Source organism: Canis lupus, chromosome 12 (assembly GCF_011100685.1).
Source record: "Canis lupus familiaris isolate Mischka breed German Shepherd chromosome 12, alternate assembly UU_Cfam_GSD_1.0, whole genome shotgun sequence".
NCBI classification, from domain to species: Eukaryota; Metazoa; Chordata; class Mammalia; order Carnivora; family Canidae; genus Canis; species Canis lupus.
In genome coordinates, this window is record NC_049233.1 from 63,770,740 (window position 1) to 64,042,617 (window position 271,878).

Below are 271,878 nucleotides of genomic sequence, written 5' to 3' on the forward strand. Positions count from 1 at the left end.
TTATGTATTAAGAGGTCTACACTAGGGATGCCCGGGTGGCTCAGCGGTTGAGCTTCTGCCTCTGGTTCAGAGTGTGATCCTGGAGACCGGGGGATTGAGTCCCACATCGGGCTCCCTGCATGGAGCCTCCTTCTCCCTCTGCCTGTGTCTCTGCCTCTCTCTCTGTGTGTCTCTCATGAATAAATAAAATATTAAAAAAAAAAAAAGAGGGCTACACTTCTGCTCTGCAAATAGTTTTCAAAAGTATGTTTTTAATTACTGTACGAAAGTTCATATGTGATTAGGCTGCCAGCACAGTAATGCCGTGTCAATATTGTAGAACGTAATTATAATGTCATCTGTAGTTTATCAGTTTATTTTAAATAAAAACCGGGTCAATAGACCTACAGATAAGAGGTTAGGATAAAAGAAGATTGAGACTCTATTGCTTCCATAGATTGAGCCTATGACTTCCAAAATCAGGGGACCGCTTGGTAATCCTAATGGATTGACTTCCAAAATTCCTTGGATTTGCCCTGCTGGACTTGTCTCTCTGGGGCTTAGCTGGATCCCTGCGGATAGATATTATGGTTTATATACAGTAATTCCACTTAGTCCAGCTGTAAATTTAAGTCTGTTGTATTACTATAGCATCGAAAGGCAGCCTCGCTCAGGCCCATGGAAAGCTGAGGCTGTCTTTCAGACATGTTTAGCAGAAAATCAAGGATTTTCCATTAGTTAGTTGAGAGGCCCAAGGAGAAACAGCCACCCTGTGTAACTGCACATTGTCTGTGGTTTTCACTTGCTCCTTCCAAGTGGGACAAATGAAGAGATTCTGTTCATGGTCATTAATGGGCAAGCTTTGGTGGGGGCTTTGTTCTTAAATGGGGGCTTTATCTTATCCCTGCTGGTTAAGCCCCTCCATGCACTCCTCACCTGTCATATCTGTCATACATTTAATTCATCACACTGGTGGACAGGAGCTAGCTGATAATATAGAAGGCAGGAGGGAGCTGGGAGCAGGGCTTAAGTCAAGTCCGTCGTAGAACTTTACCATCAAAGATGATTACTAGATTTTAATAAAGATTTTTATTTTTTAATTTTTTAAAAAAGATATTATTTTTTATTTATTCATTAGAGACAGAGATTGAGAGAGAGGCAGAGACATAGGCAGAGGGAGGAGAAGCAGGCCCCATGCAGGGAGCCCGACGTGGGACTCGATCCCGGGTCTCCAGGATCATGCCCTGGGCTGAAGGCAGGCGCCAAACTGCTGAGCCACCCAAGGATCCCCAATAAAGATTTTTAAATGAAATTTTAACCAAGTAGGCAGTTCCATGAAGCAGAATTTTCTGCTTCATCATTGTCCCGCTAAGCAGGTTGCATTTTGGAATCCAGCATTTCTGATGATGTAACAACAAAATTGCTCTAATTTTAGGAATCCAAATGGAAAATGTGATAGGAGTTCAAAAAATAACATTTTTCTGCTCCTCTGCTAATTTTAAATTTCTTTTCTGATTATAAAAGTAATATTCATTCCTAAACATTTGAAAAATGCAGAGAAGAAAAAAATGCATAGTATTTCTATCACCTAGTTCCAAATGATCATTAATATTTTGTGTATATATTTCCAATCTTTTTTCCTCTGGAGATACACAAGCACACATTTTCACCGAAAATCATTATAGTAATGTCAGCTATAAATCCAAATATTTTCTCCATTTTTTACATGCCTTCTGTTACACTGTTATTTATTATAAAATGAGGACATACTTATTGTAAAGTATTCTAACCACATGCATTGGACATTTTTAACGCAAGTTCTATGTGCCAAGCCCTTTTCTGATGTTTCGTGTGCATTAACTGATTTAGTCTTTTAATCTCCAGAGAATTTAGTGCCACTATTATCTCTATTTTGCCAATGAAGAATTTGAGCAGTAGAGAAGGTAATTAAGTTGCCTAAAGTCAGACAGCATGTAAATAGTAGAGACAGGATGACCTCGGAGCCAATTCTCTTAACCACTAACCCAAACAACCTCATACCACTTGTTTGTATAAATAATACATTTAACATGTTCTATATCATTAATCATTTTGGTTTGTTTCCAATTTTTCAATATTAGGAACAGTGCTTGTGATCAATAACCTAGTAGATAGTCCTCTGGGGGCATCCACAATTCTCTCCCTAGAATAAACTCCTACAAAGTATAATTTCTTTGTTAAAATGTATACGCGTTTTCTTCCTCAAAAAGCTAGACAGAGAATCGCCATATACCCCAGCAAGTCGGTTCGTAGCTTTATACCCACAAGAATTGCAAACAGGGACTCAAAACAGATCCTCGTATGCCAACGTTCAGAGCAGCATTATTCACAATTGTCAAAAGGTAGATCCCACTGGAGTCCATCAACAGATGAATAAACAAAATGGCATATACAAATAGTTTATGGGTAGATGGCTATGGCAGAGGAGTTAAACAAAATGTAGTCTATCTGTACAATGGAATTGTCACCACGAAAAGAGTGAAGTTTGACACATGTTACATGTGGATGAACCCTGAAAACATTACAGTAAGTGGAATAAGCCAGACCTAGAAGGATAAATTCTGTGTTATCCACTCATATAGGAACCCAGAATGGGAAAACTCATAGACAGAAAGTAGGATAGAGGCTGGGGGAGGGAGGAGGAGGGAAAAGGGAAGTTACTGTTTCAAAGGTACAGAGTTTCTGCTTCAAGTGATGAAGACATTGTGGAAGTAGGTACTGGTGATGGTTGTACAACAGTGTGGATGTAATTAATGTCACTGGACTGTATATTAAAAATGGTTAAAGTGGCAAATTTCTCTTAGCCATAGAGAACAAACTGATGGCTATCATAGGGGAGGTGGGTGGGGAGGGGGTTGAATAAGTGATGGTGGAGGGGGGGGCAGGAGGCAGCAGGAGAGGGGGAGGGAGAATCTTAAGCAGGCTCCATGCCCAGTGTGGAGCCCCAGTCTCATGACCCTGAGACCATGACCTAGGCCAAAATCAAGAACCAGATGCTTAACTGACTGTGCCACCCAGGAGCCCCCAACTGCAAAGTCATTTAAGTTTACATTTATACAATCCTCTCCCACTTCAACTCATGCACTTCTTTAAAGCATGACCAATTTTTTTTTTCTCTTCCATCCATAGTCATATTACTGAATGCTGAGCTGGTGGTTTGGGCCAAGAGATGGATAGCCTGGCCTGGAAACATAGTGCAGTCTTGAAGTAACCTTTCCAACTCTAGCTAGATACGATGATAGCCTCACGTCACCACCTGCAAAGAGCAAAGAGGCAATTTCCTTTCCCACATAAAGAAATTAACATTATCCTCACTGATTTATTTTCTGGTGAAAATAGGCAATTTCTTTAGGAATTTGTTCTTGATGAACTTTCTCTATTTGAGGCTGCAGTATGTGCCCACTTTGGCCATTGTTACATCAGTATAGACCGTGCCTTCCTCAACAGCAAGTGACTTCTCATCACTCAATGATCCTTGTGCCTGATGGGATGGTGGCTGGGGTTGCAGAAATCACACAGGCACGTGGGGGTAAGGACTTCAGATCTGGCCCCAGTTCTGCTTCCACCAGCAGCCGCCTTTGATGGGTCACTTAGCCTCCCCCATAAAAGGGAGGAGAAGATCTGTAGGTGCTCTTCCAGCATCTAGAGTCTACTAGGTGGTTAGTAGCTTAGCATAGGGTCCAACCAATGAAAAAACTTAAAACAGGGGCACCTGGGGGCCTCAGTGGTTGAGCATCTGCCTTCGGCTCAGGGCGTGATCCATTGGGGAGCCCCCTTCTCCCTCTGCCTATGCCTCTGCCTCTCTCTGTGTGTCTCTCGTGAATAATAATATCTTTTAAAAAATTAAAAAGAAAGAAAGAAAGCTTGAGTGACTTGATTCTTTAAAACTTTCAATAGTGCGTGTTTAAAATAAAGTAACAGCTCCTCATAACACATAAATGAAAATGCTAAAACTGCCTTACGATGCAGAGCTGCTTTTTAATCAAGGTTATTGCATATAGGCTTATGCAACTCGCAAGTGGTGTTAAGAGGGGGGAAAAGAGAAGCATCTTCAGAATTTAGGGAAAAGATTACAGGGCTTTTCTTCTGAGAGTGCTAGCTAGCTAGCATGTCCTTTTCTAACAGTGTCAGTCATGGAAAGAAAGCAAACTGGAACCTGAGTAACATGCCCAATTTGTAAATTCAGATCACGTGTGCCTTACCATGTACACAGTGACATTAGTCTTCCTTCGTCTGGCAGCCCTCTCCACTGCTCGGGTACCCTGGAGAAAGAGAGACGAGCTTCTCAGATCCTCTAGATGACGCGTGCCAAACACGTGGAAGGTAAATCCCCTAATTCAGTCCGTTCTTCCAGCATTCCCTGGCAGACAGCCAAGCTAAATATTTCTGCTGGATAAAAAAATGCACTCTTGTGCGCTGCACTCTTAACGGGTTGCCTGACTTCAGTGGAAGGGGTTGCCTCTCAGTGAGGAGAATGGGAAATAAGGAATTGGCTTCCCAAGGCCTGTGTATGTTTTTTCCACCTTAAAATTTTCTCTAAGCTATTTATGGGCTGTGATTGGATTAACTTCCGCTTGAAGGAAGGAGAAAAATGGGAACACAGATTTAATGCAATGCTTCCATCTCCCCTCCCCTCAGTTTGCTTTTAATGATTATCTTTTCAGATTTCCTGGGTGCCTGTCATTTTGTGTCTGTGGCATGTTTTTCTTTAGCTAAATCAGTTTTCAAAAGCTGTCACATTTGGTTGACTAAGAGGCCCAACATATGGACCAGCGGGCGTGTGTCAGATGAGGATTACGGTTCATTGTAATTTATGACAAAACTGTTGACTTCATTAAGACTAATTAGAGGAATAGAATTGGGAATCAACATTCAGATATCCCCTTCTGATTGTTTTAGAGTTTTTCTTTTACACAAGAGACAGGGCATTTTTAGTAGTTGTAGAAACTACGAAAGAACACAATGGAATCATGTCATAGCAGTTTTTCATCCTGCTCTTTTCATCCAGGGGTACATCATGGGCATTCTCTCCTATCACCCTCATTTAAAAACTTGTAGTGGCCCCTAAATACTCCTATCATGTGGCCCCTAAATACTCCTATCATGTGGCCATATAATAATAATCGATTCAGCAATTTTGTCAACTTGAACATTCAGACTATTTTTATTTTGTCCTAAATTGTATGTAATCCTGCAATTCGTATGTTTATGTAGCATTGCTCGAATGATTTTCTTGTCAATATGTTCCCACAGCATAATACTCTGATCAGAGGTTATGAATCTTTAACTCTCTTGGTACATATTGCTAATTGTCTTCCCAGAAAAGTTCTAGCAACATAGTATAGTTTGTAAATATCTGGACATTTAACTTAAAAAGTCAAGAGTTTCCATATTTTAATATTTTCTTCTATGTAAATATTGGTGGCATTACTAATGTTTGAAAAATTTGCACCACGGCATAGTGCTTCTATCATTTGTTCACTTCATAAATATATTTGGGACCTGGCTATGTACTAAGTAAGCACCATGTGATACCCCAAAGAATAGCTTTTGCTATTTTCTTTCTTTCTTTTTTAACATTTATTTATTTATTTATTTATTTATTTGATCATAAGTGACACAGAGAGACAGAGAGGCAGAGACATAGGCAGAGGGAGAAGCAGGCTCCATGCAGGAAGCCCGATGTGGGACTCAATCCTGGGAATCTGGGATCACCCCCTGAGCCAAAGGCAGACGCTCAACTGCTGAGCCACCCAGGCGTCCTGCTTTTGCTATTTTCAAATTTTTCTTCTTCAATCTCCAGACCGTTTCTTTAAATAATCATGATTTATAGTGACAATAAGTCATGAGTTATAATTCTACATTAAGAATGAGTCTTGATATGACCATTCATTCATGTTCTACTATAGAAAATGATCAGAATCCAGTCTGATAAGAGCAATAATATAACAAGCCAAAAAAAAGATTAAAGCACAAAGATGAGAGTACTGACCCACTTTCCGTAGAATGTAGAATTCTAAATTGATTCTCTAGTATCGCGTATTGCTTTAGTACTTACCCATCAACACTCTTGGTGGTAGTGTCTCTTCCCAGTCACCATACTCATCCACAACTGGAATTAGGGACTCAGTCTGTGGTCATAGACCCAAAAGCCAGCCTCAGTGACCTCTGTGAATACAGAACTCATGTCCTTAGCCTCATTGCTCCAGTTCTTGGTTAACCTTAGAGGCGGATTGTCTATTACTCAGTGATCATGCATTCAGATGTTGTTCCTCTGAATGTTCCACAACCACAGTACGCTTTCTTTGCCAGGGGGAGGATTGGGGAAGATAATATTGTAAGTGTAGATATAATCTAAAAGATGGACATTTGATTAAGGAAAGCAGCTGGTTCCAAACTTGGCAGTACAATTGGAATTAGCATTGTCAGCTCCCACACCAGCATTCTGCTTTAATTGGTATTAGTTGCTACCTGGGCATCAAAATACTTTTAAACTCCTCCAGCCATTCTAGTATATAGAAGTGTTGGGGGACCACTGAAGGCTTTTGGGGGGCATGTTCCATTTGCCAATGCCCCTGCCTGGGCTTTTGCGTTGTGTGCACACTAAATCCTAGCCACTGATCTTTACCTATTACGAGGGGAAGCTCTCCCTCCTTCATACTTCTTAGCTACTTCTTTGGGGACAGGAAGAGAGGAGACAAGTGAGGAGTAAACTCACGTTCTCAACAGTAGCTGCAACTAATCTGCAAGTTACTCTGCAGGGATATTTTGGGGAGTAACATACGGGATTTCAGATTATAAACGAGGCAGTTCTGGGAATTGTGAGCCTCTATGTCCTCTCTGAGCTGAAGTATGTGCACAATTCGGTATGTCTCATCTGCAATTAAGGGATTTCACATTCCCCAAACACAACTCTCCTCTCCTGTGTAGGGAATTTGAGTGTTGGTTCAGTGCAGGGAGGAAGAGAAGGAGGAAGGAGAGGGAGAGGGAGAAATAGCTTCCCTCTTCTTGTTTACTATTAGTCACACAGTCAGGCTTTTTTCTGTAACTCAGCTCTCCTAAAAGTCAAGACCAGATAACCAGATTGCAATGTGTCCCATTTGGGAGCCTCTGTCCAGATGTGTGTGTGTGGCTTCTCCTGTGTCTGTGGTACTCTCTGGGGGGGCGGTGGGGGGAAGCTCCAGGACAACCTTCTAACCACTTATGTCGTGAGCCCTGGGTAAATGAGAACAGAAACGTGGTGGGGTGGGTTTAGCCCTTCCCTGGAAGAGGGATGGTTTCAATACTCCTCAACCCACACAGACTTCCAGGGGATGCTTTGAAGGGAACCTTATGCCAACAGGCCTTTGAGCTTCCCCGGAAGACGTGGCCTGTTTCGTGTACAGATTTGACTCTGGTGGGCTGGGGAGGGGGAAGTAGCAATGCTAAAGTGTGTGGTAGAGAGGATGAGAACTGCCTGCTGGTTGTTCTCCTCACCAAGAGCCAGCCAAGAGGAGTTAGAAGTCTAAAATCTCAGTGATAAATGAATTTGTGTGCCTGTGTGCACATATCCATTCTGAACCCACCACGTCTCCTCATTTTCTTTTGACTGCGTGTGTTAAGGGCCATGAACTATCCTAGCGTATCATGACATTTCTTCAGCCTCAACGATGATTAAGCTGTGCTATTGTCCTTGTCTTTTGGTCAGTTGAACAGGGATAAGGAACTATTATTTTCACTTATTGTGTGGCCTAGATAATAGGTGGCTTAGTATCATTATGGTTTAAAAACTATTTGTCATTTTTAAGTTCGTGTAAGAAGAGAAAGTATTAAAACTTAATGAACTGACTTCAACGAATGTATTTGTTTGGGCCATAACCCGTCAAGTACACCTGACCGAGGGTCCAGTGGCCATCTGAGAAAGGAGCCCTGGCTCTAGGACTGAGCCTGATGCACACCACACTCCCTTGTCTACATTCTTCAGGGACTGATGTGACTTGGAATTCAGAATTTTTCAAATTTTAGAGAGGTAATGTTGATGCATATACACTCAGTGAGGTGTTCTAACTTAGGCATTAGCACTTCTGCAGCAGAAAACAGAACAGAATCACACTGATTGAGGCAAAGACGTCAGAGAGTCTCTGGTCGGCAGCGATGGGAGCCATGCAAGGTTTTGGGGGGGAGGCAAGGACTGTGGGAAGGCCATGACCCAGAGTTATAATTCTCGTGGCAGTGGTATTGATGAACATTGCAAAGGAGTAGAACTGGAGACAGAGAGAGCCATTAGAAGGCCATTGTAGTATCTTAGTGCTGAGAGTTGACGCACGGTAGTGGGAATAGAAAGTGAAATAACTTTTACTTTTCAGAACTTTATGGATTTGGGGATTACAGATAAGGTATCCTGGGCCTAAACTAGTAACTAGGTGACCAAAAGAAAATTACTCTTTTCGTCTAGGACTCAGTTTCTTCCCTTATGAAATTAAGCAATTAGATAAGATTTCTAGGGATTGTTTAACTTTCTACGGACTGATGTTTCTGAATTTCAGTCTCAAATTGCTGGCTGCTCACAACATTCTGCATAATAGTTTAAAAATATGGTAATTATGCGTGTCTGATCATTGATTAAATGAAACATGGTATGATACATGCACCTTGGAATACTCTGTGGCAATCAAAAATGATGCAGACATGGAGAGATGTTCACAGGAGTAAGTGGGAAAAGTGGGTTATAAGACTCTGTTTATAATATGATTCCATCTCAAAACTGATACTTAAGAGACCCATTAAAAGGTTAACAATGATTGTTTTCTTGAGGTTCACTTGGTAGCAAGGAAAAATAAACCGATTTAAGTCATCTCAGGTAGAAAGCCTTCTGTTGAGGATTTATGAACAAGGCACATCAGATAATCTCCTGGGCATCTAAAAACAAATGCAATAAAGCTGCTGTGATAGTTTAAGAAATATTCATTTCTTTATTTATAGAAATTTTATCATGAACGCTGATTGCTTGTGGATTAAAATAAACAGTAATTTATTTTTAAATGTAGATTTTTTAGGACTTCTAACTACCAGCTGAGTATTTCCTTGATTGGCACTACTATTGATTCAATTCCCAGGTAAAACCTTAAGAGACATCTTACTTCTGATTTGAGCTCCTTAAGTAACTATTTGTTATTAAATTTATTTATTTTAAGATTTTATTTATTTATTTGAGAGAGTGAGAGAGAGAGTACACAAGCAGGGAGAGAAGCAGAGGGAGAGGGAGACGCAGATTCCCCACTGAGCAGGGGCCCACTGTGGGGCTTCATCTCAGGACCCCGGGATCATGACCTGAGCTAAAGGCAGCCGCGTAACCAACTGAGCCCCCCAGGTGCCCTCTTTGGTGTTAAATTTAATAAACACATCTCAGATAACTCTACATATGAAAAAGTACATAAGATATGTATAATAAAATACATATGATACCCTCTTAATTATAGATCTTAAAGTTTTATATTATGTCCTTTTACCTTTTAGATCAGAATGTTTATTTTATGGAGTCAGTCTTTCAAGTTTACTAGTTATTAAAAGATATTTTTCATCGTTCAGAAGAAATGTGGACAAAAAATTAATAATATTTAAAAATCACAGCTCCTTGGTTCTTACATTATCAGCTGCTTCAAAGCAATTTATTAACCCAAGTAGGGGGATTTAGAAGAATTTAGTTATTGGCTGACCACCTAGAAATGCTTAATCAACCTCCTTAAACCAACTTGCTGTATGTTTTTATATTCTCCTTGTCTTCTGCATAACACATGGACTTTTTATCCCTATGTCTTTCTAGCTGGCTTCTTTCTAATATTTCTGAACATTTCTGCTCTGTAGTCTCTCTTTTTTTTAAAGATTTTATTTATTTATTCATGAGAGACACAGAGAGAGACAGAGACACAGGCAGAGGGAGAAGCAGGCTCCATGCAGGGAGCCCGATGTGGGACTCGATCCCAGGACTCCAGGATCACGCCCTGAGCCAAAGCCAAACACTCAACCGCTGAGCCACCCAGGCATCCCACTCCTCTGTATTTTCTGATTTGTATAGCAAGAGCTGTTTGTTCCCAAACTTGATGATGCTAGTTGTAATTATGTAACTTAATTAAATATTATATAAACCAATGAAATATAAGTATTAAGAGTTGACTCCATTAAAACAAGCAGAATTCTTTGGAAAGATGATAAATACTACTTGAAAAATTCCCATTAATTGAAACAGATGTGAGTAAAACAATGATAAAATATTGGAAGGGTGGGATTTAAATCTAGGAGAATTTTGCACTCTGGTTACTTGAACTGGCAGTCAATATATTATGAGAGGCTTATGCAGAAAAGACCCTGGAGATGGAAGAAGGAAGACATTCATTCTCAGAGGCCATGGCCCTGCATCAAAGACAGAGAAATTGACATGCATTGATATATTATAAATTTCAAATACAATGTTTAGGATTAGTATTTACCATTTTTATAAGTCTTATTTAACTGTGTGTATCATTTGCTAAATTTGGTCTCAGTTGCACTGAATAAGAAAGCAGCAACTGTACTATTGACCAAATTGGGGCGGGAGGTAATTTTGACCTTAACAAGCTAATTTTGACCAGAACAGAACTTGGTTTGTATCATCAATAGCTCTTAGTATAGCTATCAACATAGAAATTTTCTCCAAAACCAAAGCTTTATGGCTTTACCGAGCCATATTTTTTAAAGCCAATTATTTAAAGGAATCCTTCAGTGGCTTCTTTTCTAAAGCAAACAATTTTTAAAACTTATTTCAAAAAAACAAAAACAAAAACAAAAAACAAAAAACAAAAAAACACACACACACACACAAAAACAAAAACAAAAACAAAAAACCCTTCTCATTTCCTAGACCAGATTAGACTTCTCGAAGCTAAAGTAATATTCTAGCCATGGTTTTCACCCTGGCTCTTCACCAGCTCCATACATTTTGAGATAATTGGATTTTTATTTCCAGTGATCTATGTCATTCAGAATATAGACCTAATACCAAGCAATAGTGGCAAGCTTATATACAGCTTTATATTAACCATTACGTGTCCTTGGCTCTGATAAGTCTCTTTTCTCATCCTTAGAAGTGTTTATTTTCATGTGGGATTGACCCAGTTCTAACACACTGAGGATCTTACTACTGTCAGATGCTCATCAGAACTTGTAGAAGTAGAAAGGAGATCATAGGTCTTTCATTGAATGTAGGCTTTCCCTTTCCGGGTATAGTTGCAGGAAACTTCTTTTTCCTTCATCATGTTCTTACTCCCCAAGTCGAGGGAGTTGGTATAAGACTGTCATAATAATCACTACAGGTAAAATCAAAGTATATGAAACTCCAAACATATGCTTGAAATTTTATGTGGCACTAGTACTGAAGAATAAACAAAACCTTGAAATTGTGCTACATTTTTTTGGTGTACAGAAAAAATAATCTACAGTGATAGTGACTATGTCAAAGTAGACTGGAATCGTGGTGTTTTTGTAGAAGGCAATCAGGAAATTGGCTGATATTATGTTTACATCAATCTTCCATTTGAAAACCACTGAAGCTCTATTTATTTATTAGTAGAAAAAAAAATGAGGCATTTGTCTCTGAATCATTTAAAACGCTAACACTGGAAAAATAATCCAATTTAGGTTCATTAGATCTGAATTAATATTAAAAGGAAGAAGGCATACTGCTTAGTGAAATTTAGCTGAAGCGTAATGATAACTTTAGACTGCATTATTTAAGACGTGGAATTGTGTCTCCTATACACAAGTGGATGGTATGCAAATGGTTGCATAACTTATTTATCTTTGTTTTCAACTGCTTTGCACATCCTAAAACAATTTTGCAATCAGAATTATCAGCCCACTAAGCAGCATGAAGTTTGTTTTGTTAATTGCTCTTGTTAAATGTAATTACTGTGGGGTGGAATGGAAGGCCCAAAGACCGACAGGGGAAAATTGTAGGAAGTGGTCCAGTACCGGGATGAGCGCATGTGTGAGAGTGGAGAAGAGCAGACTCCACAAGAATTCTGTAAGTCACTATGCTTGGAAAACTGTTATGTTTGTTTTTAGTGGGTGAACTTATTTTCAAGTGCCATGGTTAGAGGTAGATTCCTCTCTTCCCACATAAATATGCACACTTTTATGACCGTGGCTTCTACCTGGGAACATTTTTTTTTTTTTAAGTTCTATGAGCAAAGGTTGAGCAGCAATATGCACTTTCTCTGGGAAAAGAGAAAATATCTCCAGAGCTGACGTAATGCCTCATTCACAGGTGGGACCTAAGACCCATTTTTAACCTGTTCGTTCATCGCACATTAATCAACCATCTAATACAAGCCAGGCACTGCGCTGAGTGCTGGGTTTTCAAAGATGCCTGGGATTGTTCAGAGGCCACTAAGTAGCAGACTGTAGAGACAGATCCTCATTGGGTGCGTGGGTTCATTAGTAGAGTGTGAGGGAAAGGGGGCACACACCAGGAAATAGAGCCTAGAGACACCGCATGGACTGGAAGCCAGGAGCCCAAGGCCACTGCCTAGCACGGAGACCATCTTCCAGCATCTCCTAGCAAAGCATGTACCTTCAATAACCCAATGTTGTGTATCGACCATCATGCTGGTCGTGGCTGGTTGGGATTTCTGAAATTAAAAATGTTTCAGAGGCGCCTGGGTGGCTCAGTGGTTGAGCGTCTGCCTTTGGCTCAGGTCATGATCCCGGGGTCCTGGGATCGAGTCCCACATTGGGCTCCCTGCATGGAGCCTGCTTCTCCCTCTGCCCTGGTCTCTGCCTCTCTCCATGTCTCTCATGAATAAATAAATAAAATCTTAAAAAAAATGATTCAAAGAAGGTACAAAATCATATGAGTGAATCTGTTAGCTTAGTATGCCTAACAATTTGAAGAATAATTTCTCACACTGTTTTCATCCCCAGTGGCATTTTGGAAAACCTTCCCTCCTAAGAAACGGAAGAACAGTCATCTCTTGAAAACTTTTTATGTCCGTGTCGACTAGTTGTGAATGAAATAGAAGTCAGTGGAGAACTAAAACTTTTGATTTAAGTATCTCCTGGGTAGAGCACCAAGATGAATTGGTGTCACTTGCCTGATGAGTGAAAAGCTTTGGGTTTTGAGCTTGGAATTAAGCAGTTGAGGAACCTGTGATTGGTCCTTTCTTGCTGGGTAAATGTGTTTACTTCTTTCCACTGGTATTTATACTAGTTAATGTAGTGTGCCAGATAAATCGACTTCCTGAGTCCATCTTCCAGCCTTTTCCCCTCTCTTCCGAGCTGACAAATGGTTTGAGTTTGACACAGTTTATCAGTTGAGCAGCCCTGCTGGGTGCGGCCAGCTGCTTGCTCTGACTACTGCGGAGAAGAAAGTGAGTTCTCTGCAATATTCCCTTCCTACTCCTGTCTAGCAGAGGGGGCTTTTTTCAGGGACCGAGTCAGACGTCTGTGAAGAGTTGGGCCTCCTGGAACACATATGTTTTCAGCCCAAGATGGACTCTTAGTCATTTCCTGGTATGGTCACTGTACAATTGCATCAAAAGACACACGGTTTTCAATGTTAGGAGACACGCAAAATCCAACTATTTGGTGGCTATTGTCATACCACTGATGCTACAGGGTACTGGAAACACCCTGTCTCTGCCCTGCTCAAAAGACAGGTCCCCCAAAATGATTGTGATGCCAGAGACTGCTTCTTTCTATTGCCAGGGGCAGGACAGGAGCCAGGTGCCTTCTGCATTATATGCCAGTGCCTCTCGATTTAACACCCTTCACACTAGCGAATTTAACATTATTTACTCAATTTAACATTAGTCACACTAGTGAAAAGTGGTAAACTGGAGCGAAACAGCATGAGAAACTTGAGTGGGCCAGGCAGTACTTAAAAGTTTACTTATTTTTTATTTTTTAAAAGATTTTATTTATTTATTCATGAGACACACACACACAGAGAGAGAGAGAGAGAGAGGCAGAGACACAGGCAGAGGGAGAAGCAGGCTCCATGCAGGGATCCCGATGTGGGACTCGATCCCGGGTCTCTAGGATCACACCCTGGGCCCAAGGCAGGTGCTAAACTGCTGAGCCACCCAGGCATCCCTAAAGGTTTATTTTTTAACCTTTTTATCACACACATACACAAAACTTAATACTAAAGACAGTGGTATAATGCACCCTGATGACCCAGTTTGACAATTACCAGCTCAAGAAATGGGTATTCTTTTTCTTTTTTTCTTTTTTTTTTTTTTAAGATTTTATTTATATATTCATGAGAGACAGAGAGAGAGAGGCAGAGACACAGGCAGAGGGGAGCCGGACTCAGGACTCGATCGCAGGACCCTGGGATCACGTCCTGAGCCGAAGGCAGATGCTCAACCACTGAACCACCCAGGCGTCCCTGAGAACTGGGTTTTCATCTCTACCCCAGTTTCACCCCTCATGGTTCCGAAGCAAATCCCAGAGAGCATCTAGTTTCCTCCATACATATTTCAGTACGTATATTTGAAATACAAGGATTCCTTTTCAAAACGACCAACAACAGGTTACTTATTGTCAGTTGTTGGAATTACTGTTAACTCTAAAGCTATCTCGGTTTTGAGGATAGATTTGCTCTACACCCTTTAGGTGACTGAGCCCTGGGGAAGGGTTTGGAGAGGTGGCTCTATAAAGATTTTTGAAAAAAAAAAAAAAAAAAAAGCATATACCCTGGAGGCCCAAGCTGAATGGCAAGGACAATTTGACTCCTTTTGTAGATTCTGGAAAGATTCTGCGGGGAGAGCACACGCATGCAGGCAGGCACCAAACTGGCATTTAGAGCTCTGTTGTTGAGATGGAATTATATGCTTTGGGAGAATGAATGCCTTGCTCGGAGTAGCTGGTGGTGGCAGCATAATTAGTGAGACAGCTACAAATAGAATCACTGAGGCATGCACTCCTCACGCATAAGCACACGCAGATTTGGCAGCTAGCGGTGATCTAACAGTTGGATCCTAAGTGTGCCCCTCGCCACTTGTTGAGCTTAATGCAAACTGCAGTTTAGGCTGTGGTGTGCCCGAGCATGATTAGCTGTTACCGATTAGTACAGTGTCTGAGGCCCCGGAGTTAATGCCTCGGATCCAGCCTTCTGTTCCACTCCCCCTCCCCGCCAACACCCTTCCTTCTCCTCCCCCCAGGCTGTAAGGAAGAGGGGGGGAAGGGAAGTAGAGGAGGAAAAAGGGTCCAGATGGGAAGAAAAGAGTGCTGAAAAGATCCTGTAGGAAGTAGGTCAGGTATTTTGGAGATTAGAGTAGCTTCATCCCTGAATGCAGGAGCCAGGGACAAGTAGCATACAATTAGGAGGAATTAGAACAGCAACAAGTAGCTTGGATTTATCAGCTTTAATTGTCTATTGTCAGGACAGAGCTCTCCTCCCGAGGATCATGGTGGCAGTCTACATCCTAATACTTTTAATGGACCTCCATTGTGGGATTATCTCTCCTAAAGACAGTGCCTGTTCTTTTAAAAGGAACTGTAGGGAAGCCAGCCTGAAAAACACCCGAGCTGTTGCTTTCTCTGTGATTGGTCCTATTCTAGGGTAATGCAGTGTTGCCCTTCTGTCCCCAGGGGCACACCTTCAGGGGGAAGATACCTATTGAACCTTAAACCCCTCTGCTCCAGCTTCCTGTGTGTGCTTGCAGGGGGAAACAATAGGCCACAGATGAGACCCGATAAACCAGGGCCCCTGGCTTTAGAATCTCCATGCTATCTTCTGGTCGGAAGAGGTTTCCTGGTTTATTCCCAGTCAACCTCAGAGTTTTCCCAAAGATAAAGTGCCAAGTAAAGATGGAGGAAAAGGCATTTATGGGATCGCGTCACCACCCTCCAGACCCATGCACTGAATGAGGTAGGTTTCATTTTATCAATGTCACCACCAGTGAAACATCGGACAGGTTCTCCGGAAGGTGCATCCCTCCCTCCCACCCCAGCCCCTACCTTCTTGGCCACCTGTACCTTAGGCCCTGTAGGCGCTCAGTAGTAGTTGAGGACTCACTCTAGAGCTCTGGCCTCCTGGCTGGAAATCTAGAGGGCCAAGCAATCCTGCCCTCTGAGCAGACCGTGTTCTCTGGGCTGGCATCCATCACAGTTGGACGAAAGATCCGAGTATCCAAAGGAGGGCTAGGAGGGGCGACCTTTCTGCTTCTTGACCTCTGGGCCCTTGGTTTCCTCAGCAGGAAATGAGGTATTGGCTGGATCTGTGGTCCTCATCTCAGGCCGTGTACTAAATTCCCTTTGGAGCAGAACTGGAGGGGGTGGGCAGGGCATCCTTTAAGTAATTACAAGGGTCCTACTCCCCCCCGCCCACTTCTTTCTTTGGTTGGGAGTTCAAATGATTTCACTGTCAACCTGGATAATTCTCTGCCTTCTCTCACAACTCATCCTGGACATAAAAACCAAGGCCCTCTCCAATCTCGAATCTTTACTTAGGAAGGATGAGAAGAATTCAGAGGCTCGTTTTTAATAAGAAGTCGTTGTTCTTCCAGCATTTAACATGGTGTGGCCCCAGGGAAGCACCTGCAGGCCCCTATGGATCGTGGGGCCCTGCCCTGCCCATGCTGGCGCTCCGGCCCTCCTCCTGCCTCTTCCTCTAGAAAACCATTCCCCTCTGCAACTTTTCTTTTTATTTCCACCCAGGGTCCTCCCCTCCCCAGTGGCCTCCCCACCCACTGTCAGTGGGACAGGCAAACATTTGCCTGTGGTCTTCCTTCTCTTGGGTGGAAGCTACTCTTGTGTTTCCTTAAACAAAGAGAAGAGGCGAGAGAAAGCTGAGCTTCACAGTGTACACCTTCCCCGTTGCTTTCTCCTTTATTTAACAGTTCAGATTTTGCCCTCTGTTAGTTTCGTTTAATTCCTTTTCCCCGCCAAATATAAGATGTTGACATGTTTTCTGGATTCTGGGCGCATCTTCCTTTTTCGGTGACCTCCCTTGCAGCCTTCTCGGAAATGTAACTCCCTTTCTTGCCTGAATATGCCCTAAAATAAAGACGTAATTAGGAATAAAAACAAACAGGAGAAACCTACGCCGGTTTCCACACATCCTATGGAAAAGGTTATAATTGCCTATTTCTTAAGCTGCTGGGTGTCAAACTCGATGAATAATTTTAAGAGATGTGAATGATGTGATAAGAACGCACCTGTCCGTCTGAAAGAAGGCTACGGAGACACCTAGGTGTGATGATGATACACGGGTGGTTCTGTAAATACTGAGACCTCAGACATCGTGTGGGTTTTATAAGGGCCCCTAGATGGCACTTACCAGACTTTTGTTTCTGGCGAGGGCAGGGAGCTCGACTTTGGTTCTTCAATTCACTTAATTTTTGTCTCCCTTGATTTAGGAAGTCAAAACACTGACCTCATTTCTAAACCTCCACAGCCTCCTGGGATCACCATCCCAAGGTTTAGGCCCCGGGTATGTTTGTCCAAAGTGCCGGGGCGGTGAGCCGCGTCATAGGAAGGAAGGCTGGTGCTATTTTTAAATTGATGCAACACATCATTGAAACATATCATACACATGTCATACCAATGACACACACGCTGCATTGTAGCATAGCATGTGTCATACATACATTCTCTCTCACTCATACACATACTTGTTCTTCTTGTCCGGCTTTCAAAAAGGAAGGCAGCCAGAAAGCCGAGCCCAGTGAATTGAGTTGGAAAGGCTGTTAAAGCTTAAAAACCAAGTGTCCCTCTAGTTCTCAGCATGGTTTTGAGACATGTGGGAGGGCTTCAAAGCCGTGGCGCCCCTCTTTCAGAGCTCCGGCTTGCAGTTGGTCCCCAAATGTTTACCAGCGTGAAGATGCCTAACTTGCAGGAAGTGGGAAATGGGTGTGGGGGGTGAGGGTGGGTGGGTGGGTAGGGAGTGGGGAGAAGAGGGTGGGGGGGGTGTTCTCTTGATGTGGTTAGTCTGTCATTGACCTTGTTTGGGTATAGCAGGAGTTGAATTAGAAAATGAAAACACGTTTCTTCTTGGGCACATTTCATCCCATTTTTTTACTTTCTTTAGGAAGACCTCTCCCCCCCGCCCCCACCCTCGCCAAAAGTGGAGTCAGATCTCCGGATTTGGTACCCGGTTTCCCTTCATTCTGTCTTCTTCCCCGCACAGTCATCTGGCCCACCTACATTGCAATTCCTAACCACCACCCCCGCACCCCCAGGACCAGGCCAGGCCCACTAGCTTAGGCTGAGTAGCATGGGCTTGTCCAGAGCCGTTGGGAGGAGACCATCAAAGGGCATCATAGACGGGGGTTTCTGAGAGCAGAGCTATGTGGATCATTTATGATTGGTCACCATTGTGCACACTCTTCATGAGAGAAATCTGCCTCACGACAAGCGCTGATGAATAAAAGTAACTGGGCTTGTCTTGTTTGGTTTCGGTGTTCTAACAGGGAGGGAAATAATGTATAGTGACCCAAAAGGCATCAAGTGGTTATTGAGAAACAAACATTTTAAGGCTTCAGATTCCGGACCGTGGTGGCCTTAGATGGTTCTGGGTGCACAGCTGTACCGATACCAACATCTGCCTGCTTTGGTCAGTGTTCCAGACGTGGTACTTGGACTTCCAGAAGGGGTGAATGAAGCTCAGAGGGTCACCCCCGTCTTCTCCCCACTGAACTTTTTTCGTGCAGGACCATACCTAAATATGACTATAGGAGCATGCTTGTTCTGATGGGGGCAGGCTTCCTTTATTCCTTCTTCCTTCTCTTTCTTTCTTTCTTTCTTTCTTTCTTTCTTTCTTTCTTTCTTTCTTTCTTTCTTTCTTTCTTTTTTGCATCTTTGGTTTTTCATTACACGATTGCCTATCCTTGACTACCACCACTGGTGTGGACATTGGGGTACTACTTTAGACAAGAAGCAAACATTTGAAGGATTTTCTGGTTTAACAGTAGAATTGTTAAAATGGACTTTCCTTAAAGTTCCACTCGTGGCCTTCTCCAGCTCAGCTGGAACACCTGGAACTAATTTTAGGGTTGCCTGGCTAAGCCCCACACTGGTATTTGAAGTTTGCGTCCTCCCCTAGACTCAAGCCCATTTCACCACCTCTGAAGGTGAGTGCAGGCTGATATTAATTAACAGCGAGTTGATTCACTGGCATCTTCCAGTCATTAAAGTAAACGTTTGGCTCAAAATAGTCTCTTCCCACCTCAAGTATCCAACGTTTTGGCCCATTCCCTTGCTCCACGGTGGTTGACTCACCAGCCCTTGCACGGTGTGGCCCAAGAACAGAGCTTGATTCTAAAAGGGAAGTGAAATACTCTCTAACATCTGCAGGCGAGACTGCTGGAACAGCAGGCCAGCCTTCAGTATGACTACATTGTTTTTCTGTCCATTGTGGCGCTGACTCAGCATCAGTTAATAAACCCTCTCGAGAAGGCTGGATTTCTCTTGTTTAATTATCATCTTGGAGCTTTCTGAGAACTCTTAGGAATTGTTCATTCAGTTTTATACCCTGAGCACATCTGCGGGATGGAAGGTCCTGTTTCCTCTTGGTGCTAGCGTCCCCTCTGGCATAGCATGGAACAGCAGCCGCCAGGCAGCCAAGCGGGGAGTGTGTGTTACTTATGTCCCCTAGTGGGAATGTAATTGTTCTGTACTACAGAGATTGTGGAGAGGACTTTAGACGCAAAAACCATTTCCTGGCCAATAATCTTTGCCTCCCACCCCCACCCCCACCCCCAGCCTCCCAGCCACCCACCCGCAAAATCCTAAAAAAAAAAAAAAAAAAAAAAAAAAAAAATTCCCTAAAGGAGAGGGGGGAAAATGTGAAAGATAAACAGACATATTTTTATGATCCAGTCGGGCTCTTGTTTTTGCTTTGTTTTGTTTCCTCCTGTAAACAAATACTCAAATGTCCACTTCATTGTATGACTAAGTTAGTATCATCAGGTCGGGACTGGGTGTGTGTATGTGGGTGTGTGTGTGTGTGTGTTGGGACGTGGGTGTGGATGCACACGTGTATTTAAAAATGTTAGAAAAGACATTGCAGCCGAAGGTGGAAGGAGAGGCGATTTCAAAAACAGCCACCAAGGTGAGGCAAGCAGGAAAAGTGGGAGACTTTGTGTTTCAGTGATCTAAGCAAGTGATTGTGATGGGGTGCCTGCTATAAATGGACTCTTTGCATCATTGTTTCTCTGAATTAGAGGATTCCTTGCTGAAGGCACAAGACCATTGAAGGAAGTAAAGCATCTGGTTTGTTTTGTAATGAGAAGCAGGAATGCAAGGTCCACGCTCTTAATAATAAACAAACAGGACATTGTATGCCATCATCACAGGATGTCCTTCCTTCAACAGAGGGACTGAGTGGGGCTGGAGGAAAAGCCGGACAGGGCGTAGCGCGAGCCCCACTAATTACTGCCTCCGTCTGTCCTCCACTTGCAGTGATCAGTTCAACATTCCCTGGAACCGGGAACCGATTAATGCTCTACGCTTTGCTCACACGCTCCTCCGCGGAAGTCTGGCTGCGGGTTTGGGGCGGGAGGGGGGGGGAGGGACACACACACACACACACACATACAGCAAAGGCCAAGACTTTTTTAATCTGTAGGATCACAACTTGTCCCTAGGTCCCTATTGATTACTAAGCGGTCGGAAGAGGCAAGTTAGTTCTGCCCAGCCAGATCTGAATGTATTTCGGTCAGCAGCAGCCTGGGCAGCGGAGGACTATTTGGGGGGGGGGGGATGGATGGATGGATGGGGGGGCGGGGGCTCCAGCTGGACTTGAGACCGCTCCATTTCTACTACGAGGAGTGCAAACAGGATTCTGCACGCTCTCTTCGGGTCCGTGCTGTATGGCCCTCCCGGTGCGGAGGTGAGCTGAAGCTCTCCCCCCACCGCCACCCATAAAAAAAAAAAAAAAAAATCCAGGTCACTTTGAGGTCTCCCTCGTTTTGAGGAATGCACAGGGCGGGGGGAGCCCGTAGAGCGCCGTGGAGCGCCCGGGCGGGGGGCAGGGCGGGAAGGTGGAAGGAGAGGCGATGGGGCCGCGTGGGGGCCGGGCGCGCTCGCAGGGAAGCCGGAGGAGTCCGGGGAAGTGCCGGGACTCACGCGCGCGCAGGGGGAGCGGCCGGGCGGCGGGCGCGCGGGGGAAAGCCCTGGCCGGGAGCGGGCGGCGCGGCCCGGGCGCGTTCAGGTGTGGCCACGCCCCCCTCCCGCCGCTGGTGGGAGTGAATCAGACGAATGGGAAATCTGCAGCGGGGAGGGGAGGGGAGCGGAGCCGCGGGGCTGGTTAACACAGACCGAAAGCGCCGCGGCGGCACTCGGCCCTCCAGTGCAGCGCGGAGGCCGAGCGGGCGCCGCACCTGTGCGCCGCCGAGGTCGGGCGGCCGAGGCCCGGCGGGGAGCGCAGCGCGTCCGCCCGCAGCCCGCGCGGGGGCGCCGACGGGGATGCGCAGCGCGCGGCGGGCGGCGGCGCGGGCCTCCGATGCGGGACCTCTGCTCCGAGACGCGCGCGGGGACGCCCTCGGTAAGCGGCGCGGCTCGCCCTCCCGCCCCGGGGCTCGGCGGGCGGCTGCGCGGTCGCGGGGACGCCGGGGCCCGCAGCTGTCAAACTCGCAGCCCGCTTTTTCTCTCCCCTCCGCCCACCGCACCCCTGGGAATCCTTAACCCTTTCCGTTCGAGGCGGCTTGAGGGTCGCTTCATCGAACATTTCCCCCTGCCCAGCCTGCTCCTGCTCCCGCTCCTGCCCCTGCTCCTGCCCCTGCCCCTGCTCCTGCTCCTGCCCCTGCCCCTGCTCCTGCTCCTGCCCCTGCCCCTGCTCCTGCTCCTGCCCCTGCTCCTGCCCCTGCCCCTGCCCCTGCTCCTGCTCCTGCCCCTGCCTCTGCTCCTGCTCCTGCCCCTGCCACTGCCCCTGCCCCTGCTCCCGCTCCTGCCCCTGCCCCTGCTCCTGCTCCTGCCTCTGCTCCCGCTCTCGCTCCTGCTCCCGCTCCCTGCCCCTGCTCCTGCTCCCGCTCCCGCTCCTGCTCCTCCTCCGGGTCGGCCGGGTGTTCGAATTTCGCTCTTTTTTTCCCTCCCCCCCCCTTTTTTTTTCTTTAAAAAATTCGCTTTATCTTAACGTTGATTTGGCATCGCGACGGGTTCGCGTTGGAACTTAGTAAAAAAAAAAAAAAGAAAAAGAAAAAGAAAAAAAAAAAGAAAACAGGCAAGTGTGTTTTAAAAGCGTGACTGGCCTCCGCCTCCTTTTTGGAAGAGCATCCTATTTAGGGGAAGCCAGAGAGGACGCGAAGGAGCCTTCCATCCACGGACCGGGGTCTCTACCTTCGGAGGCGCTGTAACGTGGAAACGACGCCCGTGTTCCTTTTTTTTTTTTTTTTTTTTTTCCCGCGAACATCGGATGGGAAACCGAGGCAGGACTCGTTCACCTTCCACCCCCCCCCCCCCCAACCACCACCACCCCCTTCCCCGGAAAGCCCTGCTCCCGCCTGCGAGGGGTTGGACGGGGTGCGGGGCATTTGCGGGAAGATCCTTATCAGTGCACAAGCGGCCGCGCAGCCTGTCCCGTGAGCCCTCAGTATTCGTTGCAACTTTAGTTACAGTAAGCCGGAGCCCATCCGCGACTTCTGGGAATTCGTACACTTTCAGATTTAAATGGAAAGTGCTATTTGTAGCTGAGGGCTCCTCAAGGAATTCTCTGCGGGGCAATGCCATGGACGAGTTCGGGGCTTTGTTTGTGCTTTTGCAATTTGGGGTGAGATGCTCACCACCGGTCCGAGGAAATGCCAAGGAGTCCCCCCCCCAACCTTCACCCTCCTTTTTTTTTTTTTCCTTTTTCTTTTCTTTTCTTCCCTTTGCCTGCTCTTTTTCCTGTGCTCCCGAACCATCTCTGAAAGGCTGCAGCTCGCTGGGTGATGCTGGCAGGATGCAACCCTCTGCAGCCTTCCCTGCGAGAGGATGAAAGGGAGCGCGCCGCGGAGGGGGGGGGGGGGCGGCGAGTTGTTTTGAAAGTTGTTTTGCGTTGGGAGCTGGTGGGAAAGTTCAGTCTTCCCCATTTGGGAAAGGCTGGCCGGGTTCCGCTCCTGCCCCACACGCGCTTTCCATTTTTAGCTTCATTCAGAGGCAGACAGAGCTCCTTCCTCTTCCTCTCCTTGTTTGTGACACTCTTCTGAGGCAGCTTTTCCACAGCAATGAGGGTCTGGCGGCCATGACCCCGGGAGCCCTGGGAGCCCTGGGCCTAGGCCGCAGCACCCCGGCCTCCTCCTGCTGTGAGAGGTAAAGCCAGGGATTGCTCCGAGGTGCTGCTTTTTGCTTTGCTTTGCTTTGCTTTGCTTTGCTTTGCTTGCTTTTTTGTGTATGTGTGTGTGCCTCCCCCCCCCCCCCCTTGACTTTGCCACACAGTCTTGTCTGTCTGTCTTTCTTTTTTGAGAACTAAGTCAGAGTAGCATTTTAAAGCCTTGCTCCTTCAAGCCAAGTCTTCTTTACGCGGCTTTCGGGCTCTTACTCAACTGTACCAAGCGCTCTGCATCTGCTTTTAAAGGCCTCAGCCTCTACTGTATTAGTCATAGCCTCTCCGACGGCAGAGCCACGGGACAATGGGGATTAAAGGCCTTCTCCCCCCCACCCCCCTTTCTCTCTCTCGCAGGCTGCCCCGAAGTGTAGCTCCAGTGCTGTGAGGTCTCCCCGGTTGAGCGACGGGACCATGAAAATGGACATGGAGGACGCAGACATGACTCTGTGGACAGAGGCCGAGTTCGAGGAGAAGTGTACCTACATTGTGAACGACCACCCCTGGGACTGCGGCGCCGACGGAGGGGCCTCGGTGCAGGCAGAGGCATCCCTCCCCAGGAACCTGCTCTTCAAATATGGCCCGAGCAGCAAAGAGGTAAGCGCCTGCTCTCTTGCCCAAGCAGACTGGCACCTGCAGCTCTGCCTACTGCTTGCCACCCCCCGCCCCAGGGTCTGCGAAGGAGTAAATAACTGATGACTTAATGCGCTCCTGCTCGGCCTTCTGGGTTCCTCCAGCCCCCCCACTGTCCCATCCTAATTAGGACACGGTTCAGTCTTGCTGGCAAGTTGACACATCTTGGCAGGGCCCCACTGCCAGCACGAGGCGGCCAGGACACGGTCAGCGGCCTTCGAGCAAAAGCCACTGTCCACCCTGGACTCGCTGCCCCTCGTCCTCCAGTGGTACCATAGCTTGGGAGGGGGAAAAAAAAAACTTTCTTAGGAAAAAAAAAAAAAAAACTGGTTCGTGTTTCTTTTGTCTCCTTTTGGTCATTAGGTGGCTTTATTCTTTTTAATGAGCCGGTTTTATGAGCTGGGTTTCTAAAATTATGCTCAAAACCTTGACGTGTTTATGAACTGAAGTGATGGTAAAAACCGAGAAGGGGTTCGTGTAAAAGTGTCCTCTGTCCGGATGACTTCAGAGCTAACCACTGTTTATCTGCGGCAGTTCCTTTGCTCTGGCTGGGCTGGCAGGCCGATTCCTTATTGGCCTCTGAAGTGGGTACACTCTTTGTTGTTTCAAAGGGGCTGGAAACCCAAACTTGGAAGGAGCAAAGGATTTGTGTTTACCCTTTTATATAACGATTATAGCGAGGCGTGATGTTTAGCTGTGAAATAACTCGCAGAACCACCCCTGGTGAGAATTGAGCCACTGCAGTCAGTTCTCACTAGACTACAGCTGAGCTTGAGGGGATCAACCCCCCCCCCCCGCCCCCCCAACAGACTTCCCACCACCACAACTACCGGAGGGTCACTGTCATTTCTGTGGCTGCCTCCAGAAAGAAGGGATTCCTTGCTGTAGAAATCCACCACTCGATCCTGGGACTGTTCCCTGGAGCCCTATCAGATCACTTTTCCTCCTTCCCCAAGGAACGGTATTTGGAGGAGTCGGGGGAGCCTGTTGGGGAAATACTTGATCTCTTTCCTGTTTGTGTGTCTGAGTTCAGGGTTTTTGGTGAGGGGGAGACACAGCTGTCTAAAATTAGCTAGAAGCAACTCTGCTTTGAGTTTCATTAAAGCTTAATTTTTCCCCCTCCCCCTTGGTGGAAGAAATAGAGGCAGATTTTATAAAAAGCAATATTTAAATTGGAGTTGTACGTGAACGTTACCAAAACTTAACCCCAGAGGTCGGCCTTAATTATACCTCTTTCTGAGAATAACCCTCCTTTCAATAGAAAGCCTCATAATATGTGGCCCGTGGAATCAATGTGGGATTTGTTTGGCTAGTTAAGCTGTGGCTTTAAAAGGTGTAGTGTGTTTTTTTCCCATATCTCATTTGACCAAATATTGGTCTGTTCCCAGGGTTCAGTTTATGCCGTGTTGCCCTGTCCTGCCCAGTGCACTGAAGTCAAGACCTCTGTTCTGTGGGTCATCTTTGCCTTTTAATTCTATAACGTTCTTATCCTCCGTTCAGCTCTCCACTTGTTTTTCGATTTCCGTCATTCTACTTAAAAATCATAGCTAAATAAAGGAATGTCCTCGGATCATTAGTGCAAGGCTCAAAATGATAGCTACTTACCCGAGATGTGTTAGTGAGCAGCCCCAGCCGCGACTAGGAGCAAAGTTCTGACTTCCCCAGCCAGTGCTTGATTATGCTGCACTGGCCCCTCTTGGTGTCACTGTGGTTTTATTTATCGTCTTTACATCTTTCAGACTGATCCTTTATTAAGCTTGTTTGGTTTGTTGTTTTTTTTTTTTTTCCTCTGAACTTCTAACTTCCTATTTCGGTATGTTCACACAGTGTCTGTATCCCTAAAAAGGATCCTCCAACACTAACCTAATAAGAGATCAGGGTCCTCCTGTACTATTGTCCCATATTGTATTTAACTGAAACACTTGAAAATAATACAGCTCCAGTTCCTAATCATCAAAGTAACCAGGAAGCCAACTCAAATGTTATACTGTCTCACACTTAACTCTGGAATTTGTACCTACTCTTCTTTCTCCTTCCTTTCTGCACTTTGGGAAAGGACAGCTCCCTTACAGCGGTGAGTGAGGCACGTGGCATTGAGCCACTGAGGGTGTGATACCTGCAAGCCAGTTCTCGGACGGAAACCTCCAGAATGGATGAAATGTTTACACTGACATTATTCAGTTAGTTCTTTCAGTCCCGCCAGCCATAGAAGGGGGAGGGGGGAGCCTTTCTACGTGGGGTTTTTATCTCCCTGATTTATCTTGCCCTTCTTTATATGTTTTCATTTAAGTAACAGAAGATGTTACACTGTGTGCTGTTGTGCTGACATACTTGGGGATTTTTTTTTTAACAAGACCATTTTTCATTATGAATTTGTGCTATGTGTCAGCACCTTTTTTTTTTCTTTTGGTTTTAAAAACAAAACATACGAACCAAATTTCTGATCTTGACCCTCAGTTTTAGATTTGGTTTAGAATCATTCTGTACCTTTAATGAGCCTGTTCTTACTTCCTATTTCCAGAACTCAGACCAAATATAGACATACTATTCAAAACTTTTAAGACTTTTTTTTAACTGATGGGTTATTCTTTTAGGGGGATTTTCCCCTTGTCCTCCTGAAATAATCTCCTGTGAATACATGAATACAGACAGATCAATTTCAACAGTTATATTTTAGAAGCAGTAGCCTGTATCGAGTTTGCTTATGTTCAAGAGGCACAGTGGCTCTGAGTCTGACCTCCCAGTCATGTGGTGATAAACATCAGACCGGTGATGGGGACTCACCGAATGTCTATTTTGATTGAAGTCCATTATTAACTCAAGCCATCTGTAAAAAGTATCTCTCTGTAACCTGCAATTCCCTCTTCTTTCTACTGCTTTTTATTTGTGAGACAATGTACCAAGGCATTACCATGTTTCCTTTAATATAAAGCTAACTAAGGAGGGAATCTTCAAAAACATCTCCATCCATCCCACCCCACTCCCTTTTTTAAAAAAATGAAGTGAATTACAAGCTGAAGTCTTCGTCCTCTACAGAGTTCTAGTCATCTCAATGCAAATGTCCTTGTATTCAAAATAGAATTTTAATTGAATAAGTCATTCTTATGGGGGGGGGGTGGATTCGGGGAGGGGAAGAGATAGCTAGTAATTAAAATCGCATCTTCATGTAATTTGGGGTGAGGATGCTCATATCACATTTAAACCCGAGTAATGTTCCTGCTTAAAGCCCACTGCTGTGTGTGTGTGTGTGAATTTGTCTATTCCCTAAAGGAGGAATTGCTTCAAAAAAACCCCCAAAAAACCCCAAAAAACCAAGTTCATATTCTCCTTGATATCAGACTTTCAGCAACCCCCATCCTAAGTTGTGAAATCTTCGTTTTGTACAGTGAAAAACAAGCCCTTTTTTTTTTTTTTTTTTTTTTGGTCTGGAAACTTCAGACATCAGGGTGTGTTCTCTAACTGAGGCCACTGACTAGAGACAGATCTGCCCAAGCAGTGGAAGCGCTGGCTCCCAGCATCATGCGTCCCAGGGAAGAGCTCGATCAAGGGGCAGCAAGAGAGGAGGCGAGGAAGGGTGGAGGCGAGGAAGGGTGGAGGCCAGGGTCTTCTCCCAGATAAGCTTCTGGAAGGCACACAGACAGCAGCCTGCCCCTAGTAATAATTCTTTAGGACCCTGGTCAGTTCCTGAGTAGGTTTTTTTGGTTTTTCTTTTCTTGGGCTTAGGTGAACACATTCTTAGTTAGTCTGTTTAGCACTGAAATCCAACGCACACATCAGGTTCCTCTGTATCATGTGCTTCTCCCGGGATAGAATGTTGTTGGTTAAGATTCACATCTGGACCTTTCTGGGGCAAGAGGGGAGAATATGACTTGGTCTTCCACTTCCCATTAAAAACAAGCTTGGTTCCTATTCCCCCTCCACAGTTACCTACCCGAGCACTGTAATCTTAGAATTGCAGCCTGTATGTCCTTTTTGAATAATGTCTCAGACATGGATTTGAGATGAAGGTATTTATCCTGTATTAAAAGTGCTGGGCTGGGAATGGATAGGGAATGGATAGGGATGGTGTGTAAGCTATACAGTTCCTTCCAACCTTGAAATTCTATTATCTTGTGTCTCTGTTCATCCACTTGTGTGAGTTTATGTGTTCCCTATAGCTCGTGTATAATAGAGCTTAAAATAATAGGGCTCTGTCCCACTTGTAAAGATAATCTAATACTGAGGCTCTTTGGCTTTTTTTTTTTTTTTTTTTTAATTACAAAATGCTCACAACAATAAGCGTAGGTTCTTTTATTTGTTTGGGGCTTAAGGATTCTCACAGACTTCTCTTCCACCACAGACCCTCCTCTTTTTAATTGTTCTCCTGTCTTGCTTGCTTAATTGCATTTGTAAGGTTAGAGATGGCAAGTACTGTCTTCCAGCTTCCTCAGTGACTTACTTTATAGTTGTACTCAAATTGGTGCTGGGTGATATGTCTTCTGCAAATTCTTTTGTAGGAATACGATTCTAGTCGATTTCATTTCGGCCATAAGAAAACTTGGTGTGTTTTCTTAGTGTAAGATTGATAGATGAGAACCAAGAGGCCCATTGGTTTTTTTCTTTAAAAAAAAAAAAAAAAGAGTTTTTTTTCGGAAGGAAAAAAACCTGACCTCAATGTAATGCTACTTGTTGGTAATCAAGCTCTGACTCCTAAGACACTGTCTGCAAGAGACTATAATTTAAAACAAAGTTGATGAACCAGTTGAGTACCTTTCTTTAAATTACTGCTTTAAAGTGGATATGTTGAAAATATCAACTGCTAATTATTGGCTCACCAACAAATGACATTATTTGTTTTTCCTGTTTGTCATTTTGATATTATGGAATAATCTCTCGAATGTGAATGCCAAATGCTTTGCGTGTCATACAAGTCAATTCCATGAATTTTTCAAATTAATTAGGTTCATTAATGTATCATCAATAATGATGATGATCCTCTGCATAAGTTAAGTCTACTTAAGCTTTCGTATGTATTTTTATCTCAAGACTGCTCTGAGGTACTCCTGTCCCCAGTAGTTTTACTGCCAACAAATATCAGTAACGATGAACCGTATTGAAAGGGCACATAAATGTAAATGAAGGCAGAGGAGGAGGATGAGATGAACATCTGCTTTTTTCAGCTCTCTGCCAGAAATTCATAAAGTACCAAAAATAACACTGTAGCTCACAACCTTGTTTCAACTTGTGTTAGGTGTAGGAAATTTTCTTTCTTTCTTTTTTTTTTCTTTTTTTCTGTCTTTCCAGTCTGGGTATGCTCCATTGGCTTGTATATTGAATATTAAATTGTTTTTTTAAAAAAATCATTGGCTGATAAGAAATGTAAATGAGAAAGACTGGACTGTTAGAACCACGGAGATGTGCTTATTCCATATCCATTTAAACAGGTCTAAGCTCTTGAGATTTATCGAGGGGTCAGTGTATCTCACACCCAAAATCTGAGATTCCACTGTTGGAATGCATGTATTGATGCATGTATTTGGACCTACACAGTTACACAGGAGCCACCAGGTTTAGTAAAACCTGGAAGTAAATATTCTTTTCCCTCCCCTCTTGGTCCATTTCAGTAAGGTATTCAATAAGTAATTTGTAGGAGGTTTTAGACAAGAAAAAAAAATAATAAAAATGGGAAAGTGAATAAAAACCAGCACGAAACTGTAACTGCAGAATGTTGCACAGGACTACCTACAGAGGAGTTCTTTTGAATAGTGATGAATTGCTTCCTGATTCGTGGTTGGTGATTTTTTTCACTCCCTTAAAGAAATTTACGATCAAGGAGGAACTGGCATAGTTAACATGTTTCTTTAGCAAGGCCTTAGTGTGATACATCCAGTCTGAGAAGGTCATTTCCTCAGCTCTTAGAACCCACAGCTCTCCTCAATATAAATTCCATTTCAAAGGACGACTTTTGACCACTGTTGAGTAGAAGATGCTAGAGGAGAACAAAGTTACTTGAAAGATCTTACTTCTATTAAAGAGAACTTATAAGTTATGAAAACACACACACACACACACACACACACACACAAACCTCATCTGGAATGAAAAAAAATATAATGTGTTTTGCTTCTGGTTCCCTAGGCCTTTGTGGAACAACCGAAGAGCATTATTTTGGTTTCTGAGGTTAAAACTATTTTATTCCCCTCAAGCATGCAGTGTTTATGGTTTGAAGGAGAAGGAGAAATAAGAAACTAGGAACAGGCTGAAATAGTTTAATCTTGACCGTCTACTTCTGCAGTACCTGATTCTAAAATCCGATCAAACACTCTGGTTACCCTCTCTGTTCTTCTAGTATGAAAAGTAATCATAAAAATGAAAAAGTCACCAGAGAATAATCCTTTAGACTATTTTAATGCTTGGTTGGGTATTTGCTTATGATCTGGGAGCTAGCTTAGAAGATGGCTTCCCCCTCTGATGAAGCTTGTTGTTAAAATTATGTAGGCACCATTGATAACTGCTCTCCGTATCATAATTTTGTCATTATTGGTTGTACTACCACTTGACAATTCAACACAATAAAAACGTTGGTTAATATTTTACAGTTGAAGTAATTATTTCATGTTATTCCCTTTAGGTTATTGGAGTAGTGAGTAAAGAATACATACCAAAGGGAACACGTTTTGGACCCCTAATAGGTGAAATCTACACCAATGATACTGTTCCCAAGAATGCCAACAGGATATACTTTTGGCGGGTAAGTAGGGGAAAGTTCCTTCAGACTCCTTAAGAATTAAGGGGAAAAAATGGAGTCAGAATTGCTGGGTCACTTCCTTTTTCAAACTGTACTGGGTCTTACCACAAGTCTTCAGGGCCCCTGTGGACACAGGGAATTGTTAGCAAATGTGACTGAAGCTGGTTAATTGTTTGGCTCTAGAAATGCAGCCTGTAGGTGATTAGGGATGGAGATGTGGACTATATGTGAATCTTAATTTTTGCAATTCATTAGAGCTTTGTGATGAAAGGAAACAGTTTGCTGCTTGCTTCAAGGGTAGGTTCATTTGCATTTCTCTGCAAGGAAGTAGTAATGAGTCACCAAGCCTTAGATTTCACCCCTTCTTGATTTCTTGCTGAGTTAACTTTAATTGAATGGAAGAGTAATCGTAAATGAATTAGCTTGAAAATAAGCTAAATAAATGCCGCTAAGGAAGGATGGGTGGAAGATGCCACCAGAGGAAGGGAGATGACTGGGACTGTTTTTGCGCCTGCCTCCTAAAACTATTGGGTTTGACGGTATGTAGATTACCCCCGTAGCATACGGGAAATGTTTACAATCTTGTGAGAGCATAAAAGTCTGGCCTAAACAATTTCCTTCGGAATATCGGGACTAGAAAGGACCTTAAAGATGCAGGTAGAGGCAGGTGCAGTTTTTGAGTAAAAATACCCTGGATTAGCAGGGAACAGAGACCAAATTGGACTGCTTTCCATCTTCCCATAGATCTCTCTCTAGGATATTGTCTTTTTCTCAATTAGAAAATAAAGATACACTTACTAAATTTAAAAGTAATTTTTTAATACATAACTTGCATAAAACGTACAGGACAACCAAGAAGCATTATTTGAACTCTTTTAAGAACCAGCTGCATGGTAACAACCAAACCTGGTTTATACTTCTTTTGACCGATATTTACCCAGGATGCTTATATCTTTTGGGGAAGTATCTCTGAAAGACTTCTGTTTGGGGATCATTCAGAGATCGTTCCACAGAAACAGGATTTTTTTTTTTTTTTAAATCCAGGAAGTTTTGTATTTTTAGAAATTTATTTTACCATTTTCCAGACAAGACAGAGCACTAAGAATGGTTCACTAAGAATTGTGTGCTCACGATTTTTATTTAAGAATCACACATGCCTAAAATATATTTACTTTGTGACTTCTAATGGGCAAAATGTCAGCGAGTGCGTTTTTGCCTTTATTGCCAATAAAGCCTTCTCAGAAGTGAGCCACAGAAGTGTGTGACTCTTGGGAGTCAAAAGTCTGAATTAACACCATCCAGGATAAGAATTAAGGCGTGATCATTTTTTAAAGAGGCAAGAAATACGTTAAGAACCTCCTATCTCTGTCCCGGGTTCCCTAGTCACTAAAGATTCATCGTTAAGTAACTGAAATGCTTTCCTTGGGAGGATTTATATGGATCAATCTTTCACATACAAAGGATATTGTAGGAGAAAAGTCCCCACATGTTGTTAAAGGCGTCCTGAGTTTGCTGGCAGGAATATGAACATCTGTTGTAGGGAAAGAAAAAGTTTCATGCAAATTACACAGTCCAAGAAGAGTAGGGATGTTCCAGTTGAGAAACCAGTGACATTTCTTGTAACTGTACTGTGAGTCAGCACATTTTTAATCTTCCTGATAATATACGGCAGTGTAGTGAGGTGAGAAGGAGCAGTGTTCGTTTGACGTCTGCGTTATTTTATTTTCGTGTGCGTGTGTACATATGACTTCATGGGACAGAGGATACAGTAAATCGTAGTCCATGGAAGGCTGACTGGAATCCCATACCGGTAGCTTTAGAAAGCAGTCTCCGCCCAGTGAAGAGTGCAGAACGATGGAACCCCATGTTCCTGGAAGTTTGCACATCAGAGTAAACAAACTTGAAAACCCCTCTTGATAGCAGAATTCACCCGGCCTTGTTCCATTTTCTCTTAACAAAACACACCGCAAAAGCTCTCACAAGCTGCTTTGATGAAGCCACATGTATTTCCCCCTTCACAATTTACAGGAAGTTACTCTTAAAAGAAAGTGATTCTGGTGTTTACTGCCCGTGTTAAAGGGACAGAGTTCCTTTTTGTTTCTGATAACGTTTGAGTGAAATACAGACGCGATTTGTAGACTTAATCATAGTCAGTATGGGACTAGGAACAAAGCCATGACCTGCTGTCGGGTCAGAGCAAACCTTCTGCTCCGAACAGCGCCCTACTACTTGAAGACCACGGGCTGCAGATAAGCAGGTATTGGTCGTACACGGATAAGGAGATTTCTTAGGTCTGAAGAAAACGTGGTACACCTTAAAAAAAGAGGGAGCACGAGAGGGAGAGGGCATGTATGTGGAAGGGTAAGGAGTTCGCTTAGAAAGGAGTTTCAGCAAGGATGTAGGTTTTTAAGTTTTCCTGTTCTTACCTCTGCCTTTTTACCAAATAGCCTGGGTGCATCTGCTAACCAGAAGTGGTATTACCGCGGGGCCGACTCTGAATTCTTCATGATGCCTTGCCTTTAAAGAACAGCACAGTTTCTTCCTGTTCTTTTTTTCGAGAAACACATGCCCGTCGCTCCGAGGCTGGTGTTTTTTAGCCAGCCACCTTACAGATCAGAGGGCTCCCTCTCCCCTCCTTGGGCTTGAGAGATAAGTGCAAGGCTGAACGTGTTTATCGAGAGGAAAAGTGACTTCTCAGTAGACTGTCAAATCCTGGCTTCTGTCCCGGTGTTCACTTTGTTATGGCAGGTGAAGTTCACCTTTGCCCCACCCAGTGTTTCCACAAAAAGGCAGGGTTCCAAGTATTCATAGGAACAAGTGTTACTTCTGGACTTGGAGGCTTGGGGGTGGAGGATGTTTGCATAGTCGAAGCCTTGGGCGGGGGTGTAGGAAACGGCAAGTACAGAGGCCAGAGAAGAAGTTGAGAGACTCAGTTTGACGTATTCGGTTGGCTTGGTCTTCTACCCGGTGACTCAAAGCATTCAAAGTCAGCATAATCGGAACCCAAGTCAGTCGCTTCGCCCATTTGCCGTTCACGGGCGGTAGCAAAAGTAGTACTCTCTGGTGGTTTGAGCCGGCCGGGGCAGCTCCTTAAATGAAATGTCGTGTTTCGTTCTTCTGTCATTTTTCCCCAAACACGAAAAGATGATAAAACTGAAATGGAAAAGGTAACTGACAAAAGTGCGCCTTACCTGTTTCCGTCCTTATTTCTGCTGATTCAAGACCGCTCCGGCTACCCGATTGCATCCTTTCTCCCAAGTGGGCAGCAGGGGAATGAGAAATGCGTGTTCATTCTTACAGGTGCCGGGGGAAGCTTTCCACTGCTTTGGGGCTGCCTTTGGTTTTCACACGTCTGTCTTTTCATTTGGACAGATCTATTCCAGAGGGGAGCTTCTCCACTTCATCGATGGCTTTAATGAGGAGAAAAGCAACTGGATGCGCTATGTGAATCCGGCGCGCTCTGCCCGGGAGCAAAACCTGGCTGCGTGTCAGAACGGGATGAACATCTACTTCTACACCATTAAGCCCATCCCTGCCAACCAGGAGCTTCTTGTGTGGTATTGTCGGGACTTTGCAGAGAGGCTTCACTACCCTTATCCCGGAGAGCTGACAATGATGAGTCTCAGTAAGTGGATTACAGAACAACAACAACAAAAAATTAAAAATGCCAGTAATGTCAGTTCTGCCCCTATGAGCTAATGACATGTTGTTTAATTATATGGCTTCGTTTGTTAAGCCAAGTAGGTGGCTTAAACAAGGGACTAGGAAAAGGGGAAAAAAATTTTTTTGTAGTGCCTGTTCCCCAGTATGAAACCTGATCATGTAACATGGTAAAAGCTATTTTGAGTGTTTAATTCCGAGAGTTACAGGAAGAAATAGATGTCTAATTCTAATCTTTCCAAAAGGGGGCAGGTCGGAGTATAAAGGGGATTGGTCCTGACATGCCTAGTATGCAAGGTATAGCCCTCGTTTGTGGTGATTTGTCCGTGCTTACAACGTGTTGGAATATCGTCGAGATGAACATTTGGCTATCAGTGTATGGGCTGATGTAGAACCCATCCGATTGTTTCTCGAAAGACTCACAGCTATAATTTTTAAAATATTATTCTAAATGGAGGGACGCTTGGGTGGCTCAGAGGTTGAGCATCTGCCTTTAGCTCAGGGTGTGATCCCGGAGTCCCGGGATCGAGTCCCTCATCGGGCTCCCTGCGAGGAGCCTGCTTCTCCCTCTGCCTGAGGCTCTGCCTTGCTCTCTCTGGGTCTCAGGAATAAATAAATAATGTCTTTCAAAAAAAATTCTAAATGGATAGCTCAAAGATTTTCTATATCTTAGCTTCCTTCTTCACATGAATAACCTAATTATCTAATCTCCTGATCGGTATTATGGTAGCCACCTCTCACTTTAACAAATTCTCAGTTCCTTAGGTTTATAAGCTTTTACTTTTTTATTTGCTTAAAGTTACTGTCATTACCCTTCTACAAAGGGTTACCTCATTTTAGTCATTCTCAACTGACCTCTAGGAACAATTTAAGAATTACCATAAAACTCCAATCTGTTGTAATTATGGTTGTGTGTTCTTGGTTAGACTGGTATGTTTTAAGGAAGTTTTTTAAAAATTAGATCCTCTTGGGTTAAACGTTTTGGCATCTAAGTTTTTGTAACTTTTTTGTTTGTTTTGATACGATTTCAAACTTAAGGAAGAGCTGCGAAAATAGTACAAAGAATTCCCAGGACCCTTTACTCAGGTTCACCAATTCCTGATAATGCACTCTGATTTGCTTTACCTGAAGGCCCGATTGTTTTAGTTCACATTTCCACCTTTGAAACATTTGGCGTGAATGTTCATTTTAACATTAGTTAGAATTTTGACTTCAACTTTAGGACCAGTTAACAAACGCATTACCTGCCCTGGTCAGGATAAGCCAACTCTGGAGCTAGCTGGTGCTCACCCCACGCTGTCTAGTTTATCTGATCTCCCTATGATCTCAGTACTGTATTTATTTGCAGTCTTCTGAAAAGCTTATGAATCTCCTTCACAGGATATCACCTTTTAAGTTTGCATTCATGGTTCTCTCTCTCTCTCTCTCTCTCTCTCACACACACACACACACACACACACACACTTTGGGTTCGCCTTTGAGCTTCAGGAAGAGGTCTTGAAATAACTGGAAACAAGCCAGCTTCCAACAGGAGCATGAGGGGTGAATCAGGTCCTACCAGAGGTGTCAGTCTTTTTCCCCCATGTCTCTTCTGAGGTCCCAAGAGTCTGTCGTTTGCACTGAGCATCCCAGGAACCCCAGGAACCATTCAGCTGTTTCAGCATCTGCACATGCCAGGCCCACCTCACAGGGCCCAATGGTAAAAGGCAGCTTCTGTTTTAGCAGAGCCTCTCACAGGAAGATGTGCTTCCTCCTGACTTTCTCAGCATGGCAAGTCCCTTCTTGAGGGTCTCCTTACACTTCTTGAACTTAATCATTCAGGGATTCAGAGACAGGTCTAGGTGGTGTTTTGTTTTGTTTTCCAAACAGTAACTCCATTTGAAGTGAACCCCCCCCCCCACCGGTCCCCCCAGTGACTTTGCACCAATCCCGAAGAAGCTTTTTCACATACATCCTTCACCCGGTGTAGTTTCAAAGGCCCTGCATTTTTATTCCCCCGAAGAAAGGTTTTACACAGTATTTAAGATTCAAGTGCTTATTCTTTGTTCAGAGCAGAGTCCATGGATACTGTGAAATGACACTTTAGTTCCCACAAACGTCCCTTTTTTATTTATGCAGAATTTTTTCCTAAATGCTGGTTTATCAGGTATCCTTTCCTTGTCCAGCATTCATGGTAAAGAAAGAGAGTGAACAATAACCAGTCACATTAAGCCAAGACTCCTGCTGCCGATTGTGAAACCAGTTGTCTTAGGTGTGGTAACCGATGATTGAGCCTCTGATCAGGAAAATTTCCACTCTTTCATCAGGCCTAATAGGTAGATTGTGTCTTCAAATAAGTTGTGTTGGGTTTCCATGCTTCAAGCACAACAGAGGTCTGTGCCAGAATCTCCGTGAGGACTTTAAGTGGCAGTGATGGTTCAATTGGTAGAATTTTGAGAAGAGATTCGAATTAGACTGAGAGGTTAAAAAAAAAAAAAAAAAAAAAAAAAAAAAAGCAGCCAGAAATCACAAGTTGGCGGGTTTAAAAAAAAACAAAAAACAAAAGGAGTAGAAACTATTAAATTTAACTCTTATCCCTCCCAAGTTTTTTGGTATTTTTTTTCCTATGTATCTAACCAACCCATCTAGAAAACAGTTGACCAAATTATAGACTTCTAAATGTTAATCTGCTTTCTCAGTTTCAGTTGAAAACAGACTTTGTTTTGCCTACTGCAGAACTTCTAGGTTCTTTCTTGTAGTCTTGGGGGTTCTTATTATAGATCGAAAATGTGAGTCGGCATAATTAAGCCATTCAGAGCCTTCAGAAGCAGTTCACTCTTGAAATGACTCCGTCCGCCTACAGCCATTTAAGATTTAAGAACAAAAACAGATCTTGATTTTCTTCTTCATGTTAACTCAAGCTGCTGCTGAGTGGGAGAGTCAGAAATGACACCAGCTCTACTGATTACTCAGCTGCTGAAGGATGATTTTTTAAAATGTACCTTCACATAGACTCCACGACTTCCACCTTAGAACATGTTAGGGGGCTAACGTTTCCCTCTGGACATCGTTTTGGAGGGAGACAGACATTTATTTCTGTGGAGGCGTAAGCCATACCGAGCATTCATTGTGGATTTGCGATATGCTGGGCCCTGTGTGCTAAGTATTTTGCATGGAAAATTATAGATTCTGACTTTCCTGTTTGCTGGCCCAATCATTAGCGTTGTTTTAATAACCGAATTATTAAGGTGTGCCTGGTGAGAACACCTGACTAAATAGGAGGGACGGTGCTACTGATGCACGTGCACTTCTTGCTTCTGGCTTTGCTCTGTTGAATTTTAGAACCAAGAGAGTTTTGAGGCCGCTGGAAAAATTGATGAGTCTGAGGGAGAATTTGCCGCATGAAAATGGTGAAGTTTCTTTCTGATGTTCATTTTATGACGGGACCATCTTTTTTTTTTTTTTTTTTTTTTTTTCCTAATGTGCGCCCAAATGGGTGCCTCCGGATTGTTCTTTTTCACCTCCATAGAATTCCTTCCTGTGGCTGTGAGATGCCTCGCCTATCAGTTTCCCGACTTAGTTGTCTCTCTTCCTTTACCATTTCAGCTTTAAAAAACAAAAGTGACAATTTGAACTTCCTGCCTGCTGGGCCTCACTGAAAGACTGATATTGGCCCGATAAGGGGTTATTTATTTTGGTTTAGTGGCTTCAGAAATCCCTCTCCCTCGACAAGCCTTCCATCACGGCCCCCATCAGCATCTTCCCTGATAGTGTCTTGGCTGTGTTTATTCTGGGGCTGCTGGCTCACCCGGGGGGGAACTGATAACAGCTAGCAGGAGATAACATTCTCCGAGAGCCTCTCAAACTGGAATCGAATCCCTCAAGCCTGTCAGCCCAGAGAATGGATTTGAAGAGTTCAGAATCTGGACTTCCACAGAGTTCATTTCTAGACCTATCAGATATCAAGCCTGGAGTGCTTTCTCAGTGAAATCAAACGGAAGCTTTCTTTTTGCGGGGGGGGGGGGGATGACCTAACGAAAGATGCTTTTACAGAGGCTTCAGCATGGTCCCCCAGACCTGTCCCCTTCCGATACCGAAGCCAAGAGCTCTCCCCTGCCTCCCAAGGCATCCGCACACATGGATGGCTCATGCCTCCAACCTCCTCCTCCTCCTCCTCCTCCTCCTCCTCGTGGGGCGGCTGTTCCGTTGGGAGTGATTGCCCTCTGATAACCAGAGCTCCAGCGAAGCAGCATCTGTTTTACTTTTGATTTCCAGGGAAGTCTGAGCGGAGAGTTTTTGGCGTTCTCTGCTCTGATTGGTCTTTCCCCAAAGGCATCGTTTGCTCTGTGTGCTTGGAGGGGCAGGGCTGGTGATGGCCTGGAGAGTCTGGAACTGTCCTCAACTGCTGCTGTTCCTAAGTAGTGCATTTACCGAGTAATAATATAGAATAAATGCTTTCATCTTAGCTGCCTGTTTTCTTTGGTGCTCTAAGTAATTGGACTGGCTCGGGAAGTGCCTGTTGTGGTTTGGCAGAGATGAGTATGTCACGCCTTGTGATTCCAGGGGACAGCGTTGCTGGGAGCCCGGTCAGACCAGAACAGAGAGCCTCGGTGCCATTCTTGTGTTGTCAGCAACCCCATGGGAAGGGGTGGCATCCACATCGCTCGTCTGTCTGGCACAGGCAGTTTGAAGAGGGTTTTATCAAATTCATATTAAACAAGAATGGAGGCGAAAACTGATGACTGCTCGTTACTTGAAATGAGTCTTAATCTTTCACATCTCGTTCGCAGGGTGTGCTGATTTCCTTTCGGTGTACTGCGAACATCAGAATGACTTTTATTAACCTCTGACACCCCCACCCCAGGATTTTTCCACCCCATTTCAATGGAGGCTCCCCCTGTTCTAGCTTGAACAGCACTTTTCCATCATGCATCGCTTTTTACCGGTAGAAACCTCTTTGCTGCAGATGTTGCCACTGTCCCCGTTTGGCCCAGAAGGCAGCAGAGCGAGCGGGCCCCGAGCCCTCTAGAAGGACAGGGCGCGGAGACGCCAGGTGGCTGTCGCTTGCGGCCCGGAGAGAGGACAGCTTTGGCAGTTTGACTTGAGTTCTCTGGAGCCCTTGGAGTAACCGTCCTTTCTTTCGTTGCAGCGCAAACCCAGAGCCATCCGAAGCAGCCCGGCGCCGAGAAGAATGACCTGTGCCCCAAGAACGCCCCAAAGAGGGAGTACAGCGTCAAAGAGATCCTGAAGTTGGACTCGCACCCCCCCAGGGGGAAGGACTGCTACCGCTCCAACATTTCACCCTTCGCCGCCGAGAGGGACGCCGACGACCTCGGAAAAAACGGGAGCCCCGAGATGCCCTTCTACCCCCGGGCCGTGTACCCGAGTCGGGTCCCTCTGCCCGAGGACTTTCTGAAAGCCTACGGGATGGAGAGGCCCACCTACATCGCCCGCTCGCCCCTGCCGTCCTCCACCACCCCGAGCCCCTCGGCGAGAAGCAGCCCCGACCAGAGCCTCCAGAGCTGCAGCCCGCACAGCAGCCCCGGCGACACCGTGTCGCCCCTGGCGCCCTGCGGCCCCGACCACCGGGACTCGTACGCCTACTTGAACGCCCCCTACGGGCCCGAGGGCCTGGGCGCCTACCCGGGGTTCGCGCCGGGCCCGCCCCTGCCGCCCGCCTTCCTCCCGTCCTACAACGCCCACTACCCCAAGTTCCTCCTGCCCCCCTACGGCGTCGGCTGCCCCGGCCTGGGCGGCGTGGGCGGCGTGGGCGGCCTGAGCCTCTTCCCGCGGCTGTACCCGGTGTACGGCGGCCTCCTGGGCGGCGGCGGCGGCGGCGGCGGCGGCGGCGGCGGCCTCCCGCACCCCCTGCTCGGCCCGGCCTCGCTGCCCGGCTCGCTGCCCTCGGACGCGGCGCGCAGGCCGCTGCAGCCCGACCACGCGCGCCAGGTGCTCATCCCCGCGCCGCACAGTGCCTTCTCCCTGCCCGCCGCGGCCGCCAGCATGAAGGACCGGGCCAGCAGCCCCGCCAGCGGCTCGCCCACCGCCGGCACGGCCGCCTCGGCGGAGCACGTGGTGCAGCCCCACGCTACCTCAGCGGCGCTGGCGGCCCCCGGCGGCGACGAAGCCGTGAATCTCATGAAAAGCAAAAGAAACATGACCGGCTACAAGACCCTGCCCTACCCCCTCAAGAAGCAGAACGGCAAGATCAAGTACGAGTGCAACGTGTGCGCCAAGACGTTCGGGCAGCTCTCCAACCTCAAGGTAGGGCCCCGGCGGCCGACGCACCTGCGGCGGCACCTGCTCGGGCACCTGCGCGGGCACCTGCGGCGGCGCTGGGTCCGCGCATGCGCGCCCCTGTGCGCTGGCTCCGGCATCTGCGGCGGCTGCGACCGTGGGAGCCCCGGCCGGGACCAGTTGGGGGAGCGGGGGGGGATGGGGGAGGTGACCCTTTGCTTTTCTAATATTTTTTAAAGCTTTTATTTATTTATTTATTCATTCATGAGACGGAGAGAGGGGGGTTGGGGGAGGTGTCCCTTTGCTTTTTTAAAATTTTTTAAAGCTTTTATTTATTTATTCATTCATGAGACAGAGATAGGGGGGATGGGGGAGGTGTCACTTTGCTTTTTAAAATTTTTTTAAGATTTTATTTACTACTTATTTATTCATGAGACGAGGGAATGGGGGAGGTGTCACTGCTTTTTTAAATTTTTTTAAGATTTTATTTATTTATTCATGAGACCCAGAGAGAGGGGATGGGGGAAGTGTCACTTTGCTTTTTTGTTTTTTTAACATTTTATTTATTTATTTATTCATGAGACACAGAGAGGGGGGATGGGGGAGGTGTCAGTTTGCTTTTTTATTTTTTTAAGATTTTATTTATTTATTCATGAGACAGAGAGGGGGAATGGGAGAGGTGTCGCTTTGCTTTATTTTTTAAATATTTTATTTATTTATTTATTTATTTATTTATTCATTCATTCATTCATTCATTCATGAGACCCACACAGAGAGAGAGAGAGGCAGGGACATAGAGGGAGAAGCAGGCTCCTGCAGGGAGCCCGATGCAGGACTCGATCCCGCGACCCCAGGGTCACGACCTGGGCTCTCCCTCCCAGGCAGGCGCTAAGCCGCTGCGCCACCCGGGCGTCCTGTCACTTGGCTTTTGTGCCGTTTCCTCCTGTGCCACTTGGGCCCAGTGACTTCCCCACCGAGCCGTCCTCTGGATGCTGCAAATGGGGGTTTGGGCTAGAAGAGCAAGTGGAAAGTGCCGCTGGCCTGTGGCTTGTGCTCCTTTCGCTCAAACAAACCAAAGCGTCCGGAAACGCACAGGGGCTCTATTCGTTCCTTCTGAGCTTTGTCTGGGGGCGGGGGGGTGCTGTGTTAAGGTGCCCGTGCCATCGGTGCCCCGGCCTTTGAGCGGGATGCCAGGGCTCCCCAGCCCCGGCGCAGGCCTGACGTGAGCCTTCCTTCCAGGTCCACCTCAGAGTGCACAGCGGAGAGCGGCCTTTCAAATGCCAGACTTGCAACAAGGGCTTCACTCAGCTCGCCCACCTGCAGAAACACTACCTGGTACACACGGGAGAGAAGCCACATGAATGCCAGGTGGGCAGGGTTCGCCATCGAATTTCACCCTTTGTAGAAAATGTCTGGGGAGCGGGCCCCGCGGGTCTGATTGCCCGTGGGTGAACCAGCGCAGGAGCCCGGCTGGCCACGAGCCTGGCACCCCCGTATCTGCGATGAGCAGAGGCAGTGACCCAGCCAGCTTCCAGTGGGTGGAAGATGGCAGAGGAAGTAGCCGCCTCCTCGCACGCAGCGTGCCCACAGCTCCCTGTTTGCCTAATGCCACACCATGGGTGCCACAGGGAGGCTGCTCGCCCCGCAGGTTGCTGGGCGTTGGTATGTAAGCTCGCCCTTCCCACTGGCACCTAACTCTTAATCTTCTGGTCTTCCCGTCTCTGCCCTCTTCCCCGCACTGTAGGTTTGCCACAAGCGATTTAGCAGCACCAGCAATCTCAAGACCCACCTGCGACTCCACTCTGGAGAGAAACCTTACCAGTGCAAGGTGTGCCCTGCCAAGTTCACCCAGTTTGTGCACCTGAAACTCCACAAGCGCCTACACACCCGGGAGCGGCCCCACAAGTGTGCCCATTGCCACAAGAGCTACATCCATCTCTGCAGCCTCAAGGTCCACCTGAAGGGGAACTGTCCTGTGGCCCCAGCCACAGGGATGCCCTTGGAGGATCTGACCCGGATCAACGAAGAAATCGAGAAGTTTGACATCAGTGACAATGCCGACCGGCTGGAGGACATGGAGGACATCGACGTGACCTCTGTGGTGGAGAAGGAAATTCTGGCTGTGGTCAGAAAAGAGAAAGAAGAAACTGGCCTGAAAGTGTCTTTGCAAAGAAACATGGGGAATGGACTCCTCTCAGGGTGTAGCCTTTATGAGTCATCAGACCCATCCCTCATGAAGTTGGCTCACAGCAACCCACTACCTCTGGGGCCTGTAAAGGTCAAACAGGAAACAGTTGAACCAATGGATCCTTAAGATTTTCAGAAAACAAAAAGCGTTTTGTCTCGTTTTGTTTCTTAACTTATGACTTGGCAAGTCAGGGTGCCTGTAGCAAATGCTTGTACATAATTCCAGTTCTGCAAAGCTCTCCTGACAGCAGATGGTTTCCCCTCACCTCTCTGGAATTAAAGAAGGAACTCCAAAGTTACTGAAATCTCAGGGCATAAATGAGAAAAAGACAATATATATACATATTATATATACTTATTTACACCCCCATCTATATATTTGAACCTGTGTATTTTGAATATTTGTGTGGATATGTTTGCATAGCCTTCCCATTGCTAAGACTATTGCCTAGCCATAATTATTTTTTCAATGATAATCCTTCATAATTTATTATACAATTTATCGTTCAAAAAGCAATAATTAAAAAAGTTTACAATGACTGGAAAAATTCCTTGTAATTTGAGTTATAAATGTTATAGTTTTGTCTTGTGGCCATTCTTTGTAGATAATTTCTGCACATCTGTTTAAGTACCTACAATTTAGTAAACAAATACATTACTTCGGTTGACCTCCCTCTGTAATAATGGTTTGAAAATGAGGTTTGGTATTGCCAAAGTTAGACAGTTGATGTGTTAACTCATAAGATCTGTCATTTGAACAGCATTGTGTAATGGGGGGAATGTGTGCAGTTACCCAATAATAACTTCAGTAGAAGAATTAAGAAAGGGAATCTTGTGTGTTTCTGTAGATAGTTCCGAGTCTTTTCCCCCTTGCCAAGGGTTTATCAGAAAGGAGACAGGAAGGCTTCGCCGACCTGTCTTCCTCTCCAAAAAAGCAGGGTCACCCCGTCCCAAACCATGTGACCATTCGGCGTGGTCACGTGACCTTTCCACCCCAATGTATTATCTGACAATGTGAATAAGACAAAAATGCCATGTTTAAAACCACCGCAAAATGTTCCCAAAGCACAGGTGGTTTTTGTATGTGTGAGGTTTGGGGGCTTGAGTCTGGGTGTTGTTTTGTTATTGGGATTTTTTTGTTGTTGTTATGTCAAAATTGCACAAACATGGTGCTCTACCAGGAAGGATTTGAGGTAGATAGGCTCAGGCCACACTTTAAAAACAAAACAAAAACAAAACAAAACAAAAAAAAACGAGAAACGGGTATTCTTGTTGTCTTAGGGTAAAAGCAGGCAATGCACATTCCCATCCCCGACACATCAATTGTATTTTTTTTCTGTAAAACTCAGATTTTCCTCAGTATTTGTGTTTTTACATTTTATGGTTAATTTAATTAAAGATGAAAGGGCATTGCAAAGCTGTTCAACAACAATTACCTCATTGAGTGTGTCCAGTAGTGCAGGAAGTGATGTCTTATCTAATGATTTGCTACTCTAGAGGAGAAACCAAGTGTGCTCCCAAAAGATAGAATGTGTGCCGTCTGTCTTTTCCTCTGCTAAGCCCAAAGATGACAAGTCAGCATTCAAGGTGTAGCGAAGAGTGATGTATATTTATAAATCTATTTATACCACTATACCATGTGTATATATAATATATTTATAACCACTTAAATTGTGAGCCAAACCATGTAAAAGAACCTACTTTTTCCTAAGGGCAAAAAAGGAAAAAACCATCCTTTCTGAGGCTTTGCTTAACACTTGACCTCACAATCACATTGGTGAGCTTGGGCACCCCTTTGCTATTATTGTAAGAGACCCCAAAACCTTGGTGCAAAGGTGGGGACTGCGTAACAACCAGGGAGAGAGATTCATCGTCTTTCACCAGTAAGGGCAGTCGGAGATGGTTTGATTTTTGTTTTGCCACATTATGATTATGTGGTCACACCCAAGTCACGGAAGTAAAGTCCCATTACTCCCTTTACCATGGTTAACTTTTCTCTACCTCTCTTTCCTTCCTAAATAACTGATGCATCACTAATCAGCCTGGTTTATATAGTCAGCCTTCTATTGATGGCCACTAATGTCAACCTGCAGCAAAGAACAAACTTAGGATAATCCAGGGAAACCTCAGAGCCTTACTGATCTGTTCCTACAAGTGGCAAAACTGACAATTTTTTTTTATGGATCAGTGCTTGACAAACACAGTCCTTAATTGTAGGTAAACCAAAGCATCACACACTGACATCGACACCAAATACTCTCAGTTCTGCTCATTTGTTCCCTTCTTTCCCCTTTTATGCTTTCTTATTTGTGGGTATTTTTACCAAGACCTGCATGGCTTGAGACGTCTTGATTCTCTTCACCATTTGACTTTCCCTCGTAGGCCTCTTACATGTGAATGTTGAGCCCACAATCAACAGTGGTTTTATTTTTTTTCCTCTAATCAAAGTTAAAACTGACCAAAGTTATTGGCTTTTTACTTTGCTAGAACAACAAACTATCTTATGTTTACGTACTGGTTTACATTGTTATTTATGTGCAAATTGTCAAAATGTAAATTAAATATAAATGTTCATGCTTTACCAATGCTTGTCTAGCGTCTTGAGTGCAGGGCCAGTGACGCGACCTCTCCACCGCCCTGTAAGGGCAACACTTTTGAACACGACACAGGTTGCCTCTCTCCTGCCCCAACCACCCTCTCCAGCAGCAGTGAGTCCCTCATCTCCCACCTCCCTGGGGGACCATGCTTGTGAGTGATGCAAAGTGTCGACCTGTTTTCTCTCATAAGTGAACAGTTTAAGATTTTTTTTTTAAGATTTTATTTATTTATTTGAGGGGGTGGTGGTGAGGGAATAAATTCTTTTGTGCTTCTGTATAGTCTTCCTGCCTTACATCCCATGGTATTTCTTTCCCTTCACATCTTAGCTCAGAAAGTAGATCCACCAGTTGCTCATTTAAAGTGAATTTCAAGAAAGCTGCTGTTTCACCAGAATCTGGGCACTGTTAGGATGAAACCCAAAGACATGGTGGTACGGCCATGCAGTCCCAACTATCAGGTGGGGGGAAAGGGTCTATTCGCGTATCCGTTGAGGCCCCAGGAACTAACCTGTCTCCAGACACAAATACATGAGTCTCATTTGGCAGATGTGAATAGGCGATGCTCTTAGAAAACTGCTGCAGTCCTCAACGAAAAAAAAAATCTAAATGGCCCATGCAAAGAGTGTCCGTGCCTGCCGTGTCCCCTATTACCAAGTTCACGGTTCCCTGTCCATGCTAACCGCATGTTAGGAACACTGCTCCTTCTTACATTTGGATACTGGAAACTGCCCGATGTTTTTTTTTTTTTTTTTCCATGTTTCTTCTTTATATTCACTTAAACATCTGTGCCAAGAATTTGAAATGCTGCCAACATGTAACTGTGGAGTTAAGAAAACCAGAACCCTATTGTCATAAACGTGCCAAATGGTGCTGGTTGCACTACTAAATTCTACAGAACCATTGTGGTAATAATTTTTCAAAACAAAGCCCAATAAGATTCAGAGTGTAACAGTTACCACAATAAATCATAGTTCTTTACTTGGCAAAGCATACCTTTTTTTTTTTTTTTTCCTGAGGGTTATATATCTTGGGAACTCGTGTGGACTTAGCTGTTTAATGAAACATTACATGAAAAGATAACATTCACTAGGAGCTCAAGTCCACCCAGCTGACATCCACACAGTTGGATCAAGGCTTCGTGCAGCTGTTTTCAGGGCAAGGCAAGACTGAAGAAGTCCTCTTTTTCTGAGTCTTAACCTTAAAATAAAAGCTCTGTTCTGAAATCATACATTGAATTCACCACCATAAGGGGATATACAGAATATATGGTTCCCTGGGAGTTTATGGGCACATTTCTAGATTACTTTTTCCCTTGAGGGACAGGAAATCTATCTAGGACCCATAAGTGTGTGTAAGTGAGCTCATTCCTCCGTGTGTGTGTGTGTGTGTGTGTGTGTGTGTGTGTGTGTCCTTCTCTAAAAGGAGATAATGAGCCAAGGCCAGAGCAGAGAAATGAAAGTAATTAGAGGCACATGGTTGAGGGTTCCTGATGTAAAACCAGGCCTCAAGGACAAGCTGGTCTAGAAAGGAACGGTGTACCACAGACAGTGGCAGCTTAAAAAAAAAAAAAAAAAAAAAAAAAATGAATGAACAGGAGAGAAGTCACACAGAATGTGATCCTTGAACCAATCTGAAGACACTTCCCCTTCCTTTAGGAGACCGTGAGGACCTTGTCCAGGACGTGTCCAATTCATTATCAACTTCCAGCCAGAAGAAATCAGATCTTTCTGAGCACTGGCTACCTCTCTGGGGTCCACTCCTGGGTGTAGGGCAGCTGCAGGAAACTCACAGATAATCCTCCCGTCACTTCCTTTTCCAAACTTCAAGTCCTCAGAACCCCTCAGTCCATTTGCTCAAAGCGCTGCTGACAGCTGCTCCTTAAATGAGAAGTGATTTTAATCTCAATACAGCCTTAATTATGTAATTTAGGCATTTAGGCAGGAAAAAAAATACACAGCAAGATTCCAAAAAGTTATTTTTAACCTGATTTATGCAAATACTCTCCATGACCAGTTTCACAAAATACTGTAAACTAACCAGCCCTCTCTCCGAGTTTGCTCTTCCTTCCAGGTCTGACAAGCAATGGACCAGAGTCGGCCACGTGTACATCTCCCTTTCTCCGAATTTAAGGGGGAAGCTTTTATTTAGTATAAATGTGAACATAGTCACCTTGTGGGTTTTTTTTTTTTCCTGCCCCCACTAAGAAAGAGGACGCGACACACAAGGGCCGGTAGGTAATTGTGATCAGGAATTCTTCAGCGTATTAACTAAAGATGGTTGTTTTCGTGGAATTGTGGCAAACCGTCCCATCTTGAGGTATGGGAAGAACTCCCCTGTGGATGAGAGCAACCAGCAGTTGTCTGTCGCAGGTGAGGAGCAGAGCTAAGGAACTGCCATGAAACCATGGCAGAGGGGACTTGGGTTTCAATCACAGAGACAAACCCTTGCCATTAGAGCTGGCATCACAAAGGTGCCTTTCCATGGGAAGCAGGGAGTAGAACCTTCTTAGGGAGGACCTAGAGGGACGTCAGCTCATTTGAAAGTGCAGGGTGTACAAGGTGCTCCGGCAAGCCCTTCCTGGGTCTATTATTCAGAGATTTCTACTGAGCTTAGAAATGATTCCACAACTGGGGACAAGATGGGTACAAGGTTTTGGGAGAGGACTTGAGTTGCCTTCATGTTCTCGAGGCCTCCCGGAAGGCAGATCCGGAGAGCTTGTCTAATTCGGAGGACAAGTCCGTGATACCGTGAAAGGAAGTGTGCTGTCTATCCTGTAAAATACTTGAAAATACATTCCACGGTTGAGTTCTTGTCCCTTGTCAGGGAAAGGAGAGGGAAACGAGACATGGAACCTCCCTCAACAGGCACCTGGTACTCTGCAAAGCAACCTCCAGGCCAGCAGCCTTGCAGTGCAGTCTGGGAAGACCAACCCTTCCCCACTCCCCCCAGCAACACACCTCGGCTTCCCTGGGGTATTATTTTTCACCCAGGCAGGCAAAGGAGGTGGGGCCACCCTCCTTTCCATCCAGGTAACTCTTTCTTCCCCCCAGTTTAGTATAAGTAACCTGCTAGGGACTTGCTGTGAGACCAACCGGCTAAGAATCATTAACAGGATGGCTTAACTCCTCCTTCCGTGGCTCCCCAAGGTGGAATTTTAAAACACCCCCAAAACTGAGATTAGGAGCACCCACTCTGGTGAACCAAAGTGGGGCCAGAGACGCTGAGCTCCAGCCCCAGAGTCAGCCCCTGGTTAACTGTGTGCTCTCAACAGAGTCCTGGCTTTTCTGGGCCTCAGTTTCCTGACCCACAAAAGGAAGGAGTAAGGTCCCAGGTCATCTTTCCCCTCTTTTGGAAATTCTATATCTCTCTGTATGGTAAGATTCCATCGTTTTCTTCTATTTCCTTTCGGTTTGTTTTCCTTGGAACTCTGATTGTTGCTATAGGCAGATATTTGTAATTTAGAGAGCAGATGTCAGAGAAAATGGAAATGAGGGGCAGGCTTGTATGGAAACCACTGTTGTGGCTTCTTCTGGCAAAAAGACTGGGCTCGCAAAGGTCCTGCTAATTTGTGAGAACCATGAACTTTCCCCAGGAATTAATATGCTCATCTGAAAGGAATCAAGATTCTTTTAATGGAAATAATGGGTTGTGCTTACAGCAAACCTCTGCTAGAGTGAAGTACCATGAATTCTAGGATGTTGAGTTGAACGGGGTTTTGTGTCTTCGTTTTCGTCTTCTCTTTCTTTTCTTTTTTCTTTTCTTTTTTTTCTTTTCTTTCTTTCTTTTTTTCTTTTTTAAACCAAAGGCAGATGCCTAAGAAGACTGGGAAAGATGCATGTTTGCTGCCACGAGGAGGAGAGGCGGACATACACACCAGTAGCTTGAAAAGAGGATACGAGAGCCCCATAAAGTGAGCCCAGGAAGACGTTGAAAAGGAAACCTTCTGGTTAGCAGAGCCATCGAGGCCTCGAGACTGTTGTAACGGTTCGGGGTTTAAAAAAGGGAATGAAGAAAAAAAAAATGAAGCAGAGAGAAGGAGGAGGAGAGAGGGAAAGGTTAAACCCAAGACAGAAACCGTGAGTCGATAGATGTGAAAGGGGCTGAAAATAAGTGAAAAGTGAAAAATTGCCTTATGAATAAACCGTTAAAAAGGACTGAGTGAAAAAGCACTTGGGCTTCCAGTTATTACTGAATCACGAGCTCGTGGAAGGCAGGCCGTGGCCGCCCTGAGCGGCGGGAGCAGCAGTTGGTGCAGGGCAGCTCCTGTGGGCGCCCCCGCTTTCTACTTGAGTGGCAGTTTCGTTGTGATTACCCTCCCTCGCGGGGTCTGTGGGCCGCTTACCGCCCTGAACACAGAAAACGCGACTTGGTCACCCCTCCAACCTGCTGGTGCTCCGGGGAGGGCTGCATCCTCCACAGGACCTCTAGGACACAGGCCAGCCCAGGAGGGGGGGTGGGGGGGCCGCCCTCGGAGGGCAGGTCTCCCCCAGACCTGGGGCCTCCACCTGCCTCTCTGCCCTTTTCTGCAAAATCAGAATGTGACTTGGGTTTTGGCACCCCTGTCATTCCTGGTGGCACATTCCCACAGGGACACCCAGGGTGGCCCCCCCAAGTCAGCATCTTGGGTGTCAGAAGCCCACAGAACACCCTTCTCCGCCAGGTTTCTGGGCTCCCCGGCTGCCAACAGCTGGCTGTGCAGCTCGTGGCAGCCCTGCCTCCTCCCCCTGCATCCTTGGGGGTCACACTGGGGGCCTGAGGAAGGGAACCTGTCCTCCCAGTGCCAGCCTGGCCTCCGAGGCTCAGGGCAGAGGGCCCAAGAGGCCCAGTGGTGGGGCAGCCGCCAGAAGGCAGATCAAGCAGCGTGAGGAGTGGCTGGTCCAGTTGGTGAAGCCTGCTTGTCACCCCGAGTGTGGAACACACTTGTGTATCGGAGCCTCCTGCCTCCAGCCAGCTTTTGATCATCTGCTCCAACGGAAAGGGGGAGGGGAACGGAGGGCGGTCACAGATTCCAAGATAATTTGCGTGGACATGCTGCACGTGGTGGGGTGGGGGTGCACCTGCCCTACCTGAGCACATGCCCCAGCTCTGGTGGACTCCAGGGAGGCAGGTGGCCTGCCAGTGTTCTGGGGACCGAGGGAAGCCAGCCCAGGGGAGCATTTGACCCAAGTGACCCGGGGAGCAGCTAGCCCATGCACACAGCTGGCCGCACAATCAAAGAACGAGGTCCAGTTTTAATGAATCTGTTTTCTTCTTAATAACCAGGGTAAGACAGCAGTTCTGCACATCTGGCCGATGGGGCCGAGGTTTTCCTCAAAGGCCCACGCAGATCTTGGTTCGCTCTTGCTGTTGCTACATCAGGTAACTGGCCTCATGCTGGCAGAGCTTGAAGCTTGTAGCCTCGTTGAGTTCTTTCACGAAGGAGGTAGGTAGGGTTGTTGGCCTTTGAGTACCTCCATCCTGGAAAATGGGCACATCGAAGCATGGAAGGGCAGGAGAGATGCCCAGGCCACCTGACGAGGTCCTGCTGGGCCTGGAAACCAAATCCCAGCTCCTGACGCTGCTTCCTACATTAGTAGATTGGTCAGGGCCCCTACCAGTGGGCGGGGCAGGGCCCACAAGATGGCCCGACAGCAGAGCTTTTGGGGTAAATTACGGTCTTCTGCTTAGTTCAGAGCTTGACTTTTAATGAGTTCTGCAGACATTTTAGGCAAGAAAGAAGGAGATGGAAGGTTTGAGAACACTGCCTATGACGGCCCACTGTTACTCTGCATCCATCCCACTTCGAGCTCCACACGACCATTGAGTCTCCGCAGCCCAGCTACTTCCAGATGCCCCCTCACTGAATGCTTCTCATCTCCCTGGGGGGGGGGGGGGGGGCCTTTCCCCCTGCCAAGTGCCAGACTGAGTTGGCATTTCCTTGCTTGTGTGTTACCAGAAGGGTGGGCACCAGGCTTTAGCCCTTCTGCCTCGGGGTCTGGTCGCCAGTGTTCCAAGGAGGACACTGAGGCACAGGGTAAACCACACTCTATCAGAGCATGCCTCTGAGAGACCCGGCAACTGCAGCTGGGCACCCTAATCCTCCAATAGAAGGCATCGGACAGTTTACAAAAACCTCAGGGGCTGTTTGGGAGAAAGTAGCTTTAAGCTCATGCCATGCCCAAACATGGAGAATGTGTTTTCTACAAGAGAGGAAACGTACAAATGAGCATATTTTCGCCTTCAGGTGCCCATTAAAAGCAAACAAAAAACAAAAACAAAACAAAAAAACAACCCAACTTTGTTGCTACTGAGTTTATGGAGCTATGTTCTGTGTGTTTTACACATCGCCCAACACTTGACGGGATGAGCACTGGGTGTTATACTGTATGTTGGCAAATCGAACTCCAATAAAAAAAATATATATACCAAAATAAATAAATAAATAAACATCGCCCAAGCCTAGTTAACCAACCTCCCCAAAGGCAGAGAGGAAAGTTGGGAGAGAGCAGCCTGTTCCACCTTTTTGTTCCCAGGCAATGTCCTCCCAAGAGGCCCAACTCCTCTAGGAACTCTCTGGAGAGCTGCAGTACGCCCACCTGCTGTACAGCTTGTGCACCCAGCAGAAACCCTGCAAGATTTATCATCACATCGCTTCAAATTGGTAGTTCTTGTCTTCTCTTACTTTGACCTGCACGTGGAGTCCAGGCTGAAAATTGCATTATCTGAAGCAAACCGTTCAGCCTCTCTTAGATGGGTTGCAGCTGTTGCACCACACACACCCCCACCCCCGTCCAGCTTCAGTGTTAGGGCATAATATATCATGGTTCATCTAGAGCCTGAGGAATTATATACTCTTAAGAGGATTGCCTGAAAAATAAAAAATTAAAAAAAAAAAAAGAACGAAGAGGAAGGAAGGAAGGAATCTTTTAAAACTAGCTGTATCACTGACTAACGAGAGATGCATCTCTCAAATTCAGGTCCCAACCTTGTTCACATCAGAGAGATGAGAGTCTGAGAAGGGTAGAGGGGAGATGGGCGTTTGTGGGGAGAAACCCGCAGCCCCAGCCCTCTGGGGGTCCTGCGGACGGCTACTGGGCGTGTGGTGTGGGCTGCTCCAAAAGAGAGGCATCTATTTCTAAAAATCAGAAAGAAGAAGCAACAGTAGGGTAAAGTCTAGGCTGAAGGTACATAGACTTCCTTCCGTACTTGGGTTTTTCTCCCTTCTAAGGGGTGTTTGAAAGTTTTTCCTGTGCTTCTAACTGAGTAGAAACCACATCACGTCTTTTGTCATCTTCCTTGCTCACCACTGGAGACCCTGGTGGTTAAAGAGGGAAAGTCCCTTTCGATGGTGCATGTGGGGGTAGAAGGTGTTGGGGGCCAGGCAGGAGGGTGGTGGGGAGAGGGGAGCAGAGGAGAGATCGTTAAGGTTTCCTCTCTGGCCTCCACAGGGTACCCACCCCGGCCAGGCTCTCCAACCCTTAGAGCAGCAAAGCATATCTTTCATGCCCCTGATCATCTTGGGGTGATGGAGGAAGAGATCGTTAGACACAGGAAAGAGTATTCACTTCAAGAACTTTGTGGTTTTGGGAAGCCCGAAGAGTGGCCACAGTGACCTCTGCGTAGCCTGAGCCGAGCGTGTACCTGTCTCCTCAGGACTTGTCCTGATGGACGGGAAGGAGAGGGGGAGAGGTTAGGGCGCAGCTCTGTATTTGGTTTGAGCTGTTTTAGGGAAGTCTCTGTGGTGACATTTCTTTCCTTTTCCTTTTTAATTGTGGTAAGAAAAAAAATAACATAAAATTTGTCAGATTAACCATTTTTAAGCGTACGGTTGGGTAGTAATGACTATACATGCCCATTGTTGTGCCGCCAATCCCTGGAACTTCCTCATCTTGCAAAGGTGAAACTGTGCCCTCTGAACGACTCCCCCTTTTCCTGCTCCCCCTCAGGGAGTGGTGACATTTCTTGATCGTGCTACTAAATCATGAATGCTCTTCTTGGGTCAGTCTGCAAAAACCTGACTTCCGTACCCAAACCTGTCTGGAGGTCGCACGCGAGCCATCCTGTCCGGGGAGCAGTGCGGATTCAGTCTGCCACCAATATTCATCCCTCGCTAGGGTGGATCACATTCACAAATGCATGTCCTCAGCGCTCGGGGCCGGGCCTTCCACAGTTTATGGAGTTGTTATTTGCACCACAAACCAGTCAGGAATGAAAATAACAATCAACTCCTCAAATGTTTACAAGCCTCCTGGGCTATTGCACATGTAATTTAGAGCCGCCATCTTGTCTCCTTCTGTCTCTCTCAGTGGAATGGAATGTCCTCTCCAGCCATGTGGTGGCTGTAGGAACACGAGGAGGAGAAGGCCCCTCGCCTCCAGTGTCCTACTGGAACTTGGAACCTGCAGTCATCTTTGGCAGCAGGTTGTTTGGGTTCTCATGGCTCTGAGACGCTTGCTCATGTGAGTTTACTTCCAGACAAATCCTCCCTGCGAGTTGTCCTTGGAAATGGAGCGGGAGGCCTGTAAGAACTCTCACCCAATCAGCACAATCAATTTGTCATTCCCTGAAAATAGAGTCGTCCCTCCAGTCTGGCCAGTTCCTGCCCTCAGTGCTTGGTGGTGGGGATGAGGAGGAAGGCCGGCCTTTGAGCAAGGAGGCCACATTCCAGGGGGAGTGGTTCCCGAGCCCCGCCTGTTGTGCCTCCCGCCCCGCAGCCACCCTTGAAGTGTTGTTGTTACACAAGAGCCATGAACTCTGGAATGTCTCTGGTCATTTACAGCGTGACTGTGTCACTCCATAAATGACACTGTCAAGCTCCAAGGCCCAGAATGAGGTTGGTTTGTTTTTCAATAGACCCATTTTCTCCCGCCCAGAACAAAGCTTCCAGGCTTCTACGATGCACGTCTTACGCTGAGATTCTTGAGCTCACAGACATTCAGGGGAAGAAAATACAGGGAAGGATTACAAATCATACTCCCGTAGTCAGACGCTTTAAAACACACTGAGCAATTTGACCATGCTATTTGCTGATAAGAAGCTTTCTAGAAATTAGCTGGTCAGTTCTTAGAGTAACATTTTGTCTCCTCTCACTCTTACCTTGACTTTTTCCTTCTTTGGTTCATTTCCTTCATGAGATAAATGAAGAAAGCAACAGATTAAGGTTCCAAAGAACATATGATTCATGAGTCATGTCTATCTTTTTTCTACAGTGTTCATTTTAAATGGCATTGTTCCAGCAGAAGAAACAGAAAGTAAAAATGTAGCCTAAATACTGACTTTGGTGCTTCTTGTCAGACAATCATAATGATGAAAATGATGTCTTGTCTTCGGTCTATACTGTCTGGGTTATGATGCCCTGCTGGGGTCATTTTCTCATTTTACCCTCACAAATACCCTTTGAGGCTGGATCTGCCGTCTGCGTCTCACATACAAGAAAGCAGAGGCCCAGAGAGATCAAATAAACTAGATGACACAGGAAAACACTTTCGCTCAGTGCACAGTCTTCCAAAACTGCTTCTATTGGTAAGTAACTCGCTTAATGCCACCCAACTGATAACTATGACCCGAACCTTCTTCAACCACGGCGGATCACTTCCCTCTGCACCTCAGCATGAGCAGCCGTAGTCCACAAGACACAGTTTTCAAGATGTTCTGGAAATTCCACTTTATCATGTTCTGGCTACAGAATTAGGGGGCTGGTTGAGGACTCCGTAGATGTAATTCAGCCTCCTGTACTACCGACCCATTTCCTTCCAAGAAAAAAATGCTTAGAAAATCTTCCCTGCTATTCCTCTTATTTTTAAATCCATTCATCAACTAGGTGATCCAACATACCAATCCTGAGTTTTGTGGGGTTGGTTTTTTTTTTTTTTTTTTTGGTCTCAAATTGTGGGATTTTCATCCTAACAATAAAAGATAAATCCAGCATTCTTACTCACACATTCACTCATTTATTTATTCTTCGGACATTTGTGGCCTGCCTTCTATAGCTCACATATTGGGACAAGCTAAAGGTGAGGTTCAGGTCATGAATACGACCGAGACTCTATCTTAAAGAGTTACTTGCTTCCAGAGAGAGAGAGAGAGAGAGAGAGATACGATTTGATTGTTGTTACTGACCTGTTTTAAATAAATTACTTCTATTATTATCTGCTAAGAGGGATCAAATTGAATTAGAAACAATAATTCCTAGTTTTTATTTATTTTTTTTTAGCATTTAATTTTATAGATATCTTGGGCATCTTCTGCGTTTAATTCACCTTTGGCTCAAAAAGGTTTCCAAGTAAGCAGAGTGTACAATTTTGGCTAAATTTGGGTTTGGATGTCCAATAGAAAATCCCATGTTCCACTGTCATATTTGTATTAGCCCCCATGGGGCAATGACAAAACAGAGTATCAACAAAGCTCATTGCTAAGTCTGGCTATGCCTGCAGGAAAAGGAAAAAATTTAAGTATTTGTTATAAATCAGTACTAATTTAGGAGTCAGTGGTCAGATCCTTGAAATAGGACTAAAGTATCATTTCCATCCAGATCTTCAGAAATGTGAGTTTCTCAATAAGATCATAAAGAAAAAGAGCTCTGGGATCCCTGGGTGGCGCAGCAGTTTAGCGCCTGCCTTTGGCCCAGGGCGCGATCCTGGAGACCCGGGATCGAATCCCACATTGGGCTCCCGGTGCATGGAGCCTGCTTCTCCCTCTGCCTATGTCTCTGCCTCTCTCTCTCTCTCTGTGACTATCATAAATAAATAAATAAAAAAAAAAAAAAAAAAAGAGCTCTAAGTCACTGTTTTTTGTTTTTGTTGTTGTTTTTTAAACATTATATAAAACACCATACTGGGGCACCTGGGTGGCTCAGTTGGTTAAAGTGGCCAACTCTTGATTTCGGCTCCAGTCATGATCTCATGGTGGTGAGATGGAGCCCTGCATCAGGCTCCGCAGTGAGTCGGAGCCTGCTTTAGATTCTCTCCCTCGCCCTTTGCCCCTCCCCTGCTTGTGTGCTCATTTTCTCTCTCTTTCTCTGTGTCTCTCTCTCAATCTCTGTCTATAAAATAAATAAGTAAATCTTAAAAACAACAACAGCAACAATAAAACATCCTATGCTGAGATAACCTGGGTTTTATCTTCAACCCCCCAAGCACCTTATAAGGATTTGTAAAATCATATCAGAACATTATTTTATTTCAGAAGAATTTACTCCCATAAACCATAACAACAATGAGTGGGGAGAGGAGGGTGGCTGGTGTCATGAAATGGAAAGAGCACTCTGCCAGGGGCGGGTAGATGGGGGACAGGTCATCAAGGGACTTGGGCTGGTTCCTGGTTTGGCCAGCTGGGTGACTTCAGCAAGAGGTGTAACCTCTCTAGGTCTGTTTTCATGTTTGTAAAGTGCAGTAGTTAAGCCAGATGCCCTCTAAGTCCATTTCTACAAATCAATGAATACAAAAGCACGTTGCTTATTTTAATAAAGCTGTATTAACATTAAAGGTCTTGTTGAAACCTCAGAGGGTGGTGCTCCCTTCTAGCCACTCTGCTTAGAGTCAAGGTGGCCAAGGAAAACAGGGTGGTGTTGCCCTGTAGCTCTTAGCCCAGAGCTTTGGAAGTATTTATTGATGACTCGGCACGTGGCTTTCTGCCCTGTGGGTCAGGGCTCCAGGTGCCCAGGTGGGCCTTGTGATGAGCGAGCTGCCAGCACTTTGGGGTGAGGCAGGAACTTGAAATGTAGACCATTTATAACCATTCAGATTCCAGGACACTTTACTCAAGCTTAGGAGTGTCATCCTCCATCCCTTCACCATCTGCCACCTTGGATTATTAATGCTCCTCAAATGATTCTTGCATTTCAGTGCCGTGCGGCATCCATTTTCCCTAGTCCCTGGTGTCGCGTCATTTGCTTGTTGTCTTCCAACCCATAAACCCAATGACAAGGCTTTTATTAGTTGGGAGTAGGAATGAGGGCAAATCTGGATATTCTTCCTAGACCCAAGTTGTTCATTCTTTCAGGCTACTAAGGAGAAAAAAAAAAAATGAGAAAAGGCAAAGAAATAAGCACTCCTGACACTCTTGCTATTTTGATGGCAAAGGAAACTTCCTGTCTCAAAGCACTGATGTCAACACTTGAGTCGCTCTGAGTAGTTAGGGGTCTTAGAACCCAGAAAAGTTTCATACATTTGAATACAACAGGGACGCCTGGGTGGCTCAGTTGGTTAAGGGTCCGACTCTTGGTTTTGGCTCAGGTCATGATCTCTGGGTTGGCAAATCAAGCCCCACCTGGGGCTCCACGCCAGCAGGGAGTCTGCTTTTCCCTCTCTCTCTGCCCCTCCATCACCGGTGCCCCCGGTGCGCATTCCTGTGTGCGCATGCTCTCTCTCTCCCTCTCAAATAAATAAATAAATAATCTCTAAACATCTTTAAATAATCTCTAAAAAAAAAAAAAGATTAATACAACAGTCACCTTCATGGAAAACTTTTTGTTTTTTTGGGGGGTAGTAAGTTGTGAAATTACAAAGCTGTATAATCTTTAAGTTATGAGATGTCAACATAATTGTTTTGAGATCAACCAATCAGACCACACATTTCGTACTACCAGGTTATAATGAGTGTTCATTAAACATCATGATAAACCCGCCCTCCTTGTTTGCTAACAAAGGAGCGTTCTCTTCATGTATCACTGATGACAGCTGATGCAGCACAAAGTCATCTACTCGTTCCCTCTTTTTCCTGATTTATTCCAGAGCTGTCATATGGTCAGAGAACATTTTTCCTCCCCCTGAATGTTTCTCCTTTTCCTCTTCCTTATCCTTTTTTATCTTCTTCTGGGCTGAACTAGATTTCCTCATGTGAGGAAATGTCTCCCTACTGACCAGTCAGGCACCATGGGTGATGCTTGACTTTTCCAGGTCACTGGGACACCGTTTGGTGAACTGGAGGCAACATTTAACCAAGTGGAATTCTGATAGTTGGAGATGCCTGCCTCCCAAGATGATCAATTTTTCCAGAGGAGTTATTTACTCACCTTGCAGTTAGCCAATGGAATTATCTCTTCCAAGAGTACATATAAATTTGGAAAAGATATTTACTTTCGGAATATATTCTAAACACCTAAAATATTATTTTTATCTATTTTATTTTATTGGTGTTTCCTATGACTACTTTCTGTGATTTTAGGCAAGTCATTTAACCTTTGAATTACCATTTACTTCTCTCCTGAAGTATTATTGGCACAGCTAAGGAGCTTTAATTCGTTCATCCAGTATTTATGAAACCTGAACTACGTGCATAATGCTACGCTTTGTGTTCTTGGAGTTACAGGACAACACAATGTCTGCTCCTGTTTTCTAGGAATTTAGATCTAATTGAAAAGGTAAATATTTACATGCGAAAATAAAACTAACAGCAGAAGGCAATATGTGATAATATTGGACAATATGCATGCACACAAATATTTGCTGCAGCATTGTTATAACAGTATTTTGAAAAATGTCTAAATATCCATTTATGAAGACTGATTAAACAAATGATGAGCATCTCTACAGTGGAATATGTAGCTATTAAAAAGAATGAGGTGGCTCGACATGTGCTAAAACGGAAGCATCTAAACTATGACTTTAAGGGAAAAAAGCAAGTGTGTAGCAGTGTGTACTGTATACCATTAGTGAAAATAAAAAAAAAATAGGACTATGTATGCAAAGTCTCACATACGCATGGACTATCTTTGAACATATACATAAGAATTTGGAAATACAAAGCCTCTCAGGAAGAGATGGGAGGCTAAGGAATGGGGTAGGAGGATACTTGAATATCTTCTTGTCTCTTTTGAATCTTGTACCAGGTATACATATTATCACATTTTTAAATAAAAACTAATGTTTAAACTGTGCCCAGGGATGCCTGGGTAGCTCAGCAGTTGAGTGTCTGCCTTTGGCTCAGGGTGTGAGCCCGGGGTCCTGGGATTGAGTCCCACATTGGGCCCCCTGCATGGAGACTGCTTCTCCCTCTGCCTGTGTCTCTGCCTCTCTCTCAGTGTCTCTCATGAATAAATACATAAATATTAATAGAATAAAATAAAATAAAATAAAATAAAATAAAATGTTCCCAATCTCAACAGTGAAGGCAAGTGGTCATTGAATAAGGCGCAAATAGAGAACTTTTTTCATGGAGGTCTGAAAATGGAGTAAATTCTCTGCAGGTGGTTGGAAAATAGCTCTACTGGAAGTTCTACGGCTCTGTCCTCTTCAAATCAGTTCCAATCTGAGGCTGCTGACATGTAGAACAGGACTGAAGAGTGAGGGTCCTATAACCTAACAGTACATCGGACTTGGGGTTATAGGTCACCGTTTCCACATGGTTATTCCAAAAAGCGTGAGAAGGAGGAGATTTGGGGAACACAGGAGAGCAGGCTGGAAGTGCCATGAGCCGTTCCTTCCCTAAATCTTCTGCTGGCTCAGTCACACTCGTGGGAGTCCTCTGTCACCTGAACACATGAGGTCACGTTGAGAACTGGCAGCCCTGGCTCTTGTCATACGGAGGGTCATGTCTTGGTTCTTTCTAGCACATTCCCAGAGGGTACAGCAACTTGTCAGAGCTTTGCTACCATCGATGACAGCACTTCATAGACTAGTAGAATCTCAGAGTGGGAAGGGACTGTGGCAATTATCCCCAACTCCCTCAGGGAGGCCACAGAAAAGAGTGACTCATCCATAGACACATGAGGCATCAGATGCAAAGCTGGACCCCTTGGTCTTCTAACTCTGAGTCCAATCCTCTTTTTATGACCCTTCATGTAGTCTCAGTCCTCTTGGGTTTTCAGTAGGGGCAATGCTAGGGCCATGGCAGCTATTCCCCCAAACCTAATCAAAAACTGAGGGCTAACCCAACGTGTGAGGCTCAGGGGTTCCCTAAGTCCAGGCTACTGAGACAGGTTTTGGGGGTGGGAGTAGGTAGACGAGGCGATTCCCTCTTCCTGCTGGAAAGAAGTGAGTGATCACACAGACCTCCTAGCAAAAAGCTAGGATGGGTGCTCTTCTAGAACTCAAGCCCCCCGACCCTGAATCAAGTCCAACCTAGAAATTTCAGCATCGAAAATCTTTACCCCAAAGTGTGTACTCTTTCCGTATTTGTCAGTGATGGATTATATAAAACCTCCTACCGTCTCAGACCTGGAAACCATATACCACAGGCCTAAAGAAAGCATAAAGGAAACTGGACTTTGTCCCCTTTGTCTCTAGGGGAAAAGAAACCCTCCATAATTGTAGTAGTTTTAAATAGTGTAGTAAGGGCCAAATGTCCTCTTCATTTCTCTGTTTGCTATTCATGTCCCCATAATCAGCGGGATCAGGGGTCAGAGCCAACTGGGTGGGGTGGTGAATGCCCATCATGACTGAGCTCATCACCCTGAACCCTACTGACAGTCTCACCTGTGGAACTCTGATGCCTTTTACTTTCTATTTACTAAAAATAAATTTCATCTTTTAGAATGACTTCAGAAAATGGACTCTGGACTGGGAATTTATGAGGACAAGAACCAGCTTATCTTCATCCTGGCCGTGAGTCACCGTCTCTTCCCACCCATTTCCACAGACACCTGAGTTAGTTTAGTCTCATCTGATTCCTCTGTTGTTTGCAGTGGGACTTCCGCCACCTAGGCAGCATGAGTCAAAATGGATCATCTTCCTCATCTGACTGCCTAATGAATCGAGGTATTTGTTTGGAGCTGAATGTTTACAACGAAAACCACCAACCGTCTTGTTTTTTCATGTTATGACAGCCCGGAAATGGAGAAACAAGGAGAAGACCTCCATGCCTGTTTAGAAGGCAGGGGTCTTCTTTTTTCTGGACTTCCCTTGACAATCGTTCGGCTTCCACTGAAAGGTCTGGAAGTTCTCCCCCATGTCCGACGTCTCACATCTTGATAAATAAAAAAGCGTTAGCACCTAAGCCAGTCCTTCTTCATTTCCAGCCACAGCTCAAGGGGTTTGCTGTCTGTCCTTGGAAATGACTCAAGTCCCAGATGGGGGAAAAGAGCACCACTAAATTAATTATGCCACATCTCCGGGCTTTGTCCTTTCATTTACTGAATCGGTGTTTAATTAACAACTCAAGACTGCACTTCCTTGCAGATGAGTTTGCATTTCATGAGATCATAAAGTTAAAGAAAAAGTCTGCCAAGCTCACTGCTTCCCAGCCCTTGTCCCTGGCCTGACCCTGGTTACTTTCATGTCTGACTCCTTGTCTCCCCAGACACCAGGAAAGGATCCCAGAAGGAGCAGTGAGCCCTCACTGCCACACAGGTCCTTTGAGGTATCTGCTTCCTTGGTTCTTTCCCATGAGTATTTTCACCATTCTCTAACTCTCCCTTTATCATTTCTACAGATTGTTTGCCAGATGTTGATGGATCCACGAGTCAGCATTTCCATTACGCTTCTGTTCAGGCAATGGTCATTTCCCAAGTAGACGCGAAGAGTCACAAAGTGCCTCCATGGCTCCTTGCCTTCTTCTCCATTGTCACTCTCTTCTTTTCTCTCTCTTTTTTTCTTCCCTGAGGAGGAAGAAGGGGGCAAATTTACTCTCGTTCTGATCCAGAACCTGTTTTCAGTCTTGGTTCATTCTTCTCCCTGCCTAAAACTAAGAGTTAGTGTTCACCAAATGCTTTACATATTCCAACCCACATGGCACCCAACAACTGTGTGCTTGTCCCCACTTTGCCACTGAGGTGTTCTGGCTCTTAATACTGTGCTGCCCTGCCTCTAACAACCTATACCCTGCTTAATCACCTCTCGGGCGATTAACACACACACACACACACACACACACACACACATCCTTAGATGCAAAAATAATTCATTTGATGTAATTTGGATCTCTGGATGTTAACTCCCTTCAATAAGTTGACATCTTTGAGTCGGGGCATTGTCTACTGTGGCAAAGTTATTAAACTAAAATGTTAATAATAAATGAGAAATAGCAACCTAGAGCCTAAAACATGACAAGAAGTGTTATACTTACCAAACCCATATAAGTTACGCCGATAGGAAGGTCCTATCCATTCAGTATACTGGCCTCTGATCCACCGGAAAGGGTTTCGTAGAAATCCGGGGCTAAAACCGAGTACCTGGCTTGTTGGGCAAGGCTCTCCTTCAGAGTCATTGGGATTCTATTTCCTCCTAATGTCTACACAATCCTAAAAGGGCCAGAGATCTTTCTAGTCCATAGATGACTAGAAAAAATAAATGAAAAGGCAGAGGCTAGAAGGAAAGATACTGGAAACCCACATCCTGGAGTGGATAGAAGAGGGAGCTGATACCTGAACAAACTGAAGAGCTTTATGAAGGCATAAATATAAGATCATTTAGTGTGGGACACCAGAGCCCATCCACAGCCTCTGTGACATTGAGAAACACAGTGATTGTGTAGGGATGTTGGTGATACCCGTAAGTCACTGACACACGATCAACTGTACTGTGATGAAGAGTTTCACAACTTTCCCAAAGAACTCCTATACATAATGGTTGAAGTTTTTTTACCCGAAGGATATCAGTATCACCGAAATAGCAAAAAAAAAAAAAAAAAATGACTCATGCTCTAAGACTTCCGGATAGTCAAGTTTTACTTTGTATATTTACAATGCAAGTTATCCCCGAGATAATCCACACTGTCACTATTAAACTAGTTTCTGATGACCATAATTTTATATCGTCCAGGGACAAGTTCTCTCAGATTATGAAACAATAATTAGCCTTAACTTCATGAGTCTCTTCATATAGGATGTATGATTATTTCAGAAGACCCCGCCTTTCTGCTAGTACAGGTTTCAAGAATGACTGTGTCAAGAGTTGGAGTCAGCCTGGGACTGTAGTTCTTTTTCAGGCACAAAAAGTCTGGTAATCTCTTTTGGAGGGTCTGTACTGTGTACATAGATCCCTCCCTTTTGGCGTAGTGGTACTTCACTTCCTGGATTATAAAAATATTATTTTACTAAAGAGAAAGGAACTGGCTTTGTGCCATATTTTTGTGCAATATGATTTAACTGAATTCCTCATGTTCAAAGTGAGTTTGGCAGTTATGAACTGACTAAATGAAATTATATATTTCTCTCTTTTTTCAAATCTTTTTATTCATAATCTTCCGATCTGCACAAAGCGAAAAGCCCAACGAAATCACCGAACCAGCTTTTGGTTAAGGAGCATGTTTAACCTTTCTATTATGGAAATTTCCAAGCATCCACAAAAGTAGAGACAATGGTAGAATGAACTTCCATGATCCCATCATCTAGCTTCAACTGTTATCAATACTTTGTCAGTCTTGAACAGTATGCATTAGTGTGCCTACACGAAACTCCTATTTTAATCTTCTAGCAGGCAGCAATATTTGGGGCTAGTCTCTAGCAGAGCAAAGCAACCAGGCATCCAAACAACCCAAAGTGTGATTGGAAGGATGTCAAAGGCTCTTCACCCCACAGATGATGAACGCCATCATTAGTGATTCATTCTTGGTGCTAACCATTATACTCTTTGTCTCTGTCTCTCTCTGTCTCTGTCTCATTCTCTTTAAAAATGCCCACCTGCTGGCAAAGTCCTAAAATCTTGTTGATGGTTGGTTTTGTTAGGGTAGGTTGGTTTTTTTGCTTTTTGTTTTTTTTAACAGAAAAGACTTGGGAAGGACAGTCAATATCCCTGTAGCCTAGGGATAGACAGGCCTGAAATGGAAAAAGGGAACAAAATCATGTGAGGTAAGAAAGCCAGATTCGCAGCGCTCTCCAGGATCAGCCCCAGCAGTATTTAAGAGGCTGCCTTGGAAAAAAAAATTTTTAATTCAAACATTTTTATTAATAATCATCAAGATTTGGTAGTGCTAGAAAGGATAAAGTAGAAAGGCCTTTTATCATTAAAAATATAGTTTGAATCCACATCATGTTTAAATACATCTTAAGGTCAGATGACATTCAGAAGGTTCCAGTCACCTCTATTTTGAGCAGCTATCTACTGGATGGTCACCTTAGGAAGAATCATTTCAGGAGTGGTTTCCACTTAGGTTCTGTAGGAAGGGGTGGGTAGGCCTTTTGAGCGGGGCCGGGGTGGGGGTGCTTGACAAAGGTGGCCTCTGTCCATATGTTTTAGGACATTCCTGTAGCAAGGAGTGGACGCCTTGTCAGAACTGCCAAAGAGGAAAGTTTCAGTATCGTAAGAACATCTCCAGTGACCGATGTAGGCCTGACTGGCTTCCTAGCGTTGTTACGGAATCCTCTGGCCTCAGAGACCACGTCTAAGCTCTCGTTCCAGGAGGGGACTAGAGGCCACCTTCGGAAATCAAGGAGACTGACTGCAGGCAGCAACAACGCATCCCCACAGCAGCTCATCGAGGAACTGAGACCAGGCCAGAGCAATAGCACCCGGACCAAGGAAACTCTTTGGTTCTTAAAACGATCACAAGACTCATAGGCAGGATGGGGGCCCCACATCTGGTCATTTTAATGTTAAAAGAGCTGAGATCATCTTGTAGCTTGAACTGGAAGATAGAACATGATGGTCCCAAATACATGAAAAGGAAAAAAGATGCTAGGGGAGTTTATTCATAATCTAATTATGATGTCTACAGTGTGAGTTTGTGGTAGATTTTTGTTTTCTTCCTTATTCTTTTTTGGGGGTCTTTGAGGTTCACCTTTTCAACAATAAAAATGCATTGTTTTCTATTTAGAAAATACAAGGACAGCAGGAGTTTTGTATATGGAACCCAAGCATCCCGATACGGTGGAACCCACGTCTGTCATCATGGCACCTTTGCCCCCTCTCTCCAGGGCCACAGCAGGGGCCAACCCCACCAGAGTTACAACTCTAACAACACTGGAAAGTTTGGGGTGACAGCAGAGTGGGGGTGTTAGGTAGCAGACCAGAAGCTCCGGGAACAGAGAAAGCAAAACACCATCTCCAGGGCAGACCGGAAGGCAGGGTCCACAGTGAGGGAAGATTGGGGCTGCGCATGCTCAGCAGCGGTTCTCAGCTTTCGTGGAGTTTGCAAGAGTGCCCTGGGGCCCTTAGGCAGCTTGCAGGCTTTGGGTTTCACCCCAGACCTGGTTTGGAAGATTTTGGGGTGAGGCACAGCAAGCCCCAGATGATTCTGACCAGAAAGTAGCCTGAGGGCCTCTCTTTAAAACCTGCTGCCCCACCTGGTGAGTACAGTATGAAGAGGAAAACGCAAGTTGTGATTTCATAAGCTCGTGTTCACTTTAACTCATGAAATGCCTCTCAGCAGCAAGCCAGGAACTCACGCCTTCTTCTGGTTCCACAGAAACTCCTCGTGGATTTGCATGATGTGATGCTGTGTCTCGATGGGCGAAGGTGTCACATCGCTCCCCAGTTGACAACGGAGGGCGGGACACCATGACTTTGACAGGTGGGCATCACCCTCCACACTCCCCTGGCGATATGCTCAGCGTCAGGTCACCAACTGGGTGGCGTCCGAGTCCCTCAAAGGAGAGGAGCCATCATTTCCCTCTCAGGGCCCTCCCTCTGGAAGGAGGGTCTTGCTAGAAGATCCCAAATATCTTTTTAAATGCGTTACTCCCCAGTCAAAGAACTCTACTGGGTAAAACTGGTCTCTACAGTCTTGGGTGGGATTCACAGGAAGCCTCCTGCCGTGAAGGCCTTGCACAAAGCCTGGCGGGGGTAGGCCTCCACCTGCACCCTGACTCTGCCGCGGCTCTGCTGGGCACTTCTGGGTCCTGAACCACTGAGCACAGACATAGAAAGCCCCTGACTATGTGGCTTGGGATCACCCATTCGCTTTTGAAATTTTGTCACCAATGACCTCTGCCTAGAATTCACTGAGGGCCTACCACATGCTGAGCAACATGGTAAGTCCTCTCGGGGAGGTAAAGACCTGACTCTCATCAGGAACCTTCCCCCCCACCCCACCCAAGGCAGAGAGCAGCATTTAAGGAGAGCTAAGTTATGCTTCTCTAGCCCCCTTCTTGATAGCTGTTTCTGAGAAAACCATTATTTGTATAATTATTTCCTCACCAGACCGTAGACTCCAGGGCAGGGAGGAATGGCATCTGTTTATGTCTCCAAAGCCTGGTCAAGTGCAAGACACATCCTCATAGATCCTTCCATCTACGTCTGCGGGATGAATGAATGAGCCATCAAGTGGAGAGGTTGGGGGAGAAACAAGAGAGGGAGGGAAGGAAGCGGGGATCAGAGTGATGAGGGCCTGGAGCCCTATGGAGTCTGGGATTTATCCTTCGGCCAGTAGAAACTCACTGCAAGTATCTGAGCCACGGGGGCCGCGTGGAGGCCTCCGAGGTTCAGGGCAGTGACCTTCAGGTGTGGCCGAGGGATGAAGGACAGCGACGGTGAGGGGCTCCCCCGGGAGCAAAGCCCCAGCAGGAACCCCCTCCTGACCTCCCAAGGACTGTGGCAGAGTCGTGAGCCGCAGAGGCAGGTCCTCAGTCACCTCTGCTTTGGAAGAGATGTCGCTCCTGGGGCTACTTCTAAATGGGTTGTGGGCAGCCCGGGTGGCTCAGCGGTTTAGTGCTGCTTTCGGCCCAGGGCGTGACCCTGGAGACCGGGGATCGAGTCCCACGTCGGGATCCCTGCATGGAGCCTGCTTCTCCCTCTGCCTGTGTCTCTGCCTTGCTCTCTCTCTCATGAATAAATAAATAAAATCTTAAAAAAAAAAAAAAAGAGAAATGGGTTGCATAGATGCATTTATAGCGGTTTTTACCTCCATACACGTGTGCCTGTGCAGGTGCACCTGGAGTTCAGCATAGCCTTGGCTGGCGGTCCCTTCCGCATTAACCCTTTCCAAATCCACGATACCATATCGTTCCTAGAAGAGCTAATTCTCCCCCCACACACACTCTCCTGTGCCCCGAGTTAATGGGTACACATCTCACTCTCAGGGACTATTTTTTTCACTCTGGCTCAACAGAGGATCATTATGGCTATTATTAATATTGGGCCTAATAACAGCTACGGTAATTAATATGTTTCTTGGGGCCACCACATTGAAGGCAGTTAAAGCTTAAGAAAACATAGTCCCCGAGGACCCATAATATAAGGTCATCAGGCGGTCAGGAAGGATTTCTTAAAAAACTTTTCCCTCTTAATCTCATCTTCATTGTGTGGGTGGAAGTCACCACCTGAAGGCTTGGCCTCATGGCCACGCTCTGGAGCTATTTCAAAAAAGGCTAAGGTGCGGTCCCAGGAACCCTTGAAGTGATGGCTAGTGTCTCACCCTAGGGCAGCACCGTCCGATCGAAACAGAGTGCAAGCCACATGTGTAATTTAAAATTTTCTAGAAGCCACAGTAGAAAAAAAAATGATTTTATTTTATTATTTTTTTAAGATTTTATTTATTTTTTCATGGAGACACAGAGAGAGAGAGAGAGAGAGAGGCAGAAACAGGCAGAGGGAGAAGCAGGCTCCATGCAGGGAGCCTGATGTGGGACTCGATCGCGGGTCTCCAGGATCACGCCCTGGGCTGAAGGTGGCGCTAAACTGCTGAGCCCGGGTTGCCTGGTGAAGTGATTTTAATATCTCACTTAACCTAGTGTGTCCAAAATATCATTCAACGTTATCATTGGTATAAAAACCAATCAGTGAGACATTTGGGAGTGTGTTGCTGGGGGGGGTCTAAAGTCATAGAAGTCTGGTCTACCTTTTACGCTTCCAGCACATGCCGCTTGGTCAGAGGACGGTGCAGGCCGGGCCCGCCAGGAAGATGCTGGCGTGTCACTGCGCCGGGAGCCCTGCAGACCAGCTACTTGAGGAGGCCCCTTTCCGGGACTGACCACAGGAATTTAGTCCTGGGAAGCGAAGTCAGAAAAAATGTCCAAGGCTTGTCCCTGCCGGTGCCAGCTGAGCAGAACGCGGCCCTTCCAGTGGAGAAGGGTCAATGATGGAAGGAGTGTGGGGGCCAGAGTGGGGACAGAGCGGGGGCGAGCGCCCTTTATGGGTTCAGAGCTCCTGAGATTTTGCAAACTGACGTCAGGAGCAGTCGGGACTCCAGGCAGTGGGGAGAGGCTGACAGGCCCTGGCAGAGCCCCGAGAGGAAGAGGAAACCTGGCAGGTGACAGGGGATTTGCTACACCTGCAAGTGGTGCAAGGCCTTGGACGTGGCCCTGCCCGCTTGGGCCTACGGAGCTTGACAAGGAAGGGGGAAGCCAGCACCGGACAGACACTCCTCTGAGGGCTGAGGGGAAGGCCACTGAGCAACCCGGGGAGAGGGGGGAGGCGACTGTCCCCAGAGCAGGGAAAGCCGGCCGACCGGCGGGTGGCCCAAGCCACCGGGCCGGACCCCAGGGAGCAGGCTGTGGGGCCGGGTCTCGTCTCCCCTCCAGCTCTCAAGAAGAACCCGTGAGCTAGCACACTGTGAAACGACCCAAGTCACAGGCAGATGGCTCCAAGTGATTCAACGTGACCAAGAGGTGCTGCGCACCCTGGGGTGGCTGCCCCAGCCGGCCGCACTGTGTCACCGCAGTGAATCAGCGCCACACGCTGAGTAACACAGGGCAGGGCCACCGGCCTGGAGCTGCCGGTTCCTATGAGGACCCGGGATCTTGCCCACATTGCACAGGTTCAGCCAGGGGACCCCCCCCCACACACCAGGTAAAAGAGCCACATCATGCCCTGCAAACACAAGCTTTGCCCTTCTGCTGCTTGGAGGGAGTGTTCCTGTCACAGGCCACCCACGTGGGGTGACGCGTTAGAGTTCCACCTGTTGATGGGCGCCTGGGGGGCCCAGTGGGGTGAGCATGTGACTCTGCATGTGAGCTCAGGTCACAGTCACAGGGGAGACGGAGCCCCACCGCAGGCCGCGCTGGCCGTGGAGCTTGCCTGGGACTCCTTCTCTCCCTCTGCCCTCCCCCTCCTGCCCATCGTGTGCGCTCTCTCTCTCTCTCTCTCTCTTTCTCAAAAAAAAAAAAAAAAAAAAAGGAGGAATCATGCCTGTTAAAATGAAAGTAGAGTTCCAGGGTCACAAGGCGTTGACCGTGGGGACAGAGAGACTTCTGGTCAAATGTGAGCCTATAAACCGTCAAGATGACACATGGTGTGGGCCTGGCAGGGCGTGACTCACTTGGCTCCCCCGTTGGGGGGTGGGGGGTGGCGGGCTGACATCGGTCCTCTCGGACAACTGGTATGTTTATTTATTTTTTATTTATTTTATATTTTTATTTATTTATTCATGAGAGACCCAGAGAGAGAGAGAGAGAGGGGCAGAGACCCAGGCAGAGGGAGGAGCAGGCTCCATGCAGGGAGCCTGATGCGGGACTCGATCCCGGGACCCCGGGGTCACTCCCTGAGCCGAAGGCAGATGAGCGACCGCTGAGCCACCCGGGCGCCCCGACAGCTGGTATGTTTAGGTAGCCGTCTGTTTTCAGGTCCATTTCTAAAGAAATGACACATTTCTGGACTTGGGAGTTGGCAAGTGAGCTTGCGAGCGACTTCTTGAGAGCCCGCGGGAGGGCGCCCAGGCTTGCAGCGCCCGGGGTCCCACGCGGAGGCCCCCCCGGGCCCTGTTAGGGATGCACCCCATTCCAGGCCAGGTTTCTGGGAAGCCACACATATGGTAAACAAGCGGGAGGGAAATGTGTTCATCGTGGCTCTGCCCTGGTTTCTCTCCACCGCGGAAACGGCCCACTCGTGGAGGTCAGAGCCACCAGGCCGCTCGGAAGCCGGGACGACATGTACCAGGCTCAGGGGCCCTCCACGCTCGGGCTCGGGTCGCCTGCACACTGAGGACCGGCGGGTCCCAAGGGGGGTGAAAACCCGAGTGTGCAGCTGGCAGCCCAGAGGCAGGGGAGAGGAAGGGAGCTCCGGGGAGCCTGGCTGACCCGACAATTATTTTTTTTATGACATGCACCCATTATGTTGATGGTTCATCTCTGCTTATTACCTTCTATTAAAAGGCATCTTGAGTAAGATGATTATGGGGGCATCTTATTCCCGCCTCAGGAATCTGCTCTCAAATTTCCAGTGAACTGTTGTTTTTCCTGGACTTATTATTATTATTGTTCTTGTTATGGTTGTGATTATGTAAACTGCGAGTTGTCCAAACAGCCCTTTTTATTAGCCGTGGCTCACCAGCCTGTCGCTTTGAGGTAGTAAACAGATATGGGGTGATGCCCACACAGGGCACAGAGAGGTCAAGCGCCCCAGAAAGTTCTCTCCTGGCAAGAGCTCATCTCCTGGACTGGAGTGCAACAATTTCTCCAGGAGCCAGGGATGCCCGAGGCACCCTACCAGCCCCCCGCCCCCCCCCTTGCCAGGACCAGTTTTGGGCACCGCGAACAAACCAAGCAGCCCAGAGTTGTGCGAGTCCACCGGGCCTGGGTGCAGCCAGTGCCCTCAGTCTCTGGTCCTCTTGGTTCGAGGGACCCCCGCCCAGCAGGGAATGCCTGTCTCACAAAGGAAGGCCCGGATGGTCGGCCCCCCAAAATGAAGAGTCGGAGCCCAGAACCACGAATGTGGTTGGAACTCAAATGCGGGGGAAACACTGTAGGCCTCTGCCCTAGGTCTCCCCACACTGGATTTTTACCTCCAAGCCAATACAGCATCTACTGAATTTTGTCAGTGGCATCTCTTGGCTACCCAGGAGAAAAACCCTTAGAATCATTTTTATTTTTACTTTTTATTTTATTTATTTATTTTTTAAAGATTTTATTTATTCATGAGAGACAGAGAGAGAGAGGCAGAGACACAGGCAGAGGGAGAAGCAGGCTCCATGCAGGGACCCTGACGTGGGACTCGATCCCGGGTCTCCGGGATCACGCCCTGGGCTGAAGGCAGGTGCTAAGCCGCTGAGCCCCCCAGGCCACCCCCTGTGGGGGTAATCTTTGACCTTATGTCTGCCCTCCTTCTAACAGCTGGAAGTCACGAACTGCCACTAATTTTCCCTTTATCTTTTTTCACATGTGTCTAATCTTTCCACCCAAATTCCTACTGTCTTACGCTTATAATATCAGCGTCCCATAGTGCAATGAGCAAGGGCTTTGGCACCGAATAAGTTGGGTTCAAAGCTTGGTTTCTTCACCTGGGCCAATGACTTCCGTTCTTTGCACCCCCCTTCCTCTCTCTGCTCAAAGGAGCGAATACAACCCACCGTTGAGGTTGATGCAAATGCCTAAGGTTGTAAAGTGCTGGGATGTAGTAGGTGCTTAAGAAATGTGCACGATTAATATTCTCTAAGTGGCCTCAAGCCCACGCATTTCAGTTCCCTCCAAGGTATCGTGCATACCATGCTTAGATTAATCTTTCTTAAAACACTTCTTTTATTTTAATAGTTTCTTACTCAAATCCCTGAAAAGGCTTCCCATTGTTTATAGTATGAGTGGCGCGCAGTCTTTAACTCACCTATCAACTCCAGTTGATTGGTAGTATGGGTTTGAGAGCTTGCCCCGAGGTCCTCCCAAGGGGACCTGGACTCAAGACCAAGGATGAGGTCTGATTTTTCTGGAACTTGCCACCTGTAGCCTAGCCTGGCCTAGGAAATATGCTCAGTCAAAACCTGGATTGGCTGCTTGCAAGTGGCTTTCGAGAGGAATCTTACTGAGGCATTTGGGCCTGTGAATTGCATCAGATTGGTGCTCAAAGGCTGTGGGGTGGCACCTCCATCCACTCTGCCTCATTATGGGCCACTTGGTGCCCTTGCTGACCTTTCACCCAGGTGGTTGTCACCAAATCACACGTTGCTGAGTTTCCCGGTTCCCCGAGACACCCAATGATGAGCTGCTTACTGGTGCTGTTCACATCTCCCCTGTGTGGGTTTCCTACTTTCTGTATCATGTGTCTGCAGGCATGAAAACATCTAAAAGGCTTAGAATGTTAAAATCCATCCCGCAGAGGAATAGCATGGCCCTCGAGAATCCTGCAGAACAGAAATGAGGGGTAAGATGGAGAGCTCCATCTTTTCTTGCCAACATGGGCAAACTTCCAACGGAGAAATGATGAAAGATTATTAAGTCCCCTGTGTTTAAATACATTTTCACTGGTCATTTTTCTACTCACAGACATACTGTTTTAATTGAAGTTTTTTCTTGAGTTTATTTATGTCTGAGACCACAGAACATCAACATTAAAGAGCACATTATGAAGGAAAAAATGCCTTTATATTTTGCCACCCCAACAACTATTTTCGTGTGTGTGTGTGTTTCCTTCCAATATCCCTTCCATTGCATATTTTTTCACATAGTTATAATCAGACTTGTTTGAGAAAGATAAAACTTTCACTGCTAAGGCCAATAATAATGAAGTAAGAAAACACCAAATATATTCTCAGCTTTTACAACAACATGCTCGTTTCCCCTAAATGCCTAGGTTTTACATTGCTGGGCCTTGAACAAAGTCCAGTGGAATAAAATCTCAAGGAAGATAAGAATGGAAATACCTGGTAAGGGTACCCATACCTTATAGAAAGACATTTGACTTGTTTCTAGTTTAGACAAGGTCCCGGGGGCTGCCAAAGATAATGAAAACACTCCATTCTGCTCCAATTCCTGTAGAATTGGCTTCCACGGGCTTTGAATACCCAGAAACTATATACAGTCAGTCCTCAATTTTTTTTTTTTTTTTTTGCAGATTCACTATTTGCAAATTTGTCTACTCGCATTTGTAACCCCCAGATCAATACTCAAGGCACTTTTGCAGTCATTTGCAGGCATGGCCTCATGCAGAGCAATGAGAACTTCGAGTCACCTGACGCGCACGTTGCCAGCTGAGGCTGAATGAGGCATCTCTCTGCCTTCTTGTTTCAGCTCTCATGCTATGAACAATGGACTTTCCGTAGTCTATTTATTTATTTTTTTAAAGATTTTATTTATTTATTCATGAGAGAGAGAGAGAGAGAGAGAGAGAGAGAGGCAGAGACACAGGCAGAGGAAGAAGCAGGCTCCCTGTAGGGAGCCCGATGCAGGACTTGATCCCGGGTCTCCAGGATCACGTCCTGGGCCTCAGGCAGATGCTCAACCACTGAGCCCCCCAGGTGCCTCTCCATAGTCTATTTAATGCCATTTGCCCCTGTGTTTTTTTTTTTTATAAGTGATTTCATTGTGTAAAATGGGCACGAGAGTGATGCTGAAGTGCGAGCTGTCTTGTGTTCCTATGTGAAAAGGCTAGGGTGACTTAGGTGGAAAATATGTGAGCCCGGCAGGAGTTACAGTGCTGTTGACTGTGGGCTCGATGGTAATGAATTAGCAATACATATTTAAGAAGGAGTCTTTAGGGACGCCCGGGTGGCTCAGCGGTTGAGCATCTGCCTTCAGCACAGGGCCTGATCCTGGAGTCCTAGGGTCGAGTCCCACGTCGGGCTCCCTGCATGGAGCCTGCTTCTCCCTCTGCCTGTGTCTCTGCCTCTCTCTCTCTCTCTCTGTGTCTCTCATGAAAAAATAAATAAAATCTTAAACAAAAAAGAAGGTGTCTTTAAATACAAACACACACAAAACAGATATATGATGACAGTTGATGAAAACGTCGTGACCAGAGGCTTGTAGGAACCTAACTCTGTGTTTTCTCCAGAGCCAATGCTTCAGTAATCTCGAACTCAGCACTCCCAGCCACATTATAGAACATAACTACCACCACACACACACACACAAAAAAAAAAAAAAAGAGAGAGAGAGAGAGAGAGAGAGAGAAAGAATTGACTGTAGAAATTCTGTGTACATGTGCATTTTTTGAGAGGGAGAAAACTATGACTTTTATCAAATTCCTAAGGGGGCACTGAGAAAAGGTCTGCTCATTGCTTCAGACCCTCTATTAAAAGAAAAATAGTGCTGATCCTCTTTTAAACCTGTGTGTGTGTGGCTGGGGGTGGCCTCAGGAGTTGGATGGATTGGCCCCAACACCACACTGGCTGGCACCTGGATCTGTGCTCATCCTGAAGAGAGTTTTTAAAAGGGGAGAGAGGCCTTTGAGGCCAAGCCCAATCAGTCATGTCTCATTAATTTGGGTTTGGAGGACACACTGAAGCAGTTTGCAGGGACGGTGTGTTGTGGAACTGTAGAGAAACACAGTGTTCCAGTCATCACTCCAATCACCCAGAAAAGGTATCTACCTACCTACCTACCTATCTACCTATCATCTATCTATCTATCCATCTATTTTTGAAGATTTCTCTATTTTTTGAGAGACAGAGAGAGAAAGAGCATGAGCCAGGGGATGGGCAGAGGAAGAGAGACCCCTCAGCAGCCTCCCCACTGGGTGCCACCAGGCTCCACCTCACGACCCTGAGATCATGACCTGAGCTGAAATCAAGAGTCAGACGCTCAACCGACTGAGTCACCCAGGTGCCCCAGAGAAGCGATATCCTTTCAGTAAAGAAAAACCAATATGCAAAATTTCAGCATGTGACGATAGATGCCGTTCATTGAGTGCTCACTGGGGACTGGGAGCACCACAGGGCGCTCTTATGACTGCCACCCCCCACCCACCCCGCCCCTACCCCGAGGGAGGCCACGACTAGCTCTAATTGACAAGTGAGGAAACCGGAGCTCAAGCCGCTGGCACGGGGGACCCAGCTGGCAGGGGCGACAGTGGGACTTCAGAGCCTGCGCTCCTGACCACGAGGCTGGGCCGCAGCTGCACAGGTGGGGGGTGACCGTCTGCCTTGATTTCCTATGCAGGCCCCTGACCGTCAGGAACCCCAGGGTGCCCAAGGTGTGCTTCCCTTGACTGCCACCTGTTCTCTAGACACTTCTCAGAAACCCATCAGCCCAGGTGGAGAGAGGTGTGACGCTGCACTGCAGGGTGACGACCTGTAAATCTTGGGTGCTTCTCATGTCACGTCGAGGTGGCAAATTCTAGGAGCTTCTAAAAATAGGCGGCAAATTCTAGGAGTTTCTAAAAATAGCGTTGGGACTTCTGCTTTGCTAGAGAAGGGATTATTCTGACCTTTTGCCTACAAGCCCCACCTCCTGGGGGTGACAATTTCACTGCTTTACATGACATTTGGTTTCTCTCACATGTGGCTGGTAGGATTGTACTTACAGGAAGTCAGAGAGAACCTCTAACCTCCTTCTGTGCTATTTATTGCTTTTCATTCTCTTTCTCTCCTGCCCCTCACCACACACCCCCCTCCTTTGGTTTCTTGAATCTTTGAGACACTTCTTAAAACCCCCTCTCGCAGCTAGTAGCCACAGCCAGTATATGCAGGGGAACACGTGTCCTGGGGAGGGAAGGGCGGCCGGGCGACAAGGGCCTGACTCCCACTCGCTGAGCCTGGCATTACTGGGCTGTGGTCTCGCTTCAGAGGCAGGCCTGGCCCACGATCCATCATCCCTGCCACCTGAGAAAGGTCATGTATGAGCCCCATGTGCCGCCGTGCCCTGATCTATAAAAACGAGGTAATGGCACTTACCTACCAAGGGCAGGTGTTGCAAGGACGAATCTGTGTCCATGGGGGCTTTGGGATGGTCAGGCGAAAGGTCTGGAAGGTGGGTGCCCGGTTCCTCTCTCTAGCTCTCAGCCAGTGACATCCGCCAGAGTGGATCCAGAGGAGAGGGGGGTTGTGCTGCTGAAGTAGGTGGGAAATAGGCCCAACCCTCGGACCAGACTCCAAAATTCTTAACATAGGTCGTGGAGCATTTTCCGTTGACAGAAGTGCGTGGCCACCGCGTGGTTGGGTGGGGGTTGGCCAGGGAGGCACTCACCGCAGCCTGCACAAAACCTTTCCAACGCGTGGCTGCGATTCCAGAAATCCCTTTCTCCCGGCACCTATGCCTTTCTTCTTGTGCAGTTAGGCTGATCAAAGCATTGTCCCTAAGAGGATTTTGCTGGAAGCGGAAATCACGTTGGGGGGTCCAAATCAGAGGCCCGCTGGCCTGCTGGGAAAGCCTGGCTTTCTCTGCCCTGAATGTGGGGGTTACACACACAGAAGCCTGCCCCCCCTGCCCCGGATCCTGCTCCTCTAGCAGCAAAGCCCTCCGGTGAGCTTCCTTCTTTCACCAAGACCATTGTCCCTGGCAGGAGAGCCTCCATCGGGTGACTCAACCAGCCTGCCTTCCTCACCTGTGGGGCGATTCCTTCAGGAGTATGAGAGACCCTGGAACATTCTCACTTTCCATTCAGCCCTTAGACTGCCCGGGCTGCTGTGATGAGAGAGATTTAGATGGATTATGGGGGCAGCCTGGGTGGCTCAGCGGCTGAGCGTCTGCCTTTGGCCCAGGGCCTGATCCTGGGGTCCTGGGATCGAGTCCCACGTCAGGCTCCCCACATGGAGCCTGCTTCTCCCTCTGCCTGTGTCTCTGCCTCTCTCTCTCTCTGCATCTCTCATGAATAAATAAATAAAATCTTAAAAAAATAATAAATGGGATTATGGTGTTTATATATGAGGAAGATGACAAGTCTAGGCTTTGGAGACAGGAGGATGCAACTCAAAGCCCAGCTCTCCACACGGGCATAGGTCCCCGGGGGAGCCCCGAACCCATCTGTGCCTCAGTCTCCCCCTCTGTGAAAATGAGCTACGAGGCTTGAATGAGAGACTGTACACAACGGCGCCTGGCACACTGGAGGTGCTCGACCCTGGGAGCTCTGCTGAGAAGAGAAGCGTGGGATGCTGTGATCGGTGATGATTGAGAAGCTAATTTTCTTTCTTTCCTTTTTATTTTTTTTTAATTTTATTTATTTATTCATGAGAGAGAGAGAGAGAGAGAGAGAGAGGCAGAGACACAGGCAGAGGGAGAAGCAGGCTCCATGCAGGGAACCCGACGTGGGACTCGATCCCGGGTCTCCAGGATCACACCCTTGGCCGAAGGCGGTGCTAAACCGCTGAGCCACCCGGGCTGCCCCTCTTTATTATTTTTTAAAATCACTCAGCCATGTGATTATGGTAGGCTCAGGCCGAAAAATGCCAGAGGAGGTGCTGGTTTCTCTGGGACGTGTTTGCCTAACCTTCCACTTCGACAGGCGTGTCTTACTCTTACTGCCGCAGTGGCCAGCGGTGTCCCCCCACCCCCCCCAGATCCTCTTCTCCTCGGCTCCCTCCAGACTCTCCAGAACTCTTCAGCATCAAGCACCTGCTCAAAAGCAAGTGAAGAGAATTAGATCTGCGGGCAGGGTCCACCTCCCTCCGCGGACAGGGCCGTGGCCCCAGGGGTGGCAGCTCCGAGCGGAGAAGGGGACACGGAGGCTTGGTGCAGGGCCCAGGACTGCACTCTTGCTGCATATTTGAACTTTGATGTATTTTGAAGCTGCAATTAAAAAAAAAATTCTTTTTTCAACCTACATAATAAACTCACTACTTAAAAAAAAAGAAACCCCACAGCACCTTAGGCCACAGATTTTGGTCAAGAGCAGGTACCGCGTGTGGTGGTAGCTGGATCTCATGGTCACTGAAGAGCCCTTGAAATGATTTCTGAGGCTGCTGTCCTCACAGCAGCCGGGGCCCCTGCCAGGGGAGGCTGCTCCCCCAGGCTGTAGTTCAGATCAACCACCCCTTCCACTCCCACCCCCCCGCCCCCCAATCTTTGATGGCTTAGAGCTACAGCCAAGCTGGGCATCTATTGAAATGCCTGCTCCTTGGGGACTAAAATGGGAGACGATAACCAGTGTGACGGTTTGACTGTTCGTGCACCCCCCAAAAATTCACGTGTGGAAATCCTAAAGCTCGATATGGTGCCATCAGGGTGGTCCTGGGAGGTGTCGGGGTCACGAGACTGAAGCCCCCCTGAATGGGATGAATGCTCTCACAAAGGAGACCCCCCAGGTCTCCCTTGCCCCGTGCCCCGCCACGAGAGGACACGACAAGTCTGCAGACTGGAAGAGGGACCCCCCCGGCCACGCTGGCACCCGGATGGAGGGCTCCCAGCCTCCAGGAGCTGTGGTTTCTGTTGTTTAGAGGCTCCCCTCCCGTGGTGTTTTGGCGTAGCAGCGGAGGGGCTGGGGCCCCCAGGAACGGGGGGAACCTCACTCGGGCCTCCGCTGAGGGGATGCGTGTCATACAGGGAGGAGCGCGTGTCTGGGGAAGAACACGACGGCCGCACCCCGGCCCGCACCGGCAGGTCCTCTGTTTCCAGGCTACTTTTATCATTTATTTCAAAGGAAGCTTCGGGAAACACAGACAAGCCCCAAGACGGTGACCCCCCCGGAGTGGCAGCGCCCGGCTGCAGAGAAGTGGAGTAACTGGGCGCCCCTGGACGGTAGCTGGCTCGTGGGGGGGCTGGATTCCGAGGTGTCTCTACCTTCACGTTCCACAGGATGCCGGGTTCTGGGACCCCGAGCCGCGGGCGGGGCAGAGACCCGGGTGCAGCCAGCGCCTGGGCCGCGTGGGGCCTGAGAGGCGGCCTGGCCTGAGCGTCGTGGGGCCTCTTGCGCCTTCCTTGCACGTCCTGTCGGCTGTCCAGGGTCTGTCACCGTCACCCCACGCATCCGAGGGAGAGCCGGGGTGCCCTGGGGCCCCTGCCCGGATTCTGGCCACCCGTCATGCCAGGCCTCCCCTGTCCCCGGCCTCAGGCTTCCCATCCGTAAAATGGGGAAGATAACGCCCAGCGGCAGAGCTACTCTCGCACATCAGCAATTGTGCACAGAAGCATTTAGGAAAAAAAAAAAAAAAAAAGAAAGAAAGAAAGAAAAAAAAAAAATACAGCCCCAAAAACATGTGCGAGAGATACGATCAGGTGTGTGAGTGAGTCCGTCGGCTAAATGGAAAGTGGGGCTCGGCTCTGGGCTCCATCCTGTGCTCAGATAGGGACGGGCTAATCACCACCATCAAGAACTCAGACTTCAGCGAACTCACTGAACAGGTGAATGGGAACCAGAGAGGCAGTTTCGGGGCCTGCTTTCGGTAAACGCCGGCCCCGAGCCGCAAAGCAGGCAGTGCTTCGAGAGCAGGTGGGAGAGGAGGAGAGGTTTCCTGGCCCCTGCCCTTCACCTTGGTCACTGACTCAGTGTGAAACAGCGCCTGCAGGGAGGAGGGGCCTCCTCATCCTAGTTCACAGATCAGCCTGCGGCCTCAGTGGGGGCAGCGAGCTGAGTTCACGGCAAAGGATGACTAAACAGCCTCCTCATCATTAATAACAATAATACCTGGCATTTATCTAGTTCTTTATGTTTTCAAAGTGCTTTACAATCATTAATTAGTTAACTGGCACTGGCTGCCACCCCGCCGTCTGCTGCTGGTGCTGAGCAGACAAGAGCCGGGCAGGGCCTGCCAGTTTGCCGGGGGGTGGGGGGGAGGCCTAGCCGGGGAAAGTGAGGGCCACGGGAGGTGAAGAGTGGGGGTGGAGGGGGTTCATGGCCAGGGCTCAGTGGGGCCTGGAGACAGTAGGACTCAGGGCAAGGAGGGGCGGGGCGGCTGGAGGCTCCTTGATAAGGGATGTCAAGCCCGCAGGGACGCAGGCAGGGACAGCACAGGCCCCTGAGCGGCCCCCTGAGGGCCTGGGTGGCTAAGGACGGTGCCCCGCAGGGCTCCCCAGGAGTTCCCTGAACTCAGATGGCTCCTGCTCCGCCCCCAGCCCGGGTCCAGTGAGCTGACACAGGAAATAAGTCGCACCTGGGCCCTGGGCCTCGGGTTTCAGGCCTTCCATAGAACGCCGATGCCCCCCCTGCTCCTCAGGACGTCTGCGCCCTTGGGGTGGTTTCTCTGGCTCCTGGGGTCCTGCAGGGGGCCGAGAGCCGCACCCGCTGGAACGCCTTATCCAACTGGCCCGGGCTTTGTAGGGGTGAGGGTGAGCCTTCTCCCCTCCACCTGTCTCCTAGACTTCACATGACGGTGGGGGAAAGTGCAAGGAAGCACTGTGGCCTGGGGGGGCGGGGGTGGGGGGGGACACGGGGCAGAGCCTGTCAGCCACCTGCTTACATGGAAATCTGATAACTGTTGTACTTAGAGAGTAGAAACCGAAGTCATAAACCAAATAAGTGACCAGAGGAAAGCGATTAGTCATCTTTCTTCGTGAGTGATCACAATACTCCTGAAGCTTCTCGACCTGCAACTGGCAATTTAGGGCCTCGTCTAATGACAGGGTGAGCTCCTCTTATTGATCTTCTGACTTCTTAGTCTATTAAATGGCAGGTACACAAAGAGGCAAGGGACAGGAGCACGGCAACAGCTTCACAGCCTTGCTCTGTTACAGCGAGGGCCCTAACTGCAGCCTGTGGGCCTCTGGGCTGCCCCGGAACCCCAGAACCGAAGGCCCGTGGCCAGCAGGGCCTCCTGGGGCCGGTCCTTTGCAGTGAGCTATGCCCAGTCTACTGATTAGCCTTGATTTATGGCCCTGCTCAGGGCCTCGGGCTGTGCCTTGTCAGATCTCAGGAACTACCGGGAAGGCAAGGGCTGGGCTTAAACTTCGCTGGAAGACCCAGAAATGATAATAATAATTAGCACAGCTCAACTTCCACCTGCGCTATAAACAATAATTAATGCACACAGCAGTCCGGCGAGGCATCGAAGTTTGGAGTATGAGCCTTATTGTGCAGACAGGGAAACTGAGACCAGGAGGTCATGTGGCTTTTTCGAGGCAACACAGGGACTCAGGATCTGGAATTAGTATGTGGGCTTCCCCACCTCCTGGTCTGAGGCTTGGATCACCCCTGTCTGTTGACAAAGACTTAAGAACAACATCAAACTTACACCCCCGCCCCCCCAAAAAAGGCTCCTGGAGAGGAGATTAGGGGGAAGAAATCAATGACAGGTGAAGGAAGGGTGGCATTGGCCTCCCGGCCCAGATCAAGCCAGTCCCCAGCTGTTAGCGGACCACCACGCTCTGTGCAACTGCAATTCAGTGTCAGTGTCGCCAGCCTGCTGGACTGCCCCTCTGTGCCTCCTGCATTGTGTGGTCGAGCCAAGGCGTTGATAGGGTTACTGATCGCCTTCACTTGCTATACACTCGACCACTGGAGATGTTCTCCTGATGATCTAGATACTACGTGGGAACCCTTTCTCCTGCACTTGACCTTGCCCAATTGCTGCTTGAGCATTAGAAACCTTGCATCAGCTTTTTTTTTTTTTTAATTTTTTTTCTTGCATCAGCTTAAAGCCCTCAAATAGTGCTTGCACAATCATTCGGAGCAGCCTCCTTTGAACACTGTCACTCGTGTTCGTGTATCTAATAATCCCATCAGTTCGATATAGGATACACGAAACTACCACACCAGTTATTTCTTTTTTTAAAAATATTTTATTTATTTATTCATGAGAGACAGAGGGAGAGACAGGCAGAAGGAGAGGCAGGCTCCATGCAGGGAGCCCCATGTGGGACTCGATCCTGGGTCTCCAGGATCACGCCCTGGGCGGAAGGCAGGTGCTCAACCGCTGAGCCACCCGTGGGTCCCTCAAGCCAGTTCTTTCTTCCGGGGAGATCCTTTTTAGTGCCATTGCTAAAAGGATAACCTTATTCTGGCCTCTTAGTGGCCAGTGACAGGAACTCCATTTGAACTGGCTTAGGCAGCGAAGGCCAGGGACAGCTTGAGGGCTAGCTGGGCTCCTGTAGGAGAACTAGGTCTCTCCCTCTCTTGGCCTGGCATCGTCCTGCCTGGGGACAAAGGTAGTCACCTGAGCTCAGGCTGACTTCCTCCGTGGAGCCGTCCTGCAGGTGGAGAGCCCTTCTTCCCTGATAGCACAGGCAACAGGCCCCGGGGTTGACCGGGGCTGGCCCACTGGACTCCGTGACCCTGTCTGAGGTCACCCTTGTTATCTAGGCCTGGGCTTGTTCCTGGAGCCAGGAGCTGGGGGTAGCCCTTCACAATCCACGAGGGACAAAACGTATGGGGGGAGGAGTGGTTCCCCCAAAGAAAACTGGGGTGCTGCTTCCAAAAGAAGAGGACGAGGAAATCAGGCAGGTGAAAGACACAGCTCTCTCCGACCTGCTGTGACGGAAATCTAAAAGCCAACATTTTACCACGTACACTAAGAAAATATTCCTCCAAATGCGCTTTCCATTTCCCGTCATCAAGTCCTCGGCCGGGCCTCCAGTACTACTGCCAGGTGACAACTCTGCCTCGAGGAACTTGGGAGCAAATGTGAGTCTCTTACCGGTGGGGGTACCTCCAGCTCCGCTGGTGCCCACGCGTGGGGAGCTCGGCCCACCGTCTAGACCGGGGAGAGGCGGACGAGAGGGCAGCGGCACGGCAAGCCGACAAGGGCCGCGCTGCCCGAGACAACTGGCCAACGCCACAGGCCTGGTGCAGCTTGATTTTAACATGACGTCGGGCAAAATGTTTTCCGATCTGCATGCGCATCACTTAGCGGTCCGTGAGGAGCACAGAATATTTTTGCGATTAAAAACAAAAACAAAAAATCCACAGCAAATAAAGACGTCGTGGGTAGGAGGATAACGAGGTAGCTAGAGAAGCCCTGGGCCGGCTGAGGAGCCCGGGTGCGAATCCACACCCAAAGCATGTGACTCAAACGCTCATATGAAACACCGAACGCTAAATCCGTGGCACCTGAGAGCTGTCCTCTTGGGGCTGAGCCCCTCAGGGCCTGCCCACTGGCAGGGAGCTCGTGTGCACCCTGGGTGTCCTGTTCTCCAAGCCCTTTAGGTGCCCTTTCCCGAGGAACCCATCACTGCCCCAGCCCCCTCTTGTCTTCCAGGGACTCCCTGGGAGTACAGCCTTGCCCCGTAACATGTAGCTTTGTACCTGATCTCTTATTTCATTTTATTATTATTATTTTTTAAGATTTCACTTATTTATTCATGAGAGAGGCAGAGACACAGGCAGAGGGGAGAAAAGGCTCCTTGCAGGGAGCCCAGTGCGGGACTCGATCCCGGGATCCAGGATCTCACCCTGAGCCAAAGGCAGGTACCCAGCTACTGAGCCACCCGGGCGTCCTCCTGATGCCTTTTTAGAAAAGAAAACCCTCAGGGCTCCTGGGTGGCTCAGCCTGGTTAAGCGTCTGACTCTTGATTCGGCTCAGGTCACGATCTCAGGGTTGTGGGTTTGAGCCCCGAGTGTGGCTCTGTGCTCAGTGTAGAGTGTGCTTGAGATTCTCTCTCTCTCCTTCTCCCTCTGCTCCTCCCCCTGCTTGTGCTTGAGCTGTCTTCTGAAATAAATAAATCTTTAAAAAAGAAAACCCTCATTGAAAGAGTTCCTTCCAGGGGTGCCTGGGTGGTTCACGTGGTTTGGCCACTAACTCTTGCTTTCGGCTTCAGTCATGATCTCAGGGTCCTGGACCCGGCCCCACGTAGGGCCCCCGGCTCAGCGGGGAGTCTGCTCGAGATTCTCTCTGCTTCTCCCTCTGACCCAGACCCTGCTCGTGTGCGTTCTCTATCTCTCAAATAAATTTAAAAATCTTAAAAAAAAAAAAAAAACCAAAAAACCTCCTTGCAGACAAAAGGACAAATTAAGTCCAAGGGCTAATGTCCTTCTCCCCCAGAATGTAAAAATCGTTCACAAATCCAAAATGGAAATTTTTTTTTTTGTTTGTTTCAACCATATCAGGGTCCAGACTCAACTTTTGTTAACAGGGGAAAAAACTGTTGGCAAATGTGAAAATAGAATTGTTGGCCCCTGTCACATCAGGATGAAGACCAGAAAAGCGTGCCCGCCAAATCCATGGATAGGCACGCATGGAAAGGACCACCTCTGTCCTCAATGACAGAATAAGAATCTTGACTTGAGCATCGTGAGCTAAGTCAAAGAGGACGCACTATGTCTCCATGCTGACAAGATCTTGAGTGGCTCGGGTAGAGACTTGGAGAGGTTGGCTTACCTTCATTTGGGGGGGGAACAAAGAACTGTGGGGTTTGACCCATCACGGGTGAGTGCATGGCAGCTGGGGATCTGTCTCCTAAGTGATCCTGGTAGAAGGTGATGTCATAGCAGAGGAAAACAGGTGCCCTCAGATCGGACCCCGTCCGGGGCCATTGGCCTTGTGCAGAGGAGGGCATCTGGCCGGTGAGCGGTGCGCCAATCCTATCACACAGGATCGTGGGTGCTTAATGCGGGGCACAGAACTTGAGCTGAGGCATAGCAGTGACACAAAGGAGTTGCCTTCAAATATTTAAAATTAGCCTTAAGCCTTGCTCCTGTGGGGGTCCAGTTGGACAGAAATTAGAGCAGTTGGTGAAAAATCACAGGGCTGCAGGTTTTCACTGGAGTTCAGCATCAAAACTTACTTATTTGTAGAGAGAGGCTGCTCGGATCTCATGTCTGGAGGCAGACTCTTCGTGATCCCATCTCAAGGCTCCCTTAGTGGGATTCCTGCCTGCCTGGGAGGTGGCACAAGACCACCTGAAAATCCCCGCCTGCTCCAGGACAACAAAGATAAGACAGGCTGTCCCAGTCCCTCCCAGGTTACCCACAGTAGGCCCAGTGCTAGGAGAGACGCTTGCAGGGGCCTATGACACTGTTTGAATTTTGTTTTCATATCGGAAAAAATAATAATGCAATTTTAGGGCCCGTAACAATCAATTACATTGCGATAGGGGGTCTCGTTCAAATGCATTTCCCAGCTCCACACCAGGAGTGCAGAGTAGAAAACCACCATCCCGGGGAAGATGGCCTGCTGGGCGGGGCGTTCATTCACACAGGCCTGGGGGTTCTGGATGCAGGAGGAGAGGGGAGGGGGAGCGAACCCGGCACATGTGTGTCACACGACTCAGCATCAAGGCGTCCACTGGCCACAGTCCTGGCAGTGTGGGGACAGGACTCAACTGGGCCATGGAATTGGACTTCTGGAGGGTACATACCAAAAAAAAAAAAAAAAAAATCAATTCAATTTTCCTTAAAAGAGATAAAAATATTGAAATAGTTAAAGTTATATTAGAATAATTTTTATATCAAAATTATTATGGTGGGAGGGGACCCAAAGGCAACAGTGCCCAAGGCCCCTAGGTAAGGCCCGCTGCATCTGTGTCCTGGTTCTCTCCGTGGATCCCTTTCTGGCTTTGGCCCAACCCCAGCTGTACATTGTGACTTACAGCCCAGCTCCTAACCTACCCAGTCACCATTCTGTGGACCAGGGGATGATCTTTGCCTTTTTTCTTTTCTTCTTTCCTTTCCTTTTCTTTTCTTTTCTTTTCTTTCTTTTCTTTTCTTTTCTTTTCTTTTCTTTTCTTTTCTTTTCTTTTCTTTTCTTTTCTTTTCTTTTCTTTTTTAAAGCAGGACATTCTCCATGTCACAGGCCACCGTTTGGTCTCAGCAAACTAAAAGAAAATACCAGATGGACTGGACCACACACATTTTTCCTTCTCCTTCTCATCCTCTGAAACACTGAACATCAACCAGCCCCCAAACTCAGAATTCACTATTTGGGAACACGGGGGGCTCCAGTTGCTCACCACACTTTTGAAATCAGTAGACCTCCACTGTTAGGGCCTCTCCCCCGACCCCGTGGCCTCCCTCTAACACCCAGGCAGGTGGAAGGTCAGGGGGCTTGCTTAGGCCTGTACCCATGGACTCGTTTGCAGCAAAGACAAGACCCCACGACATCACACTCCATGAGGCACACATACTTTCTCGTTTTGTTGCATTGAGAATATTGCTAGAAATGATGGCCCTAGGCTACAGGACTGGATTGGAAATCAATGGACGTTTCCATACTCTGCCGGGAATCGGCAAAGATTATTTAGAAAGGAATCTCAAAGAGGGAAAAGGATGCTCTAAATGTTTCTACCTCTCGCTGGCATCATTTCCCCCAGATATGTGTCCTCTCTGGAGCTCTGCATTTGTGTTTCCTTCTAATTCTGGTGAGATGTGCATAGCATAATATGTCTCATTTTAACCATTTGCGAATATGCAATTTGGTGGCATTAAATATATTCGCAGTGTTGTGCAACCACCGCGCCAGCTATACCCAAAACAACTTCATCATCCCCAACAAAAACTCTAGTCCCACTAAACCATAACTTCCTCTTCCCTCTCCTCCTAGCCTTCGGTGACCACCGTTCACTTCCTATGTTTATGAATTCGCCTACTCTAGGAATCTTACCCAAGTGGAGTGCTATAATGTTTACCCTTCCTTGTCTGGCTTATTTCACTAAGTATAATGTTTTCAGAGAGCAAAGGTCAGAACCTCGGTCCTCTTTACAGCTGGATAGTACTCCTCCGTATGGACGTACCATTTTTGTTTATCCATCCACGTGTTGATGGACGCTTGGGTTGTTTCCACCTTTTGGCTATTGTGAATAATACCGCTATGAGCATTGGTGCGCAAGCACCTGCTCGAGTCCCTGTTTTCAATTCTGGACACACGCCAGGAGTAGACTTGCTGGGCCATGTCGTAGTTCGTATCTAGCCTTTTGTGAAACCCTCGGTCTGTATTGTGTTCTGATGGCAATGCTCGGCAGTTAGGTGGCTCTCTCTCTCTCTCTCTCTTTTTTTTTTTTAAATTTTATTTATTTATTCATGATAGACACAGAGAGAGAAGCAGAGACACAGGTAGAGGGAGAAGCAGGCTCCATGCAGGGAGCCTGACATGGGACTCGATCCCAGGACCCCAGGATCACACCCCGGGCCGAAGGTGATGCTAAACCACTGGGCCACCTGGGCTGCCCAGGTGGCTCTCTTGGATGGAGTTAGGATGCCTGGGCTGGGCATGTTGATGAACACCCGTTGTAGCTTGACACCAGGCCGAAGGACCTGAGAAAAGCAAGTCTGCACCTCCGGCATTCTCAGCCTGCAGTGCTGACAGGCACCCCAGACACTTCCCTTGTCAGGGTGGCTGTCACACGGACAGAAACCAGAGAATCATTTGACAAACAGAATTACTCACTGTCCTTCCCTGACCACACGTGCACAGTACCGTTGGCCATCACCCAACACAGGGAAATGGCTTCCTTAGAACTCTTGCTCAATGGTGTTGGCTTATATTTTCCTAAATTCCAAAATATATCACATAAACGAGAAAGGGAAATACGTGTAGATTAAGTAATAATAAAATGCATGCCATCAAATCCCCCAGCCAGCTTAAGAAATAGAATGTATAGAAATGACAAATACCCACCATTTGCTTCGACGTGGATGGAACTGGAGGGTATTACGCGGAGTGAAATAAGTCAATCGGAGAAGAACAAACATTATATGGTCTCATTCATTTGGGGAATATAAAAAATAGTGAAAGGGAATAAAGGGGAAAGGAGAGAAAATGAGTGGGAATTATCAGAAAGGGAGACAGAACATGAGAGACTCCTAACTCTGGGAAACGAACTAGGGGTGGTGGAAGGGGAGGTGGGCGGGGGGTGGGGGTGACTGGGTGACGGGCACTGAGGGGGGCCCTTGATGGGATGAGCACTGGGTGTTATGCTATATGTTGGCAAATTGAACACCAATAAAAAAATAAATAATAATAATAATAATAAAGAAATAGAATGTGATCAGCCCTTTTGAAGCGCTCGGCTGCCCTCCTCTCATTCGCCCCCTCACAGGTAACCACTGTCCTGAGTTCACTCCCTCATCCTCTTGCTCCTCTGTAGAGTGTACATATACATCTGTTACTCGACATAGTATGTTGTTCAATTTTGCATGTTTTTGAACCTCACATAAGTAAAATCATCTGGTATATATTTTTCTGTGACTTGCTTTTTTCATGCATCATTATACTTTTGAGATCCATCCATACTGAAATATGTAGCTGTAGCTCATTAATTTTCACTGCTGTGTTGTGGGTCCCATTCTATGCACATCCTTAATGTATTTATTCTACTGAAGATGACCCATTTCAGTTGTTTCCTGGGAGTTCATTCTAATCGGGCTTTTTATCCTCCCAGTCATCGGCACTAAATGATGTTAATGGTCTGTCTTCTTTTTTTTTTAATGATACTTTTATTTTATTTATTTTTATGTATTTTTTTAAAGACTTCATTTATTTATTTATTTATTCATGAGCGACACAGAGAGAGAGAGAGGCAGAGACACAGGCAGAGGGAGAAGCAGGCTCCATGCAGGGACTAACTTGGGACTTGATCCGGGTCTCCAGGATCACGCCCTGGGCCGAAGGTGGCGCTAAACCGCTGAGCCACCCAGGGATCCCCCAATGGTCTGACTTCTACAATGTGCATGTTTTGTCTCCAAATTTTGAGCATGGGAAGGTACAGGTACCATGTCCCTTCTCTTTTGTTGGGTTAATAAATACTCAGCGCTCCTACTCCGTCCCCCATCCACTTTCTAGCTCCTTCTGAGCAGCAGCCATAATTGTTCTCCTGACCCCAGCCTCCCATCAGAGCGGATTGGGCCAGATGAGGACACTTGACCCTAGCTGGGCCAATCTGACACTCTCTCTCTCTCCAAAAATTTTAACTAGTTCCAAAAGAGAGTGACCTCTGTTTGATTGTGGCTGGTCCAGTGAAAGTTGAGATTGGGAAGCCCGGGAGGACTATGCCAGGAGGGAGGGCTGGAGTATAAATGAGAGGATGGAAAAGGATGGCGAGGTTTTGCTCTTTTTTAAGGTGGAGGGGTGGACCGAGAGTCCCGAAGCCTCCTTCCAGGCCTCAGCCCTGGTACTTTGAGGAGGCCTGGCCACTGAGTCCCATGAGATCCCCCTGCGGAATCTCTACAATCAATTGACCTTTCTGACTTAAATTAGTTTCAGTTGTTTTCTATTCCCTGTAATCAAAGACCCTAACTTATCTATTCAATTTGCTTCTTCCCAGCCATTCCGAAGAACTGCAGAGCTGTCCGGGGACCCCCATTAACCCCGAGAATGAGTTAAATTCTTTCCCTCCCTCGCTGGAGATAGGAAATCCTCCACTCTCAGAGGCAGCTGGCTTCGGAGAGTTACAGAATGGGGTGGATACTTCGTTGCTTTGCTAGTTTTGTGTCACCAACGTATAAAGTAGCTATACTAGTTTTGTCTCATCAAATTCTTCGGACCAGCTCTTAGAAATAACTGGAGAATTTTGTTCTTACCTTAAAACAAAATGCATGATAGTGACCCCCCCTCCCCATGATCCTCAGCTGATTGGAGGGTAACCGCGAATAAATGAATTTTGCAGATAATCCCCAAACCTTATCTAAACTCTTATCTTGACCAATAGCTTCCTCTTCTGCCTTTTACTAGAACTGCGGACAAGAAGCAAATGGACTGTGACAGGCCCGAGTTTTTATCTCCTTTTATTTCCCTCGCACGCCTCCAGTGGGGATGCTAATGAGCAATGACAAGGAAAACAAGGCAGGTGGCGGGAGGGCAAAGAGAAGAAACAAAGGCCCGGCTGGTTTGAGCACTGGCCAGGCCGCTCCCAGGAGCTGTCTTAAGGAAGTCGGGGGACCTCAGGGACGGACATCCATCACTGCGGGCGGGGAAGGGAAGTGACAGGACCCCGGAGTGTGCTCTGGCCTGGGAGGCTTGCTCCACATTTCACAGGAGGCTTTCCCCAAGTTTGGGGAAACTTACAGTGCTTACAGCGCAGCACACTCTTTCCAGGCCTTTGAGATTCTCAAGATGTGGTCCTCACCAAATGGAAGAGGAGCATAGCCTCTCCTCCTAAATTTGGTTTGGCTTAGAACCTTTTTTTATCAGTCTGGGTAGCCCCTAAGGCCCTGGAGTTTTTATTCTAGCCTCTGCCAAGTGGTAAAGCCAGCACCGCAACCTCCTCTCCCTTTTGGGGTAGCCGTTGGGCTTTGATGTGTAATTTGAGGCAAACTATCTTCGGCCTCCCCTTTCTTTTTTCGCAGAAAACCACCGTAGAGCCACAAAGCTGAAGCACAGAGGGGTGGATGGGCTGCCCAGCAGCACCATCTTAGAAGGAGGAAAAAGGGCCCAAATCAGATAAGCCTTGGTTGTCGTATTTCAAACGCAACGTTGCAAGCTGGCACTGAGAAGTGGTTAGGTCCTCGTGGCTGAGACCTTGAATCTGGCAGGTGCCAGCCAAACAGAAGACTGCAAGCGGAGGAAGACAATGGTGTTTCATTATTCATGGGAACAGGCATGCTGGGGTGCTCCAGAGCGAGCTTTTGATGAGCAGAAAATGTGCTCCGAACTTCTTTTCCTTTTTGTGAAACCCTGACACAGCATTTCTGGTTTCAAAGGAAGCTGTGTAAAAAAGACCAACAGAAACCCCACAAAATGAGACCACCTTAAAATCAAGTTTACTGGCTAAATGGGATTAAGCTAGAGTTGGGTTTTAAAAAGAATAAACCAGAAAAAAAAAAAAAAAAAAACCCAAGTCTTTGCTGCATGGTGCCCACTTCTATCTAAACAGCTCTGAAGTCCAGATGCAAGCTGTCACTGGAGCATCTCTGGAGAGAGCGTGGGAAGTTAAAAGTCAGTGTTTTTGATTAATTAATAATCATCCTCAGCTGTGTTGGCAAATGATAAAAACAAATTGTCTGCCTTTAAAGTAAGGGTGGAAGATGTGTGCTTACCCAGAACCGAGGGGGAAGGAGGAAGAGCCCTGTTGGCCTGGTCTGCCCTTGACTGGTCTGGCGGTGGTTGAACAAAAACGATGTTGTATGTCTCTTACCCTATAAAATCACGATAACAACCATAGCGTGGCCAGTCAGGGAGGGAGGCGAAGGAGACCAGTGTCTAAGGGATGGCTCAAAGGACTATTTTATGGCTACCAATTTGTCTTCTAGGCCAACCCAACTAAGCATTTGCAGGAATAACTGTTGCTCTGTTTGTCATTGTGAAAGTCATACAGGCATGAGTCAGCAGGCCCCGTCTGAGTGTGCGTGTGTGTGTCTGTGTGTGTGTGTGTGTGTCCACTGGGATGAGATGAAGTTTTGTTGGTAGTTTAGAGGAGAAATGCGCAACGCCCTCTCCTTTTGATTTTTTGATTTTTATTTTTTTGCCTATAAGCAAAACAATGACTCCGTGTCATTCACTCTTTCCTGAAGACTGGGACTGCCACTGGGTGCCCTCTTTGTCCCTCCTGAGTCTGTGGTTCACCGGCCATGCTCCTCGTATAGGACTCGCCCTTTAACCCTGGTACCGCAGCCATCCTTATCTCCTGGAATGTAGTGACGCTTTGCCTTGTGGGCAGCACCTCATACAGACTCTTGGCTAGAGCAGATGTGGAGCACATCTGCAGTACTGGAATGAGTGGGGGCAGGCAGGCGGGGCCTGCTGGGTGGATGGGTGGACGGACCTGTGCCGGACGCTGTGTTCATTCTGTGGCTTGGTCAGTGGAAGTTGTATCTTCCCAGTGACCGTTAGTTCTTCTCCTTCCTTCTGTTCCTACTTCCAGAGCCACGGTGCAGGCTCCGGTTACCTTTCGCCTAATCTTCTTTCATGGTCTACCAGTAATCCCCGTCTCCTACCTGCCTCTATTTTAATCTATCCTACACACTCAGTCCACCTTGATTCTATCCCACTCTAGGCTCCACACTTTCCATGGCCCTCATTTATCATCAAATAACCCCCCCACCCGACTCACAGTGATTCAAGAGCCTTCACATTGTAGATCCAGAACACTATTTCTGTCCTAACCAGTGTCCAGCACAGTTTCTCTAAGATTCAGGTTTAATTTCTTACTTCCATCCTTTTTAAAAAACATTTTATTTATTTATTCATGAGAGACAGAGAGAGAGAGAGAGAGAGGGAGAGAGAGAGAGGCAGAGACACAGGCAGAGAGAGAAGTCTCCCTGCAAGGAGCCTGATGCGGAACTTGATCCCGGACCCTACGATCACGCCCTGAGCCAAAGGCAGATGCTCAGCCACTGAGCCACCCAGGTGTCCCTCTTACTTCCATCCTTAAGGTAAAGTCCCACTCAGTCTTCAGGGCTCAGGACAAATGCCACTTCTTCCATGAAGTTTTTTATTTCCTTCATTGGATATGATTTCCATTCTCTTGATCTTCGAGCGTTCTGCACCACGTCTTCTCCTCTCTTTGTATTAGACTATGTGCTCATTGAGTCACTAGATTAGAAGCCCCTGTGGGCAGGAAGACCAAGGTCATCTTTGCCTCGGAGCAGGCAACAGAGTGCTGGGAACCAAGCAATCCCACTTGCAGCTGAATTAGATTCAGAGGGAAAGCAGGGGGCCAGGCCCCCTTCCTGCTGGGAGTCTGTAATCTTTTTGGCCTTCAAACAAGTGTGACTGCAGCCCCTCAGCTAAGACTGGTGCCAGGATGAACACAGAAAACCCACAACTCTAACACGACCGACTGAGTATTCCCCTGCATTGGTTTCCTACCGCTGCTTAACAAATTACCAACTTATTGAAGTCAATAATTGACTTCAATCAATGCCCTTTGATTCGTTCACAGTTCTATAAATCAGAAGTCTGGTACAGCGTGCCTGGGTTCTCTGCTCAGGATAACACAGTGTTCAAATCCAGATGTTAGTCCTACTGGGTTCTTGTCTGGGGGCTCTGGGAAAATAGTCCACTTCTAGCACTTTCTTGTTTGTTGGTAGAATCTAGTTGCCTGTGGTCATAGAGGTCCCTGCTATGATTAGGTTAGGGCCACTGTGATAAATATCCTTTTCTCAAGGTCAGCTGTGCCATTAAACGTAACCTAATCATGGGAGTCAAATTCATCATATTCAGCGGGTGTGCACACAAGGCGGCGGGGGAGCGGCGCTGGGAATCAGGAAACCTTGGGTCCATTTCAGACTTCTGCCCCCCACATCACCTTAAATCACAATTTGAGGTCTTGGTAAGGGTTGAGGGCAAATCAATTTTGGATCAATTAATGGGCAAATGGTGGCTGGAGAGATCATTTTCTTTAATGAGTATAGAAAGACATCATGAAGAAGGGAAAACAGGAATTCTGGAAAAGTTGGGAGAGGCCTAGAATTCCTGAAGAGTCTTGGTGGTTTGAGAAGGGGAGAGGCTTCCAGGCAGAGAATGGACACGAGGAAGAGGGTGTAGGAGTGGATGATGTAGCTGCTGAGCCAGAGAGACCCGTGTGGACAACAGAAGCAGTAAGGAGGGAAATATGCTTGGGAGGCCCAGTCAGAGCTATAATTCTGAGCCATAGTGTGTAGGGAAGTTGCTGGCATGGCCAAGGCCAAGGGCAAAAGGGACCACTCTGGTGGCTGTACTGTGAGGAGTCCAATGGGCGAGTCTACAAGAGGCTGGTTGGAGCTGGATAACCCAGGAGATGGCCAAGGGGTGGAATGAAGGGAGACTAAGGAACGCAAGGCCTTTGGCTGTTGAGCAGAGAACAGGTCGTATTGGGGTAAGATTCGTGAAACTAGTGTCACAAAGGTCTCTTGCTCTGGATAGAGAGGGAATTATTTCCCAAGACCACAGGATTCCAGGCAGAAGCCAGTGCTGGCCCAGGAGGCACAGAGTTTGAATTCTTGGTCCCAGTTTACTGCTGACTCACCCTGTGACAGTGGGTGCCTTACTAGATTTTTCTATTTAATTTAATTAATTAATTAATTATTTATTTATTTATTTTTCTTACTAGATTTTTCAATACCTTTGTTTCCTGATCTATAAAACGAAAACAAAAAACAGCCCTCCTGGCTGTTCAGTTTAATTAGTGCGTAGAAATCACCTTGCCATCCCTGGCTCTTGGAAACATGGCTTTTCTCACTCCAGGGCTCTGCACTGCGGCTCCTGCTAGTGAGTTAATGATTCAGTGCTGAGAAGGGGAACAGCACAGGTGCAGCCTGGCTTGTTATGGCCCACCCGTGGGCCAGAGACTTCCTCCCCAGTGGGGCCCTGGGCCCAAGGAGATTCGCATCCAAATCTGATGTAAATCAGCTAGAAATTCTTGTTCAGGAGGCTCCCTTTAAGCTATATATAATAGTCCCCTTTCTAGAGGAACTCTTCTGGGGTTTCCAGGGTGAAGAAATCTCCAGAGGTCACATTTACATCACCACTTTCTTTCAAACCCTGTCTCATGTTGTCAGGTAAAGCCCAAATGTCATTGTTGAAAACTGTCAAGCTGTGAGGCTACTATAAAGTGTTTGGCACAAGAGTCAAGCTCTAGCTTCTAACCTGTGTGTTCCATAGATGTATTCGGGACATCGGTAGAGGTATTAATAGGAATCTATAGGGAGGCAGGAGTCCATTCCTACACCAGACCCAGATCAAATCCTAAAACTCTCAAGACAATATCAGGAGGCCATTACCTTGTCCTAGCATTTTCTGACCTCCAACTAGGTAAGCTGCCTTTTCAAGGACTTTGAGGAGCAGACAGGGATTGAAACTGAGGAGAAACCCAGACTTCAAGGGTTTGATGAGAGCTGCAACTTCCCAGAAGAACTCAGGACAAAGCCTGACTAAGAAGTGATGTAGCTGAGGCTGCCTGGTTATGGACCAACACTTGGAGAACAGTCAGAACCAGCCCCTGGGATTCTGCTCCTACCTGGAGGGTACCCAGTGTCAGGGGCTCCTTCAGTCCTAAACAGAAAAGTCCTCCTGTGATAGAACACATCTTGTGGCCTGAAGGTGCTCCACAGAGTGACAACCATTTCCTAAGTTCTGGTCTTCTCCCAGAGCACAGTCAGGCCAAGGAGTTGGGCAGTGGGGTCCCAACATGGGACTGTTGGTTCTCTGTGAGCCCACCTGCCCCCCCAGGCTCAGGATAGACCCACGGCCTACACGACTATCCTAGGAAATGCTGGTTGGTTTGAATCCTATCCAGAATCTCCTGTGGTTTCCAGGTAGATTGGACTGTCTTGATCCAAGGTCTCCCAAGGTTGCCTGTAGATCCTCAAGGAGTCTCTGATGACAGCCAGAACTCATGTCAGAAACGATCCTCCTCTGGCCTCTCTGCCCAACCTGGGAATTTCTTTCACTATTGTTCTAGAACTGAGCAGTGTCTGGCCATGTCTTCAATTCCAAGTGGCTGTGCCTGCAGTGATTCTCAGTGCCTGTTTCTGTTTCTGAACACACTACCTTTGACATCTAGAACTCCATTATGCCCCTGCTCCATGAGTAGCGGGAATTCATCTCTTAAGAGAGGGCCCCTCTGCAGCTTGGGGCTGTGGTTTACTGACTTGCTTAACTCAGGGGTCTCTTTATAGGAAAGTGTATTCCCAGTGACTCCACTACTAAGGGGTTGAGTGACTTTGGGCAAGTCACTGAATTGCTTTAGACTTCAACTTCCTCATCTACATAATTAAGAAACTGGACTAGAACAGCTCTAAGGTGCATTTGGACCCTAACATCCCATCATCTATTATCTAACCATTCTGGGGCTTCCCTGGAGACCTTCAATGATTCATTCGCATATGTTCACTCAGCAACTATTTTTTTTTTTTAATTTTATTTATTTACTCATGAGAGACACAGAGAGAGGCAGAGACACAGAGGGAGAAGCAGGCTCCCTGCAGGGAGCACAATGCGGAACTCCATCTGAGGACCCCGGGCCCATGACCTGAGCCAAAGGCAGATGCTCAACCACTGAGTCACCCAGGTGCTTCCCCTCCCCATTCAGCAACTATTATGTGACAATTTCTGTGCTAGGTCCTAGGGATATGCTGTGAAGAAGATATGTCCCCTGTCCTCAAGGAGTCTGTAGTCTAGTAAAAAAGTCACCAAATTTATTTGTTATAAACATATACAACTATTTATTAAACAATGTGAACTGGCTGTTGAAGGCTGCGACAACTGAGGGCTCACTGCATTAGTTCCCTGAATCTCCAGGATCTCTTCATTGCCTGATGCATAGTGTCTTAAAAACTGTTGTTTCATATATTCGGTGGTTTTTGGTGGGTCTTTTTTTTAGGCCAGAGGGTAAATTTGGTCTCTCTCACTCCATACAGGTCAGAAAGAGAAGTCCCACCAAAGTTTTTGATAATCCAATCCAGTCAAAAGAAATCAGAAACTGCATCCCTATCATATTTCATATGTATTTGTAAATTGTATATACATATATACTTGTGGATAAATATAGCAAATATCCATCATAGTTATTACTAGTAGTAGAGCTTAATTTCTTTCTTCATTCTTAGACTAAAACACAGATAGAAATTGAAGTTAAAATACTTTCTTCTTGTTCCCTGCAGGTCCAGGGTAGAGGGCTTCCGGAGTCCAGCTCTGAGAACGATCGAAATCAATTGAAAGAGATATCCGAGATGCTTGGTATGGGTAACATTACACACTGAGCTCTAAAATAAGACAGTCAGAAATAGGGCCTGGACACACTTTGGCTGAAACCAACGAAGCTAAGGTTCTTAGAGACAGCTCTTTCAAAACAGAGTTCCTAAAAACGGCATTCCTTGGTCCTGATTGGCAAGTTTGCTTTTGTATTTTTCCCTGCACCTTGGTCAGGCCCTATTTAAATGTTGAAAAGCATCCGTCAATATTAAAGGCACTCTCAGCATTATACCGGGGACCGTGGGCAGATCTCTGCCTACAGATGCCCATCTTGAGTTTAGCTTGCTTCCCCACCTGTGTCACGGCTGAGCCGCACCCGTGGGTGGGCTGTAACCACCCCCCACCCCCAACAACCCCGGGGCCTGAAGAAAAAAGAAGGAGCACTGGGATCAGTTCTGCATTCCCTTCCTAGTACTTGAGAAGGTGCCGGGAGCTGTGGCCCACTCCTTTGCCCCACCAGTCTGTTGGGCCCGGCTGGGGAGGTGGTGTTGGAGGCTCTGGGGAGCCTGCAGAGCTCAGGGTGCTAATCACTTGACCTGCTGCTGCTGCTGCTGCTGCTGCTCTGGCTGCTGCAGGCTCCCCCCGTGCTGCCAGCAGAGGGGCAGTGCAGCAAACCAGCAGGAAATAGAATGGTCGGCAGAAGGGGTAAGAAAGAAACCTTATCCTTTCTCAGACAGGAGCTTTATTTCCACCCTGGCCCACAGCTTCAAAGGGCAGCTGCTTCACAGGGAGAGTATGTGACCAAATCCGGTTTGCATGTTTGCAATAAGGAGACCATTTCTCTGAAGCGGACTCCTAGAAGGCCCCATCTCCAGCGGCCTTGACCCTCTCTTTCCCTCACGCTCCGCCGGGCGGCCAGGGTGGCCCCAGCTGTCCCAGCCGACTGCTGACCCTCTGGGAAGGACGGTGTGGCCCAGAAGCCCCAGACCTGTCCTCCACTTGGGCCATTTTGCAAACCTTTGCATAAGAACAGATTGCACAAGCCTGCCTGTGTGAGGTTAAGGGAAGAAAAAGGGAAGAGTGTTTTCTGCTTATGACTGGGGCCCAGTTATTCATTGGCCTGGGTGTTTCAGCTGAGTTTTGTGGATTAGGAGGCCAAGTCATGTCAGCACTAGAAACCACCTTGGTCTTGTCATACGTGCTAGCCCTCCTCTTCCCCGCAGCCCGTACCATTCCTTTAAGAGAGCCCTCCCTCCTTGTTTCACGCTGTCACAGAGTGAGGCTGTCCTCAGTGGTATCTCGGGTGACACCCGGCTCACACTGCCCAACAGAAGCTGAGAAGAGACTCCTCTGTGGCCTCCATCTCCTGCCCGGCTCTTGCGTCCTGAGCTGGGCAGGAAGCAGGACTCACTGCGAGAGCTTCCCTCCTGCCTGCCGGTGCGGGGAAGGAATGCCGGTCACATGAAAGCCAGGGCGGCTATGTAATGTGGGAGACAGTGAGGGTCATGTTCCCACACTGAAAGTCATGATGACACTGTTAAAAAACGACTGGTGGGTGGGGGAAAGTGAAAGAAAAAGAAGAGGGGGAACAGAAACCAAAGTGAGCCAGAGCAGGATCAAGCAAGACTAACGGCCAATGCATGAAGAGAGGCCGGGGACGGGATGGGCCTGGAAGAGAACCAGGGCAAGGCAGGCGGATGAGATGTTGGGTCGGAGGAAAGACGTTAGATCAAGGAAAGCACAAGGACACACGGACAGAGAACCTGTTCATTTGTCTGAAGAGACTGGTAGGTAATCTGGCACCACATTCACCAACACAGTGTGTGGGAGGCCGGGTCCAAGGACCCTCCCGGGAGCATCAGGTGCAAAGCCTCGAAGGCAGGACAGATGAGACCCTGACAGTGAATTCTGTGTCTCTGCTTGCTCGAGGCCTGACTACATTCAAGCAGAGAGCGCTGTGAGGCCCTCAGGAGGAAAGAAAGACGATTGAGGGGAAAAGGCCAGGGAGAGCCATACATGCAGTCATAGCCCTCCCCTCAGCCAGTCCCCACACATCCCATCGTCTTGCAGGTGGGGAGAAGAAATAGAAGTCAATAGGGGCTTTTGGCCTCAAGAATTTCACAGTCCAGGAGAAGGGACGAGATGTATATACACCACGCAATAAATAGCAGCAATATGTTTAGCACTGCTCAGATGAACACAGTAAGGGAATACTGCTTGAAAGAAAGAATGAATGTGTAAGGCATACTCAGGGAGATGAAGCACAGAAAGCTTTCTTGATCATGGCCCCTTGTGGAAATGCAAAAAAAAAAAAAATGCAGGAATAAAATTATGTTGATCAAATTGGATGAAAAATGTTAAACTGGGCAAGAAGCTTACCTGGGCTTGAGGAGAGCCTACCACAGGCTCCAGATCCAAGCAGAGAACAAGAGGCCTAACTGCCAAATCCAGTCTTCCAGGTGAGTTGGATCTACATAGACATGCTATTCAAGTCAATATTCAACATCTTTTCTTTTCTTTTTTTTAATTGGCACCCCTAGGAGTCATATTGAGCATTAAAAGGCATCAAGGAAAGGTTGGTGAGAAGGCCCTTGGAGGGGGGCAGCCTGCTGGCATGGAAGCGAGGCTTTGCCTTAGTCTGAGACACATGTTGGAAGACAACCTGAGATGAAAGATCAGATGAGTAACTGAGGTTGGAGGGGGGCCAGATAGGGGAGGAGGTGGGTTGTATGCGTCTGAGTCAAAGAGGCAAGGGCATTCAACTTGCAATTGAGAAAAATGGATAGTGAAGGTGACGATAATTACAACAACCTTTATTGAGTGCAGACTGTGTGCCAGGTGCTGCTCTAAGCACTTTACATGCATTAGTTTACACAACCCTCACTACCACCCCGTGAGGTATTTATTATATTGTTATTTGCATTTTATACGTGAGGAGGCTCAGACACAGAGAGATCAGGCAATTACCTAATGGAAGTTAGCCCAGGACTCTAATTAAATTCTACACACTCTCTCTCTGAAGACATGGAAAATTCAATGCCTCTGTTTCTGCATCTGTAAGCCTTTGTTATCTCACCGGTTCCTAGAGACATTGTAGATGATAAAGGTCTTGTGTTGGCACTTTGAGAGTATTAGCATCATTAAGGCAATGCTCTTCCCAGCAATACTGAATACGTGTTCCCTTTCGCATGCGACACCACAAGGCCTTTAAGAAATCTACAGAGGCTCACCAAATAAAGAACACCCCATGTTCACAACAAGACAATAATGCCAAGGGAATCTTCTCTCAGGAGAAGAAAGGTCTCTTTCCGACACACCTTAACAATTCTTCAAATGTTTAGGGGATGACACTCTTCTTTCTTATAAAAAGTTTCCCTGTGGGATCCCTGGGTGGCGCAGCGGTTTGGCGCCTGCCTTTGGCCCAGGGCGCGATCCTGGAGACCCAGGATCGAATCCCATGTCGGGCTCCCGGTGCATGGAGCCTGCTTCTCCCTCTGCCTGTGTCTCTGCCTCTCTCTTTCTCTCTCTGTGGGACTATCATAAAAAAAAAAAAAAAAATTAAAAGTTTCCCCGCTGCAAAGAATAGCCAGGCCCTTGTCCTCCCTGAAGCCTCTCTCACAAAGACCAAAGGGAGGGGACCAAGCCAACTCAGAAATTCAGGTTTTGAGTAGCAGATAGAGAAATAGATAGCAAATACATCTGTTTTCACAGGAGCCTGTTGTTCTCTGTACTAACTGCTATAAAAACGACATGAAACTAGCCACACATTAGTTTTGGTTCTCGTGACTAAATCAAGGAATGGCATGGTGGTGCTGTGTCATTAGAAATGAAACCAGTTCTTAAACAAGAGAATAGGGCCGACATTTTAATAACCCGAACGATTTCATAGAAAAATCAAAGCTGAAACTTCAACACCCCAGCCCTGAACACCTGCTGCTTGAGTTTGGTTCTGAACCAGTGAAACTGCTTTCTTGCATTGAAGACATGAGATGGGCCCTGACATGCCCAGCACTCGTGGTGGCCAGGGAAGTCTTCCTTCCATCTACTGTTCTGCTCGGCAAGACATCAGCTCAATCTTGGCTCTGGTGGGACTGACTAGATTTGGCACTTTAGGGAGATGCAAAAAGTAACTCATGTTTTTACTTTTTTCAAATATGTAACCTTATATGTTTTGAGATTATATATATATATATATATATATATATATATATATATATATATATATGACATACTCAGATATATGAAGTTGACCTTCCTGGTGGTATTGTCGTCCACTCGTCTCAGATAAAGAAATTGAGACCTGAAGAGGTTAAAGTGGACTTACCTTGAAGAAGGCAGACGGGTTCTGAACAAAAGTTTTTTTTTTTAAAGATTTATTCATTCATGATAGACAGAGAGAAAGAGAGAGAGAAAGAGAAAGAGGCAGAGACACAGGCAGAGGGAGAAGCAGATTCCATGCCAGGAGCCTGAGGTGGGATTCGATCCTGGGACTCCAGGATCATGCCCTGAGCCAAAGGCAGGTGCTAAACTGCTGAGCCACCCAGGGATCCCCCAAAAGTTTTCTTATCTACATCTGCATTGCCTCTAGTTTGGCCTTTACTGTTTGGCCAACAGTAACAATGATGTTGATGTGGTAAAAATACATAGGGTGCCTCCTCAGTGTCCATTTCCCCCATGTCCTGTCACAGCACCCACATTTTGCCTTAAGGGAACTCCCCATCCCCAACCCCGCTTCCTCAATCCCTCCCCTTTCTCCAGCAGCTGGATATATCCAGCTCCCAGGCGTGGAACCCTGACATTCTTAAGTCAATCAGAGCGCCCATCACCTGGCCGCAATGATTGGCTCAGGGGTGGACATATGCTCCAATTTGGGCCAACGGGGTTTGGGGAAATGTTTGCTAGAGTCTCTGGGGAAAAGCTTCCCCAGCCTTCTGTTGGGTCACCAGGGGAAACAATCCATCTTTTCCTGGATGGAGTCTTAGAGAATACAAAGTCTGAAGCTCCCTCAGTTGTCGTTGCCACCAAGGGAAGTGCTGGCCTGAGGATGAAGCCAGCATGCAGAACAGCCATGGCTATGAACAAGACAGGTATGGAGCTGGTATCTTGAGGAGGGTGTGATTTCAAGATTACACTCTGGAGTTTTCATGCTACAAGTCATTGCGATCCCTTTGCTCAAGCCGGTTTGAGTTTGCTGTTCTATGAAAAATCTTAACCAACGCAAATACCACTGGTGTCACTCTGATTATTGCTTTGGCATCTCAGTCAATAGCATAAAACCCATTTGACCCAAATGAACGAGCCTTGAAAGCGAATTGGCGTTTCTGGAGCTTGCCCATGTCTGGTGCCAGACTTTACAGACAGGACCCACGTTTTTCTGGGCCCAGGATCTGGCTGGCACTGATCTTCTCAGGGACTGGTCTTGCTGACTCCATGTTGTCCTCCTCCATGTTGTCTCGGTCTATGCCTATGCCCATCCCCTCCAGTCCCCTCCACCAATATCCTGTACTCTGCTGAGTGAGCCAGCAGGGGAGTGGGCAGCCGGCTGCAGATCTCACCGGCAATGTCAAGAAAAAGGAGTGTCTCACCAGTCCTGTGTCAATGCCAAATCCCAAGATTTCTGGCACCCCTCTGAGGATCTTTATTTGCTAGTAGCTGACTCTTGCAGAGGTTCAGAGATGGGGCATCAAAGATCATTAAGTCCCATGGGTCTGAAAATCTGATAGGAACTGGTTTTGCAATTCTACTCAATCTTGGTTTCTCTTGAAAAATTCTGTTATTGCCAGTTCTGGCCAATATGACTAAGCAGAGGCAAGACAGTCTAAACAGTTAAAAAGAATCCTGTAGCTATCCTAAGTAGTCCAACAGGAGAGAAAGAAAGCATAAACAAGTGCGGAGGGATCAGATGTGCAAAGGGGGGGCTCGCGCGCTCTCCGCCACACATCTCCCCCACACCCAGTCTCTCAGCAAGACTTGCAGTGGGTCTTCCCTTAAAGATTCTCTCCATCTTTACTACCATCGTGTGACTTATTCATTCAACAAACAACACTGAAGGTCTGCTGGGTTCCAGGCATTGTTCTAGTGGCTGAGAGAACAAAACTGCCCACACTCCTTCTTGCTCAGGCCTCTGTAGAAGCCTTCTCAAGGACTGGTCTTGCTGACTCTTTTGCCCTCTCCTTCCATTCTCCACATACTAGCCTTAAAGATCTCTTTGAAATGCCAATACTTTCCCGTTTAAAACCCTCCAATGGATTTCCATCACTCTTTAATTAAAATCCTGTCCCCTCAGCTCCTCTGGGGGGCTGTGTGCCTCCTTGCCTCCCACTTTGGCCTCTTCTCACATCCCATGTGAGCTCCTCACAGGTGCACTGGCCACTGGCCCCGTGGCCAACTCTCAAATACATTAAAGCCTTTTCTCTTTTCAGACTTCTCAATCTGCTATTTCTTCCTAAAACAAGCCTTCACATATTTTGGAGGATGATCCCCAGTAAGAAATGCATTTCATACCATGAACCAAGATACACACCAACCTGTACCTAAAGGCAACATTACTTTTATATGATAATACTTATGGTGCTTTCCATTCCTTTTTTTTTTTTTTTTTTTTTTTTTTTTTTCTTTTTTTTTTTATTTTATTTATTTATTTATTTATTTATGATAGTCAGAGAGAGAGAGAGAGAGGCAGAGACACAGGCAGAGGGAGAAGCAGGCTCCATGCACCGGGAGCCTGATGTGGGATTCGATCCCGGGTCTCCAGGACCGCGCCCTGGGCCAAAGGCAGGCACCAAACCGCTGCGCCACCCAGGGATCCCGTCCATTCCTTTTTTAAAAAGCTAGTCAAGACCCACTAATTTTTAGTGTGAGAACACTCCTGTCTCTGCTCTTTAAATGGCTGAGTCTTTCTCATTCTTCAACCTTCTCTCTGAATGCTAGATAGAACATTCCCTGGCCGTCTCTGGCTCCCTGATCTAAACCAGGCCCAATTTAGGTCACTTTTCATCTGAGTCCCTGTCCTTTGCCTCTGATAGCGTGTATCAGAGTTATAATGACATACTTCCTCATTGAGATTTGCTCACTGTCTTGCACACCACACCGCTACCTTTTGAAGGCAGGGACTGCTCTGTTCCCCATTGTGTATCAGCATCTCGTTCACTAAGTTGCCATCAGGGTAGAATGTACATAAATATTCACTGACCAACTAAGTGTCCAAATGAGTGGGTGGGTAGGTGATGCTGAGGCTTGCATTTCAAAGTAAGCCTCTCCAACAAAAAGAAACAGGGCTTCTTAGAGAAATGACTGATTCTAGGGTGAGGGCAGGAAATACACAAATTGTGCCAGAAATGAATGAAATGGTCAAAAAACAAAAGGATGGGGCATGGCAAAGGGGACACAGGAGCCAGACTGAAAGAGCTCCCAATGGCCAAAGCTGGAATAATTTGAACAACAAATAATCCACTATCAGATTATAACCCAATGCATTCAATAAACATCTACCTGCAAATCTACACCGGTACAAGTAAGTGGTTGACTAAATAAATGCACGCGGGGAGAAGAGAGAAAACTTTCTTACAGAAGAATTTCAAATAATTTATATAGCTACCCACCCCCAGGAAGTGGAGCTTGATTCTCCTCACCCTGCCTCCACCTCTTAAGGGGAGGGAGGAGGTGCAGCATGGAGGGGACTTGCTTGCAAACAACAGAGGAGGGAAAGGGGGGAACAGGGTCACCTTATGGTGGGGAAACCTGGCCAACACTGTCTTGCCAGGTATTCAAGGTTGACATCTCTGTCACATCACATGCTCCCTCACAGGGTGTGATGACAAGGGCACCTCACCTCTGTGGGCTTCCTCCAACAACCTGTGACCCTGGTGTCATCAATTGCGAAGAAAGCAGCAGACAAATCCATTCAGAGGGACACTATACAATACCTGACTAGTACTCCTCAGATCTGCCAAACTTCATGAGAAACAAAACTAGAAACTGTCACAAGCCAGAGAGATTAAGGAGATATAAAAATCACCTGCGATGTGGTAAAGTGAGACCCTGGAACAGAAAAATGAAATTAGTGAAAAATTGAAGAAAATCTGAGATTAAGATTTTAACCTTAATGGACTTTGGTTAATAATAATGTATCAGTGTTGGTTCATTAATTAAGCTATTATAATGTAAATATACCATTATCAGGTAAGAAGCTAACAACAGGAGGGACTGGGTGAGGGGAATGTGAAAACTCTGTATAATATCTCTGCAACTTTTTGGTGAATATAAAACTATTCTAAAATTAAGAATCTACTTAAATAAAAGTTCAGGCTTATGGCCAACAGCAGGGCCTCCATTCAGCTGGTTTTACGAAGTACTTTTCACAAAGCACTTCAAATCCTGCTGGCCACAAGCAAGACACTTAAAACCCTTGAAAGATGAGTAGATGAACACAGACAAAGCAAGGCACCAGGGTTGTGAAGACACACTTTGCTGTGCAGGTTTACAGGCTGACTACAGAGGAAAGAGGGGTATGTGCGGGTGGTAATGAGAGGAAGTGAGGCCAGGCTTGCTTAGCTTTGGTAAGGTGGACTCAGGTATGCTCCCCTGAGATGTAAGTTCCTTGAAGGAAGGAACCTCATCTGCCTTTCTTTCCATCATTATGTCTCAGCACCCGGAACTGTGCCTGGAACATAAAGAATGTTCAGAAGTATGTGCTGAATAGGTGAGTGGCTGGATACATGGACAAGGAAGGTCCTGCTAGAACTCCAGTTGAACTCTAGAACCACTGCTGGCCAGTCAGGTCTCCCAGGTGCCTATTGGATTTGCATTTGTGTACATGGTGATGATTGTGTTTGCATCATCAGAGGTCTTCTGTAAAACATGCAGATGTTAGCACTGGTTTTTGAATGGTCCTAATGTCATCTGCGGGCACTGAAGACCTGGACATAAGCTTAGTTCCTTGAAGCATATCTTGATGGTATTAACTGGTAGGTCTGCAGACAAGTAGGAGTGAATGCCATCTTCTCCTTACTCTGTTCCGGTATCTTGTTACTCTCAGCAGGAGCTCATCACACCATGGGACTGGCTAGAGTTAGCAGGGGGTTTAAGCTTCCAGTATGGTCTCAGGAAATGTGAGGAGATAGTCGAAAGGGAGGTTGGATTTTCCTGTAGGCATCTACTGACATTCCTTCTTAATGGTCCTAAATGCTCAGTATATTTATCTGCATATGTCCTTGTTTATGGAAAAAATTCAAGTTTGGGGAAAATTAGGGAAAATCATATTCAACTACATATTAATGAGAGTAGAGCAAACTGAGTGTTTGTGTAAGACAGTCTCCAAATATATAAAGTGAAAAAAGGAATTACAGAACAGTGAGTATAGTCTATGTCACTCTGCTGTATGTGGGACGTGTGTATATCACACACAGCTATTATCGATGCCTCACAAGAAACTCATGAACAGAAGGGAGTTCTGTGAAGGAGGCACAGAAGGAAGGAGAGACACTTGTGCTGGACACTCTTGGAACTTTTTGAATTTTCTACATGCACAATGTATTCAAAACTAAAAAAAAAAAGAACTTTAGAAAATGATTTCAGGCCAAGAAACATTTGAGTTTTGGCTACAGGTTACAATAACCTCTTTTTCTGATTGATGCCTGAGTTGTCTCTGAGCCTTTTGTTTCTGTGGGATCTATCGTCACCTGTCAGGTGATAGGCAGGTAGGTTTTTCTGCTGGACAGGTCCTGGCTTTTACCATCCTCTTCAAATAAAGCTTTACATGAAGTGGTAGGAGTACACGAATGGACTGAAAAAAGGTGGTGTTCCTCATGGTTCATTTATTCTAAAGCAGGAATGAATTTAAAAAATAAATAATATGGTTATTTTGTAAATAGCACACTTGTATTATATAGTGGTTTCCTGTTAAAAAGCATTATTCTGTTCAATGTAAACATTTAGAAATAATCTCAACCATTAGTAATGAATCATACTAGTACATCTGTAGGAGATTTCCCTTTGAATCAACAAACAATGCATCCCTCCAATGAATAACTGATCGATAATTTACTCTAGATAAATATTTCACCAAGATCACTTTCTGCATTTAAGCAATTTTCTATATTCTCACATTCCAAAGCAATATGGTTTCAAATTCAAAGGTAACTCCTTCCTTAGTTCTGAGGGAACTAATAATGTTTGAGATACACATAAGCAGACTGAGTTAAAAACTACAAAGCATTTGAAAAGATATATTTCAATCACACTTCAGCTAACTTCAGGAGAAAGGATGTTCCACTTCTCTTGCATAGATTTCACTACAAGGTTAAGCCAAACGTAAAGCATTTACATTCAGCTGCCATAAAAAAAAAAAAAAAAAAAAAGGTTCACAGAGCAAGGATGGAAGATCTAAGAGCAGCAGCAAGAGCATCCCTTGGGTGTTTGTTGGAAATGCCGAATCTGGGGTGCTGTCCCACACGCTCATTACAATCTGCATTTAAATGAGAGTCTCAGGTGATGCTCACTATTCTGTTAAGGTCTGAGAAGCTCTGGACTAAGAAACCTCATCTATGCCCCCATTCAGCTTATATTCTTCAGCGAACTCTATATAGTCTTTAGCAATGAGGACAATATAACTTTTTTGAGACAAAAGAGTCAGACTGATGAGAAAAGACTGTACTAGTCATTGTTCCCACCCTCCTCTCACTCATGGACACATCTTCCCTTTTTTTCTAAAGCCATTCCCTCCAAGCCTTCCTAGACCATCTATTACCCCTTCCACCAGGATGGGTACTTTTCCACTACTTCCTTGCCTTTTACCGATGACACAGAGGCCTCCCTCTTGCATAATCCACACACACACACACACACACACACAAATTTTCTCTCCACCATGCTAACAGCTCCTCCCTGCCCCCCGACCCCATCACTAAATTTCTCAAGAGCAGTGAGCAACCAGATAGCTGTCAGAGCTGACTCCGTTCTCCTGAAGGCCCCGAGTATATAATGGCCACATCCAGAGGCCTGGTCTCTGTTACTTCCCTAGATCCCTCTGTAGTGTATGAGCTCTTTCTTTAGCACCACTGTCTCCAGCACCTGCCTTCTTCCTCCTTTTGCCACCCGAGCGTGGGCATTCCCCTCCATTTAGCAGCGCAAGATCATCTCTTCTCTTTCTAACCCTATAGCTTTGCTGTGTGTTCTCGCCCTCCAAGCCCCTCCTGCTTCAAAGGTCACTTCCATGCAGCAAATTTCCCCGTGTCTTCAGCACGGACCTCTTTAGAACTCCAAGAGTCTTGTATTGTTTTCATTCACTTAATATTTATGGAGAGCCTATGGCCTGCCATTGCACTGTGTGAGGCACTGGGCAACAAAGCAGACACATTCCTGTCCTCATTGAAGTTACAGCCCACCAGGTAACATCCATATGAAGCAATTAAATCAAGTGAGATAAATACCAAAGAAAAATTGAGTGAGCCAGTGGGAGGGCATAGTAATCCATCCCTTATTGGAATTTCACTTCCCATGATTGCAGCCACCTGTGGTCAACTGTGGTCCAGAAGCAGATAATCTTTCTGATCGATCCTCAGAAGGTCAATAGTAGCCTAACACTTCATCACAATGCCTGTATCATTCACCTCACTGCATCTCATCACGTAGGTATTTTATCATCTCACATCGTCACAAGAAGGGTGAGTACGGTATATGAAGATATTTTGAGAGAGGGAGAAAGACCACATTCACATAACTTGTTATTACTATATATTTTTATAATTGTTCTGATTGTAATTATTGTTAATCTCTTTCTTGCCTAATTTATAAATCAAACTTTATCATAGCTATGTACGTAAAGGAAATACATCGCATACAATAGGGCTTGGTACCATCTAGTTTCAGGCATCCACTGGGGATCTTGGAACATATATCCCATGGATAAAGGAGACTACTGTATAATCAAACCTAGTTTAGGGAATAGGATTACCAGATAAAATACAGGACATCCAATTAAAGTTGAATTTCAGGTAAACAGCAAATTCTTTTTAGTATAACTATGCCTCAAACATTGCATGGGATATACTGATACTAAAGAGTTTATTTGAAATTCAATTTTAACTAGGTATCTTATGTATTTTTAAAGGTTTTATTTTTATTTATCTGAGAGAGAGAGAGAGCACATGAGTAAGGGGAGAGGCAGAGGGAGAGGGAAAAGCAGACTCCTTGCTGAGCACAGAGCCCAATGTGGGGCTCAACTCCAGGACCCTGAGATCATGACCTGAAGTCAGATGCTTAACTGACTGAGCCACCCAGGCACCCCAGGCATCTTGTATTTTTATCTGCTACATCTGGCAACCCTACCAGTTAAGGATTGGTCAGCTGGAGAGGAAAGTCTTTAGGAATTGAGAGAAAGGAGAAGTATGAATTAGCAAGCAAATAAGAGTGATAAGAGAGGAGAGGCATTCCAGGAAGAAGTAGTAGTTGAGGCAAGAGTGTGTAATATAGAGAGTTTCATGTTTTTCAGAATCTGAAAGAGGTATAGTATGGTTGGTTCATGAAGAAGAGCTGGGAATTAATCTAGTGGGGAGAAGCCAGATCTTGCAAAGCCTGCATCCTGGTAAGGGTTTTGGAGTACCCTAAAGACAATAGGAAACCATTTAGAGATTTCAAGCAGAGGAGAAAATGGACCTAAAATGGTCCTCATTACCAGTTCCTATGTGGTGGTTTCAGGTGAGGTTGTTTTTTTTTTTGTTTGTTCCCCCCCCCCCCCCCCCCACAGTACCAAAAAGCAATTCTCTGGGCACCAATAGGATATCCTACAAATCCACTCAATTCTGACACTATCTCCACTGTATCAGACAGCATCATATTCCACAGGTGAAGGGTTTCTCCCCACAAGGCTGCTCCCTTACCCCAACTTCAGGTGCTAGTCAAAGCCCTGGCTGTCATCTGTTCTTCTGACAAACCAGCTATAGAGGGGAGCTTTCCATGATCCCTTCCCCACTGAGTTCAATTAATTTGCTAAAGCAGCTCACAGAGCTCAGGAAAAACATTTTACTAACTAGATTCCAGTTGATTATGAAAAAATACAACTCAGGAATAGACAGATGGAAGAGATGTATAGGGCAAGGTATGTGGGAAGGCATACATCTCTCCCCCAAGCCCCATGTGTTTATCAACCCAGAAGCTCCCCAAATCTCATCCTTTTGGGTTTTTATGGGGGCTCCATTACATAGGCCTGATTAAGCCATTGGCAATTGGCAATTGATTCAATCTCCAGCCCCTCTCTCCTCCCTCAAAGTTAAGGGAGGTAGGGCTGAAAATTCCAACCCTCTAATCACATGGTTGGTTTTCTTGATGACCAGCCTCCATCCTTAAGTGTGGTCACTTCATATAACAAAAGATATCTTTATGGCTGTCATCGGTAAAGTCCAAGGGTTTTAGGAGCTCTGTGCCAGAAATGCAGAGGAAGCCCAAACATGTATTTACTATAAATCACAATACCACAGGACCAGAGGTAAAGTTTTGAATAATCTTTCCAGCTACCAGATGAAGAAGGGAATTGAAGGGACAGGAGTGGATGTGGGAACTCCACTTCTGGGGCTACTGTGAGTCAAGACATGTTAGTGACTTGATCATGGCAGGTTTCTCTCACCAGTTCCCAGACTTGGCTTGTTCTAAACCTCCCTACATACTGCCACCTGCATCATTACTTCAAAACGTTGCTCTGAACATATGATCTAAGTACTAAAAATATTCAGTGGGTCTAAACTGCACAGCAAAATCAATCAATCAATCAACCAATCAATCTCCTTAGGCTTTCTATAACCTTGGCAGAGGAGAACCTATCTTTCCCTTTTTCCTGCAAGTGACAGGTTCCAGCCTAATTGGACATTTTCTCTGAGCTTTTATCATGTGGCTCTACCACATGTCACTCATTTTCTTTCCCTTTCTTCCCAATTTCTTTTCTTTTTTTTTTTTTTTTTAAGATTTGAGAGAGGGCTAGAGAGAGAACATGCACATGCACACTAGCACAGGGGGGAGGGGCATAGGAAGAGGGAGAGAGTGAATCTCAAGCAGACTCCCTGATGAGGGTGGAGCCTGAGGCAGGCCTTGAACCCACAAACCTGACTTCATGACCTGAGCCAAAATCAAGAGTCAGACGCTTGACTGACTGAGCCACCCAGGCACCTCCCATCCCAATTTTTTAAAGAAAGAATCTCCCTTTCAGGCTCCAGGTCAAAAGCCTTCTTCATTGAAGGTTTTCATAACCTACTCATGGAGATGTTATAGAAATTTATACATTCAATTAATATTTAATAAGGCCTTGTGATGTGTCAGGTACTGTTAGAGGTATGAAGCTTACATTCTGTTGTCAGACCAAAAGCAAGCCAAGGCTCCTACATGGGTCCAGAATGGACCCTGGGCCCATTCTGCCTGGGTTTATATCCTGGCTCTATCACTCACCTCATAATGTTAGTAAAGTTATGTAAATTGTCCCATGCCTCAGTTTCTCCATGGGGATACTATCAGTTAACTATCTCATATAGCTTTGAAATTAAATGCGCTAATGCTTCTAACAGTCCCTGGGACACTGTAAACATTCAATAACTGTTAGCTACATAGCCGTATATATGTGGAGTCTCTAGAGGAAGGAACCTGGCATATTCAAAGGACAAAATGGGCAAGAAGCAAGTTTAGACATAATAAAGTAGCAAAGGTGGAGTGATTAGGTCAGAAGCAGGGACCAGATGAAGCAGAATTTGGTAAAGATTTTAGATTTATTTTGTGTGGGAGAGAGACATGGGAATGTTCTGATCAAGGAATGGCCATGATGTCACCCATGTTTTAAGGAGGTCATTATATTTTTGAGAAACAGCAAGAATGGAAGCAGCAAGACCACACAGGAGGCTCTGTGGTAGTTCAAGTGAGACAACAGTTGCTCAGACTTAGGTGCTAACATGGAAGTGGTAAGAAGTAAATAAATTCAGTATTATATTTTAAGGTAGATTCATTAGGACTTGTTGATATGTATGCGAAGAGGAGAGAGGAAGTAAAAACATAAGCTATGGGGCTGAGTAGTGTTTATTAAGATGGGAAAGAGTGGGAGAGGTACAGGTTGAGGGAAAAGTCAGAAGTTCTGCTTTGACCAGATAAAATTTGACATCTAAAATGGATGTCAAACAGGTGGCTGGGTGTGAAGTCTAAGCTCATGAGGTTAATATTGGAGACAGCATATGGATGGTGTCAAAAACCATGAGATGAGTTCATGTATTGAGTGTAGCTAGAAAAGAGGACCAGAGCCTGAGCCCTGAGACATTTCAACATTTAGGGGTCAGGAAGACTCATCGAAGGAAACTGAAAAAGGGGCTGAGGTAGGAACAAAACCAGGAGGGTGTGGTGTCCAATGAAGAAAGTGTTTCAAGAATAAAGGTGTAATCAACTGCCAAATGCTTCTGAGAGGTCATGCAAGATACCATCTAGTTAAAGTAAATCGTTTTCTCAGCTCTGTTGTCTCATAGTGCTTTACTTGTACCTTTCTCATTGTGATTTCCAACTATTATATTCTATTGTTATTTTTGTCTTTTCTTTATAGAGGTTCCTGAAGGTCAGAGACCATGTCTGATTCCTCCCAGAACATCCACGACCTTATTTGCTCAATAAACGTTTGAATAGATGAATCTTGTGGAATTCTATAAAATCTGGGGGAATATACTTAATACAGAATCAGCAATTAAGAATTGGTTTTAATGAGATGTCCTAAATGCTCTTATTAAAGACTAATGTGTGGGCTTTGGTCTGCCTAGAATGATGTATGTCTACCATACATCTGGGTTGAACTATTGCTAATCGCAACTTACCTGGCATTTCTTTTTTTTTTTTTTTACTCTAATGTTTTAAGCATGGTATAGTCCAAAAGCAACTTAACTTTTACCTCATTTGGTCCACATGATCTTTGAATGTATGTATGCATGTGATCACACACACACACACACACACACACACACACACACACACACACACACTAGCTATCCCTTGTCTCAAGTTGGCTCCAGCTGAGGTCTTCAGTAACTTCCTCTGTCACTACTGAAATATTAGCATCATCACAGTAGATCAGAGATAGCAGGATAAATTGGTATTTTGTATTACATGATCATTCATTTCAAAACCATGACAAAAGGAGCTATAGAAATAGGGGCACTAGGAATGACCACATTCTTAAGGGAGGTGTGGTTGGGATGGCATACCCAGAAAAAGGTCAGCAGTGAGGGGATGAAATTTTTCCCTAGGCCTGCACATAAGCAGATACAGTTAATCACTGAGTTACTATGTCTGGAAAAGGAAGCTAAAAGCCAACAGCTCTGAGTAACAAAAATATCAACATTTTAAGTTAATGGACATAAGCTTTCAGCACCATGACTTGTCATTTGGAAAATGTCCCCTAGACAATACAAAAAGACAGTCATCCCATCCCACCCAAGTACAGTAGCCCCCTAGAAATCAGAAGTGCCTGCCACACATGGTAGTGCCACCACCTATCCATGAAGCCAGCCTTCTCTGCTATGCCTTACGCACTCCTGTTGGGGCTGTTGGTGATTATTTTCCTAGAATGCCACATTTCAGCTCTGTGGTTTTTTGGGGCTAGCTTTATGGTGGCTCTCTGAGAGCAATTATTCACCTCTGATTCCTACTTATACACCTAAGGACTGAGAAGTAGGTCTCCAATCCGTTGACCACTTTTCTCAGTTTTTATATTTGAACATTCTTTTTTTTTTAATTTTTTTATTTGAACATTCTATAAAGAGAACTGATGGTTCCCAGTTCTTTTGCTAAAACCAAGTCTGAATGTGCCCTGCCAAACTACAGCACGGATGAGCAGCTGACTACCCACTCCATACTGGTATTATGAATTCTAAACCATTGCATCCTCTCTCTGCACATACTTTGGCATGTATTAGATAGTCACTATACACTTGCTGACTGAATTTTGAGAGCAATACTGACAAAATGGGGGCATATTTGGAGGAAGCAATGAACAGGCTAGTGACATTTTGTTTGTGGAGTCAAATGCGTGAGAACTTCTTTCAAATGGAGTTGTCCAAAAAGAACGACTAAGCCTTCCATTATAAACTCTAGGTCATTTTGACCTAACGATCCAATGTAGCATTTTCCACTTAGTTTTCAATATGATGTAGTACTGTGGGGAAAAAAATCTCATAATGAAAAAGTTTAGGAGATGCTGGATCAAATAGCTCTCATAACCCTACAACTTCTCAGTGCCTTTAATATGTCAAAGTGCTTTGGACTCTAAAAAAGAGATGTGCATACAGCCTCTTCCTTTTACTCAACAAGTATTTAGTACAGTCCATTGTTTCAGGTCTTGCTCAGTCTTGGGATTACGATACTGAGCCAAACAGACCTACCTGGTCTCTGCTCTTACGGAATTCATGCTCAAATTCCACACAGATATTTATTATAAACCATGGTAATTGTTATGAACAACAACAAAAAGCTATCAGCATTTTCTAAGTAACACTCTATAAAGCAGGTAGACATCTTCTTTCACTCAATATAAAAGACTGAAACCCATATATTTCTCTTCTAGGTCCTAACAGTCTACCTTGCTCACAGGTCTAACATGTTTCCCTTGCTAAAAATGTATTACATTTTCAGAAGTAAAGACTGGAGGCAAAAGCAAGACACAAACTACTCATTTATGAAAAGGTCAAAATTAATAAATACGTCCAGATGCTTGATGAGAATAGCTCTAGCTTTAGGGGCTGCTTAAATTAGAGTGATGTAGAAACAGAAGCTATGTCCTGTGGTCTACTCTGCAACTAAAATGAATGTGGACTGACGCAAGGATCTGATCCACAGTGGTTCCTACTGAAAGTAGCTGGTTTGAGTCAGCAAGTCTTCACAGTAATGCAAACCCAAACCAACTGTACTTTGTTGATTGCTAAACGACTAGGTTCTTCCTATTTTTATAGTGAGTATTCTTAGCAGAAAAATACAACACTGATTTTAAAATGTCATTAAATTATCCCGAGTTAATTTTTTCTTTTTATATTAAACATTTGCAAAGCATCAACTATGTGCTAGACACTCTGCTAAGAACCAGGGCAAATAAAGAGGAAACAGCCTGGTTGTGTTTTATTTATCCTTGTGAAGTGGGGGGTGGGGTGGGGAGGGTATGTGTGTGTGTGTGTGTGTGTGTGTGTGTGTGTGTGTGACTATGCCACAGAGGGAAAGCCCAAATTCATCACTTTCAAAAGAATCAATTATTATATCAAAGCAGACTGACATTCCTAAATCTTTAGAGTTCTCTTTATCTCATTGTGGATTATTCTAACATATTCTCAGTTAATAAGAATAGTTGAGTCCTCAAAAACCTAAACACTTAATGAACACATTTAAAGGATCTAAAAACTGAGTCCCTTTTCACTCTATGATTACTGTATTATGCTTACTAGATTCCACAGTAGTATTACTTCTTCTAGGAAGTATAAAGAAGCAAACTTTGTAGGGCACCTGGGTGGCACAGTGAGTTAAACACCCAACTCTTAGTTTCAGCTTAGGTTGTAGACTTAGGGTGGTGAGATGGAGCCCAGCATTGGGATCCACCCTCAATGGGAGAGTCTGCTTAAATTTCTCTCTCCCTTTGCCCCTTCCTCCCGCTGTGCTTGAGCATACTAATACATAAATCTTAAAAACAAAACAAAAAAACCCACAAAAAAACCTTGTAATTCACACTTGAGAGAATTTAAGGATTCTTTTGTCAAATAAATCTACACGGTAAATGAATTTTTAAAATTATAAAGTGTCAATCACAGATTATTTGAAAAGAGGCATACTTCTCTTCTCTCCAAGACCCCTGTGGGTAATTTTTAATATTTTCAGGCCAGGAAAGGGATATATTTAGAAAACACTTAGAAGGACAGAACTCAAAAGAGACAGATAAGTATTTTGACTGATTCCATCCCACTGATTATAAATAGGACTGACTACAAATACCATCACGCTTGATTTTTTTCCCTATCATATGCCAAGATTCTACACTTCTATTTCAACAATGTTAGCACATCTAACAGGAAACCCAACTTACCTCAGACCTAAATATCAACAGTATGATAAATAAAAAGTGAGACTCATTCTTTGGCATGACCCACATGAACCAAGTTTCTGAAAATTGAAAGAAAAAGTTATCTCATATAGCCTATAAAAAATAAACACACGCTAGAAAGGTCACCATTAAAAGTCACTATCATTCAATATCAAATCTTGTATATTGCTTTTTAAGCAAATGATCAATTCCTATCTGGTTTCCAGTTGGACGGGGGATAAATAGAACAGGACAAATGCATTCGTGGGTCCTCCTTAGACTAACTGGGATGTGGTCTATACATCACCACACTATAGACTGGGAGGTCAGCTTTCTTTAATTATGAGCAGGCTACTTTGGGCCTCTAGATACAGAAGATGCCTGTCAATTCAATTCCATCCATGGTCAGAACTTAGGCCATCCAAATGAAAGACAACACTATGACGGACAAGCAATGATTTACTTTATTTAGGCTGAATTTATACCTTCCTAGTTAACAACGTTAATAATTTTAAAACATATTTTTATTTCCTTGTGTGTGTGGGGGGTCCACTACCAAGAGTGAGTTATAAACAAGCATATAGAGATTTGTGGCCTTCTCCGGTTTTCTTTCATATGTTCTTCCTTTCCCCTCATATCTTCTACTGCTTTGAGAAACGTTCAGACAAGCGTGAGACTAAGGAAATTTTAATAATTTCCCCAATAGGTAACTTGCTTTATATGAATTTCATTTCCAACTTCTGGAAATAATGACAGACACAAAATCTTATTTAATTTTTTAATAAACCATAAAATTTAAATATTCAAACGAAAAGAAACAAAAATAGATATTTAAGCCAGCACGAATTTCTGTGTTTATTCTTCCTGTGGGGATCGGGGCTTGACTTACCTGGGACGAGAGTAGGGTAATACAGTTATGATGCTGGTGTAATAATGGACAAGTAACAACGGGCAATGGCTTGATAAAGTTTTACTTTCAAATCTGGAAGTAAAGATCAGTAGCTCACTTGAGCCCACTGCAGAAACCTCAAACTAGTCTTGTCTGTGGAAAACTACTATGGCTTACCGTTCTTACCACACTTTCTTCTTCACAGCTTAGCACTCCCTGGCATTTTGATCCTTTTGTTCACTGAAGCTCACTTCAGTCTGTCAAAACATCAAGGGGGAAAACCCCCAAACTGAATAGGCGAATAAACACTTTTAATGTGAACAATCATATTCAGATCAATCTCTTTTGAAAAAAAATACAAGTCAGTGGGTTTTTTGTCCTTAAGTAACTCAAATATTGTCATTTTTTTCTGCCTTTACTAAAATGGCACTTTTCATTTCACTGACATTTGCCAATTAGGTTGAATTTCCTCATATTGGTACCTGTTTCTCTTGATTGAGGCTTATCCATTCCACTCCAGATATCTCATCTTTGACTAACGTTATCTTGTTCTGTGAAGAAATACACTATTATTGGTCAGTGAAAAAAATCACAAAAGGAAAAAGGAAGCAGTGAGCACTAGAAGGATCTCACTTCGACATTCGTACAATTTTTATAGGAAAGACATTCATTTTTATTATGGAATCTAAGACTGTTATTGTGTGATACTATGCTTTGTAGCATATTCAAATGGGTCGACATTCCACACGGACAGCAAGCTAGCTCACAAGACACAGCGTAATGCACAAATACGTTTAGCTGGTAGAGTTCCAGCAGCACGGTAATAAAGTGCAGCAAAAATTTCCTTATACTGAACGAGGACTCCAGGAACCTCTGAATATTTTTGGTAAAGTCACAGAAAAGCTACTACAGTCAGGAGACTGGTAATCTTTAGACTTCAGCGACTGGCTGCCAGGGGCCACAGTGAAAGATTAGATCTGAAGCCAATGGAAAACACTAGCTTGCAAAGGACCGTTTTTTTTTTCCCACCAAAAATGCAAGATTATCTTTATACAGATGCTTAAACATACTATGATTTGACAGGTTTACAGTGATAAAACAGCAAAGATAAATGATAACATGTATACCTTTATCATGTAAAGAACATAGATTTAAAAACTGGCAGCAGGAAATTCTATGACAGCTCCTGAGACAAGTTATCCTATGCCCTCCATCCACTCCATGTCAATGACGACCCGCCTGAATGGTAACACAGAGTAAAAACAGTGATCTACTGTATGTGAGTCTGAAAGTACTGGAAAAGTGACAAAATTGTATGTTATTAAATGACAAAACATATTTAGAGGTTTTATTTAAAAATCTCTCAACTGTTCATTATCAAAGTTACAAGATTGTTTGCATACCAATAGACAGACTGTAAACATAGGAAATTTTCATTAAGGAAAGATGGGTTTACTGTAATTGGATCTTTTACAAAAAATTACTGCAAGTTATTGATAACAGAATTTCTCTTTTACTTTCTTAAGTCTAATTCTCTAGAAAATTAAACCAATGTTTCCACTCCCTCGAGCTCAAGTTCAATCATGGTCACCTTAGGAAATACCCCTGTTTATTTGTTAATCAGAAATACAAATCAAGTGGCACATATTTCCATTTTCTTCTTAGGCCAAAGGTTTCGGCTTCATTATATTTTACAAGAAAACAGAAGACTTGCAGTGGTCCTGTGAAGCCTTTCATGTCGCAGCTGAGGTTTAATGACGGCAGTGGAGGAAAGCAGTGGTGATGCAAAGTAAGACCAGCCCAAGTGCCCTTATCTGACATGGAATCATCTTCCTGTTTGGCTTGCAGTAGTGTTTCTGGTCAGGTTGCCTCCACCAAACCTGATTGAAGCAGAAGGGTGACATGCTCTGGTAAATCCTGTTTAAGGGTGATTCCGTTCAGGCATAGAGTTGATCCTTCAGTCTGTTGGTTGCGGGATGATACTAATATGAAGAAAATTATCTGGGTAGCTCAGATGTTCACTCAGCCACTGCAGAGGTGTTTCCAACATTGGCTCAATTCCATGAATCATCACTTGATTCTTTTTTTCCCCATCTATTCCAAAAAAGAAATCCAACAGTAATCAGGAAGGGTCAAAAGAGAAGAAATAATAATCTGTGATACCTTTTGAGAATCTGTGGTGAGGTAAATGGGTTTAACAGCTTTAACAGGTTAAACCTGGTCTGTCTCCCAAGCAGGAAATGTGGACATGGAGAAAGTTCAAATGTTGCAATATGTATCACCCAAAACAGAAACCTGAGGGTTGCAATGAATTCTGATAAAAATTCTGTTGCTATATGTGAAAGTATTCATTCTTTCTTAATTACTGTGCTTACCTAAGATTGACGTTAATGAAACTATAGTGGAGAAAACAGCCCATGTACCCACTGACCAAAATTTATTTTAGTTACACATTAAAAACTATATGGTTATTAAATATGACAGGTATATGAAGTAGGTCAATACATATTTAAAATATAAAATAGAAATATGACTAGAAATCACCAAGAATAAGATCAGTATTTAGGAAGATATTTAATGGAACAGATGGGAGCTACAGGTTAATTTCAATCAAGTTGTTCAAATACATACCAGAAAGTTTTAGAGACATACAGTAACAGTTTTAACGAGAAGGAACTAAGAGTCTGACTCAGAATTCCTGTCTTAGAGTCACGAAAACTGATTGATTTCTGTTAACACCCATTCACTAATTAAAAGAGTGCTGCAAATCAGACTTTTCTTTCAAATTCAAATTTTATTACAGATTTAAGGTGAATTGTGTGTCTTTTAGAATTCTGATATGATGTACTGACAACTTTTATGGTAAAGTGAGCAGCAGCTCTCTCCTAACCATTTCCTTGGTTGTCATAGGAAAACAAAGAAAGCAAAACCAAATTCCTTTTTCGAAAGCAAAACAAAACAGAACCTTCAAGAAACTTTGTGTCACTCCTCCAGCAGGCTTCTTGGTTTGTCTCTCTTAATCTCTCCAAAATAAAATGTCTGAACCTCTCAGCTTCCTGGAGACAAGAGACAGGGAAACAGGGAGGCTCATGGAACTGAATGAGAGGGTAATACCATCCTTTCCCCTTTCTGCTCTATTCATCCAAGTGCTCTAATGACCAGGCAAAATGGGCTGATGATGTATGGTGATAATAACGTGGCTGGCCCCTGAAACGAGACCCTTTTAAAGAAATGCTTAAACTCCCCGTTAGAGGCAGCACAAGTCCTGGGAGATGACAGTCAACAGACTGACAATAAGAGAAGACATAGGAACACTACAAAGAATTGATAAAATCATGCCAAATATACAAAACAAACAAACATACTACTGATCCCAAACATAACCAAGCAGAAGTCCCAAAACAAACCCCTGAATCACTGCTATTCTTTAAAACAATTTTGGAAAAAGACATCGCCTCATAATACTTCTCACCTTTTTAAAAAAGTGCTTTCGTTGTTTTGATTTTTCTGACAATCTTTGTTGTATCGGCACATACTTTTATACACAGCAGTGATCACTGTGCTAATACAATGACTAATTTTCATAAGGATGGGAATCATCTATAAATAAAAGATTAAGCAACATACTGAATACTATAGAAAGCATGGTATTAGTACTCTGAGAATATTTTAAATTGCTGGTATTCAAATGGATAAACCCTCAGCTATCTGGAATGATTCACTCTCTGTAAGTTCTAGATTGCCAAGGTTTCACTGCATTAAATCTTTCTTAGAACATTTGAAAACATTTCCGGTATAGTTCTCTTCATATTCTTATGTATATTTCTTTGAAATATTTTAATATTCTCAGAATCTTCCTCCTACTTAGCACTGAGTCAAAAATGAAAGAGCAGTGGTGTAAGAGTTCCTTATCTTAAAATTTTTCCTTAAGCCAGAGTTTACCTTTGGATACTCTGAAATAGAGTATAAGAAACAAGTCTCAACTCGGTATCCAAAATCTGGTGCCTAGAGCAATATTTAAACATGAGTGCAAATACAATATGGCATACAATCCACTCATGCATAAGTGTGTTTGAAAGGCAAAAGATCACTCTTGTTACAAAAAGGACTGATGGGAGTGGGAGTCTGATTTGTACAATATAGGTGGAGAACATAAGCACTATTCAAATATCTTTTATAACAAAGCTAATAAATCACGTTATCAGAGACCTGAATAGGCACTGATTCCCTGCTTTAAACTGGGGCCATTTTTAATATGTAACATAAAAGTGTCACTAAGACAACTATGGAAATGCACCTAGGACTGTCATATTCCCCAACACAATATTTTAACATTTTAAATATAAATTTTGTCACTGCCTACATTTATCCAAATACTTCATCTGTGTACCTTTATCTTTCTTGTTTTCGGACTTCCTCCATTAACACTATAGCCACCAGAGGAATTCTTAGAATGGAACAGCAGTTCCCTTGGAACTGTTAACTAAATTTCCCTCTTATTCATCACTATGTTTCCAGTGCCTAGCATGGTGCCCGACACCTCATAATTTGTCAACAAATGTTTTCAGAGCATGGATAATCTTGTTGCTGGTAGAAGGCATTGCCAGGATGAATGCTTATTTATTATCTTTAAAGATTTTACTTATTTATGAGAGAGAGAGAGAGAGAGAGAGGGAGAGAGAGAGGGAGGCAGGGAAAGAAGGAGAAGCAAGCTCTCTGAAGAGCAGAGAACCCGATGGGGGACTGGATTCCAGGACCCTGGGATCACGACCTGAGTTGAAGGTAGACACTTAACTGACTGAGCCACCCAGGCACTCCCAAAATGAATGTCTAGAGAATAGTTTCTGATGGCTGGTACTACTAAGTAAATGAGCTCTACCTATAAAACTGTTTTGGTTATTAAATCAAGAAAAAATCAAAATGTTTCTAGATAAGCCAAAAAGTATATATGCTATTACCTACTCATGCTACCATAAAGAACAACAGAGCATGACTAGACATTTTGGTAATATCAGAATTAACAAAACGAAGCAGCAAAGAATTAGCAAGATGTTTCTTGTTTTTCTAACAGTTGAAAGGAAACACTTGATATTGTTAAAGTAAATCATGTTTTTGGTAAATATGTCTTTGTGTTTCAAAATGGGAATCTAGAATTTAATACTTGGGAATAAGAAATACATCACTACAAAGCAAATGACTCAGGAGAAAGAAGTTATACCACACCTCACCCACTCATATTTTTTAAAAAAGTAGTTTGATGCTTTAAAGTAGGCAAACATTTGAGACAGTAATCAAGTGAACTAGTTCTATATGAAATTCCCTCATACAGCACTTTGGGGGGCTAACTCTGATTTTGATATAATTTCAAACTTCTGGAAAAGTTGCAAGAATAGTACAAGGAATTTCCCTTCACCCAGATTCATCAACTGCTTACATTTTGTCCCACATGCTTTATCATTCTGTATGTATATAATTATTTTCTGAATCATTTGAGTAAATTAGAAATATTGAGCCCTTCCCCCCCTAAATGTCAGTGTGAACCTGCTAATATTCTTTTACATGACTATAATACAGTCATCAAAATAAAAAAATTACAAAATACTATGGTGTAATCATTTCAAATTTTATCAATTATCCCAATTCTTTCTTTTTCCTATCTGGGATCCAGTCCAGGAATCACACATTGCATTTAGTTTTCATAGTTCATATTTCATATTTAATCTGGATAGTCTGTGCCTTTCTAAACCCTGACAGCTTTGAAAAGGAAGCATCATTATTTTGTAAAATGTCCACGTAGCAATTTTAAACCTAATTATTTTAATTCATCTTGTAAAAATAAGGATAGTCATTAATAAATACTTTGGGCTTAAAAAGCAAGGAAAAGGACAGAAAATAAAGGCGGAGACACTATTTTCATTAGGTAGAGGAGGAATTCAATTCACTTGAAGAGTTAGATATTAAACCTGAAGAGGTCATATATCAACACAAAGGATATAATAAAATTTCATGTCTTATATTCATCTTACTTATAAATGTATCATATGCTTTTGTATTATCACCAACAGCCTAATAAAACCCAATACTAATACCTAAAAAGTGAACACTTTTAGAGTTCTGTGACATTTTAAGAAAAATATATTCAGATAGATATTGGTTGTATGATTAGAACAGTTAGAATTACATGTGGAAGCAAAAAAGAAAATCTGCATTCGCTACACAAGTCATTAATGAAAATTATGAACTTAAAACAACAGTAACTTCTTGTGTATATGTAAAATAATGATATATATATATAATATAAGTGAGACATAGGGTGCCTGGGCAGCTCAAGTTGGTTGAGTGTCCAACTTTCGGTTTTGGCTCAGGTCATGATCTGAGTCGTAAGACTGAGCTCTGTGTCAACTCCAAGCTGCGGGTGTGGAGCCTCCTTGGGATTCTCTCTCTAAACCTCTCCCTCTGTATGCTCCCTAAAAAAAAATAAATGAAAATTTAAAACTAATAAAAAGATAAAAAATAATAAAGGAACAAGGGCCAACTCTGCATTGCTGGTTAACAAGGTGCTACTGAAAGATGAAACAGGAGGCAGGCAAGGTGAATTCCCATTATGGTAATAAAGGACTCTGAGCAGGCCTCAGATCTCTTTCAGAGGGTCTCATTATATGTAAAATGAAGAAGTTGGTGTAGATCCATGGTTTGCAAGTCTGGCTGATGATCAGAATCATTTGGGATTTTTATTTTATTTTATTTTTTTAAAGATTTTATTTATTTATTCATGAAAGACAGGGGCAGAGACATAGGCAGAGGAAGAAGCAGGCTCCCTAGGGGGAGCTTGATGCAGGACTTGATCCCAGGACCCCCCCCCCTCCCCCGATCATGACCTGAGCCTAAGGCACACGCTCAACCAAGCTGGGCTCCTCTCCAGACCTTCTAAATCAATCTCTTGGATAAACATTCCCTTGAATAAATCTTATGATATTAAGAGTATAGAATTTTTCCTTAAACAAAATCTTATGCAGAAACCCAGTATATATAACACAGAGGAGGGTGGGGCAGCTTGGTTGATCTTGGTCTCCCAAATCCTGGTACTTGCTGACTTAAGTGAACTAACAACCCATAGTTAATTCTCAATATGACTCTATGGGTCAGTTTGTAAACCATGTTCTAGAATAGAGGATCACTAATATGTCTTACAGTTTTATTATGAGTCTTTTATGCTTAAACAGCAAAATATTTCTTTCAGAGTTCAAATTAGCACAATTCACTAGTTTTGAATTCTTAGGCAAATCACTTAATCTTCTGGGTCTCAGTTTCCTCCTCTCATACTGTGGATAAAGAATTCTAATTCTCCAGGGTTGCATGGAGATTAAGTGGGATATCCAAGTAGAGCACGTACCCAGTGAAATTAGTGACTCACTCCCTAAAAACACAAAACTATTGAAAATATTAGAGAGTAAGTGAAGACAAAAGACTAGTTTTTAAAACATCATGGTTTAGTAACAAAAAGTAAACACTCAATGTAATTCTTTTCCCGTATACAAAGTTATGGGAATAAGGTAATTCTTTCAGTACTAGCAGTATCAAAAGACATATAAAAACCACGGATTCAATTATGTGATTGGCATGCAAAGGGCTGTGAGAATTTGGCCTAATGTTAATATACACTCTAAATTACTCAGTCTCATTATTATGCAGTGTGGCACATGAATTTTATGAATGTACTAAAACAACAACAAAAAAAAGAAAGACTACAGCAAAAACCGAAAGACTCAATTATTATGCAAACAGAATGAATGACAGTTTAAAAAATTTCTTAAGCACTGTAAACCCTCTGAATTAAATTAGTACTGCTCTCAACATGTATATTTACTAAAGCATATCACTAACAAGTCAAATGAGCCCTGCTGTACTATTGTTACCTAGTAGACTTAGGTAATGTTCTTCTTTTTTAAAGAGGAGAATATTCAGGTAGGGGGGAAAAAAAACTTCCAGGATCTTTGTTATAGATCTAAAAATATATCATTATTTGAGAACTGACAATATGTGAGGAATTTGCCTTTCAGAGATTTCTATTAGCAATGGCTCAAATCTTCCCATCTTGATCTACATTTTATTTCTTATTTTTTTGGTTAATTTTCAATAAGGAATATGTCCTAAATGTCCTTAAAAATAGGTTAGCTGAGTTTCCAGAGAGATGCATGAGTTTCATTTTTACTATTAATAAGTATACTATATATGTGAAATCTTGAATTTAAAAGGAAGCTACAGAAATGGATGGTGTATCTTCAAAGGTATCCTTTAATCCGAATATTTCAGTTTAATTAGCTTTTTAGCTCATAACATGAACATGAGCTATGAAATTGTAGAAATCCAAGGCCAAATGCTGTAACCATTGTGTTTAACTTTGTGGTTTCACATTTATATTGTATAATTCAGCAGAAAACAACTTATCTTGGAATGTGTGAGGTGCTGAAGATAAAACTGGACAAATACTTAGTACTTCTGAAAGTCTTAAAGAAAGGAAAAGATGAGCTTTTGAACTACCACTAGTCTGAACAATTTTGTTCTGACAAATTCTTTAACCTCTAATATGTTCATTAGTAAAACACCAACTAATTGAATCCATCGACACGAAAAACCACAGGCAGAAATCTGAAGTGCATACATCATGGTGAAGGATTTTGACTCAGCCTCAGCAGTAATAGTCAGTGAGGTCAGGTCAAAGAGGGTTAAACCAAGCCAGGATATAGCCGAAGGAATACATCAAACGCTGATTTTAAAAGGGCAATTAATCTTGGACAGAAATGCTTCCTGGGGAATGAGATCTCAATCTTAAGAGCACACTACATGATGTAGCAGTAAAAATGAACATATACAAGCTTACAGAGCTTTTATCCTATGATCACAAACAGAAGGAGAGGGCTGTTTATCAGAGAAATACAAACCCATTTAAAAATACTTACATTAACTTCTTCCGGATTTATACTCACTTAGCAGTACAGGTCTTAATGAACATGTAATATCACAGTTAATACAGACCACAGATCTCTGTCCATGTGTACTTTTTATATTTTGTGTATTTTAAAAATTATTTCTGCCCCAAATATATCCAGAGTCTTGGCTCTTAACATCACAAACAAGATTTTCAAAATATGTCCATGTTAATTCTCTCACTGCCTTTTGCTTATAATCGTTGTATCTCTGAATGAGGACATAAACCAAAATTCACACCAAAAAAACCCCATCATTTGCTACAACAATAAAAAGAAAACTGTATTGAGTTTAGAGACTGTAAGATGATTTTAATAAACTGATTTCAAGTCTCCTGGTAGATAAAAGTGTGATAAAAGTTAGAAATTTAAACTTTTTTTTTTAAGATTTTTTTTTTATTGGTGTTCAATTTACCAACATACAGAATAACCCCCAGTGCCCGTCACCCAATCACTCCCACCCCCCACCCTCCTCCCCTTCTACCACCCCTAGTTCGTTTCCCAGAGTTAGCAGTCTTTACGTTATGTCTCCCTTTCTGATACTGCCCACACATTTCTTCTCCCTTCCCTTATATTCCCTTCCACTATTATTTATATTCCCCACATGAATGAGAACATATAATGTTTGTCCTTCTCCGACTGACTTACTTCACTCAGCTAGAAATTTAAACTTAAAAAACAAAATAAAACTTTGAAAATATCAGTTCAAATATTTTTGATCTGGTTTCAAAAGATCACCCAGTAATTCTAGTTGAGTATAATAGGGACCGTTAATATTTGTCAAATATGAATTACATGACAGTTGTTTTATTTAAAATGTAAGCAATAATTACACTGTTTATATATGGTCAGAGTGAGGTCTCATAGGACTATTTTAATGAAGAGATGACTAGCTTTTCATCACCTGCATGTATTATTATTTTGTTAAGGGAATTTTATTTTTTAGTGTTAAAGATGAAATATTAATAGTGCAAGTGTCTACACTCAATTTTTAATAAGTCAGGTCAATTCATTTAACTTCGAGATTCAGATAAAGAACATTAATTGAGAGGAATTCAGAGGCATCTTTTGATACAGTAATCTCATCTCCAATCAGTGAGAATAAGGAAAATGACTATTTTTCTTTGACTTCAGAAAAGACCTATGTCAGTGGACTAAGTCATTAACAGATTCTGTATCACCAAGATTAGTCCATACTGTCCATGCGTTGGGACAAAGCACAAAGATGGAGGGAGAGTAAAGCAGTCAAGGCAAAGAATTTCACGCACTTTAGTTTAGAATTTGATGGCAGAATGATAACTCTAAGAAAAGAAATTACATTATAATTACCAAGCCTAAATAAACTGAGCCTAACAAATTGCTTCTGTCCAAACTTGAGTACTGCAGAGTTTTGCCTATGAGGGCTATATTTAAAGAATTTGCTGAACTCCCATTGTGAAAGACACTATGTCATTCTTGCACATAAAATACGCATCCAGTGAGGGAGAGAGAACAATGGAGAGCAGGGAGTGTCAGGACGAGACTGGAAGGGTGAGTGACCAGTGTGAGAGACTGAAAGGGTGAATGACCAGTGTGACCCATTCCCACAGGCCAGACTCACAGTATCTCGACAGAGCTATGAATGGGCTTTCCATGCTTACTTGTGAATCTCTGAAACTTCAAATAAATGTGTGAACTATTACTCAGGGCCTTCAATGAAAAACTTTCACTAACAGCAACACTTTTACTCCCCTGCCTTAAGATTTTTACATTAAATGTATTTTAACAAGTGTATGATAATTGAGCTGGCTGCTACATTAAGTAGATGCCTTAGTAAAATAAGCTTCTTCCTTTTTTTGCCAGAATCAGATTTCTGGCATTTTCTAATCATGTCCAGAAGTTAATTTCTTAAAAAAAAAAAAGAAAAAAAAGAATCAGTGGCATAGAATTCTTGCCATAATCTGATATATAAGCAATTACAATATCAGTTTTCATGATATTGAAATTCAACTTTGATGAATTCAAAGTTCATCATAAATTTATACCTTCTATTCGTATGTCAAATATTACCTGTCTCTGCAGAGTGGGATTATCAACAAACAAGAAAAAAAACTGCTTCTTTCTAACTCTATTTTGTAAATTTCTTATGAGTATAGTTATTTGTAAAAAAAAAAAAAAATTTAACAAAACTACAGGAAAAATGCTAACTGCAAAACTTTGGAAAATTATGATTATGAAATCTCCCCTTAAGCAAATATTTTGTTTAAATCTTACAGTCATTCTGTGAGGCTGATAGGAAGAACCATCCTTATTTTATAAAATAAGAAACCTGGATCCATTTAAAAAAATAAAAAGGAAAACAAACAGCTAAATGATCTTCCAAATCCGTGCGAAGGTATGGAGAAAACATTAGAAACAAATTCTAAAACATTAGAAAACAAATTCTAGGGATCCCTGGGTGGCGCAGCGGTTTGGCGCCTGCCTTTGGCCCAGGGCGTGATCCTGGAGACCCGGGATCGAATCCCACGTTGGGCTCCCGGCGCATGAAGCCTGCTTCTCCCTCTGCCTGTGTCTCTGGCTCTCTCTCTTTCTCTCTGTATGACTATCATAAATAAATTAAAAAAAAAAAAAAAAAAGAAAAAGAAAACAAATTCTAAATGAGTGAAAAAAGAAGTACTGAAATTGTAAAACCTATTATTCTTACCTAAACCCTTGTTCTGATGAAGTTTGGGGGTTTACAGGTTTTAGGTTTCTGTGGCATGAATTTGAGACTGAAATACCTCTCTTTTGGAGAGGGTCAGTGTCAGCATTCCTACAGAAGTGACTACTGCTGGCTCAAACCTCAAATCACATGGTATCAATCAACTAGCTTTAATTCTAACACTCAAAGGATCTGCCTCATATGAATAATATGAAACTTAGATGTTTCTTTTCTCTACTTGCTCTATATCTGAAAAAAATTATAACATCAGTTAATTTACTTTATAAACACAACCTAATCTTATGTCATGGAGTGAAGGAGAAAAGAGGTGAATGCACCATCTTTCACTTTTTGTAAAAAACTATTCTGCTGTTTCTCATTAAAATAAAGCAATATAATTTTTAAGAAGATTTTATTTATTTGAAAGAGAGAAAGAGAGAGCATAAGTGTGGGGGATGGCAGAGGAGGAGGGAGAAGCAGATTGCCTGTGGAGCAGAGAGCCCAACCGGGGGCTCGATCCCAGAACCCTGGGAGCATGACCTGAACTGAAGGCAGACGCTTAAGCAACTGAGCCACCTAGACGCTCTAAAGTGATATAATTAAGTTAGACTATCTAATTGGGGTATAATTACCCCTAGCCCCAGTTGTTAACACGATCTTCTGATGTACTAACCAAGCAATAGATTACTTAGCTCCTCAGTGCTTTCCCCACATTTCTGACATCACTGAAAATTTTCTTCACATTTATGGGAGAGAAGTAGAAAAATTTGGCTAGTCCCTCAGCAAACAGAGTAGGGAAATGTTAGATGAGCATTTCAGACTAGGTATTATATTACCCCTTAGCAACCAGCCCCTGGGTAGTTGGTGAAGGATTCTAAGGTGCTCATGTGGAACGTCTGACCTGGTCTCACCTTTTCATCTAATTTCTGCTCTCTTTTAAGACAGCTCAGTCTTCCCTACCTCATCCAGAATAGATAAGAGCAATTTCAGGTGCTTCCTAATATTCTTTACATATCTCCATCCCTGTACACAGCACAGCGGGGCATCTTTCTGCTATTCCAACCATACCAAAGTTTCTTAAAAGCAGGAACTATGTCTCATACCTCTTACTGTCTCCAGTGCCAGAGGTCAGTATGATGCAAAGAAACTGACAAAAAAATAAAACCTACAACATCAAATGGAAAGCAAAAGTTAAATGGTAGTTAGGAAGGGTCTAATGGAGTAAATATATTCCCAGAAAGTAGAACAGAAATGGAAATGCAAAAAGGCAAGTAGCTTTAGGATTGTACTTGGTGGTAAAAGACATGCAGAGAAACTTCACTGATTTGCCACGGAATGTATGCCTTTCCCTACACATACACTCTATTTGTACAATATCATATATGAATTCAGGTTTAAACCAACCCAACTGTGACAGAGAACTGATCAACTGGAATCTTGAAATAAATGTATCAAAGTAAAAACAACATTTTTATTTTATAAGCCTAACTTACTAGATTCTTTTATACTACATTAGAGAATTGGGAAATAAAATATGATTAGGCAAAGCTTATAGGTGTTTTATATTCTCCAAAGTAGAAGAATAAAAGCACTATTTTTAATTTTTTGTTATTTTTTGGTAAGTTGTTTTTAATGAAGAAAGAAAGAAGTATTTCACTTCAGGTCTGGCACAGAAGCTTAGCTCTGAGTCATTTTAACTACAGCTGACACCACAAAAAAAAATTTACCTGAGCTCACCTTTGGTTATTTCCTGTTACTCTAATTTGGCTAACTCCTCTAGTCACTTACAAAACAAAACAAAACAAAACAAAGCAAAACAAAACAAGGAACACACAAAGCAGCTCATCATTAGTTAGCTACTCCAAGAGAACAATGACCTAAAGCACGTCTTCATAAATATTAGTACATTCTACTTTCACATGATGAAATAAGGCAAAATTCCTTCATGCATGAATCACTTGTTGTAAGGAGTAGTAGACAATAGTGCCACATAACATTTACGAAGCACTTTCTCTTTTTATCATGTGATGACAACCAGTTCTTATCCACACACACCCAATCTTAAAGTCTTTCGCTTTCAACTTAAGTCGAGTGCAGGTGTTTCAAAATGCTTCACATTTGACAATACCACAGGTGTGCTAAACAGTTGAATAGTAACAGCTGAACAGTAAACAGTTCTTTACTGAAACAGTGACTTGATGTTTTGGATACTCCCCACAGATCCTGAAATGACAGTTATTTTCCAATATGAGGTTACAAAAGGAAAAGGCAAATAAAAGTTTTTCCAAAGATAAGATACTGGTGTTAGAAACACAGCCTACTCCTGGTATGGAAGGTACTATCCAAAGTACCTCAAAAGTATAGGTACTATTTATATCATTTCAAAGAAGCACATGTAAAGTGTGTGTGTGTACTCTAATCAACGTACCATGCGACAGCTGGGAAGAAGTTTGTCCAATGATATCTGCCCATAGCATCTGAAATTGCCTAATAGGCAGATTTGTGGATTAGAGTTGTAAGTGGCTCCTCACTGGCCCCCTTCCAAAAAAATGTAAGGGAAGTCACGTTGCCTATTCTCCAGGGATGGATGTGCAGGTTGGGCAGGCTACAAATTCAGAAGATAAAGAAGAGCCTTTAAAAGAACAAAATGCTTCACAAGTTTGTGTGCCTTTCCCGTGCAGGGCCATGCTAATTTTGTATGTATTGTGATCTGGGTATAGGAATGGCAAATGAGCACGAAGGTACATTCAGACAGAGTGCCAGCTCAAAGCATGTGACTGCTTTTCATTTTCATGTCCCAATGTCAAAGCCACCATTTTAATAAGTTCAACAAGAAGGTAGTCAGAATTATATACAGGAACACTAAAATAAAAAAATGGACAAAAGAGCAGAAGTTCAGGTTCTCTAAATACTGTAGGAGAGAACAGCATGAAGACAAGACCAGGTACTAAAACATAAATCACAGAATAAAGAGTGAGGAAAAAGTAAACATTTCAGGATGTTATTTTAAACTAAACAAAAAAGTTAAAAGGTTGAAAAAGTGAAAATGAAAACAAATGGAAGCATGCTAAAACAGAAAACCAATAAACCAGGAGATGGAGACTTGAGTTCTAAACCTAGTTCTGCAACTAAGTAGAGCTAAGATACCCTTAGCTACTCATCTAAGAAATAGAGACTGAACTAAATTAACTTTCAGGTTTTATAATAAAAGATTATTTAAAGATGTCAAATACAAAATTAACACCCAACCTGCTTTCTTCCTACCTTCCTCGAATAAATCTCCCCTCATCACTCACTCTGTGTCTTTGTTAATTGTGCTGCTGGCTAGGGTATACATCATTACAGTAGAACAGTCTTCCTCCAAGGGTTTGAAGATGCCCTTTCTATTCTCAGAAAGAACAGTAAAGGGGTGCCTGGGTGGCTGAATCAGTTAACTGTCCAACTCTTGATTTTGGCTCAGGTCAAGACCTCAGAGGTGGTGAAGTCAAGCCCCGTGTTGGGCTCCATGCTGAGTGCCGGGCCTGCTTAAGATCCTCTCTCCCTCTGCCCCTCCCCCACTTCCCTTTTTCTCTCTCTCTAAAACAAAACAAAACAAAACAAAACAAAACAATAAGGTAGCCATTTCAATATTAAACTTAAATTTCAATTGCCCTTTTTTTAAGTGACAGAGTTGACATAGAGTATCATGAGTTTTATGATTATGAAATCTCCCTTAAACAAGTATTTTGTTTAAACCTTACAATCATCTGTGTAAGGTTTAAACAGGTGTACAACAGTGATTCAACATTTACGCACATTAGGAAATGACCACCACGTAAGTCTAGGTACCATATGTCACTGTGTACAGTAATTTCAATTACTTTTAGTTGATAAAAGTATTTTTCAATGTTCTTTAAAATACTACAAAGTACTAAAAAAGAATGAATAATACAGTACAGAGAAATGAATAACTGAAGGCCAGTGCTTACACTGGAAGCAAGTAAGAAGTATATGAGTCTCATTTCTGTTGGCAATAAAAATGACTAGTATCTTAATTATACTTCAAATGGAAAAACTAATCTGTATTCCCAAACCCTCAAGAATATGGCAAAATAGATAGTAAGCAGGTTTAAAAAGAAAAACAAAAACCAACCCTTATGGCATGGAGAAAATTAAATGGTATGATTATTCCTGAATCAATAAAAGTTACTGGGAATTTCTCAGTGAAAATTTCTGTAACCTGAGTTCAAAAATACAAGTCTCTTAAATATCTCAATAAAAATATATAGGAACACGGCAATACTGGTTGTCCCTGGAGAGGGAAACAGAATTAGGGTTTGGTAGGCAGAGGTAGGGAAAGAGACTTTTCAATAAATTCCCTTATATACTTTTTGATTTTTGAATATAAATAAATTTTAAAAAATTATTTAACTTAAAAACTTTAATAGGGCCTCATTAAAATTAAATACTTTTACTTTTCAAAAGAAAATTAAGACGTGTCATAGACTAGGAGAAAATGATTGCAAATCATATGTCTGATAAAAACTTGTATCCTGGGGTGCCTGGCTGGCTCAGTCGGAAGAGCAAGCAACTCTTGATCTCAGGTTGTGAATCTGAGCCTCCATTCTGGGTGTAGAGATTACTTAAATAAATAAAACTTAAAAAAAAAAAAAAAGACCTCTATCTAGAATATACAAATAACTTTCAAACTCAGTAAGAAGAAGAAATCTCCTTGAAAACATGAAAAAGGCATCTGAACAGACATTTCACCAAATATATCCACAAATAATAATAAGCACATGAAAACATACTCAACATCATTAGTTGTTAGGGAAATAAAGAATAAAACCAAGAGATACCACTATATAACCACTAGGATGGCTATAAGAAAACAAAAAAAAATGGGGATCCCTGGGTGGCGCAGCGGTTTGGCGCCTGCCTTTGGCCCAGGGTGCGATCCTGGAGACCCGGGATCGAATCCCACGTCGGGCTCCCGGTGCATGGAGCCTGTTTCTCTCTCTGCCTGTGTCTCTGCCTCTCTCTCTCTGTGTGACTATCATAAGTAAAAAAAAATAAAAAATAAAAAAAAAATAAAAAAATAAAAAAAAGAAAACAAAAAAAATATCTGTTGGTGAGGATGCAAAGCTGGTAGAACTGTAAAATGATGCAGCCACTTTGCCGGAGTTTAGCAGTTTCTTAAAAAATTAAACACAGACCTAACCTACAAACTAGCAATTCCACTCCCAGGAATCTACCCAAGAAAAATATAAATGTATGTCCATACAAAGACCTGAATGCAAATGTTCACAGCAGCATTATACACAAAATGAAAAGCTGGAAACATTCCAAATGCCCATCAATCACTGGATGAATAAACAAAATGATATATATACCCAAATGAATACTATTCAATAATAAAAAGAACTACTGATACAGGCTACAATATGGAAGAAACTCAAAAACATTAAGTGAAAAAAAAAACAGTTGCAATTCCATATGATTGCATTTATGCAAAATATCCAGAAGAGGTAAATTATAGAGACAGAAGACAGGGAGACTAGTAGTTGTCTACAACTAGCAGGAGGAGCAGAGATTAGATGCAAACAAGCACAAGGGAATCTTTGAAGTGACAAATGTTTTAAAACTAGATTATGGTGATAGCTGTACAACTTATATATTTATTAAACCTAAACACTGAGGTGCCAAAAAATTATTTAGCTGAAACTCTTACTGGAAACTAAAATTACACAGCAATAAAGTTAGCCTACGATCCTACAATAGTATTATAATCAACTTAATGTTAACTATGCCATGCTTTAATCATCCTAAATAGTGTTTCAGGTTATGACACAAAGAATTCAGTATGTGAAATACTGAGAAAACATTTTTTGCCCCAGCACCAGAGATACGAGGATGTGTATGTAAGACACCATCAAAAACCTTGCCTATGGAATCTAGTGGAGCAAAGTGATGAAAAATGATACAGTAAGACTTTATACAATAATATTTATAACCTCTTAAATCAACGAACCTCGTTTAATTTTAACAATTTTGAGTAGCAATCAATGATCTTTTTTATCAATCCCTTCTGGTACTAGTTCTTTTTTTTTTTTTTTTTTTTTAAGATTTTATTTATTTATTCATGAGAGACACAGAGAGAGAGGCAGAGGGAGAAGCAGACTCCATGTAAGGAGCCCGATGTGGGACTCAATCCCGGGACCCCAGGATCATGGCCTGGGCCTAAGGCAGGCGCTAAACTGCTGAGCCACCCAGGTGTCCTTCTGGTACTGGTTCTGATGGCATTTTACATGCCCCTCTTCACCCCTCCTACTGAGCATTTATGCACTTAAGAAGAGTTAGATACAGGAATGCCACAAAAGGTAAGCATATTTGATTAAGAAAAATAGTTACAGTCACAGTCCAAGTGACCTGTTTTGAGTTCCATGTTCTTTGTTTAGTCATTCAGGCTGAAATATTAATATTCCCCTAGTTCTACTTTGTTTCCAATTTTGGTTGTTAGGCAAACTATTTCCTTAGACACTACACGCTTTTTGAACTGTTGTTATACAGTTATTAGTCATGTACATAATAATACAATCACCCCAACTTAGACTATGTTAACAAGAAACATACCATTATCTACTGAAGTTTTATTATTATAATATTAATATATTAATGCCTTACCTCTTTCCATAAAGGATATAAAGTAGCAAGCTAAAAAATTTTTCTATATAATAAGTACAAGTCTGTATAACATATTAATATGTTAATATTCCATTGAAATTTCCCTAGTAACTTGGTAACCAATGGGAACTATGATTATAAATCATTCAGCAATAGGGTGATGATCGAATTATGATACATTGATATGAAGTGCACAGTGTGTTAGGTGAAAAATGCAGCAAGACATACAATTTTATAAACATACACACCCCCTCTCAAATACTCAAGTGTCCACATGCATGTGTTGTCAACTATGGCCTCTATGAGTTAGGGGACGATAGCATTTTTTTCTTTTATTATTTTCTGCATTTCTTTTTTTTTTTTACTTTTTAAAAAGATTTTATTTATTTATTCATGAGAGACAGGGAGAGAGAGAGAGAGGCCCAGACACAGGTAGAGGGAGAAGCAGGCTCCATGCAGGGAGCTTGACGTGGGACTTGATCCTGGGACTCCAGGATTGTGCCCTGCGTGGAAGGCAGGCACTAAACCGCTGAGCCACCCAGGGATTCCCTATTATCTGCATTTTCTTTGTGTTCCTTATATTGCAATTAAGAAAATAGAATTCAGCAATTTTTATACTCTTCCTTTGCCTACAGGAAAATAATTTTAAACCTAAGTTACCAAATGAGGATTATAGATAGGACAAGTTCTTTTTTTTTTTTTTTTTAATTTTTTATTCATTTATGATAGTCACAGAGAGAGAGAGAGAGAGAGAGAGGCAGAGACACAGGCAGAGGGAGAAGCAGGCTCCATGCACTGGGAGCCTGATGTGGGATTCGATCCCGGATCTCCAGGATCGCGCCCTGGGCCAAAGGCAGGCGCCAAACCGCTGCGCCACCCAGGGATCCCGATAGGACAAGTTCTTAATTGCACATGTGAAATGTCAATGCTTAAGAGAACAATGCTGAAACACTAGGAAGTGGTAGAAAATTCAAATGAAATACTTATCCATTATTCAGTATTTTGAACTTTGAAATATCAACCAAAGGTAGGAAAGTTTTCTTAAGTTTTCTTACCATCTTTTTTTTTTTAATTTATGATAGTCACACACACACAGAGACAGACGCAGAGACATAGGCAGAGGGAGAAGCAGACTCCATGCACCGGGAGCCCGACGTGGGATTCGATCCCGGGTCTCCAGGATCGCGCCCTGGGCCAAAGGCAGCCGCTAAACCGCTGCACCACCCAGGGATCCCTTCTTACCATCTCTTATTCCTTTAGAATGAAGAGACACATTGCAAAATGTAAAATAGTATTTACCAGAACTGAACCCACAGATGAAAGACCCAGGGCACCAGTAAGAGAGTAACTAAAAAGCAGTATTACTTTATTTATTTATTTTTTTTTGCCAAAGAGAGTCAATTCCTTATTTTGTTAGTGTCAATAATTTATAAAATAGCAAGTTAAACATTAAGTCCTTCTGTTTCAAAAGATTGTTCCTTACAAGATAATGAAAATATTTTCCTGAAGTAACAAGCAAACGTTATTTATAAATGCAGAATGCTTATGTTATACCTCAGTAATAAAGAGAAATGAAAGAAATGTTTTAATGTTGCTGACTACATTACCTTCAGGAGCAATTGCAGAAGGACACACTTCTTTGAGGAGATCGCCTAATGTATGCAATTGTCCATCTGCAGCCACAGGACGAAAAAGCTTCTGAATAAAAGGTCGTTCAGTTGTTGTCTATTTGAAAAATGAAAGACAATTCAAACAATTAAGTCTTTGTTCCTGTGAATTACAAATTAATAGGTCAGAAATTTAAAGCTGGTATCAGATGCCTTCTGATATAGTGTATAGTGTAATCACAAGCATACATCGCAAATGTGGTAATATAACCAAAAATGCTTAATATAAAATCAAGAAAATCTAATCATGAGGAAGCAACAGATAAATCCAAAATGTGTGATGTTTTAAAGACAACTGGCCAGAAGAGAAGAGAAAAAAAAAAAAGACAACTGGCTTCAACTCTTCAAATAAGTCAAAGGCAGAACAAAACAATACAAAAAGATTAAAAAGGATTGGTGAGATATAACACCTCAATACAAAAAATAAATCTTGACTGAATATTGGGTTGGGGGAAAATAAGCTATAAAACAATTCTGGAATAACTGGGGAAACGGAGAATGAACATTAGACAGTATTAAAAAATTAATGTCAAATTCTTAATGGTTATAAAGACAATATCCTTTAAGAAATTCATGCTTACACAGCTAGGGATGAGGTGCCATGCTGTCTGAAACATATCTTCAAATGGCTGAGAGAGCACATGAGCGTGCATGCACGAGCGCAAATGTGGGAAAATGTTAACTACTGGTGAATATAGGTGAAGGGTATAGTCTTTGTTGGTTTGTTATTTTTATTTTTCTATACGTTTAAATATTTTCAGGGAACAGACTCATAGAGAATAAACTTATGGTTGCCAGAGGGAAAGTAGGGGAATGAGAAAGATGGCTGAAGGGGAGTGGGAGATAAGGCTTCCAGTTACAGAATGAGTAAGTCACAAAGATAAAAGGCACAGCATAGGGAATATAGTCAATGGTACTGTATCAGCGTTATTAGCACTATGTCATGATTTACTGCTAATAATTTCAATATATCGACCACTTCTAAAATTATGTTTCATTTTCCTAAACTACTTCCATAGGAGCATGGCAATGATGAGGAAAGTTTCATAACACACAGGACAGAGGCCGTGGAATCGGCCAGTCTGTGAACAGCACTATCATTTATGTGCTCTATTTTACACCCAGTTTCTTTGGAAAATTGGGACATTCCAGGTCTCTTAAGTTTTTGTGGAAATGAGTGAAGAACTATGGCAAACACATAGAAACACAAAGACACAGAGAGAGAATGAATGAATGAATAAGAATATTCACTAATATTAACATCCCTGAACTATTATTTTAAGATATTAAGTTTTTACACTTTAAGCTTCCAGGGATAAAAGATCATAAAAACATACAAGAGAAGAAGAGAATAATGCCTTATATTTTATAAGTAAATTACTCATATATTCATATTTACATATAGTACTTACCAATAGTAGTTTCTAAAATTTTTACATATTTTTTATATACTTTCATATAGTGCTTTTCAAGAAAATGATTTCAAATACCTAACCATTAAAGATAAGTTTGCTTGTTGTTGTTGTTGTTTTTTAAGATTCTATTTATTTATTCATGAGAGGCAGAGACACAGGCAGAGGGAGAAAAGCAGGCTCCTGAGCCTGATGTGGGACTTGATTTCGGGACTACAGGATCACACCCTGGGCTCAAGGCCAGCGCTAAACTGCTGAGCCACCCAGGGATCCCCAGTTTGCTTGTTTTTTTAATCACAGAGGTGTATCTCAATTCTACAGTGTAGCTATTATAGATTTGGGAAAAAAAATCTATTTTTAAGTATGGACATAAACTGAAATACAAGATAAAACAGACATGATAATAAGTTTGTGAGCTACCTTTCCCAGATTTTTTTTTTTTTTTTTTTTTAGGGAGGCTCTACACCCAGCACGGAGTACAATGCAGGGTTCAAATTCCTGACCTTGAGATCAAGACCGGGGCTGAAATCAAGAGTTGGACGCTTAACTGACTGAATGATCCAGGCACCCCAACCTTTCCCAGCTTTATACTGTATATTCAGTGGATAAATAAATGTTAAAAATTGTACTCCAATTAAGTATGTGTGGCAAGTATGTAAAAAAGTCTTGATAGTTGATAAAATCTTGATAATTAATATGCACTGAATATAAAGCAATTCACTTCACTAATTGAACTCTTTAGGATTTTTTTTAAAAAGGTACGATGGATAGGGAGCAGCCAGCCAGTAGCACCCCAATTTTATATTCTATTGGTGTGTTTAAGAAACAAATAACATACATATCTGTTAAAGTAATAATAAGGGCAGTTTCAAAAATGACTTTACAAAGTTATATTTCTTATGAGAGAGCAATACTGCTTCTTGGAAGTCAATGAAAATAGTTTGCATATTTACAAATAAATGGCTAGGTTAAGTATTATATTCCTGTTGGAGCAGTTTTCTTGTCTGTCAGGCTAAGATTTAGATTATATATGGATATCATTAGCATTGTCTAGTTTCATGTATACTAAATCAAATCATTCCTTCAATTTAGGAAGCTCATACATTTCACACAAGATGAAACAGAACAATATGATGCACAATCAAGGATTAACCATGTGAAGATAATAAGGGTTAGGGGTGTTCAGAGAAGAAAAAAATGAATAGAGGACTGTAGTAATAATTTAAAAGAGCCACCACCCACTTAAGGCTTTCTATCTTCCAGGCAATGAAGAAGCTTTTAAGACTTTTTAGCAAAGGAAGTGACGTGATGAAAGAGGCTTTTTCTGAAGGCTAATGGAAAGCAGCACTGTGTACAATGACTTGGTTAAGAGGTAACTTCAGGAAGACGAGTGAGAGGCTGTCTGAATAATATAAGCCTATGTGGTGACAACTAGGGCTGGGTCAGAGGAAAAGGAGGGTCAGAATTATACTTCCCAACTAAAAGAAAAAAAGTTAAAATGTATCATCCATCGTCTGATCTGAAAACACTAAGATTTTCAGCCAAGTCAAAAAAACTTTTCAAGATTCATTCACCCCTTACTTTGTGACAAAACTGTGAGGTGGTTAGCTATAATAATATATACTGTAACAACCTAAAAACAAACCTAAAAAGGCCCCAAGTGGGCTTACCTAAGATATTAAAAAACAGAAAATGTTCTTCACTCCTTTTCCTAAAAAAATAGCTTATACCTTCTCTGTGGCTCTCGCTTCTACTCTCCCAAATCTGAGCAGTGATAATGAAGGTGTAACTTCAATAACCTTTATAATGATGTTATTGGCTTGGGTAGAGGAGAAAAGGCCTTTTCCTATTAACATATTCTAAATAAGTTCTGTAGAATAGTAACCAAGAAAACTCATCAAAGGGCTGTTTCTCATGTAACAGAAACCTTACTTTAAAAAAACAATTACTCAAAATACCTCAATCAAAAAACTAATAAACCTCTTCTGCTTAATATTTATCATACTACCTTTATATCCTTATTCTTTTTTTTTTTAATATTTTTTTTTCAATTTTTTATTTATTTATGATAGTCATAGAGAGAGAGAGAGAGAGGCAGAGACATAGGCCGAGGGAGAAGCAGGCTCCATGCACCAGGAGCCCGACGTGGGATTCGATCCCGGGTCTCCAGGATCGCGCCCTGGGCCAAAGGCAGGCGCCAAACCGCTGCGCCACCCAGGGATCCCTATATCCTTATTCTTTAAAATTTAGTGCTCTGGGGCGCCTGGGTGGCTCAGTTGGTTAAGTGTCTGCCTTTGGTTCAAGTCATGATCCCAGAGTCCTGGGATTGAGTCTCACATCAGGCTCCCGGTTCAGCAGGGAGTCTGCTCCTCCCTCTCCCTTGCTAGTGCTTGCTCTCTTTCTCTCCCTCTCTCCCTCTTTCTCAAATAAATAAAATCTTTAAAAAGAAAATTTGGTATTCTAGAAAAGAGCAGTCAGGTGTCTGAGTAAGTTACACCAAAGATTATGAAAACTACTCAATTTCAGGAGTCCTTAAAACAAAAGCCCTTTACAAACAGATCATGCATTCAAGTACTGTACAGAGGGCAATGGGAATGGAGGATGGATTCATGCAAATTTCTTGGCAGATCTCATTAAACCTAAGCTGAAGTTCAGCAGAAGACTAAAGTATTTAAAACCTATCTTCCTCTTGAATATAGCAAATTTTAAAGATACAAAAAACTCCATGAACATGAATTTTGCAAACTTTGATTTAGTATACATGAAACTAGACAATGCTAATGATATCCATATATAATCTAAATCTTAGCCTGACAGACAAGAAAGCTGCTCCAACAGGAATATAATACTTAACCTAGCCATTTATTTGTAAATATGCAAACTATTTTCAGTGACTTCCAAGAAGCAGTATTGCTCTCTCATAAGAAATATGACTTTGTAAAGTCATCTTTGAAACTGCCCTTATTATTACTTTAACAGATATGTATGTTATTTGTTTCTTAAACATACCAATAGAATATAAAATTGGGGTGCTACTGGCTGGCTGCTCCCTATCCCTCCTCTAGTCATGTACCCTCACCAATGAAATGTAACTTTTCCAGTATGGAGAAGTTATGAGGTTCATTTGCTTTGGAAATATATTGAGCAGAGGCAAAGAAATCAAATTTATAAAAATATTAAATTAAATTTATAGAAGTTTAGTGAATCTTACATATTTTCTTAAACTGACAGTTCAAGAGTTATACTCAAATTCTTAGAGATGATGTGTGTTACAACTATAGTGTAAACTGCCAGCTAATCATATTATTAATCTTGTACCTAAGAAATAAGATACAAAGAAATAGTTTATTTTCAACACAGCCAAGCAGGTTAACATTAAAGCTGATAAAAGAAGAAATGTTAGGCTGAAAGTGTGTGGACTTTAAGTGTAAGGCATAATGGAGATATTAAGACCAAGTTTGATTCTTATGAGTTACATAAAGTATATACTGCAACAAAAATGCAAGACAATTTTTGAAGAGCACAGGCTCTTGAGCCAGAAAGAACTGGCCTTAAGTCCATGCTGTGTCATTTATTACAGACCCATGGGCAGAGTTATCTGACTTTCCTGAACCTCAATTTCCTCAACTGCAAAATAAGAATAACTACACACACACACACACACACACACGTATATGCATGGGCATAAATGAAGATAATATCTACATTGTAGAGTTTTTGAAGTAATAAAATATAAGCACAGCACAATCATGGTACATATGATTACCTAAATGCACATCCCAAAACATATACTACCACCATGATCAACAGTTTTAGTTTTATCCCAATTTAGCAGACAAGTTTATTCAATCTTATTATCTCTTAAGTTCACTTGTCTGTATTCTAAAATCATGAAAATCATCTTAAAGGAAATACAGATACACTAGACCTCATGAAAATGAAAAAAAAAAAAAAAAAAACCTAAACTTTTGCTCTGTAAAAGATCCTATGAAGAAGATGAAAAGAAAAGCCACAGCCTGAGAATATCTGTAACCACATTTCCAATAAAGTTCTTATATCTAGAACATATCAAGAATATAAAGAACTCTAAAATTTCAACAGTAAAAAAAAGCAAAGAATTCTATTAGAAAATGGGCAAAAGACACAGACATTACACTAAAGAGGATATATAGATGGCCAAAAAAGCACATGAAAAGATGTTTGACACATCATTAGACATTAAGGAAATGCAAATTGCACTACCCCAGCGCATTACAATACACCTACAAGAACGTCTAAAATAAAATGCTGGTGAGCATGTGGAGAAACTAGATTGCTCATACATTGCTGGTGGAAATGTAAAATGGTAAAGGTCCCTCTGGAAAAGAGTATGGTAGTTTCTTACAAAACTAAACATGTATCTACCATTAGACTCAGCAACTGCACACTTGAGTATTCCCAGAGAAATGCAAACTTAGGTTCTTAGGTTCTCAAAAAGCTCATACATAAATGTTCACAGCAGCTTTACTCATAATACCCCCAAACTGGACACAATCCCAATGTCCTTCAACAGGTGAGTGGTTAAACTACCTGTAGTATATCTATACCATGGAATTCTACTCAGCAATAATAATAATAATAAACCCTATTAATATATGCAATAACTTTTATGGAACTCAAGGGAGTGATGTTGCATGAAAAAAGCCGAAGTCAATCATACATACCGTATGATTCCGTTAACATAACATTAGTAAAATGATTAAGTTTTAGAGATGAGAACAAATTAGTGGTTGTCAGAGGTTAGAGAGAGGAAGAAGTGAGGCAGGTGGCTGTGGCCATAAAAGGGTAGCCAAAGGAATGTTTGTGTTGGAATAAAACTAATGAAATACGACTAAGGTTTGTAGACTGCATCAATGTCCATTTCCTGGTTATGATATTATACTATAGTTATACAAGATGTCAAGAATGAAGGAAACTGGATGAAGGGTATAAAGATCTTTCTGTTTTAAGATCTTTCGTAAAACTGCATGTGAAGATTATACATGTTAAAACTGATGTAAAGCATTTAGAACAATGCCTCGCACATAGTAAATGCTAAGTGCTGTTAATGTTCTCATTAAATGTGACTTGATGCTTGGTAGAAATTTACTGACTACAAATACGTATTTTGTATTGTGTCATAGTACAAAACATACAGGATTATAAGAAGATAGACTAAATCTCACAGTCATCCTATCACTACATAGCATTACTGATAATTTTACTGTTTTGGTCATTTATATTGTATTAACATATAATATGAATTAGAAATGTTGATTTTTGTCAAAAATGACAATTTACAGGCAGAAGGGTACATAGCTGATAGCTGGCTCACGGATCACGGAGTCAGACAATGGCATGGCCTCAATGACCACAAAAGGGAGGAAGAATCCCAACAGAGAGTAAAAGGAGAGTCTACTCACTAAAACAAAGTGAGATTAAAAGTTATGAAACAAATAAACAAAAAAGTTATGAAACATAAAAACAGAACTTCAGCAAGGATACAACCTAAAAGGTGCTCAGTAGATGCAGGATGATCCACTGGGTTGTGAACCGTAAAAATAGCCTTAATTAAAAGGCAGAAATGGGAGGAGTATGGGGTTGGGGGTCGCCTACTGAAACAGCAGGTGGAACCTGATGATGATGAAAGACCTGGTTGTAAAAAAAGAAGCTTGGACAGAATCAAGGGTGCTTGTGTGGCTCAGTCTGTTAAGCATCTGACTCTTGATTTCAGCTCAGGTCATGATCTTAGGGTCATGAGATTAAGCCCTGAGTGAAGGTTGGGATCTTCACTCAGCAAGGCACCTGCTTGAGATTCTCTCTCCCTCTCCCTCTGCCCCTCCTCCTGCTCATGAGTGTGTGCTCACTCTCTAAAATAAATAAATAAGGGATCCCTGGGTGGCGCAGCGGTTTAGCGCCTGCCTTTGGCCCAGGGCGCGATCCTGGAGACCCGGGATCGAATCCCACATCGGGCTTCCGGTGCGTGGAGCCTGCTTCTCCCTCTGCCTGTGTCTCTGCCTCTCTCTCTCTCTCTGTGTGACTATCATAAATAAATAAAATTAAAAATAAATAAATAAATAAATAAATAAATAAATAAATAAATAAATAAATCTTCAAAAAAAAAAAAATGCTTGGACAGAATCATCCTAGCAAGTAGTATCCAGGTTCAGGATCTCCAACCACTGACTTGAATCACTGTAAACTGATCATTTGCTCCAGTGAGCCTTTGATGGGTGATGTTTTCCCTTTGGTTGGGCTAAGAACCAATTATTTTATTGATACTCTCTATATATTGTATTTTCCCAAGTGTAGTAACAAGTTTTGATATCATCAGCTACTGATGTGTGTATACTTTGCTTGTTAAGTTCTCTGAAATAGGATATTAAAGATTCACTACATTTATAATTTATTTGATTTATAAGACTTCCAAAAGTATAGCAGGGGTTTCATTTGTTAGATTTGTAGATATTTTTTAAAAAATCAGCTATCCTGAACTATAACTGAAATTAGCAATGTCTGTTTTTGACTAATAAAGAATTTAATTTGATTTGTTCTATTAACTATGTAAGTAGTACTATGTCTCTTAGGAGAAGTGAATCTAGAAGGATGAATAGTAATAAGTGAAAAAGATTGCTCTCATTTCTATATAAAAATTACTATATTTATAACTAGCATAAATTAAACTGAAATACATTACAAAAACTAGATTTCACAATTTACAACTCTAACACAAATAACTGTAAGTATGCCATCCATGCATAAAAGCTACCTCCGATATCAGAAACCTCACCAACAAAATCAGTGTACTTACATTTGACACACAATTTTAAAATATAAACTAAATTTAATATTTTGTAAAGCTTTACATGATAACTAGTGAAAGTTCCATTGTTACCAAGATGGTAATAAGGATGAAGACCAATAAAATTTTCTTATAGATCCTTAGGTTAAAAAAAAATCCACAATATAATACTTTACAGAATCACATAGTCACTGATACTCCATTAAGAGCAGTGACAGGCATTACAAAGATACAAAGATAGATAAACTGCAATGAAGAAACCTGTATTTATTTCCTGCCTATGCTTAAAAAAATGAGAATGCTTATGACAAAAGTATGGGTATAGTGACAACAAAAACTATTAGCACAAATGTAGCTTGAATCAAATTATCCCAGTAGTGGTACCTATGTACAGGACCTCAGACTAATGACCAGAGGGCAGGGGGTAAATTACTTCAGAAATCTTCACTCATTAAACATTTACTGAGTACTTACGAGGGAACTGATGTTGGTAGAAACAAAATGAATAAAGGACATATAAATAATTGTAACATGGTGTTAAGAGATAAAGAAAATATGAACAAAGAGCTACGAGAGAAAAATTTAAACGCCTGAGCACAAAATTTAACTCTGCACTTCTTGGGCAGCTAGAGCAAAAACAAAACTAAAAATGAAAAAGCTTTGACTAGTTACATGATTTCATCTTCTAAGAGTGGAAGATATATACTAGTAAGAACAAAGGAAAATATACTAAATATGGTAGAATGTAAGGCATGAAAACACTAGGGAGTTTCAAAAGAGGATGAAAACAAAGGAAGGAATATAGAAGGTTCTGAAGCTTCCCATTTGAAATACATAGTATTTTTTTTTAATAGAGAAAGAGATAAAGCCATTTTAGGCAGAGTGCAGTACCAATTTTTTCTTTCATATGTCCCCTCCTCACTAAAGGATTCAGAGAACAGCTGCCGTATAATGATACCTGTGAGAAATGAGTGAATGGGTGGACAAAAGTGGGCTAAGAGCTTAGCATCTAGAGCTTGGAATGTCAAATGCAGTGACATTAACAAAGCCTTGGTGGAGTCCCAATTCACAACATGACTGACAGTGTACTTTGGGCAAATTACATCAATCTTTGGGAGTCTGTTTCTGAATTTGAAAAATGTCAGTAATATAATATAATAATCTTTGAATGACTGCTGTGATAAGATGAGATACATAAAACACCTATTGCAACAGGTGCTTAACAAGAATTGGTTTTCATTCCTCCTTTTTAAACCACTGTTAACCATGGATCCAAGGAAATCTAACATTAATCCACAAAGAATCAAAAACAGAGAGAATGAAAAGTAATTGGTTATTCAAGCATCAGTGCCCTTTGAAGTCTTGTTAATTAGAATAAATATGTGGCAGAAAGAAAAAGAAAACAGGGGTTTGCACAGGATATGCTGCCAGATATTACCAACAATGACACATGATATGTGCTTCAAACTGTCACATGCATATCTGGCCTAAGATATATTCATGCATGTCAAATTTTGTATCACAAGCTTTACAAAAGAAGCCTCATATTAAAATTAGCTTAAGAATATACACAATTATAATATCTCATTAAGTAAAAAGAACAGACCATTTTCAAATGAATGCTTTTAGACCTTTACAGTAAACAGTTCTTTGGTGGTGGGAAGCCGTGGTGGGGGGAGAGGGACAAGGAGAGGAGCTGGTAGTAGTGGGGAGTCTGAGCCACTTAATCAGACTGCTTTTATTCTTTAGGTAGGGACTCAGAAGACTTGAAAATAAGCACTTTCTATAGTTATGCTACCAGAGTCTGAAGTCCACTTTTAATAGTCACAACACTAAAAACTAATAAACATGTGAAAAGCTGTCATTATTATGGTAAAGGACACTTAATCCTCAAAGCAGTAGTATCTTAATTAAGATAATTAAATGAAAGCACTCATCAGAATTATATCCATACATCTGGTTTGAAGTTTGTGTTTTGTGTTATTTAAATTGTTATATGTATTATAATTCTGTCTAGACAATGCCAAATATATTTTGTCACATAAATGGTTAAGGCAAATTTTCTACAAATACAGGCAACAGTCTGTGTGTCTTCCTCAAATCCATTCACTGAATAAAATGTGTTACAAGGAAGCACTATTTCCCTCTTAGACAAGAGTGAGATCAACTTAATGCTATTTAAGAGTCGATTTATAAAATAAGTTATGGCTTTTAAATTTTTTATATGAAATTATGAGTATGGTGGCCAAATGAGAAGCTTCCTATAAAAGTGCTAGGATTGATGTTTTTAGTAATAATTATCTTACTTCTTCTAAGGTTTCTTCCAAAAGATTTCAAAACCATAACAAGGGAATCACAGTTTCATAGTTTCAAATTTCATGATCTATAAGAGCTTTGAAATATCTGCTAATTTTATCCAAACCTACACTAAAAAAGTACATACAAGACTGATACAATTAATAAAACTTTTTTCTACCGAAGAATAAAAGGGCACTTTTGTATACAGCCTATTTCTATCTTTATGGCTTACTTACATAAAATAATTAAGCAGCATTTTTAATTTGTATAAATAAAGAAATCAAAGTGGCAAGAAAAAGCATCTGAATAAAAGAAGTACTGGCCACAGAACTGAAATTCTCTTCTCTTGATGCTCGGTCAAGTGTCTCATCCACTAGAAAAGTGCTTCTAACCCTGGGCTAGGAGCTAGTGAAGCTCTACAAAAATCTTTAGCCCTCTGAGCATGGTTTGTGGGTTTTACAGAGACTGCTACATAAAGTTTATAATGTTGGAATGTGGATAATTATGTTTCTGACACAAACTTTTAAAAATTCATCTTACTAAAGTATCATCAAAAGTAGATTTCATAGGAGTGCATGGCTGGCTCAGTCATTAGAGCCCCACACGGGGTACAGACTTTACTTTTAAAAAAAAGTGGATTTCATAAATTCTGGTGATTTCTTTTTTTTCTTTTTTTTTTTTTTTAAGCAGCAACTGAAAACAAGTTGAGAAATATTTCACAGATCTTGAAGTAATCTAGTGATTAAAGAACTCAAAAAACATAGCACTTGACTACTCTGAAGAATAAATGAAAAAAAGCAAGTAGTGAAACTATAAAACTCTTAGAAGAAAACAGAAAAAGGAAATCTTTATGGCCTTAATTAGGCAATAGTTTCTTAGATATGACAAGTAGCACAAAGGACCAAAGGAAAACCAAGTTGGGACCCTCATCAAAATTTAAAATCTCTGTATTTCAAAGACACCATCAAGAAAATGAAAAGAAAACCACAGTGTGGGAGAAAATATTTGCAAATAACGTATCTGACAAAGGATTCATAACCAGAATATACAGAGAAAGTCTTGCAATCAACAGCAAAAAGACAATTAAAAAATGAGCAAAGAATTTGAAGATATTTCTTTTAAGATGATATACAAATGACCAATAAGCACATGAAAAGATGTTTAACATCATTAGTAATTAGGGAAGTGCATATCAAAACCAAAAATATATACCCCTTTATACCCATTAAAAAGCTATACTTAAAATGACAGAAAACAACTAGTGTTGGCAAGTAAGTGGACAAATAGGAACTATCAAACGTTGTTGGTGAGAATGTAAAATGGTTCAGATGCTTTGGACAACAGTCAGCAGTTCCTCAAAAGATTAAGCATAGAATTACTACATAACTCAGCAATTCTACTCCTAAGTATCTACCCAAGAGAAATGAAAATACATGTCCACACAAAAGCTTGTACATTAATGTTCATAGCAGTATTCATTCATAATAGCCAAAAGGTAGAAACAATCCAAATGTCCATCAATTGGTGAATGGATAAACAAAGTATATTTTCATGCAGTGGAATATTAGTTGGCTGTAAAAAGGAATGTACTAAAGCATTTGACAACACTGATGAACCATGGAAATATAATGCAAGTAAAAGAAGCCTGACACAAGAAGCCATATATTATATGATTCCATTTACACAAAATGTTCAGAACAGGCAAAGACAGTAAGCAGATTAGTGGCTGCCATTGGCTGGACAAAAGGGAGAATGAGGAGTGATGTTAATGTGGTATAGGGTTTCTTTCTGGGATAATAAAAACATTCTGGAATTATATAGTAGTAATGGTTGCACCAACTCTCTGAATATTCTGAAAATGAAAAGGAAACAAATCAAGGAATAGTACACTTTTAAAGGGGAAAGCTTATGATATCAAACTTATACCTCAATAAAGCTATTATGAGAAAGAAAATAATGTAAAAACCCCTCATATGGATCATGAGAGGAGTATTTCTGGGATGACAGCCCACATTCATCATAGTTTGATTTCTAAGCATTCATCATATCACATATTTATTTCATGAGTTTTTTAAAAAAAATTGTAACTATATTTTCTCTCAAAATTAAGAAAAAAAATTGTAAAGGAGGTCAAGAGCCCCCAAACAATAGGATCAGAGAAATATTCCTGCCCTCATTAATTCCAAAAAATTAGAGGTTTTTCTTTAAAAGGTTATATAGCATAATGGCAATTTTATTGTTGCCTGTGGAAATTTATATAACTTTGCCTTAAATGTTCATCAAAACTCATTTAAAATTCATACTCTGATACTTAAAGCCAAAGTGTTCTAAAATTTAAAAAATGCTATTTAAAAGAGGGTAAGGTGGGAACCCTGGGTGGCGCAGCGGTTTGGCGCATGCCTTTGGCCCAGGGCGTAATCCTGGAGACCCGGGATCGAATCCCACGTCGGGCTCCCAGTGAATGGAGCCTGCTTCTCCCTCTGCCTGTGTCTCTGCCTCTCTCTCTCTCTCTCTCTGTGACTATCATAAATAAATTAAAAATTAAAAAAAAATAAATAAAAGAGGGTAAGGTTTACTAAAATAGACATAGATTTAATAATAAGGGGTTATATAAAATAGAGGTAGAGTACTTTACCAAGTACAGTGTCTGGATCATAAAAAATGTCCTTATTGATAAACTGCTATCCAGACTGTAGACTCATATGTCTACTGTGGCTAAGCTTTCTCAAAAACCTTTCTACCAGATGAGCAGAGGAACTGATCATCTTCCTTCTCCTTCCTTATTAGCTTGGAATCTCTGATTGCTATCCATACTACTATGACCTGAATGGGGAGGACAGACTGCAGTAAGAGAGAACTCTTCCTCTTGCAGACTCTTGACTTAGAGTCTGGAATGGTAGGGTGCCTGAGTGGCTCAGTTGGTTGAGCGTGGGACTCTTGGTTTCATCTTGGGTCATGATCTCAGGTTCATGAGATAGGGCTCAGGGCTCAGTGGGGAATCAGCTTGGGATTCTTTCTCTCCCCCTCCCCTCCACACAAGCCCCCATCTCCCCAAAAATGTGAAATTTAGGGAATACAATTATGCATAGAGAACTGTCTACAGAATCCAAAGTAGGCTGATATATCCCAAGAATATTTTATTTCAAGATGGTAATAATCCAATACCACCAATTCAGCAAGTCAAATTACATGTTTCGTTTTCATAATGGAAGTTTTAAAATAGCACAAACATTTATTCAGTACACTAAAGTGGTGATTCTTAAACAGGGTTCTAAGAGGATCATATACATCAAAGATGAATTCTTGTGTAATTTAGGTGAGTTTATCTGAGAAATGGAAAGGAGACTGTGGTGAGGTGAGGCAAGAGGCATTCTGCTTCAAAGAATTCATTAGTAAAGGAGGATACTGCGGCTAACAGCTACTATCACTATACTTACTTTAGAGCCCTCTTAGAAACCAGGTCCTAAAGAATGATCAACTGGATTGGCCTCATGAATAGGTATCAGCCAAACTACAAAATGAATGAGAGCGTGGTATTCCAACTTAAAATACAGTGCTTTAGGTAATTTTTTTTTATTCTTCCAAAAGTAGCATCAATTTTCCCCAGAATTATAATTAAAGGAAACCTTCCTTATTACACAGAATATAGATGTCAATGATATTTAATGTGGGCATTGTTAAAACACTCCAAAGTAATAAAACTATTCATTTGTGTATGATATGACTTAGAAAGTCATGGGAGTAAAAAATTTTTTAAACTTTACAATGATAATGTGTTGGGGGAAAAGCAGATTTGTTAGTTCTACTCTATTAAGGATTCCTGAAGCAATGTAAAAACTGAGTTCAAGTTACACTTTGAAGTGTACATCCTTTTGAAAGCTACTCTACCCTGTTTTATATGAAGCATCTGTAGCTAAAATGAACACCTAGTGAAGAGTACAGATGCTGCATTACATAAGCAGACGTCAGAACTGGCCCAAGCTGATTCTAAGTTACTTTAAACATGTACACAGAGTCAGAAATTAGCTATGGCTTACTTCTTAGAAGAGATAATTACCCTCATCATGATGAAAAGGATTTTCAATGTAAGCTAATAGAGTTATTTTTCCTATAGCAAAGCTCTGCTTTTAAAAATAAACTTCAAAACTTTAATTAAAATAGGAAATGCTTTACTACATAGTAAAAACACTTCTGAGTTTAGTGAGACAGAGAAGAGGAAGGACTCTGTAAAGGAGGAAAGCTGGGACAGAAAAATGAAGAAAAAGATAAAGGGGGGAGGAGGAAAAGAGAGAAAGGAGGAGTAAAAGGATAGAAGGACCTATTGAAATATTTTCTCTCAAATTTTAAACTAGCAGGAGAAATTCTTTCCTTTTATATACATGAAATAACCAATGTATCTCTTATATATGCTTTGAAAAATCTAGACAAATGTTTAAGAATCTTTATTACATTGGATTTCTGAGTCTTCAGTTTTGAAAGCATGCTATTTCTTAATATGTTAATTGTCTACACTGCAAATGTAATTTCCATTAACGATGTTTTAAAGACAAGTTTAATATAGTGTAAAACAGGGTTAAATTAATTCAATAAATAACATACATTAGTTTGACTTCTCAAAGTTCTGTACATATAACTTGGCCATGTATCTAATATACAAATCACTCGTAGTGAACTCAATAATCATGTGAAATACTCAGCTTATTAATTCTATCATTTCACGTACAATTTTAATTAATATATGTTGTGTACAGAATTGTGTTATAACATATGCATTGTACACAGGTGACTTTCACGAAAAGATCAAAGCCAACTCAAATATGGTTTCCAAATGTAGACCCAATTCTGCTGAACTCAGGATCAGATATATCATTCCACTGATAGAAACCTTTCCCTCCTACTTACCCTCCACAAACAATACACTCAAACAGTGGTTCACTAAACAAACACTTATTTTCCTTTAAATTTTTAGCCTTTTTAGAAGCATATCTGAGAGATACATCCTGTTTGAGAGATATATTCTGTAAAATGCCTCCAAAGCATCAAAGTAAGATAATACATATAATTGAATGTTTATACTAGATCCTATTTCTTTTTTTTTTTTTTTAAATTTATTTATGATAGTCACACAGAGAGAGAGAGAGAGGCAGAGACACAGGCAGAGGGAGAAGCAGGCTCCATGCACTGGGAGCCTGATGTGGGATTCGATCCCGGGTCTCCAGGATCGCGCCCTGGGTCTAAGGCAGGCGCTAAACCGCTGCGCCACCCAGGGATCCCCTATTTCTTTTTTTTACTAGATCCTATTTCTTGAGAATTAGCATTTTAATTTATTAATCAATCCTATAAAAGTAGTAACTTGCCTAAAGATTTGAGGAGTTTTAAATATGTATACATCAATGTCTGTACTTATAGGTAATATCTCTACAATCAATACATATATCAATATATCTATGTAGGTTTTTCAGATTTTATATTCTCTCCTTAGTACTTCTTACTATAAACAGTTTGCATGGATAAGCGATTATATAACCTCCCACAAAACCTTGAAAATTAAAAGCAAAACAAAAATAAGTATGACCCAACAACTAAGATATACACCTCATCAAAGACTATATTGTTAGGAAATGAAATGTCAAAATTTGTCAGGCCCAGGGCAGACATAAAGAATAGGACATTAGTCCTGTATTTTTTCCACTGGTTTTTCCTTCTAATATTCCTAAATGATCACCCCATTTGCTACCTACTTGAAATTATTAGTAAGTAGTTATTTTAAAAGTATGAGTAATTAAACCAAAAGCAACTGTCATATTTACCCAAAAGAAGGAACCACTACTAAGAATCAAAGCCCAGTAATTCTGTTCTTAAGAGACAGGTGTTGTGTGTTCTGGCATGTTATATGAAAATCACTTATGAGAAGAACAGAAAAAAATCAGAAGGTAGTTTTCACTATTGGAATAGATACATGATTAAGCAAATTTTCTTACACAGTGAAATTATCAACAGATTAAATGATCCCCCGAAGGGGCATTATTTCTAGATGTTGGCATTCTCTGAGATGGAAAGAAAAGGGACTGAATGAAAAATGTGACAGTCACACAAAGAAACCAATTTGGGTCTCAGATCTTTTCAAATACTAGGTTAAGAGAACATTAATTGGGACTAAGCTTAGACTTGCAACTGCCAAGACCTTCTTAGGCCAGCCCTAAACTGGGAAGCTAAAACCCATCCATGTCAGGGAAAGTTGGGGAAAGATGGGAAGACAAGGCAATTATGAAAGCAGCAGCAAGACTCTGGCTGACCTTCCTAAGGTATTTAGGTTATGTCGGGCATATGCTACAAGGGTTGTCAATCCACCCCCACCCCCACCCCCAAGAAACTCAAACATTAACTGAAATCTGAGGTGCCTTAATAACCATCATTAAGGAGTTAACTTGTCATAGAAATATTTTCTTAAAAGAGTTATACATGAAGATCATAGTTTGTGATATAAATACTACTGAACTTAGGTATGAAACAGCTCTATTTTCATTTTGGCCAACAGTTAGAACTTTTTAAGCCATCTCACATTTAAAATTTTGTCTAATTTCAAACTCACTCACCAACTGGTCAAACTTCAAACTCACCCAACTTATTTTTACTAAACCTACTCACATTTTCAAAGAGGTATTAAGGACAGGTGAAATTGTCAAGAGCAGAGAAGGAGTTATAAGTGACAATAAGGCTAATTTTTACATATGTTAAAATATAATCATAAAAATAGTAAACATTGTATTATAATCAAGAATTTCTTTGTGGAGAAAGTTAGAAAATCATTTTTAGGGAAATAATTAAGACTATCTTATCATAATCCATCTCTTTTAAAATGAGGTGTTTAACATTTTGGCTTTTAAAATTATCCCATACTACCACATGCTTAAGCATGGGGAGTGAGGTTTATTCTATTCCTAAATTTGAAAGTTCAGATTTTAAAGTGATCACTAAAAACTGCTTAATTGGTAATTAGAAAAAGAACATTCTATAAATAAAAGAGAAAGAAGACCACACAATTTTAGCTATCTGTTTCAATCTCTTCACACCAAAGGATGTTATGTTTTTACTTTCTGTCCATGTATTTTCTCTATTAGAAGAAAAAAAGGACTAAAGGCAGGAAACAACCAAAAGGGTGGAGTAATAAGAAGCCTGATGTGTGTAAAAACTGGAAAACCATCTCAAATGGAAAGTTACAAGAGAACAGAGTAAGAAAATAAAAGAAATGAACCTAACATTTATCAAAGGGAACAGTGATTAAGAGTTTGGGCTCTGGAGCTGGGCTATCTAAGTTCAAATCCTAGTTCCTCCACTTACCTTATAAGGTGAGTGACCTTGGGCAAGTTTCAATAACCCATCTTTAGTTCAATTACCTAATCTACACATTAAAGACAGTACCAGCACATATCCCAGAGGACTGTAGTAAGGATTAAATGAATTAGAAATGTAAAATATTTAAAATAGTATCTGGCATATAGTACTCAATAAATGTCAACTACTTTGTTATATATCTATAGTTAGCTACCAGCAATATTTTCTAATCTTGAAAATATTAAATGAAACAATGACCTAGCTTAGTAAAACAAATATTGAGAAAATGCTGACTTTATTTAATAATAACTTTAGTAGTTTGCAATAACAACTCTGCATATTTTAATTTCTCCAGAAATAAATTAGGGACATTTGCCATTAGATTATCATGTAACAAAGTAATAAATAAAGCAAAATTTTAAAAAGCTCTAATAAATATCATTTGCTCTCTCATCCAATGTTTTAAAAATAAAAACAGCAAATGATCTGTATCAAAAAGTTCCCAATCCTATAAAAGACAATTGTCTTAAAATATATCCACCAAATAAGCTTATAATTTATACTTGCTTTCATTTTTCAAAAATCCACATAGGAAGCAATTTAAGTCTAAAACGATCTCAGAAAAATAAAAAAAAAATAAAAAAATAAAAAAACGATCTCAGAGTAGTAACTAGATTATTTAGCAAGGGCAATCAAAACTTGCTGTGTTGGGCTGCCCCCTACAGGCCTCAATTCACCAATCTCTTTTAAAAGGAGTGTTAAGTAGAGAATATCCTGAGTTTTATCATTAAGAATATTAATACTAAGGTAATACTTTATGTCTTCATTCATTCATTCTAGCAGGAAATAGTCTCAGAGAAACAACTGTAAAGATATGGTCAGAAATTAAATAATTCCTTGTCCGTCAAGAATTCATAGGTTACTGCTTACAGAGAAACTACATAGACTCCAACGGATCCACAGTGAAATATTCAAGATGGCTTAAGAAATGTCTACATTATATCACAATGCTGTGTACAGAAAAAGAACTAGCTATGAAACTCAAGATTCAAATTCTACTCCTATTTCTGCCATCTAATATCCATTTGAACTTTGGTAAGAGTTTTATGCAAGTTGTCTTTCTAAAATTAGAGGTTTGAATTAAGACGATTCGTAAGGCTTCCTTTGGCTCTAATATTCTATAATTGCACTTGTCACAGTGAAAAGTAGAAGGAAATATTTTTTAGAAGGAAAGGTTTTATTTTTTAAGATTATTTATTTATTTATTCATGAGAGACACAAAGAGAGGCAGAGACATAGGAGAAGTAGGCTCCCCACAGGGTGCCTGATGTGGGACTCAATCCCAGGACCCCAGGATCACACGACCTGAGCCAAAGGCAGATAGATGTTCAACCACTGAGCTACCCAGGTGCTCCTAGAAGAAAATATTTTAAAACAAAGTTGAGAGAAAGAAGGTATGAAGGGTTGAAGCACCTATGGAGAAATCAAGAAAGACTTCTTGGGGGAGAGGACATGTGAACTGAGTTTAGAAGTGTTCTGTGAATAAGGGCTATTCCCAGGATGAGTGAACAGAATAAAAAAATAAAACACTTTCAGTTTTGAGGAACTATGTGATACTATTTGGTTGGAGTCTAGTTATGTTTTACAAAAATCAAAGTAACAGGAACTAAAAGTTAGTGAAAATGGCCAGAAGGGGATAAATGCAAATGGTTCTGGTACATTACAATGTACAATTCTAAGAAATGGATCAAAAGTGATTCCAAGGTATTGCGTCTAGGACCTTGAATGAAAGTGGTAAAGAAATAGGGAACTGAAACAAAAAGAGGAGGTTATATGAGTATTTGGTAGTGAGGAGAAATAGATTTTGGGGATCAAGGAGAGCCTCACAGAGAAGAGTATGCTAAGACCAGAAATACACTCTTAAATGGAATGAGCTATTTGTCAGATATGTCCCACCAGTCATAAAAATAAGAGAACATAGGAGGCATGGCAAGCCATTATTGTTGCTGATAAAATACAGCAAAACTAATGACTTACACCAATAACATCTAATAATAATAATAAAATAACAGCAAATAAGCAAATTATTTACTATGTATCAAGCACAATACTGTATTAAAGGTAATATATTTAATCTTTACAACTCCATAAGAGATTATTATTCCTATTTTACAGATAATAAAATTGAGGTCCAGCGATGTGAGATGAGTGCCCCAAATCATACAGCTAGTGGAGATATAAACTTAATAAAACTGCCTTACTGAAAACTTCTCCATCTTAATGTTACAGATGCAATTCTTTCAAATTTTTAAACGTTACTTATCAGAGAATCTATGTGGGAAAAATTTCTAAAATAATAAAAAATGTACTTTACAAAAAAGTAATCTATCATTTATAGCAATATTCATGCTCAAGCAATATATTGGGTTAAAATTTTTGTATTTAGAAATAATTAGGAAGAACAGATCTCTTAAAATAAAAACCTTAGAAAATTCTTCAGTCTTTATTTTCCTCCCCAAATTTCTACAAAATCCACCTATCTAAATTTAAAGACTAGTAATCATTGTGAAGGAGCACCTGGGTGGCTCAGTCAGTTAAGCACCGGACTCTTGATTTTGGCTCAGGTCATGATCTTAGGGGATCAAGCCCCACCTAGGGCTCTAAGATCTGCACTCAGCATGGAGACTGCTTAAGATTCTCTCTCTCTCCCTCTGTCCCCCTAATCCTTTTTTGCTTGCTCTAACAAAAGAAAAAAAATTCATTATAAAGTGATAATGTCCTCAATAATGGTGGAATAACTCAAATATCATCTTCTCCATAAATGTACCAAGAACACTGGCAAAAATTGTCAAAAATCTGAATAGATCTCTAACAAATGAGAATGAATTAGTAATTTAAAAATCTTCCCACAAAGAAACAGCAGGACCATATGGCTTCACAGGTGAATTCCACCAATTAAAGATTTAACATCAATCCTTCACAATCTCTTCCAAAAACTTAAAGAGGGAACATTTCCAAACTCATTCTATAAGGGCAGTATTACCCTGACATCAAAACCAAAGATATTACAATATAAGAATACAAAAGACTTATAATCCTTATGACTATATACAAAAATTCTCAACAAAAACTAGCAAACCAAGTCTAGTTACATATGAAACCATGACCAAATGGTATCTACCCCAGGAATATGAAGGTGGTTCAACACAGAAACTAGATAATAGAAAAAATATTTGACAAAAATCCAACTCTTTAATGATAAAAGTACTCAACAAAATAGGAGAAGTAGAGAATTCAGTCTTATAAAGGGTACCTAAGAGAAACTTACAGGCTAATATCATACTCAATGGTGAAAGATTGTGTAAGACAAGGATGTCCAGTTGTCATTTCTATTTTGACACTATGCTGGGAATTCTAGTCAGGCAAGAAAAATAAAAAGCATTCTAATTGGAAAGGAAGAAGTAAAACTATCTTTTTTTGTAGTGACATGATCTACAAAGAAAATTCTAAGGAATCAGAAAAAAACTATTGCAGGTATAATAAACAAGTTCAATAAGGCTGCAGGATCAATATTCAAAAATCAGTATTATTAGGGTATCTGGGTGGCTCAGTCAGTTAAGCATCTTACTCTTGATTTTGGATCAGGTCATAATCTCATGGTTGTGAGACTGAGCCCAGTGCTGAGTTCCCCACTTGGCAGGAAGTCTGCTTGTCCCTCTCCCTCTGCTCTTCCACCTAACTTGCACTCTTTCTCTCTCTGCCAAATAATCAATCAAATCAACCAATAAAATATTTTTTAAAAAATCAAATAAATCAACCAATAAAATCTTTTAAAATAAGTATTATTTATATATACTAACAATGAATAATTTAAAAATGATAAAAACTGGATCAAAAAATATGCAGGAGTAAATAAATTTAACAAAAGTATGAGGAGATTGTATACTGTAAACTAATCTTGTTGAAACAAACTGATGACCTAAATAAATGGAAAGAAATCCTATGTTCAAGGACTGAGAGACTTAATACTGTTGGTTAAGATAGCAATACTCCACATATTGATCTATGTATTCAATATAATTCCTATCAAAGACCCACATGCCCTTCTTGCAGAAAATGATGAGCTGGTCCTAAAATTCATATGGAAGTGGAAAAGATCCAGCATAGCCAAAATAATTTTGAAAAAATGAACAAAGAGAGGGGACTCATATTTCTCAATTTAAAACTTACTACAAAACTACAGAATTCAAGATGGTGTGGTAATGGCATAGCTTAGACATATAACCAGTGGAACAGAAGTGAGTCTACATATAAAAACCATACATTTGTGGACATTTCCAACAAGAGTGCCAAAACAATCCAATAAGGGGGAAGAGAATTCTTTTCAACACATCATGCTGGAAGAACTGGAACATCTGTGTACAAAGAATGAAGCTGGACCCCCATCCCATACTATGTACCAAAATGAATTCAAAATGGATCAAAGATCTAAATGGAGGCAATAAAACTATAACACTTTAGAAGAAAACATAGGAAGAAATCAGGAAGATTTCTACAGGAAATCACCTTGTTTAGGCAATGGTTTCTTAGATATGACAACATAAAAGCATCAAAACCAAAGAAAAAATGAACTTGATTTCATCAAAACTAAAACCTTTTGTGTTTCAAAGATACTACTAAGATAGTAAGACACTCCACAGAATAGAAGAAAATATCTGTAAAGCATATACCTAGTAAAGGTCTAAGTATCTAGAATATATAAAGAACTCATAAATCAACAATGAAAAAAACCACCTAATTTAAAAATGAGCCAAGGATATATTTTTTAAGATTTTATTTATTTATTCATGAGAGACACAGAGAGAGGGACAGAGACATAGGCTGAGGGAGCAGGTTCCCCACGGGAAGCCTGATGCAGGACTCAATCCCAAGACCCTGGGATCACTACTTGAGCCAAAGACAGAGCCTTTGGTGTCCCAATGAGCCAAGGATTTAAAGAAATATTTCTCCTAAGAAGAGACACAAATAGCCAGTAAGCATATGCTCAATATGTCATTAAGTCAATAGGGAGATGCAAATCAAAATCACAGTGAAAATACCCCTTCATATCTACTTAAGATGACTATACTAAAAAAAAAAATGAACAAGTGTTGGCAGTGATATGAAGAAATTGAAACTGTCATATATTGTTGATGAGAATGTAAAATGTTGCAGACAATTTGGAAAGCAGTTTGGCAGTTCCTCAAAAGGTTTAAACAAGATTACCACTTGTTCCACTGATAGGTATATACTCAGAGAAAACTGAAAACATCTCCACCGAAGAACCTGTGCATAAGTGTTCATGGAAGCATTATTTATACTAGTGTAAAAGTAGAAACTACCCAAATGTTCATCAGCTGATGAACAGATAAACAAAATGTGGTATGTCATACACCAAAATGTTATTCAGTCGTAAAAGGGGATAAAGCACATACTACAAGACGGGTGAACTTTGAAAGTATTATGTCCTGTGAAAAAAAAGGCCACATTAAACTATATGTCCATAATAGTATTGCTAAAGGGTATAGGGTCTCTTTTTGAGGTGATGCAAATGTTCTGAAAATAGTGGTGATGGTTGTGAGAATGAATGACAGGACTTCAACTTTCAAGCTACTTATTGTTTTATAACTGTTATCTTCACTTGGATCAGAAGTTATTTTTTAGAACTGAGCATCCATTCTGTATCTTTACATAGAACATACAAATCCTATTTTTTAAGCACAGATGCTTCAATATGTATCTTAGCATGCTACTGCCACAGCTAGGATATGAATTAAGTATTTTAGACACTCTTCCCCAAGGAATACTGTTACATAATTCTTTATATGAAAAATAACATATATTAACAACTATACATAAAGGATATTCTGGGAGTGAGGAAGCTTAATGTTTTCCCCTTTCATGCCTACTCCCAACAAAGCAGTTCTCCTGAGTTAAAACAGGTGCTGGGGGAGCTGGCAGGCAGGGACTACAGGTGGGAGCCATAAACCTCTGCAGTGTTCTCTCAGGGTGGACAAGAGATTTTGGACCATCAAGTATACACACTCCAAAAACTAAGGAAAAGCTGTGTAAGAGATTGGATCCTTTTTACTCTTGAGGCAGGGACAGAAAGAGAAGACCAGGGAAAGATTTCTACGAAAAGCCCTAAGAGGAATTGATACCTTGCAGAATATCTGCAATATGAAATATTTCATTTATATTAATATGCATTATAAATATTAAACAAATACCCTTGAAATAAAGGCAGAACCCAAAATGGAAAATCTACAGTAACAGCCCAAAAGTGAAGATAGTACACTGTTTGGCAAAAACCAGGCATTAAGAAACCTAGAAGTAAAAGTGGTATAAAGGTCTCTATATAGTGGAAGAGGGAGGAGTACACGGAAGGGAAAGTATTCTAAAGGTTTCATCTTATGGAGAGGAAAAGCAGTAAGTGTGTCAGTGAGGAAAATGGGTAGGTTCTTATAATAATATGATTATGAGCTTCAGGAAAGGGGAAGGTCAACATTAAAGGAATGGAAAAACAGAATTATCAAATTAAAAAGGACAAAAGGGGAAAACAGTAACTTCATTAAACTACTCAGTAATTTAGCATCCACTTCTAATTTAAAAATCTAGAAGGAAATTCATTTGATCTGATAAAGGCTATGTATCATTCTAAATGATTAAATACTAAAACCGTATCAATGAATACCAGAAGCCAAACAGAAATGTCTACTAGGACCATTACTGTTCAACAATGTCTTAGCAATGTAATACTAGCAATACAATGAAACAAGAAAAAAATGGTTGATAAAAAATCATGGGAAGTGGTGTTTTTGGTTTTGTCTTTTTTTTTTTTTGGCTGATGCCATAAAACAGTATGTAGAAATGGAAATGAAATAAAGAATAACACCTATAAAACACCTAAAATAAATTAAAAAGAGCCTATTTGAAGGAAAGTTTTAAATCTACACACAACATAAAATCTGAATAAGAAATTTTTTGTTTTCTTATCTAGGAAGACTTAATAACTTAAGAAGGTTAACTCTACCAAAATTAAAAATAGAAAGTTAATGTATTTTCATTTGCAAAAGAACAAGGGGCTATGGGGAATTGAAAAATTATTTTAAAAGTCATGTAGAAAAAAAAATTAATGACAAAGAACAAACATGAAAAGTATTAAAAAAAAAAAAAAAAAGGTAAGGGTTGAATTTCCCCAGCAGGTATCAGAGGACTAAATAAAATCAAATAAAACTAATACTGGTTTAAGAATAAACATATATAGCAATAGAACAATATAGGGAATCCAAAGATAGATCCCAGTAGTCAAAATATTTTAATGTAAAGCAGAGGTGGCATTTTTATCCAGTAGGAAAAGGATAGTTTGTATCAGGAGTCAATACACTATGGCCTGCAACTCCAACTGTGCCCTTCACCTGTTTTCGTATATAAAGTTTTACTGGAACACAGCCACGTCCATCATTTGCAAATTGTCTGTGGCTGCTTTTAAGCTACAGTTATACAGGTGCAACTGAGATCATCTGGCCTGCAAAGTTGAGAATATTTACTATCTGGTTCTTTAAAGAAAAGGTTTACCAGACCTTAGTTTATTTAATAAATGATCTTATTGCAATAAGCCAGCAGATGGAAGGAAAAAAGATGTACCTCTATATTTTACACAGTACATAAAAATAAATTCTAGATGAATTAAAGATACACATACAAAAAAATCTAGGTCAAGAGAAAGCTACATCAGAAAACTATGTACAACCTGTAGATACATGGGGAGGGGTCTTTTTAACAACAACAACAACAAAAAATCCATACACCACTAATTAAAAAAAAAAAAAAGAAGATACAACTGGCTATATTTCATCTAAAAAACAACAAAACAAACAAAAACCAAAAGAAAAACACAATAATAAGTGCTAGTGATGATGCAGAGAAATTGGAATCCTTGTGCACTATTAGTAGGACTACAAAATGGTGCAGCTGCTCTGGAAAAAAAAGTACGGTAGCTTCTCAAAAAGTTAAAAACAGCATTAACCATATGATCCAGCAATTCTACTTCTGGGTATATACCCAAAAGAACAGAAAGCAGAGTCTCAAAAGGATATTCATACACTTACTATGATGGTAAGTTTTCTGTGTCAATTTGGTTGGGCTGTGGTGCCCAGATATTTGATCAAACATTATCCTAGATGTTTCTGTGGAGGTGTTCTTCTGAATGAGATTAACATTTAAATCCACCGACTCTGAGTTAAGCACAGTATGCACCACAGGGTGGGTCAGTGTCATCCAATCAGCTGAAGGCCTTAATGAAACAAAGACTGACCTCCTTTGGGCAAGAAGGAATTCTGCTGGACTCCAACTATAACTCTCCCACTAAGACTCAGCTTGCCGCCCCACCCCATCAAATGCTGGGCTCACCAAATCTCACCAGTCATGGGAACCAATTCTTGAAAATAAATTTCTGTCTCTCTCCCCATCCTGTTGGTAGTTCTGTTTCTCTGGAAAACCCTGCCTAACATACCCATGTTCACAGCAGTTTTATTCACAACGGCCAAAATCTGGAAGCAGTCCTAGCGTCCAGGAGTGGATAAACAAAACATGGTGTACACATATATGCTATGACACAGATGAACTTTGAGGACAGTACGCTAAGTGAGATAAGCAAGTCATGTACATGAGAAACACTATGATTTCACTTACATGAGGTACCTAGGGTAGTTAAATTTGGAGCTGTTGTTTAATGGGTACAGAGTTTCAGTTTTGCAACATGAAGATGTTTTATTTATTTATTTTTAAGATTTTATTTATTCATGAGAGGCACACAGAGAGAAAGAGGCAGAGACACAGTTAGAGGGAGAAGCAGGCTCCATGCAAGGAGCCCGACATGGGACTGGATCCTTGGTCTCCAGGATCACACCCTAGGCTAAAGACAGCACTAAACCGCTGAGCCAACCGGGCTGCCCAACATGAAGATGTTTTATAGATTATATTTAACACTACTGAAATATACACTTAAAAAGAGTTAAGACAGTGTATTACATATATATTTTGCCACAAACATTTTTTTTTTAAATTGAGGAAAGGTACTAAAAATAACTCAAAAAAATTAAGTAACATACATTCAGCTGTGGAACAGAGAATATTTAAATTGTACCTCATTAAAGATAATAAAATGTCTCCACACAGGGCAGCCCCAGTGGCCCAGCGGTTTAGCACCGCCTTTAGCCCAGGGTGTGATCCTGGAGACCCGGAATCGAATCCCACCTCGGGCTCCCTGCATGGAGCCTGCTTCTCCCTCTGCCTGTGTCTCTGCCTCTCTCTCTCTATGTGTCTGTCATGAATAATAAATAAAATCTTTAAAAAAATAAAATATCTCCACACAGTTAAAAATACATTACAGATTATTCCATGTTTCTTTTTGAAATGACTGAAAAGCAAAATTAAAAACAATAATATGCAGTTTACCACCCAGTAAGTCCCTGTTCTTTTTCTCTGGCCTCTTCTGCTACATGTTATTGCAAGATACCAACTAAAATGGAAAACAAGAAAGAACAGAGTCGCAATTTCTCACCCGAACTGCCACAACCTCAGTGTCCTAATAAACACTGCCATAATTTGCCACACATTTCTATTGTTCTCACTTTTCAAAATTCATAAACCAGCATTTCTGAAAACAATCTAAAATTTTGACTCCTTCTTCAGTCTTAAGAAGTGCCAAGTTAATCTTGGACATCATTTTCACTTTGTTAGAAAACAAGCATTAAATATCAGCTTCATGTTTTTGTTTAAAACTAAAAATAACACATTAGGTTGCTCCTAAGAGGATTCTTTTTTATTTATAACCTCTAGAATAACATACAGAACAAAGAAGGTGTTTAAGTAATCTTTATTGAATAAATACAAATGGATATTCAGATTACTAAAAAACTCCAGAAGATAAAAAGAAAACTCCTTAATATGGTCTAACCCTTTTATTTACAACCATATTTTCCCCCAGCTCTGTGCTGAAGACTTACAATGTCCCCTCTCCCTACAAAGCTCTTCTCATCACTCTTTGCCTTCCTTAATTCCACCCATCTGTTGACTCTTCAAGAGACAGAACACTTCATCAACAAAGCTTTTTCTGTCCTCCCAAACTAGATCAAATTTTCCTTAGAGGATTTAGTTTTTTGTTGTATAATATACCTCTGCTTCTTAAACACCAATCTTTCATAGTGATGATTTTACATTTGTTTGTATGCTTAGCTTGATTAGTTTCTTTCTACCTCTAAACTACAAGCTCTATAAAGGGTGATGTATGATATTAATCAACATTTATATCCCACATACATGGCACAGGGCATGGCATGCAAATATCTATGAGTCAATGAACTTGCTGAATGAATGAATGGATGAACTTTTCTTGCATGAAGTATATTGGCAACATAACATTTATGAATCCATTGCTTCTTGAAAGACACAACTAAATGTGTCTAATTTTCACTCAAAAACCTAAATACCAATGCCTGAGGACTTCATGGTCACTTTATAAATCTTTTTAACAGATACCCTCATTCACCATCTGTTTACTTGTGCTATTCTAAATAACGTTAAGGTTACATTTCTGAAACACTTTCTGCCATCAACCTCATCTCTAGAATACTGGCTAGTATGAAGCACCTGGATTTCAGGAACACAGACTCGAAACTCATATGCCAAACTAAACTGTTATGTAAATGACAGAAATGACACATTTTGGTCTATAATGGATCTCTAGACTACTTTTGTACCTATTTTACTTGTACCACTAAGTTTGTCGCTAGATTATAGTCATTTTGAGCCCATGCAATCAAAGTACATATGAAAAACAACTGAAATTTTCCAACAATCTGAACAAAAGGCAGCCTTATAGAGTCCCCAGTTAGAGAGGTCTTTTAGGTTTCTATCAATTTATTTGGTCAAGGTGGACTTCACTTTATACGATAATTATGTCCTGAAAATTCTGTAAACTTAATTGTACTTTGTAAGTCTCACCTAGCTCTGATTTCTGGTCTTTCACATTTCATTTGTGTGCCCCTGAGCAAGTAACCTAAAATCCCTCAGCTTCAGTTTCCTCATATGTAAAATGAGACAGTGATCTCTTCTACAGTGGTTCTGAGGCTTTAAAAAATGAAATGGGCCTGACTTAAGGATGCACAGTGCCCCTTCCTTTTCACATCCCTTGCTACACAAAAATATTATGATTCTTCAACAAAAAATATTTTGGTAAAAATGATGTCTTTCTTTTATCTTAATAAACCTAGATTTTTCAGGTTCTGCTTAAATTTATTATTAATTTAAGGTCTCAAACAGCACAGAAATTTATATCTATTATAGTAAAGAAATGAAAGGTGCAGATTCATTAAAATACTGCGTAAGTAAAAGCTATACTTAATGGAATATCCTAACTATACAAACTGATCTGCTGTAAAGGAGTCAGTGACAGAAACCTGCATTACCCTTTAGAACATATAATTAGGAAAAAAGGAAAGCAGAGCCCACCTTCCTTTGGTCAAGGCATGAATGAAGATTCAAAAATATAAAATAGAGAAATGGAAAAAGCCAGGAATGGCCTAAGTAAGGAAATGGACAAAAACTAAGACTCCTAAATTTTTATATTGCAGCAAGTTCTTTTCTAAGAGGCCCCACCTGGCAGCCACATTTTGTCAAGCAAATTTGAAGAATTCTCTAGCTTCCCACTTTCAATCTAATTATAGAACTTTTATAAAACCATTTTCTCTTTCACACACACATTCTCTCTTTCTTTTCCCTCCCCCCTTACATTCAGTCTCTCTGAATCCTTCTCTGTTGTAATGCTACAATGAGAGGTATGAACACATCTGACAATTTTTCCCAGAACATAATGACAAACCTGAAAAGAACATCTCCGCTCTGTACATCTGCACCATCATTCTAACAATAATAACCCTTACACAGTAAATGATGATTTCCCTAGAGGAGCTTAAAGTATGCACAGTATAGAAACTATTAGTCAAGTACACATGTCAAAACCTACCTATTCACTGGTGAGTGCTAGGAGGTATAAAGCTCAAAATAGTTTTGAAACTCCACTTTGGGGAATGTCTTTGGTTTGTGTTATATTTTATTTAGCTAAATTCCAAAATAAGCTACTTTGCTAGGATCTGGGAATGCATTATAGTAGGTTACTATGGAGCTCATGGTACAACAAAATAGCCCCAAATCAACTACTTAAGACAGATGGAATGATTCAATGATTTAACAAATATTCACAAATGCCTACTACATGCTAGGCACTTTTCTAGACCCTGGACACACACATATGAACCAAACAATTACCCTGCCTTCATAAAAAAGATAAACCGCCTTCATTTTGAGAAGTGACTGAAATTCATACAGCATCATAAAGCAATACTATAAAGGAAAAGACTGTGTTTGTTGTAAAAACTATACATTGCTCTTAAGTCAGGAGTTTTAAAATGTTTTTATAGGAGTGTCACTGATAGAATTATATAAACCTGTAATATGGCTCCTTTGAAGAAAAACTTTAACCAGATGCATATATTTACTCAGTCACACCTCTTTCATTTTATGGATGAAGAAACAAGGGCCTAGGCAGGCTGAGTAACCTGCTGTGGATGCACAGCTTGACAATGTCAGCCCTCCCACAGAGCCCTGGAGGCCCTCCCTTCTAGCTCAGCACTCTTTCCAGGAAACACAACTCCCCCCCCCCCCCGCCCCCCAGGACAGGTGCTTTAGCCTTTATGTCTCCAATATTTTCCAACCTTCTGAACTCAATGAGGTTTATGTGTAGTCACAAGCTATCAGAGTAGGAAATAGAAGCAGAAAAAGGTCAAAACAATTTTCTACTAAGTGAATATATAGCAAAACTGTGATCTTGAGTGATAGCTTTTTCAACCCTTCCCACACTTCTAGCTCTTTTTCATTTTCTCCTGCTCTTCTCCCTTCATTTTAATTTATTTTTTTCAAGATTTGAGAGACAGAGAGAAGACACATGTGTGTGGGTGGGAAGGGACAGAGGAAGAGAAAGAACCTCCAGCATATTCCCTGCTGAGCAAGGAGCGTTGAACACAGGGCTGGATCCCAGGATCCTGAGGTCTTGACCTGAGCAGAAATCAAGAGTCAGACGCTTAACCAACTGAGCCACCTAGGCGCACCTTAGTTAATTTTAAAAGTGTTTTGTTTTCTTTAACTACTACAGTAGCACTAACTTATTAAAGTCATCATACATTTAAATCCAAGGAAAATTGTTAGCTTTTTCAGTTTGGGATTACTTAACTATAAAGTTTATTTTTAAGCTTTAACATTATAAGATCTTTGGTGCTTTTAATCCCCTATTAATTTAATACCTTAAATTAAGTAATTATGAAGCACTCACAGTATATAAAAGACTGTGCTCAATCCTACTACATTGATTTTTTTTTTTTTAATCCAGTCTTGCCTTCAAAGATATCACTAGCATTTTAAGGGTATTACTGCATCCAGAATTGAAGCTAGATCAAGAACTATCTAACTTGGGCAAAGCACCTGAATCTGTCCAGATAAAGAGGTGACTTTCAAACTGCCAAGCCTCAGAGAAGAGGGGTCAAGCCACCTAAGCCAATCCCACCTGTCCCCACACAACCCCCCCTTCCAAGCTTGGCCCTAACGTGGGTTGCTGCTTAAAAACCATTTCTGAGGGGCACGTGGGTGGCTCAGTCGGTAAAGCATGCAACTCTTGACCTCAAGATATATATTTGAAATGCACTCAGAAAACTTAAGGACTGTTCTGAAATTCTATCATAACCTGTTACTGTTTGTAATACATGCTTTAACCACCAATATCTGTGTCAGTGATGGTGAAGACACAGATTCTCTCTTTGAGATTTGTGAAGAATCTTACTCACTGTAAGTATTATGCTTAGTCCACAAAATCTGGCTCCATTTTAGCTTTTCTCTGTGGAATAATTAAAGCATATCACTAGTGAATCTAGCTCTGTAAAAGTTTCTCTTACAGAATGCACACCTAGGTAGTCAGTACAGAGGCATCTAATGTGAGATCCTTCTTCTTTCAATACAACTAGGCTTCCTGCCAGCTTTCTTTCTCACATGATTTTATGCAATTATAGGAACCATTCTACTTGCCCATTGTCAAACAACAGTTTTTAAAACTGTTGCACTCCTCTCTTTTTAGCAGATGGCTTTATTCCTTGCTACACAGAAAACACTGAGGCTTTCTCACATGAGTAACAACATTTTTTCCCCTTCTTTTCCTTAACAGTTCTCTGCAAACCTCTCCTCTGCTGGGTTAACCTTTCCTGTTAATCCCAATCCCCAAATGCTTTGCTCTATCAATTCGTTTCCTTCTTATCTGATAAACACATTCTTCCATAAAATAACCTAAAAATCTTTTCAGTCCCTAGTCTTCCCCATTGTTTCATCTAATTCTTCATTATACTGTGGATGATCCATGGCCTATAATTCATTGTCTTTAGCTACTGTAGAGTAACATGTTATGAAGCAGCTTTATGAAAACTATATTTTTACTATGGGTAAGTTATAAAAAAAAATATTGCCCTACTCCTTGTAAATGAAGCCATATGAGAAATTTCTTTCCTATGCAATGCCCAAGAAAGTTTAGCTTTCCCTAATAACCTAGAAGGTTTTCTCCTTATGAATAGTGAAAAAAAAAGTATTACCACATTTCTTTTCCCCTGCTCTGGCTACAAGAATGCTCAGGGTCAAATCTGTAGGTCAATTTTAATAAATCTGACTATCTCACTCATTCATAATTTATATAATTTCATGCTGAGTTTCCATGTTTTATTTTCAGTGGTTTTGATTTTAAATTCTGTAATTATAAATTCTTATAAATTACTCAGATTTTTCAAATGTGGCTTTGACTTTAAATTCTTTTGTTTTCTCATTATGTATTTGTGTAAATTGCCTCAGATTCTTCATAATACAAGATTATGTATAAATAAATACGCTGTGGTATTTCCAAACTCACTGTATGATATCTGTGGTTAAAAAGACTTGTAGAATAAAAAAAAAAAAAAAAAAGGGCAGAGAATGTGGCTAATTAGGTCTGCTCTTGTTCAAATAGGAATTTTTCTCATATTATTTCTATTGTACTTATTATGAATCCATGATCTAAAAATAGTCTTATCTGCCATTATGTTAATGAAATCAATGAAAACAAACCTTATTTAAATCAGGAACACTTTTCATTCTTCGAGTATACTGGGATTTTTATTTATTTGCTTTCAGGTACACAATCTGTTTTCCTCTTTAATACAGTTATGTAATGAATGCCTCTATAAAAGATTTTTAAAATTACTATCTAGGTAACTATGTGTAAAGACTGTGGGATACTGAAAGTGGTTACAGTGGGAATTTATGACACAATCTCTCTGAGATTGATTGTAAATTCTGCTAGATTAGAGCCCATGTCTGTGATATTATGTTTCCAATTCCTATTCTCAACTGCTTTTTCAAGATCATAGGTAACTTACTTTCTGGAATACCATTCACTTAACAAACAAAGTATTTGCTATATGTAAAGCACTTAGGAGTTTTAAAGTACTCTACAGAAACAGGAGTTTCTTAAAAAAAAAAAAAAAAGAAAGAAACAGGAGTTTCTTTACCCCAGGAAAGTTTGCTATAAGGAGAGTTCTATTTATCTATTTTGTTTTACAACACTAAAGACTCACCATTTAAAACAAATACATCAGTTCTCTTTATTTGTGGTAGCTACATTTTGTAAAGTCACTGCAAACACTGAATTAGCAAATACTGAGTCACTGTTCCTGGGGGAAATAACAGGGTGGGTTACTGTGTGTCTCTGGTCACAACATGTCCTTCAACTGATCGATACATAACCTTGTTTTATGTGTGCTGTTCCTTTGGATTTTTATTTATTTACTTACTTATATATTTATTTAGAGTCAGAGCATGCGCACATGTGCATGGGGAAGATAGAGGGAGAGAGATAATCTCAAGAAGGCTCCATGCCCAGTGTGGAGCTTGACCGGGACTTGATCTCACAATCCTGAGATCATGACCTAATCCGATCAAGAATCAAGATACAAGAGTCAGACATTCAACTGACTGAGCCACCCAGGAGCCCCATATGTGCATTTCTTTTTAAAGATGGCACTTCAGCACTACTCTTGGGAGCCATTTTGAACAACAAAATCATCAAAAAAACATGAAAAGTATAGCACTAAACAGACTTGGAGAAGTCACTTGTTTATAGTAAGAGTGGAGAAACAAGAAGGTACAGCATTGCTGAAAATATGCATTTTGGAGAAATCAAATTTTCTGTAGCTCTGCATATGTCCATGAGAGCACTGCCGAGTACGGACTATGGAGTTACAAATAAATTGTAGAAAGCAAGCAAAACTGCAAATACAGAATCTGCAAATAATGAGGATCAACTGTATATGAGTCAAATATTTCAGCATAGTCCCTGACTTGATTATCACCAAAAGACAGAGATCTGGAAAGCCCTAACAAATACTCTTCAGTTACTATGCAAATCTAAAAAGTTTTGGACTATACTACTTCATGAAGTAAGATGTCTAAAGCATTTATAAGTTGGTATTGTTAAAAATATTATTTCCTACCTGATATATTCTAAAAGGGATATAACGAAATCCATTTTCTTCTGCAGGATATTCCATGAGTTTCCGGTTGATGGCCCAAAATTGGTCAAATCTATCTGTAATGATAAATTATCTGTTATTTAAAATGAACATTATAATTTAAAACCTCACATGAAGAAATGAAAGTTGTTAAACATCCTCTTAGACGTTTTTGAAAAAGCTTCATTTGTATATTATTTATTCTTAAACTTATCTTTCCATAACTAAACATAAAGCAAAATATAAAATAAGCATTTCTATATTATTGCCCCTACTTCTTAGATATTTGCATAGACATTTCATCTCATAAGAGAAACCCTGAACAGATATGACTACTTGTGTCATCAAGACAAAAAACATCAGACAGGGATGAATGTCTAGATTCCTTGTCCTATTCCTACTGTCTAAACAATAAAAGGACAGCTTCAAGTGATCTAAACTTTAACCAGAACTTATTTAAAGAAAATCAAAACATTAAATACAATAAATATTAAGTAGCAAAAAAGACAAAACTACAGGAAAGGGTTTGAAGGAAATGTGGAATTGACACTTAAGCAGTAACTATCAATTGTAGCTTAATCTCAGTGACTAAATAACTCCTTTTTAAATTTTTCAGGCTCAATTAAAAAGAAACCAATTTATCTGGTAACTGTTTAACTGCCATATGGTACTATGTTTTCAGAAATTGTCAAACTGTTTTCCAAAGAGGTTGTATCACTTTACATTCCCATCAACAATGTACAAGGATTCTAACTTGTCCACCTCCATGTCTACAATTGTTACTGCCTTTTTTTTTTTATTTTTAAGATTTACTTATTTATTTTGGAGAGAAATACACACAAGTGGGAGAGGGGCAGTGGGGAGGAACAGAGAGAGGGGGAGAGAATCCTCAAGCAGACTCCTCACCAAACATAGAGTCCAATGTGAGGCTTGATCTCAGGACCCCAAGATCAGGACCTGAGCCAAAATCAAGAGTTGGTGGCTTCATGGACTGTGCCACCGAAGCACCTTCCCATCCTTTTTATTAGAGGCACACTAGTGGGTCTGAAATGTTATCTCCTTATGTTTTTTTTTGTTTTTTTTTTTTAAGATTTATTCATTTGAGAGAAAGAGCGAGAGTATGAGGTGGGGTGAGGGGTAGAGAAAGGATCTCCAGCAGACTGTACTGAGTGTTGAGCCTCATTTGAGGCTTGATCTCAAGATGCTGAGATCACAACCTGAGCCAAAATCAAAAGTAGTTGGATGCCCAGTTGATTGAACCACTCAGGAACCCCTCTCTTAATGGTTTTGACTAGCATTTCTCTAATGAGAAATTATGTTGAGCATCTTTTAATTTATTTACTGGCCATTTATATATTTATTTTGGTGAAATGTCTATCAAATCCTTTGTCTCCTTTCTAAGTGCGTTGTCGTTTTTACTGTTAAGATTTTTTTTTTTTTAATGTATTCTGGTCACAAGCCCCTTACTGATAAATCTCTACAATATTTTTTTCCCGTTCTGTTGTTTTTTTAGCTTAACTCCTTTTTGATTTATCCAGAATCCAATCTTAAAATTATTTTTTATACTTAGTAATTTATTTCAGAATCAAATCTCTGTAAAGCACATGAATAGCACCAGAATTTCAGATCAGCTTGGTATTAAATCACATTCCCTACTACTAGACTCATCTCAATCCAAATTACTGCCAGTGTATTGATACCACTTAGGTCACCATAATCATATAAAATAATAAACTTTAGTTATTTCTTCTATCCCTGTCCTAGAAGACTGTGACAGTCTCTAGCCCTTCTCTACGCTCATCCTCGACTTCAATCTGGGAGTTCATATTGTATCAGAACTGGCAGGATAGGTAATTCAGAATCCAGTTAGTCTAATGTAATGTCACAGATGATAACAGAGTCCTAAGTTGTTAAAGAGTTTCATGAAGAACTAAGACCAGACTCAGTCTTCTGATTCAAAGCCCACAACCGTTTTCAACAGTTGCAACCACAAAACTGCATCTTAATGCTAAGAGTAGCTCCTTTAACCACAGACCTTTCATATATGAATCAATTATTCTTTCAATGCTTTTTAAAAAGTATCTTTCTATCATCAAGTATCAAGCAAGAATGTGATAGCTAAATAAAATGATTCTTCATGATACCTCAAATTTTACTCACTGTCTCACCATCAAATCTCTAGCATCTACCAAAGTGCATGCATAACATATGTTCTTAAGTCAAAGAATGAACAAGAAAATACTACATATATAACTTTTGAGAACATTTTGGGTTCCAATCCTCGGTATGCTACAAAATAGCTACATGACTAGAAACAAATCAACTGAAAACTAACTCACTTATAAAAGAAATAAAGAGGTTCAATTAAATAGTTCCTAATATGTCTTCCAAAACCAAAATTTTATAATTGAGACATCCTCTTTTATTAAAATGGCATTTGCAAAACCACAAGCAAATCTTTATTTATTTATTAGAAGATTTTATTTATTCATGAGAGACATCAAGAGAGAGAGGCAGAGACATAGGCAGAGAGAGAAGCAAGCTCCATGTAAGGAGCCCAATGTGGGACTTGATCCCGGCCCTGAGCCAAAGGCAGACACTCAACCGCTGAGCTACCTAGGCGTCCCACAAATCTTTATTACAAGACAGAACTAGATTGTTTTTAATAGTGTTTTTTAAAAGCAGCAGTTCTTAACCAGAAGAGATTTATGCTCATCAGTGGGTCTGGAGACATTTTTGGTTGTCACAACTGTTTATGTGTGATACTAGCATCTAGTGAGTAGAGGCCAGGTATGCTGCCAAACATACATATGTGCCAAACATATGCACAGAACAACTCCCCACAACCAAGAATTATCTGATCCAAAATGTCAGTAGGGCTAAAGGAAAGGAAGCAAACACAAATGATAAGAAGTACAGAAAGGTAATTAGTAAAAAGTTTTTATACACCTGAATGGCAAAAAAGATAAAACTGGAAAAAGAGGGATCCCTGGGTGGCGCAGCGGTTTGGCGCCTGCCTTTGGCCCAGGGCGTGATCCTAGAGACCCGGGATCGAGTCCCACGTCAGGCTCCCAGTGCATGGAGCCTGCTTCTCCCTCTGCCTGTGTCTCTGCCTCTCTCTCTCTCTGTGTGTGACTACCATAAATTAAAAAAAAAAAAAAAACAAAACACTGGAAAAAGAATCATTATTGTGCCCATTATCAATTTAATGACTCTTAGCTTCAAATTCACCCTTTAATATATGTCCTGCCATAACAGACACAATTGAAGCATTTCTTTTTTTGCTTTCTTTGAGAGAAACAGAGAGACGTGCGTGCACATGCGGGTGTGCACACATGTGAACTGCAGTGGAGAGGGGCAGAGGGAGAGAATCTTTTTATTTTTTATTTTATTTATTTATTTATTTATTTTTTATTTATGATAGTCACACACACAGAGAGAGAGAGAGAGGCAGAGACACAGGCAGAGGGAGAAGCAGGCTCCATGTACCGGGAGCCCGACGTGGGACTCGATCCCTGGTCTCCAGGATCACGCCTCGGGCCAAAGGCAGGCGCTAAACCGCTGCGCCACCCAGGGATCCCAGAGGGAGAGAATCTTAAGCAGCTCCATGCCCAGCATGGAGCTCAATGTGAGGCTCGATCGCATGACTCTGAGATCATGAAGTGAGCTGAAACCAAGATCAGATGCTTAGCTGAATGAGCTACCCAGGTGCTCCTGAAGCATATCTATTCTTACAACTACATTACGCTTTCTCAGTAGAAGGCGAAAAGGACAGTGCAGGGAAAAAGAGGCTCCTGTTTGTACAGGCCCACTGAAGATGCCTGGACTCTGTTAGCCCCTGATTTCCTCAGGAGGCCTACATGGGTGGCTTACCTGCAACTTCCCATACATCTGCCACACCCTCCACATGCCCAGGCCACTTGTTGCTGGTGTCCTGCATTCCAGGTTGTCCTGACTGCCCAGTGACTGAAGACTGGCTATAGTCTGGGCAAAAGAGTGAATTTCTGTACTAATCGAGTGGACTGAACTGTATCTTCTCCAACAAGTTCTAAATCCAGCCCTGGACAGAAGATGACGTTTAGTGTGACTTTCCTCCCTTAGCCCTAGAGTATCATTTGCAGTTTTCTTACATATTATAGTCACACTTTTATCAGAGTTTAATAATACTTCATATGAAACTTACCCCATTTAACCCTCTGTGTGGTTTCTATCTCCTGACTGGACCCAGTCTGATACAACTATGTTTAAAGGGAATAAAGACATAATAAAAGACTGTATTAATAGTAGCTTTCAATTTTCTTATAAAACTGTTATGTTACATAAAACAGGTATTTCCTCAATAATACTTTTTAAAACATTCCAACGAAGAACAATCTAGCTTTTATAAGTCAATGTTATTAACAAGACACAAATAGAAGGAACTAAAGGAAAACCAGTCCTGAGACTATTTAATCAATCATCTTTCACACTGAATTTTATAATATCAGTATCTCTTCTATCTCCTAGTCAATAACTAAAATAAAATTGGAATTACAATGCTTTACTACCTTCCTATACATTGATGAATCAAGAACATACTGACTTGTTACCAAGTACTACTTTAAATATAACTATGCCCTAAGTTTTATAATTAAGTCATAAAATTATTGTTTTATCAGCCATGAAAGCAATACCTACAAGTAAAAGAACCTAAAAAAAAAAGTATAATGATCTTTAGGTGTTTGTTTTTTAAACTATAATTATAAGTAAATATACATCAATTTCAAGAATCTTCACTTTAACTTAGTTCTAATTCTAAAACAAAACAATTAAGTAGGAGAAAATTAAAACTAGCAGTCACTTAGTTTATTCAAAGAATCAGAGAAGGGAAGATAACTTACAACCTTCTTGCCAGAGCTATTAATAATATGACTAATAAGTTGGCTTCTGTTTTTTAAATGTATTCATTTAGAAAGGCTACAAAATTAAGAATCACACAACTGAAAGTAAATCTATTTTTTCAATAAAGATATTAAAAATAGAATTCCTCAAGATCTAGGTGGCCACCAACTTTTCTCTGTTGCTGAATTAAGCTTTTATATTGGTCTCAGAAATTTTTTAAAATTCAGGAAAAGACATTTTTATTTTTAAAAATAAAATATCTCCCTAAGAAGCTTAAGAAATAAAGTTTTCTATTCTTTGTTCCACACATGGAAAAAAATGCAAGAAAAAAGTGACAATGTTAAAAAAAAACAGTGACAATGTTAAATAATATATCTCTTCTTCCACTTAAGCTTTCTGAGTTAAGAACTCAAGGCAAAATAAATTTTAACATCCTAATGTCACAAACAATGTCTGTGTCTAAAAGCTCCCCAGGTGAGAGAGGACATCTAAGGGACTGCAGGGACTGCTGTTTAGCTTCAGTTCAGCAATGTGGTATTGCTGGCTGGGACCCTCAAAGTTATAGGGAAGGAGATGGCCTCCACATGCAAGCTCCATCCACTTCTTAGTCTTTCAACATCTATGATGTCAAACAGATTTATAGCATCCTGAGTGTCAGATTATGACAGCATGTAAAACACAGACTTTAAGCTTTTCTTTGAAAATAGTTGAAAACCACGGCTTCAGAAAATTTTGCATTCATCAACAGTATTATTCAAATCACTACTACAATGGCCTTGTAATATATGTAGTGTTTTGACCAGAGGTTTTCAAAATACATAACAGAAAGTATATCCAATTATAAACCTATTTGAATTAATTTCTTCATATGTAATATGTAAATATCTTTGTAAAGCAAAACAAAAAATGAATTATTTGGCAGGTTGTCAAATGAAGGTACACTGAGTGTACAAATGAGTGACTTGTACAAATGAGTGACTTGTATTTCAAACTCATTTGTCTTCTAAGTCAAGTCAAATTAAGAGAATCTTAGGTTAATAGGATGTTCAGCTGAACCATGACAGGGAGCATTCTCTGTGGCAACACATCCACTGGTGCTTGGATGCTGCTCAACAAACTACACCCACCCATTTCTATGAGCCCTTCTCTTTCAGGTTAAAGTTACTGAGCTATATCTGGTGCGGAGGCCCTACCTAAACCAAAGAAGCCTTTGGAAGGCTTCAGGGCCCCTGAGAATTCATCATGAAGATAGAAGAAAGCAAATCCCTAATCCTGCACATAAAAACTCATCTTGGCAGGAGGGTTGTACCCTAGGGAATCTGTTGTTTCAATGAATCAAAAGAGTAATAAAACCTCTCAGGATCTCAGGAAAATTTCAACCTGGACTATCAATTGTCTCATAATAAACTGAGAAATGACATTTACTCCTTTGCCCTATAATAGAAGTGCTACCGTCTGGAAAACTGACATCGAGGAAAGTAATTAGGTGCTCCTAAAGTCCTCTGAGATTTCACTGCCCATCAATCTGTTTACTTACTAAACTCTGAGTCATGATTTTTCTTTTCTGTCCCTAGAAAACACCAAGCTCGTTCCCATATCATAGCTTAGAATCCTTGCTTTTCTTATCTTCACATAGCTGCTGCTTTCTCATCATTCAAGTCACAACAGAAGTACCACCACCTCCTCAGTGATCCTCTCAATTCAAATTAAGGCATTGTATTTTCTACATTTTTCATTATTTGAAATTACCCAATTCACATGTGTAATTATTTCTTGCCTCTCTCCCCAAACTAAACATAGGTTCCCCGAGGGCAAAGCTTTTGTCTTCAGTCCTAGAAAGTTCCTGGCACAAAGTAGATGCTCAATCAATGTTTAAGCAATTAACTAATCGCATGACTGACTGATTTAGGGAATAGGGGAACAACAACAAGAAGGAATCCCAAATGTAGCATGGCATGGTGGGAAAAGCAGACACTGGGGCCACACTGCTTGGGTTTGTTTCCTAGCCTTGCCATTTAATAGCCACTGAAGTTTGAGTAAGATACTTTTAAACTTTGTGTTCCAATTTCCTGTATACGGAACTATCTGTAAAAATAAAGATATTAATAGTACATATTCATAAAGTCATTGGAAGAAATAAATTAGTTAATACATGCAAAATATAACAGTATCTGGCACAAACTAAGTACGACAGAGGTGATCTCTTAGGCTGCCTCAAGAGTCAACAAAGGAAGACACTACTGAGCTTCCAGATTCAGCAACAAGGTAAGTGAACTGTCAAAACCAGTATGGGAAAATGGTTCTGCCAAAACCTCATCATCACAAGACTGCTAGAGCATTCAGTTTGGCTCAGGGCCATAGAGTTTACGCCACTTATGTCAAATTCTATGTGAATGCTGTCTCCTGGAGTTATGCAACTGAGCGGCCTTTGTTAACCAGGTAGGAAGATTGAGAGCCATAATACAATCCAGCTGCAACACTATACAATACCAAATTCCCTTCATGTCCCCCTTTGCTTCCTCCAGCCATTTCAACTACCATATAAGCCCTATCTTCTCATGATGTGTAAATAGTTTAGTTACCATTTACCTTCCATCAATTTTGACTGCATTAATCTTCAGAAATGGTGAAGTGAAATAGTGAAATGGCAGGGGCAGGGATGGTAGTCCAAGAACATCTAAGTCAACATCCGAGTCCTCAAGTCTTGGCAGGCTAGTCTGAGTTATACTTCTACTATCTTTAAGATCTAATAACAATTCCTTCTCAACCCCTCCCTCTCCTAACATGTCTTGAAATATTACAACAGAGAGGGTAAGCATGGTGGAAAAAAAAAAATGAGGGTTCTTGTTTATATGGGAAAATGAGAGGGTTAGAACTGTTAATACTTTACAGCACAGGTCTATAAACAAGACCAGTAAAAACTGGTTACTTTTATATAAATGGTTTAAAAAAACATTGCTGGAAACTTAAAACTAATCTTACTAGGAATTAGAAAAAGGAGACTGTAAATTTTAATTTCAATATCATAATAACCCATAACTGCAAGTTATAACATCTCTAATGTATTCCAACAGTCAATTCCAGTAATTGACTTTATTTTTAAGTAGACAGAATTCAAGAACTATTCCAGCCAATTAAGAAAACTTTATTTCAAATTTATTTTGAAATTAGGCCAATAATTACATAAAAGGGACTCAAAATTAAAAAATTTCAAGATACTAAAAAAAATATGTGCTCATGCTAAAAATTTAAAAAAAAATGATCTTCAATTATAATTAAGTCTTCATTTAATCTAAAAGACAATCTTTAAAGTAGCTTGTTTGCCAAATAGAGATTTACAGAGCTGTAGCACAGTGGTAGGCCAAGACTAATTAACTAAATGCATCCCTGTGTAAATCACCTGTAGATTTATAACCAATAATCTGATTTATTACCTTTCAAAGCTACTGTAAATTGAGAAAATGTTTTTCCTCTTAGAATAAATTAGTTTATCACTTTCCTAAAGTCAGAGGGCCAGAAACAAATGCAACAAGCAGTAAAGCTCATTTTCACTTCAGAGAGTACACTAAAATCCTAAGACAAAACAAAAATCTAATTTAATTTTTGAGAGATGGACAAAAAAAAAGATACTCCATTATATTCATTGTATCTATGCAATGTTTACTATATAGGATATTCTGTCTTTATTCTAATCACACCCTGTACAGTTTTGAGAAAATCCATTACTCACTGACAAATAATGAAGGCTTTAAGAATGGGGAGCGGGTGGCACTGGGGGACACCAGTGGTCAGGAGACACCATGTGCAATCCAACATTCTTCAGCTTTAGCTGCTCACTTGGCTCACCTCAGTAGTTTACAAAAAGACAAATGCCAGGGACCCACTCCAGACCAATTATTTAGGATGCCTCGGCAACTGTACTTTTTAGAAACTTCCAGATGCTTCTAATATGCAGTCAGAGTTAATAACCCTCATATGTAATGGAAAATACAATCATTTTAGAACCAGAGATCTAAGTTCAAATTTTGTCTCATCTCTTACCAGCTCTGTGAGCTCATTTCTTTGTTTTCAAAGTTGATTGTGTTTATCTAATTCATGTGAGAAATTACTGAAATAACAAATATAGAAATATCTAGGCCTAGGACATCACAAGAATTTAGTAAATGTAATACAATTCCAGGTAAATTCTATTTCAAATCCATCTAACCTCTCCATTGTAAGTACAAAAAAAAATATCCCTTCACAAAAAGTTCCCAATTTGCAAATGGTTCATACTATGAATCTCCAGTTTAATTTTAGTGAAAGAAGAGAAAAGAAGGGTAAAACAGTTAACAGAAGGAATGGTGTGCTCAAACAAGTTTTTACTTTGTAGGATCTGCATAAAGTTAAATCTATCAAGCTATTTATTTGCTCCTATTTATGTGCCTAATTAAGTACTGGGAGCTGTAGAGAATTAAAGAATAAAACAAGTACACCATACATTCTTTCCTTCACTTAATATGTAGATGGAGAAGCCAAACTGACATACATAACATTATCACTATTTCTAATAGGTCTGATTTGTCCTTTATCTTGCACTGACTGTACTTAATGGGTCAAACTCTCTCCAACCTACCCCATCTCATCAAATGGCAGATAACCAAGTGATGCATGGTTAAAGTAAAAAGCATGTTAAAAGTTAAGCTGGTAAAGAAGTGGTATTAAACAAAACAAACACTGAAGTGAAGCCAGAGTGGAAACTTGTAGTCCTGATTATAGTAAGACCTCAGAGGTGGGTTTATTAGTAATAACATACTTGTACAGAATTTAGCTATTTTCAAAACCCTATCTGGATTTCATATTGTTTATCATAGCAACTTACTAAATAGTTATCATCATTTACACAGGAGGAAACTGAGGTTCAAAGCAGGTAAATTATCTACCAGATATCATCAGGCCAGTAGACTCTTAGGAATACAATACCATATTCCCAGAAAACTTTCAGTTGTATTTCTATAAATAAAAACACTGCTTGCTTGGTCAAACTCCAAGTTGAGTCAATCCGTGACCTAAAATTAACAGGAATCCATGAATAGAGTAGTCATATTTTCAAAAACTCCAGAGTTCTGGACTTCAAAATTCATGGAGTGTCAAGTATAATAGTTTAACAAATCTTGTCTCCTTTCACAGTTGTAGATGACAAAACTGAATACCCAGCAGTAGGTGCTGCAAAAATAAATACTATTTGCTTCAACATGTTCATTTAAGGCACAATTTTTCAATGAGAACAAGGAGAAATGCAATGTGATAATCAATGGAAAACATCATTCAGTTAGGAACCACTTCTTAAGACAAGGACAATGATGACTAAGACTAGAAAATTCATAGTTCAATTTTTAGCTAAAAATTAATTTATTGTACTTTCATTACCAAAACAAAGTTGATTCTTAAAATTATACACATACCTCAAAAAATAGGGCTCACCCTATTACATTACATTTTATTATTTCCTATAATGAGTTTATTTTGGACTAAATACTATTATTTTAAATGTATCCAGTAGCTTTTAGTGATAAGTGATATATACAATGTAATCTACAAAGTAAAAAATTTAATCAGGGTTCCTAAGAATCCTAAGGGTAAAAATGAGATTACTAATATCTGAAATTATTCTACCAATGTTTCCCAACTTACTGATTTATAAAACAAATATCCAAATCCCACACGGTATTCTTTTGAATGTAGTAACACCAAAAAATAAGTTATTATAAAAATATTGGTGAGAAAACTTCTAAATGTAAAGCCTTTCCACTTAACTCAGTAAAGCTATGGAATTGTCTTCTTTCTCTTCCTACTTCCTAGATATTAGATTTCCACTGACTGTCCTCTGTCTTCCATCCCATCCTTATATTTTCAGTGGACAAATATCAATACTTTTTATCTCACATAAAAATATGTAAAAGATGTTTTCATAAAATTTTATAAACCTACATAAAAATAATTTCACCTTAAAACACCTGGAAAGTCAATGCAGGTTAATACCATCATATTTGAGGAAAAAATAAATCTAAGTAGTATATTAAAACCAAGAAGCTAATTTAAGAAAAAGAGCCACAAAATCTTGAAGTGTAGCTTCCTGTGTGGCTTATAGTAATTGAAAATGAAGCCTTTTTGGCTAATTTTTAAATGAAATTAACTGCAATTAAAAATGCCATTTGGGATATTTTATTGATACCCTTCTACTAGGAAAGAAAGAAACAAACTAGATGTCAAAAAAGCCCAGGAATCAAGGACAGGTTGGATCTTAAAAGGATCTTGTGGCAAGTAATGCTTCTTAGGTAGAAAGCCACTTTAAGATAATAATCAAGACCTGACTGAACACACTGCATTTTAGATGAAAAAATTTGTTTATTTTGCACTCATGTTTTTATGAGCTATTTCTTCTCTAGTTTTGGGGTTAAAATCTTGCAACTCTCAGAATGCTAATTAAAACACTGGCATAGTTTAACAATATTTAAATGTGATTTTCACATAAAGAATTTCTGAATCTTCTGCAGTTTCTAAAGTAATGAGAGAAGAGACATGCAATGAATAAAAAGAAATTAGCACTGCTATAGAGCCATACTCATGTCTTTTCTTCAAGGACATCATTAATACACAGAAATCTGGCATCCAAAAGTCATTACCACAGCCACTAAACAAAACTTGTCTGCAGAGATGGAATAAACAATGTCATGGGGATGGGGGTAGGAGGTAGGGGAGAAGGGGCTTGAAATTCTGAAATTTTCAAAAAAGTGAACAAAAGGGGTGTCTGGGAATAGGTAAACACACTGGTCAGCATTAATTACAAATTGCTTCGACTAAAATGTAAATATCTGGCCATCCAGACCCTAGAAAGACAATGAAGGAATGGGTAAGAGACTAGGTCAAATTAAATGAGAGGTAAGAGAGAGGGAAAGAAGTGCTGAGATATGCGGAACTATATCAAGTGCCACACAGAGAGTTGGTGAAGGAGATTTAAGGGAGCAAGAGGGAAAAGGGAAAATACAGAAGACACATGTTACTTTTAAAAATGTAAGCACAATTAGTCTTATTGAAAGGACATCATTCTATTTATTCGTTTGTCATTTAATAGTCACTACAGCAAAAATAAAATAAAAATAATCATCATTGAGAAACAATTATGGCTAAGTTATAATATCAAGTTCACATGGTAAGAAGAGTTAACTGGTTAAAATAACTCTAACTCATTTATATACCAAATTCCTTTTGTTCCAAATACACCCTAAAGGAGTCCCTGTAACAAGTGAACATTCTAGTTCTCAAAAGTTGGACTGGTGAAACAGACAAGAAACTTCCTAAATGCATTGGTCCAGGCAACAGAGCTTCAAACATGTCTTGCAACTGAGAATGATAATTCATGTGAAGTGTCCAGCACAGAAACTGGGTATTCAATAAGTGACCACTGATACTGTAGAGAAGCAGTTATCTATTAACTCTGTGGTTAATAGAGCAGTGGTTGCTAGAGCAGTGGTTCTCAACTGGGTCAATTTTGTCCCTGAGGGGATATTTTGCAATGTCTGGAGATATTTTTTAATGTCATGATAGAGAGTGGGGAGTAGTATGCTACTGGCATATCTAGTGAGTGGGTAGAAAGACCAGGAATGCTGCCAAACACCCCACAATGCGTAAGATAGCTCCCTCCCTGCCACTGCCCTAACACCAAAGAAAAATCCACTCCAAAATATCTATACTGCTAAGGTTGAGAAATCCCACTCCAGAGCAGTGGTTCTCAAACTTCAGTGCATCACAATCATCTGGAGGGCTTGTGGAATCACAGGTTGTTGGGACCTTTTGCTGGGACCCCAGAGTTTCTGATCTAGTTGGTCTAAGGTACACTTCTAATCAGTTCCTGGGGAATGCTAATGCTTCTGACCCAACTGTCAACACTTGGAGAAACTATACTCTTAAGAAAAGTAATGAGGAGCTAATGAAAAAAACAATAAAATATTAGGAAAGTATGTACCTCTGGGGCTTTCTCTTCACTTAAATCATGATATTAAGTTTCAACATAAAATATTCATTTAAAAACAAAATAAGCTACTTATGCATATATACCTGCATGTCTATAATTTTCTTTTTAAGAGGAATTGTGTTGTAAATTTAAATAGTAATGACAGGTCATGACTCCAACAGTGAAAATCATTTGTGAGACAGATATTTGCCTGCATGTCCTTTATATAGTGAAGGAAAAGCTTCTTAAACCTTTCCACACTTACTTTATAGGAAAAAAAATGATAGTATGTTAGGAGGTATAAATTTTTAGAAAGTCTTTTAACTGGATTAATTATAAATAAAAGATATGATAGAGCAGTCATTTTACTGTAGATGGTTTGAAATTAAAAGGACATTACAAACTAAGTTTTCATGTTTCTATAATGCTAAGAATTCACTATAAGCATTTTCAATTATTAATCAGAGTTTAGACAACCTAGTTATACGGATTTATACATATATAAACTGTATCTCATATGCTAAAAATATTCCCTACCACTGGTGAACTCTGAGACATACAACCATTCACTGTTATTAATGGACTCTTTCCAATAAACTTATGCTAGGATAATGTGTACTATATTATGAAATAACTGTCTAAATGTTTTCACCAAGTTTTATTATCCATGATGTTCACTGCCAAGTCTACCCAAAGAACTGTAGGAGCTATGATCCAAATTATTACCAAATTTATTTATTCATTTAAATCATGTAATTTCACGAGCAATCTTTCTCCAGAAGTCTAACAAAGTATCTGTATAGCTTTATATTAAAACACAAATACACAAACTTTTCAGATTTCCATCATTATTTTTAATTACAGAAAGTAAAACACGGAGAGACTGATTTAAAAGATGTAATATAATAGAGTAAAATGCTTGTCTGTTCCACAGTAAAACTTAATTGAATGCTCAAGCAGGTTACAAATTTGCTTTAAGCAAGTTTCTCACAAAGTTGTAGATTCTTCAATGCCACACACACACAGCTTTACACTGAACTGATTCACCTTATTGTACTGCAGGCCAAACAATGGAAATGACTGACTCAGCTGTATGCAGAAAGGAAAGCACACAATGGTTAGTGGATATAAAGAACTGTCAAACATCAGGAATTGGTCCATATTTCACTGCCTTATATCACTGGGAATATTAACTGTCATATCCGTAAGGATAAAATAATAAAAACGGCACTTACAAAAGTAAATGAGTATGAAATTAGAAGCTGTAGCATTCAATTCAAATTTATTAAGACTTCTCCATCTACTGACACACACTCAAAATACTTAACTCTAGCAATACCTAATGCACTACATTTTTACATCAACGTCTCAGAGACATCTCAAACTTTCAGCCTCAAAGTTGGCCTTACTTAGGCTTTGTTTCCCAACCCAAACCTATTCTCCATCTAGTTATCTCATATCATAGTACAAAGCACCACTATCCATTTAGCTGTCCAGGTGGAATCCAGAATGATTCTGTCATTTCTGCTACACAGAATGTCTTTAAAAAAAAAAAAAAAAAAAAAAGACTATACAGGTAGAGGGAAAATATGATGAGAAGACTAGAGAAGGAGTATTCCAGAAAAAAAAAACTTACATTACCTGTAACTTCAAAAAGCTACAAATAGGATTAGGTTCTTCAAAACTGCCTACCATTCTCCCACCTCAAGGCTTTGCCCTTGCTGAGCCTTCTAGGAAGGTATTAATCCCTAGATAAATGCATAGTACTGCTCTGGATCTTAATTTAATGTCTCACAGTCAATGAGACCTTACAGGACATTCTATTTAAAATAGCAATGCCCTATCCCAATACAGTTTTTTTTCATCTTTCCCTACTTTATTTTTCTCCCATAGCAATTATCACATGACACATAAAAGCATTTTACTAGGGACACCTGGGTGGCTCAGTGGTTGAACATCTGTCTTCCGCCCAGGGCATGATCCCCGAGTCCCGGGATTGAGTCCCACATTGGGCTCCCTCTGGGGAGCCTGCTTCTCCCTCTGCCTGTGTCTCTGCCTCTCTCTCTCTGTCTCTCATAAATAAATAAATCTTTAAAAAAAAGGCATTATATATACACACACATATACATTATATATATACACAGATAAGAAATACATATATATACACACTACACACACACACACACACACACACACACACTTCGTATCTGTTCTACTCCCCTATAATTTTGGTTGCATAGGGTAGGAATTTCAGTCTGTTCTGTTCGCTGCTTTATTTACAGCATAGAGTTAGTGACTACTTGTTCAATTAATTAACATTAAAATGACACCCATAAAACATGGGCCAAGTTATAGCAGGAATGTGATAGTTAATCTTATGGGTCAACTTGACTGGCCAGGGAGTGCCCAGATTAAACATTATTTCTGGGTGTGACTATGAGAGTCTTTCCAGATGAGATTAGTAACTGAATAGCTAAACTTTCAGTAGACTGTCCACCTTGATGTGGGTGGGCATCACCTAATCAGTTGACAACCTGAACAGAACAAAAGGAAGGGGAAGGAAGAAGGAATTCACTCCTTTTTTTTCTGCCCCACTGATTGAGCTGAGACAACTCATTTCATCTTCTCATGTCATTGGACTGGGATTTATACTACTGGCTCCACTGCTTCTCAGGACTTTTATCTCAGATTGAATTACATGACTGGCTTTCTTGGATTTCCAGCTTATAGAGGGCAAATCATGAGACTTCTAAGCTTCCATAATCATATAAGCCAATTCCTCACGATCAATCTCATTTTATGTATATATTTTTAAAATTGGTTCTATTTCTCTGGAGAACCCGAATGGAAGGAACATGTAAGACTGCCAAGAAGGCCAACACCAAGCCTAAAAGAGGTTTATAAAAAATAATAATAATAAGGAAAACAAAATGAGCTTTACAGACTATGTTTGGCAAAGAAAAAACACATGGAAAAAATTATTGGAGAAGAGAGTATCATATTAAGAAACAGAAAGCTCAACTACTGGATTTCTATTTTGCTTCCATCTTCAACAACAGAACGATCTTTAAAGAAGAAAGTAAAAAAACATAGCTAGGGTGAAAACAATGCCTCCAAAAGCTCAGAAATAATAGCAGCTATTCAGCTTTTGTAGATATGCTGCTTTAAATTAATGTAAGTCTTCAGATAAAGGGGAATTACTTCAGAAGACATTAAAAGAACTAAAAGGGTTATAAAACCAAAACCAATAATCTTATGAAACAATGGAGAATGGGAGAGGCGCCTGAAGTCAGGAGACCGGCAAATGTTTCAACTTAAAAGAGTGGATGTTATTATCAACTAGTAAGCCTGATGTCAGTCGTAAGCAAAATTTTATGTTTTTGAGCATTCAGAAATTAAAAGTATTAGCAGAAATCAGCAAACGTTTCAAAATATGTATGGCATCACAGTGACCTACATTCCTTTTTATAATAGTATTAAGAAGGGGCACCCGGCTGGCTCAGTCAGTTGGAAGGTTAAGACTCTTGATCCTCTCTTGAGCTTGGGGTTGTGGGTTCAAGCCCCATGTTGGTTGTAGAGATCACTTAAAAATAAAATCTTTCAAAAATTTTGTTTAATTGTATTAAGGGACTGGGCATCAAAAAGTGATTTACCTTAAATGTAACAATACAGCAAAGATCTACTTCTGGATAATATTAAGCCACATAAGAGTCGTTAGGCACACTCAATAGTTTCTACAACATCTGGGAATCCATTTTGACAGTTCTCATTCTATTATCTGTCACGTTCAACCAAATAGTAGTCTTAAGAATTCTGTATCTCAATGAGATGCCTGGATGGCTCAGCGGTTGAGCGTTTGCCTTTGACTCAGGGTGTGATCCCAGGGTCCTAGGATGAGTCCTACATTGGGCTCCCTGCATGGAGCTTGTTTCTTCCTCTGCCTATGTCTCTGCCTCTCTCTCAGTGTTTCTCATGAATAAATTTTTAAAATCTTAAAAAAAAAAATTCTATATCTCAAATATTTCTCAAATTCACCTACTTGTCTCTATCCTCAAAGCCACCACTTACAAGCAATTGCCATCTCTCACCTAACCACTGGAATGGATTCCTAGTTGATCTTTTAATTCCATGTTTGTTTTCTTTGAATTCATTAACTATACTGCATCCAAAGAGATGCCTCTAAAAAGAAAATCTGCTTCTGTTATATTCTTGCTTAAAATCTTTCAGTGGTCCCCATGTATCCCACCTCATTCCCTGAGGATTAAGTTCAATATCATTAAAACACTCATCAGGCCATGAATACAGAGGGTCTCATTCTAATTTGCATGACCAGGTCTCTGCCTAACTTAGACTGTTAACTACTTTCTACTCTTAATCTTGATCACCATGCTCTAGTCAGAACAGCATCCTCTGAACTCTCAGAAGCTCTTTTCTGCTTCTCTGCCTAATCCAGATAATTCCCTGTGCCTGGAACACTCACATCACAACCATCCTGCTCTCTATCTCTTCCTCCTTCCTCTACAACTCAAGCTATAAACATAATAATTATTCAGAGGCTTTTAATGTCTGGCTCCCCTAATAGACTGTAAACTCTGAAGGAAGGACCATGCCTGTCACATGCACTCCAGTGGCCTCTGTGCCTAGCACAGTGCCAGGCACACGACAGATTCTTGAAATTGGGTTAACCAAACTACCAGGATCTGGGTATGAGTCTCCTATAATGAATGTATTTCCAAGATTTGATTAAATATCAGAGTATAAAATCTATGAAGGATATAAATCTATAAGCAATACTGGTGGCACTAGATAAAAGAATAAAAATTCCTATAAACTCAGAGTGGAGGAGGGGTGAGAAGTAATAGACGAAGCAAGATTGGCCACATATTGGTAATTGCTGAGGCTGGGTGACATGTATGTGGGGGTTCATTATACTCTTTTTCTCTGCTCTTATTTGTACAATGTACGCTCAGGGTTCCCATGACTGTTAAAAATCTGAATTTTGCTAAAGACAAACACAAAGCTTACCAAATAGCGACCTTTCATTCAGACAAAAGGTTCAAGAAAAAGTTCAAGGTTCTACTTAGGAACCTCCTTCCATATTACCTACACCTAGAACAGTACCTGATACTGCAACAAAATCACAGAAATTGAAGCTTCAAGACACAGAGCTGAGTCTTAAAATCTCTCCTCTTTGTTTTAGTACTTTTTCTATGACACCTCACTTTATTTCTGGCAAGTTATCTTCCACTTAAGTCCTGCCACAAAGGGACAGAGAGAGAGAGAGAGAAAGGGAGAGGGAAGAAGGGAACAGGAAAATAAGAAAGGGAAAGAGAGGGGGAGAGGAGGAGGGACAGAAAAGAAGGAAGAAAGAGAGAGTTGGAGGAGAGAGAGATTATCAACAGTAATTCTTCTTCCAATAAGTCCTTCGGAATCAGTTGAAAACATCTATCAGAATTCAGGTATATAAGATTACCACTTTATAGTCCTTGAGTGTGAAGTCTCGTGAAGACTTACCACATTCACATTTATAAGAACTCCAGCTTAGAGAGGAAAGGGATCGGCCAGACCACACAACTGACAAAAGATAAATATAGGTCCTTCTCAGACCAACAGATCATCAGTCCAATACTTAATCTACTATATACACTGATGAAAACAAAGCAATGTAATTACAACCTGACTGTCTCTATCACCAAGCCTCCAAAGAGCTAAAACCATTGCAATTATCTTTTACATCACCTAGCAAACAAAAGCATTTTCAAAATGTTATGACTTGTTATAAAAATCATCCTTCACTAATCACTTTCCTCTTAAATATCAGTTTTAGGTTAAAATGGTATACCACCAAACAACCGATGCAAATTTTCAACAAATTTGGCAATCAAAACTTAGATTTATTTGAAGGACTATTAAATAAATTCAATACTATCTTTTCTTTTTTAGTATACTCAAAAAAAACCAAGGCTGAAAACTAAGTCATATGTTATGTTAAAAATATTTAGAGATTTCTTCAAATCTCTAGGTTATAAGAAAACAGCTTGACATTTAATAGAAAATAGCCTCCACATGTAGTGACAACAGTCTCATAAATAATAAAAATGTTACTTTCTTTTCTTTTTTGTGGTCATTAGCTTGGTTTCACAGGGAGGTTAAATACTTTTATATCTAAAATGAAAACCCATAAAAAACACTGAAAGGCACAGTATGTCTTAAATGAGTTTTCTTGGTTTCAAAAGTTTTTCTTATTTCTCTTTCACACAGATCTGAAAAATTAAAATTAGCATTTGAAAGTATTCAAAAACTGTTTAAATCGTTGTTTACTTGTTATGATCTACAGGTGCAGTTCTGAATGAAATAAATTTATCATCTGCTATGCCCCAACTTGACCCAATTTACAATCATACAAACCAAAATGTGAAATATCTTTGTCTTCACATATTAAGAGGACGTTCTTTTGGATGAAAAGTTCTTAAACATAAAAACCCATTTCCTTAAATAAATTCAAACAAAACATTCCCTCTATTTTACAGTAATATTAAACTATTTATAGAAGGCTGTTAATATTTCCTAAAAAAATTATTTCCTTATAGTATTAAAAAGGAGTAAAATAGCCCTTCAGTCAGTATTTATTTTATCTGCTCTATGCCTAAGACTGGACTAGGTGCTAGAGATTAAAAAATGTATAATACACTCTAACTGGGAGAAATTTATATTCTAGCAGAATTACATAAATCATAACTACCCAGAGTGTGATAAAATGAGAGAGTAAAAATGTGTATGAAAGGACAAGGAGCCATGGCCAACATGAAAATGTGGATAATTCTGCCTCCATGTGGCCATAAGCTCCATGAAGACAGGGTGCACATCTGTTTCATCACTGCTGGATAGTCACTAACTCCTAGCAGAGTGTCAGGCTCATGATAGATGTTCGAGAATGATTGGTCAGCTAAAAAAGATAAAAGAAAGAAGGCTTCACATACCAGGTGACAATAGAGTTGAGCATTCAAACATAAGCAGGAGTTAGACACAAAAAAGGAAAGGGCATTTTAGGCAGAAGGAACTACTACACCCACCTTTCACCAACTTACTTTAATGTAGGTAACATTCAGCCTTTTATCCCAAAATATATTCTCTACAAATCACCTAGCTAAAAATTTCCTAAATGAATATTTTTGTTTTTTAAAAGTAGAATAAAAAAACTGCCAAGGTCTCCAGTACCCACAGGATACTACACAGAGGATTTTGAGTGTAAGCTCGATCATTACCAATACAAACAAGACCAAACATAATAGCTACAAAAATAATTTTATAGGGATCCCTGGGTGGCGCAGCAGTTTGGCGCCTGCCTTTGGCCCAGGGCGCGATCCTGGAGACACCCGGGATCGAATCCCACATCGGGCTCCCGGTGCATGGAGCCTGCTTCTCCCTCTGCCTATGTCTCTGCCTCTCTCTCTCTCTGTGACTATCATAAAATAAAAATAAATTAAAAAATAATAATTTTATAGCTAAAAATGAAAATGGAATAAACTAATTTTAACCACATACCATTTTAAGTCAGATTTAATGAAATCCAATTTGAAAAGTAATTTAATAAAATTTAACTTAGCAACGTTAACTTTAAAACATTCATATATTTAAAGAAGAATGGAAGCTATGGCAAAAATAGGAAAAGGGGAATTTTATGCCAAAAATTGCAATGAAGGCAGATATAAGACCAAGTCTGCTACATTAGTTATACCAAGTTCTGAATGTGACATTCTAAGTCATGCTTTAGGTCAATAGTAAATATGAGCTGTTGGTCTGGTCAACCTTCTGTCAGCTGCGAAATGTTTTCTAAAAGGGTCAGAGAGAGTAAATATTTTAGGCTGTCGGCCACATGGTCTTTGTCACAACTATTTAACTCAGCTGCTGTAGCATGAAAGCAGTCACAGACAATACACAATTAAATGGGTGTGGAAGGGTTCTAATAAATCTTTATTTATTTACAAAAACAAGTGGCTGGCCCATGACCATAGTTTGCCAACCCCTGTCCTAGAGTCTCAAAGTGACTTCTCAACAATTCTTTTTATCAAGACAGCTTTACTTTCTTTCACACACTTCCACATAAACTGTATTAATGCTTCATTAAAGCCTCTAGGACACCTATAAAAGAACAAAGCAGATATTCTCCTGTCTTACATATAAAGAAACTGAAGCTCAAAGGGATTGACTGAGTTGCCCTACGGAGCTGCTAAGAGAGCTGAAACTAAATAACTTTTTTTTTAAAAGATTTATTTATTTATTTGAGACAGAAAGAGCATGAACAAGAGGGGTGAGGGAGAGAAAGAGAGAATCTCAAGCAGACTCTACACTGAATGTGGGGCTCTACCTGATGACCCTGAGATCATGACCTAATTGACTGTGCCACCCAGGTGTCCCTAACAACTCTTAACCACCACCCACCACACTAAAGCCTCCAGTGCCCCATGTGAAATATTTTAATAATTTTTAGAATCCTCTGCTGAATCCCAGAGCTCTCAACAGGAGACTCACCACATTCATAATAGATTTCAAGAACACCTACTTAAAAGCCCATTAAAATTATTTACAATTCTGAAGCCAAATTATTCTTGGATCCTTGCTCTCTTGAGAAGATTTGGCTTTCTTTGATTTAGGTTATCTTCTTATTCACAAGTCGCCTAAAATTTCAGTTCGTCTTCAGATAGCCAGTAAGAAAAAGGAAAAAGTACACCTTTTTATTTATTTATTTTTTAAACAATCCTGAGGTCTTTTATTTTCTTTATATTTATCATGCCCTGAATTCATAGGGAATGGGTTCTAGCAGTTCAGGCTCCTTTCCATTGGTTCTCACAAAGTGTGCTTCTCTGGGTGGGGCAGGCTGTTCACTTCAGTTGGACCCAAGTACCTTTCTCTTTGGCTTCCTTCTTTTTCTGATCATTTTCCTTCACACGCTTCAGGAAGCTATCTCAGCTCTTTTGAGTGTTTAATATGCTCAATGCAGACATTAATTCTCTTGGCAAGAATCTTGCCCTTAACTTGTTTGTTTACAACAATGCCAACAGCATGCTGAGTACCACTATAGACCCTTCAGTTTTGCCATGGTGACATTTGTGGGGCATTCCTTTTTGAACAGTGCCCATTCCCTTGATGTCCACAATATCACCTTTCTTATGGATTCACATGTATGTGGCCAAAGGAACAACCCCTTGTTTTCTAAAAGGCCTAGAGAACATATAGCTGGTACCTCTCCTCTTTCCCTTTGTGTTGGTCATTTTGGCAAATTACTGAAAGACGGCGATTCCAGCCAAAAGAAAAGTACACCTTCTTAAAAGGTTGTGAAGTCTTAATTATTTAGTAGGAATTTGTATACTCAGTAAAAGAGGAAAAAGGCCTGCCTTTGCAGAGTTTATAATCTAATTGACAGATACTAGACATACAAATATAAAACTAAGGAGCAACTCCATGTAACTCAAATCTAAGAGACTTAAATGAGAAAAATTAATTTAGAGTACAAAATGTCATAAAACATGAACCTTTTGCACTACTGAAGTCTCAGATGATGCCTCGTTTTACATAATGAAACTTTAGTAAATACTAAATAACCAAAAACTCCTCTCTGACATGGTAATAATATAGTCCAAAAGATAAAAAATGGATCACATTTTTTAAAATTATGGGTTTCTTCTAGGGGGGTGGGCAGGGGGAGAAGGCAGGTCTTCTATTTTATTCTAGTTATTGCCACAAAAGTTCAGTTTATGTTGGACTAGTTCCCTATCTAAAAACAACTATCAAAGATGGATAAAACAGGCAGTCCTAGCTTTACACAGTAGTGTAGCACTGGAAAAGTGACCATGAAACCATGCAAAGTGATCTTAATCATCAATGATGTAATCTTTAAAAACTGTCCAAACATTAAAAACTCTCCTTGTTAAGTTATAAATGTATAAGACAATGAATAAATGAAACTAATATATTTAATATACCACAATTTAAAAACATTAGAAACACTGAGAATTCAAGTGCTTTATTTATTGCTTTGTAAAAACCTTAAGCACAGTTTGAATAGTGCTTGCTTTCTTGACATATAAGCAAACTTATAAGCAAACATCTCTCCTAAGTCTTGCTGAACTGTCCTATTCCTTTCTAGGTCTAGATCAACTTCTAAACATGTTATCATTTGCACTTTCAATGTCATGAAATATTTCGGAGAGATTCTTTAAATGCTAGTTCTTTGTCAGCAGCACTTTCTCTGGGATAAATTCACTCTTTTCATCACAACCACTTTCCTCATTTATATGGAAAAGTTCACTTCCCCTAAGTTCCTGTGGCTGTGTATCTAGTCTCTCAAAGGTGGTAGTGTCAACCTTCCCACAGTCAGCTGTTTCTTCTATAATTCTATTATTCTAATGAAATTCCGCTACCACCGTTATCACTTTGTTTCTTTGCTATGCTTTCATCTTTCTTGTCCAATTCCCTCTTTCAATATGCACTTTTACAAAATATTATATGGGCTTATCACAAGAGACAAAGAGGCAACACAACTACATGCTTTGCTGTCTGTGGGTAAACTAACAGATGAATAATGATGATATAGTGACAATAAAAGAAGTGATGCAACTGGTCTTTGATCATGATGCATATCTGTTATTAAATGACTCATGGACTAGAGAGCTAGCAAAAAAGTTCATACTTTATGTAATTTCAATTAATTTGCAGTGGTAAGTGAAATCTGAACCATATTGTTAAGGACCTGATATTATTTAACTAAAGCATATTAACTGAAATTCATGCATACTGGACTCATGCAAAACAATGGCTACCTGTATGTAAGAAACTGTTTTGAAGGCACTGGAAGACTATCAATGCAAGCAAGATTAAGGAGCTTTGATCTAACAGAGAATACAGAGGTGAGCTGCAGAATTCTCTCAGCTTTTCCCTTGAGTGTATCTTCTAAATTCCAGCCAGGAGAGAAGGAATCCAAGTACAAAGCAAGTCTTACTGTTCTGAGAAAGCAGGGGTTAGAGTCTGTACCCCATTTAAAGGGAGGTACTTTGGTATGCACACAGGGTATTCAGTTTTAACTCCAGAAAGACGATGACTAGCAATAAGGGTACTTTCTCCAGAAGCTAAACACATGAAGTTATATCCTCTGATGTTATGGGCAAAGCAATCAATCTAATGGTGGGAAATCCATGAAGAGAAGAATGTTGGAAGAGTACAATGTGAGAGATGACTAAAAGCAGCTTCTTTGTAAAATTTTGTGTGTAGAGGCCAGAATTTAAACTTGTACCACCAATGCTAAGGTATACCAATTACTCACATGATTATAGATATTTCATAGTTTATATAGTGGTAGTCAGAAATTAAACTGCTGTATTTACCATTCTGTAATCCCATCCAGAGCTGCTTATGATCTTTTTTCTGCATTTCATTGATTACTTGACTTTTATGCTTTAATGCATCAGCTTCTTTCACACAAGACATAAAATGAGCTTCAATTGCATCCTTAGATGGGCAGTGCAGAAGGTCCTTTTCTGGAAAGCTCTACCAAAGGAAAAAAATACACATATAAAACAGGTACACATATTAGGAAATTATTCTCAAAGAACTGTATCTCCCCCAATTATCCAATATTTTTAGCAAATGATCTGTTAACTTCCCAGTAAAGAGAATTCAGTTCAATTCCATATTTTTTAAATTATAAGAAGTTAAAAATCTTTAGCTACCTGGCATATTTTGTACTTTTTCTAAATAATCCTTATGTACTATGTATTTAAAATATAAGAGGAAAAAAACCATAAAAGAAGAAAAGAATAGTAACTTCAAAAATAGTTTTTTTGACTTGGCCATGTCTAGAGCTGACAAGAATGTGGAATAGAATTCACATACACTGCCATTAAGGATGTAAAACAGTACAACCACTTTGGAAAACAGTTTGGTAGTTTTTTCAAAAGGTAAATATATACCTACCGTGTGATCCAGTAATTCTACAACTAGGTAATTACCTAAGAGAAACAAAAACATCCACACAAAGACTTGTGTGTGAATATTCACAGTAGCATTATTTGTAACAGCCAAAAGTCAGGAAACATCCTAAGTGTCAACAGGTAAATGAATACATAAATTATATAAACTTATCAAAGTGTACATTTTTAATATGTATATAGTTTGCTGTAGGTCAATTAGGCTGTAAAAAAGCTGTTAAAATGTACCTTTTAAGGTCAAAGCTAAATCTACATCCTATACCTACACTGAATCTTTTAGGCAGTTGAGGAATTGATCACTGGACAAATAAGCAGTTATGTAAATGAGGTGACTAATTCTCTTTTCACTGAAAAAAAAAAAAAGATAATAAGAGCCGCCAACACTAACTGAACACTTACTGTGTGAGACATTGCACTAATGCTGTTTATATGGACTATGTAATTTAATCTTCATAACAACGCTTACAGTAAAAATGATTGTTATTGCTATTTCACAGATAAAAAAAATAATTACAAAGCTCAGGGAGTGGAGAGAGTCATATGTGGTCAAGCTAGGATTAGTCTGACTCAAGAGTCCTGGTTTGTAACTACTACACAATACCACTTCCTCCATAAGACCCAAATACTTACAGTAATTACATTCAAACATTATTTTACCAAAAAGTCACGGTTCCATAAGTCCTTTGGTAAAAACTGAGACAAATAATAATGGCAGAAAAAAAACATTTAGTCACAGCCTACTTGGATACTATTAACAGACAACATTACATTATCCAAGTAATGACAAGCTCCAAAATGACTAGGAAACTTAAGTGCATGCTCTCCTACCAAAAGCAAAGGCACTTGACTACCTATTGCTATTTCCTAAAGTATATTTTTTAGATGCAAATAATCAGTCATACCTCCTTCTATCTTAAGAGAGTCTGATCTCATAGATCTGCTGAGTAAAAAGGTAAGCTACTATTTAACTACCCACTGGTCACAGCTGCCTAGAGGGGAGGGGAACAGCTGAGACAAATGGTCTCTCGAGGTACAAAGGGATTCTAGATTCATTGGGCCCTTGAACTAGAGATCCATAAGAATGAAGGTAGATGTTTTCAGGCATAGGCACACAAGGGCAAAGAATATGAGAAAATATAAAAGTCTGTAAAAATGAAAAGGCAAAAGGAGAGAATGAGAGAGAGATAGGCAAAACTAAAAGATGGGAGAGGACATGGATGGCAGAGAGAGGGTCCCTACCTTACTTAATCAACTTTACAATCAGCTGTATTTGCTTTGCTTAGGCTAGATTAAAGGGATTTGTCCTGATTTCCTGACCAGGATGAACAATAAAATGTTCATTATATCAATTCTATTATATTCAAATGGATTAACATTATAACAATTATTCCTATTTAAGAAAACTTTAACTTTTTTATACTTGATCTCTAAATTTAGAATGGCTTTTTTGGATATTGTACAGTTCTCTATGCTGCTCATTTAATTGCTCATTTTGGTTATTTATGACTGGCAGAAAATATGAAAGTTCATATTTCAAAGAAAATATTATTTTCATGTAGTTTGAATTTACGACCTATTTAAACTTAAGTACTATCAGAGTTTCTTAAAACTGTATACAATCTGATTATGAAAAAAAAAGGAGTTAGGATCTCTCAAAACAGCGGTTTGAAAAATCAAGGGGGAAAAAAATTCCACCATTGTCTAGTGCTGTTTCAGCATGGGCTGCTAATCCCCTCAATGGCTCCTATAATCAGAGAAAGTACTAAAGTTCTGCTTTTCCCAGATGACCTCTGTTTTGCAGGTTTCTAAACTTAACCAATGAGGACGCCCATAATTGATAGCTGACAATTACAGACAACTAGCCTTTATTGCAAATGAGGGGTCTTTCAAGAGAGTGCAGGTATTTGTATACATATGTTGCAACAGAACATTCCACATCTCTATCTAGGAGGAAAGTAAACTATTTAATGAAATGATCTCAAAGGAACTATGAGAGCAGTAACAGAGGAAATATCTACGTAGGCAGTCACAGCAACTGAATTAATCATGGCAATGAATAAAGTGACAGATGTCTCAGTCAAAGCCCCCTCAGCTCCTACTCATGACATGTTCCTTCTTCCATGATTAGGTTGGGGTGGGGGTAGGAAATCGTTTTTAAAAGCTTCACAATAAAATTCCAGACAGACTCTTGATTCATTACATTTCTAGTATCTTCTTACATACATTAGCAATTGTGTATAGGTGTATATCTTTTCAGTTCAACAAATTCTTACAAATAAAGGTGAGTTTGATACCGTATTTATTTGCTTTCATGAATATTTCAAGTCAGAATGCCTGATAAACTAATCTAATTTCACTTTTATATAAATAATCTGGAAAGTACTATTTACTTAAATATTATTACCAGTGTCGTTTAACTAAAATATTAATACAGTCTGAGCTGTATACACACACATTAGAGATAAACAACATTAAACTCAAACTATTACAAGTGGGAAACAAAAGCCCTTTAATTTATAGATAATATTGTAAGCTCAACACCAAAAGCAAAGGCCACAAAAGCAAAAACAAAAAAACAAAACAAAACAAAAGCAAGTAGACTACAACAAACTAAAAAGCTTGTGCACAGCAAAGAAAACCATCAACAAAATGATGGTTTCTTTCAAAAAGAGGAGAAAATACTTGCAAATCATGTATCTAGTAGTGGGGTAATATCCAAAATATACAATCAATCCATACAGCCCACCAACAAAAAACAAACCATACAATTAAAAAATAGGCATAAGATCTGAACATTTTTCCAAAGACCTACATATGACAAATAGGCACATGATGTTCAACATCACTAATTCTCAGAGAAATGCAGATCAAAACCATGAGATACCACCTCACACCTATTAGAATGGCTATTATCAAAAAGATAAGAAATAACAAATGTTGATGGGGATGTCCAAAAAAGGAACCTTTTTGTATTGATAGGACTACTATAAACTGGTACAGCCACTATGGAAAACAGTATGGAAGTTTCTCAAAAACTTAATAATAAACTACACATAATCCAGCAATTCTAAGTATTTATCCAGAGAAAACAAAATCGCTATCTCTGAAAGATATATGCACTCCCATGCTCACTGCTGCATTATTTACATTAGCCAGGACATGGAAACAACCTAACTGTTCACTGATGGATGAATGGATAAAGATGTAGTATATGTACAATGGAATATTATCCAACCATTAAAAAGAACAAGATCTCAACATTTGTGACAACATGGATGGACCCTGAGGCATTATCTAAGTGAAATAAGTCAGAAAAGGAAAGACTCATGCCTTAATGATCTCACTTATATGTAGAATATAAAAGGGGGAGGCGAGCTCACAAATATAGAGAATAAACTGATAATTGGCCAGAGGCAGGGGGTGGAATGTTAAGCAAAAAGGACAAAGGGGGGCAGCCTGGGTGGCTCAGCGGTTGAGCGTCTGCCTTCGGCCCAGGGCATGATCCTACAGACCAGGGATCGAGTCCCACATCAGGTTCCCTGCATGGAGCCTGCTTCTCTCTCTGCCTGTGTCTCTGCCTCTCTCTCTGTCTCTCTCATGAATAAATAAAATCTTAAAAAAAAAAAAAAAAAAGGATGAAGGGGATCAAAAGGTATAAACTTCCAGTTATGAAATAAGTCATGGGGATGTAATGTACAGCTTGATGACTACAGTTAGTAATATCATATTGCATATTTGAAAGTTGCTGAGAGAGTAAATCTTAAAAATTCCCATGACAAGAAAAAAATGGTGATGGATTTAACTAATAATCTTTCTGCAATATATACAAATATCAAATCAGCATGTTAAACACTTAAAAGTAATATAATACTATAGATGTCAATTATACCTCAAATAAAAAATACTGCAAGTTCTATTGAGACAAGAGAGCAAAGCAAACAAAAATTTTCCATATGATCCATAAAGAATCTAACACCCATTAAAAATGTAGGAGTTGCTAATATATAGTGTTATGGACTCCATGTTTATGTCCCCCTAATATTCTCATGTTGAAGCCCTAATCCTCAGGGTGGCTGTATTTGGAGATGGATCCTTAAGGAATCAATTAAGGTTAAGTGTGCTCATATGGGTGGGGCCCTGATCTAACAGGATTAGTATCCAGTAAGAAAAGACAGAAGAGAGCTCACTCATTCGCTCTCTCCAAACACAAGGAGGAAAGAACATACAAGGACACAGAGAGAAGGTAACCATCTGCACACCAGGAAAACAATCCTCACCAGAAATTAAACCCTGCTAGACCTTGATCTTGGATTTTCTAGCCTCATGAACTGTGTGAAAATAAATTTCTCTTGTTGAAGGCATCCAGTCTGTAGTATTTTGTTATGGCAAAATAAGCAAACTAACATACACAGCAATATTATTTTATTTGATTGTTGAGTCACCTCTAATAGTAGAGTCAGCATTCTGACGAGGAAAATACAAGGCCATAGTTTAAAGGCTTACTTTGATAAATCTAGACATTTCTTTCCAGGATCACTTTGGTATGTGTGTGTGTGGGGGGGGGGGTGGTGGAATGGAAATAGAAGAGATTTTTTTCAAATATATCTTCTAAAATATAATTTTCAGGATGAGAGAATATACTCTGAAACTAAAGGAATCAATGCTGAAGTCAGCACTAAAATTTGTTAAACTTTCAGGATTTTCTTAAATCTTTTTTTTAAAGATTTTTTTTAAAAGATTTTATTTATTCATCACAGACACAGAGAGAGCAAGAGGCAGAGACACAGGCAGAGGGAGAAGCAGGCTCCATGCAGGGAGCCCGATGTGGGGACTTGATCCCAGCTCTCCAGGATCACACCCCGGGCCGAAGGCGGTGCTAAACCGCTGGGCCACTGGGGCTGCCCTAGAAAGATTTTAAGTAATCTCTCCACTTAAAATGTACACTCTACACTCCCAAAATGGAGCTCAAATGCACAACTCTGGATCAAGAGTTGCACAACTCCAAGAACCAGTCAAGTGCCCCAATTTTCTTAAATCTTCTCATTTTACCAGGATCCAATCTACAAACTTACCTTCAACCAACCATCTGCTTCCCTCCTGATACAATCTAAAGAATATCTCCTATCCTGTTTGCTAGGTTCCATTTTGTGAATCTTTGAAACTGAGTTGAATTAATTATTCTCATTTCTTCCTATAATTATCTGTAACTATTTTCTCTCTAATCACTGTTTCCCATTAGTTGTTCCCAAAAATAAAATAAGCACCCAAAGCAAAAACAAAAAAACTTCCTTCAACCTCAACTTCCTTCTGGCTACAGTCCTCTTCCCCTTCAGAGCCAACTTTTAAGGTGACCAAACTAGTAGTCAGCCTTATTATCCCACAATCAGTGGGCTACCCTCACCACTCTTGCAAATTCCTCTCTTGAAAGTCAACAATGACACCTTTCAGTCCTTGTTTTAAGTCCTCATCAAATATCTAACACCTTTGAATATCCTCCTTGAAGCAGTCATCCTTAAGTTTGTTATACCACACTTATTTTTCCCTCATCTTCCCTCATTCTCATTTTCAAATCTATTCTGGCACTATTCCTTAAATGTTGCTTGTTGTGGTTTTTTTTTTTTTAAGATTTTATTTATCTATTTTATATGATGAGGGTGGGAATGGGGAGAAGGAGGAACAGAGGGAGAGGGAGAGAATCTCCAGCAGACTCCATGCAAGAGTGAAGCCCAATGCAGGGCTCGATCCCACAACCTGAGCCAAAGCCAAGAGTCGGATGCTTAACTGACTGAGCCACCCAAGCATCCCAAATGTTGATATTTTTCAAATTTCCAGTCTAGTACCTTGTTGCTTTTTTTGCTTTTTTTCATTCCATATATTCACCTTCATAAGCTTACCTACTTCTACATCATTTATGGATGATTAAGTCTCAATATCTGTCTCCAGCTAAGATCCTTCTCATGACTAGGACCCATACATTCATTAATCTAGTAGATACGTCGTTAGGCATATGTGACTTCAACAAATCCACAAGTAAAGAAATAAGTTTCCCCCCTTGATTCCTCCTCCCCATCTCCTACATTCAAGCAAGTTCTACTGAGTTCACATCCTAAATAGATCTGAATCCATTCACTTTCAACATTCCCAGAGCTGCTTTCCTAGTACAAACTAACAACTGTCTGACATTTCTGAAAACCCTTGCAGCTGGGTCCCATTTCCCAAATCTTAACCCCTTTAATTCATTTTTCACATTTGGAGTCACAGCGATCTTCCTAAAATACAAATCAGATCTTCTCACTCACCTGCTCTGCTCTTTTAGAATAAAATCAAACTTTTTCCAAAGCCTTTAAGGTTCTGAATGACTTACATCTCTGCTAATCTCTTCATCATAATCTCCTGCTCTCACTTAAGATACTCCATTTTCTTTCCCTTCTCCCACACACACATTCTCTGCTCCAATGATCTTGACAAGGTCACCTGCTCAAACATTCTTTTAGGCATACTCTCTCATTCTTCTGCCTCTGCATAAAATATCTCCTTTGCCTAAAACACTCTTTCTTCTTGCCTATTCCCTGACCACTTAACACAACTACTCACTACCCAAAAATATCCTCCTCCATCTTCAGGTTCAGTATCAACATCACTTCCTCTAGGAAATTTCTAACTTCCCAAGTGTATGTTAAGTTCACAGAGTTCATATACTTGACTCTACAATATCATTTGTATTGTCATGCCATACTACTCTTAAGCTCCACAAGGCAGGGACCATGACTGTTCTCACCTGTACTTTGTCAAAAAGCTTTGTAAATTAAGTCAATTTTATTTGAGACATGATGCACAGAGTAAAATGCAGAAATTTTAAGTGTACAGTTAAATAAATTAACACTGCATTAGTTAGTATCTGCCCAAACAAGATATAAAATATTACCATCACACCAGAAAGTTCTTTGGTGCCCTTTGCAATCAGTTCCCTCATTTTGACCCAGCTGATCTGATTTGTATCACAAGATTAGTTTTGCCTGTAATATAATCAGATATAAATAGAATCATATTATGTAGTACTGTATCATCTAAAATCTTTTACTTATTAGCATAATGCTTTGGAAATTCATCTATGTTACTGCATGTATATAGTTAGTTCCCCTTTTACTGCTGAATTGGACTGATAAACTACTCTGTTCACCCAAAAACCTGTTAACAGACATTAAGATTCTAACTATTAGGGCAGCCCAGATGGCTCAGCAGTTTAAGCGCCGCCTTCAGCCTAGGGCGTGATCCTGGAGACCCGTGATCGAGTCCCGCGTCAGGCTCCCTATATGGGGGCTGCTTCTCCCTCTGCCTCTCTCTCTCTCTCTCTCTCTCTCTCTCTCTCTCTCTCTGTCTCTGTCTCTCATGAATAATAAAATCTTTAAAAAATAAAAGATTGTAACTATTAGTGTACAAGTCTTTTGTGAGCATGCTTTCATTTTTAAAGATTTTATTTATTTGACAGAGAGAGAGCATAAGCAAGGAAAATGACAGGCAGAGGGAGAGGGAGAAGCAAGCTTCTCCCTCTCCCTGAGGAGAGCCTGATGTGGGACTCAATCCCAAGATCCTGGGATCATGATCTGAGCTGAAGGCAGACCCCTGACTGAGCCACCTCTGACTGAGGCGCCCCATTTTTCTTGCATATATACCTTGAAACAGAAATGCTGTGTCACAGAATAAGTTTATATTTAACATTATTTAGAAACTGCCGAATTGTTTTTCAAGGTAACAACATAATTTTACACAACTACCAATAAAGTATGAAAGTTCTGGTTACTCCAAGTCCTCAGCTTGGTACTGTCAGTATTTTTAATTTTAGTCATTTAAAAAAAAAGGAATGCAAAAAAATAAAATAATATGGAACACTTCATAAATTTGTGTCATCCTTGCACAAGGGCCATGTTAATCTTCTCTGCATCATTCCAATTTTAGTTGATATGCTGCAATGCAAGCACTCATTGTGGGTTTTTTGTTTTTGTTGTTTTTAGATTTTATTTGAGAGAGAGAGAGAGAGAAAGAAAGAGGGAAAGAGCAGGAGGAGGGACACGGGGGAGGGAATCTTAAGTAGACTTTGCTGAACGTGCAGGCCAACATGGGGCTTGATCTCATAGCCCTGAGATCATGACCTGAGCCAAAACCATGAGTCAGACACTTAACCAACTGAGCCACCCAGGAGCCCCAAGCACTCATTGTGATTTTAATATACACTTCACTGATGACTAAAGGTGTTGAACATCTTTTCATGTGCTAATTGTTCATATATAAACATACACATATTTATGAATGGTTTATATACATATACACACATACATTTATGTATATACATATAGATTGTTCACGTCTTTTGGATTTGTTCCAAATATATATAATATATATATAAATGATATATTAGGGAACAATTTGAGCAATGTGAATTTCATATTTACTTCTGTAAATACTGTCCACAAGAAATACTAAGTGAACACAGAAATTGCACCCTGCTAAACTGAGGCACAAAATACACAAAACACATACACTTCAGCAACAGACCTGCAACTTCAATTCTTGTTACAAGCTATATTCATCCACATTTGATGCTACAATTTCGTCTGATTTGAGACTTTCCTTCAGCCACTTCACAATAACTGACAAGCTGCAAACCCTTCCCAATTCTCATTTCTACAAGCAAACTTCCAATTGCTTTCAATATAAAGGGCAATACTTATTGTAGTATTTATGTATTTAGTTATTTAATATATGTAAAACTATGCTTTTGTTAGGTTCCTATCTTTTTTATTTGTCACTAATAAAGTTTTTGGTTTTGTGCCCTTAATGCATTTTCTCCTTAAGTCCTGTGATTTTTAACAGTATGTTGTTTTTTAGGAATATGTATTTTGCAGTAGAGCAAAACTGCCTGTAGGAGTGATAGGAACAAATACCTTCACCTTTCTCCTGATCTTAGGGTGAAACCCTGAATAAACCACCACTTAGCACGATTTTAGTTGTAGGCTTTCCATATTACTCTTGGTCAAATCGAGGATATTTCCTTTTATTCCTAAGTTTGCTAAGAGTTTTGGAGACAAATTTGTACTGAATTTTGTCAAAAGCTTTTCCAGTAAGGATCTATGTGATTTTATGATTTTTTCTACTTTTTTCTGTAAACATGCTAAATTACATCAATTCATTGATCATTTCAAAGTCGAATCACCCATATATTCCTGGGACAATCTCAACACTGTTGTGGTATACTGTCCTTTTCCTATACTGCTATATTCAATTTGTTAGTATTTTCCTTTTTTAAAAATAAGATTTTATTTATTTTGATTTCTCATAAGAATGGCAACTATCATTTATCACTTACTGTTCTCTTTTATGCTGTTTCTTTTTTTACATAGATTTTCTATGTATTACTGGTTTTTACCAGTTTGATTATATACCTAAGTGTGTTTTTCTATATATTTACTTGCTTAGGATTTCCTGAGTTTCTTCAACACAGATTGTTTTCTCCCCAAATATGAAAAATTAATAACCATTATTTCTTTAAGGTTGAGATATAATCTAGATACAATTTACTTAAATTCACTTTTAAAAAGCAATTTCAATAGTTTTTAATATATTCACAAGGTATACAGCAATCACCACTATCAAATTATATAACTCCAGAAAGAAACCTTGTATTTGTAAGCAGTCACACCAATTTATTTTCTGTCTCTATAAATTTTGCAAATTTTGGACGTTACATATAAATGAATCACAATATGCATACAATACACGGCCTTTTGTGTCTTCCTTCTTTCACTTAGCATGACATTTCAGGGTTCATCAATGCTATAGCATGTATCAGTACTTTACTCCTTTACATGACCAAGTTATACAGTTGACCCCTGAACAAGTGGTGAGGGGTGCCAACCCACACCTCTTCCCATGAAGTTGAAAATCTGCATATAACTTCTGACTCCCCAAAAATTTAACTACCAGTAACCTACTGTTGACTGGAAGCCTTATCAGTAACATAAGCAATTGATCACATATTCTGTTATATGTCTTATATATATTCTGTTCTGTATTTTATAATAAAGCTACAGAACAGAAAATATTAAGGAAAAGAAAATACATTTACAGTACTGTACTATATTTATAAAAAAAATCTATATGTAAGTGGACTCACGCAGTTTAAGTCCATGTTGTTCGGGGGTCAACTATACATTAGTTCCATTGATATTGCATTGATATACATTTTGTTTTTCCATTCATCAGTTTTTGAGCACTGGGGTTGCTTCCACTTTTTGGCTATTATGACTACTGCTGCTGTGAACATCCATGTACAAGTTTTGGGGTGGACATATGTTTTCAATTCTCTGGGGTATATAACTAGGACTGGAATTGGTGGGTCGTATGGCAAGTCTACATTTAATCATTTGAGGAACTGCCAAACTCCAAAGCAATTCTCCACTGTTCTCCAAAGCAGTGCATCATTTTACATTTCTAATAGCAACATGTAACATCTGGGAGTACCAATTAATCCATTCTCTAACACCTGTTATTATTTAACTTTTTGATTATAGCTCTATTTGTAGGCTGAAGGGATAATTCAATAGTGTCTGTCTTTAACAACTATTCTGAGTTTCACTTCACTTCTGTGCTTGCTGGCTATTTATATATCTTCTTTGGAGAAATGTCTACTCAGATACTTTGCCCATTTTTTCTTTTTTACTTTGCCCATTTTTAATTAAGTTATTTACCTTTTTATTATTGAATTCTAGGAGTTCTTTACATATTATGGACATGACTCTTCTTAGATATATGATTTTGCAAATATTTTCTCTTATGGGTTGTCTTTTCACTTCCTCTGAAGCACAGAAATTTTTCATTTTGATCAAGTCCAATTCACCTGTTTTTCTTTTCCTTTGGTTGTTTGTGCTTTAAGAACTATACCTAAGAAATCACTGCCCAATGCAATGTCACAAAATTTATTTTTTTCTAAGAGCTTTATCATTTTAATTCTTATATTTAGATCTCTGAACCATTTTTACTTATTTTTTTAAAGAGATCACTTTCATTCTCTGACATGTAGGTATCCAGTCGTCACAGCACAATCTGTTGAAAAATTATTCTTTCCCTCACTGAACTGTCTTGGCACTCATACAGATAATCAAGTGTCCACATATGTATGTGTTTTTATCTTGACTCACACTTGTACTCCATTGATTTATGTCTGTCCTTATGCCAATATCATGGAGTTTGAGTTAATGTAGCTTTGAAATCAAGAAATGGGAGTCTACTCATTATTTGTTAAAAACACTTTTCTGAATTATTCCCTCTTTCCTCTCCTTCTAGGACTCTAAGTATATGTATATTAGATTGCTTCATATTACCCTAGAGGCCATCAGGACTCTCTCCACCCACGCCAGCACCAATTTTCTTCTCTCAGTTCTTCATATTGGATAATTTCTATGGATCTGACTTCGAGTTCACCATCTTGTGCCATCTCCAATTCACCATTAAACCCACCAGTGAATTTTTCATTTCAGATATTTCTCTTCTCAGTTCTGCAATTTCATAATCTTATTTTAAGTCACTGAGTAAATAGTTGCTTTAATTCATTTTTCCTAATTCCAAATATGGGTTGTCTCAGGGTCAGTTTCTATCAATAGCATTTTCCCCTTCATATGGTTCAAGTTTTCCTGCTTATTTGCATGTATAGTAAATATTTGTTGTATGCTGGATACTATAAATACAGTGTAAAGATTCTAGATTATGCTATCTTTCTTGGTGAGTTTTGTTTTGCCCAGTAACCTCTCCTTGATCCCTAAAAGGCCTAATTTTACACTTTATTAGAGCAAATCCAGAGCAATCTTTACTGTATAATAGGAGTTAGCAAACTTCTGTAAAAAGCTAGATAGTAAATATATTAGACTTGTGGGCCACACAGTGTCCATAGCTCAACTTTGCCCTCATAGCCCCAGAGTAATATGTAAATGAATTAGAATGGGTGGCTGCATTTTAAAACAAATTTATTTATAGTCACTAGAATTTATATTCCACATAATTTTCAAGTTTCACTAAATACTATTCTTTTTAAAGAAATTTTTTAGCCACTAAAATATATAAAAGCCATTCTTAGAACACAAGCCATATAAAAATCATCAGTAAGTCAGATTTAGTACAGACCATCATTTGCTAATCCTGCTCCGAGATAAAATTATTACTCCTATAGCAGGTCTTTCTGGTCTCAGATAAACGTTTAGTATGTTAACTAGGTCACTCTACCCTGGATGGACTGGAATTCAGTATCTCCAGGTATAACAGGAATTGTCCCACTCTAAAATGCATTCTCTATCTGACTTTGTATGCATGTACAGCCCAACTCTCAGTAAAGAACTTTTGGGAAACTCACACTTATACTTTTCCAATACCCTGCTTGGCAAATTCCAGCTGCTTCAGTAGCCCAGAACTCCAATGTTTACATTCTTAACTCAGCAGGACTTCCCTGCTCTGCTTGAGTTCCACTCCCCATGACACAGTCAGGAAACTGCCTTGAAACACAGAGATGGGCTAAATGTGGTGCTCACCTTGTTTGTTCTCTTTCTCTCTAATGTCCAGTGCCTGAAAAGAGTTCTACTTCATATATTTTGTCCATTTTTATAGCTGTTTATGGCTGGAGGAAAAATCCAATCCAATTACTCTGTCATAGCTGAAAAGCAGATGTTAACCTCAATAAATATTTGATGAATAAATTAATGACTAAACAAACCATATCTTAAAAAGTTTTAAGTATACATGACCCTCCATGCTCTCCACCTCTTCACACCTTTCTGTAATCCCTTCCCATAGGCTATAGGCAGGATCTTGATTTGCATTTAACCAAAAGAACACAGCAAAGGCTATAGGATCTTACTCCTATAATTAAGTCACACCATATAAAACTCCAATCTTGCTAAAAGACTAGCTTTAAAGATTTTTCATTGACTCGGTGAAGTAAACTGCCACACTGGGAAAGTCCACATAGCAAGGAACTTTAAACAGCCTTTAGGTGCTGAGTTTAGCCTCTAGCAGTCAACTGAAGAAAGGGCCCTCAGTCCTACAATCACAAGATAATGAATTCTGCAATCAACATGAGTGAGCTTGGAAGAAGATTCTCAGTCTTCAGACAAGAATGAAGCTCAGCCAATACCATGATTACAGTGAGGCCCTAAGCAGAAGATCCACAGAAACTGCGAGATAATAAATGTGTTATTTTAAGCTGCTACATTTGTGTGATGTGTTACACAGAAACAGAAAACTAATATAACACACTATTGATAGATACTACAAAACAACTACCAATATTTAGAGCTGGCAAATACATGCAGCAGAAGCATGGGAATGAAGTGCACTCAAGAACAAGGAAAGCTACCTCAGACCTATGTCATCAACACACAGTGGAAAAAACAGATATAGTAAATTACCTCAGGGAGACACAGTGACTCTTGGCCTAGCAAGAGAGAATGTGACCATCAGAACAGCAGTGTGGGCAGTCATACAAATATAATTAAAGAACAGTCATAACCAGTGGTAGTGCCTTCCAAGCACTGTCGGAAAGATAGAGAATATCTTGTTCCAAAAACCTAATTTTGTCTAGGTTCAGCAGGATTTTGTACAGAACCACTTACCTTAATGCTGACCCTCTTTGACCTCGCAAATGTGAGCTCTTAACACTAATTATTGGTCAAAATTTAAAATTAAAATTTGTGCTCTAATTAAAACCAAAATACACCAATTTAGCACCCTGTTATCAGAAGACAAAGAAGAACACCAAGTTATTGCTGATTTTGTTTACTCACTAAACTTTAAGATATGCAATAGAACTAATCATTTTAAAGAACCACTACATTCATGTTACTAAATTTTTGAATCACCCAACGAATTTTTCATTTTAAAAATTCTACACACTGTAAGCAACTTTTTGATTAGAATGCAGCTTTGCAAGCAGCATACCTATAATAATAATACAAATATCAAAGGAGAAAACCAAAGTAGCAAAAGGTTAGCAACTGGCAAATCCAGGTAAAAGGTATGTGGATGTTCACTAGACAACTCTCAACTCTTCCAGCACAGATTTAAATTTTTTTTAATAGAAAAGTGAAGAAAGAAATAAGATAATGTTCTCAGTAAGCTAAGAAGTTTAGGGATAAAAATGTCCTTGAAGCTAATTAGAAAAGTCTGAAGAAGTTACCATTTTCACTTGTTTTGGTAAATGGAGAAAGGAAGCAAAGTAAATATCCAAATCCACGTTTTAAAGCACTAAACACTTTACAATTATATAATGCTTCTCTCTCAGAACTCCAAAAATAATATAAAAATTTCTAAAAACATTAATTTTCTGAATCATCCTTACATAGTCTTTTGGTTCTTTACACAATATTTTTAACTTTTAAATCTGCACTGTTCTCCAAACTCTTGTTATCAACATGTGGTAACACTGCATTACCTGTGAACTTGTTAAAAATAACCTCAAAAGCCAAACTATGAAAGGAGCCCATGTGTCCACTGATAGATGAATGGATGAAGAAGAAATTATATAATGGAATATTATTCAGCCATAAAAAAGAATGAAATCTTGCCACTGGCAACAACATGGATAGAGCTAGAGTATAATGCTAAGTAAAATAAATCAGAGAAAGACAAATACCATATGATTTCATTCATAGGTGTAATTTAAGAAACCAAACAACAAAGGGAAAAAAAAAGAGACAAACAAGAAACAAATCCTGAACTATAGAGAATGAACTGATGATTACCAGAGCAGAGGTGGGTGGGGGGATGGGGAAAATAGGGGATGGGTGTTAAAGAGTACACTTATCATGATGAAAAAAATAAATATGTATTTATTCATAGCTTCACTCATTGATGGCCTACAGTCTTTACAGTGAAGGATTATTAATTTAATCTATTATATAATGAAACTGTAGTGACGGTAAAACAAGATTAGAATAATGGCTAGTAGAATAATTCAAGCTGTTTATACTCGTATATCTATTGCACTTGTGTGTTAGGTTAGCTGTTAAGGAGCTAATCAGGAGAATGATCATTAATGTATGATTGTAAAGTGTAAAAGTTCTTCTACAATAGGTAATGTTGCATCTTGGAAACCTACCTGGAATGGATATGTCACCAAGATATAAAGTGTCTGAACCTATAATTTCATTTTGACAAAGCTATATAATTTTTACTAATACCTCATGAAATGAAAAGACACAGTAGTTATGACATTGGCTTGGCATCAGTTGGAAGAAGTTTGATACCTTCCCTTATTATACATTTATGTAAAAAGATTCTTCAAATGTATGATATGGGGGGGCATCCATGTAGTCATTTGAGATAAGCAGTTGTTAATTCCACTATTGCTATTTGTGGTTTAGATGCAAATTCCTCTCAAATTATGAAAATTATTGTTACTGCTGATAGTGAAATGAATGAATATATGTTGGATGAGATCGTATTTCATGTTGTGTACATATCTGGATGATCAGAGTGAGCTGGTGGCACTCTTGAAACGTAAAGAAAGTGTGGTGGGAAAGGCTAACACCTTTGTGTTTACAAAATAAATTTTTGCTCAGGTTAAGTTAAACGTCTGAAAATAATGGGAGTTGGTGAGCAAATCCTCCTATAATGCTTCAATCGATAAGACATAATGAAATTATGATAATACACAGTATGCATCCTGGAGAAAAAAAACCCAAGGATCAATTAGCTAGAAGTTAAGTCCTGTCAGGACTCCTACTGTGAATAAGAATATAAAACATAAAGATCAGAGTATGGCTGGTAATCATTTAATATTTCCCCCATGGAGGGTTGTTTGTCAACTAAATAATTTTACTCTTACAGGCATGGCAATCATTATGGTAGCTGATATAAAACATGCTCATGTGTTGACATCTATGCCGACTGTGCACATATAATGAACTTGTGCAATAAAGTCTAAAAATCCAATGGAAAAAAATAGAAACAAATTAAAAAATAAAAATACAGAACGTCTGCTCTCAGCCCAAACCTACAGAATCAGAATCAAAATGGGTACCTTAACAAGACACAAAGGTAATTTGCAGGCACACTGAAGTCTGAAAGGCACCACTCTAGACGTTAAAATTCATTTACGTTACGTAAAATTCATTACGTTATTTATTAGCCACTATATATCTATTCAAATGACAAGCAGCAAAGTCAGTTAAAAATTAAAGAAAATATCTGAAAACTACTTAACAGTTATTCATTCTCCTCCAAGAATTCAGTCTGAACCACTGAAAAGATCAAATGTGTATGTGTGGTAGAGGCAGAGAGGGTTTCTTGAGGAGTTTATAATTGTATAAAACCTAATCAAAATCAATTAATATCTTTGAAAGCAACTGTAAAAGAAATAAATTCCAAGTTGTCTGGTTAAAATACAGAAATCATTTGACATACTCAGTAGCATTAAAGATAAAATACATACTGACACATCAACTGACATAAAGTTGTTAATAAATTCAATCTATTGTAAAACTATTATCTAGAAACTAAGGACAAAACAAAACCCTGCTTCCTCACTCTAAAAGCATTTGCTTTTCTACCTGTAAATGTCATACTGTTTCATTATAATCAATCAAAAACCATAAAGTAGTATAACAGAAATGGGACTACATTAAACAGGATAAGCCATCAATAAACACATGGGGACAACTTTTGAGGAAAGCTTATAACCCTAAATAAAGGGAACAGTATACAAAAAGAAATCTGGGTAATAATTTTCCTCCAATATGGGCCAGGGCAGGAAGTGTAAGAACAGCTGATAGAAATACATTGGTAGCTTGAGCAAATTTAAAACACCTTCTATAATATCCTTATTAGCTCTAAGATTCTGTTTTCTATTTAATTTCTCTAATAAACTTCTCATCTGGGAAGAAAATGGTGACCTACTAAAGACCTCAAAGAGCGATTCATTTAAAAATACCAAGAATATACCCATTATACGTTAACACAAAAATCCTATTATCTGTGAAAAATAACCATATTTTCTAGAACAACAAAAACTTAGGAAGAATACTGGCACTGTTTTACAGTTTTGCAAATATCTTTAATGTTTGGGTTTGTAGAAACAGATGAATTATTTGCTTCTACATTCAGTGTTCTACAATGTTATTTTGATTAATTTACACAAATATATAGACTTATAAAATATGTAGCTGGGAAAAGAAGTAGCATTTTAACAGACTTTTCAGGTCTGTGGATATTGTTTTTTGATACTACACCAGATTCAATAAAATAATTATAACATTAATGTGGAAACTGAAAGCATATCAATAAACATTTTGATCTGTTATATTAAAATCCCTAATTCTGACCTTGCATTTTGAATGGATCTTTTTCACATGCATTATTTTTTAACATCATGCATTAACCATCTGGAAAGTATTTGTTTACTGAATTAATGTAAATCTTTTCTAAATGTTGACACATTACATAAAATTTCTTAAGAATCAGATCTGTTAAATAACCACCAATCTCATCAGAAAATTGTTTTAAGAATAATAAGTTGTCAAGGTCATGGTAGCAGATATGTTCTCCAAAATTCTGATTTTCACTTAGAAGTACATTTTATCACTGGCAACAAATACTGTCGTCATTGCAATGAGAGATTCACTTTATTTAAGAAACTGTCTTACAAATATCCAAGTCTGAATAAACACACTTTGTATCAGTCACTCTTTCAAATAAAAAATGGTGTTTTATGAAAAAAGTGGCTTGTTCACCTTGACTTCAAACAAGGGCATAAGTGCTTTTCCTTAAGACAACCATTACAGTTGACATACAGCAGGGTGCTTTATATGTACCCTCCATTTCAACACATAGGAGATTAAAAAGACATGTACTGAAGAGTTAAGATTAATATTAATCAATAATTTGTACTGCTTCATCCAGAACAGTCTTAAGTGAAACTGATGTTCTTCCTACTGTTAAGTGTGTGGCAGTGAAGAATAAAATAACCACTTGCACAGTGTGGTGCACTGCCCGGCTTTGTGCTTTGGTGCCAAGAGTTTTACCCACTATCTCTTTTGCAGATCAGTACAAACGTAAACACAGAGGAAAGGGTAAACAGCATCTTATTATTATGATGGAAACAGATTTGACCTCAGGGATCCTTTGAAAGAGCTTTGGGTACCCCTATGGATCCACAGACTGCTTACACTAAAACAAGCATAACAATTCTAAGCCTTTCCTATTATTATTACAATCTACTGATTCAGTCAGTCAGTAATTACAGAGGGTTTGGTATGTAGTGCCAGGTAGGTACTATAAAGTGTCACAGTGTTTGTCTTTGTGTCATTCACTCATGTATCTATCCCAAGCTTCTAGAACAGTGCCTGGCTGGTGCACAGCAGGTTTCTGATATTTGTTGAATCAATAAATAAATGGGCAGCTATGATATATTTTAACTTAGATTCTAAATGCTTAGAATGCATCTCTCTCATATAAATAATCTAATTATGAAAATTATTTTTCAACATAATGGGAAAAACTAACATGTTAGGCAATATGGAACCTCTACAGTCATTATACTTGGAGTAGTTTTATTTTCATACAGGTCTAAACTTAAATTATTATATATACAGGCAGTCTTTGCTTTGCATGGTACCATGGTAACTGAAAGTCATGCACATCAGAACCATATCCTCACTTTGGTTCCATGGTAACTAAATTCTGTAGTAACATGGTACTGTGCAAAGCACATTAGTATAAAAGACAGGGAAATAAATGCCAATGACCCATACACTCAATTTTAGCAAAATGGGAAGGAAAGTATCTTAGGAAGAATGGGTGAGCAATCTTTGGGCAGTGACTGAATGAGTGCCCCCTACAGGAAAGCAAATTAGACACCTAAAATGACTTTTCAAGTTCTTAACATGCTTCACTCCCACAATCCATTGCCCTTTGAGAATCACTGCCTGGTGATGAACTAATTAATAGAGGTATTTCAATCCTTCAGTGGTATTTGTGAATTGCTTAGGGAGCAAGACCTGAAGAATCAAGGTGGTAAAGGGGAAAGACAGACTACTTTATGAACTATTAGGACAATATTAAGTTACAATAAATCTGGACTGGTCTTAAAAACTACAGGAACTGAAATTTCTCAAAACATACTCAGATCAAGCCTTTGGACTTCTGTGTCCTAACCCTTCTCACAATTCAATCGTATAGCCTTAGAGTTACTCAACAGTATTAAGTTGTACTCCTCCCCACTCCCATGCCCACATCTAAACTCAGGATTTTATTCTATTTGATTTTTTTAAATGAATATATAAATATTCCAAAATATTACAAATTTTAAACATAGTGTATTCAGCTCCAGCAAATAGGCATTTATACATTAAGTGTTTAAATGGCTCTGCCAAGAGTTAGGAATAAACTCAAAGATATATGTATGAACACTAGCGGCAGCTTAGCATTAAAAAAATGTGTCATAGAAGCAATATACAACTTCACTTAAAAAAAAATTCTACTCCAAGTCTACTTACTAAGTACCACAAATGGGAGAAATGGGAAATGCTATTTAAACTATACCTTAAAATGTACTGTGATGTTCCAAGGAAGAGCTGAACTTGATGCAAGAAGATCAAATAGCAAACCAATTGGATAATGCCTAAAAATGAAAGAGTACGTTTTAAGAAAGAATATTTTAAAGTTATAACTACAACTCCAAAATAAATTTCAGCACATATTGTAACATCAAATATCAGGGGCCTTTACCCACAAATCATAGAACACAGTTAACTGCCTAAGCTAATATGGTAGAGTTTCCCCGTATCAGTTTTCTTCTAAGCATTTCATTCCCCAATGAAACCTCAATATACATAATGGAATTGTGCCAAAGCATCTTTTATCAGCCATGACAACTGTTAGATCACAGTACTGCAGTATCTGATTATTATCCCAGTATTCACATTGGACAACAGTTTTTTAAAGCTTAAACATATTAAAAAAATTTTAAACCTAAAATATTAGAAAATTTAAGAACTAAGAAAAGCGCCTCAAAAAGGCATGCAATCATCCCTTTTGTGGTTATTACTATTAACACTATGGAATGTCTTTTATTTATGCATATATATATAAATATAGATTAGGCTTCTTTTACAAAACACTATAACCTGCTTTTTTCATAAAACAGCACATCAACATTTTCCAAAGTCACTGAATACTTTTCTGCAACCTCAGACTAAAGTTTTTTACAAAAACAAATTTTGGACTTCCTAAATAAGAGAACATTTCCTAATATAATCATTACTCACAATGAAGCAAATTATTTAGCAATAAACAAAGGTTAATAATACAAACCTTGCAGATTTCAATGAACAAATCTTACATGTTAAATCATCCTTTTAAAGAATCTAAAGTGGCTTAAATAATGAAACAGAATTAAACAATACTTCCAATAAAAGCAAAAAGAAGACTACTTGGTGTCATGCACAATCCTGTTCTCTTGATGTTAGTGAGTTATTCCTAGATTTAGAAGCTGAAAAATTTGGCAATACATCTAATTCCCCTAAAAATGAGTGACCAAATACATTGCCTAACCAAGATTCAAATATTAACTAATATTAGTTATTTTTGCTTACATCTACATAATACAATTGTAAAAATCACTAGAGATCATGTATTATTTAGAAAGAATTTAGAATGAATGCCCTACTAGTAAAATAAAAGGTGGGTATTTTTAGTCATGTATGTGTTGTATCTCTTAATAATAACCCTTAAACTACTCTTATTTGAAAGTTGGTGTCTAACACAAATCTTTCATAACCAAATATGAATACTGAAGGAAATTTTGGACTACCAAGTAATAGAATGATTCATTCAGAAACATTTCAGAAACTAGAAAAAATCCTTGGTCAAAAATTAAAATAAAAATAATATTCTGAAAAACAAAAATACTGCATTACATAAAGTTATACGTTCTATCCAACTCTGGTCCTTCTCTCTGAACTTCCTAAAATTGTACAAGCTTTACATAATGTCTTGCATTTTTTACAAAAACAGACTTTTTCAGTCCTTATTCTATTCCAGGAACTCTATTTCATTATTCTAGGAATTATTTAATATTATTTATCAATTATTCCCAACTATGCTTAAAAAAGGGGCATCTGGGTGGCTCGGTGGTTGAGTGTCTGCCTTTGGCTCAGGACGTGATCCCAGGGTCCTGGGATCGAGTCCCACATTGGGCTCCCCATGAGCTCCTCCCTCTGCCTGTGTCTTTCCCTCTCTCTCGAATAAATAAATAAAATCTTAAAAAACAAAAAAAAAGACGAAAATAGTGACAATTTGGAAAAATAATGGCATCCTAGAAGGATGATATGATATTGTGTCCTTCCATTTTCTCATTGTTTCATCTAAAATATTACATCAGGGACATCTGGGTGGCTCAGCGATTGAGGGGCTGTCTTTGGCTCAAGTCATGATCCTGGGGTTCCGGGATCAAGTCCTGCACTGGACTCCCTGCATGGAGTCTGTTTCCCCCTCTGCCAATGTCTCTGCCTCTCTCTCTCATGAATAAATAAATAAAATCCTTTAAAAAATGAAATAAAATAAAATATTACATCATATTTCAAGGAAGTATAAAGTAAGGATGTAGACCCCATCTTTGGAGTCTGTTTTTATCTATCTTAATACAGCTGAAAATTCAAAATGTCTTATTTTCCATGCATAATGGGAAAAAAAGGAAAATTGACAAGGGAAGATGTTACTCAATTATTAGATAAATCAGAAGGTTTTTACAGAGACAGCAATACTTTAGACTTCAATGACAGTGATAAAATTGATCATGTAATTGAAATCTCAGACTATGAGTCATTAGATGATATTCTAGGTGAATTTTCCAGAATTCAAAAACTAATGAATGAACAATATATTTCTAAAGACATGGCATTCTTATCCACTTAGTTATTCAATGGCAATAATTTCATCATACATTATTTTATGACAAGAACCTGGAGTACTATGTTCAAAAGATGTGTGATAGGATTTTTTTTTATCTTTTATGCTATTTGTGCACAATTTACCTGATAGTAAGTGATCAAGAGCTAAAGGCAAATTTGTACTAAAGATGACTGGAAGGAATTATATGATGTAGAAATGAACAAGTACTGAGCTGATCATTCTAATTGGTGATTACTAACGTAAACAAATATTTTACCACAAAATCATGACCTGTCAAAAGTTTAAAAATTTCTTCAAGCATAGCTGGTAAGTACATGAGCCAGAAGTCACAATAAGTTAGAACCTCTTATAGGTTTATGTGAATGCATGACAACGAATGAGTAGTTGTATTCAGAAGACATTGTCCATTTCCGGTATCTATACTTTTAAACCCAGGAAAATATGGAATATAAATCTGAATTTGCTGTATCTAAATGTTTTTTAAAATTGCTAATAAGTTGTCACTATTCTATTATATTTCTCTTAGTTATTTACAAAACGACTTAAGTAGGGTGCCTGGGTGGCTCAGTCTGTTAAGCATTTGACTTTGGCTCAGGTCATGACCCTGGAGTCCCAGGATCAAGCCCAGCATTGGGCTCCCTGCTTAGTGGGGAAGATGCTTCTTCCTCTCCCTCTGCCCCTCCCTCTGCTCCTACTCTCTCTCTCTCTCTCAAATATATAAATAAAATCTTTAACAAAAAATGACAAGTATATATAATTTTTTAAAGTTCACTGGTCTCTGACCAGTAAATGATAACTCTTTTTTTCTGAATATACTAAAGATTAAGATGAAATTTAAGTATAATAGTTTCTAATACTTACATTTAATTATAAATGTATGTAAAGTATTAACACAAAAGCATTCTAAAATATAATTACAGGGGATCCCAGGGTGGCGCAGCAGTTTAGCACCTGCCTTTGGCCCAAGGCCTGATCCTGGAATCCAGGATCGAATCCCACATTGGGCTCCTGGCATGGAGCCTGCTTCTCCCTCTGCCTGTGTCTCTGCTCCTCTCTCTCTCTCTCTGTCTTTCATGAATAAATAAAAATCTTTAAAAAAAAAAAAGAAATGTTTAAAATAGAATTACCAATAATTATCCTGTAACAATCTTTAAAAATAAAACTGCACCAGAAAGAACTATTTTCTTTACATATAGACTTCTATTATCAAAATCTGTATGTATAGGGATCCCTGGGTGGCGCAGCGGTTTGGCGCCTGCCTTTGACCCAGGGCGCGATCCTGGAGACCCGGGATCGAATCCCACGTTGGGCTCCCAGTGCATGGAGCCTGCTTCTCCCTCTGTCTATGTCTCTGCCTCTCTCTCTCTCTCTCTCTGTGTGACTATCGTAAATAAATAAAATTTTTTTAAAAAATCTGTATGTATAGCTTTTATGTGACTCAATGTAGATGTTTATGTCAGAATGATTTTGATGCGGATACTAACTCTAAACAAATATACCACCTGAATTAACTGGTTCCAAGAGTGCTTATTCCTGATGAGTCTATTAATATGCAAGAAAGGGCAGCCCCAGTGGCTCAGCCGTGTAGCGCTGCCTTCGGCCCAGGGCCCTGGAGACCCGGGATCGAGACCAGCGTCGGGCTCCCTGCATGGAGCCTGCTTCTCCCTCTGCCTTCTCTCTCTCTGTCTCTAATGAATAAAATCATTTATTTAAAAAAAATATGCAAGAAAATATTTAACAGAAAACAGAATTGGCAAAAATTAAAGGTACTGAATCTCTCTTACACTATAATCTGATTTACATCAAGGGTTTCAAAAGTACTAATTTGTACAACTCCTCTAAACAGATATTCTACATAGTTTTGTCAGGAGGCTCCTAACCCACAACATAGAAACCACATAAGCCATAACTGTAAGTAAATCATAATGTAACCATTTATCTGTTATGTTGCTCTCCTGCCAATCTAACCTAAATTTAACAAAAAGGAAGTGGTGAGGATATGAACCTGGAATATATCCCAGAAGAAGATCCAACTAGTAAAGGTTCAATCTACTGCCCAATAAAAACTGACTGTACCAGAATAGTTAGTCTTAGGTCTATTTTCACATTTTATTCATTTTCTTTCTCTTCCTTAAACTGCTCTAGTCTATTCTAAATTCAATTCTCAAAATGAGTAATATTTTCATTTTTCTTTGCATAAGCTGTTTCTTCTTTACCCTTTCATTACTGCTAAAATACATACACACATACTGGCCACATGTATAGCAATAACGGATATGTTCCTAAGTCAGCCAAGGGTGCTCTCAGTAGTTTAAACATCTGGAGTCATATTGAGCAAAGCAACATTGTAACACAGCATTGAAAGAAAGCTCCCCATATATTAGAGAGAACTATTGTCTTACTCCATTTCACTGAAATAAATGCATTCTATTCATAAGCCTACTAGTGATTCACTGGAAACAGGATTATATTTCACTGAATAAAAAAGGGTGCAAATCGGGATGCCTGGGTGGCTCAGTCAGTCAGTTAAGCATCTGACTCTTGATCTCAGCTCAGGTCTTGATCTCAGGGTGGTGAGAACAAGCCCCACATCTAAAAAGTAATAATAATAAAGCATGCAACTCAAATGTACACCGAAGTAACTTAATGATTACAATCAATTTTTCCTTGCTTTACCTATAGAACACAAACAATTGTAAATTACCACTGTGTTTCACAGCTTTCTAAACCTACTCTTATGTATGAAAAAGTACAAAAATACTCAAGGGGATACTACATGTCTCAAATGCAAAATTTCACATTTCAAAATTCAAGTTTATAGAATTTATAAAATTTTAGAAATTCAGGGGATGCCTGGGTGGCTCAGTGGATCCGGGATCAAGTCCCACATCGGGCTCCTTGCAGGGAGCCTGCTTCTCCCTCTGCCTGTCTCTGCCTTCTCTCTGTGGGTCGCTCATGAATAAATAAATAAAATCTTTTTTAAAAAAAGAAAAATTTTAGAAATTCACAACCTTAGAAAAAAGACAAGGCATAAGAGAGAAGAGTATTTATGATTAAGAGGTTATTTGTTAAAATTTACTTTTGAAACCAGATAGATACAGTATTAAATTCTGGGTCATTCTGTTATGTCTATGTTTAAGATTAACATCAGTGTTTGCTGCTCTTTTTTTTTTTTTTTTTTTTTAATTCTAAAGGTAGTTTCAACTTCTTTCTTTCAACAACCAGTCCTGAAAATAAGTCAGGTTATACAAAATAATAATAATATTCTATTAGTGACACTTGCTTTTATAGTTGACAAAAAAGAAAGGCTTTTTCTAAAATTTATACTGAAGGCCTAAGATCTAACCAATATTACAGCATATAAACAAAGTGTTCTTTTTTTTAATTTATTTTTTATTTTTTTTTTTCAAAGTGTTCTTTAAAAGAACCAGGAACTGTTCTCTTGAAATAAGTCTAATATAAAAGTAACAAATACAAACTTTGAACATTTAATTTATGGTAAAAAGAACCATCACCTTTTAAAATGCAATGTTAGAGCACCCTCTGGTGACTAATGAACTCAAATCACTCCAAAAAAAAAAAAAAAAAATCCTTGCATTGAGTTAGATCAGCACTTTCTATTTGCCCCGTAATTTTTAAAACTTAAGGAGACAAAGGACTGTAGAGGATAAAACACTAATCAAATAAAGCCCCCTCAGATTCTCTATACAAATCAACAATATATTAAGTATTCATTATGTGTATACCACTGTTCTTAAATATCTTTCAATTCTAATATGGACAAATAAGATAAGCAATTTAGAGAGAACATACAGATTTGAAGAAAATAACAACTAACAAGTACAATATCAGCAGGTGTGGTACAAAGAGCCCTGAACTGAGACTTTCGAAATCTGGTCCTAGTCACTCATTTGAGCAAGTTTATTTTATATATTTGAGCCTCATTTTCTCAATAAAAAGAAGGGACTAATTTAGATTCATTCACCCACTGAACAAACATTTACTTTGCACCTCTTATGTACTATTGCTTAAGGTACAAAAGCCCATGCTCAAATATCTCATGCAGATATTTAAACAATTATAAAAATAAATACGAATAGCTGGAGTTACAGAGTAAGAAGGAATTTCAATTTATGCTCTTTCTTCTTTTATGAATTGTCTAAACTGGTATTTGATTTCCTTTCTCACCTGGATTTATTTAAAACTCCAAAGAATCAAGTATAAGAAAGATGTTATCACCCTATTCACATAACTGCTCCTCTTGGGGATCCCTGGGTGGCGCAGCGGTTTGGCGCCTGCCTTTGGCCCAGGGCGCGATCCTGGAGACCCGGGATCGAATCCCACGTCGGGCTCCCGGTGCATGGAGCCTGCTTCTCCCTCTGCCTGTGTCTCTGCCTCTCTCTCTCTCTCTCTGTGGCTATCATAAGTAAATAAAAATTTAAAAAAAAAAAAAAAAATAACTGCTCCTCTTAAGACACGTGCATGGTCTCAAAAGTCCAAGTCCTACAAAATTTCAGTGGTAGCTCCTTCCCTATAATGATTATCCTAACATATGAAGCCCATTGCTTAAATGTCAGGTAGATATTGATAGTTTATGCCTCCTTTAACACAGGAAGAGGACTCCTTTAACATAGGAGAAAATTGCTATCGTTGGGAGCAAAAAGAGAAAAGATCAAGACTTAGCTCAGAGGTCCTGGATTACATTCATGCCTCTGGAAGCTATTCGTCCATCAAATATATGGAGTACCTAACAATGTAGTAGTTGGTCCCCCTTATCCACGGGGGATATGTTCTAAGACTGCCCCAGGTATGCCTGAAACCGCAAGTAGTACCAAACTCTACATACACTGTGTTTTCTCCTAAACATACATACTTACATACCTATGATAAAGTTTCATTTATAAAGTAGGCACAGTAAGAGACCTAACAATAACTTAAAATTATAACAAAATTTATAATAATAAAAGTTATGTGAATGCGTTTTCTCTCAAAGTATCTTACTGTACTATACTCACCCTTCTTGTGATAATGTGAAATGATAAAAACGCCTACGTGATGAGATGAGATGAGGTGAGGTGAGGTGAATGACATAAGCATTATGACATAGTGTTACACTACTACTGCCAACCTTCTAACAGTATGTCAGAGGAGGATCATCTCCTTCTAGATCATGGCTGACTGAGGGGAAATGAAATTACAGAATGCAAAACCACAGATAAAGGGGGAGTACTGTACTAAAGGAAAAGTTTTATCAAAAGTCATTAAATACAACAAGCTCATAGCAACACGTAACTATAAAAGTGGTATCACACATAAAACATTAACACCTCAAAACCTAAAACAAAGATAGTGAACACAATTACTTTCACATAAGCTCTCTAAAAGGAAAAATAAATTTTTTACTCTTTAATAAAAGACTCTCCGATAAATACTGACAAAGTAAGAACATTATATATTTAAGCCAAAATCATTACTCTGTAGTAACAGGGAGCAAAGGTCAAAACATTATTCACTGATATAGAATACAAACTCAGAGGATACAAAACATATGAAATACAAAAATAACCGCCACACAGGATGGATTAAAACAGCAGCTGAAGGATGATGGCTAAGCAATCGTTTACTTATAAAAGTTAAATTGAAGTTTCCCATCTTTTCCAGAGTTTCTCCTTTGGGAGTGGTTTTGTATCCCTCCACCCCAAGACATCTGGCAGCATTTTATAATAATCACGTACTATAAATAATCACTAGAGGGAATGCTACTAGCACTAGCAGGTAGAGGCCAAGGCTGCTGCTAAAAATCCTATAATGTACAGGGTAGCCCTCCCACAACAAAAAATTATGTAGGCCAAAATGTCAATAGAGCCCTCGTTAAGAAGCCCTACTTTACACTGATAAAACTGAAAAGCCTAGTGTCAGTCATGAATTCTTTACAATAATGTGTAACTAATATACATAAAGCAATGCAATTTCAATATCTAACTATAATACAGATAGAACTGTCAAGAATATAGATATATCCTATATATCCTACTCACCCACAATCTTTCCCCCTCCCTTTCCCTCTACTCTCCTGATCCTTGCTCCTCTTACACTTCTTTTAAGCCACCTTCCCATTCCAAAACCTCCAATTCTTCTGAGAAATAAAAAGAAACAGAAAACATTGACTTATCTATGCTGCCTGAGGTCTAGAACTATTCAAGAGTCATGAGTCTGATATATGATCATGAAGCTCGTCAATACTGTTTTTATTTAAAAATGAATGCTATAAAGAACTTTGTCATCCTTTCCCAGGACTGCCTCAAAAGGTTGGGAGACATGACCTATAACTCAATACAAAATCTCCTTGCTTCCAAATCAATACAAAATATCACTTTGTATGTTTCTAAACCATTACGAAAAATCTACTCACTTGTGAGAATTCATCAACACGAAGTGAGTTCCAAAAGTTCACTCCTTATTTCTATGTGATACTTATATTCAAGTCAGCTGCATTTATTAAACATCTACTAGCTTCCTTTTTTATGAATCTCTTTTAAAACTCATTTTAATACTCCCAGATTTAGAAAGCAAGTCTACTTTTAACCTATTTATATTTTTCATAGTTAAGTCTTGACATTTTCATTCAACTACATTCATATGGCAGCATTTCAACACCTGTATCTCAGCATACTTTGAACCATTTTTTATATTCTTCTCTATAATTTGTCCAATTTCATAAAATATTTTTGGAAGCACAATTTACAAACTCCCAGTAACAGAGGAAGTACAAAAATACATCATCTCTACATGGATAAGCCCAGATTCAGGATTTATTTTTAATACACTTCTTAAGAATTATACAATATCTAAATTATTTTTCACCTAAAAAGGAAATCAAGGCTAGATAAAATATGCATACGGCACATGATCAACTAAATGTGGCAATCAGTTTGAAAGATGCCATTTTAGGTAATCATGTATATATAAAGATCTGTTATAAAAATTTTGGATATAGAAACAAAATTGAATAGTGTCATAGAGTGACTTATTCATAAGGGACTCTTAAACATATCTGGAAAAAAGGAAAAAACCATAGCCAAATACACTATTATTATGCCATAGAAAAATCTATTGTTGAAAATATATACAAATTGGTCCAATCTCCCATGCATCCAAAAGAAGGTAGGAATATTTTCAGTAAAATATTTGAATAATAGTTTAAAATTCACTGTATTATATGAGCTAGACTAGTGATTTTTTCTTTATATAACTTTTTAAAAATTGCTTCAGGGCACTATACCTTCATAAAGCTAGCATATACTCAATGCTTAATAATGCAGAAAAATTCACTCACCATTTCAGTGGTGTGCCTTCATATTCAAACCATATCTCACTAATGTCTTCTTGTCTCATAACCTTCTGAAAGTGCTTTTTCACTTTGTCAGTTACCAACGTCAAATAACTTACTCTTGGCAAAAGCAACTGAAATGAAAATTTGTAAAACCGTATTTATTTACTATTTTTTCAAAAAAATAAATACTAAGTAGGTTTTTGAATTTTAAGGAAAAACAGCCATGTTCTTTGCATTATTTTGAATATTCCACACAAACTCAACTGCTTTTTATAGTAATTCAAAGGCTAAAGGTTAAGACTTTAAATTTCTTATGAGGTCATTACTTTAAGTACAGTTCATAGCATAAGTACCTAGAATAAACAATACAAATCTATCTAAAATCTCTCTGTAATACTTTTATCCAAATAAAAAAACAGTAATCAGATGTCATGCTATTTAGGATACTTGTTATTTCTATGAAATTAAAATATTAGTTTGATTCACCTGAATTAAATTGTTTTGAGAAAATAATAAACTCAGTCCTAATGTACATCTTGACTTATCAATCAGATAAGTCTTCTCAATTGGTCCATCATGTTTTGATAATCTACCATGTATTAGCTTAGTTGTAATGAAGAACACTAAGACAAAGATAAATCTGTCCTCTCTATATGACGTTAAAATAAAGGTAAAAAAAGTTTTCAAAGAAAGTACTTACAAAAATACTTCAGTGTAGCTACAGAAAAGACTTTAAAAGTCAAATAGAAATTTTTATTTGAAGAATAGGGGCCCACTATGATACCATGAATAAAAGATGGCACAATGAGAAGCTATTTGAGGAATATTCTAGCAGTGGTACGTTAAGAGACTGAAAGAAAATTATAAACTGGAAATCTGTTAAGGAAATATTACATGAAGGGATGAGTGTGAAGGAATGGAAAGATGAAAAAGGTCTGGAAATCAGAACAGATTTTAGTTATTACTGAACAAGAAACTGAAAGAAAGAAAAAAGTTAAAGATGACCATTGAGGTACACATTTAAATCTTTAAAGGGCAGTAAGGCACAAGTTTAAGGTATAATGCTGTAAACTGGTGATCCTGCCACTGTCCAGCAACTCCCTCAATTCTGTCTTTATGAAGCCGAGGAGGGAATGCTGGACTAGGTAAAGCCTCAAATGGCATAGTTATGAAGGCCATCGTTGTTTTTCTCCCACCAAAAGATACCAAGAAAGAAAACGTAAGAACGCATTTAAGAAAATTGGTTAGAGTTTTATAAAGAACACACAGTGGATAAAAGGAGGAAAGTGGCAAAAATTCACGTTTTCCCAGAAGATACTCTAACTTCTTAGAGTATCTTGCTTTTCTAAGCTTCTGTCTTTTGCTGATAAAACTGTTTTGTTACTCTTTCAGGTGCTTTTGAGAGGCTAATTCTGCATCATTTTTCATGCTGTTTATTCAAAGTTATGTCTTTTGGTCAATAAACCAAGTAGAATTACGGGGCTGGGGAATACATACAAATGGAAATACTTTGAGTAAAGGACTAAGATCAAGGTAACAGGTCCCAATTAGGCAAGAGAACATGACAGTGGTCCTGAGGACAACTGGGTACAAGGGGTAGGAAGTAGCTGGCATGCTCCAGTATGGAATAAAAGGTACTTATTAATACTAGAAACAAGCTTTTGGATAGCAATGTGGAGTCAACAAAATAGAAGTTCCTCTTTTATAAAGAAATAACCAGAATATAGATTAGGGAAGAAAAGAAAAAGGAAACTAATACTGTGTAGAAGAAAAAGCACTAGTTGTTTTACAGAAAATAGTATCACCTCTATTTTACATGCAGTTTAAATAACTTGCCAAAATCACATTCTATTAAATAAATGGCAAAAAAGATTCAATAAGATCAGAAATGATAGAATCAAATATAGATGTAACACGGATGTCTCTAAGAAATTAAAAGAGCATGATTAAATAGCCATTTTTTAAAAATAAATAATTATACAGTTGACCCTTGAACAGCATGGTAATTTGGAGTGCCAACACCCACACAGTTCAAAACTCCACATATAACTTTTGACTCCCCCAAAAACTAACTACTAATAGCCAACCATTGACTTTACTAATAACATAAATGTCAATTAACAGATATTTTGTATGTTATATGTATTTTATACTGTAGTCTTACAATACAATAAAGAAAATGCTATTAAGAAAATCATAAGAAAAAAAAAAAAGAAAATCATAAGGAAAAGAAAATACATTTACAGTACTGGGCTGTAAAAAAAAAAAAATTAAAAAAGAAAAACAGCATAAGCACATCCACACAGTTTAAACCTGTTAAGAGTCAACTGTGATCTATTTGTCTAATAAGTTCTATACTAGTAAGTCCAGAACTTTTAACTTAAAATGTGTGTTGGGCATTAACTGGTAATCTATTCTACAGAGAATATTAACATATTAACTGACAGAGGTTATAAGAAAAGAGGACACATCAGAACTGATGAGCATGGATAACAGCTTCTGATTTTGGGGTGCTGTACTACATGTCTAGGGTTCAAAGGTGCTGAAAAGTCCACAAATGATTTTCATGAAATGAAAACTTCTCTACAATAAGGAAAGAGGAACATTAAAATATAAACTCCATTAAGGCAGGGATTTGTGTTGGTTTTGTTTACTACTACATTCCAAATTCTCAAACTAGTGTCTGCTTTATAGTAGGCACACAATAAATATCTGCTGAATGAATCGGAGATCCCAAATGTTAAATGACAAAAAGCCAAAAATGATAATTCACAAAGAATTTTCATTCTTAAGATAGAATCTAAACTGAAATGTACTTGGGTCTTCTGTTCTAAATTGGCCTATTGGGGGCACCTGGGTGGCTCAGTGATTGAGTGCCTGCCTTTGGTTCAGGTTGTGATCCCGGGGTCCTGGGAGCGAGTCCCACATCAGGCTCCTCACAGGGAGCCTCCTTCTCCCTCTGCCTACATCTCTGCCTCTCTCTCTGTGTATCTCATGAATAAATTAAATCTTTAAATAAATGAATAGGCCTGTTGGCATAATCTGTAACTAAGATAAATACCTATAGGAGCATTTAGAAATAACACTAAGATTTGATAAAGACTATACTAAAATAAATGTAGATACAACTTATCTAATAAATATTTAAGTAAAAATGGAAAAAAAAAATACATTAAGATCAACTCCTCTTGTTTTCTATATCCAGATAGTACCACTCACTGATTTTTTTGGTGTAGCTGATGGGTTTGTTTTAATTATGGTAAAATACATTTAGCATAGCATTTGCCATTTTTGCCATTTTTAAGTGTATAGTTCACTGGCATTAAATACATTCACGCTGCTGTGCAACCATCACCACTTTATCCATCTTCAGAATTTTTCCTCATCCCATACTCAAACTCTATACCAATTAAATAGTATCTCCCCCAATTCTTCTCTTCCCCAAGCCCTTGGACTATTCTAGGTACTTCGTGTAAATAGAATAATGAAATATTTGGCTTTTTGTGTCTGGCTTATTTCAGTTCCATTAGTTTCTTTGAGGTTAAGTTCTTTTAATATGAAAAAGATTAGCCTCCTCTGGGGAAACTGTCAGCTATATGGAATCTATTGTTTTCTCATCCTTCATTTACCACTATCATGTACTCAGTGAGTACTACACATTTGATTCATTTTTTTTTCTATATAGCTTGTAAGGAATACATGTTTTATATAGCTGTATTGATTACCTATGTTTCTGAAAAAGGCAGCTATAATATTATTTATGCCAAACCCTATTTTGTCCAACAACTCTCAATTCTAAAATTGGTGACTTATTTACCTAGCACAAAAACAGAATTAAAATATATGAGAATTCTGTTCCATTTCAATGTGTGAGGCATCATAGCAGGCAATGGAGATAGAGCACTGAATGAAACAAGAGCTTTCACAGAGTTAACACGCTAGAAAGATAGACAAAATAAAATTACAAATGTGATGAGTGCAAGGAGGACTAAAGAATGTCACAAGAGCAAGCAGCAAAGGAATTTAACTTCATCTAGGGGCTTAGGGAAATCCCTGACAGGAAGTCTTTGTTAAGGCAACAGCTAGGAGGTAAAGAAGAGGGAACCAAACATGGGTGTTGTGGATGTGTGGTTGTGAGTAGGGGTGGGAGATCCTGCTGCTCACCCCAGACAGAGGAAACCACGAGAAGGCATGGAATGAATTCAAAAAGACAAAGATTGGCACATCTGAGGAACCAAAAGAAGTTGAAAATGACAGGAATATAGAGGGTTGAGGCAGAACAGCACTGAAGAAGCAAGGGACCAGACTACAGAGAACGCTGTAAACTACATGAAGGATTCTAAAGATGATGAAAGGCTACTAAAGGTTTTGGGCAGGCAGGTGACAGGATCAGATAAGTGTTTTGAAAAGATTACTCCAACTGCAAACTGAAAATGTTGAAAGAAGGCAAGAATGAAACCAGGGAAATTGCTTAGTACTATGAAATCTCATCAGTTTTTACACGGTGGTCTAAACTAGACTTAGCAATGTGTGTGAAAGAAACTGGGTAAGTTTCAGAGATATGTGAAATGTAAAATCAGATGGACTAAGTTACTGACTGAATGTCTGGAATATGGAAGAAGGAAGCAACAAGGATGAGTCCTTTCTTAATTACTGGTAAGAGTAATTAACTAACTGGGTGATAGGTCTACTTTCAAAAACAGGAAGGAATTATGGCAGATGACATTCTGTCTGTAGGTAACAATGATGAGTAGTTTCAAACACACTCCCCGTTCGATATCCAGCAGACATATAGGTCTGGAGCTCAGGAGAAAAATCTTGGGAGTTGTCAAAATACGCTTAACAAAGAGATAAAAATGAACAACTCCAGAGGGGGGAAGTGAAGTGGGGGCGGGGGGATAGGGGAAGGCCCCAAGGAATGCCAACATGAAGGAATAAACAAAAGGAGGGAGATGTGGCAAAGGAGACCAAACAAACAAACAAACAAACAAACAAACAAAACAACCCAGAAAGGTAGAAGCAAAACCAGAATGATGAGACACTGCAGAGCAAGAGAGAACAGTGTCACAAAATGGAGAAAATAGCCAACAACAACATCAAAATACCACTGGGAGATCAAGCAAATGAAAATTCAAAAACAGACTGAAGGTTTGGCAAAAAAGATGTCATTAGTGACTTCAAGAATGGTTCTGTTGGAATAGTGTGAAACTCACTGCAGTAAAGTAAGTAGGAGGTGGAAAGGAGACAACAAGTACAGACTTTTAATAAGTCTGGTCATGAAGGAAAGCAAGAGCATGAAAGAGAAATGGGGAAACAGAGGGTTGTTTTAGGGTACGAAGAATTTAAGATAATATAAATGCTGCAAAAAAAGGAGCTGGTAGGTAGAAGTTGATAGTAAAAGAAAGAGAGAAGGCAGAAGAATATCAGAAACCACTAGCTTCCTGAAAAGACCATAGATGGGATCCAGAGCACAGAGAGAAGGCTGGACCTTGCCTACGAGGAAGGACACCTCTTCCATCAAAACAAGAGAGAAAGGGCACCTGGGTGGCTCAGTGGTTGAGCATCTGCCTTCGGCTCAGGTCATGATCCCCGGGGCCTGAGATCAAGTTCCACATCGGGCTCCCCACGGGGAGCCTGTTTCTCCCTCTACCTATGTCTTTACCTCTCTGTGTGTCTCTCATGAATAAATGAGTAAAATCTTTAAAAAACGAAACAAGAAAAAAAAAAAAAACGAAACAAGAGAGAAGTCAATGTGTGTGAGTGCAGATACATTCAGAAGACTTGGTGACAGAAGGCTAAGGAAGCAGGAAGAGAGGTTACCTCTTAAGAGTGAAAAATAAGGTCAGGCTCAGAGAAATAGCCTTGAAGAAGAACAGACAGCTGACTAAGTAAACATAAAAGGACTACTGTGTAATGTTTAGGGTCCACTCAGATTTATGACCATCTGCCTGACTGCGTGATTTCCTCTTGTGTAACAAGTCACAAAATATAAATGCAAACTACTATGTATGTTTTTATATTAGATAATCTAAATGAAAGACAACAGTTTAAATGAATATAACAGAAACAATAGAAACTAAAAGCTGCCTAGCTTCTAACAATTTTTCTTTCTAATATTCCCTGCAAACTAAGATAAAATTTTCTGACATAAATATGGGATGTAGGCTGAAAGGAGATTTATGCAGAGGCAACAAAACAAACTGCAGAAATAAACATGAATATATTTAACATTAATATTGTTTCCATTGGAAACAGAAAGACTCTTTGAATATTAATTTAACTTATAAATTTGGTATGAGTAAATATTTTAAAATCTAGTTTCTAAGAAATAAAGAATAAGCACTATAAGAAGTAAACTGTAGAGGTGTCTGGCTGGCCCAATCAGTACAGCTTGTGACTCCTGATCTCAGGGTTTTGAGTTCAAGCTCCATGTTGGGCATACAGATTATTTTAAAAATAAAATCTTTAAAGAAAAAAAACTACGTTCTCATTCACCTATCCTTTCTACACATCCACCTGAATACAAGTGGACTTTTCAAGGTCATGGTGATAATCCTGTTACATCCCCTCACCTGAGCTTTGAGATGTCTGGAAAAGAGGTTCACTAGCTCCCGGGCTATGATATTTTTACCTCGTTTCTTCCAGAATCCTTAAAATATTATAATTATTATAAACCAAAGCAATTAAAAATACTTTCAAGCACAATTTACAACTAAGACACATGTAAACTAAAACCAGATTGGTACCACCATTCTCATCTATAATTCTAAGACTAACCACTGCTGTTTTTGTATATTTTCCTCCTGCATGTAGTAACTTATGAGTAAGTGTGTACATATGTAAAAAGCAAAATCTGGATGATGCTACATGGTTTTAAACTGCAGCTTTTTGTTTAATATTTATTATATGTCTGTCACCCAATATTTTTCAAAAACATAATCATAATTACTATGAGTTTCTTTTGGGTGAAAAGTTAGGGAAAAAATACATTTAAAAAAAACAATTACCAATTAGACAAAACAACTGTCTTCCTCCTACAGATATCCCCAATAATTGTTGCCATTTTCAATTCAACTAGAAGCAGCTAGAAAACAACTCACACTCCACTCTCACAATAGTCTTCATATTTAACAGATTCATACACAAAGAAGGAGAAATACTATATTTTTTACTTGGATATTTTTTTTAACTGCAGGAAGCTGTCAAACACCATATTCTGACTTAACAAGTAAAGGGACTTAAATTACATATTTTTCATTTTGCTACTTTGACCAACTAGACACATATATTCCTTCATTTAGATACTATTAGAATGCCATTTGAGGATTAAAAGTTTTAATTAAAATAACAGAAACTAGTTTGGAAACAAAAAACATAAGTGATATCCTAACACATATTACAGAAGGAGAAGCAAAAAAAATAAATAAATAAAAGTGAAATTCTTCTAAAAATAAACTGTGACCACATTTTGTTTTTAACTATGGAAATTTTTCTAAAGGCAGAAAACTGTTGAGATTTCCAAAGTTAAAATGACTCAAAAGTATATATTCACTTACAATAACCTGAATACTAGTAACAAAATACTACCCAATTTCTCTAAAATTATTTTCAGTAAGAAAACCCAAAGAGACGATTTAAAACAAAATCCCAACAGAACGTATGAGGTTTTCATATACTGAGTGTCTACCACTTGTATGACCTATGCCAGATGCTGAGGATACACAGAGAAAAATGAAACTGTTCCTGTACCCAAAAAGTGAGTATATGGGGCTCCTTAAGTAGCTTCCTCCACCAGGCTGACTTCCCATGGCTGAAGCAGGCTGAGGAGCAGCACTACCTCTCAAACAGACAAGGGAGAAAGCAAAGGGCAAGCTTTATTAAAGTGAAACGAGAAAGTCCAACACCACAAATACATTTCCACTGTTCCGGATCCTCCTAGGTAAACAATATCATATGTACCCCGAGACAAAACTAAAATAATGATAACTGAGAGTATCTTTACCTATTAGGGCCTATTCAGTAAAAAAGGCAGGATACTAGTATTTCTGATTGACAGATGCTTAAGTTTGGATTATATGTGCGTTTGGAAAAGGAAAAAAAGGTAGGCTAAAATCAGAAGACACTTGATATTTTTTTAAGAACAGATGACACTAATTCAAACCTGTAAGTCTACATTCAGCAATTTGGTATTAAATAACATTTTATATAAATAATATACATCAGCTTATCAACATATGAAAACACACATTCAGATGTTCATATGAAAATAATTAATAATATAAACATAAAAAATATAAAAATAATTTGGTAAACAGTTACTTGGAACCATTTAAATATAGAAAAATCAAATCTGAGCCTATTATTTTCAAAATTGTTCCTAAAGCACATAACTTATGATTCCATTATCACATATTTTATATGTATATATTCATGAGAAAAAAGAAAGTCAAAGGTCCCATAATCAACATGTCAACAGTAGTTTTTTTCCTCTGGGTGGCAGTATTAGAGGAAATTTTTATTTCCTTCCTTTTGCTGATCTGTGTTTTCTAATTTTTTCCATAATAAGCAAGTATTAATTGTATATACAATGTTGGATAACAGCCTCCAGGTTCTTAGCTTCACTTAAAAAAAATGGACAAAATTAGATATCCCATTTTCTATTATCAACATACTTACATAATATGGTTCTGCCTCCCTTTCAGTTATCTCATCCTGATACAGGGTGAAGCAAGTTGGAATTCGTCCAAACCACACATCTCGAAGCACATCTTTGTCATCTGTCATTCTTCCAGTGGTTAAAGCAGTACATATAGGCTAAATTCTTTTTTCATCCAAAGCCAAACTGAAAATAAAATGAAGAGCATTAGTCAGATTCTTGTAAGGATAAATGAATATGTTCTAAAACAAAGATTATAGTAAAAAAAAATGAATGCCATAAAGATTATTGACTTCAAAAAATTGTTATCAGCATTCTTTAAATGAATGTAAAATCAGTACAAATTTTAAATGCAGAGATATTATTTATTTAAAAGGATCACAGAAGTAAATAATTCAAAATTACGTGTGCTAACTCATGCAACTAATGAACCACAGCCAAAGTGAAGCTATACTTGTTTCATTCTCTCAAGCCCCAGGAGAGTCCTATAGCTCATCTAAAGTGAAGTCTTTCTTTATCCTTATAGCTTTTATACCCCAACTCCAAACTCTCATCCCTACAATTATCCCTTCCCTACCTAATATAGTCAATCTCTACTACTCTCCATCCAGATAGTTTGCTCCTGCTGGAAAAAACAACAACAACCACAACAACCACCACAACAAACCTCCCTCATCCTGGTAAGAAATCTTTGTATAGTTCTATTTCCACTCTAAATTTTACCCTGTCCATGGTTTGATTCCACCAATATTTCCGGTCTTACTTACTATATTTTTTATAAACCTAGCGAAACTGGCAATTTAAATACCTTGCTCTCTATCCTACCATCTCCCTAATACGCTCATTCTCACCTGTTCAAATCCTACCCACTCTGCAAACCCGGCTCCCGATCCTCTGCCACAATTAGTAGTAAATGTTTCTACTCTGAACTTAAAATATTCCCTATACCACAAAGATAGCAGTAAATCTGCAAACTGAAATATTTGGGGGATGACAGAAGAATACGACTTTTGACCTCTGTAAAATCCAAGTGTCTTCCAGCACTAATATTCCACAACTGGGTAACAACACAGTGTACGTATCAGTAAATGTAGAAATAAACAACGTCGGTACCTGGATACTGAGATTCAATATCCTTCTACTCATATTTATTTTTATATATCCATCTTTCATAAACCAGCATATCCTATGGAAACATTTGAAATAACTGTATCAGTTTAGTTAAATACCAATTGCTAACACTGAATTATTCAAAGAGCTTTTTCTCTCTTTTCTTATCCACTAACCAATGCCAAGTGCATCAAGACTACTATAAATTAATTAAAGAGAACGACTCAAGGAGGGTTCTAAATTTTGTATCATTATACTTAAGTGCACCTTAGAGGTCAACTGGATGCAATGTTATCTACACGGAAATAAACTGAAAGAGGTGAAAAAAAATCTGTCCAATTTTGTAGTATCAATGTAACAGTCAAACCAGGAACCAGGATAAACTTTATAAGTTACCACTAAAGTAACAGTGAAACCAGGATAACAGCTCTGGTCACTGAGTTACTGAAGTGAGTCTAGTGCTCTTTCCAACAAACTACAGTGTTTTAATTTTTATTGAAGTATATCCATAAAAGTCACCATTTTAAGCAAACGATACAAGCATTCACACTTCATATATAATTCCACCCTGATATGCTTCCAATTCAAACACAGTGAGTTTCTCTGCAGAGAATTCCCAAGTTTACTATCACACAAAAGTAACTCACTGAAAATAGAAAAGATCTCACTACTTCCTGATTACATTAATATTTTGATCATATGAATAAATTTACTGATGACAGGAAATAGTGAAATTTAAGTTATAGCAAATAAAACTCTCTCTCTCTCTCTCTCTCTTTTTTTTTTTTTTTTTTTTTTTAAGCAAATAAAACTCTCAAGTTGAATCTAGAGACGCCTGGGTGGCTAAGCAGTTGAGCGTCTGCCTTTGGCTCAGGGTGTGATCCTGGAGTTCCGAGATCGAGTCCCATATCGGGGTCCCTGCATGGAGCCTGCTTCTCCCTCTGTCTCTCTGCCTCTGTCTCTCTCTCTCTCTCTCTCACTGTGTCTCATGAATAAATAAAATCTTTAAAAAAAAAGTTGAATCTAATACAAAGCTGGTAAGCAGTAGTTTATGTAAAACTTTGACACACCCAATTAACCATTAGCTACAACTAAGATTCTTCTCACTCACACAAGAAAAAAACTTGAGGCAAAGAGCTACTTTCCTAAGAGATTTTAAGAACACTTAAGTACAATTTTAAAGTTGAAAGTCACTATCAGTATTGTCACATTGGATAATTTTTCTGCCTCAGAAAAAAATAGGTAGACAGACAATATAACTTAAAAGAAAATTAAAAATTAAAGTGGGTATGGCCACCCAAGTAAAGTCCATTTCTACCAGATCTTCCCATCTCTCCAACCACTGTCCTCTCCAGAAGGAATAATAATCCGACTTGTCAAATTCCAACACACGCCTTTTTTATTAATATGCGGGGTCACCATAAATAAAAATATCAAATATTGATATTGGCTCCCTTCTCTCTCCTCTACTCTACCAAATGACAACACCTGACCACCTTGTTATTTCTTTCCATGGCATTTTCTTCTGCTTCTTCCTTTCATGTGTAAACAGTAAAAAGTAAACAGTAAAAAGTAAACAATAAAAAGAAATGACTAATGGCTCCCTTTTCTCTTTATTTCTGGGAGTCTCTCCCCAACAGAGATAGAAGCATGGACTTCTCTCTTACTGGCTTTACACCTAAAATCCCACTGCAGAACTTTGACAACCTGGGCTGGAATATAAGACTTTACCAAAGGTCTGACATAGGATTTTAGGCACAAAACCAGTGACAGTAACTTATTTCCCATATGCCATTGTTTCTTATGTATATATGCCTTGCAGGACCTCAAGGGAAGAACTGACTGAGTCAAGGAAGCTGAAGGTGTAATGTGGCAGTCGATATAAATTTTACAAAACAATAGAAACTTCTAAACAGATTTATGAAAACTTCAAACACGGCTACTAACTGTGAAAAATACACAGATCCAAATTTATAACAACATAAAATGTTAGTCATTCAATATTCATCTGAATATGAATAAATATTCATCTACAATGAATTATGTAAGAAAGCATGCAAATACACTCAACTAAAAAATGTGTCAGAAAACTAAAAAATTTGTCAAAAAACTAGTTGATACATGGATAAAACTAAAGGATGTGAGTATTCCATCAACTTTTTTAAAACAGAGGCAGGAAAACAAAGGTGATGGTAGTGACCATAACAATTATAACTTTTTAAAAACCTCAAGCATTGTCCAGAGTATATTATCTCCTAATCTACTAAATATACCATAAACTTTCATATCTTCTCCATGGCTCTGCTAATGATGGTAGTTCCTTACCCTAAAGTAGCCTTCCCCAGCTTGTCTTCTGACTTAAACATCTTTCAGGACCCAGCTGAAAATAGCCTTTCTTTTATGCATAACTCAGGTAAAATCTTTCTTTTCTCACTGCACTTTTACTTTTCCTCTACTACAACACTCTATAAGCTTACAGTAAAGATTGTTTATCTCTGATTTCCGATCTCATGTTCTTTTGCATCTTTTATTAAGATTTTAATTTATTTATTCATGAGAGACAGAGAGAGAGAGAGAGAGAGGGGGGGGGGCAGAGACACAGGCAGAGGGAGAAGCAGGCTCCATGCAGGGAGCCCGACATGGGACTAGATCCCGGGTCTCCAGGATCAGGCCCTGGGCTGAAGGCGTTTGTAAACCACTGAGCCACCCAGGCTGCCCTGATCTCATGTTCTTTTGTTTGTCATACTGGTTACCAACATCCCTTCCAACTCCAACATGTCCATGGTTATAATTAAATGCTATCTTATGAAAGCTTTCGGGAGAAAGAAAATATTAATATGTCCTATAGTGTTCAGGGAAGAATTTAAAAGATACGGCACTTGAGGAAGTGTAGAATATAGAAGAATGAGTATATGCAGAATGAGTAGAATATTCTATAAGTAAAATAATGGAGTAAAGACAACAAGTATTCCAAGCAAGGCAAAGCAGCATCAACAAAGGCAGAAAGTCTGTAGGAGCAATGTACATGCCAATTTTTTAAGAAACTCTAAGTTGAAGGAGTACTAGCTAATGAAAGAGCTGACACTGTGACATTTTAATATCACCTATGATTCTAGGCAAGTCACTTTATTACAATTCCCTTACCTACAAAATTCATCAGGTTGTTCTAGGAAAAAAAAAATCAACAGTGTTTGACATGGTACTGGACACATGGTAAGTGCTGAGAAACAAAAGCAATTATTATTTCTTTAATGTCAAATCTGTAAATGTGAAATTAGACGAGGTCATGAAGCACACTAAATAGAAACTGGGTTCTCAATTTCATCCAACAAGCCTACAAAGCCTGTAACATTTTAAAACAGATTAAAACTGCTACATAGTAGCAAGTGTACAAAGAGATTCCAAGTCTGAGAGAGAGGGAAGTAGCCCGGAAGTGATTTCAACACTTAAGGCACATAATAATGAGTTGCCTGACCTCGACTGGTAACAGTGGAGAGATGAGAGTCAGATATGAGGTCTTTCCAAGGAAGAATGAATAGAAAGTTAATGAAAAACTGGCTGAGGGATAAGAACAAGGACAGGGAAGATTTAAATCCCAACAGTAAACATACAGATAGATAAGGTTAAGGGGTTTTGAAATCCCGTGGGTTTAAACCCAGACTTCCACCTACAAGCAGTGTGTCCTAGTATCCTGACATCTTTGAACTTTGTGTTTGTAAATTTCACAAGGCTGTTGGGTGTTTAGCATCTCGTGACCACTCAATAAATGGCATATGTATTTAATACATGGTTTCTTCATGCCTCCATGGCCTATCTGCTTAAACTCCTCATCTTCTTCTCTTTGGACAATTCTTAATCCTCTTTTAAGAGTCAGCTTAAACTGTTGGTGGGAATGTGAACTGGTGCAGCCACTCTGGAAAACTGTGTGGAGGTTCCTCAAAGAGTTAAAAATAGAGCTACCCTAGGACCCAGCAATTGCACTACTGGGGATTTACCCCAAAGATGCAGATGCAGTGAAAAATCGAGACACTTGCACCCCAATGTTTATAGCAGCAACGTCCACAATAGTCAAACTGTGGAAGGAGCCTCGGTGTCCATCAACAGATGAATGGATAAAGAAGATGGGATCTATATATACAATGGAATATTACTCAGCCAGTAGAAAGGATGAATACCCACCATTTGCTTCGACGTGGATGGAACTGGAGGGTATTATGCTGAGTGAAGTAAGTCAATTGAAGAAGGACAAACATATGGTTTTATTCATTCAGGGAATATAAAAAATAGTGAAAGGGATTAAAGGGGAAAGGAGAGAAAATGAGTGGGAAATATCAGAGAGGGTGATGGAACATGAGAGACTCCTAAATCTGGGAAAGGAACAGGGGTAGTAGAAGGGGAGGTGAGCGGTGGGGGGTTGGGGTGACTGGGTGACGGGCACAGAGGGGGACACTTGATGGGATGAGCACTGGGTGTTATGCTATATGTTGGCAAATCAAACCTCAATAAAAAATATACAAAAAAATAATGTAAAAAAATAAAATAAAATAAAGTACTATTACTATGAAGACTATTAAAAACAAACAAAAAGAGTCAGTTTAGCATCAGTTCCTTGGGAAGCTTTCCACTAAGCAATCTCCCATCTAATTACTTCTACAACAGCATGTTATAACCATGCATTGTGGTTATGTTTATCTTATCTGTCTCCTGCCTGTCACCACATTGAACTCTGAGTTCACTGACAGCAGAAGTAGTCATATTTACTTTGTATCCTCAATATTAGCATAATTAGCACACAGCAGGCTCTGGAATTTTTGTTAAACAATTGGAAAATGTATAAAATATATAAATTGAAAAGTTATACTACCTACTTAAGAAACTTTTCCACCTAAAGTCTTCTCCAAATCAGTATAATCACACTCTAAATTCAGCAAATTTCATTACTTTACAAGAATATTTTCCCCTGTCATATGTACACTACACTTTCATCACCGTGCATCCAATTATTAGAAGGCAATGTTTTGGAAGCATAGAAATCACAACCTATGATGCAGTCTATCGGAAGTAAGCTTCTGGAGGACAGAGCTACTTCCTGATTGCTGCATTCTCTGCAAATTAATTCAAGGCCTGGAACAAAGCAGGTTCCCAGCCAACGATATTTAGCAAACAGCACAAGGAGTATAATAAAAATATAATGCACAATTAACTAGTCTCCTTCACACTACAAACCATGAAAGGCTAACCTATTACCTGAAATTATTGTGCTGACAAAGTACCCAACTACCTAGAAATTACTTAAAATATCAAATAACTACTAGTAGTAAATTTGAAAACATCTAAAAATAATCTATGCTGGCTGGTCTCTTTTTAAATTGATGTACACTAACCTCAAGAGTAGAACTTTGAGTACTGGCCAGCGTTCCTACATTTCCGGAGTCCATTTATTCTTTCACTGTCCTTGATCACCATTTCGTACCTCCTCTCTCCTCTAATTTTCACATCACCTTACTCACTCTTCCAGCTAATGAACTAGCTTTTTATTTCCTTCAGGTCACTAAGGATCAATGGTTATCAACAGGAGTTTTGATATATAGCCCAGCTGCCCCCAATCCCAGGGGGGGGAATAGCTCCTAAATCTCTCCAACCTCCTCCAAAGTCGAAGCGCACCAGGACCCAGTCCTTGAACCACGCCTTTGGAGAGCTCTCATGGCTTTAAACATCCTTCATACATTAACGACGCCTACATTTATATCTTCAGCCCAGACTTCTCTTCTGACCTCCATTTTTACATTTTACATATACCACGCAACACCGACATTTCATTTGAAAACTTAGGATGTGCAAACAGAAACTGTTTCACACCTTCCCCCCTCATCTCCTATTACTCTATGGTCTTCCCCAAATCACTAAGTGGTAATTATTCTTTAGTTGCTAAAGCCATAAATCTTGGGAGTCATGGGCAGCCCCGGGTGGCTCCACGGTTTAGTGCCACCTTCAGCCTCGGACATGATCTCGGAGTCCCGAGATCGAGTCCCACGTCGGGCTCCCTGCATGGATCTTGCTTCTCCCTCTGCCTGTGTCTCTGCCTCTCTCTCTGGGTCTGTCATGAATAAATAAATAAAATCTTAAAATATATATATTTAGATCTATATATATTTAGATATATATAGGGAGTCATCCTCGACACCTCTTCATCTCTATTGCTTTGGCTTAGACACAAGTCCGGAATCTGGCCACTCCTCACCGTCACCACTATTATTACACCGATCCAAGTCACCTTGACTTATAACCTGGATAAATGACATAGGAAGGGATCTCATTATTTCCGCCCTTGCTACAGACAGCACAGCATCAGAAAGATCCTTCTAAACACAAATCAGATCAGTTTACTCCTTTACTCAAAGCTTACTATCTCATTCAAAGTAAAAACTAAAGCTCTTACAAAGTCTTACAAGGCTGAATATGATCTGACCACATTGATGATCTACCTCTCCCCCTTTTTGCTCACTCCGCTCCAGCCAAACTAGTTGGTAGGCTCCTGGCTCGGGGACTTTGCGGTACAGGACACACTTCTTTACCACTTTCAGGTCTCTGCTCAAATATTCTCTTTTCTAAAGCCACCACCGCAATTTCCTATGCACGCCACCAACATTCCTCGTTGAAGGCTTTATTCCTTCTCTCTCTTGCACTTTTCACCACCCGACCTATTTTTAGATTAATTTTTACATTAATGTGTCCTTCTCCCTCCTTCAAAGTGAACTCCATGAAGGTACAAATGTGTACTGTTTTGTTCACTGGTTACTGTCGCATTTACTATTTGTGCAATGCCTGGCACGTAACAGGCACTCAGTATTTGTTAAATTGATAAAGCAGCCCTACAGTGGAGTATGTAAATTATTCCAAATAGTCATGGTCATGGGAATCCCTGGGTGGCTCAGCGGTCGAGTGTCTGCCTTCCGCCCAGGGTGTGATCCTGGAGACCCGGGATCGAGTCCCACGTGGGGCTCCCTGCATGGAGCCTGCTTCTCCCTCTGCCTGTGTCTCTGCCTCTTTTTCTCTCTGGGTCTTTCATGAATAAATAAATAAAATCTTATAAATATAGATAGATAGATAGATGATAGATAGTCATGGTGAGATGGTGCCATTCTGTTCATCTGGGTCTTTCATGAATAAATAAATAAAATCTTATAAATAAATAAATAAATAGTCATGGTCATATGGTGCCATTCTGCTCATCTGGGTCTTTCATGAATAAATAAATAAAATCTTATAAATAAATAGATAGATAGATAGTCATGGTCATATGGTGCCATTCTGCTCACCCCCCCCCCCCCCGGTTTAACCAGCATATCTTTGAAGATCAGGGCACACACTCAAATCTAGCATAAAACTCTAAAATTCCCCCCTCAACTACTGTCAACTATTACCCTCGGCCCCACACCTTTACTTCCCTCAACAAACCCATCTGTGGCAACCACAGACCCATTCCGTTCAAAGCCCAGCCCGAAAGGCTCTGAGCCTCATCAAGCGGGTTCTGCAAGGCCTCGGGGGGGGTCCAGCAAGCGGTCTCGAGACCTGCCGAGCCTCCCCCAACCCCTCAGAAAAATCCAGAACGAAGCCGGTTTGGTGTCCCCTACGTTCCTCCAGCTGCAGGGAGGATGCTCTGAAGATCGCCCGGGGCAGAAGAGGAGGTGAAAGTTCTCTGCCGACAGAAAGAGAAAGGACTCGGCGGGCGCTGATCAGCACGACCGCGAAGACGGGGCTTCCTGGACGCCGTCGAGAAGACAGACGGGAGCTCGCAGGCACCCGCCGGGGCCGGGCCCGGGCACAGACCTCCTCTGATCACTGTTCCACGGGCGGGCGGAGAGGCGCGTCTCGAAGCAAACTCCGGAGCCTCCGAGGAGGCGCAGGGCTTCCTACTTTTGCGAGGAACTGACACCTCTGCCCGGGGCGCGACAGCGTCCGGGCGCCCCAAGGTCCCCGGGGCGGGGGCGGGGGAGGGGGAGGGGGAGGGGGAGGGGGCGGCGTCTGGTCAACCCCGCCCCCGCCCCCCCCCCCCCGGCGGCCGCCCGCCCCTCCCTCCCGCCACACCTACCTGGCACCTCCCCAACCCTCTCCTCCGGGCACTGCCCCCCACCCCGCACACGCGCACGCACGCGCACACACGCGCACACACACCCTACCAGAAACGCCAGCTCCTTCCCCGGCGTCCCGCACCGCAGCACACGCCCGGGTCCCGGGCCGAGGCAGGGCGGCGGCGGCGCACGGCGCTCTGACACCCGGTCCCGCAGGGGCGCGCGAGCCTGGAGTCCCGAGAGCCCGCGCAGCCGCAGAAGGCAGCGCGGCGCGGAGGCCGGAGCCGAGCCCGCCTGCACTTCCGCCCGCCCGGGATCCTGCAGACACAACCCGCAGCGCCGCGGGGCCCGGGGAGCCCGCGACGCGTCCAGTCACCCTGGGCGCCCGGAGATGACGTCACGGGGACCCACGTGGCCCGCGCTCCGCCCTCGGCCTTTCCGCCCAACCCGGCGGGGCGGCCGGAGCATGCGCAGACGGAGCGGGGAGCCTGGCTGGCGGGGCGGGCGGCGCGAGTTCGAGCCCCCTGGCCGGTTGATGACGAACCGAACCCCCTTTTTTAGGCGCGGTCGCTGGTTTTCGAGGCGGCGGTGGGGGGCGGGGGCTAATATAAGTTCTGTAGGAGTAGACAGTTTGAAAAGTACCGAGACGCTGCCCCCGTAGGGCTTGACCGCAGCATCCCTTTCCCGGCTTCCCAGGAGAATGTTAATCCGAGATGTTGATTTTCTTTTTTTTTGTTTTGTTTTTAATAATAATAAATTTATTTTTTATTGGTGTTCAATTTGCCAACATACAGAATAACACCCAGTGCTCGCCCTCAGTGCCCGCCACCCAGTCACCCCCACCCCCCGCCCTCCTCCCCTTCCACCACCCCTAGTTCGTTTCCCAGAGTTAGGAGTCTTCCATGTCAGATGTTGGTTTTCAAAGTGTTTTCTCGTCTGTTTTCGCGTTTGAGCTTCTCAACTTTTGTCAGACCCACGGCAGGGATTAGTGGCCGCATTCAGCAGAAGGAGAGACTGACTGCACGTGAGCAGGGAAGCCCTACTCCTCCAACCACCAGGGCACACCTGTATCTTTCTGTTGGTGGAAACAAGAGCAATTATCTAAAAAAAAAAAAAAAAAAAAAAAAAAGAGCAATTATCTTTAATTTAAGGCTTGCTCCCAAAGCCCTGTTGGAATTGCATCTATTCGTAAGGCTTAACTGGGCAATCGACATCTTTCTCTTAAATATGCAGGCCCTGCAACATGGTTCTGTACGTGCTGGGGACAGACTGTGCTGGGATTCAAAATAGGTTCCCGACCATTGGAAACTTTAAGGAAATCCTAATAGTAGCCACAGGATCCTCTTAAAGCGATGAAACTTCTTGTAGATGGACTAGCCCAGGGATTTTCAAAGGATGAGTCATGACCCCTTGGTGGTCACCAGGTCCAGTCAGGGGATCTGACTGGCATAAAGTAGAGAATTGGGGCATACTTCCCACTTTAAGGGTAGATGTTGTTTCTCGAAATTTGTACTTCGGAATGCATGTGGATAGGAATGTGAAATACATTTCTTGGTGTGGATAGCAGTCCAACAAGTCTGAGATGCCATAGTCTGGTCCGCTCTACCTACCCAATGAAGAAATCCCCCCAAGAGTCGGCCATTGGCCTTTATTTTTAAGAATTTTTGGAATTAGGGTGCCCCACTGTGTGAACCAGACTAATCTCATCTAGGATGAATGGGCCATGAGGAGCACCCTGTGACCTGAAGCCTTCTGGAGCACATCCTCCACACATATATTCTCTCTTTTTGTTTGCTCACTCTGCGCAGGTCTTACCAGAGATGGGGTCTTGCAGCTACTCAAAACACACTTCTGTCGGTTAAGTCCTCTTTTTTTTTTTTTATGAAAGTCTTTTTTTTTTTTTTAAGATTTATTTATTTATTTATGATAGACATAGAGAGAGAGAGAGAGGCAGAGACACAGAAGGAGGGAGAAGCAGGCTCCATGCCGGGAGCCCGACGTGGGACCCGATCCCGGGACTCCAGGATCCCGCCCTGGGCCAAAGGCAGGTGCTAAACCGCTGAGCCATCCAGGAATCCCCTGGTAAGTCCTCTTAATACATCATTCTCATTAGGCTGAGCCTGTGGCCTTTTTCCTTTGGTCTTAGGACTCCTTCAGCCTTTGGAGGTCATCTGCCTATACCTCCCTTTGGCAGAACACTCGCCTTCCCAGTGGTAGCCAAAGCCATATGGAATTGACTCAAATATATTCAAAATATTAGATGGACTTATGGGTGGATAGAGGAATGGGTGGATGGACAAATATGTGATAATGCATAAAATGCTAATAGAATCTGGGTGGTGAGTATACAGGCATTCGCTGTAAGATTCTTTCAACCTTTGCTATATGTTTGAAGATTTGCTTAATAAAATGTTGGGGGGGGGATTAGGAGAAACCCAGTAGGAAGAAAGTTATTACATTGAGCTAAAATACAGCTTCCTATATCTTTTAAGAACTGACCCTATTTTCTTCCCTTCTCCCCTTGTCCTTTCCCAATTATGTGACTTCAACCTACAATAGGAGGATCTAACCCCTGTTCTGATAGACAGCACTGCACATATGAAAAAAATAGCTCTCAAAAAATAAAAATAAAAAAAAAAGAAAAAAATAGCTCTCATGCTCCATAACTCACGTGGGGCCAACGACTGTCAGTTCTCTCAGCCAATGACGTACCAATGGTCCAGTTCTCAGTGTCCCTATTAAAAAGCTGTATTCTTTCCCATCTCATGATCATGCTCCTTGAGCAAAATTTTGAAATTAAGAGGGATCCTCCATTTGTTCTCTATCATTTCTCCTTGTTAACATTATGTCTTATCTCTCAGTCAGTGGCACTATAGCTCTCAAATTCTTGTTCTAGGAAGGTAACTTTGAAAGAGCTCTTTTTAACTGACCATTTCCCCCAAGCCTCAACTCATTCTGGGTTATTCTCAGGCAGCCATTTGAGTTGTGTGAACTTGCTTATAAAGTTCCTCCGAAAAAATAAAATAAAATAAAATAAAGTTCCTCCGAAATTCTGGATTCAAAGGAGAGACTCCAGACAAGTCTCTGTTAATAACATGCTTTCTTCTCTCCTCACTATCATAGTCTGTACTTGTAAAGTCTGGTTCTTATTCTTGCATGTCTTAGAGCTCATAAGACTCACAGCTCCCACAGTTTTCTTTGCTCTGAATTTACTTAAATTGGCTTTCCTGGGAATCCCTGGGTGGCTCAGTGGTTTGGCGCCTGCCTTCAGCCCAGGGCGTGATCCTGGAGCCCCGGGATCGAATCCCACGTCAGGCTCCCTGCATGGAGCCTGCTTCTTCCACTGCCTGTGTACCTGCCTCTCTCTCTCCTCTGTGTCTTTCCTGAATAAATAAATAAAATCTTTTTTAAAAATTGGCTTTCCTAAACTCTAAGATGTCTCTATTATCCCCGTGAACTCTAATATGCCATTACTTCCAGACCCAAAGGTCTCATCTACTCTCTTTTCTCCTCCAATCTGATAGTTATGGAGGATGGATTAGTTAAGCCAAACTTGATTCTTCCGCTTCAGCTCTAGCTCTTCTGTGCCCCAACCATTAAACCTGTCTCCCCAACATCCCTCACTTCTGGTTGGTTTCATTCTGCAGTTTATAGACATGCTGACGTGTGCTCTCATCCTATTAAAATCCTTCAGCACATTTTTCTTAAGCTATTAGGATAGCCTCTTAACTGATCTTCCTACTCCAGCCTTTGCTCCATCTATATTGGACTTTGATTTCAACCAGTATAGTCATCTCCACTTATCCACAGAGGATATGGTCCAAGACCCCCCCACTGTGGATGCCTGAAACCATAGACAGTGTACCAAACCTCTATATATACTATATTTTTTCCTATACATCATACCTATGATAAGGTTTCATTTACAAATTAGGCACCATAAGAGATTAACAACAATAGTAGAACAATTATAACAATATACTATAATAAAAGTTATATAAACGTGGTCACTTTCAAAATATTGTGGTGCACTCACCCATCTCATGATGATGTGAAATAATAAAATGCCCACATGATGTGATGAAGTGGGGTGAATGACACAGGCAAGGTGATGTATTGACCTCATTCCTGACAATGTATCAGAAGGAAAATCATCTACTCCCAGACCTCAACTGACCACTGGTAACTGAAACTGCAAAAAGTGAAACCATGGGTAAGGGAGCACCAGCATGCAATATTATGCACTCTAACCATGTCACTCTGATACCTAGGACCTTTAACAATTCCTTCTGGGAAAATTCCTCGTTTATCCACATGATTACTTGGTCCCTCCCTCTCCCAGTACTCCCTGTTTCGCACTTCAAACTTTAACAGTGTCAGCATTTTGCACTTCTGAGCACCCAGACTATGCCGTGCTTCTGTGCCATGGATCCCTCTGTCCTGTTGCCTGAAATGCTCCCCTTCACCACACCCTTCTTCCCTGAAATGTTATCGCCCACATCCCTTCTTCCCCATTTGGCATACACCACTCGGTACCCAAGACTCAGTTCAGGTATTAGAAAGTTTTCCCTGATCCACCCACTCTGGGTTAGGTGCTCTCCATGGTTTCCTCAATCTTTTTTTCAATCCTCGGTGCCAGTCAGGCATTCAATAAATGTTTGCTGAAATAAACTAACCTGAGCATGAGTTTTCTTCCATGATTTCCATCACTCTTAGGACCTAATTCTTCCTCATAGTGTAGAGTTGAAGCAGGGAGCAGTGATTTCCTTTATTACTTTATCAATTTCAAAATTAGTAGGAAGGAGGGCAGCCCCGGTGGTGCAGCGGTTTGGTGCTGCCTGCAGCCTGAGGTGTGATCCTGGAGACCCGGGATCGAGTCCCACATTGGGCTTCCTGCATGGAGCCTGCTTCTCCCTCTGCCTGTGTCTTTGCCTCTCTCTCGCTCTCTCTGAATGAATAAATAAATAAATCTTTTTAAAAAAATTAGTAGGAAGGAAAGTTGAAAGGGATCAAGGTAAAGTGCTGTTAGCAGAGTGCATATCCCCCAGTCACCCAGCAGTAAGGGTCTTCACCACTACTCATCCTGTCTCTATGCCAGTTTTCTGATCTGTAAGGGGAAACATGCCGCTGCTTCTTCCATCTAGCTGCACGCTCTCTAGTGTATTCCCAGATCACAATCATATTTCTGTTCTTCTGTTCTTTTATCCTTATTCAAACAACTCCTCTCAAATGATGCTAGAATGAAAACTTCTAGAAAGCAGGTATGAAGTCCTACATGTGCTAGAGGCTGGAACTGGATGACTGGGATGATGCTAGAATGTACTCTCACCTACTTTGGCATACACACTGTAACACTATGCATGTGTTAGGTTAAGCTTCAGTTCTAATTGCCCAAACTGGGAATTCATGCTCCAAAGGTGGTCAGGTACCAACATCAGAAAGATCATACTCCAGAAGCAGCTGTCACAAGGATGTCTGTAATCACTATGTTTATCCACACCACATGCTTTGATAGCCTAGTGAATGTCAGAGATGGGTTTTTATTTTGGCTTGCTCAAAAGTACAATAAATGTTAGAAATGGGATCTCATTTATGAAATTGGCAGTACTTAAAGATTTCCAGATTGACTAAAATATTTTATAGAGATTCTTGACACTCCTGCATGAACAGAGTGTAGAAATCCATGAAGCCTGCAGCTTGATCTCTACATTTTCTTATGTCTTCTATAAAAGTTATAGAATTCAGCCTCAGGAATGGTATCACACCTACCTTAAGAGAGAACCTTTCTTGTAAGGAGATATGAGAGCAACTTAAAAGGGCAAAGGTTGGGGTATCATCAACCCTATAAAGCAGGTTATATGAACTGTTTTGTTTAATAAATGTCCACATGTACCCAGAAATTTGGTCTAAGACTGGCTTCCATTATAATCTCACATCCGGATTATGGGAAAGTAATTAATCCTTACCCTCCTCAGTTTCTTTGGTGGCTATGGTTATCCATGGAAAACACCTAAGACTTATACATGATCAAATGAGTCTTGGTCAGTTAACAAGAGTGGCAGATATATTCTCTGATTCCCTTAAAGTATTTTTAAGACTCTAAAAACAAATTTGATGCTAACAGTTTTCATAAAACAATTTGGATTTTTGGCTTATCCTGGAATCTGATGACTGTAGGCCCACATTGCCACTTGGCAACCATGAGCTGGAGGGGTCAGCAGCTGCCCCCTTTTAGGCTAGGCATGCCCTCCCCATTTTGCCATTGTCCCCACACTCTCACTGATTTGGACATCAGATTACCTACCCAGACCAGAGGAATTGGAGCTTAACACTCCTGTATAACTCTTCATATTTCTAAGGCACTGCCTACCTCAGTTTTTTGCACATAGATATTACTGTTGTTGAGTAAGAGATCAAAAAACCAGTCCCAAAGTGTTATACTGGAGAATTTAACAAACATTTAAGTGTGATTATGATCACATTAATGGTTTTAAGATTTTACTTTTAAGTAATTCTAAAGACACATGCTGAAAGTTGGGTTATGTATCTGTGTGTGTGTGTGTGTGTGTGTGTGAGAGAGAGAGAGAGAGAGAGAGAGAGTATGCTTTTCTCTCATGAAGTGAGAGAACATTTGGAAGATCCAAATATTATTTCAGGACTTGCAGTGATCAATAATCATAGGAATTCCATTTGTATCTATTCAGTTGACATCCTAAAAATCTATCCAGGAGCTGAATAAAATAGACTCTCTTAGATACCAATAGCCTTTCCTATATTGTGTCAAGTCTTCATTCAACTATTTCTTGAACCCACATTGTTATGTGCTTGGGAAAATGAAAACAACTCTTAAGCAACATCAAAGGAACCCCCAAATCTAAATACATGCATGAAAATGTATTTTAAAATTACAATTTGGGACAGTTTTCTTATGACTGCTCTGTCAACTATAAGTATCATAGGGGCACCTGGGTGGCTCAGTGGGTTACGTGTCTGCCTTTGGCTCAGGTCTTGATCTCAGGGTCTTGGGATCCAGCCCCATATCCAGCTCTATGCTCAGTTAGTTGGGAGTCTGCTTCTGCCTCCCCTCTACCCCTCCCTTGCCTCATGTGCAAGTGTAGACAAGCTTAGGCTCTCTTTCTCTCACACACTCTTTCAAATGAATAAATAAAATATTTTTAAAAACCCACTATGAGTACCATATATAATTCTATCACCATTACAGATAAAATGCAGGTTTCTATTGTAAATACTGTATTATAAGACTATTGGATTCTGATTACTCAGAATGTGTATTTGTCTACACATATGGCTTCTGTAGCCATGAATTAAAGCAATATACCAAATATTCCTTGAAGAATATATATGGGCAGCCCGGGTGGCTCAGAGGTTTAGCACCTGCCTTCAGCCTAGGGCGTGATCCTGGAGACCCAGGATCGAGTCCCACGTCGGGCTCCCTGCATGAAGCCTGCTTCTCCCTCTGCCTGTGTCTCTGCCTCTCTCTCTCTCTGTGTCTCATGAATAAATAAATAAACTCTTTTTAAAAAAGAATATATATGTATATACATTCATATTCTTATATATTTGTATTATAATTTTTTACTCGTATAAACTAATCTTATTCCAAAAAAAATCTTCGAATTAGATTATTTGGCTCTTCCCATATGAAACTTTTTTTTTTTTTTTTAAGATTTATTTATTTGGGAGAGAGAGCAGCAGGGAGGGACTGAGGGAGAGGGAGAGAGAAACTCCAAGCAGACTCTGTGCAGACAATGTAGCCCCACGCAGGGCTCCATCTCATGACTCTGGGATCACAATCTGAGCCCAAACCGAGAGTCAATGATCCCCCAACTGACTGTACCACCGAGGTGCCCCCCCCAGATGAAACTTTTTGTATAGAAAGTTCTTATTAATAACTGGGACAAGTAGATCAAGTGGTTTTTTAAAATCTTATTTTTCAGCGAGTACAGAAGGAAAAATAGTCTGAGAAGAGTATAATTTAAGGGAAAGTTAGAAAAAAAAAAAAAACACAACCTGATGCTTCAGACCCCAAAATAAATCCTTGCAATAACACATTGTTGTCACCAGGGGTCACAAACAACCTGATGTAAAGCTCAGAGCTCCTTAGCCGCTAGGGCCAATCATGAGCACCCTCAATGATGTTACCGGGTTACCCAGGAAACCTCAGATTAGCTCAAGAGATCTTGTGAAATCCTAAAACCATTCTCACAACAAAGTTATTTTCATTTGGAAAAAAACCAGCTTATAAACTTTGTCAGTCCTAACAAAAACTCTTTCACATCTGTTCCCTCTCCTTCATATTCTATTTGTTATTGGATCATAAGCTAGTATAGAAAAGCACAGTCACAGACATAAGCTCATAGATCCCATATCCTACACCTATTGCCTGTGTGGCCACAGACAAAATTATTTAACCAGTACTGGCTGCATAATTTGCTATGTCTGGTGCAAAATGAAAATGAGGGCCCCTTGTTTTAAAAAAAGAATTACAAGGTAGCAGCAGCAGATGGTTAAGCCAAGGGATGTGCAATTGAAGGGGTCACACACCCAAAAACCTGGCGCTTATGTAACTTCTCAAAGCTTCCACTTCTCCATTTTCCTTGCTGTGAAATGAGGATAATGATAGCACCTGCCTCATAGATTCATTGTGAAGATTAAGTAGGATGATGCACATAAAACATTTGCTACAGTGCTTGGCACAGAGTGAGCTCTCAGTAGATGGGAGCTGTTGTTTTTATGTCCTTCGTCGGACATGATACCTCCCTTTCTCCTGGCCAACCCATCTTACAATCCACTGCCAGAGCCATCTTCTTTAGTATAGTTCTAATTATGCCCCTGCCTTATTTATTTTTATTTTTATTTTTACAAAAAACAAATCCTTGCTGCCGATAGATTTAAATCCAGATTTCTCAGTCTAACCCCAATCCTGCTTTCCAGCTTCATCACCTGTCTGGCTCCCTGGTTTCTCTCTATTCTCTCTGTGCCTTTGCTTATCCAACTTTAAAGAGCAGGCAATATATCTTTTTTTAAAATAATTGACTTTATTTTTTTAGAGGAGTTTTAAGTCACGGTAAAATTTAGCAGGAAGTCCAGAGTGTTCCTATATATATGTATATATTCCCTGTCTACACACACACAACCTCTTCCTTATCGATAGATAGCCCACATTCTAATGATATATTTGTTAGAATTGGTGAACCTACATTGACACATCATTATCACCTAAAGTCCATAAATCACATTGTAGTACACTTTTCGTGTTGTTTATCCTATAGTTTGGGCCAAATTTATAATGACATGTGCCCACCATTACAGTATCATACAGAGTGGTTTTACTGCCCTAAAAATCTTCTATGCTCCAACTATTCACCCCTCCTGCCTCTCAACCCTCGGCAACCACTGATCCTTTTTTCCTCCATAATTTTTCCTTTTCCAGAAAGTCATACAGTTGAAATCATAAAGCATGTAGCCTTTCCAGATTGACTTCTTTCATTTAGTGACATGCAGTTAGGTTTCCCTCGAGTCTTTTCAGGTGCCTTGTTTTCTAAAATAAAATTTAAAATTTTTAAATGTAAGTCCTATTTACTAGACAAAACAGAATATTCAGATGGTTTCTCCTTTTTACTTTAAAATGCGATTAAGGGCAGCCCGGGTGGCTCAGCGGTTTAGTGCCATCTTTGGCCCAGGGTGTGATCCTGGGGTCCCGGGATCAAGTCCCACGTCAGGCTCCCTGCATGGAGCCTGCTTCTCCCTCTGCCTCTGTCTCTGTGTATGTGTCTCATGAATAAATAAAATATTTTTAAAAATGTAATTAAAATTTAATACAGATGTATCAACAACTATTGTGCTGGGGAGCGTTCTGGGGGATAATTTGCCCACAACCTTGTCAAAATTACCATCCCAGAAATGTTCCTAAAGACTCTCTAAATTTTAGGGACACGCAGTGTGGTTTAAAACACCTAATTTGTTTTTTTGTTTTGTTTTGTTTTGTTTTGTTTTTTAAATAAAGATATTCAGGTTTACCTAAAAAAAAAAAAAAGTTTGTTTTAGCTTCAGTGCTGTTTTTTTTTTTCTTTTTTTTTTTTTTAACCCATTTTATAATCATTACCTTTTGGCATTCACCTCCCAAATCCAATGGCAGAACCAGCCCATACCTTCCTCCTTTATCTTTCTCCATTACCTTTCTCAGAGTTTCTAAGATCCACCTATTACCTTGGACTTTAAAGACTGGCATGGATTAGGAGCCTGAAAGCTAAGGGAAAAGCATAGGTACTTTGGGAAAGGGATAAAGAATGATCAAAAACAGGGACAAAGTAATCATGTCCTGCTACAGTGTTGTGATCCTATTTTCTTCTGCAAATATAAGATACTATATGTCAAGAAGTTAGAAACATTAGCATGTATCCACTATTTGGTTAGTTAGTTGACATACATTGAGTATGCTACGAGCTGGGTACAATTCTACAACATTTTTCTATTATTCTAACCCGAGACTCAAGACTCGTACAATTTGGGAAGTCCTCTTTAGTAAGCACACAAACTCACAAATAATTTACAAATATGAAGTCAGATGATTTCCGAAAGCGTTCATGCAAGTGTAGGACTCTGAAAGTTTAGCTTCACGGTAAATCAGCTTTGTGTCTAACCATTGAGACTGAAGTTCAGAGGTAGGCTTCAGGGAGCTTGACACTTCACCTGTCTCAGGTATCCAAGACTGCTTCTGGCGCATGATGTAAGCGTCTCCCTAGAAAAACTGTTCACCTCAGTTGCATTGCCATTAGAACAAAGGGCAAAGTTCAACAGGAATCTTTCACACTGCCTGCCACCCATTTCCACACACCATTTATGCATCCTTTTCTATTCACTGCTTATCCTGGGCAGATTTTCTAACATTCTTTTCATCCACTAACCGTAACATGACATTTCTATGTTCCTGAATGACAGATTCAGATAAGGCATCATTTTCTCCCCCCACAACCCTATCCCAGCAATTTATAAAATGATTAGTGTTCTCACAGAATAATGTGTTCATTCATTTAGTAGGCTTTTATGTGCACAGCTGTGCAAGGTACTCAGGATACTAAGATGCATCGGACATAATTTCTTCCTCAAAGAACTCCCATTCCAGTGTGGCAGAGAATGGAAAGCAAACAAATGGCCATAACAGTCACTAATAGGCTGTAACAGAACTATTTGCAACTGTCACTGGGACCTAGCTTCAAGGACAAACCAGTAGCAATGTATAAAAGGAATCTTGGAGGATAGATAGGATACAACAGGTAAACAAGGAAGGACAGGACTTTTAAGCCAGGGGTTCTTTTTTTTTTAATAATAAATTTATTTTTTATTTTTTATTGTAAGCCAGGGGTTCTTTTTTTTTTTTTTTTTTTTTTTTTTTTTTTTTTTTTTTTTTTTTTTAAGCCAGGGGTTCTTAACCAAGAGGTCCACCGTTCAAATTCAGGGGTTTGAAGAATTTGTATGGGAAGATAATTACATCTTTATTTTCACTAACCTCCTCCCTTTGAAATTTAGAATTTCCTCCAATCATAAATATAGGCCAAAACTGGCGGAGTATTAGCAATACTTGTAACTTGTCACTGATGGAAACATAGGGAGAGTCAACTGACATTGCAGTTGACTCATATTCTTGAAATAATGTTCACATGTATCACTACTTTGAAATTAGGTATTAGGAATTAGGTATTATTAAGTAGGTATTAGGCCCACTGTATCATTTATTGCATTAATAAAGAAACATTCTATAACACAAAGTTGCTTTGGGGATATTTGCATAATTTTACATGACTGTAATCAGGTATCTTTGTAATAATACATATGTTTGTGCATTTTAATGCATTTTTCTGAGAAAGATTCCATAGACTTCACCAGACTAAGGGATCTACTGCAAAAATAAGAATAAATAAATAAGATTAAGAATCCATGTTCTAGGCAAAGGAAACAGAAGAGGCAGCAAGTGTAAATGAGGAGGACTTGTTCAAGATTTCTATTACCAGTGCTGTCTTTTCTTCCTCCTGACTCTAAATTCTTTCCACTTGTCTCCTCTTACTCACTTACTGACACTACCCTGGCTTGGGGCCCCTGTCCATCTGACCTTCCTCCAATCCATTTCCCACACTTCCACCAGAACATTCTCTATCAAATGCTACAGGGAAGGAAAATTTTTTCCTTTCTAGTTCTCCAGCTGGACTAAAATTTACATGAGGAAAATTAACAGGAGGAAAAAACCAAAGTCTCATTATGTATGCATGGAGATTAAATCATGAAGTTGAAAAAAATAAATAAATAAATCATGAAGTTGAGACCTAAAGAAATGACCACGCAGACAATTCTTACACTTTTTTTTTTGACAAAGAAACAATAAATTAATGAGGCATTGACAGGATAAAGAAAACAGGTGTTTGGGGGTTTCAATAAATAGGAATTCTAACTAGAGTTTGGGCTTAGGTGGTAGATTAGCAAAAAAGTGACAAGGTTGGTTTCTGTAGCTTTCTTTGAGTCTCCTACCTCTGGTGACAAGGCTGTCTTTTTACTTCTTGGCACGGAGAGCATATGTTTTATATGGAAGATTTCCTGCTTTCAAGGAGGGCAGAGGAGGGTCTGAGTGTCCCTGCACTAGTTGCCTCCCAGGTAACTTCAAATCAAAATAATCAGTGCGCTATTATGGTACATTTTGGGTGGCCTGCCCTCAACCCCTACAATGTTAATAATATGCCACTGTTATTCAGGTTGAAGAGGATAAGGAGAACCCAACCTGCTTGACCTTTATTTGTGGCTTTCTATGGGCCCCAAGGCACCTCTGTGGAACCAGTGGGATCCCTGAGACAGATCTGAAAACCCCTGGCCTGAAAGAGCACATGTGGCTTTGAACACCCTCTATGGATGGTTCAACACCTCTCCATCTTCATCTCCTACCATGTGTTCTTGGGCTCTGTCCTCCAGCCTCCCTGAAACACTTTTCATGCTTCAAAAATGTCCTGTCCCTTTCGTCTCTGGGGCTACAAGCAAGCTATTTCCTCTGCCTGGGACACTACCCACTGCTCCTTTTTCCTGATTAATTCTGACTTACTTGCTAGGTATCTCTTCTTTTGGGAAGTCTCTACTCCCTTGGGAATGGCCAGAGTACACCTCCTATGTGCTGCCCTAATATTCTGTATTTACCTTCATTTTATCATTGTTTATTTTATTTTATTTTAAATTTAAATCCAATTTATCAACATATAGTATAATACCCAGTGCTCATCCCATCAAGTGCCCTCCTTAGTGCCCATCCCCCAGTCACCCCTTTCCCCCTATTATTAAGTATTAATAGACTCTTCACAAGTGTGTGTTTCACAAAATACTTCACTCTCTTTTCTGGTTGGCACCGAGCCTTTACTTGCTGTTCAATTCCCCGCACAGTGCCTGACAGGTAGTGGGCATTTGGAGGCTCACTATTTACTGGTGAGATGAATAAGTGAATGAAGCCAAAATCATTGTGGGAGGTTTATCAGGGCAAGCCTTGGAAACCAAGATAAGGAATTTGGGTTTTATCCTGTGGACTAGAATTTTTCAAATTGTAAATTATGACCTATTAGTAGATTATGAGGTCAATTTAGTGGTTTGCAGTACTTGTTTTTGTGTGGAATCGATTTTCTAGAACAGAATACAATAGCATAAAACAGAAGAAGCATAAAACAGAAGATATCAGAGTGCATCACAAGTAGCAAGAGTAAATTTTTCTCATAAAACTTCTACTTCAGATATGTATATTGTGCATATACATGCATCTCCTATGTAAGTATGTGTGCATTGTGTTGTGATGTAGAATTTATTTTTTCCTGTGAACCTTCCTTCAGGAGGGTTCTGAAGCTCCTGCTGTAACCACAGAGGAGCCATTGAAGGGTCTCAATTAAGGACATGATATGATCAGAGCTGTGATTTGGAAGCTTCCTCAAACCACAACATGAAGGGTATTTTGACAGAGATGCATCTGGAGGCAATGGGAGCAAATGACTACTTCTCAGTCAACTGAGAAACGATGAAAAAGATAGCGGTGGGATGGGAAGGAGAAATAGTTACTGATTAGATGGAGAGTGTGGGGCTGGGGGGCTGGGATTTTAGTTAATGTTCACACCAGATGGCATACAAAACAGAGCTTGCTGAGAAGAATCCTTGTGGAAATTTCTGGTAACATCTAAAGAGATCTATAATTTGAAAGAGAAGTCCAGACTGAAGGCATTTTTTTTAGTGAATCATTTATCACTTGTGTTAGTCTGGATCCTGCCCGAAGCAGATGCCAAAGTGATATTAAACTTGCAAAGATGCTATTAGGAGAAATTTCTATGATAGAAAATGAGGAGGGGGACAGGGAGGGTTGGGAGGGCCATCAGTCAGCTAGTGCAGCCTAAGGAAGGTGCAGCAAGGAATATCGAAGAATCCTCAACCCAAAGTCATCTATCAGAGGAGCGGGTGTCTCCCAGGATCAGGACTGCCTTAGAGTCTGGGCCACACTTTCTCATTGGCCTTGGCCACAAGCAGCATGTGAGAAACGTGGATTTCAGAGTCCACCCTGGGCCCTTGGTCAACTACTTTCACTCACACATAAAGTTCCTTGAGGTGTATTCTCCTGGCCGCCACTACACTTCAGTGAACAAATACTGTTGTTTAATGCATATACATCAGTGTAAATACAAGTTCAATTTTGTACCTGCGCTCTCAGTCAAGAAATTCTGGGGGTGCCCGGGGCAGCTTAGTCAGTTAAGCATCCAACTCGTGGTTTCAGCTCAGGTTGTGATCTCATGGGTCACGAGACTGCACCCTGAGTTGGCCCCACAATCAACAGGAGCCCCTCCCTCAACTCATGCGCTTGCACTCTCTCTGTCTCTCAGCTAAATAAATAAATAAATAAATAAATAAATAAATAAATAAATAAATAAATCTAAAAAAAAAATAGATGGAAGGCTTTCTGAAGGGCTTTGTCCTTCCTGGTGACAATTTCAGACCACTCCTCTTCCCTTTTCGATTTCTCTTTCATTCCTGGCACTCATTTACTAGGTATTTAGGAATTAATAGTTAAACCTGTTCATCATGAATTGCTTTGACCTTACTTTTGTTACCTACATATCATAGCCTGATATTCACTTAGAAAGCAGAATGTTGTTTTGTGAGCTAATGCTTTCTCCTCTACTTACCTTTGGGCAACTCTCTTCTGCTACTACTCCTTGCCCACTTATTCCTAGACTAAGTCAAATTCCTATCCTGTCCTTCTGATTTGGGCATAATCTCATCTGGGTATGGAGTCAGTGATGGGAAGAAGGGAAGATTAAGGAGAGGCACAGCATGAGGTTAAGAATCCCAAGCCAGTTGAAAGTCTAACCCTCAGCACCTGAGAATGTAACATTATTTGGAGATAAGGTCTTTAAAGATATGATTACGTTAAAATGAGTTCTTTAGGGTGGGCCTTAATTCACTATGACTGGTATCCTTATTAGTAGAGAAGAGTAGGACACAGACACATGGATGACATGTGAGTATCCAATGAGAAGGCAGCCATGAGAGACCTTGGATAGAACTGACCTGCTGACCCCTTGATCTTGAAAAAACAATCAAACGAACAAGCAAAAACTGGAATTAGAGCCTTACTATCAATTAGCTGTGTAACTGAAGGCAAGTTATTTAACTTTTCCAAGCTTCATTCCTCTTACCTGTAAAAGAAGAACAACAATAATTGCCAATTGCCATCTCCATAGGACTGCTGTAAGTAATAAGTGGAATATACAAACATGTAACACATAGCATGGTGCCTGGCATATAGTAAGCACTCAATAAAGATTAACTATAATAATTATTAATATCGTTACTTTTACCTCACTGCTTTTAAATTGTCTCACCTGTTATTTTAATGCTCTTTTAAAAAAAAAAAATGTAGGGCAGCCCTGGTGGCGCAGCGGTTTAGCGCCGCCTGTGGCCCAGGGCCTGATCTTGGAGACCCAGGATCAAGTCCCACGTCTCCCTGCATGGAGCCTGCTTCTCCCTCTGCCTGTGTCTCTGCCTCTCTCTCTCTCTCTGGGTCTCTGTGAATAAATAAATAAATTCTTTAAAAATAATAATAAAATAAAATAATAAAAAAAATGTAAAGTAATCTCTACACCCAACAAGGGGCTTGAACTCACAACCCTGAGATCAAGAGTAGCACACTCCCTACACTGAACCAGCCAGGTGCCCCTCTCTCACCTGTTTTTCTGTCAAATTATTAATTATAATTAAAACTTTCCTAAAATATTTCCTATTCGCCAAATCTCACATAGAATAGTTACTGGTTTGCTTTATTTCTGTTTGGGGGAGGCTTTGGGGGGGCATTTTTATAGTCTGTATAATTTGCAAATGGCAGAAAACTCAACCAAGATAAAGGCGTATTGGTTTTCACATTAGAGACCTAAAGGTAGGTAGCGAGGGCTAGGGTAGTGGTCCATGGTGGTATCGTTGTCCCAGGATGCTTCTATCTTCCTGCCCCACCTTCCTTTGGGCCATATAAGATGGATTTGGCTTCTTTGGCATAACATCCACATCAGGAGAAAAGAAGAAAAGAAGATGAACAGGATGGAAGTGTGAGACTTTCTCCTCTTAAATGTTTACTATTTTATTTAAGGAGGCAAACCCACCCCAGGGGCATGTACCTTTATCTCATTGGCCAGATGGTGTCAGATGGATGCCCCTGGTGGGAAGAGAGACTGGAATATCAAGTATTTTTAGTTGGGCACACTTCTTACTTCATATATAATCTGGGTAATGTTTTAAAGAAGGGAAAATGGATATTGGAGTGGAAAATTAACTATGTCTGCTACATGATCTCAGTTAATTCTACTTTTTTTAGAAAAATATTTTATTTATTTATTTGTTTATTTAGGGGAGCAGAGGGGAGTAGGGGGAGAGAGAATCTCAAGCAGACTCCACAGACTCCACACTGAGTGCAGAGCCCAACTCGTGGCTTGACTTCATGACCTGAGATCATGACCTGAATTGAAATTGAGTCAGATGCTTAACTGAGCCACCCAGGCACCTCATCACATAATTCTACTTTTTAAAAATGACAATCTGGAGTGTCTAGCTGGCTCAGTAGGAGAAGTGTGTGACTCTTGATCTTAGAGTTATGAGTTCAAGCCCCATGTTGGAGACAGAGATTACTTAAAAAAAAAAATCTTATAAAAAAGTGACAATCTGTTTCAGACCTGATACCATGGGTTTGAATCTAGAATTCAATAACTTGGGTATTGGGTACATTATAGCCAATGTCAATTCAGTGAGAGAAAAATCAATGACACTGATATTCACATTGAATTGACTATTTCATTTAGACAGAACAATTAGCCCACATTGATATAGATTGCTCTGGATACTAAATATAGAAACTCACGGCCTAGCTTGTCTCACATATAAATTACAACTATCAAGTTAAGCAGCATTTGAATCTGATTGCTTAAACAATTAAGCTACTATTATTATGCTATTACTATAGTGTACAAACTTATATTCTGAATTCTGAGTAGGGAAACCAACCTATACAGTCCATTGCTTATGTATTATCTATATTTTACTCACCTGCCTCAAATCCTTTTTCAGAACGTGGAAAATATGAATTAAAAATCCAGAAATACATAGTTCATGCAAGTTAGTAAGCATTGCAAACGAGAAAAAAAAATTATTTCCATTTCTTCATATAATAATTATATCCTCTCTTGCAATGTCCTCACTCACCTGGAAGAATTATCTAATGATCTTGATTTATTATGGAAGGACAGTGGTTAACTTGTGTGGTATGTAGATCTATCTTGTCTTAGTTGCAGGATGGGATCTCATCTAAGCAATTTGAATGTTTCAATAAATAAGGTATAGGTGTTGTCCTGACTAGTTATTTAGGCCACAATAGGAAGAAAGGAGGAGGAGGAGTGGACTAAGGTGCAGCCAAGGAGTAGGGGAAAATAAAATGTATTCATTGTATTCATTAGATTAGTAAGCTAATGATAAAAGAATAAAAACTTACATCAAAGCAGCAACTTCTTTATTTTTTCCTCAAACCATTGGCTATTTATTAGTCTTCTGTGTTAAATTCCTAAAGGATATTTTGGGTCCTACATAGCACTTAGCAGTGCCCTGAGCTATGCTTACTGACTGACTGAGGATGCATATATTAAAATCCCAGTGTTAGCTCTCAATTTTCAGTAAATTCCCTTTATAGTCAAAATGAATTATTTGAATTAAGGCCATTATCTTAAAGATATAACTATAAGGTTGGATGACCTTTTTATTTTTTATTTTTTATTTTTTGGATGACCTTTTTAAACAAACATAATGGAATATAAAAAATTGAAACTCCAAAAGACAACATACTTGTTGAACAATATGAAATTGCTCAGAGCATCAACAAAACTCTTTTGCAATTGTCTTTTTTTAAAAGCTTTATTTATTTATTCATTCATTTATTTATTTATGATAGACATAGAGAGAGAGAGAGGCAGAGACACAGGAGGAGGGAAAAGCAGGCTCCATGCTGGGAGCCTGACGTGGGACTCAATCCCAGGACTCCAGGATCGTGCCCTGGGCCAAAGGCAGGCACCAAACCCCTGAGCCCCAGGGATCCCTTGCAATTGCCTTTAAAACAAGTTAAAGAAATGCACAAGAAAAACAATTCATATTATTTTATAAATACAGCTAATTTTTATACTCTCCCCTCTGGAAAAAAAAAAACGAAAAAACAAAAAAACAAGAAACACCAACCTACTTGGACCATCTACATTATTCACCATTTTTGGCTTTAGATAACTCATTTGTGTTAAAAAAAAATTTGTCTTTGGAGGAAAATTTGCCATCATTAAATGTACTGAAATAAAGATGATGTATGATCATTCTAACACATTAAATCTCCATATTGAGAAACTAAATTCTGTACCCAGGCCTTATTTATGTAGTGAGTACTGTTTATAATTAACTAATAACCCTCATTCTCTAGGCATTCTTAAGTTTGTTCAAGCTTTAATATTAAATATACAAATTAAGGAGAGAATGTGTCTCCTAGGATTCAAAGTCGGTTAATGGCAGTGATGTTTGTAGCATAACCAGACACCATAGAGGTTGGGTTGGATGTAGATTTCAGGATAACTAAATTTTGTGACCACAAACAAACATCTAGGTACAAAAACATGTGTTGAATATGGATATATAATTAGCTCAAAGCAACATATTTGGCTTTATCGGTCCACTCTTTGATAAAATATAATAGATTTAAAGGCGTTTGCAAAAGAGTTTTGTTGATGCTCTGAGTAATTACATTATTGTTTGACAAGTGTGTAGCTTTCCAGGGTTTCAAAAACTTTGAGGAAGGACAATGTATTTTATATTCCATGTTTTAAGGATTGTTAGCTTATATCTTTCTAAAACAGACTAGGGGGATCCCTGGGTGGCGCAGCGGTTTGGCGCCTGCCTTTGGCCCAGGGCGCGATCCTGGAGACCCGGGATCGAATCCCACGTCGGGCTCCCGGTGCATGGAGCCTGCTTCTCCCTCTGCCTGTGTCTCTGCCTCTCTCTCTCTCTGTGACTATCATAAGCAAATAAAAATTAAAAAAAATAAAAATAAAAAAAAATAAAACAGACTAGGATTTAGCTGTTAACTAATTAATTAGTTGTTTCCTACAGCTTGAGGCTGACTTCATGCAAGGGTGTGATAAAGGTGGCTCTGACTCTTTGGCTGACCTCTGGCTTCTGCTGCTTTTTCAGTTCTGCAACTCTTGGTAGAGAGGGTTTTGGAAATCAGGAAGACCAGAGGAGAACCAGGGTCTAGTTACAGCTACCATCTTGTCAGAACTCTAAATAAAGCCATAATGCAGATAATCATTTTATCGGTGAAACTTCATGAGAAGCCACACGAGGACAGAAAATATCTGGGTGTGACATGTCAGGCAGGCACCAACTCCTAAATTTTATCCTAGAGTATTTCTAGATACAAGTGACTAATGGAGTCCTTAATTTTAAAATGAAGTTAAAACTCAGACCAAGCAAGTATTTACGGCCGTATCAATGAACCAAAAATGTACTCGCCTTAATCCTGTGTAAAAGGAAAGTGTAATTTGACATAACATTTATCTTGCAATTTCATTTACTATATTCTTGGTATTTTCTAAAGGTTCACTTTAATTTCCTCTTGTTGTCACAGCATTAGGGTCTTTTCATTATGTAACAAAATGGGAAATTCAATGCTGAACAAATGGAGTACCATAATTAATAATGGCATACCGAGTACTTGAATCATGAGATTTAGAGTTGACAGATCTTGGGTGGTGTCCAAGCTCTGCCACCTATAGTGTAACCCCACCTAAATTACTCAATTGCACTTTGCCTTAGTTTTCTTCCTTCTAAAATAAGAATGGTAAATATGAATACCTAAAAAAGTAGCTAGGAGGATTAAACAATATATGTAAAAGGGACATAAGAGGATGTTTAGGGTGATGGAAATTCTCTGTGTCATGATCGTGATGATAGTTACACAACTAAATACAGTTGTTAAAATTTACAGAATTAGGGATGCCTGGATGGCTCTTTGGTTGAGCGTCTGTCTGCCTTTGGTTCAGGTTGTGATCCCAGGGTCCTGGGATCTAGTCCCGCATTGGGCTTCCCCGCAGGGAGCCTACTTCTCTCTCTGCCTCTCTCTGTGTCTCTCATGAATAAATAAATAAATAAAATCTTTAAAAAATAAATTAAATTAAAATTTGCAGAACTATACGCCAGAAAGGTAGGAATTTTACTGAATGTCAGGTATGCTTCAATAAATCTGACTTTAAAAAATAAAATAATAAAAACTTAAAATGCACGTAAAGTATTTACCACAGTGTTTGACACTTAGGAAGCTTTTAGTAAATGATTGCTTTATGGGGCCATATTGAAATTATGAAAAATTAATTCTTCCATGGCCATAGAAATAAGTTCTCTCCATAGTTACTAGATTCTTTCATGTTGGTGTACTGAATTGGAGATGAAATCCAATATTCCTCATGTTTCTCTTCCGCTCTCTAAATGTTAAAGGAAAGCAAAAAAGGAAGAGTGAAATTGAACAGTTGAATGTTCTCATTTAACAAGGATCCTGTATAATCCCACTGGGGGTCCCTTCAATGGCATGCAGAGACACATAGAAAAGATCCTGGTATTTCCCCAACTTAAACGCTTTGTCCATTCATTCACTCCCCAAATACTTATTGGGAAATATGCATACATCAAGGACTTGCTAGATTCTGGGAATACATTTGGGATTAGAGGGAAACAATCCTCCCCCCCACCTCGTGAAACAATCTTATGAGAGAAGCAGACTTCAACCAGAGAATTACCAAATTAATATCAAGTCACAGAAATAAATGTAAAAAGTCATCTGACTTGGAAACATTCACACCAAAGAATAGCTGACTGAGATTCAGCAGAGATGAGAATAAACAAAGAATTTTCTTTTTCAAACCAAGGTATTGGACAGAATCATGAAAGAGATAATCCAAGTGCTAGGGAACTTCTTTTTCAGTTTTGAGTTCAAATCATATGGTCTATAGACTCTTGAGGATATTTACTATGGATTTATATTAGATGATGGTATTATATCAATGTTACATTTTCTGAGTGTGGCAATTATATTATGGTTCTGTAGAAGATTATCCCTGTATCTAGGAAACACACTGAAGGATTTATGGGTAAAGCATCTTGATGTCAGCATATTATTTCCAAATAATGCAACAAAACAAATGTTGAATTACATATAAAAGAGAGAGAGAGAAAAATAATTAAAAGTGGCAAATTTTTAATAATTGGCGAGCCAGAGTGAAAGGGTGTTCACTGTATTTTTCTCTCTCTCTCCCTTCCTCTTTCCCTTCCACTTCCATTTCCATTCCTTTGTGCTATTTTGTCATATCTTTTACTTTTAAATATGCCATAAACTTCTCAGTACATCGCTAATATTTTTACTCTAAACAGTCAACTCTCTTTTAAAATTTTTAAAAAGAGGGCAGCCCCGGTGGCGCAGCGGTTTAGCACTGCCTGCAGCCTGGGGTATGATCCTGGAGATCCAGGATCGAGTCCCACATCGGGCTCCTTGCATGGAGCCTGCTTCTCCCTCTGCCTGTGTCTCTGTCTCTGTCTCTCTCTCTCTCTGTGTCTCTCATGAATAAATACATGAAATCTTAAAAAAAACAAAAAACTTTCCTTTAAAAAAAAAGATTTAAAATTTTTAAAAAGATTTTATTTATTGACAGAGAGACAGAGTGCAAGCAGAGGAGTAGCAGAGGGAGAGGGAGAAGCAGGCTCTCCACCCAACAGAGTCCGATGTGGGGCTCAGTGTGAGGCTCGGTCCCAGGACCCCAGGATCATGACCTGAGCCGAAGGTAGATGCTCAACCACTGAGCCACCCAGGTGCCCTAAGATTTTTTAAATGAGAACGAAAGGCCTTTTGTAGGTACCTAAATATTTATCATTTCTAGTACTTTTTCATGCTTTCATATAGATCCAAGTGCTGTCTGATATCATTTCCTTTAGCTGAAGAACTTCTTTTAATATTTTTATTTTTTATAATGCAGGTCTACTGGGGATGTATTTTCTCAGTTTGTTTTTCTCTAAATGTATCTTCATTTTCAAAGAATATTTTTATTGGATAAAAAAAGTCCTAGGTGGATTTTCTTTTCCTTTTTGCACCTTTTTTAAAAAATGAGTTTTATTTATTTGACAGAGAATGACAGCGAGCACACACAAGCAGGCAGAGAAGAAGGGAGAGGGAGAAGCAGGCTCCCCACTGAGCATGGAGCCCAGTGTGGTACTTGATTCCAGGGCCCTGGGATCATGACCTGAGCCAAAGGCAGATGCTTAACCAACTCAGCCACTCAGGCACCCCTCTTTCTGTATTTTATTTTTCTTTCTGCACTTTAAAGACATTCTCTTGTCTTCTGACTTGCCAACAAATTGTATTCACTTTTTTTTTTTTGTATTCACTTTTATTTCTGTTTCCCATGCACAATGTATTTATTGTGTTTTTGTTACTGGTGTTTTCCTGACTGCTTTCAAATTATCCTATTTATCCCTGGTCTTCAGAAAATGTATTATGATGTGGTTTTCTTTGTGTGTATTCCACTTGAGATTCACTAAGCTTTCTGGATCTGTGGATTTATAATTTTTTAAATTTGGAAAAATATTGCCTTGTTTTCTTCAAATTTGTTTCTCAATCTCCTCCCCCACGCACCCTCCCCTGCCCCCACTCTGAAACTGCAATAACACCTTCACAGACCACTTGATATTATCCCAGAGTTCACCAAGGCTTTTCTCCCCCTCCCTCCTTTTTACCTCTTCCTCTTTTCTTTTCTCCCTTCCATCCTTCCTTTCTTCTTTTATTTTTCTTTTATACAGAAACTATCTGGAGACTTTCTATTGCTATCTCTTCAAGTTCACTGATTATTTCCTCTGCAGTGAATCATCTACTGTTAATCACATCCAGTGACATTTTTTGTTTGTTTTTTAATTTTGAATATGACATTTTTTCACCTTTAAACATTTTGTTTGCTTCTTCTCTGTATTGTCCTTTTCTTTCATTATGTTCATGTTTTCCTTTAAATTTTTGGGCATATTTATAATAATTGTTTCAAGTCCTTGTCTATTATTTCCATCATCTCTTTCATTTCTGGATGATTTTCTATTGATCGAATTTCCCCCTGCTTACTTACCTATTTCTTTATCTGTGTAGTAATTTTTATTGGATATGGAGCATTTTAAATTGTACTTTGTTGAGTGCTAATTTTTTTATTGAAGTAGAAGTGGCATACAATATTATATTTTCAGATGTACAACATAGTCATTCAACAATTATATATATTACAAAATGATCACCATCATAAGTGTAGTTATCATCTATCACCATACAAAGTTATTATAATATTATTGACTATATTCCCTGTGCTATAATTTCATCCCCATGATTGACTGATTGATTAATTTTTTAAAAGATTTTATTTATTTATTCATGAGAGACACACAGAGAGAGAGAGGCAGAGACACAGGCAGAGGGAGAAGGCTCCATTCAGGAAGCCCAATGTGGGACTTGATCCCAGGACCCTGGGTACCACGACATGAGCCAAAGGCAGACGCTCAACCACTGAGCCACGCAATTGCCCTGTTTTGTTTTTTAAAGTCCACATATAAGTAAAATTATATGGTATTTATTTTTCTCTGACTTGTCTCACTTAGCATAATACCTTCTAGGTCCAGCCATGTTGTCGCAAATAGCAAGATTTCATTCCTTTTTATGGACTAAGAATATTCCAGTGTGTGTATATACCACATATTCTTTGTCCATTCATCTATTGATGGACACAGGTTACTTCCATATTTTGGCCTTTGTAAATAATGCTGCAATAAACATAAAGGTGTATGTATTTTTTCAAATTAGTGTTTTCATTTTCTTCAGGTAAATACCCAATAGAGGAATTGCTGGATTGTATGGTATTTCTATTTATAATATTTTGAGGCATTTCTGTATTGTTTTCCATAGTGGCTACACCAATTTACATTTCCATCAACAGCGCATGAGGGTTGCCTTTTCTGTTGACTGCTAAATTTTGTTTTCTTCTTCCAAAGAGTTTCAGATTTTTTTTCCTGGGATGTGGCTAAGTTACTTATAGGTCAGTCTTCCTGCAAAGAGTGTTGGGCTTTGGGGTCCCTGAGTGGCTCAGCAGTTGAGCATCTGCCTTCGGCTCAGGTCGTGGTCCTGGGGTCCTGGAATCCAGTCCCACATCAGGCTCCCCACAGGGAGCCTGCTTCTCCCTCTGCCTATGTCTCTGCCTCTCTCTGTGTATCTCTCATGAATAAATAAAATCTTTAGAAAAAAAAAAAAAAGGATTGTTGGGCTTTGTCTTGTTAAATTACTTGTGGATCAGTGTGATGCTTTTAGGCTTGTTTTTAAGCTGCTTCTTTTTTTTTTTTTTTTTTTTTTTTTTTTTTTTTTTTTTTTAGAGTGGATTCTCAGTAGACTTCGCTTTGAATGAGGTATAGCCCTTCTATCATCTCTATTGAATACCTAGGTATTCAATGAGGACTCATCACTTTGGCTTGTTAGAATTTGAACATCTCCCAGTCCTGTGTGAGCTCTGGAAATTATTCAGCTGATTGGTTGTTATTTGCTTTTTGCCCACTTTGTGGAATTTCATCTTATACATGCATAGATTAGTATTGAGCAACAAATTCAAGGGATTCCCTAAGCATATTTCTTGATTTTTTTTTCTGTCCAACAGTTGTTTCTACAATTCTCTGCTCCACAAAAACCAGCCACTTTAGCCTCCTTAAAATTCAACCTCTGCCTCTCAACTGAGTAAAAACTGCTTTGCACCTCTTAGGAACATTCACCTTCTGAGGCCTTCCAGAAAGCGCCTCCAGCCAGAAAGCAAGGTCAATTGTAGTGCTTACCTCATTTGTTTTCTTCTCATGGATCATAGTCCTACACTAGCCATTGCCCCAGTATCTGCATACAGTATATTTTTTTTTCATTTATTTTGTTCTGGCTGCTAGCTGTTTATGGTGAAGGGTCAGTCCTGTTCAAGTTACTACATTATGGTCAGAAGAAAAATTTCCTTCATTGTTCTATTTTGAGATTTTTCTATATGTGTGATATTTTTCAAAATAAAACATTTTGGTGGGGGGGGCAGTAGCGGAGTACGTAGCTAAGGATGGAGGATCCTAGTAGCGGAAATTCTCATTTTGGTGGTTTTGGTATCTAGTTGACCCCCATGTCTGAAGGTTCCAGGCCACAAGAAAAGACCCTAGACTCAAAAGAAATTGAAAGTAAGCTCAGGTCCTCCAGGATCTCAATTTCTCCACTCAATCCTTCTGGAACTGAGTGATGGGGAGAAGGCAAGAAGAATTGGTTCCTGGTCTTACTGCATCCCTTTTTTTTTTTTTTTTTTAATAACACTTAATACATCATCTCATAGAAACAGTTTTACAAACGGTAGTAGAAGATCCGTGGGCAAACCCACACAGTCAGCACTGTTAATGAGGGAATTATGTTCTATGGCTTTGCATTACAATAAGGTATTTGGGCTCTGCCAGATGTTAAATTAACTCCTGTGGGCTAGTCTATGAAGTGGCCCTCTAACTAAATCTGTTTCTGAGAAAATTTATTCCAAATTTCAAATAACTAACTTACAAAGTATAGCTCATTTGTACTTGGAAACTTCATGACTATGACTTGACCTAAATAGTAGTTGAAGGGAACAGATCTTAATCCTCTAGTATCTGGTTAACTTTCTATTATTTATTGCTGTGTGACAAATTGCCCCAAAATTACATGGCTTAATTGAACACTATCTTTCTGATATAGTACAAGTGAACTATAAAAATGGTTGATATTAAGGCCAGTTTGCGCATTCCCTGTTGCATCTATCTAAAGGATTTTTAAGTAGATTTTAATTCATGTAGTTCGGGTAAACACTTTACAAACTGCTTTGGGCTAAGGTGCATTTTATTATTAAGTAGTTTGACTATAATTGAATCTTTATGTGGTAGTTTAGGATTTTCCCACTGCTTCCATTCATTGTACATCTGTGAGGTTAAAATAAAATGGTGATTGCAACTGAGTTGGCTGTTTATTGGCCTAATGCCAGGTTGCTGTTTTTTTTTTTTTCTCTCTCTCTCTAACAAATATTTTTAGACAAAAAAACACTAGTGACTTAAAGCAACATTTAGTTGGCTCATGATTCTGTTGGACAGTTTTAGTCTGGGACAACCTCTACTACTCTCTGATAGTCTCTGATCTGTCAGGGACCAGTTGGTGATTTAACTAGGGGCTGACTAGTCCCAGATGGTCTCAACTCATATTTGTGATGACTATCTATACCTGTTGGCTGGGGCTGATGGGGGTGACTCGGCCACACACCTCTCATCATCTAGCAGGCTAATCTAGTCATTAGCAGCAAGATTCCAAGAGAAGCAAGGAGGAAAGCCCCATGTGCAAGCTGTTTTCGAGTGCTGCTTGCATTATTTGTGCTAATGTTTCTGGCCAACCCAGGTTTACGGAGTGAGAAAATAGACTCTGCTTCTTTATGGAAAGAGTGGAGAGTTGTGGGTATTTTTACAATCTACCACAATATTAACTTAAATTCAGATAGAAAGTGTAATAGAAGGCTAGAGAAAGAAAAAAAATCACTGTAGGTTAGAAGGAGTTGGCCTCTTGGAGGATGAGGAGAGATTGGAAATGGACCTCAGATTGCTGATAGAGGGAGGGGAGTGCAAGGGGCATTATAAGATAGAGGACCCTACTCTATCCATCTATTAAAATCTTAAAGATAGAAATCACATGACCTTGCCAAGGGGATACACTCTGTACCAGATATCCTCCTACCTCTTCAAGTTAGTGTTACTTAAATGTTAGCATTACTCAGAGTTTTGTCCTTGCTCCACCTTTACCCTTATTCTACACATTTGCCTTGGGTGATCTTATTCAATTCATGGCATGGTCTCCCACCAATTCAATGACATGTAGCTCTGACCTGGAACCTCCAGAACCGTATTTTTCAATGGATTCTTAGAAATCTCTGCTTATATAGCCTCTAAACACTTTAGCCTCAATATGCTCAAAACCAAACTTATTTTTCACTTGTTTTGCTGTTTTTATTTTTAAAGATTTATTTATCCATTCATGAGAGACACAGAGAGGCAGAGACACCGGCAGAGAGAGAAGCAGGCTCCACGCAGAGAGCCCAACGAGGGACTCGTGAGGGACTCGATCCCAGGACTCCAGGATCACATCTTGGGCTGAAGGCGGCGCTAAACCGCTGAGCCACCCGGGCTGCCCCTGTTATGCTGTTTTTAGCTAATGGTTTCACCTCCATCCATTTACCTAACCTGGAAACCTAATTTCGTAGTCATCCTTGATTGCTTCTCCTTCTTCATTTGCCATAATTCCTAATAGCTCCATCTCCTACATATATTTTATAACCATACCCTCCTCTCGATTCCCACCCCCCTGCTTTGGTATGGGCTCCCATCTTTCTCACCTGACCTCTTACAGCAACCTCTTAATGGGTCTTCCTCAAAGAGTAGGGTAACCCTACTAGTTTCTCCCTATTCCATTCCATTCAGGATGCATCTTATAAAACACAAGTCTGTTTATGTCATTCCTCTACTGAAAAATGTAACCTCAGCCCCTATTGCCTACAAAGTAATTCCTTAAAAGCATGGTGTATGAAGCACTTAGCAATCTGGCCCCACCTGATTTTACCATCATCATCTCCTGCCACTCTGCCCCACCCCATCCTCCTTCTCTCCAGTCTCACTTAACTTCTCACTATTTCTCACCAACAACGCAAGCCCTTTCATAATCCTGGGACTTGGCCCATGTTGTTTACCCTTCCTGGATGGCCAGCCCTCTCTTCTCCATCTGGCAAATTCTTACTCATTAGCATAGCTGATTAACCTGTCACTTCCTTGGCTGATGACTTCCCTGAGCCATACAGAGTTAGTCACTTCTGTGTTCTCATAGTCTTTTGCTCTGTGCTATGGCAGTGACCATCTTTCATGCTTTTGGGGGCCTAGACCAAATTTTATGTGCTATGGGGTGTGCTGTGTTTGGCAAGTTTTTAGTCCATTTGAATTCCATCTCTCTGAGGTAAAACCACATTTCCCCTGCAGCTAGGAAGCTGTTAAATGACCCAGGCTCCCCCAATCAGATGTGCCTTCATAAAACTCTTCTTTTAGAAAGGAGCAGTATGTGTATAAGTGGGGGTGAGGTGAAGGCTGATCTTGCATCAAGAGTAATTAAAACAGACCTTTGATTCTTGGGGCAGCAGTAGCAGCACTGCCTGTGTGAAGTCCCTAGTGCTGAGAGGTGAGAGTGGAATTGCCAGACCACTTCTTTGGGGGTGGCTGGACATGTTTAGATTTCAGAGTCTGGCTCTCTGGCTCTGTGGCATATTCTATGAGCCACCTAAATGCTGTGATAAATTAATTTATTGCCCAAACAAGCCTAAGTAGATCTGTTTTTGCAATGACTGAAAAATAGTGAAACACCTTGGTTAGAACACTTACCAAGTTTTATTGTACAAGGTGTAAATAATTTGATGAAGTTGTATTATATTTATATATTATATATATTATATTTAGGTGGCCTGTTTCCCTCATTAGATTCATCACAAGTACTGTATGTTATGCTCCTATGTAGAACTCTGATTTTTTTATATAATATAAAATATAATATATTGTTTATATAATTCATCTAAAAATATATATTGAATGCCTACTCTGTGCC

General features: G+C 40.5%; 2 protein-coding genes and 1 non-coding gene across 8 annotated transcripts; 1 reads left to right on the plus strand and 2 right to left on the minus strand.

The window, feature by feature from the left end:
- The first annotated feature begins 21,439 nt into the window (after positions 1–21,439).
- PRDM1 (PR/SET domain 1) lies at positions 21,440–45,282 on the plus strand. Of its 3 annotated transcripts, none has more exons than XM_038554838.1 (7): positions 21,440–21,523; positions 23,636–23,875; positions 30,522–30,641; positions 34,011–34,263; positions 39,427–40,541; positions 41,754–41,882; positions 42,259–45,282. In XM_038554838.1, the coding sequence occupies exons 1-7, from the start codon at positions 21,482–21,484 to the stop codon at positions 42,826–42,828; spliced, it is 2,469 nt and encodes an 822-aa protein (XP_038410766.1). In that variant the 5' UTR covers positions 21,440–21,481; the 3' UTR covers positions 42,829–45,282. The 3 variants fall into 3 exon arrangements, with proteins under 3 accessions (XP_038410766.1, XP_038410767.1, XP_038410768.1); XM_038554839.1 differs by lacking the exon at positions 21,440–21,523 and adding an exon at positions 23,023–23,265 and having other exon boundaries at positions 42,259–42,828; XM_038554840.1 differs by lacking the exons at positions 21,440–21,523; positions 23,636–23,875; positions 30,522–30,641 and adding an exon at positions 32,952–33,805 and having other exon boundaries at positions 42,259–42,828.
- Positions 45,283–115,909: 70,627 nt separating this feature from the next.
- On the minus strand, positions 115,910–242,914 carry ATG5 (autophagy related 5). 4 transcript variants are annotated; one of them, XM_038554841.1, is made up of 8 exons: positions 242,661–242,817; positions 233,391–233,556; positions 224,718–224,845; positions 215,012–215,090; positions 194,828–194,990; positions 170,555–170,649; positions 135,972–136,089; positions 115,910–118,128 (listed from the first exon to the last, which is right to left on the minus strand). In XM_038554841.1, the coding sequence occupies exons 2-8, from the start codon at positions 233,496–233,498 to the stop codon at positions 117,992–117,994; spliced, it is 828 nt and encodes a 275-aa protein (XP_038410769.1). In that variant the 5' UTR covers positions 233,499–233,556; positions 242,661–242,817; the 3' UTR covers positions 115,910–117,991. The 4 variants fall into 4 exon arrangements, with proteins under 4 accessions (XP_038410769.1, XP_038410770.1, XP_038410771.1 ...); XM_038554842.1 differs by lacking the exon at positions 242,661–242,817 and adding an exon at positions 242,311–242,467; XM_038554843.1 differs by lacking the exon at positions 242,661–242,817 and adding an exon at positions 242,218–242,467.
- LOC119874390 lies at positions 203,306–203,409 on the minus strand. Its single transcript, XR_005368244.1, has one exon. It is a non-coding gene; the product is annotated as a U6 spliceosomal RNA (small nuclear RNA).
- Positions 242,915–271,878: the final 28,964 nt, after the last annotated feature.

Coding starts and splice junctions, on each gene's coding strand:
- PRDM1 (XM_038554838.1), top strand. CDS start 21,482: ATGCGGGACCTCTGCTCCGAGACGCGCGCGGGGACGCCCTCG. Junction 30,642..34,010: donor ACAGGATATACTTTTGGCGG/GTAAGTAGGGGA, acceptor TCATTTGGACAG/ATCTATTCCAGAGGGGAGCT. Junction 40,542..41,753: donor GGCAGCTCTCCAACCTCAAG/GTAGGGCCCCGG, acceptor CCTTCCTTCCAG/GTCCACCTCAGAGTGCACAG.
- ATG5 (XM_038554841.1), bottom strand. CDS start 233,498: ATGACAGATGACAAAGATGTGCTTCGAGATGTGTGGTTTGGACGAATT. Junction 224,846..233,390: donor GGGAGGCAGAACCATATTAT/GTAAGTATGTTG, acceptor TTTTCATTTCAG/TTGCTTTTGCCAAGAGTAAG. Junction 136,090..170,554: donor TCCCTTTTAGAATATATCAG/GTAGGAAATAAT, acceptor TTTTTCAAATAG/ACAACAACTGAACGACCTTT.